Below are 279086 nucleotides of genomic sequence, written 5' to 3' on the forward strand. Positions count from 1 at the left end.
CGAATAACATACACCCTGCAATCAACGTCTGGATCAAAAACCTCCTAAGTTGTAGACGGGTGCAATCGGAATGGGGCACTGCTTCCATGGTAAAGGGGGCACACAGAGGCACACCTCAAGGTGGAGTCCTGTCGCCACTACTGTGGAATTTGGTGGTCGACGACCTCATTAAGAGATTTGAAAGGAAGGCCCCAAAAATAACAGCTTATGCAGACGACATAAGCATACTTATTACGGGTGTATGTCCATCGACCCTCAGCTCCATAATGGAACGTACACTCAGGGAGATACGTGAGTGAGCGGAAGAGGTAGGACTCAGTATCAACGCGGACAAGACGGACCTCATCCTCTTTACCAAGAGGTACAAGGTACCGATATGGACCCCCCGAAAATTGACCAAACTAGGCTGACTCCAAAATCACAGGTGAAATACCTAGGCACAGTACTGGACAGCAAGCTGGCATCGAGGCCCAATGTAGTGGAAAGGGTGAAGAAGGCTACCATTGCGCTTTATGCATCCAAGAAGATGCCCAGCCTGTCACCTGCTCTAATGCACTGGATCTACATCTCGGTGGTGCGACCAACTCTGCTGTATGGAGCCTTAGTGTGGTGGCAGGCTACTGAAAAGAAGACATACCATAAGCTTATGGAAAAGACTCAGCGACAGGCTCTGCTCTGTATTACAGGGGCGCTGAGGTCAACCCCAACAAAAGCACTCGAAACTGTACTCGGAATCGACCCCCTGGACATTCACGCTCGCCTGATTGCGGGAAAGGCAGCACAACGCCTTATAGCATCAGGAAACCTATCGATACAAGGATACGGGCACAGTTTAGTTGGCAGGGACATGACCAGATCAACTGATTACATGACCCCCCAAACTTGCCTTGACATCAAAACAACCACATCTTTGGGACCTGAAGACTGGAAAATTGGAAAGGACCAAACTGAGCACCTCAATATATACACAGACGGCTCCAAGATGGACGGAGGAGTAGGAGCGGGCCTATACTGTACAGACCCTGAGATAAGGCTGTCGTATAAGCTACCGGACCAATGCAGCATATTCCAGGCAGAAGTTTTTGCCATCGGGAAAGCAGCGGAGGTCGCTCTCCTAACAGAACGAGCACACGATGCGGTCAACTCATTCGTCGACAGCCAAGCGGCGATAAGATCCATGCAGTCGTCCGCGGTCAGTTCCAGAAGTGTCTTGGCGAGCAGGGAGGCATTAGACATCCTAAGCACCACAAAGACAGTGCGGATCTATTGGGTTCCCAGCCATCAGGGCATCGAAGGAAACGAAGCGGCGGACGTACTAGCTTAGGAAGGCGTCGGGCTGGAGAATAGGAGGACCGAGAACGTGCCTGTCTCCCTTAGAACGCTGCAACGCGATCTAGAGAAGCAGGCTAGAACACAGACTGATAGCAGGTGGAACAGTACCACCACCTGCAGAACCTCGAAGATAATGTGCAAGGAACGCAACGAGAAACTTAGCCACTACCTACTGCACCTACCACGAAAGGACTGTAGATTGCTAGTGAGAATACTTACAGGTCACTGTCTGGCTGCTGCACATGCAGCTAAGCTAGGCATCACCAACAGAGACAGTTGTAGGAAATGTGATGAACCTGGGGCTATCGAAACCCTGGAACATCTCATCTGCTACTGTCCGGCTCTCTCAAGGGCAAGGAGGAGATACCTGGGCGCCCCAGTGCTGGCATCACTGGAAGATGCCTCCAAAAGGACGCCACAGGAACTGCTGGCCTATGCTAAAAACACCTCGATTCTCGGGGACTTTAAAACCACCTAAACACTCCCTCGACGGTTCATACACCCCCCCTATCCGGATAACTAAGGGCCAGATTGTCCTATGCGTGGCCCCGCTGAGGGCCGTCCGGGTTAACCTAACCTAACCTAAGCCACTAAGTGCTGATGCTGATATGATGGCTTCATTGGACTGGGAAAAAGGCAAGAATTTAATAGATTAACTAATGAATGAAATGAACGAAACTACAATTTATTTGAAAACGAGGGGGAACGTTGTGAGTTGCTGCGGACACCGCAACTCTACGGTTATACCCGATACTAAGTCAGTATGGCTCTCCTCCGGCAGACGCCGCTAATATTAAACGACACGACAAAGAGTGCGTGCGAGAGAGACAGAAAATCAGTCTGAGCGTCACGTCGGGCGCTGCGTAGCCACTGCAAATTGATTTGTTCCTATTGGCTATAAAAATGATCTGATCCAGATTCAGCAACCTGATAGATATGGTCATTATCTATGATTCTGCGTTTTTAGTTTTCTCGAATGTGCAATATTGTGGATGCAACAGATTTTCGTCCTTTGTGTGGGCGGAAGGGGGTGGGGCGAAATTTTGAGATACACGTTTTATAGTAAGATCTAGCAGGAGTGCGGATACCAAATTTGGTTACTCTAGCTTTAATAGTCTCTGAGATTTTTGAATATCCCCAGATTTTCGTCCTTTGCGGGGCGGAAGGGCGGTGTGGCGAAATTTTGAAACAAACTCGTCTCGGTCCGATATATTAGGAGTGTGGATACCAAATTTGGTTGCTCTAGCTTTTGTAGTCTCTGAGATCTAGGCGCTAATGTTTTACTCTAGGCAAAGCCGGCTATGCTACGTGTGTGTTAGAGAGAGACAGGGCGAGAAAAAATTAAATTGTTTTCTTGATGCTGGCTATAATAATAATACGATCCAATTCAGACTCTGCAGTCTAAAAGATATGGTTATTCTCTACGATTCTGCGTTTTTAGTTTTCTCGTATCGTCGAAATTGTGGATGCCACAGATTTTCGCCCTTTGTGGGGGCGGAAGTGGGCGGGGCAAAGTTTTGAAATAGTTTTGTCGCAGTGACATATCACAGAAGTCTGGATCCAAAACATCGTTGCTCTCGCTCTTATAGTCTTTGAGCACTAGGCGCTGAAGGGGACGGACAGACGGACAGACGGACGGACGGACAGACGGACAGACGGACGGACGGACAGACGGACAGACAGACAGGGCTCAATCGACTCGGCTATTGATGCTGATCAAGAATATATATACTTTATGGGGTCGGAAACGATTCCTTCTGGACGTTACACACATCCACTTTTACCACAAATCTAATATACCCCAATACTCATTTTGAGTATCGGGTATAAAAATACAATAAATAATATATACATACGAATATGAATGAATCTTTACGACGTTAAGCTTTTATCAACTAAATCCGGGAAATACAAATACTACCGTACCCCTCTTCTCGACCACCTCCCCCACCGTTCACCCCGAGGGTCTGTCTCAACAATTTCACACTTTGGGAAACATTTTAAGCAGCGTCACTCGAAAGGAACAATAATAAAATGCCACACAAAAAAACCATCAACAAAAACTGTACACCCAAAAAGACACAGAAACAAAAAACCGAAAACCGAATGAAATGTTTTGGAAATTTGAAAATAATTGTTGACACTTTATTATTGTTGTTGCTGCCACGTAACAAGTGTGTGCGCCCCATCCACATCCCATTCCCCTTCTCCTGCCACTCTGTGTGCACCTCTTGGCTGCACATGCGCAGGCCCAAAAAACTTCCGGACCCGCAGCCACAACAATATTTGAATAGGGAAAAAAAATTTAGTTGTGTCACATTAAAAAGCAATTATCACCTTAAATTAACCAGCGGATCCCCGGAGCCCCCCGTCCGTAGTCAGCACTCGGAGTTGCGGGAGTCGCGTACATTGCCATCCATCGAAATATTCAAATTGCTCGACTCGAAATTTTTTCTAATGACTTTTCAAAAGGAGCCACAAAAACAGGTGACAGTGGAGGGGATGGCGATGGCCCCGAGTGGGGTATAGCTGCTTGCCTCTTAGTGGCAGGGGCAGGTACCCTTTAAACGGGGAGGTGGGCGCACGTGGGTCTTGGCTCAAATTAACTTGTTGCTATTCTCAATTGGATGCGTTCGGTTCGGTTCGGTTGGCTTCGGCTGCGTACGATTTTGTTTGGATTTGGGAGGTTTCAAACGGTTGCGTTTTTAATTCGTCTTAAATTATTTCCTAGCTGGAATTTTGAGGCTTTTCTCTGAGGGGGAAGAGTAACGAAACACTCCTTGGGTTAAAGTTTAATTTACCAGAGAATCGCATTTGAGTAGAGGTACGGCACAGTGGTGTAGAATCTAAAAGAAAAGGAAACTAGGTGTAAGGACTTTTGGCAGAGACTTTTTAAAAATCACATAAAAATCTACGTTTAGCAGGGTACTCACAGATTTACTCAGTAACTACTGAGAGAAGTCTTCTAGACAGAGTAAAAGCATTACCAGTACTCATATGTCAAGGTTTTATAAGGTCGGGGTATCAGAGTGAAAGCACTTTCTCCAAGAAGAATGACTCTTCTAGGGGATAACGGGTTGTCCAAGTGTTCCTCCCTGAGTTTTTCTGCGATTTTAGCTCCGATTTTAGAATCGAACATCCCTACATCTTAGCCGCTACTGCGATTCAAGCCATTTTTTGCATTATATTTCCCATTCTATAACCATATACCTCGCACCACTGTGCCCCACCATGTGTGTAGGTGGGTGCTCTATGGGTGCTGCATTGACACAAAAACAAAATTTTTTTTCTTTTTATACCCGATACTCAAAATGAGTATTGGGGTATATTAGATTTGTGGTAAAAGTGGATGTGTGTAACGTCCAGAAGGAATCGTTTCCGACCCCATAAAGTATATATATTCTTGATCAGCATCAATAGCCGAGTCGATTGAGCCCTGTCTGTCTGTCCGTCTGTCCGTCCGTCCGTCCGTCCCCTTCAGCGCCTAGTGCTCAAAGACTATAAGAGCTAGAGCAACGATGTTTTGGTTCCAGACTTCTGTGATATGTCACTGCTACAAAAATATTTCAAAACTTCGCTTCGCCCACTTCCGCCCCCACAAAGGACGAAAATCTGTGGCATCCACATTTTTAAAGATACGATAAAACCAAAAACGCAGAATCGGTGAGGATTACCATATCTTCTACAGTGCAAAATCTGAACCAGATCGTATAATGACTATAGCCAGAATCAAGAAAACAATTTCATTCTTTCTCGCTCTGTCTCTCTCTAACACACAGGTTTCATGGTCGGTTTTGTCAATTGCAAAATATGAGTTCAAGGATCTCAGAACCTATAAGAGCCAGAGCAACCAAATTTGGTATCCACACTCCTGTGATATCGGACCTTGACCGTTTCGTGTCCAAATTTCGCCACACCCCCTTCCCCAATCCACAAATCTCAGAGACTATTAAGGCTAGAGTAACCAAATTTGGTATCCGCACTTCTGTTAGATCTCACTATAAAACGTATATCTCAGAATTTCGCCCCACCCCCTTCCGCCCCCACAAAAGACGAAAATCTGTTGCATCCACAATATTGCACATTCGAGAAAACTAAAAGCACAGAATCATAGATAATGACCATATCTATCAGATTGCTGAATCTGGATCAGATCGGATCATTTTTGTAGCCAAAAGCAAGAAATCAATTTTTAGTGGCTACGCAGCGCCCGACGTCACGCTCAGACTGATTTTCTGTCTCTCTCGCACGCACTCTTTGTCGTGTGGTTCAATATTAGCGGCGTCTGCCGCAGGAGAGCCATACTGACTTAGTATCGGGTATAACTGTAGAGTTGCGGTGTCCGCAGCAACTCACAACGTTCCACCTCGTTTTTTGTGTGTTTTGACGGAAACATTTGTCAGCGATTTTCCAGCACCAGACCCAAAAGCTAAAAACGCGCTGGAAAACATTTAAACAATTTAATTAGAATCGCCTTCGCCCGACCCCCATCCACCATGCCCCATCCGCCCCAGCCCCCAGCCCCTTGACAAATTATCGTGTGTGGCAAGAAAAACAGTTTCCAGTGTGATTAACGCGCAGCATGTGTGACATTTGTCGCCCCGTCTGGGCCCAGCTCCATTGTTGGCTTACATCACCGGCAATTACCGAAAAAGTACGGGGACACAGTTGACAGCGGGTCATCCTACATCTGGAGCAGCTTCATCAGCAGCAGCATAGAGAGGTTCTCCAGGAGCGGACACCACCAAGGCATCTGCAGCCGATTGGCGGTGAAACTCTGCAAGGGATTCGCCCGCTTATGCGGGCACTGGCAGTCCACGCCAGTGATGTTCGCCTCCTCCATTCCTTTTCAACGCCACTAGAATACAGTCCGCAATCTCGATTAGTATTCGGGGGAACATGGGCCTCTTCAAAAACTTTGATTTGTTTCCTTTGAATAGTTTCCCGTTGAGCTTCAAATAAATATTGAGAATTAAGGTTTACTTTGAGCGATACAGCAGAGAAGAAAAGAATCTCAGGAAAAAGGTTAAGGGTGGATCATAAGAAACTATATCCATATCGGGGTAATTCTTCATCTTTAAGTGCCTCCTTAGAGTCTTCTCATGACCACTAATGAATGGGAGCAGTCTTCGCAAGATGTGAGAACAGCAGTGGTAGGATCTATTCTCAAGAATAGATAGAACTCTAAAGCATACAGAACTTCCTACAGAATCCCAGAACTAAAGACTTTGCTTTGAGGTATAGACTCTCAATGGAAAGGTAAGGGCACGAAAAGGTGTCCATATCGGCGATGTACAATTAATTAACAAAGGATGCCACAGAGGGGATATGGCACTCCCCCTCTCTCTCTCTGAGGCCACTCGCTTTGTGTTTGTGTGAGTGATATGATTTATATTGTCTCCCTGGCCGGCGCCACAGACTAAATCCTCTGCGGGTCGGCATCTTTAATGTCTCAGAAACCCGGTTTGATGTGTGTGCGTGAGTTCTGGTGGATGTGGATGTGGAAGAGGATGAGGCTCTGGAGGATGATGCTGATGATGATGAGAGGCGGCTGCGCTTTTAATTCTTTTCTGCTGCTGCTGCTGAAGCTGTTGCCTCTACCCCTCTACGATGCTCTCCGACTTATTGCTCAGTTTTCAAGAATTTCTGCAACGAATTTCGCTAACTTTTTACACCTCTCCCGCTGCTGCTGCCGCTACGCTCCAATTTCAATCGGAGTTCGACTCTTCCCCCGCTGATCTGCTCTGCTCTGCATTAAAAAGAGATTTGCCAAGAGTTTGCTAATTATAATTTCGTACTCTGCCACACTCCTTTCCCTTTGCATTTCTCTTCACCCTGCCTTTACCCCTACCTGAGAGGGTGGTGGAAGGGCTAATGAGCGGACCTGCCCGTGTTCCTGCAACACTGCAGGAAGGAAGGATTAACCCTGAGACGAGACGAGACGAGACGGAACTGAACGGATTTTACGGATTTTGTTAATCCAAGGCCGTTGCCTAGCGCCGGGCAAAAGTTCGCCCTCAATTGGATTCGGATGCGAATTTATCGCAGCGCCGTGGCCCAGTTTATGCCCCAATTTTGAGTGCAAACTCAAATGAGGCCTAAGCTCACAAGTCAGCTAACGGTGCCAGTCGGTGATGCTGCTTCTACTTCATCTACTGCTGATGTTGCGCCTACTGATGCTGTTCTGGTTGCTGCAACACAGCAGCAACGCTCCTTGTAGATCGCTCCGGGTAGTCCAAGGCAGCATCTATCAAACAGCGACTGGAAGATAGATAGAGAGAGAGAGAGAGAGAGGGAGAGAGCGAGAGCCATGTTCTTGAGGTATTATAAAGTGCATTGTGGCTACCAGTTAAGTGCATTTTGCTGGCCAGAGGGTACCAGAGACGGAGCACGGTCATGGCCCAGCCCGGCCACGGCCCGGCCACGGCCCGGCCACGGCCCGGCCTCGGTAGGTGTGTAAACTATGTTGCTGCTACCTGCTGCTGCTGCTCCATCTCTGGCTGAGCAGTCAGCAGAGAGCAAACCCATCAACAGCCAAAACGTCACGGGGTAGGACCTTTTTCTTAACTTTTTTCTTCGCATACTTTTCTGCAGAGGGTGCTCTGGTTTTGCCTGGCAGCTTGCCATCTAAGAAACAAATGCTTGGGTCAAAAACCTCCCTATCCTTAGTCCGACTATTCGAACGAAGTATGTTAAGCCTTTTAAGACCAACTTATGAAAGGAAGATGGATACAAAATGTATATTGGCTATAGGTAATAGGTTATATTGGTCAGACATCAATAGCTTAAAACTGGCATCAAAAAGAAAGGGTAGTGTGGGCTTCGGTTCATCAGCAAGCTCTCCTTTCATGTTCATATTTTTTCAGTGTGCCCGGTGTCTCCCTGTAGTTTGGCGGCCTAACAGAGTGGGCGCGTTCCCGTCCACGTCCACCTGATTCCACGCTGCAGTAGAACAGCATCTGTTTAGCATGGAGGGCAGGAGATGCAGCAGCAGCAGGAGGAGCAGGAGGAACAGCCGCAACAGCAGCAGCAAGACAAACTGGCTTTCTTTTCATTCATGCAGTTGGGCCTGGCTGGCAACAAGTTGCCAAGCTATAACTACTGCATCCATGTCGCTGCAAGTTGCTACTTCATAAATTAGCATGCTGCTGCTGTGGCAGTTGCTGCTGCTGTTGCTGTTGTTGTTGCTGTTGTTGTTGCTGTGGATGTTACCGCCGTCTCTGCTCTGACGTTGCCCCTTCTGCTTCAATGTTGCTGCTCCATTCAGCACTCAGGCGGTTTGGCATTGCCATAGCTTAGGCCTAGAATGCCGCAGCCTTTTCCTGGGAAACCAAAACGAGCGATACAGAGCCATGCCCAAAAGCACGAATCACAAATCATATTGCAAGCATTAGGCTTCCGTGTGCTGAGTCCGAGTCGGAGATATTCGTAGAGCCAGATCCAGAGACAGAGACAGGGCCCCAGACGAGGTCGTTCTCCGCCTACTGGCAGGCCTCTTATCCCCATTCCCGACTCTGCCGCTCTGCCGCTCTGTTCCTTTTTCTGTTTCTGTTTTCCTTGAATTCCCTGAAACAACGAAACGCCCTCCTGGCCATCACCATCACCATCCCCAGCCACAGCCACTGCCCCAACCCCAGCTGGATCCTCATCATCATCCTTAGCCGCATCCTCGACGTTGTCTTCGTCCTGCCCTTGTTAGGGTCTCCTGGCTCGACCGCGCCCTTGCCCTATCTCCAGCGCTGACCCACAAAAAATTTGTTTTTGCATTTCGCTGGCGGGTACCATGATAGCCGCCACGCCAAGAAAAACACGAGATGGAAACTTGCTCTCAACATCATTATCACATGGGCGATCTGGGCAACGGACAGCGGCGGACAGACACCCTTTGCGTGTCTCTCTCGGAACTCGTCTCAAGGTTTCGATTTCAGGAAATCAATCTTGTTTTGGCATTTCGTGTTCTCCACTCTACAAAAAATACCAACTCGGTATATTGCGAAGCGGGAAAAATACTGAAAAAAGATCCTACTCGGGGGATCATCATTAGCCGGGGCCGGGGCCGGGGCTCTTGGCTCGGGACAGACAGGAGCTGGCCCATGACCCCAGGCAAGGCTTCAGCTCTGGAGTTGGACCTGGAGTTGGACTTCTTCCGTGGAAACAGAGTCCCAGTCCAAGTCCAACTCGAAGAAGAAGGCTGATGATGTGGCTCTGGCTGTTGTTGCGCCCATTGCCTTGGGGGCATCAACTCGTAAGCGTTTTTGAAGACCTCCAGAGCAGCACGCGATTTATATACGACACCCAGATATGGACCCAAAGGAAATGGCACAGGCAGAGACCATATTTGACGAGGGAAGGGGGAAGAGGGTACGGGACAAACCACTCTCTATAAATCTTTGAAAACTTTTATTATTATTCCCTTATTAATGATTTCACTTGAATTTTAGGTGGCATCTAAGAGCCGAAACCAGATCGATGAAAAATGTTGTTTTAATTGGGATAAGGCCAAGCTAACAACTGTAAACAAGCCCAAAACAACTCACTCACTGCGGCCTGGACACGTGCAACTCACTGGAGTGTGTTTGAAATGCTAATAAAAGATAGATTTATCATCCGATGCAAGCCAGAAGGCGCTACCAAAATCATTACAGCAAATACTCGTAGTCAACATAGTCAACATCTTCAACATAAGCCCGGGAGAGGAGTCCCAGAACAGAAACCGCTGCATCATGGCCAGAGTGATGAGGGTTCCTGCCTGCTGGAGGAGGAGGCCGAGACTCCAGACCAGTGACAGGCCAAACACTTGCGTGTGTCACTGTGGTGACGCTCAAGTAGTCGACTGGCTCCAGCACCAACAACAGCCTCAATCCTCAAGAAGAGTCTCACTCGGAGGCACCTAAACATGTTAGGTTAAAGGTGCCCTGCTACACTGGGAGAATTGTTCCCAACATGATGATGGACTGGCCAGAGGCTGACCTCAACTATATCCAGATTTCTGAGAGTGCAGACTGAAATGAAAATTAAGTCATCAAGCTCCGCAGTCAGAGGCACAGTCCCAGAATCTCAGAGTCTCGGCTAGGTGCAGTAGGTGCTGTAGGTTACCCGAAATACGGCCGGGACAGAGATATATGTATATGAACCCCGAGCCAGACACTTCTTGATGAGATTTGAGCTCATCAGGCAGAGTGTCTGGCGACTGTTTTGCTACCTCTGTCTCAGAGTCGTCTGTACCGTACCTCTGTCTCTGGCAGATGATGATGAATGGGCCCAGTTGACATATGAGGGTTTTAATCGTTATTGAAAACCTACGCATGCGATTCGAGCATTAAAAGTTTGAGAAACCAGAAATCAGAAAACGCAGAACAGAACCAAAGCCTCATTTGGTTGATAGGCAGGGGTGGGAGGCGTTTGGGTCCTACGACTGACTGCCACTCCCACGCTCCCTTTTCTTTGTAGCCTTGTTATCCTGATCGCTTTGTTCAGGACAAATTGGCGGCATCCTTTTTAGAATGCAACAAAAACACTTGACTTTCAACCAAAATGATCAACGTCATCATCCTCATCGATAGGTGGATCGACGAGCGCCTCATCAAAAGGATAAATCGGCTTTCAACAACTTTTTTTCGCCTTTTGTTATGTTTTTGAGGGAAATGCCGAAAAGAAACCAAAGCCAGAGCCTGAGTTGGAGTTGGAGATGGAGACTTGGCAACAGCAGCAAATGTCAGTCAATGTCAGGCGCTGAAGGGGACGGACAGACGGACGGACGGACAGACGGACAGACAGACATGGCTCAATCGACACGGCTATTGATGCTGATCAAGAATATATATACTTTATGGGGTCGGAAACGATTCCTTCTGGACGTTACACACATCCACTTTTACCACAAATCTAATATACCCCAATACTCATTTTGAGTATCGGGTATAAAAATGTACAAATTGTTTCCGACTTCTCTAAATTTCATTGAACCATTCCATTCACTCTCTTTTGTGGAATTTCCTCCAGTTCCACCCTTTTCCGACGACCAATTGAACTGAAACCGATCAAAGATTAACCATTCATGAATGACCTCGGCTAAATCAAACCCGAAAACAGAACACGAACCGAGTGGAAAACCTTTATCGCGGACACGCAATCGAAACGGAAGTTGGGCTCAATTTATGGTTGAAATTATCCACTAGCGGTCAGGTCCACACATGGCAAACGAGAGCCGCTCCAGTCGACCAAGATTTGCTGCGTTGTGGAAATAAATGGCCGCTGGCCAGGGTGGATGGGAGATGAGAGATCCGAGAGATTTCTGGGCCCGATCATCATTGGTTGGCATCAGTTGGGCATCGACAGTCGAATTGGAAGAGTTGCGGGCAGTGTTAGGGGGCAGGGGCAGGACTCATGAATGAGCAACTCCAGTGGAGTCAACGCATGACATGAGGCATGAGATCAGCATGTTCCAGCCACAGCAACGGAGGCAGCCGCAGTGAACCCATTTTCTCACCTGTTAAAGTTGTAAAGACTCGAAAACAACAATTTATCGCTGTTGAGATCGTCGCCTGCCGCCCCTCGAGAGGTCTTCACCTCTAGCTTCACCGGCTCTTGCTCTTCGATTGACTCTGAAGTCGGACTGGGACTGAGACTGGGACTTGGATTCGGACTCGGGACTCGGGAGTCGGACTTCGATTGCATTTGGTTTTTCGAGTTTGGGTTTCGGGCAGCGTCATACGATTTAATTGCTTCGATTGTGTCAGCATTTTTATACACACACATCTATATTTATATCTTTATCTATATAGTACATGTCTTCATCAGGCCAACATTTTGCTGCGGAAGGGGGCGTTTTGTGGCACAGACAGGGAACCCAACCGGACCGGACTCAACTCCGGGTCTCCGCACATAGGCGCTCAATAATTTGATGATCATAATCAATGCCCCTTGACTGACATTTGCTGCTGTTGCCAAGTCTCCATCTCCAACTCCAACTCAGGCTCTGGCTTTGGTTTCTTTTCGGCATTTCCCTCAAAAACATTACAAAAGGCGAAAAAAAGTTGTTGAAAGCCGATTTATCCTTTTGATGAGGCGCTCGTCGATCCACCTATCGATGAGGATGATGACGTTGATCATTTTGGTTGAAAGTCAAGTGTTTTTGTTGCATTCTCAACGACTATAAGAGCTAGAGCAACGATGTTTTGGATCCAGACTTCTGTGATATGTCACTGCTACAAAAATATTTCAAAACTTCGCCCCGCCCACTTCCGCCCCCACAAAGGACGAAAATCTGTAGTCTTTGAGACTTGTGAATATCGCCAGATTTTTGTCCTTTGCGGGGGAGGAAGGGGGTGTGGCGAAATTTTGAAACAAACTCGTCTCGGTCCGATATATTAGGAGTGTGGATACCAAATTTGGTTGCTCTAGCTTTTGTAGTCTCTGAGATCTAGGCGCTAATGTTTTACTCTAAGCAAAGCCGCCTATGCTACGTGTGTGTTAGAGAGATGCTGGCTTGATGCTGGCTATAATAATAATACGATCCAATTCAGATTCTGCAGTCTAAAAGATATGGTTATTCTTTACGATTCTGCGTTTTTGGTTTTATCTTTAAAAATGTGGATGCCACAGATTTTCGTCCTTTGTGGGGGCGGAAGTGGGCGGGGCGAAGTTTTGAAATATTTTTGCAGCAATGACATATCACAGAAGTCTGGATCCAAAACATCGTTGCTCTAGCTCTTATAGTCTTTGAGCATTAGGCGATGAAGGGGACGGACAGACGGACAGACAGACAGGGCTTGATGCTGATCAAGAATATATATACTTTATGGGGTCGGAAACGATTCCTTCTGGACGTAACACACATCCACTTTTACCACAAATCTAATATACCCCAATACTCATTTTGAGTATCGGGTATAAAAGCAAAAACACACACAAAGATCAAAGCGGAATCAATCAGCCGGCTTCGGTGGTGTTTATGCAATCGAATGTCTCACTCCGAAACAAAGCCAATTACATTAATTACACATGATTTTTATTTTTCTCGGTAGCAGAACAATCGGATGATAACAAGGCAGCATATCCACGCTGAGCCGTCAATATTTAGGGATATGAGTATCAGAGATGTGGAAAATATGGAAAATATCAAACAACGCAATTGGTTTATCTGTACAGTTTTGTTTTTAGATTTTTTTTCGAGTTTTCCACGCTGGCAAGGCTAGCGGCAAATTGGCGGCAATTTATTAATTCAAAATGGCCAGTAGGAGAAAAAGCCAGACAGTGTAAAACAATAAAAACAAACAAGGAAGACTTCCGAAGTTTTATATACCCTTGCATATACCTGGTTCCAGATCAAAAGGTCCACATTTATTTAGTTACAATCTCCCTAAAAACCAACAAATTTTTCGAACAAAACCTTTCTCCAATAAGTAGTTCTGGAAAAAAGACTCCTTGTTTTCTTATTTATTTCTAATCAAGAGTAAATATACCTAAAGTGCTTGGAAATGTCACATTCTCTGTGACATAATACCCTGGGAAAGGTTATTTCAATGTGAAGAAACGCAAATCCTATTTGTCAATTTATTTGAGCAAGTATGCGTGCAATCGCAACAAACAGCAAACAACAAAGCGAACAGTCGGAGCCACAGCCACAGCGGCAACAAATGTCAATTGCTTAGGCAAAATTGCGCATAATTGACATTTTTCCAATTTGCTCATTCGTGCTGGAAGTGCTGGTGGTGAGGGAGGGGAAGAGAGCCCAGAGAGGGAGAGGTCATTGTTAGATAGTTTTACCCCCAACACACGAACTCCTCGATTCCCTCCGTCACGCCCTGGACTATAAAACTGTCGGCGGCAACGATTTAATTTCCCAAATATTTTCGAACATAAATTCAAAGGGGACGGGGAAAATGGGAAAATCTGACCCATAAGCAGGGTGTCAAGTGGTAGAGAAGGAACAAGATGCCGCCAAAGTCGGAGGGCATGAAATCAATGTGCAAGATTTCCAATGGCTTATGGTTTGTTTTGCGGCCACTCATTAGCCTGGCCAACTGCCTTGGCCCTAACCCCGAACAAACCTCTGCCAACGAGGGTTGCTACAGTCCCTCGTCCACATCCTCGTCCTCGCCCCTGTCTCGCATCGAATGTGTCGCATTGTGTGGCTTCCATAATTATGAACCTTTTGTTGCTCAATCTGCTGCAACACTTGTTGCATTGTCCTGCGCTTTGTGTGTTTCCATAATTTCCGCCTAAAAGGATTTCACAGCTCATAGATAATCCCATTGACATTTGAATGGGAATCGGAATGGGAATGGGAATACGGCTGGACGATCTATTGTTTCTGCCAGACAGAGGCGTTGGCTCCCAACATCAAGGGCTCCCCGTTAAGATTTTCCTCGTCCAAAATTTCCAGATATATTAAACTATTTTAAAGAGGATTTTCATACTCTCAAAACGAGGTTGAATCTTCCTTTCTGCCCTCAGAAAACTATTCAACCTATCGAATATGCAAATTCTGTACATCTTTAACTAACTTATTCCTGCCTAAGACGGTTATCTTTTATCTGCTTAAATTCTGATCTGTTTAACTTTTTTTGGGTTCTGTTTTCTCCTTCACTTAGACCCTTTTAGATGCGTCTATGTATATTAATTGATTCTGCTGGGACTTTGGAGATATTGGTTAGACCTTCTGTAGATTTATCATTGGTCAGACCGTTAATAAACTTTAGTTTGAGGCTCTAATATATCTAATATATTCCCACTCACCTACTTTTACAACCTTTCCATTCGGCCCAAGTGTCCCAGCCAGTCAGATGATGCTCCCCAACTCCCCGCCTGTGTAGGGTATTCTAAGGCTGCGTGAGATGTCTCCAGTCGTCGTCGTCGACGCCACTGACAATGTCATGATGGCGTCTTGAAAACGTTGAAACGGAAACGTAGATGAAATACAAATACATTGTCTGACAAGTTGCCCCTTTCCATTCTAGCCGTAGTCGTAGCCTCGCCTGCCGCACGGCTGTTGGCCATAGCGATAGCGTGCGTGGCAGTGGCAGTGGCGGTGGCGGCAGTGGTGGCGGCAAAAGTGGCCCCTATCATTATGCCTGTCGTCTTAGCCGAAATTGGTCGACGAAGCAGCCACAAACAACAAAAGTTTCTTTCTTTGCGGATGCTCTTCCAGAATGGGTTCCTCTGCCTCTCTCCCTCGTCTATCCCTGATTTCTAGGCCTAAATATATTTGAGTTGAAAGATTCAACATTTTTCCCCCATTTTTATACCCGATACTCAAAATGAGTATTGCGGTATATTAGATTTGTGGTAAAAGTGGATGTGTGTAACGTCCAGAAGGAATCGTTTCCGACCCCATAAAGTATATATATTCTTGATCAGCATCAATAGCCGAGTCGATTGAGCCCTGTCTGTCTGTCCGTCTGTCCGTCCGTCCGTCCGTCCGTCCGTCCGTCCGTCCCCTGTCCGTCAGCGCCTAGTGCTCAAAGACTATAAGAGCTAGAGCATCGATGTTTTGGATCCAGACTTCTGTGATATGTCACTGCTATGTCACTGACCGTTTCGTGTCAAAATTTCGCCACACCCCCTTCCGCCCCCGCAAAGGACGAAAATCTGGGGCATCCACAAATCTCAGAGACTATTAAGGCTAGAGTAACCAAATTTAGTATCCGCACTCCTGTTAAATCTCACTATAAAACGTATATCTCAAAATTTCGCCCCACCCCCTTCCGCCCACACAGAGGACGAAAATCTGTTCCATCCACAATATTGCACATTCGAGAAAACTAAAAACGCAGAATCATAGATAATAACCATATCTATCAGATTGCTGAATCTGGATCAGATCGAATCATTTTTGTAGCCAAAAGGAACAAATCAATTTGCAGTGGCTACGCAGGGCCCGACGTCACGCTCAGATTTTCTGATTTTCTGTCTCTCTCGCACGCACTCTTTGTCGTGACGTTTAATATTAGCGGCGTCTGCCGGAGGAGAGCCATACTGACTTAGTATCGGGTATAACTGTAGAGTTGCGGTGTCCGCAGCAACTCACAACGTTCCCCCTCGTTTTTCATGTTTTCTGTGTTTTTATACCCGATACTCAAAATGAGTATTGGGGTATATTAGATTTGTGGTAAAAGTGGATGTGTGTAACGTCCAGAAGGAATCGTTTCCGATCCCATAAAGTATATATATTCTTGATCAGCATCAATAGCCGAGTCGATTGAGCCATGTCTGTCTGTCCGTCTGTCCGTCTGTCCGTCCGTCCGTCCGTCCGTCTGTCCGTCCCCTTCATCGCCTAATGCTCAAAGACTATAAGAGCTAGAGCAACGATGTTTTGGATCCAGACTTCTGTGATATGTCACAGCTACAAAAATATTTCAAAACTTCGCCCCGCCCACTTCCGCCCCCACAAAGGACGAAAATCTGTGGCATCCACAATTTTAAAGATATGAGAAAACCAAAAACGCAGAATCGTAGAGAATTACCATATCTTTTAGACTGCAGAATCTGAATTGGATCGTATTATTATTATTATAGCCAGCATCAAGAAAACAATTTCATTTTTTCTCGCCCTGTCTCTCTCTAGTACACACGTAGCATAGGCGGCTTTGCTTAGAGTAAAACATTAGCGCCTAGATCTCAGAGACTACAAAAGCTAGAGCAACCAAATTTGGTATCAACACTCCTAATATATCGGACCGAGACGAGTTTGTTTCAAAATTTCGCCACACCCCCTTCCGCCCCCGCAAAGGACGAAAATCTGGGGATATTCACAAATCTCAAAGACTATTAACGCTAGAGTAACCAAATTTAGTATCCGCACTCATGTTAGATCTCACTATAAAACGTATATCTCAAAATTTCGCCCCACCCCCTTTCGCCCCCACAAAGGACGAAAATCTTTTGCATCCACAATATTGCACATTCGAGACCATATCTATCAGGTTGCTGAATCTGGATCAGATCGGATTATTTTTGTAGCCAAAAGCAAGAAATCAATTTGCAGTGGCCGCGCAGCTCCCGACGTCACGCTCAAACTGATTTTCTGTCTCTCTCGCACGCACTCTTTGTCGTGTCGTTTAATATTAGCGGCGTCTGCCGGAGGGGAGCCAACGAGACAATACTCATTTTGAGTATCGGGTATAAAAAAGAATAACAGCACCGAGTGGAAGATCGATGCAAAACTGGATTAAGTCCCTTTTACGCCCTAATCCGCACTGGACCAGGCTCTGGAACTGGGCTCGGGTCATCGTGTAATGGCTAAAAGAGTGAGAAAGAGAGACAGAGTGGTAGTACGAGTAGGTCGGATAGCGAGAGAGGGAGAGAGAGAGAGAGCAGGCGATTCCTGCCCGAGACAGAGACATGGCGCCAGTCAGTCAGTCAGTGACCATTGTCATGTCATTGTCCCTCTAATAGGATCAGCAATGCTGTCTGAGCCCCGGCGTGAAATCCGCAAATGTATGTTTACCTTTGGCCCAAGGAACCGAAAAAGTTGGCACTGCACTGCGATGCCCAATTCCACTCGCAGCCCACTCCTCGTGGTAGGTGTCTCTATGTTTATTTGTTTTATCTAAGGCCGTAACTTTTTCTGCCGTTTCTTTCTTTTGTTTTTGCAGAATATTCGTTCTCAGCACTTCCCAAAAAAAGACAGAATCAGCCTGATCTTGGGCTGAGATGATTCAACAAAAAGAAGAATCATTTTTGAAAAAGTTCGCATCGATGTTGATGGGAAAATTGTGCAAACAATAAGAAGCACAAAGCTCTCGACTCAGAATCAAGATATGGCACAAACACATACTCAAGTGTCCGTATAGAGGAAGATACATTGTATACATTGTATGTATTCCCTGTATATATGGATCTGGCCATCATTATGCCTTTCGATAGCAATTATTTGCTACCGTTTAATTGCGCGACGAGCGATTTTGTCGGCCGCTGTTGCCAGATATTTCACACGAGTTCGCGTTCTCCTCTGCCGTTCCTCCTCCGCCCACAGTCATCGCCCATGCCAATGCCAATGCCCACTCGAGAGCAGAGTTCCAGACCCCTGAGCCCCATTTCGTCCAGCCCCCTGTGAATGCTGTCATGTGTCTAATGAGTCGCAAATACCTGCGCTCTTCCCGCTCTATTTCCAGGCTACCTCGCCTTCTGGCCCAATTCCGAGGCATGGGCTTAAAGTTTTCCGTCTCTTTGTGTAATTCGCACACTTTGTATGTGCAAGCGGGTTCTGGCCATGTGAAGGGATTGTGGGTCTGCCAACTTTGGCAGTAATTTGCATAGGGAACTTTTAAATCATACCGATAGAAAATTCACCACCCATGACACCTCAGTGGACGTGGCTGTGAGGGGCAGCCTTGGCGAAGAAGAGCAGCTGTTGCGGTAGACACATTCATAAATATACATTGCTATATAAATAGATTCCAGGATTCCGAATTATTCTGAATTACTAATCGACTATTTACTAATCACTGTTTGGACACTGGATCTATGTATAATTACCAAACTATTACCATTAGATATATTTTTATGATTTACTCTCCGCTAAAAATGAGTTAATTTTTTCCTAGTATTCTGTCGCTTTGATTGGATCACTTATTCCAATCATAATCCAGCTTTTAGGCTTCCTTTATGCCAGCCCATATATATGCATATGTACTCGTATGTTGTTCAAAGTACCCATTTGATCTGCAGTTCAATAATCCAACATATGCATATGTATATCATATCAGGCACTTGTGGAATATTTCCCAGTTTATGGGCCATATTATAAACCGTTTCCATACTGAACAAACGAGACGAGTCATTCCAAACAGACGTGACCACTTAATTACCTGTGCGAACTATTTAACCGAACTGTATGTAGAAAAACCCCCAGACCCCAGTTTCGAGATCCCCACAGAGGGCTTCTACTTCTACTTTCAATCACCCGGCAAAAGGAGAACCGGTTGCCAGTTGAGCTGACATTTTCACCTTGTTAATTATGCGCACGGTCATGCAAATCTCGTAATGAAGTGACGGCCATTGAGAGTTGCATTGTCAGCAGGCGATGATATTTTAATCGTATGTCTTGTACAAATATAGATATGGGGGACCTCAACTGGGGGAACTTCAATGGAAACTAACTGGAGCCTAGCCAAAGTGCTGGCGTGTGGGCTTGACGCGGCCGTACTCTCCGTTCTCAGTGGGTGAGGCCTTACAATTGAGAGCATCTGCGTCGAGCTTCTCCTGGTGCTCCAACAGAATCCGCTCCGCATCCTGCTTGGTCACCGTGTGCTTCTGGTGCAGGCGATGGCGACGGGCGTAGCGCAGAAAGTGCTCGTCCCCATACATCTGACGGCTCTCCAAGTAGATCTGGGGAACCCGACCATAGAGGAAGTCCTGCATTTGCGGATACCACGATAACTGCTCCTTCCACTGTTCATCGATGGCCTTTATGTGAGTGTTTAAGTCGCGCTGGTAGCGCTCCTTTGCGACCAGATCTGCTGGCATGATCGGACAATGTCGTTGTAGTTGTAGTACAGGCCTTAGAGGTTCCAGTACGAGTGTCAGTATCTGGGAATATAGCAACTTTTGGATGAGCCCTCGTCCAGGGCACATGTGATTGGCAGCTGAGGCGAGCGTTCCGTTTCCCTAATCGCATTAGCAGAGCTGGCCAGAAACCACTTGACAAGCGACAGGTGCCTTCGGTCCAGGTCCAGTCGCTCCTAAGCTGCCACCGACAGCTGTGCGAAGAAAACTCCCTTTTTTTATACCCGATACTCAAAATGAGTATTGGGGTATATTAGATTTGTGGTAAAAGTGGATGTGTGTAACGTCCAGAAGGAATCGTTTCCGACCCCATAAAGTATATATATGCTTGATCAGCATCAATAGCCGAGTCGATTGAGCCATGTCTGTCTGTCGGTCCGTCCGTCCGTCCGTCCGTCTGTCCGTCCCCTTCAGCGCCTAGTGCTCAAAGACTATAAGAGCTAGAGCAACGATGTTTTGGATCCAGACTTCTGTGATATGTCACTGCCACAAAAATATTTCAAAACTTCGCCCCGCCCACTTCCGCCCCCACAAAGGACGAAAATCTGTGGCATCCACAATTTTAAAGATATGAGAAAACCAAAAACGTAGAATTGTAGAGAATGACCATATCTTTAAGACTGCGGAATCTGAATTGGATCGTATTATTATTATTATAGCCAGCATCAAGAAAACAATTTCATTTTTTCTCGCCCTGTCTCTCTCTAGTACACACGTAGCATAGGCGGCTTTGCTTAGAGTAAAACATTAGCGCCTAGATCTCAGAGACTACAAAAGCTAGAGCAACCAAATTTGGTATCCACACTCCTAATATATCGGACCGAGACAAGTTTGTTTCAAAATTTCGCCACACCCCCTTCCGCCCCCGCAAAGGACGAAAATCTGGGGATATTCAAAAATCTCCGAGACTATTAAGGCTAGAGTAACCAAATTTGGTATCCGCACTCCTGTTAGATCTTACTATAAAACGTCTTTACAATTGTGGATGCCACAGATTTTCGTCCTTTGTGGGGGCGGAAGTGGGCGGGGCGAAGTTTTAAAAAAGTTTTTTGTAGCAGTGACATATCACAGAAGTCTGGATCCAAAACATCGTTGCTCTAGCTCTTATAGTCTTTGAGCACTAGGCGCTGAAGGGGACGGACAGACGGACGGACGGACAGACAGACAGGGCTCAATCGACTCGGCTATTGATGCTGATCAAGCATATATATACTTTATGGGGTCGGAAAAGATTCCTTCTGGACGTTACATCCACTTTTACCACAAATCTAATATACCCCAATACTCATTTTGAGTATCGGGTATAAAAAGGCGAACGGACAGAAAATAAAGCTATATCGACTCGGCTATTGATTCTGATCAGGAATATATGTATATACTTCATGGGACACATATCAACATCTACCATAAAACCAATACAATGTATCCCTAAACTCTTCGAGTTTTAGGTTTAAAAGCAAATGTACATATGTCTGGCAGAATTTGATCAGTTCAACAAAGATCCCTTTGAAAATCGAGATGCTTTGTGGAGACACAACCTTAAAGACTATTTAAATATCCGTTTATTTAGCTTTTGGTAAAGTAGATTATTACATCGGCCCGCGGAATGCCATCGACAAACCAGGTGCTATTTAGATAGTATCGACCATCCGGCATAACCGTCTGGATGATATTGTTTATATGCTGAACGGGAAGCTTATCCAAGATAATATCATGCTAGAAACGCGGGAAACCATAAGACACTTTTTGCTTGAGAATTTAAGAATTGCACTCACGTGATAGGGGCAGGTGTGGTTGAAATTCGAGAAGTCGGCGAATGTTTGGAAAACCCAGTTGACAATGACGTTGCTGCGATCGCGTAGGAACTTACAGGCATCGAAGCGGACATCGAAGTTGTACAGGATTCTCTTATTCTCGCGCATCCTTATCTGGAAATTGGTCTGCAAAGATCGAAAGTTACGTGGCCCGGCTTGTATGAAAAATCCCCCTTACCATGGTGTTAGTAATCGGCAGCTTGTGAAGTTTGGTTTTTCAGCGTGTAGCGTGCAGGTGTGGGATAGCTGTCGTTTACCCATACTAGTATGAAGAGATTTCGTGTGCACCTCTAGCTATGCTCTGACTAAGCTCGCCGGATTGTCGGGGTTCGTTCTACTCTCTCCTATCACATACTGACACACACTCGCATAATGTTTTAGGTGCACATTTAAAAATTAAAAAAAAAAAAAAAAAAACCAACCATAAAACTAACAACAGAATCCAGGTTTAACCGGAGCCAGGAATTGGTTATGGGACTAACAAGTTGGTTGTGGAAAGTGTGGACAAAAAAATCCACTACTCTACTCAAATGATGAGAAACTCCGGTGTTAGTGAGTCTCTCTATCTTCTCTCCCCTCCCGACCTATGCTATACAGGTAACCTGACCGTATAGACCCTTGAATAACGTTAAACAGTTATCACCCCACCACTTCGATCATGCCTTTCTGAGGGCGGAGTACTGAATTTAGAACATATTAGGGTTGTACTTCAAAATCAATATCATTATATATATATATTTCAATAAATCCCTAATCATATAACTAAATTCTTGGGGGGGGGTTTTCTTAACTTATAATTAAATCCATTTTTGTTGTGTCTCGATAGCTTAATATATTAGTAAGGAATTGCGAAGAAATATTAAGAAAAATAAAGATTTAAAAATGACCATCATATATGGGTAACAGATTCTAAAGGGGTGAGAGGTACCAATACATTATGGTTACGGATTTATAAAGGGAATATCAATAGAAAATTACATGTAACACGCAGGTTACTTCCCAGCTCAGTGCATATATGTACTTGTTCTTATTTACAAACTCACAGCGCTTTTGGTAGGCTAGTACCGCTTTTTCCATTCGTGATCGTTGAGCTCAATGATGACGTTGGTGCATAATTCTAAGGAAAGGAAAAGATATTTAATACGAGTATATGTGCACATGAGCGTACTAGAGTGTACTGCTTTGTAATCTCAAGGAAAATTAATGTTGCTCTCATACCCATTAGTTTCCAAAAACCATTATGTTGGCTGTGTTACGTAACTAACTATAAAACTGTATACATCGTGTGACGAAAGAGAATGGTTTTTAGCCTGGCACATGAAATCTAGAGGAAAAAGGGGCTTGTGTTACATCCACGAGTAACTATGGTCCTCTATTGCCGTGATCGAGAGACATGTCAGCCAGGCTGAGTAGGACTGCGCCTCCGGAAGAATCCAACAATAATGCAATCAATTCGAGTTCATTATTGGGTGTCGCTGGCGCAGCTAAATCACTTGCAGATGGGGTAAATTAACTCCTTAGCTGGGCTTCAGGTTGCCGATCAAATTTGACGTCGGTCTGCGGACTACACTCTCATTGGAGGCTCGATAAACGGGTGGCGTCAACGGCGCCAAAAAATAAGGGTCCGGAGGCGCCTCTTGGTTTTCGCCGTGCATCCACACGGTTGTTGAGGCTTTCGACGGACAACGTCAAGCTGCAGGCTTTGCTGCTCGGTGCCTCCCGCGGGTTTACTACTTGTCTTATCAATCCACCGGCAACACTCCTCTCATAGACCACACCGTATATGCACTCCTATGCGACTGATGATCGCACGAGCGGTACCGTGGCTACGGGCCGCCGTCCTATAACACAAATTCATATATATATATTTTACCACGAACACTTTCCAAATTAATCACGGACATACCAGCTATGTTTTCTTTTCTTTACACTGCTTTCCTGGTTAATTACTCCTGATTCTGGGTCTTTATTGAACTCGGTTCACGAGGTATGGCGTAGTTGCCAGAACTGATCGTTGGCTAAATATATATATATATATATATTTATTTATTCCCGAGTATAGCACAAACACGTCCGCTTTAATCAATCGATTCTTTGTCAATACTCCAGCCCAACTTCTGCAAGTTCAGCCAAGCGGTACCGAACCAAAAGCTCGAAGATCGGATGATATTTGGGGAATTTTAACTGCATAATCGGATGATCTTAGGAACTTTAACTGCATAATCGGATGATGTTGGGAATTTAAACTGCATAATCGGATGATCTTTCGCCCATTTGAGCGAACTTTTGGGCAAGCTTTTAATCTATGCTCTCCCTACGCTACGCTACTCTCTTGGGTCAAGGTAAACGTGACGTCTTTCGCTTAAATGCGTGCGCTGCGCGCCGACTCTCTTTAGAAAGCTTTTCGGAAAGCTTGCAGCTTACGATCCACTTTCGGAGTTACTATGTCTCTGCACTTTTAAGCATTACCAAAAGAAAACTATGCTTATCCGTGATGTTCTACACTCGTTCCCTTAATTCGGCCCCTACACCACAGTTGAAGACGTAATTGTTCTCACAATGAGACTTAAACTGAAGAAGGCCATTTACTAAGGTTTAAGCTGAATATCTTTCAAGTGATAGACTCCTAAGTTTTTCTTATCTTCGCTAGCTAATTGGTAATACATTGTCCCCACTCGGCGAATAACCTTGGCTGATATAAACACAGGCGCCAGCTTAGCGCTGAACTTTTTTAAAGCGTTGCTCTGACAAAAATTCCGGGCATACACGTCTCCGACTTTAAGTTGACGGACCCGGCTACGTAAGTTGTATGTCCTCGCATTCTGCTCGTGTGATTCAGCTACCTTTTGTTGGGCGGCTTGTCGACATACTTGTACTACATTTGGATATTCGACTCTGGTGTCATCCGATAGGAGATTTAGTCGTCTAAGTAGTTCATAATCCTTTCCGTTAAGAATCATATTCTGCCCAAAAGCAAGAAAATATGGCGAATACCCTGTGCTTCTATGGATATTGGCTCGTAACGCTGCACTAATTTCAGGTAACTTGTTGTCCCAATTAGTATGATCTTTGCCGACGTACGCTCTTATAGCCGCTAACACGGATCGGTTTAACCGTTCACTGGCATTGGCTTGCGGTGAATATATGGCAGTGCAGCGGTGAGTTACCCCGAATCTGGTAAGAAATGACTTGAAATTCCCAGAGACAACTGCGAACCATTATCGGTAAGTATAGTCTCAGGGACCCCGAAAGTACTAAATAACATATTTTCTAGGAAATCACACACTTTACTTGAGGTAAACTTTTTGAGCGGACATAAGAAATGAAATTTGGTGTTGTGATCTACAATTATTAAGATACCAATATTCCCTTGCTTGGAACGCGGATACGGGCCCAACAAATCTAGATAAAGCTTTTGAAAAGGTCTTTCTGAAATCATTGGCTTACCCATTGGTGGTCTTAGCACGACATTAGCACTTTTGGTCTGGCGACAAACGTCGCATTTTGATACATAGGCTCGTATTTGTGTAACCATTTTTGGCCAAAACAAGTACCTTTTCACCTTTTCAACGGTTTTCCCAATACCACTGTGGGAAGCGTCTGGGGGGTCATGAGCCCTGGAAATTATATCGCTGGTAAGGCCTGATGGAATCCAAAGCTTCCAAGTTTGTTTATCTGCTATCACGTCCCCTGAAGATGGTTCGGTTCTTTTATACACCAAATTATCGTCGATTTTCAAATCGGGTAACTTAAGTTGATTAAGCCTTATGTGTTCTATTAGATCCATGTATTCGTTCGATTTAAACTCTGTAGAAGTAAGGTCGACTATGGGTCCGTTGCCGTTCAGCTCTCTTACCTCGGGTTCATCTTGGCGTGACAACGCGTCGGCCACTACGTTTTCGGACCCTTTTCGATGTGATATTTGAAAATTAAATCCCTGTAATTTTATAGCCCAGCGGGCCAAGCGACCTGACAAATCTTTTTGCCTCATAAGCCATTGTAGGGACGCATGGTCCGTTATAACTTGGAAATCCTGTCCTTCTACGTAAGCTCTAAACTTCTTTATTCCTTTAATCACTGCCAAGCACTCGAGTTCAGTGACCGAATAGTTTCGTTGCGCCTTGGAAAGTTTCTCGGACATAAACGCTATAGGTAATTCTATCCCTTCCTCGTTTAATTGAGCTAGTACGCAGCCCAAACCAAAGGTGCTTGCGTCACATATTAACAAAAAGGGTTTCTTAAAATCGGGGGTGGCTAGGATTGGAGCAGATGTTAAGCAGGATTTGAGTTTATTGAAAGCTTCTTCAGCTGATGCGTTCCACTTAAGTTGTTGATGCTTTTTTAGTAGTTCCGTTAAGGGGTAGCTGACGGTGGCATAGTTATCGACAAAGCGTCTGTACCATCCAGCAAGTCCTAGAAATCTCCTTATCTGTTTCACCGTTTTTGGGATCGGGAACTCCATTATGGATTTTATTTTCCCCGGATCTGTCTTTAACTGACCATAACCTATTATGAACCCCAGATATTTAATCTCCCGTATACAAAAGTTTGACTTGGCTATATTAATCGTGAGATTTGCCTTACGCAAATGCATCGCTACCTCTTGTAACAGCACCAAGTGTGAATCAAAGTCATCTGAGAGCACCAGTAAATCGTCCAAATAGACAAAAACCCGATTCCTGAGGTGTGCAGGTATCACCTGATCCATAAGTCGGCACAACGTTTGAGCGGCATTAGTTAAGCCAAACGGCATTACCTTATACTGGTAAAGCGGCCTATTGGGAATGGTAAAAGCTGTATAATGCCGAGATTTTTCTTCCAAAGGAATCTGCCAGTATGCGTGTTTCATGTCAAGTCCCGTTATGTATTTGGCTGGTGGTAATCTACTAAGAATGCCATCAATATGTGGTAAAGGGTAGGCATCTTTGCGAGTGTTCTTATTAATTTCTCGAGAATCTAAACATAATCGATTTTTCGTACCTTTCTTAACTAAAACGCAATTGCTACTCCAGGAGCTATTCGATTCCTCGATCACGTCTAATGCCAGCATTTTCTCCACTTCGTCAAACATTAACTTTTCCTTCGCGGGTGAAATCGGCCAATGGCGTTGTTTGACTGGTCTATCGGGTACCATTTCGATCGTGTGTTGGATAGCTTTCGTACGTCCTAATCCTTCCCTTTCAAACGAAGGAAACGAATGGATCACGGATTCTAGTCTAACCTTTTGGTCTTTGCTTAGATCGTGTACTGGCGGGGATTCCGAAGCCCTGGTTTCATTTCCTACGTCTAATTCTTGTACCACCGATCTATCCGTTAAAAGTCTTGCTACAAGACCGAATTCTATCCAGAAATCAATCCCTAAATACACATTTTGTTTCAAGGCGGGTATTATGAAAAATTCTATCTCCTTAGTATGATCGCGAAAAGTTATGGGAACTGTAATTTTCGCTACTACCTTACAAGATTCATTATTGGCCGTTCGAATATTTCCGGAGCATTTCTTTGCCTTGGCGTGTTGCGCGAACGACTTAGCGGCTTCACTTCCAAGACAGCTTATCGTCGCCCCCGAATCTAGCAAGGCCATGAAGTTTTGTTCTTCTATGCTTAGTTCTATAAATAATCTGTTATCGGAGCTCAAAAGGACCGACGAGACAAGTCTTTTTCGCACCTTCTTTACCTTGGTCCAGAATTGCCTTAATCGTATGGTCGAACGTTTTGGTTGATACTTTAATTCTAGCTTATCTGAACGGGAACTTTCACCATCTATATCTATCTCCTCCGTCTGGGTTTGTGCCTCTACAAGGGACCTATTAGATCGAATTTTTGGACAATCCGGGTTGGAGGTGTTTTCTTGGAAAGTTTGCTCTTTCATTCTGTCATCATTGCCGGATGCGTCAGAATGGTGTTGGATTGCGCATCCCGCTTGCGGTTTTCCGATGGGTTACATTTTTCGCACTTTGGCTTAAAAGTATTTTTCGCCCCGCAGCCATAACAGAAGACTCGGCGTTCTGCTACGCAATCTTCAAACCGATGACCTGTTTTGTCGCAATTCCAGCAAACAAACCGCTTGCGGCGTAGCTCGGAGATACTCTCTTCTTCGAGTTCTTCTTCCTCACTCTGAATTTCTGATACGTGAGGTCTAGTTACCCTGTTTCTCTGTAAAAAGTTGCCAGCATCTTTACAGAAGTGTTCATGCTTTTTAACTTCCTCCCTCAACTCACTTCTATTCTGTATTTTTAAATGCAAAAGCTCATATCGCAGAGCATTTTTCGCATTCCGCTTAAGAATATCGATCAGCTTGAGTTCGCTTATCTCGTGTGAAAGTCGTGCCACTAACTTCTCAATGTCTGACTGAAAATCTTCGAAGGATTCGTTGTCCTTCTGTTGACGTTTCCGTATCATTTCCCAAAGGTCAAAATCATCTTTCTGATCGTCGAATCTTTGCCTAAACGCTGTACAGAACGATGACCAGGAGTATTGGTGGTTTCTTCGATGAAAATCCCAGAACCAATCGCTGGCTTTACCTGTGAAAAGCAGATGCAGATTGTCGCAAAGTAACTGGTCATCATTCCCCAGAGTCTGTCCTGTAAGAGCACGAACGCGATATAGAAATTCTTCTACGTGCATTGCGTCTCGAGAACCATCAAATTTAAGACGCCAGCTTAGTAGGATATTTGCCGCTTTTGCCGGTGCTACATTTCCGGCTGTTTGACTACTCCTAGGAGTTCTTCCTTGGGAATCGCCTCTAACCATGTAACTATCATTGTCTACGTCTCGTCTAACATTACTGTGTGACTCTGAGGGACCTCCGTTACCCGTAGCAGCCGCTGCGGCTAAATTCATATTGGAAAACTGGGCCTGTATAGTTTGTTCGATGGAAGTTTTTATGAACGAACTAAGGTTTTCCATCATAGATTTCTCCTGATTTTGCATGACCGAATGGATGTAATTCGTAAGGTTTTCAGGTTGAGCGTTACTAAGTGACCTATTTCCGTTGCTACTAATCGACTGTCGACTCTCGGATAAATATTGATCTAAACTAGCTTGATACCTTGTTTGCATTCCTCGTTTAGGGGTTGCTCCTCGCCCTCGACCTCGGCTGTTTGTTCTCCCTTTTCTACGTAATAAGGTTGGATCTAGTTGTACCGTCCCATTGTCTTCGTTTCCCCGAACATTAGGTGGTATGGAGCCAGAGCTTAGGTGTAATTCTGCTGCTAGAGTATTATTTTCGTAACGCAGTCTACCAGGTTCGCATTCCGACTTGCACACTGGACAAGACTTTTCGCTTTTCAAATGTTCGCATACGCACGTATTATGAAATCGGTGGTGACAAGGCGTGGTAGCTATTAACTAATCTTGCCGCAAATTTCCCTGGCAAATAATGCAAAGCGAGTCTGGATTGATCAATGCCGAAGCTAAATTTTCATTACTTCGGTGGACCGCCATGATTTGTATGAATTTCTTAATAAAAAAAATAATAATGAAAATAAAATTATGAAACTAATATGCAAATATGAGTTAACGAATATGGAATTTACTTAATATGTTCGCCCTCTCCAGGCATGATCTTGGTGGTCTACCACTAACTGTACGTTTCGATTTGAATAGTTGAGTAATTAAGTTGTGTATGTTGGCCAGTTCTATTACCAGTTTTGAAGGTATAAGTCCGGATAATGGACAGTCTCTACTTATCATAAGTAGAAGATCGTGATTCCTAAAATCTGCGACTTTTTCCTAACCCAACTAGAATTTGATAAAGGAATCTCTACAGCCAAGCTCAAGATAATTTAATGAATATAACTTTGAGTCGGGGTATCCGTCTTTTGAATAACTCCCGCAGTTCCCTAAATCAACATCTTTAGCTATCTCGCTGGTGGAGTCCTATATCGTGATATCAGTATATTGTAACTACCTATATAAGCTAGTCCATCCGGAGGAAGAGACAACAGATTATACACAGGTCGACTTTTCCAGCCATGAAAAATAGTCGTAGGTTCCGTATGCAACAGCTGTCGTACTCCCACCCGAAGAGATCTATCAGTATAGTATTACCAGAGAATTATTGTTTTGGATGGAATATAGAGCTATGGTGGAGCCTAGCCCCAGAATGACATGCCATGGGTACTAAAGTTAAGTACCAACTTTACGAGAGATCATGTCCCTTCGGGCCCCACGTTGGGCGCCAATTATGTAGCGTGCAGGTGTGGGATAGCTGTCGTTTACCCATACTAGTATGAAGAGATTTCGTGTGCACCTCTAGGTATGCTCTGACTAAGCTCGCCGGATTGTCGGGGTTCGTTCTACTCTCTCCTATCACATACTGACACACACTCGCATAAATTTTTAGGTGCACATTTAAAAAAAAAAAAAAAAAAAAAGAAGAACCAAACATAAAACTAACAACAGAATCCAGGTTTAACCGGAGCCAGGAATTGGTTATGGGACTAACAAGTTGGTTGTGGAAAGTGTGGACATACTTATCAATTACTCTACTCAAATGATGAGAAACTCCGGTGTTAGTGAGTATCTCTATCTTCTCTACCCTCCCGACCTATGCTATACAGGTAACCTGACCGTATAGACCCTTGAATAACGTTAAACAGTTATCATCCCACCACTTCGATCATGCCTTTCTGAGGGCGGAGTACTGAATTTAGAACATATTAGGGTTGTACTTCAAAATCAATATCATTATATATATATATTTCAATAAATCCCTAATCATATAACTAAATTCTTGGGGGGGGTTTTCTTAACTTATAATTAAATCCATTTTTGTTGTGTCTCGATAGCTTAATATATTAGTAAGGAATTGCGAAGAAATATTAAGAAAAATAAAGATTTAAAAATGACCATCATATATGGGTAACAGATTCTAAAGGGGTGAGAGGTACCAATACATTATGGTTACGGATTTATAAAGGGAATATCAATAGAAAATTACATGTAACACGCAGGTTACTTCCCAGCTCAGTGCATATATGTACTTGTTCTTATTTACAAACTCACAGCGCTTTTGGTAGGCTAGTACCGCTTTTTCCATTCGTGATCGTTGAGCTCAATGATGACGTTGGTGCATAATTCTAAGGAAAGGAAAAGATATTTAATACGAGTATATGTGCACATGAGCGTACTAGAGTGTACTGCTTTGTAATCTCAAGGAAAATTAATGTTGCTCTCATACCCATTAGTTTCCAAAAACCATTATGTTGGCTGTGTTACGTAACTAACTATAAAACTGTATACATCGTGTGACGAAAGAGAATGGTTTTTAGCCTGGCACATGAAATCTAGAGGAAAAAGGGGCTTGTGTTACATCCACGAGTAACTATGGTCCTCTATTGCCGTGATCGAGAGACATGTCAGCCAGGCTGAGTAGGACTGCGCCTCCGGAAGAATCCAACAATAATGCAATCAATTCGAGTTCATTATTGGGTGTCGCTGGCGCAGCTAAATCACTTGCAGATGGGGTAAATTAACTCCTTAGCTGGGCTTCAGGTTGCCGATCAAATTTGACGTCGGTCTGCGGACTACACTCTCATTGGAGGCTCGATAAACGGGTGGCGTCAACGGCGCCAAAAAATAAGGGTCCGGAGGCGCCTCTTGGTTTTCGCCGTGCATCCACACGGTTGTTGAGGCTTTCGACGGACAACGTCAAGCTGCAGGCTTCGCTGCTCGGTGCCTCCCGCGGGTTTACTACTTGTCTTATCAATCCACCGGCAACACTCCTCTCATAGACCACACCGTATATGCACTCCTATGCGACTGATGATCGCACGAGCGGTACCGTGGCTACGGGCCGCCGTCCTATAACACAAATTCATATATATATATTTTACCACGAACACTTTCCAAATTAATCACGGACATACCAGCTATGTTTTCTTTTCTTTACACTGCTTTCCTGGTTAATTACTCCTGATTCTGGGTCTTTATTGAACTCGGTTCACGAGGTATGGCGTAGTTGCCAGAACTGTTCGTTGGCTAAATATATATATATATATATTTATTTATTCCCGAGTATAGCACAAACACGTCCGCTTTAATCAATCGATTCTTTGTCAATACTCCAGCCCAACTTCTGCAAGTTCAGCCAAGCGGTACCGAACCAAAAGCTCGAAGATCGGATGATATTTGGGGAATTTTAACTGCATAATCGGATGATCTTAGGAACTTTAACTGCATAATCGGATGATGTTGGGAATTTAAACTGCATAATCGGATGATCTTTCGCCCATTTGAGCGAACTTTTGGGCAAGCTTTTAATCTATGCTCTCCCTACGCTACGCTACTCTCTTGGGTCAAGGTAAACGTGACGTCTTTCGCTTAAATGCGTGCGCTGCGCGCCGACTCTCTTTAGAAAGCTTTTCGGAAAGCTTGCAGCTTACGATCCACTTTCGGAGTTACTATGTCTCTGCACTTTTAAGCATTACCAAAAGAAAACTATGCTTATCCGTGATGTTCTACACTCGTTCCCTTAATTCGGCCCCTACAAGCGACATGTACTTATATGTTCGATTCACAGATCTCAGATAGCAGTAATCAAAGTCCAAAAATACCCGATCCCGCACCAAGCAGCGAACATTGTTGAACTCAAAGTTTCCGCAGATCTGCTCGTATACAACTCCTCAGTTCTCATCCTAATATATATTTCGATTCCTTACTGCGATCGGTCCTATGGCAATTAGTATAAAGAAACGCAGGGTATTCATTCTGGAACGAAACTGAGAATGAAACTCGAATAAAACAAATATTTTACTATACTACGTTCCATTACTACGCTCCATTAACGCTCCTAATCAGCCTACCCAAATATCCATTTCCGAAATGTGGAGCCCATTAGGTCAGGTTTTATGCTTTATAGTAACAATAGCTTCGATCAGTGCAAGACAGTTGATCCACCTAGTCAGAACAATTAATACAAACCGGATAGTACAAAAAATTTCCCCAAAGATATCCAACGATTTTGGCAACGTTGGAAACAGTTATTATAAGCTAGTCAGTTTCCTATAAGATTGTTGTTTTAAGAAAGGATAGTCCGCGCCACTGTGTAAAACTGCAAGTTCCTGTTCGTTCGAATTTGAAATTCACGTTTAATTTGATTTTTGTTTCATTCTCCATTATGAACTCGACACGACTCACAGTTCTATTACATAACAACATATTTTAGAACAAATATGTTTAAATACATAAATTCTCTGTTCCTGTTGGCCTTGGCCTTCATCGCCTGGAGTGTTTGCTGTTATTTTCATGAAATTGAGGAACAGCTGGGCACCAAGGGATTCGATGTGGAGCTGTACTCAGGTGAGAAGGAGCGCATCATGAGTACATATCCGTCCGTATATCTATATATATTACATTACAGAACACCCTGGCTTGAAATATAATCAATTGCCTTGCAAAAACATCCCGAAAGCTGTTCCACAAACTTTTCCTACCGTTGAAATAATATGCAGCTCTTTCATTGTCTTATGCCTGACATATACCTGGGTCAAGCTTTTGACGTTCTTGGTCGAGCGGACAGGTCAGTTTTGGCAGGCCATGAAGCCGGAGAAGGAGGACAGGCAGGTGAAAGAGCAACTGATGGAGCGACTTAACAGCTTGAAGGCCGAATTTCAGGTGATGAGTGAACTGCTGAAGCAGTACCAGCCCAGTGTTGATTTGGAGCTACAGACCATGAGCGGACTGGAGCTTCAGTCCCACAGTGGCTGTAGCTCTTTAGAGTTACAGAAATGTGACAGTGGCTGCTCGGAGGTCCACCTACTGCCCAGTAGCAGTTCATGCAGTAATCACTGCAGCAATGACGTCCCCATCAACGAACTGTGGAATCAAAAGAATGACGTCTGCTCGATACGTGGTACCCCCAGATTTCCGGACGTACCGGCGGTGGACCAGGCCACGCAGTCTACTTACATCAATAGCAGCCAGATCCACATCGGTCCAAACATGTTCGATACCAAACCCCTCAACTTGGAGCTAGTACGCCAGACAAGGCTGTACGCGAGGAAACCGAGTGTATTCCTCCAGGTGTCTGATAATTTCATTGCCGGACCCAGGGACAGGCCCCGGATAGGAGGCAGCAGTTGCACAATTGCCCTGCCACCGCCAAATATGTGAGAATGTGAGAGCATTTGAAAAAGCGGACTAAATTTAAAAATAAAAGAAAAGGTTGGACTTATTTAAAGGTGACGCCCTCAATGCAGCGGCTTTTTTCCCTACCTCATATCTTCCTTTCACGCGTTCACAAACGATTTTGGTTGGGTCAAATAAGATGGCAGTAATGAATCAAGATCCATTGAACTACAATATCCGCATAAATCGATAGTACTGTGTTGCTTTGCAGCCCTGGGATATTTTTTGGTATATTTTAAAATAATCAATAACAGCATCGATATTAATTTTATAATCAATAACAGCATCGATATAAATTTTATAATCATTAACAGCATCGATATCAATTTTATAATCAATAACAGCATCGATATCAATTTTATAATCAATAACAGCATCGATTTCAATTTTATAATCTTTATATATAATGCCATCTCAATTGGATTTGTGGGCCAGATTTTCAAACATATTGTAAATTTAATGAAATCTAAAAACATCGATATTTGAGAAAAAACATCGATGATTCACATTCAAACAATTTATATTTGGCGCTGAAGTTTGGTGGGACTTTTTTGGGATTTTCTCTGGGATTTTTCCTCGTCACAATGTCCTTTTTCCCCTCAACAATGTCCCTTACGGCGCATTCCATACTCACGTTTTCTTACGTGTTATGCTGCTGGCAACATTCAATTTGTATGGGCCAGACTCATGGGCCGTGAGCAAAATTTTGCATACCCTGGGAAATGCATGTTATATAACTGAAAAATTTTTTGTCATCTAATGCACCAATAAAGTCTAAAACTAGTCAGTTTCTGTTTTAAAGGTATTTGAACGATATTTTGAAGGTTTTGGTCTTCTTACAGAAACCAAGAATGGGTATCATATGCATTAATATGTCCAAAACATAACAATCTGAGATCATTTCTATATTAATTACGCTTTAAAACAGTTTCTTCATATATATCAACGAAATAGGGTATACCTGTGCCCAAACTCCGGTTGACGTGACATTTCACACTCACTTACGTTGCCACTGTTTTTTTGTTGATCTTTTTTGCTTAAACCTTGCTTTCTACACTATACAATAAAAGAGAGTAGTTAATAGTAGTCAATCAGGTAGAAAATGTATTCATTCATGGCCTAAAATTATGTGGGCAGAGCTAATGGTTTTAGTTAGCAGCATTATTCAACGGAATAAAGAAATTGAACAATTGGAACGTTTTTTCTTTTATGTTTTATTACGTTACATTTGTTTGACCTTTTCCGGTAAAACCATTTTTTAGACAAGATCCCATAAAAGCATGTATTAAGAATAAACCAGTTATGTAGAAAATAGGTTCATAAATCGTATAAAATTATGTGGGCATGGCCAAATGTTCTATATAGATGTTAATATTCGACGGAATATCAAAAACGAGGAATATGAATAATGATCGGTATATTTTGAAAATGGGACCGTATATTTCGGTATTTATTTGAGTTGGTAATAACAACAATGAGTATATTTACGGTATTTTTGATATTTTTGACGAAGTTTCGGTATATTTCTGATTGTCGTTTTTAGCGTCGCGTTGAAAATAAATAAATAAATAAAATAATGCCGGAGGATGCCCAGGAATTGAGAAAAGCTAGGCGCTTCCTCAAAGAGCGCCTTCAGCGGGACTACACCACTCTGCGAGGCTACAAAGAGGAGCGCTCCAATGTGCGCCAATTGCTGCAGCGTACCGCGGAAATGGGAGAATCTAACTCCTTGCTGTTGATTGGGCCGCGTGGCGCTGGAAAAACGACGGTATGATAAAATGAACCTTAATATATTTGTATCTGAATCTAACCAAAGTCCTTGCAGCTCATAAATGCAGTGCTGACAGATCTACTAGTCAACAGATCGTTCGTGGACAACACGCTGATAGTGCATCTCGACGGGAATCTGCATACAGACGACCGCATTGCCCTGAAGTCAATTACGGTGCAGATGCGGCTGGAGAATGCAGCCGACGGCAAGGTCTTTGGTTCGTTCGCCGAGAATTTGGCTTTCCTTTTGCAGTGCCTCAAGGCGGGAGACAAGAAATCCAAGAGCGTTGTCTTTATTCAGGAGGAATTGCATCTGTTCTGTACACATCACAACCAAACGCTGCTGTACAACCTCTTTGATGTCTCGCAGTCGGCCCAGGCACCGATCTGTGTGCTGGGAGTGACCTGCCGCCTGGATGTGATCGAGCTGCTGGAGAAGCGCGTCAAGTCGCGGTTCTCGCACAGACAAGTGTTTCTGTTCCCCAGTGCCGACCAGTTTGAGGCGTACACAAAGCTCTGCCAAGAGCTCCTTTTGATACCCAGCAACAGTGAGCTAAAGGCGAGTGCCGACCGCATCGACAGCGGTCTGGTAGCGCAACTAAAGCCAGATGCTCCCTACATCACTGTCGACCAGCTGACGGTCCTGTCTGCCCAATACGAGGGCGATGACAAGATCGACCTGCTCTGCGGCCTCTCTGTGCTGGAGCTGTGCCTCATCATAGCCATCAAGCATCATTCGGAGATCTACGATCGGGATCCTTTCAACTTTGAGATTGTATTCGCGCGCTTCTCCAAGTTTGCCAAGATCTCAACCACAATGCAGAGCGTAGAGCGTTCGATTGTCCTGAAGGCGTTCGAACATTTGCGAATGGGGGAGCTGATCATGCCGCTCTCAAACAGCGGCGTGGGTAAGGTGCAGAAGGAGTTTGAAATGCACAAAATGGCCTTGACTTACGGCCAGATTCAGCAGGCGGTTCAGCGGTACCAGGCCTTGCCGACGGAGGTGGCTCAATGGGCGCAAAGCTCGCTTATCTAGTAAGGGATCTTTGTTGATCCCACCAATTCCTTAATCTTTTATCTTATTTATTTTTGTAATAATTATAATAAATTAGGTTTTTATATTCAACTTGTGCTTGTTCTTGTTCTGTATATAACGAATTTCTATATATGTATGTATTCAGGTCAGGCTGAGCTCTTATCTGGTCCGAGTTGAAGCGGATCGATAATGTTAATTCCTGGAGCCACCCGCATGTGGTTTATTCAGACCCATCCGAAATATCTCAAAATGTGGGTAACTTTCCAATATAAAAGACGTTGCGGTGGTCACAGCAGTCACGCTAACTTGGAGTGTCATCAGCATGAGATCCTTAACTGTCCTAGGAGTTATCCTCGTGCTGGTGCTCGTGGCCACCAGCCAGGCAGATGACAGCCCAGGATTCTTTCTGAAGATCACCAAGAATGTCCCCCGCCTGGGTAAGCGAAGCGAAAGCTTTGGAATGAAGAACCTGAAGACCATTCCGCGCATAGGACGAAGCGAACAGCAGGTGAGTGACGACCCAATAAACCTTTTCCAACGTTGCTCTCAAAACTATTTATTATCCTGTAGACCGCTGTGACACCTCTGCTGACCTGGCTCTGGGATGTCGACGTGTCGCAGCCCAGCAAGCGGCGCCTGGCCACAGGTGAGGCAGCTGCCCAGGAGCGAGAACTGACCGTGGTTCAGCCGGTAAATGCCAATACCCTGATGGAGCTCCTCGACAACAACGCCATTCCCAGCGAGCACGTGAAGTTTGTGCATTGGAAGGACTTTGATCGCGCCCTCCAATCGGACACAGATCTGTACGCCAAGGTCATTCAACTGGGCCGCCGCCCCGACCATCGTCTGAAGGAGGATCTCAACTTCAACAGCTACGTGCCCATCTTTGAAAGCAACGGCGACCAGAACGCCCCCTTCATGATGTTCAATAACAACGAGGACCGGGATCTGTATGGCGGAGGCAATCGCTACGATCGCAACTTCTTAAAGTACAATCATTTGTGAGGAAGAAGTGACATATGATTCAACAGTGAGAGCTCTCTTTAGGCATCTCTGGAACTTTAGGTGTCCGTCCGAGAAATCTTTCACTGCTTATACCATATGCGTGTGTGTTTGTGCATTGCTAATGTCTTTTTATGTGCGTAAATCTTCAAATAAAGTCGAGAATACCAAAGACCATTGCTCTGGAGAGCCTTTCTTAATCGGGTCCCGGAAGGCAGTCCAGCCCCCAGTCTCTGACTGATTGCAGTCCATTAACGGAACGGTTCTTCTTCTGTGGCACCGTATAATCGCCATGGGGATGTGTCAACAACCTAACGGCTTTCTTCCTCCTCTCTTTTTCTTTTGAAACGACTCAATGGAACGATTTCTGCTTATCAAATTTATATGACATTATATATATTAGGAAATTCCAGCCGTCTTTAAATACAATCGCACTCCTACGGGGAGTTGGGGATATTTTCGGGACTGGTCAACTGGCTCACCGCATTTTGGTTTTATAATTAAATTAAATGAAGTTCACGCAAATTGAATTCGCAAACAGGATCGTGTCCGTCTGGCGCCGAAACATATTAGGATTCGATGTATTTATTTTGTTTAATTAGCGATCCGTTGTTAAATATTTGACATGCTATTGTTGCTGTTGACCAGAATTCACCAGCCCAGCCTGGCAATTAAAAGTCCATAAACAATTGGAAATTACAATCCGGGCTCGAACTCTGTATATCGGAACAGACTCCATGACGACTCCACAAACTTGACTTTGAAATTTTTGCAATGCCCGGCATTGCTGTGTTTTGTTTTTATACCCGATACTCAAAATGAGTATTGGGGTATATTAGATTTGTGGTGAAAATGGATGTGTGTAACGTCCAGAAGGAATCGTTTCCGACCCCATAAAGTATATATATTCTTGATCAGCATCAATAGCCGAGTCGATTGAGCCCTGTCTGTCTGTCTGTCTGTCCGTCTGTCCGTCCGTCCGTCTGTCCGTCTGTCCGTCCGCTTCAGCGCCTAGTGCTCAAAGACTATAAGAGCTAGAGCAACGATGTTTTGGATCCAGACTTCTGTGATATGTCACTGCTACAAAAATATTTCAAAACTTCGCCCCGCCCACTTCCGCCCCCACAAAGAACGAAAATCTGTGGCATCCACATTTTTAAAGATACGATAAAACCAAAAACGCAGAATCGTAGAGAATAACCATATCTTTTAGACTGCAGAATCTGAATTGGATCGTATTATTATTATAGCCAGCATCAAGAAAACAATTTCATTTTTGCTCGCCCTGTCTCTCTCTAACACACACGTAGCATATCCGGCTCTGCTTAGAGTAAAACATTAGCGCCTAGATCTCAGAGACTACAAAAGCTAGAGCAACCAAATTTGGTATCCACACTCCTAATATATCGGACCGAGACGAGTTTGTTTCAAAATTTCGCCACACCCCCTTCCGCCCCCGCAAAGGACGAAAATCTGGGGATATTCAAAAATCTCAGAGACTATTAAGGCTAGAGTAACAAAATTTGGTATCCGCACTCCTGTTAGGTCTCACTTTAAAACGTATATCTCAAAATTTCGCCCCACCCCCTTTCGCCCACACAAAGAACGAAAATCTGTTCCATCCACAATATTGCACATTCGAGAAAACTAAAAACGCAGAATCATAGATAATGACCATATCTATCAGATTGCTGAATCTGGATCAGATCAGATCATTTTTATAGCCAATAGTAACAAATCAATTTGCAGTGGCTACGCAGCGCCCGACGTGACGCTCAGACTGATTTTCTGTCTCTCTCGCACGCACTCTTTGTCGTGTCGTTTAATATTAGCGGCGTCTGCCGGAGGAGAGCCATACTGACTTAGTATCGGGTAAGTCTGATGCAAAAAATTATAGAGGTATAGCAAAGTTATCCGCTATTCCTAAAATGTTTGAGAGGGTTTTTTTTATTTATTTATTAAATTAACAAATTATCTGTTAATAATGGTACTTCGTTACTAAAGGCGGAAAAGGATAAGTTAAAAGTTAGCTAAATTTAAATGATTATAAATATTGCATGCAATTAGTTTAAGAGACAGTTCAGGGGATAGGGTTTGACAGAGGGAGTTATAATTATGGCATAAAACCCTAAAAGGTTCATGATCAGCATAATTAGACCTACATATGGGTAGACGGATAGGCCTAAAAGTACGGGTAGGTCTGGATGGAACGGCCAAGTCAATCTGACCCAAGAGAGTTTGGGAGACAACAGTCCCAAGAAGGAGCTTGTGCACGAACATTACGCCATTGCATATTCTGCGATGGTGCAACGACGGCAGGTCAATAAGATTTAGCCTAGACCGGTAGGGTGGCAAGATTCTACCCGAGTCCCAGTTAAAGTTCCGAAGGGCAAAAATTAAAAATTGCTTTTGTACGGATTCAATAACAGCCTGCTGCTCCTTATTCTGCGGGCTCCACACACAAGAACAATACTCCAATATAGGACGTACTAACGAGATGTACAGTTGTTTCGTAACGTACGGGTCGTCAAACTCCTTGGACCAACGCTTGATGAACGCTAAAACACCCTTAGCTTTATTTAACTCCGCACTTGCAACATCTCTGCAAGTCACTTATATCTCCAACTCAGCATGGATTTATAAGGCGGCGATCAACCACCACGAACTTGTTAGAGTTTACCTCTTTCATTATTAAAGGCTTTCAAGGTAACTTACAGACGGATGTTATTTACACCGACTTTAGTAAAGCATTCGACTCTGTAAACCATTCCCTTTTAGCGCATAAACTTGACCTTTTAGGGTTTCCGCCCAACCTCCTGAGATGGATTTCTAGCTATCTTTGTTCTAGGTCTCAAAGAGTCCTCTTCAAAAACTCCCTCTCTTTCCCAGTAAAGGTTTCTTCGGGAGTACCACAAGGCAGCCATCTAGGCCCCTTACTCTTCACACTCTTTATTAATGACTTACCTTCAGTATTAACATACTCTCGAGTACAAGGACATTTCATTTCATTCTCGCTTGCAATCCGATCTCAATAACTTTCAGTCATGGTGTTGTGCAAACTTGTTACACCTTAATGCCTCGAAATGCAAAGTTATGACATTTCATCGTTCTAGCCCTTTGTTGGCTCCTTACACCCTATTTGGTGGTTCTCTTGAGAGAATTACCCTGGTGGATGATCTGGGTGTTATGTTAGACCCCAAGTTAAAGTTTTCCGAACACATTTCTACCATGGTAAATAAGGCCATGAGCGTGCTTGGGTTTATAAAGAGGTGGTCAAAGGAATTTGACGACCCCTATATAACAAAGACTCTCTATACCTCGCTTGTTCGTCCGATCTTAGAATACGGCTCCTGTGTATGGTGCCCTCAGTACAAAGTACACCAGGACCGTATAGAATCAGTACAGAAAAACTTTTTACTCTTTGCTCTGCGGGGCCTTAACTGGGTGTAAGACTCCCATCTTACTCTAGTAGACTACTATTAGTAAACCTCCCATCCTTAGTTAACCGTAGAAAAATGCTTGGTGTGATATTTATGCACAACTTGATCAGGGGTGACATAGACAGCCCTGATCTGTTGAGCCGCATAAACTTCACGATTCCTATTAGACTGACTAGAAATTTTATACCGTTGTTCCTTCCACTTTGTAGATCGAATTATTCCTTGCATAAACCGTTTAGGGTCTTATGCTCGGATTATAATTCCCTCTACCATATTATATCCACCACTAATTATCTTCCTCTTATTAAATTATTAATCCTTACACACCTTTCTATTAATTAGTAACTGTAGTGGTATTTGTACTTTGATTGCATGCTTAGTTTCTTAGTAAGTTTAGTACTAATTTTCCTCGAATGTTAGTCTAATAGCTATCTTTCTTGCATGTTCGCGTTTGGTTCGGCTACGCACCGCGCGTCATGCGGCAGCGCCCCTCGGTCGGTTGGGCGGGAGGAGGGCTGCGTTTTGCCTGGGATCCGCGCGTAACAGCCTTCTGCTGGTGTCACACGGGCCAATTGACGGTGCAGTAACTGCATCGCCTCTTGAAAGATGCAGTCATTGCATGTCAACGTCCACACTAAAATAACCGTAGAGTTGCGGTGTCCGCAGCAACTCACAACGTTCCCCCTCGTTTTTTTTATACCCGATACTCAAAATGAGTATTGGGGGATATTAGATTTGTGGTAAAAGTGGATGTGTGTAACGTCCAGAAGGAATCGTTTCCGACCCCATAAAGTATATATATTCTTGATCAGCATCAATAGCCGAGTCGATTGAGCCATGTCTGTCTGTCCGTCTGTCCGTCTGTCCGTCTGTCCGTCTGTCCGTCCGTCCGTCTGTCCGTCTGTCCGTCCGTCCGTCTGTCCGTCCCCTTCAGCGCCTAGTGCTCAAAGACTATAAGAGCTGGAGCAACGATGTTTTCGATCCAGACTTCTGTGATATGTCACTGCCACAAAAATATTTCAAAACTTCGTCCCGCCCACTTCCGCCCCCACAAAGGACGAAAATCTGTGGCATCCACAATTTTAAAGATATGAGAAAACCAAAAACGTAGAATTGTAGAGAATGACCATATCTTTAAGACTGCGGAATCTGAATTGGATCGTATTATTATTATAGCCGGCCTCAAGAAAACAATTTCATTTTTTCTCGCCGTGTCTCTCTCTAACACACACGTAGCATAGGCGGCTTTGCTTAGAGTAAAATATTAGCGCCTAGATCTCAGAGACTACAAAAGCTAGAGCAACCAAATTTGGTATCCACACTCCTAATATATCGGACCGAGACGAGTTTGTTTCAAAATTTCGCCACACCCCCTTCCGCCCCCGCAAAGGACGAAAATCTGGGGATATTCAAAAAAACCTCAGAGACTATTAAGGCTAGAGTAACCAAATTTGGTATCCGCACTCCTGTTAGATCTTACTATAAAACGTGTATCTCCAAATTTCGCCCCACCCCTTCCGCCCACACAAAGGACGAAAATCTGTTCCATCCACAATATTGCACATTCGAGAAAACTAAAAACGCAGAATCATAGATAATGACCATATCTATCAGATTGCTGAATCTGGATCAGATCAGATCATTTTTATAGCCAATAGTAACAAATCAATTTGCAGTGGCTACGCAGCGCCCGACGTGACGCTCAGACTGATTTTCTGTCTCTCTCGCACGCACTCTTTGTCGTGTCGTTTAATATTAGCGGCGTCTGCCGGAGGAGAGTTATACTGACTTAGTATCGGGTATAACCGTAGAGTTGCGGTGTCCGCAACTTGTTTGTTGTTTGTTGAAATTGTTTTCTTGATGCTGGCTATAATAATAATAATCCAATTCAGATTCCGCAGTCTTAAAGATATGGTCATTCTCTACAATTCTACGTTTTTGGTTTTCTCATATCTTTAAAATTGTGGATGCCACAGATTTTCGTCCTTTGTGGGGGCGGAAGTGGGCGGGGCGAAGTTTTAAAATATTTTTGTAGCAGTGACATATCACAGAAGTCTGGATCCAAAACATCGTTGCTCTAGCTCTTATAGTCTTTGAGCACTAGGTGCTGAAGGGGAGGGACAGACGGACAGACGGACGGACGGACAGACAGACAGGGCTCAATCGACTCGGCTATTGATGCTGATCAAGCATATATATACTTTATGGGGTCGGAAACGATTCCTTCTGGACGTTACACACATCCACTTTTACCACAAATCTAATATACCCCAATTCTCATTTTGAGTATCGAGTATAAAAAGGCGAACGGACAGAAAATAAAGCTATATCGACTCGGCTATTGATTCTGATCAGGAATATATGTATATACTTTATGGGACACATATCAGCATCTACCATAAAACCAATACAATGTATCCCTAAACTCTTCGAGTTTTAGTTTTAAAAGCAAATGTACATATGTCTGGCAGAATTTGATCAGTTCAACAAAGATCCCTTTGAAAATCGAGATGCTTTGTTTAGACACAACTTTAAGGACTATTTAAATATCCGTTTATTTAGCTTTTGGTAAAGTAGATTATTACATCGGCCCGCGGAATGCCATCGATAAACCAGGTGCTATTTAGATAGTATCGACCATCCGGCACAACCGTCTGGATGATATTGTTTATATGCTGAACGGGAAGCTTATCCAAGATAATATCATGCTAGAAACGCGGGAAACCATAAGACACTTTTTGCTTGAGAATTTAAGAATTGCACTCACGTGATAGGGGCAGGTGTGGTTGAAATTCGAGAAGTCGGCGAATGTTTGGAAAATCCAGTTGACAATGACGTTGCTGCGATCGCGTAGGAACTTACAGGCATCGAAGCGGACATCGAAGTTGTACAGGATTCTCTTATTCTCGCGCATCCTTATCTGGAAATTGGTCTGCAAAGATCGAAAGTTACGTGGCCCGGCTTGTATGAAAAATCCCCCTTACCACGGTGTTAGTAATCGGCAGCTTGTGAAGTTTGGTTTTTCAGCGACATGTACTTATATGTTCGATTCACAAATCTCAGATAGCAGTAATCAAAGTCCAAAAATACCCGATCCCGCACCAAGCAGCGAACATTGTTGAACTCAAAGTTTCCGCAGATCTGCTCGTATACAACTCCTCAGTTCTCATCCTAATATATATTTCGATTCCTTACTGCGATCGGTCCTATGGCAATTAGTATAAAGAAACGCAGGGTATTCATTCTGGAACGAAACTGAGAATGAAACTCGAATAAAACAAATATTTTACTATACTACGATTATACTATAATTATAATTAATCGCTCCATTAACGCTCCTAATCAGCCTACCCAAATATCCATTTCCGAAATGTGGAAGCCCATTAGGTCAGGTTTTATGCTTTATAATAACAATAGCTTCGATCAGTGCAAGACAGTTGATCCACCTAGTCAGAACAATTAATACAAACCGGATAGTACAAAAAATTTCCCCAAAGATATCCAACGATTTTGGCAACGTTGGAAACAGTTATAATAAGCTAGTCACTTTCCTATAAGATTGTTGTTTTAAGAAAGGATAGTCCGCGCCACTGTGAAAAACTGCAAGTTCCTGTTCGTTCGAATTTGAAATTCACGTTTAATTTGATTTTTGTTTCATTCTCCATTATGAACTCGACACGACTCACAGTTCTATTACATAACAACATATTTTAGAACAAATATGTTTAAATACATAAATTCTCTGTTCCTGTTGGCCTTGGCCTTCATCGCCTGGAGTGTTTGCTGTTATTTTCATGAAATTGAGGAACAGCTGGGCACCCAGGGATTCGATGTGGAGCTGTACTCAGGTGAGAAGGAGCGCATCATGAGTACATATCCGTCCGTATATCTATATATATTACATTACAGAACACCCTGGCTTGAAATATAATCAATTGCCTTGCAAAAACATCCCGAAAGCTGTTCCACAAACTTTTCCTACCGTTGAAATAATATGCAGCTCTTTCATTGTCTTATGCCTGACATATACCTGGGTCAAGCTTTTGACGTTCTTGGTCGAGCGGACAGGTCAGTTTTGGCAGGCCATGAAGCCGGAGAAGGAGGACAGGCAGGTGAAAGAGCAACTGATGGAGCGACTTAACAGCTTGAAGGCCGAATTTCAGGTGATGAGTGAACTGCTGAAGCAGTACCAGCCCAGTGTTGATTTGGAGCTACAGACCATGAGCGGACTGGAGCTTCAGTCCCACAGTGGCTGTAGCTCTTTAGAGTTACAGAAATGTGACAGAGGCTGCTCGGAGGTCCACCTACTGCCCAGTAGCAGTTCATGCAGTAATCACTGCAGCAATGACGTCCCCATCAACGAACTGTGGAATCAAAAGAATGACGTCTGCTCGATACGTGGTACCCCCAGATTTCCGGACGTACCGGCGGTGGACCAGGCCACGCAGTCTACTTACATCAATAGCAGCCAGATCCACATCGGTCCAAACATGTTCGATACCAAACCCCTCAACTTGGAGCTAGTACGCCAGACAAGGCTGTACGCGAGGAAACCGAGTGTATTCCTCCAGGTGTCTGATAATTTCATTGCCGGACCCAGGGACAGGCCCCGGATAGGAGGCAGCAGTTGCACAATTGCCCTGCCACCGCCAAATATGTGAGAATGTGAGAGCATTTGAAAAAGCGGACTAAATTTAAAAATAAAAGAAAAGGTTGGACTTATTTAAAGGTGACGCCCTCAATACAGCGGCTTTTTTCCCTACCTCATATCTTCCTTTCACGCGTTCACAAACGATTTTGGTTGGGTCAAATAAGATGGCAGTAATGAATCAAGATCCATTGAACTGCAATATCCGCATAAAACAGCTATCAATTGAAAATTGGAAGTACCAACTGAATTTCGCGAATTCGTCGTTTTTCGCCGTTTGATTTTTGTTGATTTTGAAAATTGTCTTCGATAGTGATCTGAGCATGCGGCCGCCGTCGGAAAGAGAATATTTTGAGCGCTTCCTTGTGCTCATTGGGAACTATTTGCGCCATTTGCAGCCCATTCACACTCTGGACGATGTTTTGGTCATGTGCTCGCCCTTTGGCCTTGAGAACTTCTACAAGACCATCAGCATTGGCAAGGTATCGAATGTGATGGGGCGCAGCGGTTGCTTGTTTGCCATCTCGAATGCCCTGCCGCTGGGCTGCGAGGGATCGGCCGTGTTTAACAACAAGTTGTATGATATGATTGAGTCGGTGCAGAATATTTTGGAAATATTTGACAGATTTTCCATTCATTCTAGGCGTCTGATTGGCATTCCAGCGGCAGCAGGAAAACGTCAACCTAACTCTGGCCGCCAATTTTGGGTACCTCTTGAGGAATTTTATGGAGCAGCTGGGCATTCCCACGACAACATTCAACTTGGCACGGGAGCCCTCGAGTTTTGCCTGTAAGAAATTACATTTAGCTGGCGTTTAGCTTCGGATGTGATAATTGCATATATTTACATTGAAGGGGAGCGCACTATTGTAGTAATTGATTCGTCGGGTCAACAAGGTACAGGCACCTTTATTAAGGTCCACAACAAGCACTTCATCTTGACCTGTGCGCACGTTGTGGGACAGGTAAACTCTTGGTTCATAGTCCGCTTATAGATCTGAAATGCATCTCACTTAGCCCAATGCCAAGGTCCACTGTCGCACAGCCGATCGCGAGTTCCAGTCGGATGTGATCTGGTGCAATCCGGACTCTACTCGTCCCTACGACCTGGCCCTGCTGACGGCGCCTGACGATGTGCCCGAACGCCATTGCGTGCGCCTGGCGAAGACTCCGGCCACACTCGGCCAGACCGTTTATTTATTTATTTATTAAATTAACAAATTATCTGTTAATAATGGTACTTCGTTACTAAAGGCGGAAAAGGATAAGTTAAAAGTTAGCTAAATTTAAATGATTATAAATATTGCATGCAATTAGTTTAAGAGACAGTTCAGGGGATAGGGTTTGACAGAGGGAGTTATAATTATGGCATAAAACCCTAAAAGGTTCATGATCAGCATAATTAGACCTACATATGGGTAGACGGATAGGCCTAAAAGTACGGGTAGGTCTGGATGGAACGGCCAAGTCAATCTGACCCAAGAGAGTTTGGGAGTCAACAGTCCCAAGAAGGAGCTTGTGCACGAACATTACGCCATTGCATATTCTGCGATGGTGCAACGACGGCAGGTCAATAAGATTTAGCCTAGACCGGTAGGGTGGCAAGATTCTACCCGAGTCCCAGTTAAAGTTCCGAAGGGCAAAAATTAAAAATTGCTTTTGTACGGATTCAATAACAGCCTGCTGCTCCTTATTCTGCGGGCTCCACACACAAGAACAATACTCCAATATAGGACGTACTAACGAGATGTACAGTTGTTTCGTAACGTACGGGTCGTCAAACTCCTTGGACCAACGCTTGATGAACGCTAAAACACCCTTAGCTTTATTTACAGTTGCAGCTATATGGGTGTTGAAACACATCTTATGATCAAAAAGGACTCCGAGGTCATTTGAACTCGAAATTCGCTCAAGGACATGATTTCCTAGAACATATGAGACAAAATGAGGAGCGCGACGGTAAAATGTCATAAGTTTGCATTTGGAAAGGTTCAGAAAAAGAAGATTAGTTGAACACCACAATAGTAGTTCACTTAGATCAAGTTGAAGGCGTGTGTGAAAATACCAATCAGAGTAAGAAAGACAGATTTTGACATCATCAGCATACATTAGTGTAGTAGAGTATGTTATAACTTGAGGAAGGTCGTTCACAAATAAAATAAACAGAAGCGGGCCCAGATGACTTCCCTGTGGCACACCTGAAGTAGCATTAACAGTATTTGACAACACGTTAGAAAACAAAACACGTTGAGTACGGTTAGAGAGATAGGACAAAATCCAATCTAGAAGATTCGTTGGGAACCCTAATAAAGAGAGCTTTTGAATAAGCAGAGCATGGTTCACAGAATCGAATGCCTTGCTGAAGTCCGTAAAAACTACATCCGTCTGCAAACCAATTTGAAAACCACGGTGGATTAGGTTAGAAAACTCAAGAAGGTTAGTCGATGTTGAACGATGTCTGAAAAAACCGTGTTGCGACGGAGATATCAAGCTGCAACAAAGATGTTGCAGTTGCCGGGTGACCAGGAACTCAAGAAGCTTCGGGATGGCGGAAAGCTTTGCGATACCACGATAGTTTTCAATGTTAGATCTTGAACCTTTTTTGTGAAGCGGAATGATGTAGGACTCATTCCAAATTACTGGGAGACAAGACTGTTCCAAGGAGAGGTTGAAGAGAAAGGTCAAGGGTTTGCAAAGGGACTGGGCACCGTGTTTTAAGATGCAACTTGGTTTTTCAAATTTTCCCTACTATGTGAACTTTAAATTCAAGTACGACTTCAATGCCTCGATATTCCAAGGTCGGATCATCAATTGTGACAAGGGAGCAATCATGTCCGATGGTAGCGTGCAGGCCGGCCAAAGCGGTGGTCCAATGTTCGACCACAACGGCTACATTCTGGGTGTTTGCGTCTCGAACATAAAGATGGTCGATGTCATCTATCCGAGCATCAATACAGCCATTCCCATTTGTGATACACGCAACACCCTGCAGCAATTCGCCCGCACCAACGGTGAGCGCAATGACGAAATAATTAATCAATGAATAATATAATGTATGTATGCCTTTTGCAGATGTGAAGGTCCTCAACAATTTGGTTGCCAGACAAGAAGTGCATCGGGTGTGGTCTTTGGAAATGCCGCCCATACAAAGCAAACTCTGAAGGAAGTTCTATTGGAATTATAGATTTCTACTGACACTGTAATTGATAAAATAATGTGCTATTTTATAAAGTGTGCCGTTTGAAGCGTAAGAATAAATGATACCATAAATAAACGATTAGTTAAAGGGCTTAGTTCTTGTCCAAACAATCATTGACATGACTCTGCAATACGCTTAAGGAATTGAAGGACTTTGAGCAGATGGGGCAGCGCAGGGCACTGTCCGAAGGCCTAGCGGCGGCGCCTGTTGGATCTAGTACCTAATAGAAGAAATAATCATATGAGTATAAAGGTTTTAATGGCAGGACTGTAGCTGCATACTCTTACTGGTCTCTGGTCCTCGCGTAAACTACTTATGCCCGAGCTCGATCGGGAGGGGGAGCCGGATTTGGGGGACTTGTGGGACTCGGCAAGAGCCTCAATCAACTCCTGGATCCGCTTCTGTAACGCCCGCAGATCCAAAAGATACTGACCCTTTTCGCCAGCATTCTTCTCGCGATCCGCTCGCTCCATTTCAATGTCTCTCCGGTAGATTTCGTTTTGTGTCTGCAGATGCTCAATCTGTTCCTGTTTTTGGATATCCCTGGTTATTAGCTGATTGATATCGCGCTGCATTTTGTCCATAAGTTCTTGGGCGCTTGTCAGGTTCACCTTTAAGCAATCGATCTCCTGAATGTATACTTTTTTCTAAAAATATAAGTCGCATTAAGTATGTACAAAAAAGTTCTCATCATGAGATCATGCATTTGAAAAAACAAACCATATCTTTCATTTCCAGATTCTCGGCCAATATTTTGGACAGCTCTCGCTTCAGTTCCCGGATCTGACGATGTTCTTCTCGCTGCACATAGTTCAGCGGATTGCTCACTTCCATCTCCGCCACCTTTTCGCTATCTTTCAGTACAAACTCGATGGAATTCTGCAATTTACAAGAGCAGGGTGAAACCCCAAAGATAAATGAATTTCATTATGGGTGAATTCTTACTACGCAGCGCACAGTTTAATTTGCGGAATACAGATAGTTTCGCAAGTACTCATATGATGACATATGTATGTATGTACATATATGTGCATATATACGCTGATATCTGGAGCTGTGGACTCTGCACAAAGTCCAATACTGCTTGGGACAACATACCAGCTTGATCTGCTGAAGCTTGTCAATTTCCACACGCATATTGTTGATCAGTGACGTCTTCTCTGAAACACTTTGTCTGAGCTCATCCTGCTCCTTCTTCCGTATATCCTGCACTAACTTGATCTGCTCCAGCTTCGTCTCCAGTGCAGCCTTGAGCTTTTGAGTTTCTGCACGTAGTTTTTCCACCTGCTCCTGGCACTCCTTTAGCTGCTGTTTATATTGCTGCTCTCGGTCGGCTGCCTCCTGGCGCCATTGCTGGGTCAGCTTGTGGTAGTCCAGCATTGTGCGATTGACCATATCCAGAGTTTCTATTGAAGTGGTTTGGAAATTATTAAATTTGAGCTCTTTAAAATATCCTTGCTTTACATACTCTTCAACGAAACGTACTCCTCCATCATGTGTTGCAGCTTGCCCACATCCTCGGCAGACGCCTGTAGCGAACAGAGGCTGGGAAACTGGGAATATACGCTGTTCTGTAATTAAAAGACAAGAGTTAGGTGTCCGTGATCTTCCAGAAGGGACTACAGAGATTCTTACCTTGAGAACATCCGATTTCACTTCACCCATGATGAAACTTGCGGCCAGAGACTTGTGCCTGTCACTATCAACAGATGTGGACAGTGGCCCCGAGCTCGATACAGCAGCAGGTTCGTCAGATACATCGATCTCCTGTGACACTGTCACTCGTCCATCTCCAGGATTCATTGCATCAGCAATAAGAACAGAGCCGTTGGTGCAGAGCGATGGGTAGGGAGAGCTCCCGAGAATTACAAATGACTCTTCTTCGGACATTGCGCCTACGTCACTGGCACTAGTCATATGTATACAAGCAGTGTGAGCAGCCGTCCGAGATTACCTGGGAATCCCCGAAATCAATTTATTTGATCATACGACTCGGCCAGATGTTAGAAGTATGTATATCTGGCGCAAGGACGTTGATAAATATTATTTTGGGATATACATACATATGTATATATAAATGTATGATTAATTGTTTTCTGTTCTACGTCGTTAGGCGAAATAGCTTAAATTCAGCGAATCCGTGGAAGTACCAACCTTATCTCGCTCCGGTATCTATTAATACAGGGAAATTTTTTTAGCCCTTTATTATTATTATTTTTTTAGTAGCTTCGATCAGCTGTCTCGACATATTGGATTTATCGACAAAATATACGGTCTGACCCTCAGAAATATACCAAAATATACCGTCTCATTTTAAAAATATCTCGTAAATATACTGACGAATTCAAGTTATACCATTATGTTACATATTCCTCGTTTTTGATATTTCGTCGAATATTACTAACCGGATAGATCTTTCAGCCGTGCCTACATAATTTTATCCAATTAATTAACCTATTTTCTACTTGACTGGTTTATTTTAAATCTTGCTTTTATTGGTGTCGACGGTCGATAGTTGACCGCGATAGGCGATCTAGTATTTAATGTATGTAGGAAACGAAGGAAAGAGAGAGACACGAAGCGGTCGTGTTTTCGTCGTGTCGTCGGGATAGAGCAGTAATCGGCTCTGAGAGAGCCGATAGCAAGAGAGAGAGATTAGTCAGTTGTCAGTTCAGCCACGTATCAGACATACACGCATATAATTAGTCACAAACATACTTGTGAAACTTGGAGCTGTTATAGTTTTAAGTCCAACATACTTATCAAATAAATGTTACTCGTTGCCATCAAGCAACTTAAACTACTACATATATACTTTATGGGGTCGGAAACGATTCCATCCCACACATCCACTTTTACCACAAATCTAATATACCCCAATACCCATTTTGAGTATCGGGTATAATTAGTGATACAACAGCAGCAGCTGAAGTACGAAAATTGTTCAACAATAAATCGGCGGCAGCATTTGATCAGACATTGTCAAGGTGAGATTCTAGCAGATACAGATACAACACTACAACAACAGCGGCAGCAGCAGCGGCTGCGGCAACAACAACGGCGACTCATAACGACAACGGCAACGGCAACAAGAAGTGCAATTTCAAGTATTTAGTGGTTGCCCAAGGGGCGGACGGAGAGGCGTGTACGAAAATAAGTATAAACATACTATGTATATACGTGTACTCCTCGTACAGCTGAATATACCCTTGTAGAGGGTATTACCGCTTTCACCAGAACGTTGCGCGGCAAACAATGAAGGGCTTCCAATCTCTTATATCTGTCAGAACAGCCACGGAATGATTAGTATATCGAGTACTACGACTAGCTTGGCCGAATATAAATCCTAATCTCATGATGCCATCGGTATGTACAGCCATCACACATTTCCGAGAGTATCCAAAGCCTCATTCCCCCAAAAAGCTGGACTGTTTTTGAAGCAAGACCTGAGTTAGTCAGCGCTGCTGTGGATGCTGTACTTTCAGTGTATGTCTTAAGCGCTTTTCACAGTCATGCAAAATATTAGTCATATTTTAATTTAGTTTTTTGGCTTTGTAGCAAGTGACAGTAAAAATCGGTTGTGCACTTTGTCTAGTTATGTCATTGGGTTTTGATGGCCGGAGGGAGGGGCAGAGATCGACTAACTTTTTTGTCCAAGCCGTAAAAGATTTCCGCTAGCTGCAGCTGTGGCCCGGAGGCAGGGGCAGCCAGGGGAAAACCCCGAAACTTGTTTAATATTTATGCGATTCTGCTTAAAGCAGAAAAAAGAATATCAAACGCCTGCGAGTCGATATCACGTGTTGTATTGGAAGTACCGGCAGCGGGTCAGAGCTTGGGAAAGGTAGCCAGCCCTAGCCGCTGGAACAACGACTCCAGGAATTCCCATGGAACTCGTTGCACTTTCAATTACCCGACCTCAATTAGATGCTCCCAATTATGACCATTGCCCATGAAGAGGTCCCATCAAAGGGCAATTGAAGGAACACATTTTCCACATGGCTGGGCTTGGGCCTAGGCCTGGGCCTGGGCCCCCATCGACCAGGTCCCGATCCATCTGATGTAGGTGAAATTAAGTGAAGACCCAAGCGACCGCCGACCGCCGACCACCGACCCTCTCGACTATGTAAAAATCATTTTTGTGGTCAGATCCCATCGTTCATGCCTTACCTAAATTGGCAAGGATTACTGAAGGATCTTGCATAGGGTATCTATCCGGTATGGTGTTTTCATTAAGTTTCTTAAAGTCTATTACTAATCTATGTTTAGAAGTTCCGTCCTCATTTACTCCCTTCTTTGGTACTACTATTACCGGTGAATTATATGGGCTTTTACTAGGTCTGATTATACCTTCATCTAACATTTTACTTATTTCGTTATTAACGAAATCGTTAACCGAATAAGCGTATGGATACTGCTTGCCATATACCGGTCTATCATGTTCAGTGTTAATCTCTCCTTTTATATCCGTTCTGAACGGTAACTGTAAATTTATATTGGCATGGTCTTCTTCGATGATAGATACCATTTTCTCTCTGAGATTTTCTAAATTGTCCTCTTTGTAGGTTATTGTGTTATACAATTTAATTTTTTTCAATTCAGAATTTGCATAATTTTGAATGTCGGATATTTCTACGACGCCGGGTTCAGGATATTTGAATCCCAAACTATTGACGGATAATTCTTCGTCGGCGTGCTCAGGATTTTTTGATCCCAAGCTATATAAACTTCCTTCTACCTTTACTGAATCACTTTTCATTTCTTTTTCTTCTTCAAAATATTTTTTTATTATATATTCCTTCAACGGAAGGATGGTTTTTCCTTCTATAAAGGTTAATTTGTTTAAAGAAAGGACCTCGTCATATATTAGTTTCTCCTCATTGTCTTTATAACTTAAAGTCCCCTTTCCTGTATCAATAACAGCTCCGATTTTCTTTAATAGGTTAAATCCTATTAGTAAATCTGCCTCCATTCCATCTATTTCATAAAACACTTGTTTTGTGTTGAAAATAGTTATATTATGGAAATATTTAATTATTGAAAACCCATTCACTGTAGGAACTTTCTTATAAATTGATAATTCTTTTTTATTTTCGTAAATTCCCTTTTTTATATAACAGGAAGTTGCTCCCGTATCTATCAAAACTTTTAATTCTCTGTTTATTTTTTTATCTACTCTTTTTAAGTAGGGCAGACCTACTTCGGGGGCTGATCTAAAAAATGGTCCTCCTCAATGTTATTTATCCGCATTGCTTTATTAGCCGGTTGTTCCGACATTTCGTTTGGCTTTCGTTTCTGCGCCTGATTTTCGTTAGACTGATTATTCGGTACTACGTTTGCCCTAAAATGCTGAGCTTGGTTATAATTGTTATTATTTCTCCTATAATAACCGTTAGTATTCTCCCGATAATTTCTATTATTATTATTTCCCCTGAATTGATTGCTGTGCTGTCGGTTCTTGATTTGTATCGATTCGTCTACATCCATTGGTTCTGGGGCCTGATTTTGTTGTCTATTACCCAAGAAATAGGGTTGTCCCCATGACATGTTATTCCTCTGAAGATCCTTTTTTTGATCGAATGGTGAACTATTAGTCCTTGGTTGTCGTTGGTTGAATCTTAATGTATTGTAGTTATTATTCCCTGAATTTCTGGGGCCACTGAATTGGGAGGCAAATTGGGCCCGAATGTTATTTGATTGCAATTCCTGTACCTTTGCCAAGGCATTCGGTAAATCTGGGGGATTCAGTGAAAATAGGATTTCTGCAATGCCGCCGTTTAGGCCAGTGACAAAAATGCGTAAGGCATTGTCTCTAATTTTCTTATTTGATTCTTTCGTGATTTCACTGTCCTTTCCGTGAGTCATTGTTGTCTTATTTATTAACAAGGTCATTTTCTTGTTAACCTCGTTATAGAAATCTATTATTGAAAGGTTCCCTTGTCGGAGAACGCTTAACTCCTGTTCTATTATGTAAATTGGTCTCTTGTCACTGTAAACAAAGTCAAGTCGTGAAAGTATGGCATCAAAATTTAAAACTGTCCCGTGGTTGGTCAGTGCGTCATGTGCTGGTCCTGTTAAGGCAATATAATATTGCTTACTTCCTTTCTTATATAACTTCACTGCAGTTTCTGCAGCTTCCCTCCATCCTACGTATTGGTTTAATCCACCATTGAAAATTGGTAGGGATTCTATTACCTTTAATGTGGTGTCATCTTTTATTGTCTCGTCTATTGCTTCTGCCTGATAATCTGATACCTGATCGGATTTAGTTTCTATTTGTTGTTTTAAATTTACAATTTGCTCCTGTACTTGTGAAATTTGAAGTGCTATCAATTGTTTGACCAGATCTGCAGTGAGATCGGTCCTTGTTTGTGAGTTAATCATTTTTAGTTTTTCAAAATCTAAAGTTAGTTGATCCACCTTAAATTAATCGAACTGGTCTTCCTTCTTGATTTGGCTGACAGGTCTTCGAACGGGTCTTCCTTCTTAAATTTCTTTGTTTAACTGGGTCTTCTGGGGGTCTTCCTTCTTTGGTTTAGCTGATAGTTTCACTTTCTTTGTGTTTTGGTTTGGTTGGTTTTGTTTAAAAACTTTGGTTTTTTTGGTTTTTTTGTATTTTTGAATTGTCTTGATTAGCTTTTGTATTTATTTGTATTTTGTATTGTATTTGTATTTGTATTTGTATTGTATATTTTATTTATTTTTGCACACCCTAAGCTCCGGTTTGTTTCCTTTTTATCTCACTTTTTTTATCTTATATCTCACAGTCACTCCGCGTTTTTATATCTGAAGGATTTATTCCATTAATTAATTGTCCTTCGGGTTTCGGCACGACGCAACACTTTTATTATTCGGCGCCAATTAAATAACTGCGGTAGCGGATTGTGTTTTTAAAAAGTTTTTATTTTACTTCTAACTTCACTGATATAGATTTAAGTAGAGGGTCACAAAGGATTCCGGGCAAAGGGTTTGCGCGATCTTAATTTTTAGCTCGACTTTGCGGTGTCGCTTCTGGATCAAGACTGACTTGAACTTTCTGATCTTTGCATCGTTGATCCCTTTCGGGAATAGTTTTTCTATAAACATTTCAATTGATTTCGCCATCCCGAGTATTGGACTTCGTCATCCAAAGAGAGAACTGTAAAATGCCTAAAGTGCAGGATCTGCAGAAAGCCGGGAGTGAGATTGTTTATGAGAAGCCGGGTGTGGGCAAACATTGGTTTTCCATTTAGGCGAGTGTCAAAGATTGGGATTGCGGCGGGAGCCCTTGAGATTGTACATCTTAGAAATCAATTAGGCGGAGGCCCAAGATTGAAATTGTTTTCGTTTTGGAAAGCCAAAGATTGTTTACAACTCGTATAATAGCTCAATAGAATTGGGTACGTTAACTCCCCCCATTCTTAAATGTTTCGTCCCGATACATTTTGAAGTTCTGATAGAGCTCTAATTTCTTCTGACAGTATTTGAATGTTGCTTTCCACTATTTCTTCTGCCGGTATTCTTATTGATTTAATAAGTACAAATTTGGTTAATTTATAGCCGAAGTAAAATAACATTATCAATATCAAAATGATTAAGAATAATGTTGTTAATGGTAAGGCCGTATTACCTAATGTTATAAGGGGATTTAAAATATTAACATTATCAAAAGAAAATTGCTTATCATTCGATTGTATATAATCAACTAATTCAAAATCGCTATATCTATGATGCGATATATATCTTAGAATTTTACCCTTATCATTTATGTGGGTTATATTATTTATTACAATTGTGTTGTTGAATATAAGGAGATACGATCCTAACAAAGTAGTATTGTCTACGATATTTTTGCCTGAAACTAATATGGCACCATCCTGAATGATGTCTATTTCTTTGTTTTTTCCCCTTTTTTTAGTGCAGTTGGCTTTAAAGCCATTAAGTAAATTGGTGAAACAGGTCTTCTTTAAATTTATTTGTGCGTAATTTTTAAAAGTTTCACTTTTAAAATTATTCATTAAATAGTATTTCTCCTTACATTCACAAACTTTTTCACTTATAACTGACATTCCATCATTTTGTGAGATGGCTCTTGCATGGTAAAACTTGCAAATATCTTTAATTTGAGGATATTTTATGTAAATGATTATTAAATCAGCATTTCGAATTATTTTAACCGTTGCAATGTCCAGCAGATCAGACAGTTCAACAGGATGTTTTTCATGCTTATAAATGTCCTCTATTTCGTTTTTATTTAAAATTTTTGTATTGAAAATGTTTACTTTTAAGAGGGTTATGGTATCAACTAAATTTAGTAGGTCAAAAGTTATTAATTTTAAACGATGCTTTCTCAGTATCGTTTCTTCATTGAAGATGACATTTTTTAATGAATTTGATAGCAATTCAATTTCTTTGAAAAATTTGGAATTTATTACAAATTGTTTATTATTATTTTCAGTTAATTCATTTACTTTATTTTGTATTTTCAAAAAGTCGTCATGATCAGGGCTGCCTGCTATCCATTTCCAAATGGTACCTAATTCATTTATTCCCCTTTCATTCCGTTTTGGAACTAATTCTGAAATCATTAATTTTAATAGACTTAAGTCCATTGATATTTCCCACTCATCGTCTGAATTAATTGATTTGCTGACATATTTGGATTCTTTATCAATTATCTTTCTATAAAAACTCAAATTAGTAAATTGGAAAAGTTCAGCGTATGTTTCATAAGTGTAAACGTCTCTGTCGTCTTTGAGCAATAGATAGTCACTATGCGTATAGTCAATTACTTCCGAAGTCGTCAATATAACAAAAGTCAGTATTAGTATATTCGCATACATTTTCTGGAAAAAAAATTTAATATTTGATGTTATCTTTATGTATAATTCTGTTTCTATTGTTGATTATAATTTTATTCGGTCGATTTTCCTTAACTACCTGCTTTTTGTATCGGGATTGAAGTTTATTTCTTTCCCCGAATTTCTTTTCATAAACTACTTCTCCTATTTTATAATCTTTTTCTCCTCTATCTTTGTTATGTAGCTTAAGCATTTTGGTCTGAGCTTCCTTAAGTAATATTGGATTATGCTTGTGTTCTATTTTGTTATACAATATGTCATATGGCATTTGATTGGTCGTTGAATGTATCGTCAGGTTATATTTCAGTGCCGCCCTTATTATTATTTCTAAATAATCTGTTAGATTTAGTTCATCCTTGATGCACCGCGCTATTTCTGTTAGTGTGGAATGTACCCTTTCTACCTGACCATTTGAGGTGCTGTGTCTGGGATCAGCATAATAAATAGTTAAGTTACTTCTTTGTATGAATGATCTAAATTGTGCTGAAGTAAAGCTTGGTTCGTTGTCAGTCATTAAAGATGTTTCTAACGGAAAGTGTTGCAAAATTTCCATTACCTTATTTTCAATGTTTAATTTACTTTGAATTTCCTTGACCACCAAGTATTTGGAATAAGAATCTATACAAGTTATGAATGTTAGGTTTTGGGCATAGTATATGTCTAAGTGTAATTGATCTCCTTCTTTTGCTGGAATGGGAGCTTCCCCAATTGGAATTTTTACAGGGTGTCTGTGATATTTGTTTTTGTTACAGATCTCACAATTTTTTATATATTCTTTTAATTTTTTGTGCAGGTTTGGCCAATAACACAGCTTAGTTATTTGTTTGTAATTTTCGTCTAGTCCTCTATGGGCTCTGCAATGTGTTTCTTCTATAATTATAGCTTTATCTTCTGAATTTACTACATCTTGGAGGAACTTTCTCGTGAAGAGAAATTTATTTATGAAGTTTTCCTTTAGCTTATTTTGGATAAGGTATAAATCTTCTAAAGTGCAGTGTATTCCTGTGGTTAAGTGAGGCTGAATAAATTCTTTTAAAATGATTAGCAGATTGTCTACCGTATCAAATTCAATAATATGTCGGGTATTTTCATAAACTCTTACTAACTCATGAACTGTGAATCTCCCTTGCGCTAATAGTAGCTGCTGTTTAAATTGGTTTAGAGGCTTGCTAGTCTCTTGAATGACGTTTTCAAAACTACTCTCTGCTGAATGCTGAGTATTTATGTCTGATTCTGAATCTGTCTGGTCGACATCACTATCTGTCATATGATTTATTTTAATCCGAGATAAAGCGTCCGCTACTACGTTATAAAAAAATGGCTTATAAATGATTTTTGGTGTGAAACTTTCTATGAAGTAATACCAACGTTTCATTTCAACATTTGGATTTTTTTGCGACATTGCAAAGGACAAAGGTTGGTGATCTGTATGTATTTCAATTCCACTCACTCCGTATAAATAATTTCGCAAATTTTTTAATGCCCATACAATAGCTAATAATTCCTTTTTATTAGTAGCATATAATTGCTCGGTTTTACTTAAAGTTTTAGAAATAAATGTTATGGGATTCCCATCTTGCGACAAAACTGCACCTATTGCTATGTCCGATGCATCTGTGGTTAATGTGAATTTTTTATTGTAATCTGGTTGTACTAATTCAATATGTGCTATTAAACTGTCCTTTAAATTATTAAATGCTCCCATTGCTGGTTCATCCAGCTGTATTAATGTTTTCTTGGATGCCCTTCGTGAAACTTTCCCATTTACTCCACTCAGATATTTTGTTAATGGTTTGGCAATTGTAGCATAATTTCGGACAAAATTTTCTGTAATACCCTGTTAGTCCTAAGAAGCTACGTAGCTCTCTGATATTTTTAGGAATTGGATAGTTTTGTATTGTGGAGATTTTGTCTGGATCTGTTTTAATGATATTTTGGGAAACAATGTATCCCAGAAATTTGGTTTCCAATTGAAAGAATTTAGACTTTTCTAGGGAAATTTTCATGTTAGCGTTTTGCTATATCTGTATTATATGAATTAGATCTTTATAATGTTGTTCTATAGTTTTTGAAAATATTATTATATCGTCCATATAGACGTGACAAGTTTTCCCAACTTGTTCTCTAAGTATATCGTCCATTGCCCTTTGGAAAATTCTGGGAGCGTTCGTCAATCCCATAGGCATTCTTAGAAATTCATATTTGCCGTTATTTATGGAAAAAGATGTTTTTTCAATATCTGATTCCCTCATTAAAATCTGATAGAAACCTGACTCTAAGTCAATGGCCGAGAAATACTTTACCTTACCTAAATTGGCAAGGATTACTGAAGGATCTTGCATAGGGTATCTATCCGGTATGGTGTTTTCATTAAGTTTCTTAAAGTCTATTACTAATCTATGTTTAGAAGTTCCGTCCTCATTTACTCCCTTCTTTGGTACTACTATTACCGGTGAATTATATGGGCTTTTACTAGGTCTGATTATACCTTCATCTAACATTTTACTTATTTCGTTATTAACGAAATCGTTAACCGAATAAGCGTATGGATACTGCTTGCCATATACCGGTCTATCATGTTCAGTGTTAATCTCTCCTTTTATATCCGTTCTGAACGGTAACTGTAAATTTATATTGGCATGGTCTTCTTCGATGATAGATACCATTTTCTCTCTGAGATTTTCTAAATTGTCCTCTTTTTAGGTTATTGTGTTATACAATTTAATTTTTTTCAATTCAGAATTTGCATAATTTTGAATGTCGGATATTTCTACGACGCCGGGTTCAGGATATTTGAATCCCAAACTATTGACGGATAATTCTTCGTCGGCGTGCTCAGGATTTTTTGATCCCAAGCTATATAAACTTTCTTCTACCTTTACTGAATCACTTTTCATTTCTTTTTCTTCTTCAAAATATTTTTTTATTATATATTCCTTCAACGGAAGGATGGTTTTTCCTTCTATAAAGGTTAATTTGTTTAAAGAAAGGACCTCGTCATATATTAGTTTCTCCTCATTGTCTTTATAACTTAAAGTCCCCTTTCCTGTATCAATAACAGCTCCGATTTTCTTTAATAGGTTAAATCCTATTAGTAAATCTGCCTCCATTCCATCTATTTCATAAAACACTTGTTTTGTGTTGAAAATAGTTATATTATGGAAATATTTAATTATTGAAATCCCATTCACTGTAGGAACTTTCTTATAAATTGATAATTCTTTTTTATTTTCGTAAATTCCCTTTTTTATATAACAGGAAGTTGCTCCCGTATCTATCAAAACTTTTAATTCTCTGTTTATTTTTTTATCTACTCTTTTTAAGTAGGGCAGACCTACTTCGGGGGCTGATCTAAAAAATGGTCCTCCTCAAAGTTATTTATCCGCATTGCTTTATTAGCCGGTTGTTCCGACATTTCGTTTGGCTTTCGTTTCTGCGCCTGATTTTCGTTAGACTGATTATTCGGTACTACGTTTGCCCTAAAATGCTGAGCTTGGTTATAATTGTTATTATTTCTCCTATAATAACCGTTAGTATTCTCCCGATAATTTCTATTATTATTATTTCCCCTGAATTGATTGCTGTTCTGTCGGTTCTTGACTTGTATCAATTCGTCTACATCCATTGGTTCTGGGGCCTGATTTTGTTGTCTATTACCCAAGAAATAGGGTTGTCCCCATGACATGTTATTCCTCTGAAGATCCCTTTTTTGGTCGAATGGTGAACTATTAGTCCTTGGTTGTCGTTGGTTGAATCTTAATGTATTGTAGTTATTATTCCCTGAATTTCTGGGGCCACTGAATTGGGAGGCAAATTGGGCCCTAATGTTATTTGATTGCAATTCCTGTACCTTTGCCAAGGCATTCGGTAAATCTGGGGGATTCAATGAAAATAGGATTTCTGCAATGCCGCCGTTTAGGCCAGTGACAAAAATGCGTAAGGCATTGTCTCTAATTTTCTTATTTGATTCTTTCGTGATTTCACTGTCCTTTCCGTGAGTCATTGTTGTCTTATTTATTAACAAGGTCATTTTCTTGTTAACCTCGTTATAGAAATCTATTATTGAAAGGTTCCCTTGTCGGAGAACGCTTAACTCCTGTTCTATTATGTAAATTGGTCTCTTGTCACTGTAAACAAAGTCAAGTCGTGAAAGTATGGCATCAAAATTTAATGTCCCGTGGTTGGTCAGTGCGTCATGTGCTGGTCCTGTTAAGGCAATATAATATTGCTTACTTCCTTTCTTATATAACTTCACTGCAGTTTCTGCAGCTTCCCTCCATCCTACGTATTGGTTGAATCCACCATTGAAAATTGGTAGGGATTCTATTACCTTTAATGTGGTGTCATCTTTTATTGTCTCGTCTATTGCTTCTGCCTGATAATCTGATACCTGATCGGATTTAGTTTCTATTTGTTGTTTTAAATTTACAATTTGCTCCTGTACTTGTGAAATTTGAAGTGCTATCAATTGTTTGACCAGATCTGCAGTGAGATCGGTCCTTGTTTGTGAGTTAATCATTTTTAGTTTTTCAAAATCTAAAGTTAGTTGATCCACCTTAAATTAATCGAACTGGTCTTCCTTCTTGATTTGGCTGACAGGTCTTCGAACGGGTCTTCCTTCTTAAATTTCTTTGTTTAACTGGGTCTTCTGGGGGTCTTCCTTCTTTGGTTTAGCTGATAGTTTCACTTTCTTTGTGTTTTGGTTTGGTTGGTTTTGTTTAAAAACTTTGGTTTTTTTGGTTTTTTTGTATTTTTGAATTGTCTTGATTAGCTTTTGTATTTATTTGTATTTTGTATTGTATTTGTATTTGTATTTGTATTGTATATTTTATTTATTTTTGCACACCCTAAGCTCCGGTTTGTTTCCTTTTTATCTCACTTTTTTTATCTTATATCTCACAGTCACTCCGCATTTTTATATCTGAAGGATTTATTCCATTAATTAATTGTCCTTCGGGTTTCGGCACGACGCAACACTTTTATTATTCGGCGCCAATTAAATAACTGCGGTAGCGGATTGTGTTTTTAAAAAGTTTTTATTTTACTTCTAACTTCACTGATATAGATTTAAGTAGAGGGTCACAAAGGATTCCGGGCAAAGGGTTTGCGCGATCTTAATTTTTAGCTCGACTTTGCGGTGTCGCTTCTGGATCAAGACTGACTTGAACTTTCTGATCTTTGCATCGTTGATCCCTTTCGGGAATAGTTTTTCTATAAACATTTCAATTGATTTCGCCATCCCGAGTATTGGACTTCGTCATCCAAAGAGAGAACTGTAAAATGCCTAAAGTGCAGGATCTGCAGAAAGCCGGGAGTGAGATTGTTTATGAGAAGCCGGGTGTGGGCAAACATTGGTTTTCCATTTAGGCGAGTGTCAAAGATTGGGATTGCGGCGGGAGCCCTTGAGATTGTACATCTTAGAAATCAATTAGGCGGAGGCCCAAGATTGAAATTGTTTTCGTTTTGCAAAGCCAAAGATTGTTTACAACTCGTATAAAAGCTCAATAGAATTGGGTACGTTAACTTACACGCATATAATAAGTCACAAACATACTTGTAAAACTTGGAGCTGTTATAATTTTAAGTCCAACATACTTATCAAATAAATGTTACTCGTTGCCATCAAGCAATTGCGTCTGAGAGGCTAGAGCTACAAGGAGACAAGCGGCACAGAGACGACAATCTGAGTGCGTTCGTTCCAAAGGAAGCAGAAGCGACAAAACGACGGCAGCAAACAGCAAGAATCAAAGAACATTGATTGTTGTTGTGTTGCACTGCGTCGGACGGAGACTACAACTACAAGAAGAGACAAGCAGCAAGGAGACGACCATTTTGTAACAGCAGAAGCAGCGACGATTTGGGAAGCGACAACGAGTTAACGGCGAACAGCGAGAGCAAGGCAAGGCAACAAAGAGAGGACGGCAACAGCGACATCGACAGGCAAGCGAGATCTGGATGTGGTGGTGTGTGTGCGTCAAATTTGGAGTCTGGAAAGTTCTGCGCAGAAGCGAGAGTTAACAAGGGTAAACCCATAGTAAGGTGAGCGTTAACAGAGAAGCGATCGTTAAAAGTACGACTTTAAAGGCGTTTTCGGAGTCGATGTTAACTGGAAAATTGTTAACAGGCCAGCAGTAATAAGGTTGTTTAAGTTGATTTAATTACATTTTCTTAGATATAAGCTAATATCAATTATTTTGTATTTAAATCGTCACGATGCAAGTTGAAGAGATAATGACACTGAGAGTCGCAGATTTGCGAGAGAAGTTAAGAGAGCTTGCGTTGCAGCAAGACGAAAGCGCGATTTGCAAGATAGACTATTAATACATCACGGCTTTCCAGTTGAGAATGAAGAAGAGTCAGAGGATGAGTCCGTAGTAACAGCAGTTGATGATACCGTAGCAGTTCAACCAGGTACGCGACAGGCAGAGTATAAATCTTGGTTTACGCTAAAAGACGTGGAAGGTAGTGTGTCACAATTTTCTGGTTCTAATAACCCCGACATCAATCAATGGATAGAAGAATTAGAAGAATGCGCAGCTACTGTTCAATGGAGTCAATTACAATTATTCATTTATGCCAAGCAGTTGTTAGTTGGTGCAGCAAAATCTTTCGCTCGTAGTTTGCGTGATATTCGTAACTGGAATTCGTTGAAGGCAGCTCTGTTGGATGAGTTTAGTGTTAAACTGTCGTCCGTAGAAGTACATAGAATGTTGCAAAAGCGCCAGCAGAAAAAAGGAGAGTCGTTGCATGAGTTTTTGTATGCGTTAATGGAGATAGCCAAGCCAATTAAACTAGATGATGAGAGTTTAATCGAATATTTTGTGGATGGTATACCAGACGCTAGGGCAAGTAAGGCAATGCTGTACCAAGCTAGAAACTTAAAGGAGCTTAAATTTCAGATCGATGTTTACCAGAAAGCTAGAGGCGGATCCAAGCCGATGAGTAAGAATTGGCCGCTGAGTAAAAAAAGTGAGAGTTCGGTGAAAGGGTCGATGGCAGTGAATTTTAGGAAATGTTTTAAGTGTGGCGACAAATCGCATTTGAGGAAAGATTGTCCCAAAAATGATTTTTGTTGTTTCAAATGTGGCCAACCAGGACACCGTGCTGCAAGCTGTAATGTCAAGGTCGAAACCAGACAAGAAAAGAGATCGAATACGAACATTATTCGAGATAAGGAAGTCGTTGATAAGCCGTCAGGTATTTTCACTCCATCAGGTTTGGAATTAAAGGATATTAAGTACGCGAATTTGGTATTCCAAGGTTTGATTGATACTGGAGCAGATTTGTGTTTAATTCGCAGGAGGGTATTTTTGAAATTTGGAAATCTTGAACTGATCGGCCAGGAGAAATGTTTAACAGGTATTGGAGATAGTCAAGTTGTAACTTTTGGTAGCTTTTCGATACCAGTGAAAATCGATCACATTGAAATGGAGGTAGAATTTCATGTCATTCCAGACGAGGATATTGGTTTTGAAGCCATTTTAGGAAGGACTATTCTGGATCATGTGGACATGCAAGTTTCTAAGACAGGAACAAGATTTGTTCGTAGAGTTTGTGGCGAGGATAAAGATAAGAAACTTGATCAGGTAGCATCGTCCTCATGCGTGGAATTGTTTAATGAATATAAAGGCATTTGCATGTCAAGTATTGACGAAGTTGAGAAGGAGTTTTCAATTGATGTTGGTCATCTCAGTGAAGCACATGCTAGAGAGGTTAGGGGTATGGTAAGAAAGTACCAACCTCAGAGAAATGTAGAAGCGACGATAAAAATGAAAATTGTATTAGTGGATGAGATACCAGCTTTCCAGCATCCGAGACGATTACCGTTGTGTGAACAGGAAATCGTGGACAAGCAAGTGGAAGAGTGGCTGGCTCAGAAGATTATAAAGTCAAGTACATCGGAGTATGCATCACCAGTAGTGTTGGTACCCAAAAAGAACGGTAGCAAGAGACTATGCTGTGATTACCGAAAGCTGAATGAGAAAATAGTTCGCGATAACTTTCCAATGTCACATATGGATACAGTGTTGGAGAAACTGAAGGGTGCAAAGTATTTCACCACGTTGGATTTAACGAATGGTTTTTTCCATGTGCCTGTAGAAGTCGAGTCTCAAAAATATACGTCTTTTGTGACTCAGAATGGTCAGTTCGAATTTTTATATGTACCATTTGGAATTTCAAATTCTCCAGCGGTGTTTACCAGATTTATAATGGCTGTGTTGAGAGATTTGGTAAAGAATAATGAAGCAGCAGTCTATATGGATGACGTTATTATTTGTAGTCAAGATATAGAAGAGGGTTTGTTAAAGTTGAGAAAAGTACTGAAGATAGCGGAAATGAATGGGCTACGTATAAATTGGAGAAAGTGTCAGCTGTTACGACAAAAGGTTAATTTTCTGGGGTATATAATAGAAAAGAATACGATAAGACCAAGTGATGAGAAGACGAGGGCAGTCGAAAAGTTCCCAGTGCCAGTTGATAAAAAAGCAGTGCAGCGTTTCATAGGATTGACTTCTTATTTCCGAAAGTTTATTGAGGGTTATGCTGTTATTGCAAAACCATTGACAGATCTGCTGCGGAAGGATGTTAAATTTGAATTTAAGGAGATACATCAGGTTGCGTTTGAACAACTAAAGGTAGCTTTGATTAGTAGACCTGTTTTAGAAATGTACAACCCGAAGTTGGAGACAGAAATCTATACTGATGCATCAAAATGGGGGTATGGAGCCGTGTTACTGCAAAAGAGTTTGGAAGACAGCCAATTCCATCCAGTTCAATATATGAGCCGTAGGACTAATCCATGTGAAGAGAAATATCCTGCTTATGACCTTGAGGTTCTGGCAATTATCGAAGCTTTAGCGAAATGGCGTGTATACGTTTTGGGTATAAAGTTCAAAATTGTCACAGATTGTAATGCATTTACAATGACGATCAAAAAGAAAGACGTTCCTTTGAGAGTAGCACGTTGGGCCATGTACCTACAAGATTTTAATTATGTTATAGAACATCGCTTAGGAACGAAGATGAGGCACGTTGACGCTTTGAGTCGTGTAACTTGTTTTATGGTGACCGAAAGTATAGCTCATCGTTTGAAAGAAGCTCAGCTAACCGACGATTGGGTTAAGGCTGTTAAAAGTATTGTGGAGGACAAGGAATATGAGGATTATTATATTCAGAATCAGATTTTGTTTAAGGATCCGGATAAGGAGCTCATCGTAGTACCAGTTCAGTTGGAAAATGAGATTATATCAATAGCACATAAGCAAGGACATTTTTCAGTTAAAAAGACACAAAATATCATTCCGAAGTAAAAAGACAAAGTATGGCGCGTAATAAATAGTTGTGTCGAGTGTATCATTGTCAATGAAAAGACAGGAAAACGTGTGGGTTATTTGCAACCAATAGACAAGGGTGATAGGCCGTTACAAACGTATCACATTGATCACGTTGGACCAATGGAAATGACTAAAAAACAGTACAATTATATACTGGTTGTCGTTGATGGATTTTCTAAGTTTGTTTGGTTATATTCTACACGTAGTACAGGTGTTGAAGAGGTCGTTAAGTGTTTGGAAATTCAGGGGACTAGTTTTGGTAATCCGAACAGAATAGTGACGGATAGGGGTGCAGCGTTTATGTCCAATTTGTTTCGTGAATATTGTGAGAGAGAGAAAATACAGCATTTAATGATTGCCACAGGCGTTCCACGTGGGAATGGTCAAGTCGAAAGGATGCACAAGATAGTGGTGCCTATGTTGTCGAAATTGTGTCAGGGTAATTCCGGTAGTTGGTATAAGCATCTAGGAAAAGTACAGCAAATGATCAACAGTGTTGAGCCGCGAAGTACCAAGGTAACACCTTTCAAGATATTGACTGGGCTAGACATGCGTATAGGAATGTATCCAAAAATAAAAGAAATATTGGAAGAATCACTTATCGAAGAGTTGAACAAGGACCGCGAAAAAATTAGAAAGGAAGTAGTTGAAAACATTGCACGGTTACAGCAGGAAAACAAGAAGAGTTTTGACTTAAAAAGGAAACTAGATAGACAGTATGAGGTTAATGAGCTAGTAGCTATCAAGCGTACTCAGTATGGTACTGGATTAAAGCTAAAAGGAAAGTATCTAGGGCCGTATAAGGTGGTTAGGGTAAAGAATCATGGAAGGTACGAAGTCGAGAAGATTGGGGATACTGAGGGTCCCTATAAGACCTCTACAGTTTCAGAATATATGAAACCTTGGCTAGACCCATCCGAGGCGAATGGTCCGTCAGGACAGCCGGTTGTAGGAAACGAAGGAAAGAGAGAGACACGAAGCGGTCGTGTTTTCGTCGTGTCGTCGGGATAGAGCAGTAATCGGCTCTGAGAGAGCCGATAGCAAGAGAGAGAGATCAGTCAGTTGTCAGTTCAGCCACGCATCAGACGTACACGCATATAATTAGTCACAAACATACTTGTAAAACTTGGAGCTGTTATAATTTTAAGTCCAACATACTTATCAAATAAATGTTACTCGTTGCCATCAAGCAACTTAAACTACTACATGTATATCGATAGATGGTGAATTTCCAGCCACGAATGAACGGGCATATTTTCGGCTACCACGAGGTGCCGCCATAATTTGAGCTTCACTTTTACTGTCGAGAGGTTAAAGCAGGAGGACATACTGCGGTAAGATTATTTGGCAACATTGTGCTAGGTTATGACCGATGTATTTATAGAATAAAACAGAACCAGTGCCAGTACCGGCAATCAGCCAGCATAACTGCTAGCGCGGATTTAATTGGTGCTATTAAAGGCAACTCCGCGGGACCATCGACATGATCTTTTATTCGCAGTCCTAGGCAAGGAACTGCAAGGGCAATTTGTGCTGGAGTACAGGCAGTCAGCCACCTCCAGTCAGAGAATTGCCAGGGACGCAGGCAGCGTCGATTTGAGCTGGGCTGCAGGCAGCGGACAGGAACGCGGACAGCGTGTATATTTGGACTGGGCCGCAGGCAGCGACCAAAAGCAGACGCAGGCAGCGTCGACTAGCTGGAACTTCTAGGGAATAGAAGGATGCAACATTCCCCTAGAAGAAGTAACCGAATAATGGAGGGGCAAGCCACCCCCACAACAACGAGTGCGCCTTCGCAATCTGGAAGTAGTAGTGCAGAAAACAGGCCGCCGAAGTCGAAAGTAATAGTTACGTCGGCGCCGCTGATTCCTAGCCAAGCCACCACAGCCTCCTTGGTAGCTTCCCAGGAAGGAACTGGAAAGGGCAAGAGCCCAGAACTATGTGAGTACGCCCATCGATACCGTAATACCTAACGGGGTCGGGGCGAGCAGTGCGGCGTCACAGCTGACGCCATCTTGGAGTGGTCCGTTATTGTCTGTAAGCTAACGGGGTCGGAGTGAGCAGTACAGCATGCTCGCAGCCGCCATCTTATAGCGGACCACCGCTGCTTGCGAGTAGCAGCTATTTTACGCCATTTTGCGCAACCAGCACAGCGCAGACAGCGCATGGAGTGATGGCGCCGGCTGTAGGCATTTACAACGACACGACGCCGACGCCGCTAGCTGGATCCTACGCCTGGACGACACCAAATGGAAGCAGTGGAAACTATATGCCCCGCAAGCTTCCCGATCTGCCAGTATTTGGAGGTCAGCCTGAGGATTAGCCGATCTTCCTTTGTGCATATACTGAGACAACGCAAGCGTACAACTGTACAGACCTGGAGAACAACCAACGCTTGTTGAAGGCACTGAAGGATGAAGCCCGCGAGACCGTCAAGTCTCTCCTAATTCATCCAAGCAACGTAAGCACTGTTGTGGAGCAGCTGCGTTTCATATATGGCCGACCGGAGCAGCTTATACGCAGCCAGCTGAGTGGAATACGAGAGGTGCCCAATATTTCGGAGCACAATCTGGCGAAGATTATTCCCTTTGCAACCCGAGTGAGTAATCTCATTTTAGTGAATTTTAGTGCGTGGTTGACGGAGTATGCTAACGTGGGGTGTACTATCGTGGACATTGAAGGGAAGGAACCAAAGCGTCGATTGCTACATGCTAGCATCGACCAAGACCGAGGCGAGCAGCAAGACAGCCGTCTCAGAGGTTGTCCAATCTGTGGAGGGCAACATGCAGTTAAAGGCTGCGGAGACTTCAATGGAGCTTCTCCACCAGACAGGTGGAGGTACGTGAGGAGGCATCGACTATGCTTTTCATCCCTACAAAGTGGTCACATGACTAGATCCTGCAATTCGCATGGTGAGTGTCAAGTGAATGGATGCAGAAAGAGGCATCACCGTCTGCTACATTGTGTGGAAAACGAACGTAGAAGGTCGCCGCAACGAGGCGGTGAGGAAAGCTACAGCCAGCGAAACCAGCAGACAGCAGTTTCTAGACGTAGCCTGGACAGAAGGGCTCCGCAGGCGGATGCCCCCGCACAGAGGATATTAAATTGTGTCGACGCAGAAAGAGGCCGCCTACTGTTTCGTATACTGCCTGTAAGGCTGTACGGAGCAAACCGACGGGTGGATACATACGCACTCTTGGATGAAGGATCATCTGTTACGATGATCGACGACGTGCAAGGTGAGCATCGACATCTGAATATTCAGTGGTTTGAAGGTAGATCCTCCAGGGAGCTTACCAGCTTGGTAAGCCTGCAAATCAGTGGAGCAGGCAAGCCAATCCGCCATGCGTTGCGAAACGTGTATTCCGTTTCGAACCTGAGCCTGCCGATGCAGACTTTACGCCGACGAGATGTTCAAGGCGTGGATAAGGATGCCAGCCTACCAATGAGGCCCTACAGCAGCGCAGTGCTGAAGATACTCATTGGACTGGATCACGGACACCTAGGATTTCCACTTAGATCGAGACGGTTTGCCAGACAGAGACCGTATGCGGCTGCAACCGAGCTGGGCTGGGTTGTCTTTGGGCCGGTAAGTGGGAAATCAAACATGCCTTCACCACGGTCTTGCCTCCTAGCTGTGTCACTGGAGGACACTATTCAGAGGATGGTGTAAGACTATTTCGATGTCGAGAACTTCGGCGTGAAGCTATAATGTTACGGCTACGGGCTGGTTAAATCTTGTTGGCAATGCAGCCTCAGCAGGAAAGGGAATCGGGGTTAGTGCACTATACTGTGATCGATGATCACATGTTGTCCACGACACAGGTCACCCTAGATTCCGATTCCTGATCTTGTATTCACATCTTCTGCACAATTTTAGCTGACATAAATTTCCACTTTAATTCCTAGGCGTTGTCGATTCCGCATCAAGGATGTTGAGTTGCATCTCGCAAGATACGCTTAGAGGGCATTCAAAGTCGATACAGATCGTCCGTACAACGGAAACGCTGGTAATTCGAAGCGGCCAAAAATAAGACACTGGAGGTTGCGTGGGGGGGGTTAGGCGTGAGAGCGCCAAAGCACGGCAGACCTCCAGTGACCAAGAGATTCTGTAATAGATTCGGAATTCAGTGAATGTACCAAACCTGCTTTCCTCTATAATCACCTTCTATTTCTCTACGTAGCACTTTGCACTTTCACCACACAATATAGCTTGATCTTGCTTTTTTAGTCGATTCTCCGCCGACTTTCAGTTATGTAATTTGGTATGTATTATGTAATACAGGGACACGTGAACTTCCACTAGAGTTCGGCACTATTGGCACAGGCACAACCGAAGTGTTTTGGGAGAAAAATGGAATTGATCCGCGTGTTCACAGTCGCTGTCGGCTTAAGCGGCATAGACGAGCTTTAACGGGACCCTTCCATGGAATTCGGTCTCGAGAGACGAAAAAGAACATTCGAGCAATTAAAGCTCCATATTCGAAGTAGCTGTTTTTAAAGCCTTGGTGTTCGAACTAATCAAGTTGGCGCGTGATTTGAATCTGCTTTATATCTGGGAAATTATTAGGGAATTTAATCTGGGTTTGCTTCACTGGCCACTACAAAGCCCGCGCCACCAGTTGCAGGCAGCGACGACGAGCGGGCGCAGAAGATACTCGAAGATACTACGGTGAGATTGGGCCAACGTTACCAGACAGGACTACTATGGAAGGATGACCACATTGTGCTGCCACGGAGCTATGATATGGCGTACAAGCGGTTGGTCAACGTCGAGAAGAAGATGAAGCGCAAGGGGTCGTTCGCGCAGGAATACCCCAGGATCATCAAGGATTACGTGTCTAAAGAATACGCTCGACGTCTGGAGCCTAACGAGGTTCCAGTGGAAAGCGACAGGCTATGGTACTTGCCACACTTTGGAGTCGAAAACCCGAACAAGCCGGGTAAGATTCGGCTGGTTTTTGACGCTGCAGCCAGAGTTGGAGGAACATCGCTCAATTCGGCGCTGGCTAAAGGGCCTCAATATTATAAACCCTTGCCAGCTGTGCTCTTTCATTTTAGAGAAGGTTCTGTTTTAGTCTGTGGTGACATCAGGGAGATGTTCCATCAGGTCCTGATCCAACCCGAAGACAGATGTTCCCAACAGTTTCTGTGGAGAGATGGCGATGACAGAAGAGATCCTGACATCTACGAGATGATCGTAATGACCTTTGGAGCAGCCTGCTCGCCAAGCGCTGCGCATTACGTGAAGACTGTGAATGCTGAACAGTTTCGACATTCGGATCCAAGAGCAGTCAAGGCCATCATCGACTGTCATTATGTGGATGACTATGTGGACAGCTTTGCTACCGAGAGCGAAGCCATCAGCGTATCTACCCGAGTGAAGGAGATACATGCGAACGCTGGATTTGAGCCAGTTTTCATCCAGCTCACCAATTGTGGAGACGGCATTGGGCCCACCAGGACGAAGCGCGAGCGTTGGATGGAATGTGTTGGCAGGCAGCCACGGACGACTTCAGGTGCACTGTGAAGTATCATCGAGTTCCAAGCAGCGTAGTGAACGGCGATCGAGTCCCTACCAAGAGGGAGTATTTGAGCTTGGTCATGTCCACGTTCGATCCCCTGGGATTCCTGTGTTGCCTTATGATAACTGCGAAGTTGCTGCTACGAGAGATTTGGAGGCAGAAGATCCAGTGGGATGAACCACTTCCGGACGAGATATACAAGGCCTTTGTGAACTGGCGCTAGGAAATGGACGCCGTGAGACAGTTCCGATGTCCTCGCCATTACTTCGGGCGTGGACTCGTGAGGGCTATAGAAATGCACGTCTTCGTGGATGCAAGTCAGTCTGCATTCGCGGCAGTGGCCTACTGGAGGGTCACCTATGAGGATGACGACGTGAGCTGGTGAGCTTCGTATGTGCCAAAACGAAGTGCGCGCCGATGAGAACAATGTCAATCCCACGGTTGGAGCTGCAGGCAGCAGTTCTAGGAACCAGGCTGATGGACACTGTTAAGAGGGAGCACAGTGTGGCCATCAGTGATATCGTTTTATGGACGGACTCCAAGACGGTGCTAAGATGGATCGGCAGCACCCACCGACGATATAAGCAGTTCGTGGGCAATCGGGTGGCGGAAATCTTGGAGTCGACGAAGGTAGCCCAATGGAGATGGGTACCAACAGCCGACAACGCGGCGGATGATGCGACGCGTTCGCAATGCCACGTGGACCTCAGTCAGAAGTCACGTTGGCTAGGCGGACCAGCATTTTTGAGGCAGCCGGCAGGCAGCTGGCCGCAGCCTGAAGCCGGATTTAAACGAGTTCCGGATGATAACGACGAAGAGGAGATGCCAAGTGAGTTTTCGTTGGTGGCAGCGAACGACTTTTGTATTTCTCTTCAGAGATTCTCAAGCTACAGTCGGCTACTCAGGACTACAGCCTGGGTGAGGCCGCGGAGAACCTGTTGGTCAGACAGGCACAGTGGAAGCGACATTCGAGGACTGGCGCCATACATAGATGGCCCTGGAGTTCTGCGAGCATACGGCAGAGTGGATGCCGCATTGTGTTTGCCATACAGTGCGAGGAGGCCAATAATCCTGTCACACAAGCACAGTCTTACGGAGATGATTGTGCATCATTTCCACGCCAAGATGAAGCATCAAAACGTGGATGCTACGATTGCGGAGATCCGAACAAGGTTCTGGATTACGAAGCTGAGACGTGTACTACGGAAGACGATCTCAGCATGCAACGTGTGCAAGTTGCATCGGGCGCGGGCTGCGCCGCCAATAATGGGACCCCTGCCGAAGGATCGCCTGGAGGCCAATGGCTGGCCATTTAAGAATACCGGACTGGATTACTTTGGACCACTATTGGTAAAGGTATCGCGGCACACGGAGAAGCGCTGGGTCGCCCTTTTCACGTGCCTGACGACCAGGGCGATACATCTGGAGTTGGCACATGACCTGTCAACTGATTCCTGTATAATTGCGATACGGAACTTCGTCTGCCGTCGAGGCCCAGTACATAGACTGCGCAGTGACAACGGCAAGAACTTCATAGGAGCTGACAGGGAAGCCAGACGATTTGGCGACGTGTTCGAGTCAGAAAGGATTCAGCGTGAGCTATCTGGTCGAGGCATCGAGTGGGTTTTCAATTGCCCAGTGAATCCATCTGAAGGAGGAGGCTGGGAACGAATGGTGCAGTGCGTGAAGAAGGTTCTGCGCTACACATTGAAGGAGATAGCGCCGAGGGATCACGTACTGGTGAGTTTTCTGATCGAAGCAGAGAACATTGTGAATGGCTACCACGAGGTGCCGCCATAATTTAAGCTTCACTTTTACTGTCGAGAGTTTAAAGCAGGAGGACATACTGCGGTAAGATTATTCGGCAACATTGTGCTAGGTTATGACCGATGTATTTATAGAATAAAACAGAACCAGTGCCAGTACCGGCAATCAGCCAGCATAACTGCTAGCGCGGATTTAATTGGTGCTATTAAAGGCAACTCCGCGAGACCATCGACAATTGGATTTGCATAAAAAAAGGTTTAGCGAAAAAGGTCAAACAAAAAATACGTAAAATTCCGTTGAATAATTCTGGCTAACTTAGCTCACCCACACAGTTTTATCCCGTTGATGAATAAATTTTCCACAAAACTAACTACATTTATGTACTTCAAATTATTGTACTTTGACTAAAACTAGGTTTAAAAAAAGTTAAAAAATGTGCTGGTAATGGAAGCATTATTGCAGTCAACCGGAGTATGGGCGCTTGTAATTTTATATAAAGATACTGTTTTTAATACGTATATCCTGATCCCGATACTCATTGGAAAATTTCGTTGAAATATCTTTAAAACAGATACTGACTAGTTTCTGCTGACTAGAGCCTGGGATGACAAACATTTTTCCAAATCTATAATATCCATTTCACAGGGTATGAGTCTGTTGGTTATTTTCAAAAAGGCCAGATCTAACGGTAAGTAAAGGATTCGCTGTCATTTCAATCGATATTTTTATCGATTTCCGTTAGAACTGGAGTCGTCTGTCGGAATTCAAAACGTGTCGTCGGTCCCTTATCTGACGAATTGTTATTTCTCTTTTGAACAAATAAGTTAATGCCAGGTAAGCCAATTGCTTTTATGAAAATTCCGCCAATCATTCATTCAGCTGTGGTGACGTACGTTCCCAATTAAGGCGGCATTGTCGGATGTCCGAGATTGATGTGTGTAGGGGCCGAATTAAGGGAACGAGTGTAGAACATCACGGATAAGCATAGTTTTCTTTTGGTAATGCTTAAAAGTGCAGAGACATAGTAACTCCGAAAGTGGATCGTAAGCTGCAAGCTTTCCGAAAAGCTTTCTAAAGAGAGTCGGCGCGCAGCGCACGCATTTAAGCGAAAGACGTCACGTTTACCTTGACCCAAGAGAGTAGCGTAGCGTAGGGAGAGCATAGATTAAAAGCTTGCCCAAAAGTTCGCTCAAATGGGCGAAAGATCATCCGATTATGCAGTTTAAATTCCCAACATCATCCGATTATGCAGTTAAAGTTCCTAAGATCATCCGATTATGCAGTTAAAATTCCCCAAATATCATCCGATCTTCGAGCTTTTGGTTCGGTACCGCTTGGCTGAACTTGCAGAAGTTGGGCTGGAGTATTGACAAAGAATCGATTGATTAAAGCGGACGTGTTTGTGCTATACTCGGGAATAAATAAATATATATATATATATATTTAGCCAACGAACAGTTCTGGCAACTACGCCATACCTCGTGAACCGAGTTCAATAAAGACCCAGAATCAGGAGTAATTAACCAGGAAAGCAGTGTAAAGAAAAGAAAACATAGCTGGTATGTCCGTGATTAATTTGGAAAGTGTTCGTGGTAAAATATATATATATGAATTTGTGTTATAGGACGGCGGCCCGTAGCCACGGTACCGCTCGTGCGATCATCAGTCGCATAGGAGTGCATATACGGTGTGGTCTATGAGAGGAGTGTTGCCGGTGGATTGATAAGACAAGTAGTAAACCCGCGGGAGGCACCGAGCAGCGAAACCTGCAGCTTGACGTTGCCCGTCGAAAGCCTCAACAACCGTGTGGATGCACGGCGAAAACCAAGAGGCGCCCCCGGACCCTTATTTTTGGCGCCGTTGACGCCACCCGTTTATCGAGCCTCCAATGAGAGTGTAGTCCGCAGACCGACGTCAAATTTGATCGGCAACCTGAAGCCCAGCTAAGGAGTTAATTTACCCCATCTTCAAGTGATTTAGCTGCGCCAGCGACACCCAATAATGAACTCGAATTGATTGCATTATTGTTGGATTCTTCCGGAGGCGCAGTCCTACTCAGCCTGGCTGACATGTCTCTCGATCACGGCAATAGAGGACCATAGTTACTCGTGGATGTAACACAAGCCCCTTTTTCCTCTAGATTTCATGTGCCAGGCTAAAAACCATTCTCTTTCGTCACACGATGTATACAGTTTTATAGTTAGTTATGTAACACAGCCAACATAATGGTTTTTGGAAACTAATGGGTATGAGAGCAACATTAATTTTCCTTGAGATTACAAAGCAGTACACTCTAGTACGCTCATGTGCACATATACTCGTATTAAATATCTTTTCCTTTCCTTAGAATTATGCACCAACGTCATCATTGAGCTCAACGATCACGAATGGAAAAAGCGGTACTAGCCTACCAAAAGCGCTGTGAGTTTGTAAATAAGAACAAGTACATATATGCACTGAGCTGGGAAGTAACCTGCGTGTTACATGTAATTTTCTATTGATATTCCCTTTATAAATCCGTAACCATAATGTATTGGTACCTCTCACCCCTTTAGAATCTGTTACCCATATATGATGGTCATTTTTAAATCTTTATTTTTCTTAATATTTCTTCGCAATTCCTTACTAATATATTAAGCTATCGAGACACAACAAAAAAAATGGATTTAATTATAAGTTAAGAAAACTCCCCCCCAAGAATTTAGTTATATGATTAGGGATTTATTGAAATATATATATATAATGATATTGATTTTGAAGTACAATCCTAATATGTTCTAAATTCAGTACTCCGCCCTCAGAAAGGCATGATCGAAGTGGTGGGATGATAACTGTTTAACGTTATTCAAGGGTCTATACGGTCAGGTTACCTGTATAGCATAGGTCGGGAGGGTAGAGAAGATAGAGATACTCACTAACACCGGAGTTTCTCATCATTTGAGTAGAGTAATTGATAAGTATGTCCACACTTTCCACAAACAACTTGTTAGTCCCATAACCAATTCCTGGCTCCGGTTAAACCTGGATTCTGTTGTTAGTTTTATGTTTGGTTCTTCTTTTTTTTTTATTATTATTTTATTATTTTTAAATGTGCACCTAAAACATTATGCGAGTGTGTGTCAGTATGTGATAGGAGAGAGTAGAACGAACCCCGACAATCCGGCGAGCTTAGTCAGAGCATAGCTAGAGGTGCACACGAAATCTCTTCATACTAGTATGGGTAAACGACAGCTATCCCACACCTGCACGCTACATAATTGGCGCCCAACGTGGGGCCCGAAGGGACATGATCTCTCGTAAAGTTGGTACTTAACTTTAGTACCCATGGCATGTCATTCTGGGGCTAGGCTCCACCATAGCTCTATATTCCATCCAAAACAATAGTTCTCTGGTAATACTATACTGATAGATCTCTTCGGGTGGGAGTACGACAGCTGTTGCATACGGAACCTACGACTATTTTTCATGGTTGGAAAAGTCGACCTGTGTATAATCTGTTGTCTCTTCCTCCGGATGGACTAGCTTATATAGGTAGTTACAATATACTGATATCACGATATAGGACTCCACCAACGAGATAGCTAAAGATGTTGATTTAGGGAACTGCGGGAGTTATTCAAAAGACGGATACCCCGACTCAAAGTTATATTCATTAAATTATCTTGAGCTTGGCTGTAGAGATTCCTTTATCAAATTCTAGTTGGGTTAGGAAAAAGTCGCAGATTTTAGGAATCACGATCTTCTACTTATGATAAGTAGAGACTGTCCATTATCCGGACTTATACCTTCAAAACTGGTAATAGAACTGGCCAACATACACAACTTAATTACTCAACTATTCAAATCGAAACGTACAGTTAGTGGTAGACCACCTAGATCATGCCTGGAGAGGGCGAACATATTAAGTAAATTCCATATTCGTTAACTCATATTTGCATATTAGTTTCATAATTTTATTTTCATTATTATTTTTTTTTATTAAGAAATTCATACAAATCATGGCGGTCCACCGAAGTAATGAAAATTTAGCTTCGGCATTGATCAATCCAGACTCGCTTTGCATTATTTGCCAGGGAAATTTGCGGCAAGATTAGTTAATAGCTACCACGCCTTGTCACCACCGATTTCATAATACGTGCGTATGCGAACATTTGAAAAGCGAAAAGTCTTGTCCAGTGTGCAAGTCGGAATGCGAACCTGGTAGACTGCGTTACGAAAATAATACTCTAGCAGCAGAATTACACCTAAGCTCTGGCTCCATACCACCTAATGTTCGGGGAAACGAAGACAATGGGACAACTAGATCCAACCTTATTACGTAGAAAAGGGAGAACAAACAGCCGAGGTCGAGGGCGAGGAGCAACCCCTAAACGAGGAATGCAAACAAGGTATCAAGCTAGTTTAGATCAATATTTATCCGAGAGTCGACAGTCGATTAGTAGCAACGGAAATAGGTCACTTAGTAACGCTCAACCTGAAAACCTTACGAATTACATCCATTCGGTCATGCAAAATCAGGAGAAATCTATGATGGAAAACCTTAGTTCGTTCATAAAAACTTCCATCGAACAAACTATACAGGCCCAGTTTTCCAATATGAATTTAGCCGCAGCGGCTGCTACGGGTAACGGAGGTCCCTCAGAGTCACACAGTAATGTTAGACGAGACGTAGACAATGATAGTTACATGGTTAGAGGCGATTCCCAAGGAAGAACTCCTAGGAGTAGTCAAACAGCCGGAAATGTAGCACCGGCAAAAGCGGCAAATATCCTACTAAGCTGGCGTCTTAAATTTGATGGTTCTCGAGACGCAATGCACGTAGAAGAATTTCTATATCGCGTTCGTGCTCTTACAGGACAGACTCTGGGGAATGATGACCAGTTACTTTGCGACAATCTGCATCTGCTTTTCACAGGTAAAGCCAGCGATTGGTTCTGGGATTTTCATCGAAGAAACCACCAATACTCCTGGTCATCGTTCTGTACAGCGTTTAGGCAAAGATTCGACGATCAGAAAGATGATTTTGACCTTTGGGAAATGATACGGAAACGTCAACAGAAGGACAACGAATCCTTCGAAGATTTTCAGTCAGACATTGAGAAGTTAGTGGCACGACTTTCACACGAGATAAGCGAACTCAAGCTGATCGATATTCTTAAGCGGAATGCGAAAAGTGCTCTGCGATATGAGCTTTTGCATTTAAAAATACAGAATAGAAGTGAGTTGAGGGAGGAAGTTAAAAAGCATGAACACTTCTGTAAAGATGCTGGCAACTTTTTACAGAGAAACAGGGTAACTAGACCTCACGTATCAGAAATTCAGAGTGAGGACGAAGAACTCGAAGAAGAGAGTATCTCCGAGCTACGCCGCAAGCGGTTTGTTTGCTGGAATTGCGACAAAACAGGTCATCGGTTTGAAGATTGCGTAGCAGAACGCCGAGTCTTCTGTTATGGCTGCGGGGCGAAAAATACTTTTAAGCCAAAGTGCGAAAAATGTAACCCATCGGAAAACCGCAAGCGGGATGCGCAATCCAACACCATTCTGACGCATCCGGCAATGATGACAGAATGAAAGAGCAAACTTTCCAAGAAAACACCTCCAACCCGGATTGTCCAAAAATTCGATCTAATAGGTCCCTTGTAGAGGCACAAACCCAGACGGAGGAGATAGATATAGATGGTGAAAGTTCCCGTTCAGATAAGCTAGAATTAAAGTATCAACCAAAACGTTCGACCATACGATTAAGGCAATTCTGGACCAAGGTAAAGAAGGTGCGAAAAAGACTTGTCTCGTCGGTCCTTTTGAGCTCCGATAACAGATTATTTATAGAACTAAGCATAGAAGAACAAAACTTCATGGCCTTGCTAGATTCGGGGGCGACGATAAGCTGTCTTGGAAGTGAAGCCGCTAAGTCGTTCGCGCAACACGCCAAGGCAAAGAAATGCTCCGGAAATATTCGAACGGCCAATAATGAATCTTGTAAGGTAGTAGCGAAAATTACAGTTCCCATAACTTTTCGCGATCATACTAAGGAGATAGAATTTTTCATAATACCCGCCTTGAAACAAAATGTGTATTTAGGGATTGATTTCTGGATAGAATTCGGTCTTGTAGCAAGACTTTTAACGGATAGATCGGTGGTACAAGAATTAGACGTAGGAAATGAAACCAGGGCTTCGGAATCCCCGCCAGTACACGATCTAAGCAAAGACCAAAAGGTTAGACTAGAATCCGTGATCCATTCGTTTCCTTCGTTTGAAAGGGAAGGATTAGGACGTACGAAAGCTATCCAACACACGATCGAAATGGTACCCGATAGACCAGTCAAACAACGCCATTGGCCGATTTCACCCGCGAAGGAAAAGTTAATGTTTGACGAAGTGGAGAAAATGCTGGCATTAGACGTGATCGAGGAATCGAATAGCTCCTGGAGTAGCAATTGCGTTTTAGTTAAGAAAGGTACGAAAAATCGATTATGTTTAGATTCTCGAGAAATTAATAAGAACACTCGCAAAGATGCCTACCCTTTACCACATATTGATGGCATTCTTAGTAGATTACCACCAGCCAAATACATAACGGGACTTGACATGAAACACGCATACTGGCAGATTCCTTTGGAAGAAAAATCTCGGCACTATACAGCTTTTACCATTCCCAATAGGCCGCTTTACCAGTATAAGGTAATGCCGTTTGGCTTAACTAATGCCGCTCAAACTTTGTGCCGACTTATGGATCAGGTGATACCTGCACACCTCAGGAATCGGGTTTTTGTCTATTTGGACGATTTACTGGTGCTCTCAGATGACTTTGATTCACACTTGGTGCTGTTACAAGAGGTAGCGATGCATTTGCGTAAGGCAAATCTCACGATTAATATAGCCAAGTCAAACTTTTGTATACGGGAGATTAAATATCTGGGGTTCATAATAGGTTATGGTCAGTTAAAGACAGATCCGGGGAAAATAAAATCCATAATGGAGTTCCCGATCCCAAAAACGGTGAAACAGATAAGGAGATTTCTAGGACTTGCTGGATGGTACAGACGCTTTGTCGATAACTATGCCACCGTCAGCTACCCCTTAACGGAACTACTAAAAAAGCATCAACCACTTAAGTGGAACGCATCAGCTGAAGAAGCTTTCAATAAACTCAAATCCTGCTTAACATCTGCTCCAATCCTAGCCACCCCCGATTTTAAGAAACCCTTTTTGTTAATATGTGACGCAAGCACCTTTGGTTTGGGCTGCGTACTAGCTCAATTAAACGAGGAAGGGATAGAATTACCTATAGCGTTTATGTCCGAGAAACTTTCCAAGGCGCAACGAAACTATTCGGTCACTGAACTCGAGTGCTTGGCAGTGATTAAAGGAATAAAGAAGTTTAGAGCTTACGTAGAAGGACAGGATTTCCAAGTTATAACGGACCATGCGTCCCTACAATGGCTTATGAGGCAAAAAGATTTGTCAGGTCGCTTGGCCCGCTGGGCTATAAAATTACAGGGATTTAATTTTCAAATATCACATCGAAAAGGGTCCGAAAACGTAGTGGCCGACGCGTTGTCACGCCAAGATGAACCCGAGGTAAGAGAGCTGAACGGCAACGGACCCATAGTCGACCTTACTTCTACAGAGTTTAAATCGAACGAATACATGGATCTAATAGAACACATAAGGCTTAATCAACTTAAGTTACCCGATTTGAAAATTGACGATAATTTGGTGTATAAAAGAACCGAACCATCTTCAGGGGACGTGATAGCAGATAAACAAACTTGGAAGCTTTGGATTCCATCAGGCCTTACCAGCGATATAATTTCCAGGGCTCATGACCCCCCAGACGCTTCCCACAGTGGTATTGGGAAAACCGTTGAAAAGGTGAAAAGGTACTTGTTTTGGCCAAAAATGGTTACACAAATACGAGCCTATGTATCAAAATGCGACGTTTGTCGCCAGACCAAAAGTGCTAATGTCGTGCTAAGACCACCAATGGGTAAGCCAATGATTTCAGAAAGACCTTTTCAAAAGCTTTATCTAGATTTGTTGGGCCCGTATCCGCGTTCCAAGCAAGGGAATATTGGTATCTTAATAATTGTAGATCACAACACCAAATTTCATTTCTTATGTCCGCTCAAAAAGTTTACCTCAAGTAAAGTGTGTGACTTCCTAGAAAATATGTTATTTAGTACTTTCGGGGTCCCTGAGACTATACTTACCGATAATGGTTCGCAGTTTGTCTCTGGGAATTTCAAGTCATTTCTTACCAGATTCGGGGTAACTCACCGCTGCACTGCCATATATTCACCGCAAGCCAATGCCAGTGAACGGTTAAACCGATCCGTGTTAGCGGCTATAAGAGCGTACGTCGGCAAAGATCATACTAATTGGGACAACAAGTTACCTGAAATTAGTGCAGCGTTACGAGCCAATATCCATAGAAGCACAGGGTATTCGCCATATTTTCTTGCTTTTGGGCAGAATATGATTCTTAACGGAAAGGATTATGAACTACTTAGACGACTAAATCTCCTATCGGATGACACCAGAGTCGAATATCCAAATGTAGTACAAGTATGTCGACAAGCCGCCCAACAAAAGGTAGCTGAATCACACGAGCAGAATGCGAGGACATACAACTTAGGTAGCCGGGTCCGTCAACTTAAAGTCGGAGACGTCGTGTATGCCCGGAATTTTTGTCAGAGCAACGCTTTAAAAAAGTTCAGCGCTAAGCTGGCGCCTGTGTTTATATCAGCCAAGGTTATTCGCCGAGTGGGGACAATGTATTACCAATTAGCTAGCGAAGATAAGAAAAACTTAGGAGTCTATCACTTGAAAGATATTCAGCTTAAACCTTAGTAAATGGCCTTCTTCAGTTTAAGTCTCATTGTGAGAACAATTACGTCTTCAACTGTGGTGTAGGGGCCGAATTAAGGGAACGAGTGTAGAACATCACGGATAAGCATAGTTTTCTTTTGGTAATGCTTAAAAGTGCAGAGACATAGTAACTCCGAAAGTGGATCGTAAGCTGCAAGCTTTCCGAAAAGCTTTCTAAAGAGAGTCGGCGCGCAGCGCACGCATTTAAGCGAAAGACGTCACGTTTACCTTGACCCAAGAGAGTAGCGTAGCGTAGGGAGAGCATAGATTAAAAGCTTGCCCAAAAGTTCGCTCAAATGGGCGAAAGATCATCCGATTATGCAGTTTAAATTCCCAACATCATCCGATTATGCAGTTAAAGTTCCTAAGATCATCCGATTATGCAGTTAAAATTCCCCAAATATCATCCGATCTTCGAGCTTTTGGTTCGGTACCGCTTGGCTGAACTTGCAGAAGTTGGGCTGGAGTATTGACAAAGAATCGATTGATTAAAGCGGACGTGTTTGTGCTATACTCGGGAATAAATAAATATATATATATATATATTTAGCCAACGAACAGTTCTGGCAACTACGCCATACCTCGTGAACCGAGTTCAATAAAGACCCAGAATCAGGAGTAATTAACCAGGAAAGCAGTGTAAAGAAAAGAAAACATAGCTGGTATGTCCGTGATTAATTTGGAAAGTGTTCGTGGTAAAATATATATATATGAATTTGTGTTATAGGACGGCGGCCCGTAGCCACGGTACCGCTCGTGCGATCATCAGTCGCATAGGAGTGCATATACGGTGTGGTCTATGAGAGGAGTGTTGCCGGTGGATTGATAAGACAAGTAGTAAACCCGCGGGAGGCACCGAGCAGCGAAACCTGCAGCTTGACGTTGCCCGTCGAAAGCCTCAACAACCGTGTGGATGCACGGCGAAAACCAAGAGGCGCCCCCGGACCCTTATTTTTGGCGCCGTTGACGCCACCCGTTTATCGAGCCTCCAATGAGAGTGTAGTCCGCAGACCGACGTCAAATTTGATCGGCAACCTGAAGCCCAGCTAAGGAGTTAATTTACCCCATCTTCAAGTGATTTAGCTGCGCCAGCGACACCCAATAATGAACTCGAATTGATTGCATTATTGTTGGATTCTTCCGGAGGCGCAGTCCTACTCAGCCTGGCTGACATGTCTCTCGATCACGGCAATAGAGGACCATAGTTACTCGTGGATGTAACACAAGCCCCTTTTTCCTCTAGATTTCATGTGCCAGGCTAAAAACCATTCTCTTTCGTCACACGATGTATACAGTTTTATAGTTAGTTATGTAACACAGCCAACATAATGGTTTTTGGAAACTAATGGGTATGAGAGCAACATTAATTTTCCTTGAGATTACAAAGCAGTACACTCTAGTACGCTCATGTGCACATATACTCGTATTAAATATCTTTTCCTTTCCTTAGAATTATGCACCAACGTCATCATTGAGCTCAACGATCACGAATGGAAAAAGCGGTACTAGCCTACCAAAAGCGCTGTGAGTTTGTAAATAAGAACAAGTACATATATGCACTGAGCTGGGAAGTAACCTGCGTGTTACATGTAATTTTCTATTGATATTCCCTTTATAAATCCGTAACCATAATGTATTGGTACCTCTCACCCCTTTAGAATCTGTTACCCATATATGATGGTCATTTTTAAATCTTTATTTTTCTTAATATTTCTTCGCAATTCCTTACTAATATATTAAGCTATCGAGACACAACAAAAAAAATGGATTTAATTATAAGTTAAGAAAACTCCCCCCAAGAATTTAGTTATATGATTAGGGATTTATTGAAATATATATATATAATGATATTGATTTTGAAGTACAATCCTAATATGTTCTAAATTCAGTACTCCGCCCTCAGAAAGGCATGATCGAAGTGGTGGGATGATAACTGTTTAACGTTATTCAAGGGTCTATACGGTCAGGTTACCTGTATAGCATAGGTCGGGAGGGTAGAGAAGATAGAGATACTCACTAACACCGGAGTTTCTCATCATTTGAGTAGAGTAATTGATAAGTATGTCCACACTTTCCACAAACAACTTGTTAGTCCCATAACCAATTCCTGGCTCCGGTTAAACCTGGATTCTGTTGTTAGTTTTATGTTTGGTTCTTCTTTTTTTTTTATTATTATTTTATTATTTTTAAATGTGCACCTAAAACATTATGCGAGTGTGTGTCAGTATGTGATAGGAGAGAGTAGAACGAACCCCGACAATCCGGCGAGCTTAGTCAGAGCATAGCTAGAGGTGCACACGAAATCTCTTCATACTAGTATGGGTAAACGACAGCTATCCCACACCTGCACGCTACATGTGCCCATCACGGGTAGCCGGCCCAACCAGTTACATCGCATTGTAATTGCCAAACTCGGCGGGTTCTAATTGTTCGGGGGATGTACATTCGGGAGAGTGGGCTGTACATCTCCATTGTTTGGCTTTAAGTAGGTTTCCAGGCACGAAGTGGGTTAATAAGGCTTTCGCGTGCAGCTTATGGGCATGCGATGGGTATGTGCGACAAGGAACTGGATTGCCAAAGATGCGACTTTCATCATTAACATGTCCAACCGGTTCACAGAGCTCCCAGATCTCCGTCTTTGTTGGGATCGTCAAGTGCACACGACGATCTCCAACCATTAACAAGCAAATAATAATGATAATAATTATGCGGTTTATTATTCAAGAATCTCTACTTGTATTTGATCTTACGGCTAATGCACGCGAATAAATAAAATTAAAGAAAACTTAAACGTTGTACGAATACGGTCGAAATTCCATTAAAGCTCAAAGTGCATCCAAGAAGTGTATCCTCCTGCTCCTCCTCCTCAACTAAAACGAGGGAAGGCTCTCAGGCACACTCCACCATACGCACTCATCCATGCACGCAGATATATATTGTATCACATTCAATCCTCACACAAAAGACATATCTAGGGCCACGCCACCAGGCGTGTGGGTCTTACGCCAGCTGCTGGCGGAACAGTCGCCTCTGTATCTGGTGGGGGGGCTGCAGGTCACTCTGGAGCATGGAGGCGAAGTGCTGCTGCTTCAGGGCACTGATCGTGGCAATCTTGCGGTGCCTGTTGGGGATGGTGGCGCGCGGCCGACCTCCGGCTCCAGCTGCGGCCAGGCCCAGGCGGAAGCTGTCCAGGTCGTCGTCGTGGGGCAGCTGCCGGTTCTGGTCCTCCTCCACGGGTGAGCCATCGGGTCGGAGCCGGAAAACCAGTGGCCCGCTCAGGTAGGTCTTTGGCGGCTCTCCAGTAAGGGCAAGGGCCATCGGCAGTTCGCTGCTCGCCTGCTGCTGCTGTTGGGGATGCATTGGAGAAGAAGACCCAAAGCCGTAGGCCATGTCCATGGCATACTGGTGCTTCTGCTCGTTATTGCTGTCGAAGAGCGGGTTCGCGTTGGACTCCGCTGCCTGCTGCTGCGGCAGCTGCTGGTGGGTGAGGATGATCAGCAAGGAGGCTGGCGGCGTGGGCACCGGCGGCAGCGGTTTCCGCGTGGTGATCAGTGTGGCACTCGGATGCTCCCGCATGATCGATGACCAGACTGCGGAGAAGAAGCGGACGGGAAGAGAAACAGAAATCAGATCACGCACTACTTGGACCACACGTTGATTCTGCAGTGCGGAAGTTATGATGCGGAAGCCAGCGTCTGGCCAGACCAGGTCTGCTCTGGCCTGGTCTGCCTTCCCACGCGACACGAGTACTTACTCAGCTCATTGGCATCGCGCTGATAGGGATCGAGTGCCTCCAGCTGCGCGTCTGAGAGTGTCTGCAGCTTCTCGTAAGTAGATTATGCTTGCACTGGTTCACCGGGAGTCCGCCGCCCACCGTCGATTTGCAGTGCACGCTAACCAGCTGGGCAAAGGTGGAGTACAGGTAAGACATCTGCAAAGCAAAAAAGAGGCCAGAGGGTGGATTAGATTAGGCAATGACAGTAGCAGCAGTGCGTGTGTGTGTGTCAGCGGTGGCAGGGGAGTAGCGAAGCGCTGGGATGGTTGCACTTTCGTTGCACAAACGAAATGCATTTCGAAAGCCTGTTGTCTCGCAATCCCCAACGAAGGCAAGCTCTGCTGCCATGGGGCCTGGGTGTGCTCCACTTTGGGGCTGCTGCTGGAGCTGGCGCTGGCGCTGCTGTGGATGGGTTTACGGTTCAGTAGCCAAACTGAGCGGCCCCCCTCATTGTCTATTCTTCGTGGCTAGCGGAGCGTTGAATGGACTTTTAATTAGCACCGAATGTTCTACATAGATGACACATTCTGCGTCTCTGGCTGCGGTGGAATTTCACAGATATCCCCATCTTTTCATAGGTGACGTCAAGCGTTTGAGCTGTGTTTCGTTCGATGCTAATCCAATGATAATAAATTTACAGAAACTCCCCAAATACTGTATCCAAATCCGGATCTTCCCTCACGCCTATTAGCACCGATCACCGGCCGAAAAAAACAGATCAACAAATGAACGGGAAAAACAGAATCGCACGCAATGAAAGTAAGAAGATCTGGGAATCAATTCTGGGTCATTGTTTATTTTGGTATGCTTTGGGGAGGTATCTAGTGTCTAGTGTCTAGCGTCCCGGGGGCACCCTTGATCCCCTTCCATCGAGCATACAGCCATACATCGGCGCGCACGAAAGAGCTTCATTTGCATTGGATTCGTTTCTGCGTTTTACAATTTTACGCCGTTTGCATAATGGAGGAGACGATCATCATCAGCAGCAGCAGCAGCAGTGGGGAGGGGGCAAAGGTGTGCTGTTGGATGAAGCTCAACTTACGAATTACCGTTACCAAGAGCCAAGAGCCAAAAGCCAGGCCAAGACGAACAGCAGTGTGCACAGAAAAGTGTGCAAAATGTAAAATGCAATTGATACGAATATGCATCACCATCCCTCTATCTCATTCGCACAAGCTCTACAGCTCTCCATCTCCATCTCTGTCTGTCTCTATCGGTTTGTGCTTTGAATGTTTTTTAAAGCTAAACATTTCATGCACTTGTGGCAACAACAAATTACCCAATTCCATTCCGACAAGTGCAAAAGTACAGCACGTCGCAAGAGATTGAGTCTAGGCCGAAAACCATGTACCGTTTTGAAGCTCTAACCTATTCAATAATAAATCGATCTAACGCAGAACAAGGATAAGAAAACCTATCGTCTGGAGACAGATTATAGAATGGACCCTCGAGCTAATCATCACCTATGATTGGACCTATCAGAAATAGTTCGAAATATAATCCAACCGCTTTCAAAGTGCATTCAGGTCTATACTTATCTTTTTTAGTCTATCTGTAACTATGAAACGCACTGTATAGTACGTATTTATATGTAAAATAAAGTACGTCATGCAGCACGTTATCTGATTCGAATAACTCTGTCAAAATTTTATGGTCCAGGCCCTGACACAATTAAATAATTAGCCAGAACTTCAAAATAAAAAAAAAGCAAAACATTAAAGAAACAAATGTGAGCAAAAACAAAATATTATCTAAGGTAAAAATTCCAATCAGCCTTTTGCGGGAGTTGTCAAAGTCACGTACAGAATACACCTCTATAATGTATGCACATTTCATACACACATACTATATATTTTTATATATATGTAGATATGTAGATTTAAGATCGTCGCGGAGGCTGTAGTTTATTAGCCTTCCAGCTAAGTGATCAAGCTGACATCGAATGCAATTACAACAGAGAGCAGCTTGAAGAAATCGTAATGAAACTCCGGAGCGGAGTTGTCTCCTCTGGAATGCTATAGACCTGGTCCCGTTCATTTAGTCACTTTGGAAAAAGGGTTCGTTCCCATTACGATTTGTATCTGCGGCGATATCTTGACATATTTTACGTTAATACCCGGAAAAAAACGTAATGCGAACATAATTTATTGATTGAAGATCGAACCGCAAACCGGCTAAACGCGTTGCATCCATAAACGAGGGGGAACGTTGTGAGTTGCTGCGGAGACCGCAACTCTACATTTATACCCGATACTTAGTCAGTATGGCTCTCTCCGGCAGACGCCGCTAATATTGAACGACACGACAAAGAGTGCGTGCGAGAGAGACAGAAAATCAGTATGAGCGTGACGTCGGGCGCTGCGTAGCCACTGCAAATTGATTTGTTCCTTTTGGCTACAAAAATAATCCGATCTGATCCAGATTCAGCAATCTGATAGATATAGTCGTTATCTATGATTCTGCGTTTTTAGTTTTCTCGAATGTGCAATATTGTGGATGCAACAGATTTTCGTCTTTTGTGGGGGCGGAAGGGGGTGGGGCGAAATTTTGAGATATACGTTTTATAGTGAGATCTAACAGAAGTGCGGATACCAAATTTGGTTACTCTAGCCTTAATAGTCTCTGAGATTTGTGGATGCCCCAGATTTTCGTCCTTTGCGGGGCGGAAGGGGTTGTGGCGAAATTTGAACACAAAACGATCAAGGTCCGATATCACAGGAGTGTGGATACCAAATTTGGTTGCTCTGGCTCTTATAGGTTCTGAGATCCTTGAACTCATATTTTGCAATTGGCAAAACCTACCATGAAACCTGTGTGTTAGACAGAGACAGAGCGAGAAAGAATGAAATTGTTTTCTGGCTATAATAATTATACGATCTAGTTCAGATTTTGCGCTTAAAGGCCCCAAAAAGCCGAATGTTGAATGGATGTTTTTATACCCGATACTCAAAATGAGTATTGGGGTATATTAGCTTTGTGGTAAAAGTGGATGTGTGTAACGTCCAGAAGGAATCGTTTCCGACCCCATAAAGTCTATATATTCTTGATCAGCATCAATAGCCGAGTCGATTGAGCCATGTCTGTCTGTCCGTCTGTCTGTCTGCCCGTCCGTCCGTCTGTCCGTCTGTCCGTCCCCTTCAGCGCCTAGTGCTCAAAGACTATAAGAGCTAGAGCAACGATGTTTTGTATCCAGACTTCTGTGATATGTCACTGCTTTAAAAATATTTCAAAATTTCGCCCCGCCCACTTCCGCCCCCACAAAGGACGAAAATCTGTGGCATCCACATTTTTAAAGATACGATAAAACCAAAAACGCAGAATCGTAGAGGATGACTATATGTTTTAGAATGTAAGATCTCAACCAGATCGTATAAATATTATAGCCAGAATTAAGAAAACAATTTCATTCTTACTCGCTCTGTCTCTCTCTAACACACAGGTTTCATGGACGGTTTTGCCAATTGCAAAATATGAGGTCAAAGATCTCAGAACCTATAAGAGCCAGAGTAACCAAATTTGGTATCCACACTCCTGTGATATCGGACCTTGACCGCTTCGTGTCCAAATTTCGCCACACCCCCTTCCGCCCCCGGAAAGGACGAAAATCTGGGGCATCCACAAATCTCAGAGACTATTAAAGCTAGAGTAACCAAGTTTGGTATCCGCACTTCTGTTAGATCTCACTATAAAACGTATATCTCAGAATTTCACCCCACCCCCTTCCGCCCCCACAAAGGACGAAAATCTGTTGCATCCACAATATTGCACATTCGAGAAAACTAAAAACGCAGAATCATAGATAACGACCATATCTATCAGATTGCTGAATCTAGACCAGATCAGATCATTTTTATAGCCAAAAGGAACAAATCAATTTGCACTGGCTACGCAGCGCCCGACGTCACGCTCAGACTGATTTTCTGTCTCTCTCGCACGCACTCTTTGTCGTGTCGTTTAATATTAGCGGCGTCTGCCGGAGGAGAGCCATACTGACTTAGTATCGGGTATAACTGTAGAGTTGCGGTGTCCGCAGCAACTCACAACGTTCCCCCTCGTTTTTTATACCCGATACTCAAAATGAGTATTGGGGTATATTAGATTTGTGGTAAAAGTGGATGTGTGTAACGTCCAGAAGGAATCGTTTCCGACCCCATAAAGTATATATATTCTTGATCAGCATAAGCCGAGTCGATTGAGCCCTGTCTGTCTGTCCGTCCGTCCGTCTCTCCGTCTGTCCGTCCGTCCGTCTGTCCGTCCCCTTCAGCGCCTAGTGCTCAAAGACTATAAGAGCTAGAGCAACGATGTTTTGGATCCAGACTTCTGTGATATGTCACTGCTACAAAAATATTTCAAAACTTCGCCCCGCCCACTTCCGCCCCACAAAGGACGAAAATCTGTGGCATCCACAATTTCGACGATACGAGAAAACATCGTAGAAGATGACTATATCTTCTAGAGTGCAAAATCTGAACCAGATCGTATTATTATTATAGCCAGCATCAAGAAAACAATTTCATTTTTTCTCGCCCTGTCTCTCTCTAACACACACGTAGCATAGGCGGCTTTGCTTAGAGTAAAACATTAGCGCCTAGATCTCAGAGACTACAAAAGCTAGAGCAACCAAATTTGGTATCCACACTCCTAATATATCGGACCGAGACGAGTTTGTTTCAAAATTTCGCCACACCCCCTTCCGCCCCCGCAAAGGACGAAAATCTGGGGATATTCAAAAATCTCAGAGACTATTAAGGCTAGAGTAACCAAATTTGGTATCCGCACTCCTGTTAGATCTTACTCTAAAACGTGTATCTCAAAATTTCGCCCCACCCCCTTCCGCCCCCACAAAGGACGAAAATCTGTTGCATCCACAATATTGCACATTCGAGAAAACTAAACACGCAGAATCATAGATAATGACCATATCTATCAGATTGCTGAATCTGGATCAGATCAGATCATTTTTATAGCCAAAGGGAACAAATCAATTTGCAGTGGCTACGCAGCGCCCGACGTCACGCTCAGACTGATTTTCTGTCTCTCTCGCACGCACTCTTTGTCGTGTCGTTTAATATTAGCGGCGTCTGCCGGAGGAGAGCCATACTGACTTAGTATCGGGTATAACCGAAGAGTTGCGGTGTCCGCAGCAACTCACAACGTTCCCCCTCGTTTTTTTTATACCCGATACTCAAAATGAGTATTGGGGTATATTAGATTTGTGGTAAAAGTGGATGTGTGTAACGTCCAGAAGGAATCGTTTCCGACCCCATAAAGTATATATATTCTTGATCAGCATCAATAGCCGAGTCGATTGAGCCATGTCTGTCTGTCCGTCTGTCCGTCCGTCCGTCTGTCCGTCTGTCCGTCTGTCCGTCCGCCCGTCTGTCCGTCCCCTTCAGCGCCTAGTGCTCAAAGACTATAAGAGCTGGAGCAACGATGTTTTCGATCCAGACTTCTGTGATATGTCACTGCTACAAAAATATTTCAAAACTTCGCCCCGCCCACTTCCGCCCCCACAAAGGACGAAAATCTGTGGCATCCACAATTTTAAAGATATGAGAAAACCAAAAACGTAGAATTGTAGAGAATGACCATATTTTTAAGACTGCGGAATCTGAATTGGATCGTATTATTATTATAGCCAGCATCAAGAAAACAATTTCATTTTTTCTCGCCCTGTCTCTCTCTAACACACTCGTAGCATAGGCGGCTTTGCTTAGAGTAAAACATTAGCGCCTAGATCTCAGAGACTACAAAATCAAGAGCAACCAAATTTGGTATCCACACTCCTAATATATCAGACCGAGACGAGTTTGTTTCAAAATTTCGCCACACCCCCTTCCGCCCCCGCAAAGGACGAAAATCTGGGGATATTCAAAAATTTTAGAGACTATTAAGGCTAGAGTAACCAAATTTGGTATCCGCACTCCTGTTAGATCTTACTATAAAAAGTGTATCTCAAAATTTCGCCCCACCCCCTTCCGCCCACACAAAAGACGAAAATCTGTTGCTTCCACAATATTGCACATTCGAGAAAACTAAAAACGCAGAATCATAGATAATGACCATATCTATCAGATTGCTGAATCTGGATCAGATCAGATCATTTTTATAGCCAAAGGGAACAAATCAATTTGCAGTGACTACGCAGCGCCCGACGTCACGCTCAGACTGATTTTCTGTCTCTCTCGCACGCACTCTTTGTCGTGTCGTTTAATATTAGCGGCGTCTGCCGGAGGAGAGCCATACTGACTTAGTATCGGGTATAACCGAAGAGTTGCGGTGTCCGCAGCAACTCACAACGTTCCCCCTCGTTTTTTTTATACCCGATACTCAAAATGAGTATTGGGGTATATTAGATTTGTGGTAAAAGAGGATGTGTGTAACGTCCAGAAGGAATCGTTTCCGACCCCATAAAGTATATATATTCTTGATCAGCATCAATAGCCGAGTCGACTGAGCCATGTCTGTCTGTCCGTCTGTCCGTCCGTCCGTCTGTCCGTCTGTCCGTCCCCTTCAGCGCCTAGTGCTCAAAGACTATAAGAGCTAGAGCAACGATGTTTTGGATCCAGACTTCTGTGATATGTCACTGCTACAAAAATATTTCAAAACTTCGCCCCGCCCACTTCCGCCCCCACAAAGGACGACAATCTGTGGCATCCACAATTTTAAAGATATGAGAAAACCAAAAACGTAGAATTGTAGAGAATGACCATATCTTTAAGACTGCGGAATCTGAATTGGATCGTATTATTATTATAGCCAGCATCAAGAAAACAATTTCATATTTTCTCGCGCTGTCTCTCTCTAACACACTCGTAGCATAGGGGGCTTTGCTTAGAGTAAAACATTAGCGCCTAGATCTCAGAGACTACAAAAGCAAGAGCAACCAAATTTGGTATCCACACTCCTAATATATCAGACCGAGACGAGTTTGTTTCAAAATTTCGCCACACCCCTTCCGCCCCCGCAAAGGACGAAAATCTCGGGATATTCAAAAATTTTAGAGACTATTAAGGCTAGAGTAACCAAATTTGGTATCCGCCCTCCTGTTAGATCTTACTATAAAACGTGTATCTCAAAATTTCGCCCCACACCTTTCCGCCCACACAAAGGACGAAAATCTGTTGCTTCCACAATATTGCACATTCGAGAAAACTAAAAACGCAGAATCATAGATAATGACCATATCTATCAGATTGCTGAATCTGGATCAGATCAGATCATTTTGATAGCCAATAGGAACAAATCAATTTGCAGTGACTACGCAGCGCCCGACGTCACGCTCAGACTGATTTTCTGTCTCTCTCGCACGCACTCTTTGTCGTGTCGTTTAATATTAGCGGCGTCTGCCGGAGGAGAGCCATACTGACTTAGTATCGGGTATAACCGTAGAGTTGCGGTGTCCGCAGCAACTCACAACTCACAACCCATACTCAAAATGAGTATTGGGGTATATTAGATTTGTGGTAAAAGAGGATGTGTGACTTTCATCCATCCAGACTTCTGTGATATGTCACTGCTACAAGAATATTTCAAAACTTTGCCCCGCCCACTTCCGCCCCCACAAAGGGCGAAAATCTGTGGCATCCACAATTTCGACGATACGAGAAAACATCGTAGAAGATGACTATATCTTCTAGAGTGCAAAATCTGAACCAGATCGTATTATTATTATAGCCAGCATCAAGAAAACAATTTCATTTTTTCTCGCCCTGTCTCTCTCTAACACACACGTAGCATAGGCGGCTTTGCTTAGAGTAAAACATTAGCGCCTAGATCTCAGAGACTACAAAAGCTAGAGCAACCAAATTTGGTATCCACACTCCTAATATATCGGACCGAGACAAGTTTGTTTCAAAATTTCGCCACACCCCCTTCCGCCCCCGCAAAGGACGAAAATCTGGGGATATTCAAAAATCTCAAAGACTATTAAGGCTAGAGTAACCAAATTTGGTATCCGCACTCCTGTTAGATTTTACTCTAAAACGTGTATCTCAAAATTTCGCCCCACCCCCTTCCGCCCACACAAAGGACGAAAATCTGTTGCATCCACAATATTGCACATTCGAGAAAACTAAACACGCAGAATCATAGATAATGACCATATCTATCAGATTGCTGAATCTGGATCAGATCAGATCATTTTTATAGCCAAAGGGAACAAATCAATTTGCAGTGGCTACGCAGCGCCCGACGTCACGCTCAGACTGATTTTCTGTCTCTCTCGCACGCACTCTTTGTCGTGTCGTTTAATATTAGCGGCGTCTGCCGGAGGAGAGCCATACTGACTTAGTATCGGGTATAACCGTAGAGTTGCGGTGTCCGCAACAACTCACAACGTTCCCCCTCGTTTTTTTTATACCCGATACTCAAAATGAGTATTGGGGTATATTAGATTTGTGGTAAAAGTGGATGTGTGTAACGTCCAGAAGGAATCGTTTCCGACCCCATAAAGTATATATATTCTTGATCAGCATCAATAGCCGAGTCGATTGAGCCATGTCTGTCTGTCCGTCTGTCCGTCTGTCCGTCCGTCCGTCTGTCCGTCCGTCCGTCTGTCCGTCCCCTTCAGCGCCTAGTGCTCAAAGACTATAAGAGCTGGAGCATTGATGTTTTCGATCCAGACTTCTGTGATATGTCACTGCTACAAAAATATTTCAAAACTTCGCCCCGCCCACTTCCGCCCCCACAAAGGACGAAAATCTGTGGCATCCACAATTTTAAAGATATAAGAAAACCAAAAACTTAGAATTGTAGAGAATGACCATATCTTTAAGACTGCGGAATCTGAATTGGATCGTATTATTATTATAGCCAGCATCAAGAAAACAATTTCATTTTTTCTCGCCCTGTCTCTCTCTAACACACTCGTAGCATAGGCGGCTTTGCTTAGAGTAAAACATTAGCGCCTAGATCTCAGAGACTACAAAATCAAGAGCAACCAAATTTCGTATCCACACTCCTAATATATCAGACCGAGACGAGTTTGTTTCAAAATTTCGCCACACCCCCTTCCGCCCCCGCAAAGGACGAAAATCTGGTGATATTCAAAAATTTTAGAGACTATTAAGGCTAGAGTAACCAAATTTGGTATCCGCACTCCTGTTAGATTTAACTCTAAAACGTGTATCTCAAAATTTCGCCCCACCCCCTTCCGCCCACACAAAGGACGAAAATCTGTTGCTTCCACAATATTGCACATTCGAGAAAACTAAAAGCGCAGAATCATAGATAATGACCATATCTATCAGAATGCTGAATCTGGATCAGATCAGATCATTTTTATAGCCAATAGGAACAATGCAATTTGCAGTGACCACGCAGCGCCCGACGTCACGCTCAGACTGATTTTCTGTCTCTCTCGCACGCACTCTTTGTCGTGTCGTTTAATATTAGCGGCGTCTGCCGGAGGAGAGCCATACTGACTTAGTATCGGGTATAACCGTAGAGTTGCGGTGTCCGCAGCAACTCACAACGTTCCCCCTCGTTTTTTTTATACCCGATACTCAAAATGAGTATTGGGGTATATTAGATTTGTGGTAAAAGAGGATGTGTGTAACGTCCAGAAGGAATCGTTTCCGACCCCATAAAGTATATATATTCTTGATCAGCATCAATAACCGAGTCGATTGAGCCATGTCTGTCTGTCCGTCCCCATCAGCGCCTAGTGCTCAAAGACTATAAGAGCGAGAGAAACGATGTTTTGGATCCAGACTTCTGTGATATGTCACTGCTACAAGAATATTTCAAAACTTTGCCCCGCCCACTTCCGCCCCCACAAAGGGCGAAAATCTGTGGCATCCACAATTTCGACGATACGAGAAAACATCGTAGAAGATGACTATATCTTCTAGAGTGCAAAAATCTGAACCAGATCGTATTATTATTATAGCCAGCATCAAGAAAACAATTTCATTTTTTCTCGCCCTGTCTCTCTCTAACACACACGTAGCATAGGCGGCTTTGGTTAGAGTAAAACATTAGCGCCTAGATCTCAGAGACTACAAAAGCTAGAGCAACCAAATTTGGTATCCACACTCCTAATATATCGGACCGAGACGAGTTTGTTTCAAAATTTCGCCACACCCCCTTCCGCCCCCGCAAAGGACGAAAATCTGGGGATATTCAAAAATCTCAGAGACTATTAAGGCTAGAGTAACCACATTTGGTATCCGCACTCCTGTTAGATCTTACTCTAAAACGTGTATCTCAAAATTTCGCCCCACCCCCTTCCGCCCACACGAAGGACGAAAATATGTTGCATCCACAATATTGCACATTCGAGAAAACTAAAAACGCAGAATCATAGATAATGACCATATCTATCAGATTGCTGAATCTGGATCAGATCAGATCATTTTTATAGCCAAAGGGAACAAATCAATTTGCAGTGGCTACGCAGCGCCCGACGTCACGCTCAGACTGATTTTCTGTCTCTCTCGCACGCACTCTTTGTCGTGTCGTTTAATATTAGCGGCGTCTGCCGGAGGAGAGCCATACTGACTTAGTATCGGGTATAACCGTAGAGTTGCGGTGTCCGCAGCAACTCACAACGTTCCCCTCGTTTTTTTTATACCCGATACTCAAAATGAGTATTGGGGTATATTAGATTTGTGGTAAAAGTGGATGTGTGTAACGTCCAGAAGGAATCGTTTCCGACCCCATAAAGTATATATATTCTTGATCAGCATCAATAGCCGAGTCGATTGAGCCATGTCAGTCTGTCCGTCTGTCCGTCTGTCCGTCCGTCCGTCTGTCCGTCTGTCCGTCCGTCCGTCTGTCCGTCCCTTCAGCGCCTAGTGCTCAAAGACTATAAGAGCTGGAGCAACGATGTTTTCGATCCAGACTTCTGTGATATGTCACTGCTACAAAAATATTTCAAAACTTCGCCCCGCCCACTTCCGCCCCCACAAAGGACGAAAATCTGTGGCATCCACAATTTTAAAGATATAAGAAAACCAAAAACTTAGAATTGTAGAGAATGACCATATCTTTAAGACTGCGGAATCTGAATTGGATCGTATTATTATTATAGCCAGCATCAAGAAAACAATTTCATTTTTTCTCGCCCTGTCTCTCTCTAACACACACGTAGCATAGGCGGCTTTGGTTAGAGTAAAACATTAGCGCCTAGATCTCAGAGACTACAAAAGCTAGAGCAACCAAATTTGGTATCCACACTCCTAATATATCGGACCGAGACGAGTTGGTTTCAAAATTTCGCCACACCCCTTCCGCCCCCGCAAAGGACGAAAATCTGGGGATATTCAAAAATCTCAGAGACTATTAAGGCTAGAGTAACCAAATTTGGTATCCGCACTCCTGTTAGATCTTACTCTAAAACGTGTATCTCAAAATTTCGCCCCACCCCCTTCCGCCCACACGAAGGACGAAAATATGTTGCATCCACAATATTGCACATTCGAGAAAACTAAAAACGCAGAATCATAGATAATGACCATATCTATCAGATTGCTGAATCTGGATCAGATCAGATCATTTTTATAGCCAATAGGAACAAATCAATTTGCAGTGACTACGCAGCGCCCGACGTCACGCTCAGACTGATTTTCTGTCTCTCTCGCACGCACTCTTTGTCGTGTCGTTTAATATTAGCGGCGTCTGCCGGAGGAGAGCCATACTGACTTAGTATCGGGTATAACCGTAGAGTTGCGGTGTCCGCAGCAACTCACAACGTTCCCCCTCGTTTTTTTTATACCCGATACTCAAAATGAGTATTGGGGTATATTAGATTTGTGGTAAAAGTGGATGTGTGTAACGTCCAGAAGGAATCGTTTCCGACCCCATAAAGTATATATATTCTTGATCAGCATCAATAGCCGAGTCGATTGAGCCATGTCTGTCTGTCCGTCTGTCCGTCCGTCCGTCTGTCCGTCTGTCCGTCCGTCCGTCTGTCCGTCCCCTTCAGCGCCTAGTGCTCAAAGACTATAAGAGCTGGAGCAACGATGTTTTCGATCCAGACTTCTGTGATATGTCACTGCTACAAAAATATTTCAAAACTTCGCCCCGCCCACTTCCGCCCCCACAAAGGACGAAAATCTGTGGCATCCACAATTTTAAAGATATAAGAAAACCAAAAACTTAGAATTGTAGAGAATGACCATATCTTTAAGACTGCGGAATCTGAATTGGATCGTATTATTATTATAGCCAGCATCAAGAAAACAATTTCATTTTTTCTCGCCCTGTCTCTCTCTAACACACTCGTAGCATAGGCGGCTTTGCTTAGAGTAAAACATTAGCGCCTAGATCTCAGAGACTACAAAATCAAGAGCAACCAAATTTGGTATCCACACTCCTAATATATCAGACCGAGACGAGTTTGTTTCAAAATTTCGCCACACCCCCTTCCGCCCCCGCAAAGGACGAAAATCTGGGGATATTCAAAAATTTTAGAGACTATTAAGGCTAGAGTAACCAAATTTGGTATCCGCACTTCAGTTAGATCTTACTCTAAAACGTGTATCTCAAAATTTCGCCCCACCCCCTTCCGCCCACACAAAGGACGAAAATCTGTTGCTTCCACAATATTGCACATTCGAGAAAACTAAAAACGCAGAATCATAGATAATGACCATATCTATCAGAATGCTGAATCTGGATCAGATCAGATCATTTTTATAGCCAATAGGAACAATGCAATTTGCAGTGACCACGCAGCGCCCGACGTCACGCTCAGACTGATTTTCTGTCTCTCTCGCACGCACTCTTTGTCGTGTCGTTTAATATTAGCGGCGTCTGCCGGAGGAGAGCCATACTGACTTAGTATCGGGTATAACCGTAGAGTTGCGGTGTCCGCAGCAACTCACAACGTTCCGCCTCGTTTTTTTTATACCCGATACTCAAAATGAGTATTGGGGTATATTAGATTTGTGGTAAAAGAGGATGTGTGTAACGTCCAGAAGGAATCGTTTCCGACCCCATAAAGTATATATATTCTTGATCAGCATCAATAACCGAGTCGATTGAGCCATTTTTGTCTGTCCGTCCCCATCAGCGCCTAGTGCTCAAAGACTATAAGAGCGAGAGAAACGATGTTTTGGATCCAGACTTCTGTGATATGTCACTGCTACAAGAATATTTCAAAATTTTGCCCCGCCCACTTCCGCCCCCACAAAGGGCGAAAATCTGTGGCATCCACAATTTCGACGATACGAGAAAACATCGTAGAAGATGACTATATCTTCTAGAGTGCAAAAATCTGAACCAGATCGTATTATTATTATAGCCAGCATCAAGAAAACAATTTCATTTTTTCTCGCCCTGTCTCTCTCTAACACACACGTAGCATAGGCGGCTTTGGTTAGAGGAAAAAATTAGCGCCTAGATCTCAGAGACTACAAAAGCTAGAGCAACCCAATTTGGTATCCACACTCCTAATATATCGGACCGAGACGAGTTTGTTTCAAAATTTCGCCACACCCCCTTCCGCCCCGCAAAGGACGAAAATCTGGGGATATTCAAAAATCTCAGAGACTATTAAGGCTAGAGTAACCAAATTTGGTATCCGCACTCCTGTTAGATCTTACTCTAAAACGTGTATCTCAAAATTTCGCCCCACCCCCTTCCGCCCACACGAAGGACGAAAATATGTTGCATCCACAATATTGCACATTCGAGAAAACTAAAAACGCAGAATCATAGATAATGACCATATCTATCAGATTGCTGAATCTGGATCAGATCAGATCATTTTTATAGCCAAAGGGAACAAATCAATTTGCAGTGGCTACGCAGCGCCCGACGTCACGCTCAGACTGATTTTCTGTCTCTCTCGCACGCACTCTTTGTCGTGTCGTTTAATATTAGCGGCGTCTGCCGGAGGAGAGCCATACTGACTTAGTATCGGGTATAACCGTAGAGTTGCGGTGTCCGCAGCAACTCACAACGTTCCCCCTCGTTTTTTTTATACCCGATACTCAAAATGAGTATTGGGGTATATTAGATTTGTGGTAAAAGAGGATGTGTGTAACGTCCAGAAGGAATCGTTTCCGACCCCATAAAGTATATATATTCTTGATCAGCATCAATAGCCGAGTCGATTGAGCCATGTCTGTCTGTCCGTCTGTCCGTCTGTCCGTCCGTCCGTCTGTCCGTCTGTCCGTCCCCTTCAGCGCCTAGTGCTCAAAGACTATAAGAGCTGGAGCAACGATGTTTTCGATCCAGACTTCTGTGATATGTCACTGCTACAAAAATATTTCAAAACTTCGCCCCGCCCACTTCCGCCCCCACAAAGGACGAAAATCTGTGGCATCCACAATTTTAAAGATATGAGAAAACCAAAAACGTAGAGTTGTAGAGAATGACCATATCTTTAAGACTGCGGAATCTGAATTGGATCGTATTATTATTATAGCCAGCATCAAGAAAACAATTTCATTGTTTCTCGCCCTGTCTCTCCCTAACACACACGTAGCATAGGCGGCTTTGCTTAGAGTAAAACATTAGCGCCTAGATCTCAGAGACTACAAAAGCTAGAGCAACCAAATTTGGTATCCACACTCCTAATATATCGGACCGAGACGAGTTTGTTTCAAAATTTCGCCACACCTCCTTTCGCCCCCGCAAAGGACGAAAATCTGGGGATATTCAAAAATCTCAGAGACTATTAAGGCTAGAGTAACCAAATTTGGTATCCGCACTCCTGTTAGATCTTACTATAAAACGTGTATCTCGAAATTTCGCCCCATTCCCTTCCGCCCACACAAAGGACGAAATCTGTTGCATCCACAATATTGCACATTCGAGAAAACTAAAAACGCAGAATCATAGATAATGACCATATCTATCAGATTGCTGAATCTGGATCAGATCAGATCATTTGTATAGCCAATAGGAACAATGCAATTTGCAGTGACTACGCAGCGCCCGACGTCACGCTCAGACTGATTTTCTGTCTCTCTCGCACGCACTCTTTGTCGTGTCGTTTAATATTAGCGGCGTCTGCCGGAGGAGAGCCATACTGACTTAGTATCGGGTATAACCGTAGAGTTGCGGTGTCCGCAGCAACTCACAACTCACAACCCATACTCAAAATGAGTATTGGGGTATATTAGATTTGTGGTAAAAGTGGATGTGTGTAACGTCCAGAAGGAATCGTTTCCGACCCCATAAAGTATATATATTCTTGATCAGCATCAATAGCCGAGTCGATTGAGCCCTGTCTGTCTGTCCGTCTGTCCGTCCGTCCGTCCGTCCGTCCGTCCGTCCCCTTCAGCGCCTAGTGCTCAAAGACTATAAGAGCTAGAGCAACGATGTTTTGGATCCAGGCTTCTGTGATATGTCACTGCTACAAAAATATTTCAAAACTTCGCCCCGCCTACTTCCGCCCCCACAAAGGACGAAAATCTGTGGCATCCACATTTTTAAAGATACGATAAAACCAAAAACGCAGAATCGGTAAGGATGACCATATCTTCTACAGTGCAAAATCTGAACCAGATCGTATAATGATTTTAGCCAGAATCAAGAAAACAATTTCATTTTTTCTCGCTCTGTCTCTCTCTAACACACAGGTTTCATGGTCGGTTTTGTCAATTGCAAAATATGAGTTCAAGGATCTCAGAACCTATAAGAGCCAGAGCAACCAAATTTGTTATCCACACTCCTGTGATATCGGACCGTTTCGTGTCCAAATTTCTCCACACCCCCTTCCGCCCCCGCAAAGGACGAAAATCTGGGGCATCCACAAATCTCAGAGACTATTAAGGCTAGAGTAACCAAATTTGGTATCCGCACTTCTGTTAGATCTCACTATAAAACGTATATCTCAGAATTTCGCGCCACCCTTTTCCGCCCCCACAAAGGACGAAAATCTTGTGCATCCACAATATTGCACATTCGAGAAAACTAAAAACGCAGAATTATAGATAACGACCATATCTATCAGATTGCTGAATCTGGATCAGATCAGATCATTTGTATAGCCAATAGGAACAAATCAATTTGCAGTGGCTACGCAGCGCCCGACGTGACGCTCAGACTGATTTTCTGTCTCTCTCGCACGCACTCTTTGTCGTGTCGTTTAATATTAGCGGCGTCTGCCGGAGGAGAGTTATACTGACTTAGTATCGGGTATAACCGTAGAGTTGCGGTGTCCGCAGCAACTCACAACGTTCCCCCTCGTTTGCTTTGCAGATGTCTTACCTGTACTCCACCTTTGCCCAGCTGGTTAGCGTGCACTGCAAATCGACGGTGGGCGGCGGACTCACGGTGAACCAGTGCAAGCATAATCTACTTACGAGAAGCTGCAGACACTCTCAGACGCGCAGCTGGAGGCACTCGATCCCTATCAGCGCGATGCCAATGAGCTGAGTAAGTACTCGTGTCGCGTGGGAAGGCAGACTAGGCTAGAGCAGACCTGGTCTGGCCAGACGCTGGCTTCCGCATCAGAACTTCCGCACTGCAGAATCAACGTGTGGTCCAAGTAGTACGTGATCTGATTTCTGTTTCTCTTCCCGTCCGCTTCTTCTCCGCAGTCTGGTCATCGATCATGCGGGAGCATCCGAGTGCCACACTGATCACCACGCGGAAACCGCTGCCGCCGGTGCCCACGCCGCCAGCCTCCTCGCTGATCATCCTCACCCACCAGCAGCTGCCGCAGCAGCAGGCACTGGAGTCCAACGCGAACCCGCTCTTCGACAGCAATAACGAGCAGAAGCACCAGCCATGGACATGGCCTACGGCTTTGGGTCTTCTTCTCCAATGCATCCCCAACAGCAGCAGCAGGCGAGCAGCGAACTGCCGATGGCCCTTGCCCTTACTGGAGAGCCGTCAAAGACCTACCTGAGCGGGCCACTGGTTTTCCGGCTCCGACCCGATGGCTCACCCGTGGAGGAGGACCAGAACCGGCAGCTGCCCCACGACGACGACCTGGACAGCTTCCGCCTGGGCCTGGCCGCAGCTGGAGCCGGAGGTCGGCCGCGCGCCACCATCCCCAACAGGCACCGCAAGATTGCCACGATCAGTGCCCTGAAGCAGCAGCACTTCGCCTCCATGCTCCAGAGTGACCTGCAGCCCCCCCACCAGATACAGAGGCGACTGTTCCGCCAGCAGCTGGCGTAAGACCCACACGCCTGGTGGCGTGGCCCTAGATATAAGTCTTTTGTGTGAGGATTGAATGTGATACAATATATATCTGCGTGCATGGATGAGTGCGTATGGTGGAGTGTGCCTGAGAGCCTTCCCTCGTTTTAGTTGAGGAGGAGGAGCAGGAGGATACACTTCTTGGATGCACTTTGAGCTTTAATGGAATTTCGACCGTATTCGTACAACGTTTAAGTTTTCTTTAATTTTATTTATTCGCGTGCGTTAGCCGTAAGATCAAATACAAGTAGAGATTTTTGAATAATAAACCGCATAATTATTATCATTATTATTTGCTTGTTAATGGTTGGAGATCGTCGTCTGCACTTGACGATCCCAACAAAGACGGAGATCTGGGAGCTCTGTGAACCGGTTGGACATGTTAATGATTAAAGTCGCATCTTTGGCAATCCAGTTCCTTGTGGCACATACCCATCGCATGCCCATAAGCTGCACGCGAAAGCCTTATTAACCCACTTCGTGCCTGGAAACCTACTTAAAGCCAAACAATGGAGATGTACAGCCCGCTCGATGGGAGGGCAGATCCGATTTGACACTCTCCTAATCCCCCGAACAATTAGAACCCGCCGAGCTTGGCAATTACAATGCGATGTAACTGGTTGGGCCGGCTATCCGACAATGCCGCCTTAATTGGGAACGTACGTCACCACAGCTGAATGAATGATTGGCGGAATTTCCATAAAAGCAATTGGCTTACCTGGCATTAACTTATTTGTTCAAAAGAGAAATAACAATTCGTCAGATAAGGGACCGACGACACGTTTTGAATTCCGACAGACGACTCCAGTTCTAACGGAAATCGATAAAAATATCAATTGAAATGACAGCGAATCCTTTACTTACCGTTAGATCTGGCCTTTTTGAAAATAACCAACAGACTCATACCCTGTGAAATGTGTTGCAGCAGACGATCGTAATTACTCTATCGTAGCGTGTGCGATGTTGTGAGCAGAGCTTTTGCTCTCACACGCCGCGCTCTTGTACTGCTCTCTGCGCATTCAAGATCGGCTCGACGGTGGAGTCGGGGAGTTTTGCTATCTCTGGCTGTTTTATTTAGTCATAAATTACCTGACAATTTAACGTAAAAAACCGAAACTAGAGCCCGCTGGACCGGAGTCATCATAACGTTTGTTTTGGAAAAACTCTTCCGAATTTTCGTTGGCGCCCGAGCAGGGACATCGGCATCCAGCATATCGTGGAAATTCGCACGACAAACCAGTGACCTACAGTGCATCTTCGTTGTCTCGGCACAAGTCATTGGTTTTTTTTTTTGTTCTGTTGCGAATAGAGCTCTAGCTGGCTGGTTTTGTGCGACAAATTGGATTCATCTTTACTCAACAAAAAAGGAAAGTGTTCGGCTAATCTATGCCGAATTCTCAGGTATTTAGTGCGAAAAAAATGGAGTGCTAGAACCAAGCCACCATTTTGTGCGCTGTGTTTCTCTATTTGGCCACTGATCTCAATTTCATTGGCACCTCGTTGAATTGGAATACCAATTAAATAAAACACAAAGTAATAAAATAAACCAAAGTGAACAGCCAGCAACATAAAATATTATTATATGCGGAATATTGGTGGATTGAAGAAAAGTGCAAATTGATGAGGGTTTACGGTACTTGCTAATCAGACGCTCCGGTCATTGCCGCTGTTTTCAATTCTCTTTTGCGAAGTACCGCTTATTGGTGCTGCCTTTACTTCGGTAACGCTATCGTTGCGCCAAATTGTGCATAATTTGGCTGCGTTTGGTTGTGTGCATTGGCAGCATAATTTGGTTTGTTTCGCTGCGTTAACCCTTTGAAGCCGATACATAGTTTTTTGTGGAAATTTCGCGTTCTTTCATAGTTTTTGCATACCCTACAGTATTTTGGTTAACCATTGTCTAAACCCAGTACATTACTTTCCGACCCTCTTGAAGTAAGAGAAAGCGCCAGAATGAGTGAAAAGGAAAGGGAAATTGTTACCAGGGAAGGAGGTTCAAAAGAAGGAGGGGGTCCAAAAGTCCTGCAAAAGTTAGCAACAGCAATGCAAAGACACGATAGGGTGATGGGCGATCTAAGGCGTGTGAGAACGGCCTTTGAAGAAAAAACTATTTCGTTCGACTCTCTTCAAATTAAATGCAGACTCGAGCTGATCGAAAATTATTGTGAAAAGTTGATGGATATACAGGCAGACATGGATTGTTTAAATCCCAACAACGATCTACGAGCATCGGTCGAGGATATGTGTGTTACCACAAAGGCTCTGTACATGTCTGCACTTAAAGAACCCGAAACTCAGCGAATACAGAGGAGGGATAGGAGTAGCCAGCGTCATTCATCACATCTGCCTAAAATGAATCTCCCCAAGTATAGTGGAAAACATTCTGAATTTAAAAACTTTATAAGCCTTTTCGAGAGTTTGGTGCATAACGACCCAATATTATCAAATGTGGAAAAATTCAACCACTTACTGTCGTGTCTCGTTGACGATGCATTGGGAACAGTGAAGGCGTTTCAGATCTCTGCAAAAAATATTTGATCTTTTCTGATACTGTTTCGCAGTTGTTTGACATTCCCAGCACAACAAAAGCTTCTGCTTCATGCCTTAGGTCCCTCATTGACACGGTGTCAGCCATATATTCTTCTTTGCAGTCGTTAGGAAGTGAAAAAGACATAAATAGCGCGATGCTAATTCACATAGCGCTGTCTAAAGTAGATCCCACAACGAAGTCTCGGTTCGAAGAGCAACTGGATTACGATAAACTACCGTCTTGGTCCCCAGCTGAATCGGCGCTATCAGCATCTAGCTGCCGAAGAGTCAACACGGAATAAGGATAAAACTAAACAAGAGACAAGTAAAGGACCCACTAAATCGTCATTTTCATGTGCAAAGACGGATAGGCGAGCTGATTCGAAATGTAGCTATTGCCACGCGGGGAATCATACCATAAGCAATTGTCAATCGTTTAGTGCTCTTCCTGTTCTTCAACGGTTCGATATCACCAAGCAACTCCGACTGTGCATAAATTGTTTGAAGCCAGGTCATACAGTGACGAGGTGCAAGACAGCAAAATGTCGAGTGTGCTCTAAGCTCCATAACACTCTGCTTCATCGATACGGGGTTGAGCCACAGCAAAATGGGCCTAGTTCTGTGCCAGTAGAACATTCGTCATCGTCTGAGCCTCAGACAGCTTATTCTAGTCACGTTGCTAGTGCTGACCAGGTTATTCTTGCTACCGCTGTTGTAAAGGTGCAAGATCGGTCCGGACAATTTCAGTATGCACGTGCACTTCTAGATTCCGGCTCCCAAATTAATTTTATATCCGAGGATCTAGCCCAGCGCTTACGATTGCGCCGTGATGAGTCGTGCCTTAATATCACAACTGTTGGAAAAAACTCGTCCGTCATAAAGCACAAGATTCATACTTCTGTCCAATCCCGTATCAACGATCACAACTTTGATTCCGATTTTTGGGTGTTAAGGTCGATTTCCACATACCAACCCGATCATGTTGTCAATTTCGCCCAATGGAAGATACCAGCAAACCTGCAGATGGCAGACCCGCAGTTTTACAAGCCTGCTAAGGTTGACTTATTGATAGGGGCAGAAACCTTTTTTGAGTTAATGTGTGTAGGCCAATTAAAGGCAAGTTCCGAACATCCAACAATCTAGAAAACATTGTTGGGATGGATTGTATCAGGAAAATATAAGGCATCAGCACAGGATGCTGTATGCAATATCGCTGTTGGTAGCGATCATTGTTCTCTCGACTCTCTGGTGGAGCGCTTTTGGGAATTGGAACAGGTCCCAGAGAAGTCGAAGGCTGTATATACAGCTGAACAATTGGCTTGCGAACAAAACTTTAAGCAGACTTTACGCAGGCTCGAATCGGGTCGTTTTGAAGTGGGGCTGCCATTTAAAATAAATCCCAACGTGTTGGGTTTCTCGTTCGAGACGGCAAAACGCCGCTTTCTATCCCTAGAACGCAGACTTGCACGAGATCAGTATTTGCATGATCTGTATATGGAGTTTATGAAAGAGTATCTCATCCTTGGCCACATGTCATTGCTTCCAGACACTCCTCCAGGACGCCATTACTACATTCCACATCAATGTGTCCTGAGACCTGATAGTAAAACCACCAAGCTACGCGTCGTTTTCGATGCATCGAGCAAAACATCGACTTCAATCTCATTAAATGAGACTTTGATGGTGGGTGCAACTATTCAGAGGGAGCTTTACGCAACTCTTGCCCGATTTCGATTAAATCGTTTTGCGCTCACAGCTGACATCTCCAAAATGTATAGGCAAGTTCAGGTCGCCGATGAAGACCGAAATTTCCAATTGATTCTGTGGGGGGATAAGGCAAATGTAGATGTTCAAACGTATCGCCTGAATACGGTTACTTATGGGACAGCCTCAGCTCCATTTCTGGCCATCCGCTGTCTCGTTGAATTGGCAGACTTTTATGCTGAGTCCCATCCTATTGCATCACAAGTCATAAAAAGTGACTTTTACGTCGATGATATGCTTACTGGAGCAAACAGTCTGGAAGATTTAGAACGTATTCGGCTGGAAGTGTGTGAGGTCTTAGCATCCGGGGGTTTTAAGTTGGCCAAGTGGGCGTCAAATCATCCCCAGCTGCTGTCCGATAGTGGCCAGGAGAAATCGCTGCAGTTTGATCCTTCGTCGTCTGTTAAAACGCTCGGAATTAGATGGAATCCGCAAAATGATTTGTTCCATTATCATTTAGATGACTCATTTGATTCATTGACCCCTACAAAGCGAAAAATTTTGTCAGTTGCGTCACGATTGTTCGACCCATTAGGGTTATTATGTCCCTTCATAACGAGGGCAAAAATATTGCTGCAGCAATTGTGGCGGCAAAAGTTGGATTGGGACGAGTCGGTTCCCATGAGTTTGCACACGAGTTGGAACCACTTCAAGCAAAATTTGTTTGAATTAGACAAGATAACCATACCTCGCTACATTGGCCTTCCCACGCATAAAAGCGTTCAGATTCACGGATTCGCAGACGCATCAGGTGAAGCGTACGGATGCTGCATTTACATCCGTACCAGTGATGGTAAAAATGTCGTGTCTAAGCTTCTTACCGCAAAGTCTCGAGTAGCTCCTCTCAAAACGAAATCGATTCCAAGACTCGAATTGTGCGCAGCACTCCTGTTATCCACTTTATGGGCTCAAGTAAAACCGCTCCTGGACAAGTTCATGATCGAACTTTTGGTCGGACTCCCAAGTCACCTTGTACTGGCTGGAAAGGGATCCAGCCACGCTCGCAACGTTTGTGGCCAATAGGGTTGCTGAAATCCAGGAATCGTCAAGCGGTGTGACTTGGCGGCACGTTCCTACTGAGCAAAACCCAGCCGTTTTGGTGTCACGTGGCACAGACGTAGACGGTGTAACGTGCTCATTGTGGACTGAGGGTCCCCAATTTCTGCTCAGGAATTCTGAGGAGTGGCCATGTCTACATCAGGTTGAGTTGTCCCCAGAAATGGAACGGTCGGAAAACAAGAAGTGTTTGGCAACACATTCAGTGGCAAAGTGTCAGGCCAATGATTTCATCGAGTTGATTGAAAGATGCTCTTCCTTTGAGAAATTGCTTCGGATTATGGCATATGTAAACCGGTTCCTACAAGGAAGAAAGCGTAGTCGAGAGGTCGTTCTGTCAGCCAATGAACTTAAGGTCTCATTTCTAAGGCTGGTAGAAGTAGTCCAAAGACACGAGTTGGGACCAGAATTCCACAAGCTAGCGAGGTCGGAAATCCTGTCACCGCATCTTCAACGACTAAACACGTTCATACATACGAGCGAACTCGACGGAGTAACGCTGCGACTGATTCGAGTGGGAGGAAGGTTGCTCAACGCAGAGATCCCGTATGACGCCAAATTTCCTCTGCTGCTGTCGCAAAAGTCGCAGTTCGTGACGCTTTATCTTCGCAATTTGCATCGGACTCACTACCATGCAGGCGCCAAAGTCATGGTTTCGTTGCTAAGGCAGCAGATATGGCTAATCAATGCTCGAGAAGCATGTACAAGGATCCTGAGAAATTGTGTGCACTGCTTCCGATACAAGCCAGTCCTACAGGGACAGATCATGGGAAACCTGCCAGCTGATAGAGTGCGAAGAGCTCGGCCCTTTTTGATTTGTGGGGTAGATTTCTGCGGCCCATTCTACGTGTCTCTCAAGATTCGCGGCAGGCCCCCTATTAAGACATATGTAGCCGTCTTCGTCTGCTTTGTATCAAAGGCTGTTCACCTGGAGCTTGTAGCAGATTTGTCCACTGATAGTTTTTTATCTGTTTTTAAAAGGTTCATCGGGAGAAGAGGCCTTCCGGAGAAGGTGTACAGCGACAACGCCACCAACTTCGTGGGCGCGAGCAAGGTGCTGAACGAGCTGCATCAAGCGTACCAGAGGGACCAGGACCGGCTCAAGGCGTACGCAGCGCGCCAAGGCGTCGAGTGGTGTTTCATACCACCGAGAGCACCACACTTCGGCGGATTGTGGGAGGCAGCCGTCAAATCAGCCAAGCAGAGGTTGGTACGCGGAGTGGGCAACGCCAAGCTCACCGCGGACGAGCTGTGCACACACCTGGTAGAGGTAGAGGCTCTTCTCAACTCCCGGCCAATCGCGTCCCCAGGCAACGATCCCAGCGATGGAGAAGCGCTAACGCCAGGGCACCTGCTGATCGGGCAGCCGCTTCTTTCGCTGCCGCCCGAATCAGATCACGACGACAGATGCAGCAGGGGAAGCTTCGCGTACTTGAAGCGGTGGCGAATGCTGTCAGCGCTCAAGCAGCAGTTTTGGCAGGGCTGGTCCAAGGACTACCTGGTCAGCCTGCAGAAGCGTCACCAGTGGGCTACCAAAGGGCCAGACTTGGACATTGGCTGTCTAGTGCTCGTCCACGAGGACAGCACACCGCCACAGAAGTGGACCACAGGACGAGTGGTGGCCGCAATCAAGAGAGTGCGCGTCGCCGAGGTGCGAACACCCGCGGGCGTAATTAAACGCCCCATACACAAATTGGCAAAACTGCCAATAGACGGTTGAAGCACCGGAGGTCTTCAACGGGGCCGGAATGTTGCAGCAGACGATCGTTATTACTCTATCGTAGCGTGTGCGATGTTGTGAGCAGAGCTTTTGCTCTCACACGCCGCGCTCTTGTACTGCTCTCTGCGCATTCAAGATCGGCTCGACGGTGGAGTCGGGGAGTTTTGCTATCTCTGGCTGCGACCAGTCGAATAAACGCTTTGAAGTCGAGCACTTGTTTTATTTAGTCATAAATTACCTGACAATTTAACGTAAAATACCGAAACTAGAGCCCGCTGGACCGGAGTCATCATAACGTTTGTTTTGGAAAAACTCTTCCGAATTTTCAAAATGGATATTATAGATTTGGAAAAATGTTTGTCATCCCAGGCTCTAGTCAGCAGAAACTAGTCAGTATCTGTTTTAAAGATATTTCAACGAAATTTTCCAATGAGTATCGGGATCAGGATATACGTATTAAAAACAGTATCTTTATATAAAATTAACGCTATTGGGTGTACAAGCGCCCATACTCCGGTTGACTGCAATAAGGCTTCCATTACCAGCACATTTTTTTAACTTTTTATACCCGATACTCAAAATGAGTATTGGGGTATATTAGATTTGTGGTAAAAGTGGATGTGTGTAACGTCCAGAAGGAATCGTTTCCGACCCCATAAAGTATATATATTCTTGATCAGCATCAATAGCCGAGTCGATTGAGCCCTGTCTGTCTGTCCGTCCGTCCGTCCGTCCGTCCGTCCGTCTGTCCGTCTGTCCGTCTGTCCGTCCCCTTCAGCGCCTAGTGCTCAAAGACTATAAGAGCGAGAGCAACGATGTTTGGATCCACCAGACTTCTGTGATATGTCACTGCTACAAAAATATTTCAAAACTTCGCCCCGCCCACTTCCGCCCCCACAAAGGACGAAAATCTGTGGCATCCACAATTTTAAAGATATGAGAAAACCAAAAACGTAGAATTGTAGAGAATGTCCATATCTTTAAGACTGCGGAATCTGAATTGGATCGTATTATTATTATAGCCAGCATCAAGAAAACAATTTCATTTTTTCTCGCCCTGTCTCTCTCTAACACACACGTAGCATAGGCGGCTTTGCTTAGAGTAAAACATTAGCGCCTAGATCTCAGAGACTACAAAAGCTAGAGCAACCAAATTTGGTATCCACACTCCTAATATATCGGACCGAGACGAGTTTGTTTCAAAATTTCGCCACACCCCCTTCCGCCCCCGCAAAGGACGAAAATCTGGGGATATTCAAAAATCTCAGAGACTATTAAAGCTAGAGTAACCAAATTTGGTATCCGCACTCCTGTTAGATCTCACTATAAAACGTGTATCTCAAAATTTCGCCCCACCCCCTTCCGCCCACACAAAGGACGAAAATCTGTTGCATCCACAATATTGCACATTCGAGAAAACTAAAAACGCAGAATCATAGATAATGACCATATCTATCAGATTGCTGAATCTGGATCAGATCAGATCATTTTTATAGCCAATAGGAACAAATCAATTTGCAGTGGCTACGCAGCGCCCGACGTCACGCTCAGACTGATTTTCTGTCTCTCTCGCACGCACTCTTTGTCGTGTCGTTTAATATTAGCGGCGTCTGCCGGAGGAGAGCCATACTGACTTAGTATCGGGTATAACCGTAGAGTTGCGGTGTCCGCAGCAACTCACAACGTTCCCCCTCGTTTTAAGCTTCTCGTGTCTAAGCTTCTTACCGCAAAGTCTCGAGTAGCTCCTCTCAAAACGAAATCGATTCCAAGACTCGAATTGTGCGCAGCACTCCTGTTATCCACTTTATGGGCTCAAGTAAAACCGCTCCTGGACAAGTTCATGATCGAAAGTGTGAACTTTTGGTCGGACTCCCAAGTCACCTTGTACTGTCTGGAAAGGGATCCAGCCACGCTCGCAACGTTTGTGCCCAATAGGGTTGCTGAAATCCAGGAATCGTCAAGCGGTGTGACTTGGCGGCACGTTCCTACTGAGCAAAACCCAGCCGTTTTGGTGTCACGTGGCACAGACGTAGACGGTGTAACGTGCTCATTGTGGACTGAGGGTCCCCAATTTCTGCTCAGGAATTCTGAGGAGTGGCCATGTCTACATCAGGTTGAGTTGTCCCCAGAAATGGAACGGTCGGAAAACAAGAAGTGTTTGGCAACACATTCAGTGGCAAAGTGTCAGGCCAATGATTTCATCGAGTTGATTGAAAGATGCTCTTGCTTTGAGAAATTGCTTCGGATTATGGCATATGTAAACCGGTTCCTACAAGGAAGAAAGCGTAGTCGAGAGGTCGTTCTGTCAGCCAATGAACTTAAGGTCTCATTTCTAAGGCTGGTAGAAGTAGTCCAAAGACACGAGTTGGGACCAGAATTCCACAAGCTAGCGAGGTCGGAAATCCTGTCACCGCATCTTCAACGACTAAACCCGTTCATACATACGAGCGAACTCGACGGAGTAACGCTGCGACTGATTCGAGTGGGAGGAAGGTTGCTCAACGCAGAGATTCCGTATGACGCCAAATTTCCTCTGCTGCTGTCGCAAAAGTCGCAGTTCGTGACGCTTTATCTTCGCAATTTGCATCGGACTCACTACCATGCAGGCGCCAAAGTCATGGTTTCGTTGCTAAGGCAGCAGATATGGCTAATCAATGCTCGAGAAGCATGTACAAGGATCCTGAGAAATTGTGTGCACTGCTTCCGATACAAGCCAGTCCTACAGGGACAGATCATGGGAAACCTGCCAGCTGATAGAGTGCGAAGAGCTCGGCCCTTTTTGATTTGTGGGGTAGATTTCTGCGGCCCATTCTACGTGTCTCTCAAGATTCGCGGCAGGCCCCCTATTAAGACATATGTAGCCGTCTTCGTCTGCTTTGTATCAAAGGCTGTTCACCTGGAGCTTGTAGCAGATTTGTCCACTGATAGTTTTTTATCTGTTTTTAAAAGGTTCATCGGGAGAAGAGGCCTTCCGGAGAAGGTGTACAGCGACAACGCCACCAACTTCGTGGGCGCGAGCAAGGTGCTGAACGAGCTGCATCAAGCGTACCAGAGGGACCAGGACCGGCTCAAGGCGTACGCAGCGCGCCAAGGCGTCGAGTGGTGTTTCATACCACCGAGAGCACCACACTTCGGCGGATTGTGGGAGGCAGCCGTCAAATCAGCCAAGCAGAGGTTGGTACGCGGAGTGGGCAACGCCAAGCTCACCGCGGACGAGCTGTGCACACACCTGGTAGAGGTAGAGGCTCTTCTCAACTCCCGGCCAATCGCGTCCCCAGGCAACGATCCCAGCGATGGAGAAGCGCTAACGCCAGGGCACCTGCTGATCGGGCAGCCGCTTCTTTCGCTGCCGCCCGAATCAGATCACGACGACAGATGCAGCAGGGGAAGCTTCGCGTACTTGAAGCGGTGGCGAATGCTGTCAGCGCTCAAGCAGCAGTTTTGGCAGGGCTGGTCCAAGGACTACCTGGTCAGCCTGCAGAAGCGTCACCAGTGGGCTACCAAAGGGCCAGACTTGGACATTGGCTGTCTAGTGCTCGTCCACGAGGACAGCACACCGCCACAGAAGTGGACCACAGGACGAGTGGTGGCCGCAATCAAGAGAGTGCGCGTCGCCGAGGTGCGAACACCCGCGGGCGTAATTAAACGCCCCATACACAAATTGGCAAAACTGCCAATAGACGGTTGAAGCACCGGAGGTCTTCAACGGGGCCGGAATGTTGCAGCAGACGATCGTTATTACTCTATCGTAGCGTGTGCGATGTTGTGAGCAGAGCTTTTGCTCTCACACGCCGCGCTCTTGTACTGCTCTCTGCGCATTCAAGATCGGCTCGACGGTGGAGTCGGGGAGTTTTGCTATCTCTGGCTGCGACCAGTCGAATAAACGCTTTGAAGTCGAGCACTTGTTTTATTTAGTCATAAATTACCTGACAATTTAACGTAAAATACCGAAACTAGAGCCCGCTGGACCGGAGTCATCATAACGTTTGTTTTGGAAAAACTCTTCCGAATTTTCAAAATGGATATTATAGATTTGGAAAAATGTTTGTCATCCCAGGCTCTAGTCAGCAGAAACTAGTCAGTATCTGTTTTAAAGATATTTCAACGAAATTTTCCAATGAGTATCGGGATCAGGATATACGTATTAAAAACAGTATCTTTATATAAAATTAACGCTATTGGGTGTACAAGCGCCCATACTCCGGTTGACTGCAATAAGGCTTCCATTACCAGCACATTTTTTTAACTTTTTATACCCGATACTCAAAATGAGTATTGGGGTATATTAGATTTGTGGTAAAAGTGGATGTGTGTAACGTCCAGAAGGAATCGTTTCCGACCCCATAAAGTATATATATTCTTGATCAGCATCAATAGCCGAGTCGATTGAGCCCTGTCTGTCTGTCCGTCCGTCCGTCCGTCCGTCCGTCCGTCTGTCCGTCTGTCCGTCTGTCAGCCCCCTTCAGCGCCTAGTGCTCAAAGACTATAAGAGCGAGAGCAACGATGTTTGGATCCACCAGACTTCTGTGATATGTCACTGCTACAAAAATATTTCAAAACTTCGCCCCGCCCACTTCCGCCCCCACAAAGGACGAAAATCTGTGGCATCCACAATTTTAAAGATATGAGAAAACCAAAAACGTAGAATTGTAGAGAATGTCCATATCTTTAAGACTGCGGAATCTGAATTGGATCGTATTATTATTATAACCAGCATCAAGAAAACAATTTCATTTTTTCTCGCCCTGTCTCTCTCTAACACACACGTAGCATAGGCGGCTTTGCTTAGAGTAAAACATTAGCGCCTAGATCTCAGAGACTACAAAAGCTAGAGCAACCAAATTTGGTATCCACACTCCTAATATATCGGACCGAGACGAGTTTGTTTCAAAATTTCGCCACACCCCCTTCCGCCCCCGCAAAGGACGAAAATCTGGGGATATTCAAAAATCTCAGAGACTATTAAAGCTAGAGTAACCAAATTTGGTATCCGCACTCCTGTTAGATCTCACTATAAAACGTGTATCTCAAAATTTCGCCCCATCCCCTTCCGCCCACACAAAGGACGAAAATCTGTTGCATCCACAATATTGCACATTCGAGAAAACTAAAAACGCAGAATCATAGATAATGACCATATCTATCAGATTGCTGAATCTGGATCAGATCAGATCATTTTTATAGCCAATAGGAACAAATCAATTTGCAGTGGCTACGCAGCGCCCGACGTCACGCTCAGACTGATTTTCTGTCTCTCTCGCACGCACTCTTTGTCGTGTCGTTTAATATTAGCGGCGTCTGCCGGAGGAGAGCCATACTGACTAAGTATCGGGTATAACCGTAGAGTTGCGGTGTCCGCAGCAACTCACAACGTTCCCCCTCGTTTTAAACCTAGTTTTAGTCAAAGTACAATAATTTGAAGTACATAAATGTAGTTAGTTTTGTGGAAAATTTATTCATCAAAGGGATAAAACTGTGTGGGTGAGCTAAGTTAGCCAGAATTATTCAACGGAATTTTACGTATTTTTTGTTTGACCTTTTTCGCTAAATCTTTTTTTATGCAAATCCAATTGTCGATGGTCTCGCGGAGTTGCCTTTAATAGCACCAATTAAATCCGCGCTAGCAGTTATGCTGGCTGATTGCCGGTACTGGCACTGGTTCTGTTTTATTCTATAAATACATCGGTCATAACCTAGCACAATGTTGCCGAATAATCTTACCGCAGTATGTCCTCCTGCTTTAACCTCTCGACAGTAAAAGTGAAGCTTAAATTATGGCGGCACCTCGTGGTAGCCATTCACAATGTTCTCTGCTTCGATCAGAAAACTCACCAGTACGTGATCCCTCGGCGCTATCTCCTTCAATGTGTAGCGCAGAACCTTCTTCACGCACTGCACCATTCGTTCCCAGACTCCTCCTTCAGATGGATTCACTGGGCAATTGAAAACCCACTCGATGCCTCGACCAGATAGCTCACTCTGAATTCTTTCTGACTCGAACACGTCGCCAAATCGTCTGGCTTCCCTGTCAGCTCCTATGAAGTTCTTGCCGTTGTCACTGCGCAGTCTATGTACTGGGCCTCGACGGCAGACGAAGTTCCGTATCGCAATTATACAGGAATCAGTTGACAGGTCATGTGCCAACTCCAGATGTATCGCCCTGGTCGTCAGGCACGTGAAAAGGGCGACCCAGCGCTTCTCCGTGTGCCGCGATACCTTTACCAATAGTGGTCCAAAGTAATCCAGTCCGGTATTCTTAAATGGCCAGCCATTGGCCTCCAGGCGATCCTTCGGCAGGGGTCCCATTATTGGCGGCGCAGCCCGCGCCCGATGCAACTTGCACACGTTGCATGCTGAGATCGTCTTCCGTAGTACACGTCTCAGCTTCGTAATCCAGAACCTTGTTCGGATCTCCGCAATCGTAGCATCCACGTTTTGATGCTTCATCTTTGCGTGGAAATGATGCACAATAATCTCCGTAAGACTGTGCTTGTGTGACAGGATTATTGGCCTCCTCGCACTGTATGGCAAACACAATGCGGCATCCACTCTGCCGTATGCTCGCAGAACTCCATGGCCATCTATGTATGGCGCCAGTCCTCGAATGTCGCTTTCACTGGCGACCGCCTTGCCGTCTTCTGTCGACCGCACCTCGTTCGGAAACGCCTCACGTTGTGCCTGTCTGACCAACAGGTTCCCCGCGGCCTCACACTCTGCTGCAGTGAGGCCGTAGTTCTCAAGCTCGCTTATTTGTCCACGGCACCAGCGCGTGAACCTTAGGACCCAGGCTGTAGTCCTGAGTAGCCGACTGTAGCTTGAGAATCTCTGAAGAGAAATACAAAAGTCGTTCGCTGCCACCAACGAAAACTCACTTGGCATCTCCTCTTCGTCGTTATCATCCGGAACTCGTTTAAGTCCGGCTTCAGGCTGCGGCCAGCTGCCTGCCTGCTGCCTCAAAAGCCCTCACGAGTCCACGCCCGAAGTAATGGCGAGGACATCGGAACTGTCCCACGGCGTCCATTTCCTTGCGCCAGTTCACAAAGGCCTTGTATATCTCGTCCGGAAGTGGTTCATCCCACTGGATCTTCTGCCTCCAAATCTCTCGTAGCAGCAACTTCGCAGTTATCATAAGGCAACACAGGAATCCCAGGGGATCGAACGTGGACATGACCAAGCTCAAATACTCCCTCTTGGTAGGGACTCGATCGCCGTTCAATACGCTGCTTGGAACTCGATGATACTTCACAGTGAACCTGAAGTCGTCCGTGGCTGCCTGCCAACACATTCCATCCAACGCTCGCGCTTCGTCCTGGTGGGCCCAATGCCGTCTCCACAATTGGTGAGCTGGATGAAAACTGGCTCAAATCCAGCGTTCGCATGTATCTCCTTCACTCGGGTAGATACGCTTCGCTTTCGGTAGCAAAGCTGTCCACATAGTCATCCACATAATGACAGTCGATGATGGCCTTGACTGCTCTTGGATCCGAATGTCGAAACTGTTCAGCATTCACAGTCTTCACGTAATGCGCAGCGCTTGGCGAGCAGGCTGCTCCAAAGGTCATTACGATCATCTCGTAGATGTCAGGATCTCTTCTGTCATCGCCATCTCTCCACAGAAACCGTTGGGAACATCTGTCTTCGGGTTGGATCAGGACCTGATGGAACATCTCCCTGATGTCACCACAGACTCCAACAGAACCTTCTCTAAAATGAAAGAGCACAGCTGGCAAGGGTTTATAATGTTGAGGCCCTTTGGCCAGCGCCGAATTGAGCGATGTTCCTCCAACTCTGGCTGCAGCGTCAAAAACCAGCCGAATCTTACCCGGCTTGTTCGGGTTTTCGACTCCAAAGTGTGGCAAGTACCATAGCCTGTCGCTCGTAGGTTCATCCCACTGGATCTTCTGCCTCCAAATCTCTCGTAGCAGCAACTTCGCAGTTATCATAAGGCAACACAGGAATCCCAGGGGATCGAACGTGGACATGACCAAGCTCAAATACTCCCTCTTGGTAGGGACTCGATCGCCGTTCAATACGCTGCTTGGAACTCGATGATACTTCACAGTGAACCTGAAGTCGTCCGTGGCTGCCTGCCAACACATTCCATCCAACGCTCGCGCTTCGTCCTGGTGGGCCCAATGCCGTCTCCACAATTGGTGAGCTGGATGAAAACTGGCTCAAATCCAGCGTTCGCATGTATCTCCTTCACTCGGGTAGATACGCTTCGCTTTCGGTAGCAAAGCTGTCCACATAGTCATCCACATAATGACAGTCGATGATGGCCTTGACTGCTCTTGGATCCGAATGTCGAAACTGTTCAGCATTCACAGTCTTCACGTAATGCGCAGCGCTTGGCGAGCAGGCTGCTCCAAAGGTCATTACGATCATCTCGTAGATGTCAGGATCTCTTCTGTCATCGCCATCTCTCCACAGAAACCGTTGGGAACATCTGTCTTCGGGTTGGATCAGGACCTGATGGAACATCTCCCTGATGTCACCACAGACTCCAACAGAACCTTCTCTAAAATGAAAGAGCACAGCTGGCAAGGGTTTATAATGTTGAGGCCCTTTGGCCAGCGCCGAATTGAGCGATGTTCCTCCAACTCTGGCTGCAGCGACAAAAACCAGCCGAATCTTACCCGGCTTGTTCGGGTTTTCGACTCCAAAGTGTGGCAAGTACCATAGCCTGTCGCTTTCCACTGAAACCTCGTTAGGCTCCAGACGTCGAGCGTATCCTTTAGACACGTAATCCTTGATGATCCTGGTGTATTCCTGCGCGAACGACCCCTTGCGCTTCATCTTCTTCTCGACGTTGACCAACCGCTTGTACGCCATATCATAGCTCCGTGGCAGCACAATGTGGTCATCCTTCCATAGTAGTCCTGTCTGGTAACGTTGGCCCAATCTCACCGTAGTATCTTCGAGTATCTTCTGCGCCCGCTCGTCGTCGCTGCCTGCAACTGGTGGCGCGGGCTTCACGCCGAAGTTCTCGACATCGAAATAGTCTTACACCATCCTCTGAATAGTGTCCTCCAGTGACACAGCTAGGAGGCAAGACCGTGGTGAAGGCATGTTTGATTTCCCACTTACCGGCCCAAAGACAACCCAGCCCAGCTCGGTTGCAGCCGCATACGGTCCCTGTCTGGCAAACCGTCTCGATCTAAGTGGAAATCCTAGGTGTCCGTGATCCAGTCCAATGAGTATCTTCGGCACTGCGTTGCTGTAGGGCCTCAGTGGTAGGCTGGCATCCTTATCCACGCCTTGAACATCTCGTCGGCGTAAAGTCTGCATCGGCAGGCTCAGGTTCGAAACGGAATACACGTTTCGCAACGCATGGCGGATTGGCTTGCCTGCTCCACTGATTTGCAGGCTTACCAAGCTGGTAAGCTCCCTGGAGGATCTACCTTCAAACCACTGAATATTCAGATGTCGATGCTCACCTTGCACGCCCAGATCCTTTCTGAGGGAATCGTCGATCATCGTAACAGATGATCCTTCATCCAAGAGTGCGTATGTATCCACCCGTCGGTTTGCTCCGTCCAGCGTTACTGGCAGTATACGAAACAGTAGGCGGCCTCTTTCTGCGTCGACACAATTTAATATCCTCTGTGCGGGTGCATCCGCCTGCGGAGCCCTTCTGTCCAGGCTACGTCTAGAAACTGCTGTCTGCTGGTTTCGCTGGCTGTAGCTTTCCTCACCGCCTCGTTGCGGCGACCTTCTACGTTCGTTGTCCACACAATGTAGCAGACGGTGATGCCTCTTTCTGCATCCATTCACTTGACACTCACCATGCGAATTGCAGGATCTAGTCATGTGACCACTTCGTAGGGATGAAAAGCATAGTCGATGCCTCCTCACGTACCTCCACCTGTCTGGTGGAGAAGCTCCATTGAAGTCTCCGCAGCCTTTAACTGCATGTTGCCCTCCACAGATTTGACAACCTCTGAGACGGCTGTCTTGCTGCTCGCCTCGGTCTTGGTCGATGCTAGCATGTAGCAATCGACGCTTTGGTTCCTTCCCTTCAATGTCCACGATAGTACACCCCACGTTAGCATACTCCGTCAACCACGCACTAAAATGCACTAAAATGAGATTACTCACTCGGGTTGCAAAGGGAATAATCTTCGCCAGATTGTGCTCCGAAATATTGGGCACCTCTCGTATTCCACTCAGCTGGCTGCGTATAAGCTGCTCCGGTCGGCCATATATGAAACGCAGCTGCTCCACAACAGTGCTTACGTTGCTTGGATGAAATAGGAGAGACTTGACGGTCTCGCGGGCTTCATCCTTCAGTGCCTTCAACAAGCGTTGGTTGTTCTCCAGGTCTGTACAGTTGTACGCTAGCGTTGTCTCAGTATATGCACAAAGGAAGATCGGCCAATCCTCAGGCTGACCTCCAAATACTGGCAGATCGGGAAGCTTGCGGGGCATATAGTTTCCACTGCTTCCATTTGGTGTCGTCCAGGCGTAGGATCCAGCTAGCGGCGTCGGCGTCGTGTCGTTGTAAATGCCTACAGCCGGCGGCATCACTCCATGCGCTGTCTGCGCTGTGCTGGTTGCGCAAAATGGCGTAAAATAGCTGCTACTCGCAAGCAGCGGTGGTCCGCTATAAGATGGCGGCTGCGAGCATGCTGTACTGCTCACTCCGACCCCGTTAGCTTACAGACAATAACGGACCACTCCAAGATGGCGTCAGCTGTGACGCCGCACTGCTCGCACCGACCCCGTTAGGTATTACGGTATCGATGGGCGTCCTCACATAGTTCTGGGCTCTTGCCCTTTCCAGTTCCTTCTCCAACGCTGCAATTCTCTCCAAGAGATCCAGCATTAGAGGTGGCTCGTTCAGTCCATGTGCGGAAACTCCTGCTGTGGTCGTAATACTCCTAGGTTGTCCCGATGTCGATGGTCCCGCGGAGTTGCCTTTAATAGCACCAATTAAATCCGCTAGCAGTTATGCTGGCTGATTGCCGGTACTGGCACTGGTTCTGTTTTATTCTATAAATACATCGGTCATAACCTAGCACAATGTTGCCAAATAATCTTACCGCAGTATGTCCTCCTGCTTTAACCTCTCGACAGTAAAAGTGAAGCTTAAATTATGGCGGCACCTCGTGGTAGCCGAAAATATGCCCGTTCATTTGTGGCTGGAAATTCACCATCTATCGATATACATTAAATACTAGATCGCCTATCGTGGTCAACTATCGACCGTCGACACCAATAAAAGCAAGATTTAAAATAAACCAGTCAAGTAGAAAATAGGTTAATTAATTGGATAAAATTATGTAGGCACGTCTGAAAGATCTATACGTCTGTCTACTAGTAATATTTGACGAAATATCAAAAACGAGGAATATGTAACATATAATAGTATAACTTGAATTCGTCAGTATATTTACGAGATCTTTTTAAAATGAGACGGTATATTTTGGTATATTTCTGAGGGTCAGACCGTATATTTTGTCGATAAATCCAATATGTCGAGACAGCTGATCGAAGCTACTAAAAAAAAAATAATAATAAAGGGCTAAAAAAATGTCCCTGTATTAATAGATACCGGAGCGAGATAAGGTAACGCCTAACGACGTAGAACAGAAAACAATTAATCATACATTTATATATACATATGTAGGTTAGGTTAGGTTAAGGCGGTAGCCGGGAGGGGGGGGATAAGAGCCTCCCGCCCCCAAGCTCACTTGGACCTTATACATATGTATGTATATCCCAAAATAATATTTATCAATGTCCTTGCGCCAGATATACATACTTCTAACATCTGGCCGAGTCGTATGATCAAATAAATTGATTTCGGGGATTCCCAGGTAATCTCGGACGGCTGCTCACACTGCTTGTATACATATGACTAGTGCCAGTGACGTAGGCGCAATGTCCGAAGAAGAGTCATTTGTAATTCTCGGGAGCTCTCCCTACCCATCGCTCTGCACCAACGGCTCTGTTCTTATTGCTGATGCAATGAATTCTGGAGATGGACGAGTGACAGTGTCACAGGAGATCGATGTATCTGACGAACCTGCTGCTGTATCGAGCTCGGGGCCACTGTCCACATCTGTTGATAGCATAGCTCGCAAATAACTGTTGACACTTTCGGCGTGTCTGATAAAAACCTCTCATTGACGAACACATTGAGAAAAGGGACTGAAAAGACCCGATCAAATCTGTTTTTGCTCAACTCGCTCTTCGCTCAAGCAAAGACCGATTTTTTCACTTCTCTTTTGTTCCTGTTTTTCACTGAGCATCTTGTCGCGAGCGAACGAAAAAAGTGTCTTTTGCGTATGTATGCGTGCTTGCACGTGTGGTGGCTGTGGCAACGATCACTTGCCTTCGTGAATTGTGTCAGACACTGTCCCAAACCCAAAATGAGCCTGTTCCTGAACAACTTTCCAAAATTTTTACTGATGTGGAGAACTTTGCTATGAACAATGGCCGTTTACCATTAAATGCCGATATATTGCAGCTTTTTAACGACATGAAGCTAAGATCACCACACTTGAATTCGCTCGCACAGGTGGTGCTGGCTACACCGGCCACTCAGGTATCGGTCGAAAGAGCCTTTTCAGCACTTCATTATATTTTGAATAAAAAAAGGTTGCTCTTTAAGTGCGGAAAATATTAACTCATTGTTAGTGGTTAAGCTAAATTCGTATTAATACAAAATATGTACATACATATATACATACATCCATATCCATGTCTCTTCAGTTTGCAGAAAATTCGCAAATAAGTATAAATATTACAATAACATAACCAAAAAGATGCGAAAAACATGAATAAATAAACAAACACGAAAAAAAAACTAAAAACTCTTTACTCAGACACTGGGTTCTGCTCATCTAAAGACACTTTTGCTGCGAGCGCTTGACCAAAGTGTCTCTCTAAGCTGTTATTGTGAGACCCGATCGTGTGTCGGGCTCAATCGAAAACCCGAAACACATAACACAAGCGAAGAGACAAAAAGTGTTCTGCTCAGTGAGAGACCGCTTCTGCGTGGTCTTTTTCGGTTTTGTCAGTGACGAGACAGCAAAGGGAAAAAGTGTTGACCGTCGCTTGCGAGCTATGGTTGATAGTGACAGGCACAAGTCTCTGGCCGCAAGTTTCCTCATGGGTGAAGTGAACTCGGATGTTCTCAAGGTAAGAATCTCTGTAGTCCCTTCTGGAAGATCACGGACACCTAACTCTTGTCTTTTAATTACAGAACAGCGTATATTCCCAGTTTCCCAGCCTCTGTTCGCTACAGGCGTCTGCCGAGGATGTGGTCAACACATGGAGGAGTACGTTTCGTTGAAGAGTATGTAAGGCAAGGATATTTTAAAGAGCTCAAATTTTATAATTTCCAAACCACTTCAATAGAAACTCTGGATATGGTCAATCGCACAATGCTGGACTACCACAAGCTGACCCAGCAATGGCGCCAGGAGGCAGCCGACCGAGAGCAGCAATATAAACAGCAGCTAAAGGAGTGCCAGGAGCAGGTGGAAAAACTACGTGCAGAAACTCAAAAGCTCAAGGCTGAACTGGAGACGAAGCTGGAGCAGATCAAGTTAGTGCAGGATATACGGCAGAAGGAGCAGGATGAGCTCAGACAAAGTGTTTCAGAGAAGACGTCACTGATCAACAATATGCGTGTGGAAATTGACAAGCTTCAGCAGATCAAGCTGGTATGTTGTCCCACGCAGTATTGGACTTTGTGCAGAGTCCACAGCTCCAGATATCAGCGTATATATGCACATATATGTATATACATACATATGTCATCATATGAGTACTTGCGAAACTATCTGTATTCCGCAAATTAAACTGTGCGCTGCGTAGTAAGAATTCACCCATAATGAAATTCATTTATCTTTGGGGTTTCACCCTGCTCTTGTAAATTGCAGAATTCCTTCGAGTTTGTACTGAAAGATAGCGAAAAGGTGGCGGAGATGGAAGTGAGCAATCCGCTGAACTATGTGCAGCGAGAAGAACATCGTCAGATTCGGGAACTGAAGGTTTGTTTTTTCAAATGCATGATCTCATGATGAGAACTTTTTTGTACATACTTAATGCGACTTATATTTTTAGAAAAAAGTATACATTCAGGAGATCGATTGCTTAAAGGTGAACCTGACAAGCGCCCAAGAACTTATGGACAAAATGCAGCGCGATATCAATCAGCTAATGGCCAGGGATATCCAAAAACAGGAACAGATTGAGCATCTGCAGACACAAAACGAAATCTACCGGAGAGACATTGAAATGGAGCGAGCGGATCGCGAGAAGAATGCTGGCGAAAAGGGTCAGTATCTTTTGGATCTGCGGGCGTTACAGAAGCGGATCCAGGAGTTGATTGAGGCTCTTGCCGAGTCCCACAAGTCCCCCAAATCCGGCTCCCCCTCCCGATCGAGCTCGGGCATAAGTAGTTTACGCGAGGACCAGAGACCAGTAAGAGTATGCAGCTACAGTCCTGCCATTAAAACCTTTATACTCATATGATTATTTCTTCTATTAGGTACTAGATCCAACAGGCGCCGCCGCTAGGCCTTCGGACAGTGCCCTGCGCTGCCCCATCTGCTCAAAGTCCTTCAATTCCTTGAGTGTATTGCAGAGTCATGTCAATGATTGTTTGGACAAGAACTAAGCCCTTTAACTAATCGTTTATTTATGGTATCATTTATTCTTACGCTTCAAACGGCACACTTTATAAAATAGCACATTATTTTATCAATTACAGTGTCAGTAGAAATCTATAATTGCAATAGAACTTCCTTCAGAGTTTGCTTTGTATGGGCGGCATTTCCAAAGACCACACCCGATGCACTTCTTGTCTGGCAACCAAATTGTTGAGGACCTTCACATCTGCAAAAGGCATACATACATTATATTATTCATTGATTAATTATTTCGTCATTGCGCTCACCGTTGGTGCGGGCGAATTGCTGCAGGGTGTTGCGTGTATCACAAATGGGAATGGCTGTATTGATGTTCGGATAGATGACATCGACCATCTTTATGTTCGAGACGCAAACACCCAGAATGTAGCCGTTGTGGTCGAACATTGGACCACCGCTTTGGCCGGCCTGCACGCTACCATCGGACATGATTGCTCCCTTGTCACAATTGATGATCCGACCTTGGAATATCGAGGCATTGAAGTCGTACTTGAATTTAAAGTTCACATAGTAGGGAAAATTTGAAAAACCAAGTTGCATCTTAAAACACTGTGCCCAGTCCCTTTGCAAACCCTTGACCTTTCTCTTCAACCTCTCCTTGGAACAGTCTTGTCTCCCAGTAATTTGGAATGAGTCCTACATCATTCCGCTTCACAAAAAAGGTTCAAGATCTAACATTGAAAACTATCGTGGTATCGCAAAGCTTTCCGCCATCCCGAAGCTTCTTGAGTTCCTGGTCACCCGGCAACTGCAACATCTTTGTTGCAGCTTGATATCTCCGTCGCAACACGGTTTTTTCAGACATCGTTCAACATCGACTAACCTTCTTGAGTTTTCTAACCTAATCCACCGTGGTTTTCAAATTGGTTTGCAGACGGATGTAGTTTTTACGGACTTCAGCAAGGCATTCGATTCTGTGAACCATGCTCTGCTTATTCAAAAGCTCTCTTTATTAGGGTTCCCAACGAATCTTCTAGATTGGATTTTGTCCTATCTCTCTAACCGTACTCAACGTGTTTTGTTTTCTAACGTGTTGTCAAATACTGTTAATGCTACTTCAGGTGTGCCACAGGGAAGTCATCTGGGCCCGCTTCTGTTTATTTTATTTGTGAACGACCTTCCTCAAGTTATAACATACTCTACTACACTAATGTATGCTGATGATGTCAAAATCTGTCTTTCTTACTCTGATTGGTATTTTCACACACGCCTTCAACTTGATCTAAGTGAACTACTATTGTGGTGTTCAACTAATCTTCTTTTTCTGAACCTTTCCAAATGCAAACTTATGACATTTTACCGTCGCGCTCCTCATTTTGTCTCATATGTTCTAGGAAATCATGTCCTTGAGCGAATTTCGAGTTCAAATGACCTCGGAGTCCTTTTTGATCATAAGATGTGTTTCAACACCCATATAGCTGCAACTGTAAATAAAGCTAAGGGTGTTTTAGCGTTCATCAAGCGTTGGTCCAAGGAGTTTGACGACCCGTACGTTACGAAACAACTGTACATCTCGTTAGTACGTCCTATATTGGAGTATTGTTCTTGTGTGTGGAGCCCGCAGAATAAGGAGCAGCAGGCTGTTATTGAATCCGTACAAAAGCAATTTTTAATTTTTGCCCTTCGGAACTTTAACTGGGACTCGGGTAGAATCTTGCCACCCTACCGGTCTAGGCTAAATCTTATTGACCTGCCGTCGTTGCACCATCGCAGAATATGCAATGGCGTAATGTTCGTGCACAAGCTCCTTCTTGGGACTGTTGACTCCCAAACTCTCTTGGGTCAGATTGACTTGGCCGTTCCATCCAGACCTACCCGTACTTTTAGGCCTATCCGTCTACCCATATGTAGGTCTAATTATGCTGATCATGAACCTTTTAGGGTTTTATGCCATAATTATAACTCCCTCTGTCAAACCCTATCCCCTGAACTGTCTCTTAAACTAATTGCATGCAATATTTATAATCATTTAAATTTAGCTAACTTTTAACTTATCCTTTTCCGCCTTTAGTAACGAAGTACCATTATTAACAGATAATTTGTTAATTTAATAAATAAATAAATAAACGGTCTGGCCGAGTGTGGCCGGAGTCTTCGCCAGGCGCACGCAATGGCGTTCGGGCACATCGTCAGGCGCCGTCAGCAGGGCCAGGTCGTAGGGACGAGTAGAGTCCGGATTGCACCAGATCACATCCGACTGGAACTCGCGATCGGCTGTGCGACAGTGGACCTTGGCATTGGGCTAAGTGAGATGCATTTCAGATCTATAAGCGGACTATGAACCAAGAGTTTACCTGTCCCACAACGTGCGCACAGGTCAAGATGAAGTGCTTGTTGTGGACCTTAATAAAGGTGCCTGTACCTTGTTGACCCGACGAATCAATTACTACAACAGTGCGCTCCCCTTCAATGTAAATATATGCAATTATCACATCCGAAGCTAAACGCCAGCTAAATGTAATTTCTTACAGGCAAAACTCGAAGGCTCCCGTGCCAAGTTGAATGTTGTCGTGGGAATGCCCAGCTGCTCCATAAAATTCCCCAAGAGGTACCCAAAATTGGCGGCCAGAGTTAGGTTGACGTTTTCCTGCTGCCGCTGGAAAGAAGTACATATCACAATGCCAATCAGACGCCTAGAATGAATGGAAAATCTGTCAAATATTTCCAAAATATTCTGCACCGACTCAATCATATCATACAACTTGTTGTTAAACACGGCCGATCCCTCGCAGCCCAGCGGCAGGGCATTCGAGATGGCAAACAAGCAACCGCTGCGCCCCATCACATTCGATACCTTGCCAATGCTGATGGTCTTGTAGAAGTTCTCAAGGCCAAAGGGCGAGCACATGACCAAAACATCGTCCAGAGTGTGAATGGGCTGCAAATGGCGCAAATAGTTCCCAATGAGCACAAGGAAGCGCTCAAAATATTCTCTTTCCGACGACGGCCGCATGCTCAGGACCACGAAGCTTGAACGGAGCACCCAGTTATGATCCCCCAAATCCGCAGATAGAAGGATCTTATGTAGATTTCGAGACACTTCTGAGGCGCAGAAGACATACAGAGGATGTAGCATGTAGCGAGTGAGGATGTTGCGCCTCGAGCTGGCGGCAACATTTCGCTGTGGCCGTTGAATTTGGCGGTCAAAGGTCACCAGGAAATTGAGCGAACGTATAAATTTTCCTGCCCGGCTCTCTTCATCCTGGGCATTGATAAGCTGGCACTGCTGGAGACCATTGATGATTCCATTGTACGCCTGGTCTTTGTCTCCATCGGTCCCCACAAGGCAGTGGGGCTGTAGAACACTCGCCGAGCTGATAATAATCTCATTGTTGATTATGATGGCAGACTGCTTTGTGGCTGGTGGATTAGTTATCTCGAGCAGGGCGTGGCGTATTTTCAGCAACATTATCTGGCGGTTTAGACGCTCTTTAGCCGATCCCCGTAATATAGTTTTACAAGAGGTAGAATTCTTACCATTTCCTTTCAGTAATTTACTGAAGCAACATGTTTCACGAATTGGTATTAGCCTTCGTTACCGATATAAGCGAGGAGGAACTTTTGCATGCAGAGAATCATGTCACTCGACATGTTCAATCGAAAACAGAACCCAATGAAATCAACCAAAACAAAGGCGCTTTGTTTTGCAGTTGAGACTTGCCATTCACAGCCACACGTTGCAACAGATGTTTGTCGACAGCTGTTCGCTGCCAAACAGCTTAATCTAACCTCAATCCACTTTTATTGCAAGCAAAAATTTGAATATTTTGCACTTTTGCATAATGTTGCAATTAAGATGGAGGCTTGCTAAGGCCACTCCAAGGCGGCTGCCGCAACCCTCGGCGGTACTTCGCGCACAAGAACCTCCTGGAGCTGACAGATCGAGGGTTCTTTCAAGGCATTTTCCCCGATACGGCTGCGTAAGTTGTATTAGCCCTTGGAGTCGCGCTTATAAATCGCCTTTTAATGTATGTATAAAAATTGTTTTCCGTCAGGCCCAAGATGAAGCAGCTATTCACCAGCGGCCAGCAGAGCATATATGCCGGTTTCGATACTGCTGCGGATAGCCTACACGTGGGAAATCTCTTGGTTATCATGGGCCTGCTCCACTGCCAACGAGCCGGCCACAGGCCCATTGCTCTAGTGGGTGGAGCCACTGGGCTAATCGGTGGTCCAAGTGGTCGCAAAACGGAACGCAATAAATTGGGAGAGTCTATAATCGAGAGCAACCTGAATGCCATCGAGCAGCAGCTGAGAACCATGAAAAGTGCCTCTGGGACAACCGTAAAAACAGCACTCCTCTGCAGCCATTAACGTAAGAGAAGAGACAAAAGTTAAAGCGATCATGACGGCCTTTTTATTCCCAACAGGATTGTCAACAATGCTGAATGGTACGCCAATCTCCACCTGATAGACTTCATTGCCAACATGGGCCAACACTTTCGCATGGGCTCAATGCTGTCTCGGTCGTCGGTCCAATCGCGCCTAGAGTCGGAGGATGGCATGAGCTTCACGGAGTTCACCTACCAGATATTCCAGGCCTACGACTGGCTCCATTTGCTGCGCAAGCACAACTGTTGTTTCCAAATGGGCGGCTCCGACCAGACGGGCAATCTGATGACCGGCCACGAGCTGATCAGCCGTGTGGAGCGCAAACGAGAGGTGTTTAGGATGACACTGCCCATAGTAACCAACGAGGGGGGGACAAATTTGGAAAGTCGGCGGGCAATGCTGTGTGGCTGGACGAGAACAAGACATCGCCCTTTGCCCTTTATCAGTTCTTTCTGCGAATGCCAGACTCCGAAGCAGAGAAGCTGCTGAAACTGTTCACCTTCATTCCCAGACGCTGCTGGCGGAGGATGTGACATTGCTTGTGCATGGCGGTTCGTTCCCCTTAGACGATTGGAATTTCGATTCTTCCAATCGATTTTTTATGACTGATTCGTTTCAATTTTTCAGAAAATGGACTAAAGCAGGCTGAGCGCGTTACCAATGCACTGTACAAAGGGAACGTGGATGGCCGAACTGAATTATGCCGAGATAAAGCAGACGTTCCAGGGAGCCGCTGTAGTGGATCTACTGACAGAGCCGGGAATGTCCATACTGCAGCTGGCCATGAAGGCGAAGTGTTTCCCTGCAGAGAGTGAGTATTCGCCAACAAACAGAAGAAAAAGACAGACTGCTTATTAAGTGAACCCCATTTCATAGCCGATGCAGTTCGTATTATAAATGCTGGAGGCTTCTATGTCAACCAGAAGCGAGTACAGAACATTGCCGAAGTGATAACTGCGGGCATACACATACTCCGAAATGGCGTTTCCCTGCTGCGGGTTGGAAAGCGGAACTTCTACATAGTTCATTCGATTTGTCCGCTGTTTTGTGTTAAATAATCTATATTTTTTATCTATATTTGGGTAGTCTTATACAAGGAGAGTGTGTACATTTGTTAGGTGGGTCTGTCTGGGAGCGGGCTTGCGCCAGCGCTTGCGCGCCAGAAACTCCTTGGCCTTCTCCTTCTTCAGGTCCTTGTCGTAGAACTTGCCGCTCTTCGTGAACGTCTTCTGCTCGTTACGCATCTCGGCCAGCTTGCGGTTCTTCTGTTTGATTATATTCTTCTTGTTGGCCGACTTCTTCTTGCCAGCCTCGGATATCTGGACCTTGATGCGACGAGGGTCGTGTATAAGCTCCAGGGAGCTCTGTATTGTGCAGCTCAAAGCCGCGCTGGAAGCTGGCCAAGTCCATCATCTCTACAAAGGCAAAGCCACCGCGACGTTTCTTCGGGATTCTAATGGACTTCACCAAACCAATTGCTTCAAAGTGTCTCTCTAAATCGTCTTTTGTAGTCTCAAAGTTGAGATTTGTGACGTACAAAACATGTCTGTTTGTTTTCGATGCTCCCCTGAGCAAAGACTCCAACTGATCCTTGGTTAGCCGACCATCCGAGGGAGTTTCTGGTTCCGACTCGGACTCGGAGGCCGCACTGCCAGAGGGTGCTGCGCCCTCGACATCGGAGAGCTCTTCTTGTTCATCAGCCTCACTGTCCTCAATGTGAATGGCAATTAATGGTCAAGTGCTTGGAATTTTCTCTTAATATAAAAATATTGATTTTGCAGCACTGGACTTATTGGCGGCACAATTCAATACAATTCAACTGTTTGATCTAATCTTATATTTTGGAGGTCAACTGGCTGCAGCGGCAAAGCTAAGTTTTGTATAAAAAGAACCGGTTCAATTTCGCGGGAGCCAAAACGGACAGATAGCGGAGTTATCTACTAATTATGCAAATATATTTTTGATAACAAATAAATAGCAATTTATTTGCGTTATGCTGTGTACCGTACCGGTTTGCACTTATCAAAGTTTTTCAAGTTGCTCGTGTACCCAAATCAATCTAGCGTATGATGAGATTCCAGGTAAAACGAGAATATTCCGCAGTTACCATAGATTAGTTCCTGGGACTTGAACAATAATTAATGCCTGTCACACGCCTTGTGCAAAATGACTGCATCAATGTTTTGTTAAATTAAGACAAAAGTCTATTTAAATCCAGTTATGAAGAAATTTATACGCTTCGTTAGGCTGCCCTGCCGGCTGCTGCGCCGCCGCAGTCGTCAGGTCAGTCGCGAAATGTCAAGAAATCAGTATATAAACGACTATTTTGGATGGCATTAGTTAGATTTGTTTCGCACTCTGTCAGCATACATATCCTTATCCAACATGAAGTTCGTGGTAAGTGAGTATCTCGAAAGATTTGAATATCCTTTATTACAGTGTTCTTTTCCAGATTGTTCTCGCCTGCCTTCTGGCCCTCGCATATGCCAACGAAGAGGCTGATGTCCTGAAGAGCGATTCCGAAGTAAACGTTGAGGACTTCAAGTATGCGTATGAACTCTCCAACCATATTAAGGCTATCCAGTCAGGTGTACTGAAGGAACATGACAACTGGGTTGTCTCTGGCGAATACGAATATGTGGCTCCCAATGGCCAGCTGGTCAAGGTTGTCTACACTGCTGACGAAACCGGCTATCACCCAAAGGTCGTCGAGGCCTAAGCTCCTAAACAATTCATTCCTAAAATAAAGTCAAACGTATAGCAGAAAGTAGTTCGTTGCAATTACCTTTTGAAATGTTCAATGCGAATGGCAATCTTCTTCTTCAGTTTTCAGTGATACCAAATTTCTTGCAAATTCTCTCTCGAACAGAAATCAAATGCGTTTTCGCGTTATTGTGCTAAAACTATTCCAAACAGTTTGAAAAAATTAAGTCATGGCTTCAGAGTCCACTGCCATGGACATTTTGGACAGCTCAGAAACATCTGTGAATGTGGCTCCGACCGCTTTGGTGGAAAAGGAAAAAAAGGTGCAGCCGGCAACCGACGAGAGTTTGCCTGCAATGCCGGAGAAAAAAGCAAAAATGGAAATAGATGCTGAAATGAAGGACTTGACTATTGACATTCCCAATTCGAGAAAGTCTCAAGAAAAAGATCCAGAGGCACTTAAGGACACCAAGGATCCCGAAGCTGACAGTAGCATTGAGTTGCTGTGTAGCCCTACTCCCGCAGAGGCTACGGATGTAGATGCATTGGCGTCAAAAACCGAATCGGACAACAGCGTGGAGCTCCTCGAAAGACCCCTCAAATCGCCTTCCTCAAACGATGTTAACGATGAAGAGTTGTATCCACTTGAAGAGAAGGAAATACCAGGCCCCGCAAAGGAGTTGGAGCCAAAAGAAAGTGAACCCGACAGCAAGGAGAGCAGCAAAAGTGAAGCGTTGGCTGACAGCAGCATTGAACTAATAAGCAGTCCCACTTCGGATGATTCGCTTGCAAAGGAGAAGGAAGTGGTGGTGAAGGAGGAACACGGACAGCAAGCTGAAGCTCAGGTACTGCAAGAGATTCCACGGAAAGCTGACGACAGTCTCAAACTGCAGGATGATATAGCTATGGAAGAAGATGTATCAGTGCCAAAATCGAAAGCAATACAAGAATCCAAGGAAACCCAAAAAACTTCCAAAACTACAACTAAGCTGGAGCCGCTTGTCGATTCCATCAAGGATACAATAGAAGATGAACCAAAAGATAAACGAAATAATAATGGAGATTCAATGGAAATCGATGAATCGCACAGTGAAGCCCCCAAAAAAGCCGGCAACGAAATTCTCACGGTAGATCTAGAAATAGGTAGCCCTCCAAAAGAAGCCGAGGAAAAGTCTAAAAGCGACATTGCCTGGGATGGGAGGATCTCCTACAACAAAGATTGCATCAACTGCAACTGCAAGCGGCTACAGAAGCAGTATGTGCTGGCGTGCGTGGCTATTCTGAACTTCTACAAGGTTCCGAGGAAGTTGAAAAGGTCGCAGTACGTTTGCCTGGACTGCTACGACACGGCCGTGGAAATGTACGAGGTGAGGCAGCTGCTAGTTCTGCTGGTGGATCATAGTTTTTATAGAATATTTGTTTTTTTAGGAATATGCTGGACTGCTGTTGGCGAAGCAACCGCTGCTGCTGAGGGAATTTAAGCAGGAGCAGGCTGATTTTGTGACCCTGGACAGCAGCGACGAGGAGGAGGACGAAAAGACACCAGGTGAAGCCACCCAACGACTTCCAGAAGCCCAGATTTTAATATTAATTTATTGCAGAAAAACCCGAGTTTTCCAAAAATGTTTTGGATCTGATCGAGAACGAACTGGAAGATGCCATTAAGAAGACGCTGAATAAGGTGGACTTTTCAAATCACCTCAACTGGTCCAAAACCATCCTTCAAGCCAAAATTGAGCGATTGGGGAAGGAGTTCGAGGAGGTGGATTTAGAGCTGGCCCAGCTCCAAGGCTTGGCTGACAAAATGCACTGCTCCGTGTACAACTCATGCCAGGTGGTTCACAAACAATTGCCACCTCTGGATCTCCATCAAAATATCTGCCCTAGTGATTATAAAGTAAGTTGATTCCGGAATAAGAAGAATTTCATAGATTGGACTTTTTTATTGAATATTTTAGCGCCTGCAGCAGCTGCCAGCTGCTGGTGATATCGAACGGCCCCCGATCAAAATTGGGGAGACCTACTACGCCGTCAAGAACAAGGCCATTGCTAGCTGGGTGTCTGTAAATGTGATGGAGATCTGCGACACCACCACCGGCGGTGGTGTCACCGTGAAGGCCTATAAGATCAAGTATCAGCACATGCCATATCCGATGATGAAGACGGTGACGGCCAAGCACTTGGCCTATTTTGAGCCGCCGACAGTGCGTCTGCCCATTGGTAAGTGGATGCAGCTGATAATCCTCAGTTCTAGCAGATAAATTAACTGTCTTCTCTTTCGGCCAGGTACACGCGTGATCGCATTCTTTGATGGCACATTGGTAAGTGGCAAAGAGAAGGGCGTGGTGCAGAGTGCTTTCTATCCGGGCATCATTGCCGAGCCCCTGAAGCAAAACAATCGCTTTCGCTACCTGATATTTTACGACGACGGCTACACCCAGTATCTGCATCACAGCGATGTACGTCTGGTGTGCCAGGTATCCGAAAAGGTGTGGGAGGATGTACATCCCGCCTCGCGCGATTTTATCCAGAAGTACGTGGAGAGATATGCGGTGGATAGGCCCATGGTGCAATGCACCAAAGGACAAAGCATGAACACCGAGTCGAACGGCACCTGGCTGTACGCCCGAGTCATTGAAGTCGACTGCAGCCTGGTGCTGATGCAATTCGAGGCTGACAAGAACCACACGGAATGGATCTATCGCGGCTCGCTCCGCCTGGCTCCCGTCTTCAAGGAGACCCAGAATTCTCTGAATGCCGACTGTGCCATCCACCAGATGAGGGTCCCAAGGGTGAGTTTGACTTTTGTTAGTAATTGGTGTGTATCTCACAATATTCGGGAAATTCCAGCGCACGGAACCGTTCATACGTTACACCAAGGAGATGGAGTCCAGCAACATGCAGGTGGATCAACAGATACGTGCCATAGCCCGCAAAAGCACTTCGAAATCAGGTTCGCCTGCATCAACTGCAGCACCTTCTACTGGATCATGCTCATCCTCCGCTGTCCGTCACCTGAACAACTCCACCATTTACGTGGACGATGACATCCGTCCCAAGGGTCAGGTGGTGCACTTCACGGCCAAGCGTAATGTGCCGCCGAAGAAATTCACGAGCCACAAATGCAATCCGGACTGTCTCTTCACGATCATGCACCGTTTGGACAGTTACAGTCCGCTGTCCAAGCCACTACTGTCAGGATGGGAGCGCATGGTTATGAGGCAGAAGACCAAGCGGACTGTCGTCTATCGCGGTCCGTGTGGCCGGAATCTGCGCAACATGGCCGAAGTGCACACCTATCTACGGCTCACCAATAATGTCCTGAATGTAGACAACTTTGATTTCACACCCGATCTGCGCTGCCTGGCCGAATACTACATCGAATCGACAATCGTCAAGGAAGCGGACATCTCCAAGGGGCAGGAGAAGATGGCGATTCCTCTAGTCAACTACTACGACAACACTCTGCCGCCGCCCTGCGAATATGCCAAACAGCGCATTCCAACCGAGGGCGTGAACCTGAATCTCGACGAGGAGTTCCTTGTGTGCTGCGATTGTGAGGATGATTGTTCGGTGAGTTCAAATCAAATTCAGTTTGAGTGAGAGGCAATCATAATTGAGATGTTTACTTTGCAGGACAAAGAGTCGTGCGCCTGCTGGCAGCTGACCGTGACCGGCGTCAGGTACTGCAATCCCAAGAAGCCCATTGAGGAGATCGGTTACCAGTACAAGCGTCTGCACGAGGGCGTACTGACGGGCATCTACGAGTGCAACTCACGCTGTAAATGTAAGAAGAATTGCTTGAACCGCGTGGTCCAGCATTCGCTGGAGATGAAGCTGCAGGTATTCAAAACCTCCAACCGTGGCTGGGGACTGCGCTGTGTCAACGACATTCCCAAAGGCGCCTTCGTGTGCATCTATGCCGGTCACTTGCTGACGGAGGCGAAGGCCAATGAGGGCGGTCAGGATGCGGGGGACGAATACTTTGCCGATCTCGACTACATTGAGGTGGCCGAGCAGCTGAAGGAGGGCTATGAGTCGGACGTGGAGCGCGCGGATCTGGACCACGAAGATGACAACTACGGCCCCGATGCAGAGGACGACGATGACTTTCGACCCAACAACTATTATCAGAAGAAGAAGGAAAAGCTGCGCTCCTCACGCAGCAACAGCAGCAGCACGCAGAACACCCAATTGGACTCGCAAGAGCGGACAGTAATTAGCTTCAATCCAAACACTGATCTGGATGAAACAGTGCGTGAAAACTCTGTGCGCCGCTTCTTTGGCAAAGACCAGACCCCCTTCATCATGGACGCGAAGACAACTGGCAATTTGGGACGCTACTTCAATGTGAGTTTTGTTGAGCCGAGTTACATGTAATTATCTTGAATTAATGCTTGTTCCCCTGCTCGTGCAGCATTCGTGCAGCCCCAATCTGTTTGTTCAGAATGTCTTTGTGGATACCCACGATCTGCGTTTCCCCTGGGTCGGCTTCTTCGCGTCCTCGCACATTCGCTCTGGCACAGAGCTGACCTGGAACTACAACTACGAGGTAGGCGTGGTCCCCAACAAGGTTCTCTATTGCCAGTGCGGTGCCCCGAACTGTCGAGTGCGACTGCTCTAATTTAGTTTCAAGCTCCAACATAATACAAAATAAACAATTTAAAAGATTTTTTTTTTATTATTCTCTCTCTTAAATACCGCTTCACTGCATCACACCAACACTTTCCTACATTTGTTCCTCTGTATCGAATTCAAATTTCACTTTGGCGCAGGTCTAGCGAAATTAATAGTGTAGAATTGGAGAAATTGTTGTCGTCTCAGGCTCCAATGAATGCTGTTTTAAAGCTGTTTTCTATGGTCTGATTAGAAAGACCAAGTATAAGTATGCATCAACCGCATCAATAGGTAAAAAACATGTCAATACGAGAAAAAATCATTTACCAATCAAGTTTCGAAGAAGCTTGAAAAACAGAATTTAGCTTTTCGTCTTTCGCGACTTTTTTTTTTTTTTTTAGGATTTAAGTTACCAAGCTACCCGTGAGTAGCGTGGGATTATTTGGCCGCCCGCCTTTTGAAGGTGGAAATTGCCAAGTCAAAGAATAGAAGATGTTGGAGTACTGTTTATAGCTTTACATCAATTTCGTCGATGAAGTCAATTAGTGTTTGGTACGCGCTGATGTTTTTTTTTTTTTTTTTTTTTTTTTTTTTTAGGATTCAAGTTACCAAGGTACCCGTGAGTAGCGTGGGATTATTTGGCCGCCCGCCTTTTGAAGGTGGAAATTGCCAAGTCAAAGAATAGAAGATGTTGGAGTACTGTTTATAGCTTTACATCAATTTCGTCGATGAAGTCAATTAGTGTTTGGTACGCGCTGATGTTTTCTTTTTCAAAGAATTTGTAAATATCATTATATTTTCTTAGAGATGGGAAGTTTTGCCTTGTTGTGTTGTACTTTGTACAATTGAAAATTAAATGCGAGGCGTTATCGATACTATCGCATGTATCACATATGTTACTAGGAACTACATGCATTTTGGCGAGAGTGTGCCTATCGAATGCGTTACCACTAAGCAGTCTGTTGATTCTTTTAGCGTCAATGGCTTTAAGCTTAGTTTTATTTAGGAACCACGGTTTGGATGATGTTGAGGGGAAAAGCGAGCAGTAACCTCGGTGCTTGATACTAGCAAACTCGGCGTATTCTCTCTCCCATTCTGCTTTTAAGATTCTGTGTATTTCGCACATAGCGTCTTTAAGGTTCCATTTAACCACTGTGTATTTTCCTCGTCTGTGGGCTTCTTTGGCTGCTGCGTCAACTGAAGTGTTCTGAGGGATGTTAGCGTGTCCGGGAATGTAGTGAACCTCTACAGTTCTTAGATGTGGATTTTGTTGGATCTTTTCTCTGATTTTGTAGGCGATAGAGTTATCCTGAATGTTCTTCGCCAGAATGAGGGCCCCGTTTCTGCTGTCTGTCAGGAGCGCGACACGAGGAAAATTGTACAAAATAGCATGGTCTAATGCCTTCTCGATAGCAAGGAGCTCGGCGGACAACGAGGAAAGGGTTTTGTGCGTGTAATAGCTATCTAAAAAACCTGTCCTATCGTGCAGGAAAGCGGCGCTGGAATGCCCATCTGCGACTGACCCATCCGTGTAATAGATTTCAAAACCACCCTTTGTCAGCTGATCCTTCTTTTCCCCGTGGAGCAGCATGATACCTGCCTGGTCTATAGCGTGCTTGTTGGGTGCAGAACCCTTGAAAAATTCTAAGTCGGAGCTAATTTTAGTGCAAAATGAAGCTGTGTACTCGAAAACCTCAACTCTATCTATTATGCTGCCAAACTCCCGATATGCCTTAGCGTAGCCCGTGTTTAAATCCCTATTTGCTGACACTGTTTCACTTGCTGGGAGATTAAATGCAAACACCTTAACCAACTCTTTCGCCGCCAGGAATCTCATCCTGTAGTCCGGGGGAAGTTCTCCTGCCATGTGATATATGATAGGAACGGGAGTGCAGATTATCAGACCCAGCGACTTTCTGAGGTGATGGTTGCAGTGGGATTTGATTTTGGCCAAGGCAGATTTGGACAGGTTGCAGAATGATGAGCACGCGTACTCTAGCCTACTTCTGACAAATGCCTTGTAAATATAAGCCCTCTTTTGGGGCTGATACCATAGTGAGACCCACTGAGTAATCTGAGAAATGCACAGTTTCTGTTCGATTCTGAGATGGCCAGATCAATGTGACCAGAGGCTGAGTTGTTTGCTGAGATAGTCCTGCCTAGGTATTTGATCTGCTCTACTTGTCTGATCTCAACTCCTTGATGCGAGATATTTAGCGCAGCTCTACGATTGTTAAAGTAAATCACTTTAGACTTCACCGGATTAAATGACAGGTTTAGCCTATTGCATTTTTCTTCGAACTTATCTATACTGTCTTCCAGCACACCTTTCGCAATGGATACTGTTGGACAGAATTTCGCTGCCGTTGCAAGGGAAGTTCTTGTACCGAAAAGTAAAAACGCAACCATTCATATGTAAGGTTTATTTGGCTAACACCTCTGTTCACCTCTACCTCGCTTTTGCCCTTTATGAGAATTCGTCTGTTAAGGAAGCTGGAGATCCAAGCCGTGAGGCTTGTATTGAACCGCATATCCCTCATCCTGTGCTCGAGTGTGTCCACTCTTACGCAGTCGAACGCTCTTTGTAAATCTATGCAAGCTGCGACAACCTGACAACCCCTCGCCTTCAGCGCCAGAACTTTGTTGATAAGGTCGTTGATGCAAAGAGCCGTGGACCTGTTTCTCCTGAAGGCATAGGACCTGACCGGCAGCAGATCACAGTTTGCTATGTGCTCGTCCAACTTCAACTTTATCAACCCCTCTATGGATTTAAACAGCGTGTTAATCAAACAAATCGGCCTATGGTTTTGGAAGGAAGTAGGGTCTGCATTCTTCTTGGGGATGGGTACCACTTTTATCCTGCGCCAGACTTCAGGGATGACGCCACTCAGCCATACTTTATTTATAATTTCAAAAATGTCTTGTTTTTTCCCACTTGGTAGCTTTTGAAGCATCCTGAACGAGATGCCATCAGGGCCTCTAGCCGAATTGGGGTTCCTGGTTTTTAGGAAGGCCAGGAATTCTTCCAGTTCCAGGGGTTCCGGGTCGTCTGGTCCTAACAAAGGGGCAGGAATTTTCTTAGGGGGCCTACTGTTTGACGTGGATGGGGTTACTTTAACCATATTGAGAAAGTTTTTGTCATCTTCGTTCGTCCATTTGTTCCCTACATTTTTGATTTGACCGTATTTTTTGATGTTCTTCACCCTGCTCCAGATAGAGGGCGATGAGGAGACCTATTCTATAAACTTGGAAAAGTTGCGCTTTCTAAGATTTTTTACGTGATTTTGTAGATTTTTGTCAGCTTCTAAGGTTGCTCTGGCATCAGCCAATTTTTTGGTGAGGTAGAATTTTTGCCTGCAAGCGTTTCTCACGCGAAAAAGTTTTTCCGTTTCCTCGTTTCACCATTTCTTAGCAACGTACTTGTTCTTGCTTTGGAATGTGTCCGTGTTTTTTAAGGTCAGGGATTTCACTTTTTCATTGAGCTCCTCCAGATTTGAGAAATCACTTGCACCCAGAATCCGGGCTATTCTGTTGTGAAGGATCTTCTTGGCATTTAGGCATTTGCACTGATAATACAATTGGGAAGTGGTTGCTGTTCGTAGTTTTTGTTTTGAGGACTTGCCAGTTAATAGTTCCATTTCTGTAGTTCGAAAAAAAAAGGACAAGAACGGAGAATTGAGATGGGCTCCTGGAGAAGGTTGGCGAACCGTCGTTTAGGCAGATAAATCCGGCCTCCCGGGTGGAATTCTCAATGCTGGGACCCTTGCGATCACAGATCGGACTTCCCCAGATAGAAGACCTAGCGTTGAGGTCCCCGCCCACTATTGAGGGTATGTCAAGCGAAGCCGCGAATTCGAAAAACTTTTTTGTGCCCGATTTAAACTGTGAAACTGTTGTTGATGGCGGTGCATATATGCTAAAAATATTGAAATTGCTCTTGAGGTTTAATGTTTTTATTCCTAAAATTTCCAAGTCGTTCTCTATTTTTAAAATGCTGAATTTAATGTTTTTCCTGACGTAGATGCCAACCCCGCCGTAGCCGTCCTCTCTGGGCCTGCAGAAAAAGTTATAGTCTAAAATGCTGCAGTCCGCGTTGTTAAAGACCCAAGTCTCTGAGAGGATGGCAATATCTATTGCGTTCTTGTCTAGGAACATTGAGAGGAGCTGTTTGTTGTTGTTGTGTCAGACTTTGAATATTTAGCTGAAGAATCTTCATTGTTGGATGTTTTGAGAACCAACTGCCATCCCTTGGGCAATCTGACGCCTATCTAGTTCTGCGTTGGAAGCATTGACAAATTCTCTAATTTCCTTAATAAATTTATTCGCTAAAGAATCCCCTTTAATGATGTTGTTTGGATCAATCAGGAACGCCGTGAGTTTGGCTAATAGTGCGTTTAGCTTATCCTGGGCCAGAGAAGATGCCACGGATGAAGATCTCAAAAATTTCTCGTTCATTTGGACGTAGTCTGAGTTTATTGAGTTCTTCCACTCTGCCATGTTGGCTGCTGCCTTGGCCGCCTCTGCGTTCCGGGCGGCAACCCTATTGGATTTGGTCACTTCCGCGAAAGAGGTGACAGAATGAATTTCCCTGGCGGACTCTAAGCTGTTATTTAAGAATTCAGGGGAGCGGTTAGATTGTCAACTGGGTCTAGGAAATTCCCCTTGATCCCTTAGGTTGGGGGAAGTTCTATCAAAAAGGATCGGATATCTAGCCTTGACCTCAGCTCTAGTTAGGTTTTCCAGTGTCATACACTTTTGAATGGCGTACGCTTTTTTCCACTGCGGGTGGGTGGCAGCATGTTCCCCCTTGCAGTTAGCACAGACCAGCCCTGAGCAGATAATATCTTTGCTGTGATCTTGTCCGCATTTGAAACATTTCGCTCCACTCTTGCAATGTTGCGCCAGATGGCCAAACCTAAAACACCTGAAACATTGAATAGGCTGAACAAAAGGTTTCACTTCTACTTTAGAATATAGAAAATTGATTTTGGTTGGTAACTGCTCTCCTCTGAACCAGAGTTTCACCCTGCCAGTAGGTACACGTTCCCCCGATGCTCTATCCCTTCGCGTAATCCGAACTATCTCCTCAATTGGGATATCCGAGGTTACAAGCTCCGCTAGCTGTTCCTCCGAGTAGTGCCCGGGGATCCCAAAAATTAGCCCTGCTTTTTGGACGAAGTGCCTAAAGATTCGGGTTGAGTACCCTTGAGCAGCGAAAACACTGTTTTCCACTAGCCCGTTTGCACACTCCGCCGACCCGCACACAATCTTGCACCTGCCATAGCCCATTCTAGCAACCTCCTCGATATCGCTAATGCCCTGTTTCAGCAGTAGATCGGATAGATCAAACTGGTTTATAGCAATTCTGGCATTATTCGCACTCATTTTGTCGATACAAACAATGTATGGGCCTTTATGCCCCTCATAATACTTGTTAACGATGATTTTGCGGTTACTTCCGTTTTTCGTACTCACGGAAGCCACACAAACCGCGTCAGTCTTCTCTCTCTCTTTCGTCGTAGAAATGTTTGATGTCATGCTTGTTGTCGTGTTTGTGGACATGTTTGTCGACACGTTCGTCGACAAGTTTGGTTTCTTGCACAGCAGTTTAGAAGCTAAAAGCTGCGGAGCCGTTTTTGCCGCCATCTTTACTCCTACCCGCATGGCGGATTTAGCTTCTCCTTCCCTTTTTTTCAGCGTTTCCATGCGAATTTTAACTCCCGTCGCCTTCTCCGTGGCCATCCTTGTCTTTCCTATGCTTGCCATGCTTCTCAGGGTCCAGACGGAGTTCCAAGAGCCGTTTTAAGAGTTATTCCGGAACGCCATGCGGTAAATTCCAGGTTTTTCGACTTAATTGATGAAGCTTTGGGAATTTCTTCGCGCCGTCTTCGTAGGCGTGTGAGGCACCCCCAGAAGCTTCGGAAAATGTCTTTTTGATTAAAACTATCAGCGAACGTCTTGAAATATGTTAATTTTTTCCTTCCGCAAACAATTTTAGGTACGCGCCATATCAGTGTTGAACAACTCTGATGTTTTCTTTTTCAAAGAATTTGTAAATATCATTATATTTTCTTAGAGATGGGAAGTTTTGCCTTGTTGTGTTGTACTTTGTACAATTGAAAATTAAATGCGAGGCGTTATCGATACTATCGCATGTATCACATATGTTACTAGGAACTACATGCATTTTGGCGAGAGTGTGCCTATCGAATGCGTTACCACTAAGCAGTCTGTTGATTCTTTTAGCGTCAATGGCTTTAAGCTTAGTTTTATTTAGGAACCACGGTTTGGATGATGTTGACTTTCGCGCCTTTTTTATTTTACAATAAATGTTTAAAACGTACACATTTGCCCTTCAGGTGTCGCTATATTTAAATACAAATATAGTAGCAGGCGTGGAGTTAGCGTGTAGCAACCATGTACAAAAAATTAATTTTGCTGAAATTGTGGGTGACCATTTTTGCTTAAACCTTATTTAATAAGCAATCCAAAAATTATGAGAACTTAAATTATGGACCTAGCTAACTAGTTATTTTCAATCGAATATCAAAGTCGAGGAATATGATGGAATATGAACACAAATAATTAGTCAGTATATTTACGGTATATTGTTGAACTGTGACGTATTTTCGGTATATTTCTGAGGGTCAGACCGTATATCTTATAGATAAGTAAACGGTCACACTGCCACCAAATAGGTGCGGGGTGTTGCTGCGCTTGTAAAAGACAAAAAAGAACTAAATTTAAGAAGTGTATTCGTTTTCAATTGAAATTAAATGTTAAATATAGGCCTGAAATGCGCGAAGAAATACTGTAGGTGGCTAGAGCAACTGCCCACGCGCATGCAACCCGTGGTTGACAAAATACAAGCGTTTGAACACTCGCTCTTCGAGAGTTCGTTTCCGTTCCGCCCTCGCCAATAGGAGAAAAATCGATTTTGTGATAACAGACTTTACGCTTACGCGTTCTCGTGCCCTGCTCTCGTTCTGCAGCTTAACTCTTGAATAACAGTAAGAAAATTTGGTCAAAATGAATTTGGATTTTGCCAAGGTGTGCAGTAAGCACATCGGCATCTACGAGGCTTACTACAAACAGGTAAGGACGCCCAGGCGTGGTGAAGCGGAGCGAGAATGTGGCTTGGGTCGATTTTTTTTTTTTTGCAACGCCCTATTGATTTTTGCAGATTGACCCGAAAGGCACTGGAGCCATCGAGGCCATGACGGCGGCCAAGTTTCTCAAGAGGTCCGGCCTCAGCGATGTGGTGCTCAGTCGGATCTGGGATCTGTCCGATCCAAATGGGAAGGGCTTCCTTGACAAGCCCGGTTTCTTTGTGGCCCTGAAGCTAGTCTCGCTCTCCCAGGCGGGACAGGTGGCCAACATGAACAACATCTATGTGGACACTGTCAACCCTCCGAAAGTGGTGAGTGAATCGGCATAAACCTTGCACCAGTTACACAATAGCCACGAACTTATGTGTATCATACAATATGACCTTATTCTCAGGGTGAATTACCAAAAACGGTGCCCGCTCGCATTCAAACAGGTCCTGTCGCGAGCGGAGGCGCGGCCACCGGCGATTGGACAATCAGTGTCATCGATCGGCTGAAGTACGAGCAGCTTTTCCAGTCGCTCCGTCCCCACGACGGCATGCTGCCCGGCGACAAGGTGAAAGGCGTGCTCATGGAGTCCAAGCTACCGATGAACATCCTCGGCACCATCTGGGACCTGGCTGATCAGGACAAGGACGGCAATTTGGACAAGCACGAGTTTATCGTGGCCATGCATCTCGTCTATCAGACGCTCCAGAAGCGCACCGTGCCCAGTGTCCTACCACCCGAGCTACGGAAGCCCGGTGGCACTGGTCCGCCACCCAAACCTGCCATGCCTCCACCACCAGCTGGCGCTCCCATGCCGCGTGCCCCCAGCGGTGAGAGGTTCGGCGATAGTGGCTTCGTCGCCAACTTCCCCAAGGACATTGCCCCGCCGGCGGCTATTCCTATGCCCATAGCCGTGCCGCCCATGACTCGCATTCCGCCCGTGGGCGCGGTCAGTTCCCAGCCTCTGATCCAGACCGATCCGCTCATACCAATCGACGCCCCGGTGACGGCCAATGAAGACTGGGTGGTGACTGCCTCCGAGCTGAACCGATTCGAGGAGATATTCCGACAGTCGGACCTGGACAAGGACGGCCTAGTCTCTGGCCTCGAGGTGAAGGACATTTTCATAAAGTCGGGTATACCACAGCGAAGTCTGGCAGACATCTGGTGAGGATTGGATTGCAGCTGTTAACCGATTCCGATGGAAGCCAAACTTAACCGTTTCCTTTCATTTCGGTTCGCTTCAGGGCGCTGTGCGACACCAATCAGTCGGGTAAGTTGACTGTGGAGCAGTTCGCCCTGGCCATGTGGTTCGTCGAGCGGAAGCAGCGCGGCGTGGATCCGCCGCATGTTCTGACCGCCAACATGGTGCCGCTATCAATGCGCTCTACTGTATCGGGCGTGGACATGCAGCTGCAGGAGACGAAGCCCACATACTCCAATCCCGAGATGGAGATGATCTCCAAGGAGATCGAGGAGCTGGCTCGCGAAAGACGTGTGCTCGAGACGGAGATCGCCCAAAAGGAAGCTGACGTGCGCATCAAGAACGGGGAAGTGCGCAGCCTGCAGGTAAGTGTATTCTGCAGATTCGATTCCACAATCAAAATGAGAATAAACTCAACTGCTGTTGCATTTGCAGAGCGAACTGGACACCTTGACGGCCACACTTAAGCAGCTGGAGAATCAGCGGGGAGAGGCCCAGAAGCGTCTGGACGATCTGCAGGCTCAAGTAGTTATTTTGCATGCATCTCTGCCTTAAGGGCGCTGCTTTACTTTGCTTGCTCTTTTGGGTTAACCTTTTAATTTTTAATTTTAACTCTGATTTCCCTTTCTTTGTCATGGTTCCTACGAACTCCAAACTACACTCCACACCCTGTTAACAAATTGGCTAAACGCATAACGAAACCCCTACTAAATCGGTGAATGCACTTTAAAACTTATCCACAAAACTTATTCGATTCGATTTCATAAGGTTAACCAAATTACGGCCGTGTTGGCCAACGTAAGTCTTGATATATCCACCACCAACAGCCAGGTTTGTTTCAGTTTCTCCACATTTTATGTTATGTTTTTTATGGTGTTCATGTTTATTATACATATGTATCTGCATATTTGTTGGCCTGAATGTTGTGCACAATTTTGGCTAAATCCGCAAGCATCCGTCGCTCATCGAAGTCGCATTTCCAAATGTCTTTTTGTAGGTGAACAAGATACGGGATCAGTGCCAGAAGCAGGAGGAGACCATCAACGAACAGGAGGGCGAGCTCAATGCCAAGCGCTCCGAGCTGCAGAAGCTCAAGGATGAGGAAACGTCTTTGCAGAAGGAGTACGACGACAATAATCGCGAGCTCTCCAAGCTGACCAAGCATCTGCAGAATACGCAGCTCCAAATTAGCTCGGTAAGTGGGGTACATTCCTTGGGGTTGCCTTGGGCTTACGCTTTCCTCATCAAAAGGTGCGTTCGATGGTCACTCAATTGATGGAGACCCAGCGCCAGATGACCGATGCGCTGCTCATCTGTCGCGCCGCCATGGAGACCCAGAACGCGGAGCTAGTCTCCGAGTACCAGCTTAAGATCGAGCCGGACTTTGATGACGCTCGCAAGACACTCCACAAGGAGATCGAGATGCCCAAGGACGATCCCTTCGACGAGAACAACAGCGGAGCGGCCAATCAAGCCAAGCAGTCGACCAACGGCTTCGGCAACGATCCCTTTAGCGGCCAGGTCAGCAAGCCAGCCATCAATGCCGGCTTCGATGACAGCTTCACGATGAACTCCGGCTTTGACAGTGGATTCGATGCGTTTGGACAGAGCGGAACAGGCTCTTCTATGGGCTTTGGCCAGAGCGTAACAGGATCAGCAACTGGTTTTGGCCAAACGCAACGCGATCCCTTCGGTGCCGACGCTTTCGGGGGCAGCAAAAGCAGCGCCATAACACCGGAGGTAAGGCCGGGCAATGGGTTTAGAGGGAAGCCCGACGACTCACCCCCCGATCATGCATTACAGCCTGGGAAGGACGACTTTGGAAGCGATCCGTTTGCCTCTCTGCATGCGCCCACTGGCCAGGGTCAGGTGCTCAGCCCGAACGCACAGAGGTCAGGCCCACCACCACGACCGGAGTCGCCTAGTCCAGCATTGCCGCCAAAGAAATCCAAGATGCCGCCACCCAGACCAGCCCCGCCACGAGCATCCCAGGTAAGGCACAAGACATGAGTGTCTAAGAGGATTACTAATTGAAGGAATTTCCTGTTCCTGTTTTCCCCACAGCCAACGAGTGGTTTTGGCGGAGGCGGCGGCGGCGGGGGAGGAGGCTTCGCTGACTTTGAAGACTTTGACAATAAGGTTGGTACCCATTTCAGTGTTCGCTGGGATCGGTGGTAATGCATGCACACCGTTCACTACCACCTGTATTTATAGTATGGCTAATCCGATTTGGTTTCCAATTACGATTATTTACTAACATTTCTTATGTTTTTTGTGTAGTTTAAAAATAAATTTTTGTTTCGAAGCACGCACTCGCAAAAAGTAGAACTTTGATTATTTGTATTGGTTTTACTTTGTTTATTGTACACTTGATTTGTTGCTTAACGGTAATTGCCAGCCCTTCCACATCGTACACCCCGTGAACCCACCACCCCCAGTAGTCGATGGCTTTGGCCTGCCTTTGGTTTGGTTCCGTTCCCAAGTGCTGCTCGTATAAAACTAACCGTCTGGTCTCTCTCTCTCTCTCATCTCTTGCAATTCTTTACTTTCAGTGAACATCTTAAAAATAATCACATTTCTATAATGCATATATCTGATATACATATATACCAGTACTAACACACACACACACACACATACACAGTTAATGGGAGGGCCTCCTCCTCTAGCAGCATTGCAAATCGATTTGAAGCGTACAAAAGCTAACGGCGAACCACATACATATAATATTTACACCTAACTTAAACATACTCGTACTCCTGCATCAGTACGCGAGTACAAACTTATCAATCATGCCTATAATTAGCTAAATGTACTAAATCAATTCAAAAACTCAAGCAAATTCCAAGCGTTACGTCTCGTCGTGTTATAAATGTAGTCACAAGAAAAAAAAAAATAAAGAAAAGAAATGAAATGGATAAACGTAGCTCTTTTCAAAGTTCGATTCCGAAACGTTGTGCAATATATTGTATTTAACTTAATATTACGATTATGTTATGGAGATTTCCCTCGAATTTTTTAAATACCGAATCTTAACTGGAGAACATCTAATCATATTTTCATGGATGGTTTGTTTTTTTTGCTAGTCAAGAGAAGGATCTCTCTAAAGGGAATTTAAATGCAAGTTGTTTGTTGTTTCTGCATATGAGAATACTAACGTTTATAGCCATACCACATATAGCATATATTGACAACATTTTACATCGTAAACTCATATAAAGTACAATATATAAGTATTATGGATTATGGATGTAACTGCCGCAGAATAGGATAGTTTGAATTTTATGGGGGAGGGGCCATCAGACTCTGGAGTTGCCTGCCTGCCCCGCCCCACTACTATTTACTGATACTGCATCAGATGAAAATTTAAACATACATGCTATACATAGAAATCAATGCGGTATAGCATAGCCTCCAAATATTCAACTATATATTTGGCAGATTTTGATTATAATAAAGCACCCACACACACTTCCCACAAGCTTCCCGTGCATTGATTTTTCTGTGCATCACATGGCTCCGTACATAGAATATACATACATATATCCATATACACATGCGTACTTATAAAGAGGAGCGGCAAACCTAACCGAAAATACATACAATGTAACAGACAAAACGTTTTGCATTATTAATAAAGAGAAATATCTATGTTCGACATCATTCCACGTACGTCAGAGAGAGAGTTCTATTGGGAAGGAAAAGACCGGCTCCCCGGTTTCTGATTATGGTAATGCTAATGGTTGTGGTCCTCCTCCACCTTTGCGATGTGTGCTTCAATGCTTTCGTTTGACTTTTGTGCTTATGGTTTCCCCCTTTTTATACCCGATACTCAAAATGAGTATTGGGGTATATTAGATTTGTGGTAAAAGTGGATGTGTGTAACGTCCAGAAGGAATCGTTTCCGACCCCATAAAGTATATATATTCCTGATCAGCATCAATAGCCGAGTCGATTGAGCCCTGTCTGTCTGTCCGTCTGTCCGTCCGTCCATCCGTCTGTCCGTCCCCTTTAGCGCCTAGTGCTCAAAGACTATAAGAGCTAGAGCATCGATGTTTTGGATCCAGACTTCTGTGATATGTCACTGCTACAAAAATATTTCTAAACTTCGCCCCGCCCACTTCCGCCCCCACAAAGGACGAAAATCTGTGGCATCCACATTTTTAAAGATACGATAAAACCAAAAACGCAGAATCGTAGAGGACTACTATATGTTCTAGAATGTAAAATCTCAACCAGATCGTATAATTTTTATAGCCAAAATCAAGAAAACAATTTCATTCTTTCTCGCTCTGTCTCTGTCTAACACACAGGTTTCATGGTAGGTTTTGCCAATTGCAAAATATGAGTTCAAGGATCTCAGAACCTATAAGAGCCAGAGCAACCAAATTTGGTATCCACACTCCTGTGATATCGGACCTTGACCGTTTCGTGTCCAAATTTCGCCACACCCCCTTCCGCGCCCGCAAAGGACGAAAATCTTGGGCATCCACAAATCTCAGAGACTATTAAGGCTAGAGTAACCAAATTTGGTACACACACTCCTTTAAGATGTCACTATAAAACGTATATCTCAAAATTTCCCCCCCCCCCCCTCCCCCCCCACAAAGGACCGAAAATCTGTTGCATCCACAATATTGCACATTCGAGAAAACTAAAAACGCGGAATCATAGATAATGACCATATCTATCAGATTGCTGAATCTGGATCAGATCGGATCATTTTTGTAGCCAAAAGCAAGAAATCAATTTGCAGTGGCCACGCAGCGCCCGACGTCACGCTCAGACTGATTTTCTGTCTCTCTCGCACGCACTCTTTGTCGTGTCGTTTAATATTAGCGGCGTCTGCCGGAGGAGAGCCATACTGACTAAGAATCGGGTATAAATGTAGAGTTGCGGTCCCCCTCGTTTTTATTGTATAATCTCTTTGCTTATAAGTTAGACTCAATTCGAATTGATTTACTTTTAATTTATTTGATTTTTACCCCTCACACACTCATACCACATCCCCGCAAACATACGTACAGCTGCAGAACATTCCCAGCACGCCAGCAAACACGCCCACGCCAATGGCAACGGCCACCCCTATTCCAACGATCAATGCCTGGCTGCTGGACAGCTTCTCCCTGTTCGATGATGCAGCCTCAGGCTCCAAGGCTTCCAGCACACCTCTGCACCCCCTGCTAGCGGCATCCTCATCCACGTCAACAGCGTCCACAATTCCCACCGTCACCAGCACCAAGTCCACCACCTCAAATAACCAACACTTGTCGCGTTCCAACACACCGCTGCAGACGCAAGTCACAACAGGATTGGGAATCGGAGAATTAGCAACGACAGGAAGCCTGGGCCTGGAAGCGAGTCTTTTTGATGCCTTTGGCGGCGGCAAAGGAAACGTCAATACGAAAACACCAACGCCAGGCCTCATCACGGGACCCACAGACTTTAAGGATGATCCGTTCAAGGACTACCGCTATGAAGATACGTTCAGCATCAAAGATCCCTTTGCCGACGATGATCAGGTGGAGGATGTTGGTACCAAGGCCGAGGCCCATAAAAATAACTTTGCGGAGGACTTTAGCTCAGAGGGTGCGTACGCATATTGGTTTTTTCAGCTCAGGATAATCTCATCATGATAGAATTTTCATATTTTAGATGAGATGGGAACCGGCGCCGTCAAGACCCTCAACAACATGAAAAGAATAAACATCAATAACAACATGACACCGAGAGCCGTAACACCCTTGAACAACGATATCATGCAGCAGTTTGATGCATTCAATCTGAACGCGAGTCCGGCCCCATCCTCGCACCACTCGAATGCCTCACAGAACCACAAAAAGTCCCAGACGGCGCTGGATGCGTTTGCGGACTTTGATGACTTTGGATCGGACACAGCTGGAACTACAGACACAACAACAACAACAACGACGACAACCACTAAGAAACTCAACGATTCCTTCTTCGATGCATTTAATGACAACTTGAAGCTTAACGACAACACAACCGCAGCCACAGGAACAATGCCGACATCGGTAACAAAAGCTTTGGCCAGCGAAAAAATCAGTACGAGCAGGACGTCATTCGATGCCTTTGCCGTTAGTAGCGACGCCTTCAATGACAACTTCGAGGACAGCTTTGGTGGAAGCAAGCCGACTAATTCCACCCAACTGGACAACAATTTTGCCAAATTCGAGGCCTTCGATGTCCATAACTTCTCGAGTGACTTTGGCAAGGGTTTCCCGGAGGGCAAGCAGAATGGCGGGGCCAAGAAGGAACAAACTAAGGATAGGTACGCGGCGGACTACTCAAAGCCGGAGAGCTTTGACGCTGACCTGGAAGAGGCGCTCAAGCGCAGTATGCTGGACAATTAACAACTGAGAAGGCGAGCGCGAAACGAAACAGACGTGTGTGATCGAACAATTTGACATCTCCAATTAAGTGCATATAATGTTCTATACGACACCATTTAATTACTATTATTTATGATCGTTTGATTTAGGCTTCGAGCTTCGAGCACTTTTTCTGTACCTCTTCTGGGCTCAAGGATTTGCTTGATTTGAATTTTGAATCGCACGTCTGCCGTGTAGGATGAGAAACGTTGGTATTACTGCATATCTATAAGTACGTTCACATATTCGTCTATATAAATTTATAAAATTACCAGTAATCATATACTTGTAGACCCTAAAAACATTATACCAAAAGTCTATGAATAATAAACGAATGAAACGACATCATCATCATCTGCAGCCGCAGTCATGATGCAATTATACAACGTGGTCTCGTCGGGAGCCGAAGTTCCTTCGTGTTGTCCCTTATCGTCAGTGCATGCTTGCTTGTTGATGATGAAGGTTGTTCACGGACCAATTTTTTGAAATATTCTTAACCCTTATGTCCCGACAACAACAAAATTATAAAAAGCATATAAAAAAAATACCACAGAATTAGAAGTAATCTTTATATATTATGTAAAAGAACATTTTAATATAACTAAAAATGTTGAAGAAAAATTATTAATGGCTGCATAAAATTTAAATATTAATATACATATCAGTAAAATCATTTTATTTTAAAATTTTAAAACCCACGGGCCTGTTAAGGGTTAATCAACATCAACATATACCGTCTCACTCACACTCACTATACTATGTGCCCTTCACTCGCACTTATTGCTAGCATACGTTAAGGGACTAACTTTTGCCGACGAGACCACCTTGTATAATTGCATCATGCTGCGCTCAATCTGCGGTTCTTTTGCGATTCGTTTCGTTACGCTGCTCCAGGTTCTCTTCCACATCACATTTACTTTTCCGAGTTTGCAGCGAGCCGTCATAGAAATTTTGTGAGTGTTGTGAGCTTAAACAAATGTGAAATAATAATAATCTTTGAAGTGGTTTGAAAGAGTAACGTATAAAAAAAAGGTATAAATACTGGGATCCACAAAAGGGAACATTTGGAAAAGTACCAAGAAGGGATATTAGTCTCCCTATGTTACTCAACTTTGCCGCCTCAATTCAAGTTAAAAGGTAAACGAAGGAGAGCGGGTTTTTTTTCTGTTTTTTGAGTTGAAACTTGTAAAATAATTACGGCGTCAATTCGAAAATGGAAGATTCTCAAGTTTAACGCTGTACTGGGGGGTCTCAGACTGTGCAGATCTAGCCTCGGTCTCTTGGAAGAAAAACTGTTGGCGAAGACAGACGTGCTATTTTTGTCCAGTCCAAGTATAAAGAAAAAAAAAGAGGAATAAAAACCGGGAAAAGATCTTAACAGCTGAATACAGCAAAAAGAAAGAAATATTTTGCGTTTATAAAGTAAAAGTGTGTTAAGTGCCAATCTCAATTGGTATGTATTTCAGCGTCGCTAATATACACCACATACACTCGTGGCGTAGGGTAGTGCTTTTTTTTTATTGTAGGAAATTAATTTTTCAAATTGGCGGTTAGTACCGGCTTAAACTTCGGGCAATCGTTTGGGTACCTGTCTGAACCCCAATACGAAAGCTCGCAACAACAATTTCCCCGATATTAGGGCCTCCGCCCGCGGCAAGGGACTTATGCTCCTCGCCCAACTACAGCTCCGTACCAAAAATTCCCAGCGCTAGGCCGAGCAGCACAAAGCGGGAGGCGTAAAAGATCGGCTCATCAGTCGCTTTGCGGGCGCGAGCCACTTATGTGTCACGGAACCGCGATATATTGGAGGCCGTCCAATTCTGCGGAAATTATTAAAGCTATGTAAACGGTCAGCCAATTTCTACCCGAAATATAGATCTGGGTCTCGACCTATTTTCGTTTCCCCATACGAAGTGCCGAGGAGTGCCCAGATGTGAAGCCGGCGGCAACGACTGTCGTTTTTTTTTTATATCCATCAGTGTAACCGCTGATTCCTATTTTTATGCTATAGTGTCATTAGTGTAATTAGCTTAGTAAATTTCTTTTGTTTTGGATCCAGACTTCTGTGATATGTCACTGCTACAAAAATATTTCTAAACCTCGCCCCGCCCACTTCCGCCCCCACAAAGGACGAAAATCTGTGGCATCCACATTTTTAAAGATACGATAAAACCAAAAACACAGAATCGTAGAGGACTACTATATGTTCTAGAATGTAAAATCTCAACCAGATCGTATAATTTGTATAGCCAGAATCAAGAAAACAATTTCATTCTTTCTCGCTCTGTCTCTGTCTAACACACAGGTTTCATGGTAGGTTTTGCCAATTGCAAAATATGAGTTCAAGGATCTCAGAACCTATAAGAGCCAGAGCAACCAAATTTGGTATCCACACTCCTGTGATATCGGACCTTGACCGTTTCGTGTCCAAATTTCGCCACACCCCCTTCTGGGGCATCCACAAATCTCAGAGACTATTAAGGCTAGAGTAACCAAATTTGGTACACACACTCCTTTAAGATGTCACTATAAAACGTATATCTCAAAATTTCGCCCCACCCCCTTCCGCCCCCACAAAGGACGAAAATCTGTTGCATCCACAATATTGCACATTCGAGAAAACTAAAAACGCGGAATCATAGATAATGACCATATCTATCAGATTGCTGAATCTGGATCAGATCGGATCATTTTTGTAGCCAAAAGCAAGAAATCAATTTGCAGTGGCCACGCAGCGCCCGACGTCACGCTCAGACTGATTTTCTGTCTCTCTCGCACGCACTCTTTGTCGTGTCGTTTAATATTAGCGGCGTCTGCCGGAGGAGAGCCATACTGACTAAGAATCGGGTATAAATGTAGAGTTGCGGTCCCCCTCGTTTTTATTGTATAATCTCTTTGCTTATAAGTTAGGCTCAATTCGAATTGATTTACTTTTAATTTATTTGATTTTTACCCCTCACACACTCATACCACATCCCCGCAAACATACGTACAGCTGCAGAACATTCCCAGCACGCCAGCAAACACGCCCACGCCCACGCCAATGGCAACGGCCTCCCCTATTCCAACGATCAATGCCTCGCTGCTGGACAGCTTCTCCCTGTTCGATGATGCAGCCTCAGGCTCCAAGGCTGCCAGCACACCTCTGCACCCCTTGCTAGCGGCATCCTCATCCACGTCAACAGCGTCCACAATTCCCACCGTCACCAGCACCAAGTCCACCACCTCAAATAACCAACACTTGTCGCGTTCCAACACACCGCTGCAGACGCAAGTCACAACAGTATTGGGAATCGGAGAATTAGCAACGACAGGAAGCCTGGGCCTGGAAGCGAGTCTTTTTGATGCCTTTGGCGGCGGCAAAAGAAACGTCAATACGAAAACACCAACGCCAGGCCTCATCACGGGACCCACAGACTTTAAGGATGATCCGTTCAAGAACTACCGCTATGAAGATACGTTCAGCATCAAAGATCCCTTTGCCGACGATGATCAGGTGGAGGATGTTGGTACCAAGGCCGAGGCCCATAAAAATAACTTTGCGGAGGACTTTAGCTCAGAGGGTGCGTACGCATATTGGTTTTTTCAGCTCAGGATAATCTCATCTTGATAGAATTTTCATATTTTAGATGAGATGGGAACCGGCGCCGTCAAGACCCTCAACAACATGAAAAGAATAAACATCAATAACAACATGACACCGAGAGCCGTAACACCCTTGAACAACGATATCATGCAGCAGTTTGATGCATTCAATCTGAACGCGAGTCCGGCCCCATCCTCGCACCACTCGAATGCCTCACAGAACCACAAAAAGTCCCAGACGGCGCTGGATGCGTTTGCGGACTTTGATGACTTTGGATCGGACACAGTTGGAACTACAGACACAACAACAACAACAACGACGACAACCACTAAGAAACTCAACGATTCCTTCTTCGATGCATTTAATGACAACTTGAAGCTTAACGACAACACAACCGCAGCCACAGGAACAATGCCGACATCGGTAACAAAAGCTTTGGCCAGCGAAAAAATCAGTACGAGCAGGACGTCATTCGATGCCTTTGCCGTTAGTAGCGACGCCTTCAATGACAACTTCGAGGACAGCTTTGGTGGAAGCAAGCCGACTAATTCCACCCAACTGGACAACAATTTTGCCAAATTCGAGGCCTTCGATGTCCATAACTTCTCGAGTGACTTTGGCAAGGGTTTCCCGGAGGGCAAGCAGAATGGCGGGGCCAAGAAGGAACAAACTAAGGATAGGTACGCGGCGGACTACTCAAAGCCGGAGAGCTTTGACGCTGACCTGGAAGAGGCGCTCAAGCGCAGTATGCTGGACAATTAACAACTGAGAAGGCGAGCGCGAAACGAAACAGACGTGTGTGATCGAACAATTTGACATCTCCAATTAAGTGCATATAATGTTCTATACGACACCATTTAATTACTATTATTTATGATCGTTTGATTTAGGCTTCGAACCTTCGAGCTTCGAGCACTTTTTCTGTACCTCTTCTGGGCTCAAGGATTTGCTTGATTTGAATTTTGAATCGCACGTCTGCCGTGTAGGATGAGAAACGTTGGTATTACTGCATATCTATAAGTACGTTCACATATTCGTCTATATAAATTTATAAAATTACCAGTAATCATATACTTGTAGACCCTAAAAACATTATACCAAAAGTCTATGAATAATAAACGAATGAAACGACATCATCATCATCTGCAGCCGCAGTCATGATGCAATTATACAACGTGGTCTCGTCGGGAGCCGAAGTTCCTTCGTGTTGTCCCTTATCGTCAGTGCATGCTTGCTTGTTGATGATGAAGGTTGTTCACGGACCAATTTTTTGAAATATTCTTAACCCTTATGTCCCGACAACAACAAAATTATAAAAAGCATATAAAAAAAATACCACAGAATTAGAAGTAATCTTTATATATTATGTAAAAGAACATTTTAATATAACTAAAAATGTTGAAGAAAAATTATTAATGGCTGCATAAAATTTAAATATTAATATACATATCAGTAAAATCATTTTATTTTAAAATTTTAAAACCCACGGGCCTGTTAAGGGTTAATCAACATCAACATATACCGTCTCACTCACACTCACTATACTATGTGCCCTTCACTCGCACTTATTGCTAGCATACGTTAAGGGACTAACTTTTGCCGACGAGACCACCTTGTATAATTGCATCATGCTGCGCTCAATCTGCGGTTCTTTTGCGATTCGTTTCGTTACGCTGCTCCAGGTTCTCTTCCACATCACATTTACTTTTCCGAGTTTGCAGCGAGCGGTCATAGAAATTTTGTGAGTGTTGTGAGCTTAAACAAATGTGAAATAATAATAATCTTTGAAGTGGTTTGAAAGAGTAACGTATAAAAAAAAGGTATAAATACTGGGATCCACAAAAGGGAACATTTGGAAAAGTACCAAGAAGGGATATTAGTCTCCCTATGTTACTCAACTTTGCCGCCTCAATTCAAGTTAAAAGGTAAACGAAGGAGAGCGGGTTTTTTTTCTGTTTTTTGAGTTGAAACTTGGAAAATAATTACGGCGTCAATTCGAAAATGGAAGATTCTCAAGTTTAACGCTGTACTGGGGGGTCTCAGACTGTGCAGATCTAGCCTCGGTCTCTTGGAAGAAAAACTGTTGGCGAAGACAGACGTGCTATTTTTGTCCAGTCCAAGTATAAAGAAAAAAAAAGAGGAATAAAAACCGGGAAAAGATCTTAACAGCTGAATACAGCAAAAAGAAAGAAATATTGTGCGTTTATAAAGTAAAAGTGTGTTAAGTGCCAATCTCAATTGGTATGTATTTCAGCGTCGCTAATATACACCACATACACTCGTGGCGTAGGGTAGTGCTTTTTTTTTATTGTAGGAAATTAATTTTTCAGATTGGCGGTTAGTACCGGCTTAAACTTCGGGCAATCGTTTGGGTACCTGTCTGAACCCCAATACGAAAGCTCGCAACAACAATTTCCCCGATATTAGGGCCTCCGCCCGCGGCAAGGGACTTATGCTCCTCGCCCAACTACAGCTCCGTACCAAAAATTCCCAGCGCTAGGCCGAGCAGCACAAAGCGGGAGGCGTAAAAGATCGGCTCATCAGTCGCTTTGCGGGCGCGAGCCACTTATGTGTCACGGACCCGCGATATATTGGAGGCCGTCCAATTCTGCGGAAATTATTAAAGCTATGTAAACGGTCAGCCAATTTCTACCCGAAATATAGATCTGGGTCTCGACATATTTTCGTTTCCCCATACGAAGTGCCGAGGAGTGCCCAGATGTGAAGCCGGCGGCAACGACTGTCGTTTTTTTTTTATATCCATCAGTGTAACCGCTGATTCCTATTTTTATGCTATAGTGTCATTAGTGTAATTAGCTTAGTAAATTTCTTTTGTTTTGGATCCAGACTTCTGTGATATGTCACTGCTACAAAAATATTTCTAAACTTCGCCCCGCCCACTTCCGCCCCCACAAAGGACGAAAATCTGTGGCATCCACATTTTTAAAGATACGATAAAACCAAAAACGCAGAATCGTAGAGGACTACTATATGTTCTAGAATGTAAAATCTCAACCAGATCGTATAATTTTTATAGCCAGAATCAAGAAAACAATTTCATTCTTTCTCGCTCTGTCTCTGTCTAACACACAGGTTTCATGGTAGGTTTTGCCAATTGCAAAATATGAGTTCAAGGATCTCAGAACCTATAAGAGCCAGAGCAACCAAATTTGGTATCCACACTCCTGTGATATCGGACCTTGACCGTTTCGTGTCCAAATTTCGCCACACCCCCTTCCGCGCCCGCAAAGGACGAAAATCTGGGGCATCCACAAATCTCAGAGACTATTAAGGCTAGAGCAACCAAATTTGGTATCCGCACTCCTGTTAGATCTCACTATAAAACGTATATCTCAAAATTTCGCCCCACCCCCTTCTGCCCCCACAAAGGACGAAAATCTGTTGCATCCACAATATTGCACATTCGAGAAAACTAAAAACGCGGAATCATAGATAATGACCATATCTATCAGATTGCTGAATCTGGATCAGATCGGATCATTTTTGTAGCCAAAAGCAAGAAATCAATTTGCAGTGGCCACGCAGCGCCCGACGTCACGCTCAGACTGATTTTCTGTCTCTCTCGCACGCACTCTTTGTCGTGTCGTTTAATATTAGCGGCGTCTGCCGGAGGAGAGCCATACTGACTAAGAATCGGGTATAAATGTAGAGTTGCGGTCCCTCTCGTTTTAATTGTATAATCTCTTTGCTTATAAGTTAGACTCAATTCGAATTGATTTACTTTTAATTTATTTGATTTTTACCCCTCACACACTCATACCACATCCCCGCAAACATACGTACAGCTGCAGAACATTCCCAGCACGCCAGCAAACACGCCCACGCCCACGCCAATGGCAACGGCCACCCCTATTCCAACGATCAATGCCTCGCTGCTGGACAGCTTCTCCCTGTTCGATGATGCAGCCTCAGGCTCCAAGGCTGCCAGCACACCTCTGCACCCCTTGCTAGCGGCATCCTCATCCACGTCAACAGCGTCCACAATTCCCACCGTCACCAGCACCAAGTCCACCACCTCAAATAACCAACACTTGTCGCGTTCCAACACACCGCTGCAGACGCAAGTCACAACAGGATTGGGAATCGGAGAATTAGCAACGACAGGAAGCCTGGGCCTGGAAGCGAGTCTTTTTGATGCCTTTGGCGGCGGCAAAAGAAACGTCAATACGAAAACACCAACGCCAGGCCTCATCACGGGACCCACAGACTTTAAGGATGATCCGTTCAAGAACTACCGCTATGAAGATACGTTCAGCATCAAAGATCCCTTTGCCGACGATGATCAGGTGGAGGATGTTGGTACCAAGGCCGAGGCCCATAAAAATAACTTTGCGGAGGACTTTAGCTCAGAGGGTGCGTACGCATATTGGTTTTTTCAGCTCAGGATAATCTCATCTTGATAGAATTTTCATATTTTAGATGAGATGGGAACCGGCGCCGTCAAGACCCTCAACAACATGAAAAGAATAAACATCAATAACAACATGACACCGAGAGCCGTAACACCCTTGAACAACGATATCATGCAGCAGTTTGATGCATTCAATCTGAACGCGAGTCCGGCCCCATCCTCGCACCACTCGAATGCCTCACAGAACCACAAAAAGTCCCAGACGGCGCTGGATGCGTTTGCGGACTTTGATGACTTTGGATCGGACACAGCTGGAACTACAGCCACAACAACAACAACAACGACGACAACCACTAAGAAACTCAACGATTCCTTCTTCGATGCATTTAATGACAACTTGAAGCTTAACGACAACACAACCGCAGCCACAGGAACAATGCCGACATCGGTAACAAAAGCTTTGGCCAGCGAACAAATCAGTACGAGCAGGACGTCATTCGATGCCTTTGCCGTTAGTAGCGACGCCTTCAATGACAGCTTCGAGGACAGCTTTGGTGGAAGCAAGCCGACTAATTCCACCCAACTGGACAACAATTTTGCCAAATTCGAGGCCTTCGATGTCCATAACTTCTCGAGTGACTTTGGCAAGGGTTTCCCGGAGGGCAAGCAGAATGGCGGGGCCAAGAAGGAACAAACTAAGGATAGGTACGCGGCGGACTACTCAAAGCCGGAGAGCTTTGACGCTGACCTGGAAGAGGCGCTCAAGCGCAGTATGCTGGACAATTAACAACTGAGAAGGCGAGCGCGAAACGAAACAGACGTGTGTGATCGAACAATTTGACATCTCCAATTAAGTGCATATAATGTTCTATACGACACCATTTAATTACTATTATTTATGATCGTTTGATTTAGGCTTCGAACCTTCGAGCTTCGAGCACTTTTTCTGTACCTCTTCTGGGCTCAAGGATTTGCTTGATTTGAATTTTGAATCGCACGTCTGCCGTGTAGGATGAGAAACGTTGGTATTACTGCATATCTATAAGTACGTTCACATATTCGTCTATATAAATTTATAAAATTACCAGTAATCATATACTTGTAGACCCTAAAAACATTATACCAAAAGTCTATGAATAATAAACGAATGAAACGACATCATCATCATCTGCAGCCGCAGTCATGATGCAATTATACAACGTGGTCTCGTCGGGAGCCGAAGTTCCTTCGTGTTGTCCCTTATCGTCAGTGCATGCTTGCTTGTTGATGATGAAGGTTGTTCACGGACCAATTTTTTGAAATATTCTTAACCCTTATGTCCCGACAACAACAAAATTATAAAAAGCATATAAAAAAAATACCACAGAATTAGAAGTAATCTTTATATATTATGTAAAAGAACATTTTAATATAACTAAAAATGTTGAAGAAAAATTATTAATGGCTGCATAAAATTTAAATATTAATATACATATCAGTAAAATCATTTTATTTTAAAATTTTAAAACCCACGGGCCTGTTAAGGGTTAATCAACATCAACATATACCGTCTCACTCACACTCACTATACTATGTGCCCTTCACTCGCACTTATTGCTAGCATACGTTAAGGGACTAACTTTTGCCGACGAGACCACCTTGTATAATTGCATCATGCTGCGCTCAATCTGCGGTTCTTTTGCGATTCGTTTCGTTACGCTGCTCCAGGTTCTCTTCCACATCACATTTACTTTTCCGAGTTTGCAGCGAGCGGTCATAGAAATTTTGTGAGTGTTGTGAGCTTAAACAAATGTGAAATAATAATAATCTTTGAAGTGGTTTGAAAGAGTAACGTATAAAAAAAAGGTATAAATACTGGGATCCACAAAAGGGAACATTTGGAAAAGTACCAAGAAGGGATATTAGTCTCCCTATGTTACTCAACTTTGCCGCCTCAATTCAAGTTAAAAGGTAAACGAAGGAGAGCGGGTTTTTTTTCTGTTTTTTGAGTTGAAACTTGTAAAATAATTACGGCGTCAATTCGAAAATGGAGGATTCTCAAGTTTAACGCTGTCTTGGGGGTCTCAGGCTGTGCAGATCTAGCCTCGGTCTCTTGGAAGAAAAACTGTTGGCGAAGACAGACGTGCTATTTTTGTCCAGTCCAAGTATAAAGAAAAAAAAAGAGGAATAAAAACCGGGAAAAGATCTTAACAGCTGAATACAGCAAAAAGAAAGAAATATTGTGCGTTTATAAAGTAAAAGTGTGTTAAGTGCCAATCTCAATTGGTATGTATTTCAGCGTCGCTAATATACACCACATACACTCGTGGCGTAGGGTAGTGCTTTTTTTTATTGTAGGAAATTAATTTTTCAGATTGGCGGTTAGTACCGGCTTAAACTTCGGGCAATCGTTTGGGTACCTGTCTGAACCCCAATACGAAAGCTCGCAACAACAATTTCCCCGATATTAGGGCCTCCGCCCGCGGCAAGGGACTTATGCTCCTCGCCCAACTACAGCTCCGTACCAAAAATTCCCAGCGCTAGGCCGAGCAGCACAAAGCGGGAGGCGTAAAAGATCGGCTCATCAGTCGCTTTGCGGGCGCGAGCCACTTATGTGTCACGGACCCGCGATATATTGGAGGCCGTCCAATTCTGCGGAAATTATTAAAGCTATGTAAACGGTCAGCCAATTTCTACCCGAAATATAGATCTGGGTCTCGACCTATTTTCGTTTCCCCATACGAAGTGCCGAGGAGTGCCCAGATGTGAAGCCGGCGGCAACGACTGTCGTTTTTTTTTTTATATCCATCAGTGTAACCGCTGATTCCTATTTTTATGCTATAGTGTCATTAGTGTAATTAGCTTAGTAAATTTCTTTTGGTTGTGTTTTTAAATTCTGTTCGGAAGAAATAGCAAGTGGAATGTGTGACAGGGCGAAAGTGAACAACGGTTAAACGGCAGAGGAGAGCGTGAGTTTTTTTTGTAAAAGTATTTCTCCAGCTTTCGTTTTAGGAACGTTGCCGCAGTCCATGGAAGCGCTTTCATCGCTGTTTCAACGAATTTATTAAAACAAATCAAAGGAAGGCCGTAAGTGATCCCAAAACATAAAGATAAAACATTGGAGTTTGTTTGTTATGAGCAACTATTTATTGCATGACCAAAAAAAAAAAAAAAACCTCACGTAGTCAGGGGCTTCGTCGCTTAAGAGAGGCTGTGCGCTCTCCCTTATGCCCTGCTGGCAACCATAAGCGCTTACGCCGCGCATAAGAACCAGCCCTCTTAAGAACAAGGCACAAAAGGGAAGATGCGAGGCTGGTCGCTCTGACGTTCTTTTATGCTTTCTACTTGCGGTTGCTTTCGCTAATGCACTTGAATTACTGACCTGCCATAACGATCGCGGCGCACAGTTTTTACATTCCCTTTTGCATATTTATTTATTATTATTATCTATTTGCCTAACATAAAAGCTGGAGATATGTACCCTTCCCTTCTTTCAATTTGTAAGTTAAATTTCAATCTAAAGTGTATTATTAAGAGTTAATCATTTATTAGTTTACTAGTGCGATGCATGTGCTATTGCTCAATATGAAATATAGGATTTAACATGAATCGGGGCTAGAGTTCTATATGCGGGGACCATGCTGGGCAAAGGAGGGTAATGGGGTTGGATAGGAGGCTGTAAGAGCCTTCTTTATGGGATCACCGGATGAACCGGGAGCGGTGATCATGGTAGGGTGGGCATGAGTGGTCACAACAACACCGTGGCACGACTTGTATGTGTGTATGTGTCCGTGTGTGTGTAGTTAGGTGTATTTGCTCTTGTACATATTTGTGTCGATACTTCGCTTGCACGTGAAATTTTAATGAACGTTACTGTATCAGTATTATGATTGTTGGAGTTGAGCTGTGTCCCGTCCGTTCTGGGAAATAAAAACCCCCCATTTCTTGCCGATGAGACGGAAGCCGGAACAAGCACGTGCCCGGACGGTAGACGAACCATCACCTGCTCAGCCTTCCGTGAAGGTTTGGTAATATCCAATATGCTACATCTTCAAAGTGGAGGGATGAGGGTGATCAAACGCTAACAACCAAGTCCCCCTCTACATACACACACATATGTAACATGTATTCTGCTGCATTAGCGCTACAAAAACAAGAGGGGAAGACAGACTTTGGTCCGCCGAACATTTGATACCCTGACAGATCCAACAGCACTCCGCGCTGCATAAATATAGCTGGAATAACAAGGTTTTGTGCAACGATTCATTGAAACACGACTACAAAAGCTGATCAAGAAAATGCATATATGTTTTTAGGGTCGGAATGTTATGTGCAACCGCAAACATCTGCCCAAGAATAATATCCTCTTCAAGGGTATTACAACCAGCCGGCAAACAAACTTAGATATGTACGAAGCAAGAGAGAGAGAGCTAGCAAGAGAGACACACATAAAAAAGGCACGATCTGTGCTGTTCCAACATCTGTACTTTTGCCTGTGTCTATTTGATTGCGTGTGTGTGTGTGTGCTTGGGCCGCTAATTACATTTGTTTTGTAAATTTAATTTCCCAGCGAAGGGGATATTGTAGGGGGTACATAGGTATGTATGTATGTGGAGACCAGCGGTATCTGGACTGTCAGTACAATTCCTTCAGGAGTGTCGTCTGATACTAAGTTATCTTACATATATGTATGTATGTACATATGTATGTACATACATATGTACAAATGTTTATGTAGTTGCGTGGTTATCTGATATTCTGTAGTGGACAACGATTAGAAGGACTGATGTTTTCCTCAGAGGTCGACCAGCACGCTATCATTCCGGCTACTGTCTCGTCGGCAAAAGGGTGGTGTCCTTTTATATTTTTCTATTCTGAGACCTACGATATTTTTTTTTATATTAAAAGAGCGTGCAAGAAACTTAACGACATGTACAAGTACAATACCAGAACCGGAGAGAAACAAAACTTTTGGCCATTAGACTTCACTTACACATATGCACACGCACGCGACACGAACGGATCAAAAGTCGTCCTCAGCTGGAATGAAGGACCACGCCCACCCTTCCTTGGTCATAATCTGCCATCTTCCTCTATTCTTTAGGGCTCGCTACTACAGGGGCTGGTTATCGGAAATCAAGATCAACGTTTAAGGAGACATTATAAATTTATTCATTAATAGCTAAAATTTAGATACATTACTAGCACTTAGTTTACCCTCTCCAAATATTTTCAATTTCCCTTAACTTAACTCCCCTGCGCTTAAACTTGGTTTTATTTTTATTCTTCGAAACTCAAAGATTGGCCTTGCTGCGTCAGCAGCTGATCCCCTCTCTCAAACTTCAACGCTCGATTGACGGCTCGACAGACTTACAAAGTAAACGCATTTCATTTTTTCGTTTCTCCCCAATAGAACAAGTGTGATTTAGCCAATTGTCATCATCGGCAGAACCGATTATTAAAATGACTTCGCTTTATGGTTTTATTTACTCACTGTTTCTTTTGTTGTGTTGCGGTCCATCGGCGAAAGCGGTTTCCCGATGCCAGCTGATAAATCTTCGTGAGGGATCAAGAGTTTTTATACCCGATACTCATAATGAGTATTGGGGTATATTAGATTTGTGGTAAAAGTGGATGTGTGTAACGTCCAGAAGGAATCGTTTCCGACCCCTTAAAGTATATATATTCTTGATCAGCATCAATAGCCGATTCGATTGAGCCCTGTCTGTCTGTCCGTCTGTCCGTCCGTCCGTCCGTCCCCTTCAGCGCCTAGTGCTCAAAGACTATAAGATCTAGAGCAACGATGTTTTGGATCCAGACTTCTGTGATATGTCACTGCTACAAAAATATTTCAAAACTTCGCCCCGCCCACTTCCGCCCCCACAAAGGACGAAAATCTGTGGCATCCACATTTTTAAAGATACGATAAAACCAACCAACGCAGAATCGTAGAGGATGACTATATGTTCTAGAGTGTAAAATCTCAACCAGATCGTATAATTATTATAGCCAGAATCAAGAAAACAATTTAATTCTTTCTCGCTCTGTCTCTCTCTAACACACAGGTTTCTTGGACGGCTTTGCCAATTGCAAAATATGAGTTCAAGGATCTCAGAACCTATAAGAGCCAGAGCAACCAAATTTGGTATCCACACTCCTGTGATATCGGACCTTGACCGTTTCGTGTCCAAATTTCGCCACACCCCCTTCCGCCCCCGCAAAGGACGAAAATCTGGGGCATCCACAGATCTTAGTGACTATTAAGGCTAGAGCAACCAAATTTGGTATCCGCACTTCTGTTAGATCTCACTATAAAACGTATATCTCCGAATTTCGCCCCACCCTTTTCCGCCCCCACAAAGGACGAAAATCTGTTGCATCCACAATATTGCACATTCGAGAAAACTAAAAACGCAGAATCATAGATAATGACCATATCTATCAGATTGCTGAATATAGATCAGATCAGATAATTTTTATAGCCAAAAGGAACAAATCAATTTGCACTGGCTACGCAGCCCCCGACGTCACGCTCAGACTGATTTTCTGTCTCTCTCGCACGCACTCCTTGTCGTGTCGTTTAATATTAGCGGCGTCTGCCGGAGGAGAGCCATACTGACTTAGTATCGGGTATAACTGTAGAGTTGCGGTCTCCGCAGCAACTCACAACGTTCCCCCTCGTTTTTATTTATTTTTCTTTTTGTTGTACCTGTATGTGTAAACTGGCACTTGCACTCACACTTGCCCTAGGAGAGCACAACGAAATCCCCCTTACCCCTTTGCAGTAGAATTAATAGGTATGTTTTTATCTTTAGCTTATTATAAATTCATTATTTTACTCTTTTGCTCTACTTCCTCTTCCTATTCTTTTCTCCTTTCCGGTCCACTCGCACTCTCTCTCCTTCTGCGAGCGACCGAAAATTTGAGCCGATCCCGGTTTCGGTTCAACCACTGGAGTTCTATGACACTGCGGCACTGAGACGAGGGGTTTTTCCGTTTACAAAAAAAGTTTGATCGTAAATTGGTTTTCGTTTTCTTTTGATCTGCTCGCGATACACGACGTGCTGCTTCCCAACGGCAACTATCTCTTTCTTCAGCTCGCTAGGCTAGCCTTGGTCGAATTATTCTCGTCTCTGCTTCGCTCTAGTTTCCCCTTGTTTATGGTTCCCCTCTGCTTTGCATTCCCCTTGCCAGGTGGATTTATGTTGGAGCGGAGCTCTTTGCCTTGAGTTTTAAGTGAGGCTGGGGTGCCAAACCCGCGGATCTGCCCCAATTTAGCAGTGGAATTTCTTTGCTGACTGCTTTTTTTCTCGTTCTAGCAGGCTCGCGCACTTTTCCGAATCTACTTCCTGAGCTTCGCTAGAAGCTACCAGTTGGCTCAGTCTCCAAGACGAACGAGGGGGAACGTTGTGAGTTGCTGCGGACACCGCAACTCTACGGTTATACCCGATACTAAGTCAGTATGGCTCTCCTCCGGCAGACGCCGCTAATATTAAACGACACGAAAAAGAGTGCGTGCCAGAGAGACAGAAAATCAGTCTGAGCGTGACGTCGGGCGCTGCGTAGCCACTGGAAATTGATTTGTTCCTATTGGCTATAAAAATGATCTGATCTGATCCAGATTCAGCAATCTGATAGATATGGTCATTATCTATGATTCCGCGTTTTTAGTTTTCTCGAATGTGCAATATTGTGGATGCAACAGATTTTCGTCCTTTGTGGGGGCGGAAGGGGGTGGGGCGAAATTTTGAGATATACGTTTTATAGTGAGATAAAACAGGAGTGCGGATACCAAATTTGGTTGCTCTAGCCTTAATAGTCTCTGAGATTTTTGAATATCCCCAGATTTTCGTCCTTTGCGGGGGCGGAAGGGGGTGTGGCGAAATTTTGAAACAAACTCGTCTCGGTCCGATATATTAGGAGTGTGGATACCAAATTTGGTTGCACTAGCTTTTATAGTCTCTGAGATCTAGGCGCTAATGTTTTACTCTAAGCAAAGCCGCCTATGCTACGTGTGTGTTAGAGAGAGACAGGGCGAGAAAAAATGAAATTGTTTTCTTGATGCTGGCTATAATAATAATACGATCCAATTCAGATTCCGCAGTCTTAAAGATATGGTCATTTTCTACAATTCTACGTTTTTGGTTTTATCGTATCTTTAAAATTGTGGATGCCACAGATTGTCGTCCTTTGTGGGGGCGGAAGTGGGCGGGGCGAAGTTTTGAAATATTTTTGTAGCAGTGACATATCACAGAAGTCTGGATCCAAAACATCGTTGCTCTAGCTCTTATAGTCTTTGAGCACTAGGCGCTGAAGGGGACGGACAGACGGACGGACGGACAGACGGACAGACGGATAGACAGACAGACAGACAGGGCCCAATCGACTCGGCTATTGATGCTGATCAAGAATATATATACTTTATGGGGTTGGAAACGATTCCTTCTGGACGTTACACACATCCACTTTTACCACAAATCTAATATACCCCAATACTCATTTTGAGTATCTGGTATAAAAAGAGCGAATGCCATTCTGCCTCGACTCTCGGACCCTACTTTCTCTGCTCGACCCTTCAACTGTCAACTTCCATTACTCTTTCCTCAGATACGATCTTTGACCTATAGGTGGCGCGTTAATTTATCTTTTTCTTCCACCCCCAGTGCTGTTAGGACGCACAGTTGTACCTGAATTTTGGTCTGCCGAGAAGCTATCCTATTCCCCGAGTGAATTTCCCCAAAGCTACAGGGCACTTTACAAATTCCCCCCTGCCAAATCAGACTTGGGGTAGTGAGACAGAGCTGTCACACGACCGAAAGCACAAGGCTGATCCAACCTTATTTCGTAAAACTTGTTGCCCTGTCTTCCAGCAATTTTAACGACCTCAGAAGTGAATAAGTTTCCCCGGATGTGATCATCTGCTGCCCAAACACCATATAGTAAGGAGTAGCCCCTATCCCCGAATGGATTGCCGATCTTAAGGCGCAGCAAATGCTTCTCAGATGCTCATCCCAATCCTTCTGATCCGGTCGAACATATGCTCTAATGGCAGCGATAACCGAGCGAAAAACAAACTTCGAATAGTGATCTAGTACAATAAATATCCCAACATGTCCGCTTCGCGATCTTGGATATGGCCCCAGAAAGTCGATGTAGAGCCTTTGGAAAAACATCTGTGATTCCGCCGGCATTCCAATAGGAGGTCTTAATGTGGTGTTGGGTGGTTTTGTTGTTTTGCATTGACTGCAGGCATTTACATATGTGTGTCTTCACGTCATTCACCAGACCCGGCCAATAATAATAGCGCCTGATACGCTCCAAAGTCTTATGTATCACTCCATGGGAGGCCAAGGGATGGTCATGTGCTCTTTCCAACACTTCTTTTATCATCTCTTTCGGTACCCAGAGCTTCCATGCAAAAGAATCATGCACTAGATCCCCTGTTGAGTGTTCTGCTCGACGATAGATCAAACCATCAACTGCTTTTACATCTGGCAGTTTCGAACTATTGGCTTCTCTTCTACACGCTCTACTTGATCTAAATAATCTGCCGATTTAAAGTGTGGGGAATCTGTATCTACCAATGGCCCTGGTTCATATCTATAGCCGCTATGTCATCTTCATGGACTCTCGATAAAACGTCAGGTACTACATTTAACTTTCCTTTTCTGTGCTCAATCTTAAATCGAAAGCCTTGGAGTTTGAGTGCCCATCTAGCTAATCTTGAGTGCAGGTCGCTTTGTGACATTAGCCACTTTAATGAGGCGTGTTCCGTGATAACCGTAAACTCGTGGCCCTCGACATACGCCCTAAATCGCTTTATGCTGACCAGTGCAGCTAAGCACTCCTGCTCCGTAACGGTATAATTTCTCTGTGCCCTATTTAATTTTTTTGTCACAAAAGCGATGGGTAATTCCTCTCCCTCGTCCGTCTTCTGAACTAGCACCCATCCAACTCCTGATTTGCTTGCATCGCAATGGATGTAAAATGGCTTAGTGAAGTCTGGGCTACGCAAAACAGGAGTACTGCAGAGCAATTCTTTCAGCCGCTCAAATGCTTTTTCTCCCTCACTGGACATGACAAATTTCTGCTTTGGTTTCAGCAGATCAGTCAATGGAGCTGAAACTGAAGCAAAACTGAGAATAAACTTCTTATACCAGCCAGCCATGCCTAAAAAGCTTCTCAGTGCTCTCAATGTTTTTGGCAAAGGGAAGTTGGTAATGGCCGAAATCTTATCGGGATCGGTCTTTATGCCTCCTTCGCCTATTACATGCCCGAGATACTTAACCGATTGCATGCAAAAATGACTTTTTTCGATGTTTATTGTCAGTCCAGCCTTTCGAATTTTCGAAGAAACCGTCTCCAGCACTTTCATGTGTGAGGCAAAGCTATCAGAGATTATGAGAAAATCATCCAAGTACACGAATACTTCGTTGCGAAGTGCAAACGGAATGACTTTATCCATCAGTCTCGACATCGTTTGAGACGCATTACACAGCCCGAATGGCATAACCTTATATTGATACAAGGGTCTACCTGGTATAGTGAACGCCGTCTTGGGTCTTGAGCCTACATCTAGCGGAATTTGCCAGAAAGCGTCTTTTAAGTCCAGGCTTGATATAAAATTTGCTCTTGGCAGTCTGCTTAGAATGCCATCAATGTGGGGAACCGGATAGGCATCTTTCTCAGCTACTGCATTCACCTTTCTACTGTCCAAGCAAAGTCTCACTTTCCCTGGTTTTTGGACTAAGACAACAGGCCCATGCGCTTTCCGACTCCTCAATTACCCCAAGCTTGATCATCCTGTCTACTTCCGCGTAGATCAGCTTCTCTATGGCAGGTGAAACCGAAAAATGCCATTGTTTGATGGGCTTAGCGTTTCCCGTATCTATCACATGGCTCAGAATCGATGTCTTACCGAGACCAGAAACAGCAAAGGAAGGAAACTGATCCACTATTGTTTTTAAAGCGAATTCTTGGGCAGGTGACAAGATGTGTTTATTCTGAGATGCCTCTATTCCTGCTATCTGTAACGGCAATGGTAATAGGTTGAAGATTTTCCAAAAATCTATCCCCAAGTATAAGTCTTGACTTAGAGAGGGAATGATAAATAGTTCTTTCTCCTTGGATTCTCCCTTAAATTCCATGCTAGTCCTTAATTTGCCTACTATCTGCTGCCTTTTTCCATCTGCTGTACTTGCGCTTGACATTATCTTCTTGAAAGGTCGTCCGCTACATATCAAATCCTTGGCCCTCCCACACAACTCATCCCCGCACCCGTGTCTAACAAACCCACTCTAGATTCCTCAAACACTCTAACTTTTGCGTACGGACGTTGGTCCCCATTTTTCTTCCTAATGGAGTTTATGACTTTTGAAGCTTCCCAAAATGCCTTAAGACGCTTCGTGCTTCTCGAGACACTTCTTATTTTCTGCGACCTTATAGGTAAAACTAAGTTTCTAAAACTATCTATTCTTCTATGCCAGTACAAAGGTTCCGCTACCTGAGCCAATTCGGGAATCTTTCCCTGTCCATCAGTACGATTCTCTGCTTCTAATCCTGCTTCGTCGGTTTTCGGTGTGGAACACCTGTCAGCTGACGAGTGTCTGATGGGTTCCCCTTCCCGTTTTTTTGACACCTTTGGCAGGACGGATTATAAATATTTGGGATACCACAACCGTAGCAAAATATCTTCCGCTTCGCTGCACAGTCCTTGTATCTATGTCCCTCTTTCCTACAGTTCCAGCATACTAACGCCATTGCCCCTATTTCCTCATTAGCTTCCCCCTCTGAAAATTCAGTTGCCTCGTCACTGATCGCTTCCTCTACGAGCTCCGCGACTTGCTTTTTTAAAGGTCCAAGCTTTTGATATCCGTGCGTACGTTGCACCTCTTCCAAGAAACATTCTCTTTTTCTGCAGATGTCCCTCAACGTTTCGATCGAATTTATCGGAATATTCAAAATTTCGTGCTGGATCTCCGGCCGTAGATTTCGTCGAACAATTTCTATTAAGATCTTGTCCGATAGCGGCTGATCTAGTCGGTCAGTAAGCTTCTGGATAGATTCAAGAAATACCTCAAACGACTCCTTTTCTTTTTGTTTCCTGTCTCTTATCATTTGTCTAATATCAACGTCTGTCCGAGGGTCCCTGAAATGCTTTCTCAAAGCCATGCAAAGGTCCTTCCATCGCACCACACCAACGGTCTTGTGGTACCGCCAGTAAAAGTCGGAAGTTTTGCCTTCAAACAAGGTGTTTGCGTTTCCCGTCAAGGGTTTGATGGGTCAGGGCCTCCACTCGATAAATAAAGCTGTCCACATTTAGACCATCAGAAGCTCCATTGAACCGAAGTTTCCAATTAATCATAATGTGACCAACTTTATCTGGCCTTTGAGCCAAGTCTGTGCCAATGGACCTAGCTATTGATCGCCGTGGTTGCGGGGATCCCATATCCTCATTTGCTCCGGAGAGCCCTAAGAAGTGATCCAGAGATGCGTTGTCAGTCAGATGGGGGGTCGGTGGTTGCTGTGGTGCACCCACGTGAGATTCGAGGCTGGTGGTTATTAGGTTTGCCATCTTCTCTGTCAACTGTGACAATAGTTCGTTTTGCATTTTCATAACCGCTGCGTTTATCTGTGCGGTCATGCTGCTCGAGCTTGTTGAAGGTTGATCTTTGAGTTGTGCCCTTGCATTCCCATCTTCTGAGGTTCCCTGCCCCGAACGCGTTCTCGAAGGTAACTGAACGGGTTGAAAAGACTTTGTGGCGATGCACTGAGTTTGACAAGTTAGGCAAGTGTTTATTGCCATAAAATGGGTCTTTATACAGGACTTGTGAAACTCATGGTTGCACTTTGTCACATATTTATCCGCTTCAGCTAGTTCCTTCAAACATAAAGTGCATTTTGGGGCGCAGCCTCCGTTTCATCGTCTGATCTATCTAATCCCATGTTGATAAACAACCGACGTCGTGATTCTCAATGCTGGGCTAATGAAGTAGATAGTAGTAATTTTTATACCCGATACTCAAAATGAGTATTGGGGTATATTAGATTTGTGGTAAAAGTGGATGTGTGTAACGTCCAGAAGGAATCGTTTCCGACCCCATAAAGTATATATATTCTTGATCAGCATCAATAGCCGAGTCGATTGAGCCATGTCTGTCTGTCCGTCCGTCCGTCTGTCCGTCTGTCCGTCCGTCCGTCTGTCCGTCCCTATCAGCGCCTAGTGCTCAAAGACTATAAGAGCTAGAGCAACGATGTTTTGGATCCAGACTTCTGTGATATGTCACTGCTACAAAAATATTTCAAAACTTTGCCCCGCCCACTTTCGCCCCCACAAAGGGCGAAAATCTGTGGCATCCACAATTTTAAAGATACGAGAAAATCGAAAATCGTAGAATCGTAGAGAATGACCATATCTTTTAAAATGCAGAATCTGAATTGGATCGTATTATTATTATAGCCAGCATCAAGAAAAAAATTTAATTATACCCGATACTCAAAATGACTATTGGGGTATATTAGATTTGTGGTAAAAGTGGATGTGTGTAACGTCCAGAAGGAATCGTTTCCGACCCCATAAAGTATATATATTCTTGATCAGCATCAATAGCCGAGTCGATTGGGCCCTGTCTGTCTGTCTGTCTGTCCGTCTGTCCGTCTGTCCGTCTGTCCGTCCGTCCGTCTGTCCGTCCCCTTCAGCGCCTAGTGCTCAAAGACTATAAGAGCTAGAGCAACGATGTTTTGGATCCAGACTTCTGTGATATGTCACTGCTACAAGAATATTTCAAAACTTTGCCCCGCCCACTTCCGCCCCCACAAAGGGCAAAAACCTGTGGCATCCACAATTTCGACGATACGAGAAAACTAAAAACGCAGAATCGTAGAAGATGACTATATCTTCTAGAGTGCAAAATCTGAACCAGATCGTATAATTATTATAGCCAGAATCAAGAAAACAATTTAATTTTTTCTCGCCCTGTCTCTCTCTAACACACACGTAGCATAGCCGGCTTTGCTTAGAGTAAAACATTAGCGCCTAGATCTCAGAGACTATAAAAGCTAGAGCAAACAAATTTGGTATCCACACTCCTAATACATCGGACCGAGACGAGTTTGTTTCAAAATTTCGCCGCACCCCCTTCCGCCCCCGCAAAGGATGAAAATCTGGGGATATTCACAAATCTCAGAGACTATTAAGGCTAGAGTAACCAAATTTGGTATCCGCACTCCTGTTAGATCTCACTATAAAACGTATATCTCAAAATTTCGCCCCACCCCCTTCCGCCCCCACAAAAGACGAAAATCTGTTGCATCCACAATATTGCACATTCGAGAAAACTAAAAACGCGGAATCATAGATAATGACCATATCTATCAGATTGCTGAATCTGGATCAGATCGGATCATTTTTATACCCAAAAGGAACAAATCAATTTGCACTGGCTACGCAGCACCCGACGTCACGCTCAGACTGATTTTCTGTCTCTCTCGCACGCACTCCTTGTCGTGTCGGTTAATATTAGCGGCGTCTGCCGGAGGAGAGCCATACTGACTTAGTATCGGGTATAACTGTAGAGTTGCGGTGTCCGCAGCAACTCACTACGTTCCCCCTCGTTTATTTATTTTTCTTTTTGTTGTACCTGTATGTGTAAACTGGCACTTGCACTCACACTCGCCCTAGGAGAGCACAACGAAATCCTCCTTACCCCTTTGCAGTAGAATTAATTGTTATGTTTTTATCTTTAGCTTATTATATATTAATTATTTTACTCTTTTGCTCTACTTCCTCTTCCTATTCTTTTCTCCTTTCCCGTCCACTCGCACTCTCTCTCCTTCTGCGAGCGACCGAAAATATGAGCCGATCCCGCTACCTTTCCGCTAACTCGCTCTGGCTTTTCGGTTTCGGTTCAACCACTGGAGTTCTATGACACTGCGGCACTGAGACGAGGGGTTTTTCCGTTTATAAAAAAAGTTTGATCGTAAATTGGTTTTCGTTTTCTTTTGATCTGCTCGCGATACACGACGTGCTGCTTCCCAACGGCAACTGTCTCTTTCTTCAGCTCGCTTGGCTAGCCTTGGTCGAATTATTCTCGTCTCTGCTTCGCTCTAGTTTCCCCTTGTTTATGGTTCCCCTCTGCTTTGCATTCCCCTTGCCAGGTGCATTTATGTTGAAGCGGTGCTCTTTTTGCCTTGAGATTGAACTGAGATTCGGGTAGGCCAGCCTTAGTCGAATTATTATCGCCTCTGCTGCGCTCTAGGTTCCCCTTGTTTATGGTTCCCCTCTGCTGTGCCTTCCCCTTGCCAGGTGGATTTATGTTGAAGCGGAGCTCTTTGCCTTGAGTTTTAAGTGAGGCTGGGGTGCCAAACCCGCGGATCTGCCCCAATTTAGCAATGGAATTTCTTTGCTGACTGCTTTTTATACCCGATACTCAAAATGAGTATTGGGGTATATTAGATTTGTGGCAAAAGTGGATGTGTGTAACGTCCAGAGGAATCGTTTCCGACCCCATAAAGTATATATATTCTGGATCAGCATCAATAGCCGAGTCGATTGAGCCCTGTCTGTCTGTCCGTCTGTCCGTCTGTCCGTCCGTCCGTCTGTCCGTCCCCTTCAGCGCCTAGTGCTCAAAGTCTATAAGATCTAGAGCAACGATGTTTTGGATCCAGACTTCTGTGATATGTCACTGCTACAAGTATATTTCAAAACTTCGCCCCGCCCACTTCCGTCCCCACAAAGGACGAAAATCTGTGGCATCTACATTTTTAAAGATACGATAAAACCAAAAACGCAGAATCGTAGAGGATGACTATATGTTCTAGAGTGTAAAATCTCAACCAGATCGTATAATTATTATAGCCAGAATCAAGAAAACAATTTCATTCTTTTTTGCTCTGTCTCTCTCTAACACACAGGTTTCATGGTCGGTTTTGCCAATTGCAAAATATGAGTTCAAGGATATCAGAACCTATAAGAGCCAGAGCAACCAAATTTGGTATCCACACTCCTGTGATATCGGACCTTGACCTTTTCATGTCCAAATTTCGCCAAACCCCCTTCCGCCCCCGCAAAGGACGAAAATCTGGGGCATCCACAAATCTCAGAGACTATTAAGGCTAGAGTAACCAAATTTGGTATCCGCACTTTTGTTAGATCTCACTATAAAACGTATATTTCAGAATTTCGCCACACCCCCTTCCGCCCCCACAAAGAACGAAAATCTGTTGCATCCACAATATTGCACATTCGAGAAAACTAAAAACGCAGAATCATAGATAATGACCATATCTATCAGATTCCTGAATCTGGATCAGATCGGATCATTTTTATAGCCAATAGGAACAAATCAATTTGCAGTGGCTACGCAGCGCCCGACGTCACGCTCAGACTGATTTTCTGTCTCTCTCGCACGCACTCTTTGTCGTGTCGTTTAAGATTAGCGGCGTCTGCCGGAGGAGAGCCATACTGACTTAGTATCGGGTATAAATGTAGAGTTGCGGTGTCCGCAGCAACTCACAACGTTCCACCTCGTTTTTTCTCGTTCTAGCAGGCTCGCGCACTTTTCCGAATCTACTTCCTGAGCTTCGCTAGAAGCTACCAGTTGGCTCAGTGTCCAAGACGAAAAAGAGCGAATGCCATTCTGCCTCGACTCTCGGACCCTACTTTCTCTGCACGACCCTTCAACTTTCAACTTCCATTACTCTTTCCTCAGATACGATCTTTGACCTATAGGTGGCGCGTTTATTTTTCTTTTTCTTCCACCCCCAGTGCTTTTAGGACGCACAGTTGTACCTGAATTTTGGTCTGCCGAGAAGCTATCCTATTCCCCGAGTGAATTTCCCCAAAGCTACAGGGCACTTTACAATTCCCGATGGTAAGAGAGTGTTGGTGTATGCGGTTTAATATGTATTGTCTGGGCGGGGGGCTTGGGCGGCTGTTTAATGAAGTTAAGCGCGTGGGTGGCTCGGAGAGTTCGTCCAACTAATTTCATCATTTTGCCACAGTTATCCACAGTACACCATGTCGAGGCCAGCTCTCTACTATGCCACACCGAGTCCTCCCTCACGCGCCGTTGTGCTCACGGCCAAGGCGATCGGTCTTGATCTTGAACTGCGGTAAGTTCCCACAACCATAATTCCCCATATATAAACCAATTAACCGGATCCTCTCCGCCCGTACAGGCCAATTAACCTGCTGAAAGGTGAACATCTGACGCCGGAATTCATCAAAATGAACCCCCAGCACACCATCCCGACCTTGGTCGATGGGGATGCAACTATAATCGACTCGCACTCCATCTGCGCCTATCTGGTGGAGAAATACGGAAAGGAGCAGCAGCAGCTCTATCCAAAGGACTTGGTGCAGCGCGCCAATGTCGATGCACGTCTGCATCTGGATTCGGGTCATCTGTTCGCCCGCCTGCGTTTCCTATACGAGCCGATCCTATACTTCGGTTCGACGGACTGTTCCATTGACAAGATTGCCTACATTCAAAAGTGCTACGAGATTCTGGAGGGTTTCCTCAAGGAGCAGCCCTACTTGTGCGGCACTGATCTGACCATTGCCGACTTCTGTGCCGTGGCCACAGTCACTTCGGTGAACGATGCTGCTCCGATTGATGAGTTCAAGTTCCCCAAGGTAAACGCCTGGCTGAAGCGTCTTGCGGAGCTTCCCTACTACCAGGAGGTGAACAGAGATGGGGCCGACGAGCTGAAGGCCATTTTCAAAGCCAAGTTGGCCGAGAATCGCGGCAAGTAGTTCCCCTAGCGACCACTTATCCAATCTTCTATGTCTACACATACATTTATCTATGCTTGAATAAACGGATTTAGTTTTGCAACCCCATGGGGTATATGGAATACGACAAATTACAGCAACTTTGATCGGTATTTTATTACATTCTTAGCTTACATTTAGCAACAATTACTTAGAGATAAAGCAAATGGAAAACGTCTTGAATGGATCGGAAACGAAACGCTAAAAGGCAGGGCGGTGTTTGGTCTGTTCAATATTCTGCTGCTCGTAGATATCCTCTTGGATAGGTGTATGTGTATGGTAACCATCCTATTGAGTCGGTAAAATATACACCTACACGATGCTAACGATGGTTATGTTTTGGTTTTTTTTCTTTTTTAAATTTATAATGAACGAAACCAGATATAAAATATAACTAGAACATTTTTTAATGCAATAGCAAAGGCTGGCCTGGGAATGGGGTTGTTGTATGGTTTTCAACTGGGAAGCCGGGGTTACTGGAAGGTAGGAGAGTGCATCGTCATCAATCTATTACATTAAGCACCCAACGCCTGCTGTCTGGAATCAAGAGTCAATGTACGAGCACTTCAGTTGTGGCTGCTGCTGCTGCTGCTGGTACTGGTTGTGTTACATGCTTATAAAAATATGGGTAAACAGACTATCACGATCCACGTTCATGCGTACACACTCTCTCAGACATTCACACTGTTACACAAAGCTCTATTACATAAAGCCGTCTATGTGTGACCCTAATCTCGGTGCAGCAGGAATCTTTTAATGCTTTCCGGCAGTGGCAGGTCGTCAACCGCATCCTCTGGGACGTGCTCCAGGATTACATTGCGGCAGGCGCTTTGCAGGGACAAAACTGCGGAATCGAACAAGTAGATGGTTATAAATATACGGAAAAACATGGATCGATTCACAGCACTTACTGCCATCGAGCTGGATGATGCGGATCTGCTTGGTGGTACCGTACACATCGATAACAACAAACAGGGGGGCCATATTCAAGGGAATTTCCCTGGCGACTGGTCCACGGGACACACCATTAATGATGAAATGAAGCTCGCCCCTGGACGGGCAGTTGGTTGTAGGCACGTAAATGATGCCGATGCGCGAGCCTGTGTCAGTGAGCAGAATGTCAGAGTTTCCTTTGCCCATGGCCGGACGCAGCAGTCTTTTTGGCAGCAGGCCACGCGGTGTCTTTATATGCGGGGCATCGCCCAGTAGGTTTCCTAAGAGAGCAGGCGTTACCAAAAGCTTCACTGCATCAATGGCCGTCTACTCACTGTGTGACTGACTATAGGTCTCCGGCTCGATTATGTCGACGGGCTCCTGCCGCTGATTCATATCGAACTTGGAGATCGGATAAATCCAGCTGTTGCCCATATTGGCCAGGTCGGGCAGAGCAAAGTGCGGAAGGCCCTCGGCGCTTGCCTCAATCACATTGGGAGTCAGCTCGGTGAGGCCCAGGCGCATGTGGCCCGACCATCCGCGCTCTATCTGCTCAATCTCAATTAGGAATATGTCGCCCGGCGCCAGCGGTCGCTCCGAGAAAGCCAATGCATCAGCGAAGCTCGCCCTGCGATACGCGACGGTAGCATCGTCATCGAGCTGGATGTTTGACCCATGATAGGGATGGAAACGGCTGATCTGGCGCTTCAGACTGCCCACACTGTTCGACAGCGGATGCTGGTGCGGCGGCTCCGCGTCTGTTGGCCCATCGAGCTGGGCCGCCTGGTCCTGATTCTGGGCGGCTTCCATGACGCGTGGGCGTTAATAACTGGCGGTCAAGTTATGGCCTGTACTTCTTGACCTTCCTTTCCGTGCTATTATTTACCCTTTTTCGTATATATGTATCTATGTACATATATACATATGTATGTACATATATCTCGAAGCAGTGCTGCGAGCTACGACAAAATCTGATAGTGCTGGTTAGGTTATCATTAAAAATTGTTAAAAAAAAGGGTAAAATGTTTCCAAAAAGATTATTTTGGTATTGGTCTTATCATCCGAAGAGGTTTGTTTTTAATTTTTGATTTAATTTGTTTTAATCTAAAACATCCATGTCGCGATACTTATCGAAAAGAGGAGGCAAATCATCGCATAGTATCGCATTGCTTGACGTAACCGGAACAGCTGATCTGAATAACGCAGAAAAGGAATATTATTTGTAAAACTTGTATTTATTTGACTAAAAAGGAGTGAATTGAGTGACTTGGTGTTTTCCGTAGAAATGCGCATTCCCGGAACCCTCTATGCAGCACGTGGCCGCGCTCCCCAGAGCGAGAAGGATGTACCATTCCAGGAGATTCTGCCGCTGCGCCTGAAGAACACGGTGAGCGGCAAGGCAGACTCTGGATCGGATGTGGCTTGTCTGCAGGAGATGGGCATGCTCTTCGCCTGCATGAAGGACAACGAGTTCGTGGAAAAGTACTGCCACAAAGAGATACAGCAGTTCCAGAACTGCTTCAAGTGCTACATGGACCGCAAGTTTGAGGCCAAGAAAACCGTCAACCAAGGAGTCGTGCAGCCGGGCAACAACCTTAACTATAAGCAACTGAACAAGTACATGCGTCGCTTCCCCAATCCCGTCTAGAGTAGACTGTTGAGCCATTTAATAATACATACACTATTTACAAAGTAGTCGAAGACTTATTCCCATTATTATTCTAGTTCTTCCCTAGTATACCACATCGGCGTCGCCCAGGCCCGCAGAAGACTGGCTCTCGGTGGAGGGCTGGCTGAGGACGAAATTGGACATGGCACGCATATTGTGGAGCTGCTGGAGCTGGTGTGGATGCTGCTGCTGCTGATCGTACAGATTGCCGCGTTCTAGCAGATCGGAGAGCTTGGACGGCATTGCTAGATTGATATGCAGCGGATAGCCGCCATGTTCCCATCTGTCGGCCAGAATGGCCATGCTGCGATTCGCCTCCAGAACGCGTGCCCGCTGGAAGTTGAGGCGCTCTTGCTGCAGCTCCGACCATTGATCCTGCAGTGGATAGAATGGAAAATCAAATTTGGAAGAATACAAGAGCCTTGTTTTACTCACGAATCTGGTGCCGAGTCGTCCGAAATACTTGATCTGCTCCTGCACGTTGAGCACCTGCTGCATGTACCAGTCCCGCGCCATCTCCACCCCGTCCAGGCCAAACAGCAGCAGCTCCCGCTGCTCCTCCAGCTGCTTGAGCCGCTTCAGCATATTGTAGTCGATGCCGTGCTGGAGCGTGTGTCTGCGGGACTCGCGCCGCTTGCTGCTCGACTTCTTCGGTGGCAGGGCCAGGTTCCAGTCGGTGGCCGAGGCCGAGGTGGAGGATGATCCACCATCCGCGGATCCGCGATGCTTGAATTGTTCGCGGGCGGTCTTTAGCTTTAGCAACTTATGCTTGACTGTACCCGCATTTGCATCCCGCTCGCTGTGCATAAGATTCAGCTGCCAATTCTGGAGGGCGTGGCGAATGTCCGCCTTGCCCAAAGCCGGAGGAGACGTGGCCACGGATGCTGCCTGACGCGGAGGCTCGGGCGGTGGTGCTGGCGATCCGTACTCCAGATCAGCGCCCGGGCTTTGGCGCTGTGATCGAGGCCGAATCTTTGCTTCGCTCATCTGTTGCTGATTGCGCCGCAGGCATAGCTTCAGGCCGGCACAGAAACGTTCGAAGGAGAGAAGCCCACAGCTGGGTGTGACCCGGCGCAGAGATTCCAGGACCCCGCGCGGCAGTCCCTTCGACCCATCGTCCTGCCAACCCTTTTCGATGTCACGTAGCCGCTCTGCTTGTCGTCCAGTATGTCGAAGAGCTTCTTCATGGACAGCACGAATTGCTTGGGCAGCGCATCCATTTCCAGGGACTGTCCTTGGCTGGGACTGTTTCCATTGAGAGCATCGCTAGTGTTGAGGGCCAGCATGCTGGTGCTAGTGTTCTGCCGCAGCATCTTCCTCTGAAAGAGAGACCCAAAATGGAAAGTGTGTACTCGGATTATGGATGGTCCCACACAGTGGACTCAATGCATAACTTGAATATTCATGTGAGCCCATTTGGATCTTTCATGATTCAGTCAGCGAACGTAGTCTAAGACGTAGACAGAGGTGGAGATGTTGATGGACTGTATGATGGGAAAACCAAAGAGAATTGCCTAATCCATGGCTCACATCATCTTCCAAAAGGAAAGACTCACGCCCTGAACTTTTTTATACCGTTGCTAAAGGCACTAGTGTTTCTTGACGGACTTATAGGGCACACAAGAAAGGTTATTCGCCTTTCAAAAGTTTGCACTGTAAAATCATAAAACTGTCACAGTACCATTCTGCAATAGTATCTAAAGCTACGGCCTCCTTTTCCTGCTTTATTTCATATTTTTTCCCATTGTATTCGATTGTTTATAAACAAAAACTTCACTCAGAATCCAAATGCTTTTCCGAAGTTTCCGTAGTTTCCACCTACAAATTGGATTTAAATTTCTCCCAAGCCTAGGCTCTTAAAAAACCAATACTTTTTGGCATTATTGTACGAGTACTTACCTTAAGCTATGCGGAAATGTATCCACCAATTCAGAGTGCGATTCTGTGTGGCAGCCTTTTGAGGCCGTTCGTCAAGGCTTTGCACAAGTTTTGCACCTATTTTCGAGTGGTGGTAGTGGTGGCTCTAATGTGTATGTAATGCACTTCCTGTGCGGCGTCGCTTCAGTTCGGTCCAGCTCCCGGCCAAAACACCCAAACCCAACCGACTGGTTGTGCTGTTGACTGCACACTCGACTATGGGTCTCGAGACTGCGGCGGGCACGCATGCTCAACTGGTTGAATGGCGGCGGGACTGGTTTCGTTTCTGTTGTTGCTTTTTTCGGTGGAACTTTCAAACACAACACACACAGATACTCACGAAGAGCATAATGACCCTGTAGAACCAAAGGGGTCAATTGACCCCCCTCTCGAACTAGTTCTGCGCTGCTTACCGCGCAACTAGCTACGCAAATAGTTACGCGGGAAGCGAACGCGGACCAGGTCTTCGTCGACTACAATGTACTAGCTCTGTAACTAGTTACGCGGGAAGCGAACGCGGACCAGTCGAAAAAGAACCGAAAAACGAAGCCGCCTTCGTTTTGTTTTCGAAGTCGGCAAATAACCGCAATTCCCTGGAGTTGCAGTGCCCACTCAGTTATATTTTACCGAGCCACGCCATGCAATAAGCACCGAAATGGTAAGTTAATCGTGATATTTTACTGTAGTTGCGCTCGTGGAATGAACTGGAGGAAAAAATAAAATTAAATAGGGACATTTATGTAAGTAAATCTAAACTCTAAATTGTATGACTTTTTTCTCTGTCTTATCTTTATATTTTTATGTTTCACTTACAGATAACAGCAATGAAATCAATTCTCCAGCCAGCTGGCCTCTTGAGCGGCTTGAACTTTATTTTGAGTGAGGACATTGTTCTGGCATATAACGTCGATGGGGTCCTAATAGCGATGAGCCCCCCGAAAACACTGTACGGAAGGCAATGCAAAGGATGAAGAAAAGGGTGTTTAAAAAGAAGTATCTTGCCAAAAACCAGGAGTAGGCTAAGCATCATATAATTAAAAATTATTCGTTATATTGAAAGACATTGTGTTTTTATTTTTGTATTATTCCAGTCAGTTCTTTCCATACATTCGTCGAAGACGGACGTGTCGCGCATTGAAGTTTCTAAATAATCGCAAAGAGCATTCTGTGTGCTTATCTCGCACGAGAATCTATTTTTAGACCCTGCGTAGCGGTGTCGGTAACACGAGAACAACAAAGAACAGTAAGCGAAGTAAGCTGTCGTACAGCGGGCAAGCTTTTGCCCTCGGCCTGCGCGCAGCCGCAAACGAAGGGCAACAAAAGCTCAACTTTTCTTAGTAGCAAGAATTCTTGATGCTAGGCAATCACAAATTTGTAACAAGCAAATTTCGTGAAGTGCCAAAAAATGGACGTAGACTCACCTGATCATTCCCAGCTTAGTGATAAGCTTTCAGCGACTGATAAGATGAGGAAAATAGCTGGTGCACCTGCAGAATTCCGTGCCAGCTTGGCTAAAGACCTATATAAGGCAATTGGAACGCCTAACTACAATAGAAGCTTGATCGCAACGACTACAAGCACTATTACCACGAGCACACTATCTTTTTCAACAGGGAAATGTCCAGCGAATTACTCAATGGAAAATACCGTAACTGGCAGCATATGTTCAGTACCGAGCCCCTCGAGAGCTGAGGCGTCTACTTCAAGCTTAGCCAAAAAAGTATCCCAAGGAAAAGATTGTAGCTTTCAGATGCCGATGGTCTCTATTAGTAAAAAGCAAAAAAGAGCTGATAAAGTCTCAAAAACAATTAAAAAAACTACACACCCAGCTATTCCAAAAAATCACCCATTCAAGGGCCGCCAAAATTTTACACCTGTTACTACCCCTTCAGTAGCACTTCTAAATAATCGCTATGCAGCGCTATCTGAAGAAGCTGAATCTGTCATGGAACTGGACGAAGAAGAGCAACATGGGCTAGTAGCAAACGAAGCTAGCAATGAGCAGCAGCCGAGCATAGTGCCTAAGCCTCCAGCTATTTGCGTGCCGCAAGTGAATAAAATGGACAAACTCGAAGACGCCCTCAATTCTGTAATTCCAGCTGATGAGTATGACATTCGCACATCCAGATTTGGAGTTTCGCGTATATATGCAAAAAATTCCCAAGCTTTTCGAACAGTTATTGATATGCTGACGAAGCAAAACTGTGAATTCTGGCACCATCAGTTGAGAGAGGATACGCCGTACAGATTGATTATTCGAGATATCCATCCAAATGTACCAAAACACTTAATTGAGCACACTTTCACCGACAAGGGTTTCACAGTCATGAACATCTACTGCCCCAGGAAGCCAAACTGGCGTAATATTGAAATAAATGAAGAGGATGATCATGAAATAAATAACTTAAAAACAAGACAGAGTATGTTCTACGTGAACCTAAAGAAAACACCAAATATTGCAGAGGCACTTAAGATTACTCAAATTGGAAGGCACAGAGTAACAGTAATTAAGGCAAAGCACAGTAAAGAATTGGTGCAGTGCTTTAGATGCCAAGATTTTGGACATACGCGAAACTACTGCCTTAAAAAACCAGTCTGTGGAAAATGCTCTGGCGACCACTATACTGGATCAAAATCGTGCGAACTAAGTCTTAGTAACAAATCCATTTGTGCAAACTGCGGCGAAGATCACCTATCTAGCTATAAAAGTTGTTCAGTCCGAATTGAACTCAGCAAGAAGCTTAAGCCGACAGCCAGACTACCAGAAGATGGAATGCCTGCCAGTAGCAAAAATAAAAATCACCCAGTCGGATCGCAAGTCATCTCAAATGCCAATGTGAGGAGTGGGTTCTCCTATGCAGACATAACAAGACCGCGTGCAGAGAAAAATATTAACGTGAACACATTACATGACAGCTCCCGGTTGTTTAATGGTGCTGAAGATCAACATTTTAGTAGCAAATTCAAAATATTAGAAAAAGCTATAAACGACCTTAATAGTAGAATGGATCAAATGTTCAAACTAATACAGGATACGATGGAGGCAAACAAAGCCTTCCGCGACCTGGTACAGAAGCTTATTTCAAAATGAACAAGCTTCAATTAAAAATCGGATTATGGAATGCACGAGGGCTAGTCAAGAACATTGAAGAACTTAGACTTTTCCTTAATGCTAATAAAATCGATGTAATGTTGATAACAGAGACACATATGCGCCCTGGTCGGAGAGCATTCGTACCAGGATACGATCAATATTACGCTGATCATCCCAGCGGAACATCGAAAAGTGGCTCTGCTCTGTTCATACGATCGTCCATTGCCCATACTCAGAACGAACCTATGTCCAGGATAAACATACAAGTTGCCAGCGTGAGTGTGCCGACTAATGTTGGATGCATCAAGATCTCCTCAATATACCTGCCACCCAACCAACCTTGGAGTACAACTGATTTTGAGCAACTTTTTCTTAGCCTGGGGAACAGATTCATCGCAGGCGGTGACTTTAACGCAAAGCACCCATGGTGGGGTAACGTCAGATCATGCTGTCGAGGGAAGCGATTGCAAGAGGCCATCGTCAGTAGCACATGCGAAATCCTTGCCACTGGCGAGGCAACTTTCTTCTCATACAACACTCGCCTTACACCTTCTGCTCTCGACTTTTTCATTGTCAACGGGATTGCGCAAAACAAGCTGTCAGTCGAAACTAAATATGAACTCTCCTCGGATCACCTGCCAATTGTAGCATCAGTGCATCATTCTCCTCAAATCAAAACTATGAAGCAACAAATTCTCCCTCGAGGCTCTTGCGTTGAAGTATTTCAAGCCGAACTAGATAGTAGAATCAACCTCAACACGGAAATAAAAAGTCCCGATGATATAGAAGATGCAATCTCGATATTTATGAGAAACGTAATATTGGCTGCATCTTCTGCTGCGCCTGTAAACCAATGTTCACCAAGCCAACGACGACAAGATACTCTTCCCCCAAGTGCCGTAGCTCTCCTGCGCCTGAAAAGAAGAGTAAGAAGAGAGTATGCGAGAACGGGTGATACTCGAGTTCATCAAATCTACTTGAGACTATCAAACCGTTTGCAAAAGGTACTTGCAAAAGTCAAGCAGACGAGCATTGATAACATTTTAGAAAAAGCTGGCCCCGATGCATCTTTCAACTATACTCTCTGGAAGCTTACAAGCCGATTTAAAAGAGTAGTCATGCCTAAATCGCCAATTAAAAATCCAGCAGGCGGTTGGTGCTACTCCAGTCAGCAAAAGGCTGATATCTTCGCAGACGGTTTAGAGCAAAGATTTAAGCCATTTAATCTTACGTCTGCTGTTACACGAAGGGCCGTCGAGCTACAATTGGAAATGCCATTTCAAATGTCCTTGCCAGCAAGCCCAGTCACATTTCAAGAGGTGGTGCAGCAAATTAAGAAGCTGAAGGCCAAAAAATCCCCTGGTGAGGACCTGCTGGACAACAGGACTTTAAAACTTCTGCCTAAAAAAGCGCTGCTATTTATAGTGCTGCTCCTCAACAGCATTCTTAGGATAGGACACTTTCCTACCTGCTGGAAGATGGCGCTAATCTCCATGGTACCTAAGCCAGAAAAACAACACACAGAAGTCGATGGCTACAGACCAATTAGCCTGCTCTCAGCGCTAGGGAAGATGGCGGAAAGAATGATACTGAACCGCATCATGCAGCTTGAACCTGTAAAGAAAAGAATTCCAAAGTGGCAGTTTGGATTTAGACAAGGTCACGGCACGCCAGAACAACTTCATCGAGTGGTCAACTTCGCGCTTGATGCAATGGAGCAAAAAATGTATTCGGTAGCTGTGTTTATGGACATTCAACAAGCGTTTGACAGGGTGTGGCATGATGGCCTCCTCTTTAAGCTGAGAAACATATTGCCGCCGCAGCTATTCCAGCTGGTGAGTAGCTTTCTAATGGACAGAAGTTTTAGAGTTGTTGTAAATGGAGCAAAATCATCGAAGCGCCCAATCTGTGCAGGCGTCCCACAAGGCAGCGTTCTTGGACCAACGTTATATACCCTATATACAGCCGATATGCCTTCCTCAAGGGTAATAACTGGGTTGGACGAGGACGATGTGTTGATAGCAACCTACGCGGATGACACTGCAGTGCTGACCAGAAGTCCAAGCATAAATCTAGCTACGGAAGCTCTGCAACAATATGTGAGCAGCTTTGAGGTCTGGGCTCAGAAATGGAACATAGGCATCAACAGCAGCAAATGTGCTAATGTTACTTTTGCTACGAGAACACTTTCTTGCGGAGGCATTAATATGCTGGGCTCCACACTTACGCACAAGAGCTCGTACAAATACCTGGGTGTTGTACTCGACAGGTCACTAAATTTCAAAACCCATACTACCATGGTTCGACAGTCTGTGATGGCGAAAGCGGGAAAGATGGCGTGGCTACTTGCACCAAGAAATAAGCTATGGCTGTACAGCAAAGTCACGATATACAAGTCCATCCTCAGCCCCATATGGAAATACGCACTTCAAGTTTACGGCATCGCGTCAAAAACCAACTTAAATAAAATTAGAGTTGCTCAGTCAAAAATTCTACGACGAATATGCAATGCTCCATGGTACATACGAAACAGCGACATCGAGAGGGACCTAAAGGTTCCCAAAGTGGGCGATGTTATACAATTACATGCAGCAAGGTACTTGCAACGACTTGGTGGTCACCCTAATGCGCTAGCCAGACGTCTAATTAACCCGCCAAGGAAAAGAAGACTCAAAAGGAGTCATCCACTGGATCTCCCTACTAGATCCCTCCTATAACATCTCATTAACTTTTTGTAAATATTCTAAATAATGTATGTACCTACTCCATATATGTAACATTAAGTTTAAGTATGTATCTCCTGTGATCAATTGTTTTTCCCCTTAAATGTAAAACTAGATTAAGTTGCCACGAAAGGTAGCAGTAAACTTGTTTACAATAAAATACAAATTTTCCACATGAAAAAAAAAAAAATTATTCCAGACTGCCAGATTGACTACTACCAGTAGTCAGTTAGGAACTAGTTACTGGTAACTAGGTCAGAGCTAGCTACAGGTAATCGAAGGGTAGTCGAGTGGGGAACTAGTTGCTGGCTTTCTACTGGTAACTAGTTCGGAACTTCATCCTGAGCTACGGGTAATCGAAGGGTAGTCGAGCGGGAACCAGGGGGGGTTCCGCCCTAGGACATGCATGTGTTAAATTCTCCGCTGAAATACATTGCGGGTAATCGATCTGGAACCAGGGAGGTGAGAATGGTAGCTAGTGCGGCACCAGTGCGGAACTAGTTGCCTGGTACTAGAGGGTAGGCAGAGGCACCCATACACACACACACACGCACACACTAACAGAACACACTACCATCGAAGCGGTTTGGCCTAGCCTAAATCCCCGCAAGCGAATCGGTGAGCAGAGAAGAGCGAGAGATAGAGGTGGGGGGGCATTTTAGGAGGAATATATTTATTTATTAGTAGAAATTCAATGCGCCTGGCTTAATCAGTCAAAGAGGGAGCTAATCGCCTAAGTTAAAATTGTATCTGGGATCTGTCACGAACTGCAGACTCTACGCAATCCTAGCCGATGGATGCTTCACCAGGATCACTAGAATGAGCCCTTCATCTCGATCCTTCTCTCTTAACTGCTAAAGAGTATACTTCTGCTAAGGATCTAAAGATCTCATGGAGCTCTCACAAATCGGCCACTGACTTCCGGCGCACGTATTTGGCAAAGTAGTCCGGACGCCAGCACTTGCAGGAGCCGGGGATCAAGAACCAGTCGTAGTAGAGGCGCACCTGGAAGCAGCCCAGCTCATCGTGCCCATCGCAGTGGGCATCGGCTGGCGCCGCACCCGCTCCGGCTCCATTCGGACCCGTGGAGGAGGTGCCATCGGAGGCGGTGGCCACACCGGCACGCTTCTGCAGGTACTGCTGATAGGCCTGGAAGTCCTGCACCGAGGGCGCCTGGGTGGTCGTTGAGCTGGTGGGCACCGTGTCCTCCGCATTGGGGTAGAAGATCTCTGCAACCAGCAGGCTAACCCAGCGGGGCGAGGAGAGACATCCACCGTCGAGATAGTGGCACCTGGCCTGGATGCAGCGCGTCACCTCCAACGTCTGGGTGAAGTAGCCCTCGTAGGGGATCTGGACCACATAGCGCCAGGCGCCCTGGTAGTTCTTTGCGAACACTGGCGTGGCATACTCCACCTTGGCGGGGCAGGGTGTGGGCGGACCCTCATATCTAATGGGTCCCACTTCCTCCCGTCTCTCTGCTGTGGGCGTGGCAGCGGCAGCACTGCCAGTGTCTCCATGAATGGCCCGATATAATGTGCAGAATCTAAGGAAGAGAGATTATTAGGGATTAGCTCAAAAGACCTGCTGCAGTTCGTGACGGATGATGATGATTCCGATGAAGATTATGGGATTTACTTACACACCACCGCCATCGCAGAACTTTCGGGGTTTGCGCTCTTCGGCGGCTCTTTTCTGTTGCTCCTCTCGCTGCTGCTGCTGCTGCTGATGGTGTCCGTCCTCCTCGTCCAAAGCACGATCGAAGTAGATGTACTCATTGGACTGTATGCCATCGGGGACGCTGCGACGAATGCGTGTGGATCCGGAGCCGGGAGAGGGCCTGTCGATGTTGTTGTTGTCCAGCGGCTCCACGGGCTCGTCGCGTATGATCTGGGTGACCTTGGGCAAGGTGTCGTCGGCCTTCAGCACGGGCAGAGTCTTCGAGAGGAACTTCAGCGTCTGGTTGCGTATAAGCTCGCTGGAGGGGAGACGAATGGTTGTGGATTTCCTTAGGAATGCGCCTCTGATCTCAGATCAGGTGAAAGACTTACAAGGGATAGGGCTCGCCAAGTACGTTTTGTCCGAGAGGATTCTTGGGTATCTGTACCTTGTTCAGATCGCCGCAGATGTTGTGCACGGAGACGGTCGACTTCTTGCCCGCAGCCACATCCTTACAGTCCGAATTCACGAAGGTATACGGTGGCGGCCTGACCCTTGGTGGCAAGGCGTTCGGGGACTCCACAAAGGCGTAGTAGCCTTCAGGCGGCTGCGCCTCACCGTAGTCCGTTGCGGGCGATTGCTGCGACTGGCCAAGACCCAAGTGGGCCAGCAGCAGAAAGCTGAGAATTTTCTAAAAATAAAAAGACAGTCACAGATGAGGCATGGAAAAACAAATCAAATTAATTGTCGAGTTGAAGTCGAAGTCAGTCAGCATGAATGGTACCGCATTGTGTGGAACGAAATGCTCTCTCTCTCTCTCCGTCTGAGACATTTTTTGTTGTTTGGCGAAAGCGCGAAAGTTGCGGGCTTGAAAATAAACAAACCCGACAACTGAAAATTGAACTGAAACCAAACTGAAACTGAGATCCGAGACTGAGACTGAGTCTGTGATCTTTGCATCTCTGTGGGCCTGCTGCTCACTTGACCATTAAGTTCTGTGGCCCAGGGGACAGGAGACAGGCGACTGGGAACTTTCCCTGAAATTCTGGCCACTTCAATGAAATCAAAAGTTCAACAAAGAGATTCAGGTCAAGTCAGTAACATCTCTTTTGTGCTGGTGAGGGCGGCTGGCCTGGCTGTAGTCTTAGACACTTTGGAATTTCTCTGTCATTGCCACTACTGCTCTTCCTCAATCTGTGAGGATGTTTGTGATGTTTTATGCCCAAGTGATTCTGCCTGTTTTGGGGTACGATGCGTTGATCCCGAAAAACCAAGCTGTGGCATCTCTTGACTTCGTGACATGATTCACAGCACAAATTTGAATTCCGTCTAAGGGGAAATTGGGTCAAAGACTAAGGTCTCGTTTCATTCTTCTGTTTTCCACTTCTTGGGCCCATTCTAATGAGGCTAAAACTCGTTTGTTACAAAAAAAAACACCAACAAAAATGAAACGGAGAAACAACAGGAAAGAATTTGCATGGTAAATACTTGTAGCCTAATTGCAGATTTGAGAATTGACCGCATTTTGGACCATGGGTGATGGGTGATGGCCAGCAACAACTCCAGAGGTGGCTTCTCCAGCCAGAGAACTCTTTGGGATGGCGTGTGTGGGCTGTGCTCCAAATGTGTGCATGCTATGGCTAACGGGAAAGTTGCTTCGGCACACAAGCTAGAAGAACGCACCAACGGAACGGAACCGACTAGAACAGAGCCAAAGCCCCACTCCATATCCTACCACTCGACAGTTAGTTTAATTCATTAGCATACTCCAGAATCGGGCCATTTTCCCAGCCACACAGCAGTACCGTACGAGTATCGAGCGAGCAATTGTTGCAAAACAAATGACTTGGCCAACGAACTTCAGACATGGCAAAAACAGTTAGCACCAGCTATAAGGCGCCCATTCCTATGCCATGCCATCCCATTCCCTTTCCCATAATGACACATACCAACAGTAAACGATAATCCATGCTCAATGGGACAATCTTTTCTTCAGGCGATCAACTTCTTTCCGAAACGCCCACAATAATGGTATCTCGGTCTCGGTCTTGGCCTTCTTAAGAGTCGGGTCTCGGTTTTCTTTGATCCGCAGCGCGAACACAGAACAGAACAAGACGCGTCAAGTGCAGCAACTGAACTGAAACTGAGCCAAGAGTGGGACTCTGGCTTTGTCGCCTGCTGTTGCTTCTTGAGGCCCGGTCAACGAGCAAGAGCGTGCCGCAAGAAAGTGGATTGAAAGAAAGCTTTGCCTTGAATTTAGCATACAAGAGAGCTACAGAGAGACGGTGAGAGAGCCCCGAGTTTGGCGCCCGCAACCACTTTTCGTAGCGGTCTTTCCGGCTGACTTTGCTGGAGAGAAAATACATGCTCGTACATTACATTGCAGTGTAGAACTATATAGTATAATATGCCGCTACGCAATTTTCCACAACACTGAAAGAAGCAGCTCCAACCACTTAGGTGAGGTTAGGTTACGGCTGTAGCTGGAGAGAGGGACGATCCTCCTTCTGTTCGGCATTCTTCAGATAGCCCATAGTGGGTGTTGTCTTCGAGAGAACTCTGCGCAAGCGCGAAGCTTCTGAGTTGGTCTCGAATAAGTGGACAAGCCGAGTATGTAGTGGTTTTTCTCTCAATCCTATTTTGGTTCACCTGATATCCTGTTTATATGTTGGTGCACAGATATACGAAAAATGTCGAGTTATTGCTGGAAGTCTCCATATAAGTGAAAGGTTTCTCAATAACATCCAAATATGAGTTGCCATTTCCATTATTTCCAACAATTTCACGTTTATTTATGAATTCAATGAACAGTACACATCGTAATAAAGTTCCTTCTTCTTTTCTATTTCCTTCCATCTTTCCATAGTCTCCGACCCGAACTTTTTCCTCCGTTCCGTGTATACATGGATGTGTGGTGTATGTATAATTTATATATAATGTATATATAGAGTACGTATATGTAATAAACATTTTGCAAAAACAATGCCATACATATATTTAGACCGCTGTGCCAGAGCGGTTTGCTTTTATGTGTGCTCAAATCTTACAAGTTTTAGGCAAATCGTTTGGTAAATGGCAAATCAAAGTGTGCAAAGTATATAACCTAATTGGAAATGCCAAGCACTTCATCGATACATATCCGGAAGGGGATGGAGGAGAACTATCTATACAGAGAAGCTAGTACTTATAAGCGGGGGAGGTGTGGGGTGAACTAAACCGAATCGAAACGAAATTGTACTTCACTGTTTGTTTGGCCTACTCCCTAATATTATAGTTATACAGAATATAATGCAATGTCAATTGGTAAAATGTGAACAAGAGTCCTTCTCGTCGTTGGCTTTAGAAAGTGCCATCAAATCAGAATAAATAACCTTAAACTTAATGAATTCGTAGAGAAGTTTTCATCTCAACTTTTCCACTTAATGCCATATTGCAGCAATCGTATTATGTATATACTACTAAAGTAAACCGTGTTGTATAACGTCCTCGTAATGCTTATCGATCGATCTTAAATGGTAAAAATATCAATATAAAGTAAACTTTAGGCTTAAATCTATAGTGCGTTTTTGTGTGTGTGTCCGTGTTCTGCGTCCTGTTTCCTGCTTGTGTGTTGTGTGTGTTCTGTGATGTAGATAGCCCGATATCGCAACTTAATTCTTGGGCGAAACAGTAATAAGTTTGTGTGGCGTCACTGGGGATATCTGCAGAAGAGATATTTAATGAGACATTTAGCAGGATTTCCATAAGCAATAGGTCGTATCTCTCATCAGATCATAACTCACCCATAAGGACCTTCCCATATACGAATCATCGTCGTCCTCGATGAGGCCCGCTGTGTGGTGATGGCTCTGCTGATCAATAAACATTAGTGTGTCCTTGCTGCAGGTGTTGGTTGAGTTGCGCAGCAGCGAGGACAGCGTCTCGGTGCACTCGCGCAGCTTGTAGTTGGAGCTGGTGGAGAAGGAGTGCCGCAGACTGAGGCTAGCTGCCGCCGCCGCCTGCTGCTTTTGCTGATGGTGTGTGGCATTCTCCACAGCCGAGACACTGCTCCGGGATCCATGCCAGTTGTGGTTGCTCAGCACCTGCCGCGTAAGCTGCAGGCTAGAGGATAGCTGCGGGTGTGTTGCATTCGCATTCGCATTCCCATTCCCATTCCCATTGAAAATGCTCGAGCATGCGGTATTCATGTGGCCATTTAGTTTGTTTTGCAGCGTGGATGCCGCTGCCACGGAGGTGGTAAGCGAACGTGGCGAGGAACGCGACGAGAGCGAGCTCTCCGACGAAGCCGAGCTAGAGGAGGGGCTCACATGGCCATTGGTCCGAACCACTTCAGCGGTGGGCAGACTCTCGGGTAGTATTTCGCTCCTGCTGATGACCTTTGTCACTTCCACGGGTTCTTCTTTCTGCTCCTCGTCCATGGCGAAAATGTGCGTGACTTCCTCAATAGTCGCTGCAGCTTTGGGTGCTGCTGCAGTTGTTTGGCTTTGCTCTGCTGGAGCTTCTATCCCCTCATTTTTGGCATCTTCACTCAAACTGACATCCGCATCGGCATCGGCGAAGTCCAGCTCCTCAATGTTGAGTGGGAGGGCTGGGAGTTCGTTGGCGGCGACTTTGGGTTCTTCTTGGGCCACAGCTTCTGTGGTTTCGGGAGCAACTGAAAGAGAGGGATTACATACAGATTAATATTCATGTAAGTGACGCTTATGCGGCTCATTCTCTTACCTTCTTCATTCACGAGTGGAATATTCACGGGCTTGGACTGGGCATTCTCCGCGGCTGGTCCACTTTCGGCCACTTCGCTGGAGCCCGCCTCCGCCTTAATAGCTCCGTCGTTCTCCTTGCCAGATGTTGAGTCGGCCGATGAAGAGGTTGCCGAAACTGAGGCTGGAGCAATGCGGGAGACCCAGTGATCCCCAGAGTTAGAACTGGAGCCGGAGCACTCGGCGGCATCTACGCTGCGTCGCTGGTAGAAAAGCATATACGCCTCGTTATTGATGATGTCCTGTTCGATATCATCTTCGGGCACCTTGCTCACGCGCTGGTCATCGAACTTGTACCACTGCCGGTCGTATGGGTTCTTGCAGGCTGCCGTATAGTGGCCCGTCTCCAAAGTATCGCCCTGGTGGTAGCAAACGGCGTACAGATCGTACCGCGTGTCCTTGAGGTCGCAGCGAGAGTTGAGGGTGGAAGAGCGCGAGTCGCCGGATCGGGCTCGCTTCCACAGAGTCGAGCCGCGACCGCCGCCATCTAGGATTCCCAGGGAGCTGATGGTGGCGCTCCCGTGGACACCCTTGGCAAGGTGGGGGGACATGTCGAAGGCGGTCAGCGGAAACTTGACCATCGTGGTGAGCTTTGCCGCCTGCGGACCCTTCGACTGGTGCTGGCGGAAGCGCTTAAAGTGGACCACCAGGATGTCGGGCAATGACCACAGGCCTAGGGTCTTCACCACGGGCAGATACTGCTGGCAGTGGGGACAGCGCCAGGCGTCCTCAGCACTGAGCGTCTCCGCCTTGGTGTAGTGCTCCAGGCACTGCTCCAGCGTTAGGGCAGCGGTATCTTTGGCCTTGCTGGCGCTTAGCCGTGCCACGCTCTCGTGCTCAACGACGGCCTCATCGTCGGTCTCCTGCTGGCGGGCGAGAAAGTGATCCTCGGGCGAGTTCCATTCTAGCAGAAGCTTGATGTGCGGTGGCCCCGCCTCCGAGGCAAGCACTGAGAGGGCCATGTCGATCATTTCGGTGAGCAGCGGATGCTCCACCTGTTCCAGGTAGGTGTCGGGGTCGGCGGAGGGGTCCTGCAGCCGGATGCGGAACATGTCCGCCAGGGGCGTTATGTAGGAGAAAACCTCCGGCTTGAGCAGCGGCGACATCTCGCGCAGCATCCGCTTCTGTAGATTCTGGTAGGAGCAGTCGCGCGGAGCTTTCATACTAAACGGGGCCCCCAAGCGGGTCATGTCTTTCCCGTCCTTTGCTCTGTACACGTTGGCCACTAGGAGGAGCAGATCTGCCTGTGGGGCGGCCGCAGGTGCTGGTGCAGAGGCGATCTTTTCTGCCGCTTCGGGAGCCGATGGGGAGGGAGCGGCCTTTGGGGTGGCGCCGATCTTTGCCTGGGCTTCCGGCACCTCGATGCAGTAGATGCTCTCGATGCTGCTGAGCGTCTCCACGGGCTGAGTGTCGTAGAAGACGCGTGTAAATCCCTCGGCATTGAGGTCCACCAGCACCATGCGCGACCCCGCAATGCCCGTGTCCGTCTGCAGCTGCTCCCGCAGGGCCACAATCGGCGATCCGGCCGGCACTCTCAGCCCCATTTTGATCTGTCGCGGCTGCTGCTTCATGTACACCACCGTAACGAAGATCGTCTGCTGTGTGAGCTGCGGCAGCTGCACTGAAATGCAATGGAAGGGATCGAAGGTGTTTGACTGCTTCTTGCAGCGCGGACACGTCAGCGAGGATCGGAACTGGGCCTGGAACACGGCCTGCACAAAGCTATTGTTGCACCGTATGTGATTCGCCAGTGTCTCGGCGGCAATGATCTCATCCGACCGGCCATAGGAGTTCTGTGTGTGGTAGAAAGTAGAGATTATAATGGCCTGCACTCTGCGCTCTGCAGTCTGGTCTGATTTCCCGTACCTTGATGCTTTTGTAACGTCGCTTACTGGCCGTATTGAGGTCCTCGTGCACCTTGTCCAGCAGCCAGAAAAGGAACTCCTGTGCATCGTGCTGCGTGGAGCTGTGAAACTGCGTCCCGTACCGATCCACCACCGCCTTGAAGCCCGTGCTGTGGTCGCTCTCGTTGCGGCATGTCCATAGGGCCTTCAGCACATTGGCCAGCTGCTCGGTGAGCTCTCCCTTAGTGCCGAACTTTCGCGAATTGATCTTATTGCGGCGCTTAAGGTCAGCCTGCGGCGAGGAGAGTGGCCAAGTGGATTAGAAGTGATTATTTCTCTTGTTTTCAATGGAATCATCCTTTTACTTACCTTGTACTGATCCAAAACGAAATACTCGGCTAGAATGTCCGTGTGGCTGAGGCACTGCAGCACGGCGTTCATGAAGCAGGTGTTGCCATGATTCTTCAGGCCCATCACTCCGGGCGTCTGATCCGGCGGCCACTGATAGCACCCAATGGGAGGCACTCGATCTCCTCCTCCGCCGCTGCTCGCCGATCCCAATCCATTCGTTTGCCGGTGTTTATTCGTCTAGACAGACAGAAAGAGAGAGAGAGAGTGTTAGTCGCTGGGGAGTACAACAAATTAATGATCCGAAAGAAACCCGTTTCCAGCCCCAGCCCTAGCCTCGGATTGGGAGTTGTGGGGCATTCTGGGGTGGGCAAATGGGTTTCAATTTCGTTGCCAATTAAAAATTGTTTAGCGCAGCTCTCGGACATCAATTTGCGATAAATAAAGAAATATTTTGTTGGAAAATAAGAAAATAAACAGACACACACACAAATAAAAACAATAAAGAAAGCCAACTCAAGCCAAAGACCGAATATTTGAGTACTCTGAAAAGGTATTCCTAGTATTCCAATGACAGACGACAGATTCTATCGAATGGACAGTCCTATATCTTATTATAATATTTGGCGAATCAATTGGCAGTGCACATACATATGACATATCTCCATTTCAGAATACAATATATTTAACGATAGCTAACGAGCTGCGTAAACGTGGAGGATCATCGATGTGTGTCTGTGTGGGACTATGTAGATCAATTTACTACAAAATATGTGCTCAAATGATCAAAGAAATATTATTTTGCACTGAATCACACGCGATGAAAAATTGAAAATTTTCCATCAGAAAAATGAAGAAACTTAAAACCAAATCAACAAAAGAATATGCCATAAAACCAAAGAACTTAGATCTTATACAGTAAATTCTTTTAATCGATGAGAAAGACACAAGATACATTAAAAGACTAGTCTTTAAAGGAGGACTTCCACAGACGAGAACAAAAAAGTATTCTCATATAAAAAAAACTTTCTTTAAAATATATTCACAGAAATCCTCAGAGCTCAGAACTTTTTACAAAGGGAATCCCCAAGTTTCGATAGGCTGTCCGCTTGCTAAGAGTGTTCACTGTACTCGTATTAAATGCAACCTTTTAAGAGAGGAAGCTTGGGGGGCGAGAAGGCGCTGTGGGCTATTCAGTCAAATATGAATTTACGATATTATAAACACGCATTTTTTTGGAAACGAATGGCAACGAAATCAAATGAAATGTGAGGCTATAACTGAGGCTGTGGCCAGTGGCAAGTGGCAAGTGGCTAGTGGCTGTGGATACTACATACAGACATACATATGTTTATACATATATACATAATATGAAAATAAGAACAAGAAAGAAAGCCAACTCAAGCCAAAGACCGAATATTTGAGTACTCTGAAAAGGTATTCCTAGTATTCCAATGACAGACGGCAGATTCTATCGAATGGACAGTCCTATATCTTATTATAATATTTGGCGAATCAATTGGCAGTGCACATACATATGACATATCTCCATTTCAGAATACAATATATTTAACGATAGCTAACGAGCTGCGTAAACGTGGAGGATCATCGATGTGTGTCTGTGTGGGACTATGTAGATCAATTTACTACAAAATATGTGCTCAAATGATCAAAGAAATATTATTTTGCACTGAATCACACGCGATGAAAAATTGAAAATTTTCCATCAGAAAAATGAAGAAACTTAAAACCAAATCAACAAAAGAATATGCCATAAAACCAAAGAACTTAGATCTTATACAGTAAATTCTTTTAATCGAAAAGAAAGACACAAGATACATTAAAAGACTAGTCTTTAAAGGAGGACTTCCACAGACGAGAACAAAAAAGTATTCTCATATAAAAAAAACTTTCTTTAAAATATATTCACAGAAATCCTCAGAGCTCAGAACTTTTTACAAAGGGAATCCCCAAGTTTCGATAGGCTGTCCGCTTGCTAAGAGTGTTCACTGTACTCGTATTAAATGCAACCTTTTAAGAGAGGAAGCTTGGGGGGCGAGAAGGCGCTGTGGGCTATTCAGTCAAATATGAATTTACGATATTATAAACACGCATTTTTTGGAAACGAATGGCAACGAAATCAAATGAAATGTGAGGCTATAACTGAGGCTGTGGCCAGTGGCAAGTGGCTAGTGGCTGTGGATACTACATGCAGACATACATATGTTTATACATATATGTATATCTGGGGGGCTGAGTGCCTTTAACGGCACTGAAATTTTGTGGATTATGAAATTGGCAGCCGCCAGTGCGAAGCGAAAAGCGGAAAACTACGGGGCAGCCAGTGGTTAAAGGTCACTGGGGTCTGTTGCATGCGGTGGCAGGCGGCTGGCGGCCGTATGGGTTGCACAAAGATGCAACTGCAATGGTGGTCTGCGGTCAATGCTAAGTGGGTTTATTTCGTGTATGCACATTGCCTATATGTACTAGTAGGAGGAAGTGAAAGAAAGAATGACGAAGTCGGACAAAAAAACAGAAACAGCAAGCCAACGATGAGTAAGCAAGAGACGGAGACGGAGACAGACACAGACCGAGACCCAGAGACAGGGCCATAGATGACAGCGTCATCTTTGTGTCTAGCAAATCGATGCCAAAGCTCAAAAGATACAAAAACCAACAACAACAAAGAAAACGAAAAAAAAAAAACATTCAACGAATAATGGAATCAATAGAGAAACAAAATCGTAGATGAAGGCAGTGGGGACCCACAAAAAAGGGCACAAATCGGATACTGTTCAAAGTGACCGCCACGATAATTAGATATTGATCTCTAACAACACTGCGCATGTGCCCTGCTGCATATCGATGTTCTCATATCGATGTTCTCATATCGATATTCTTCTTTTGGCGTCTGTCTCTTGCGTATGTTACTCGGAAGCACATATAATTCTGTATACTGATCTTCTGCTGTCTTACAAATAAAATAACTTTAACAGGTTATGGGCCTAGTCACCAATTCACCCAGAAACAGTATAAAACAGAAACAGTGAGAAACAATAAACATTGTTTGGTGCTTAGTGAAAAGCAGTGCTAAAAAAATGGCATAGACTCATTAGTGTATGTGTGTACATAGAAAGGCAAAAGAACAAGTTGAACAAATACAACTGAGATTCGCATTGTTTTTTTGATTAGAATTTTGCAGCGAATCGTACCGTTGCCGTGGTTTAAAGTCCAAAATAAAGCAGTCCCAACGGATCAAGAAACACAAAAGCGAACGGAGACTCAAGTGTGTATACCAAAAAGTGCGTATGCCAAGCCGCACAAAACCGCGAGTGTGTATACCCAAAAGTGTGTATAGCAAGCCTTAGAAAATCCCGAGTGTGTGTGTGTAAATAGCAACTCGGATGGATACTTAAGAGAAAACGAAAAAACAAAAGAAAGACACGGACAACAGTATTGTCGTCGTAGTTGCTTTGTGCATGAGACGATCGACAGTTACAAATTTTGCACTGTGGGACAATAAGTATAAAAAATGAGTGGAAATATGAATTTCAATATTGAGAAACTGGACGAAAACAATTAAAGCACATGGGAAGTTTTGATGAGAAGTGTTCTCATACAAAATGATTTGTGGCCAATCGTCAGTGGTAAAATTGAGCTTAGTGAAAGTGCAACAAATGAGCAACGTGCAGCTTTTGAACTAAAGGATCAAAAGGCTTTGGCGTCAATTTTACTTTGTGTTAAATCGACCCAACTAAACAATATTAAAAATTGTGTATCGTCGTCACAGGCATGGCAAAAGCTAAATAAAATTCACAGGCCAAGCGGACCAGCAAGGGTAGTGCTTTTAATTAAACAATTGTTGACGTTAAAAATGTCGGATGGTATAAGTGCACAGGAATATTTGCGGAAATTCCAGGTGGTACACGAGGCTTTAGCAGAGGTCAACATAAAGGTTGATGAAAAGATCTTATCAGTTGTGTTGCTAAATGGTTTGCCTAAATCGTATGAAAGTTTTGTTGTTGCGATTGAGACGCGAGATGATTTGCCGAGCTTGAGCATGCTAAAAATAAAAATTTCTGAAGAAGCGAATAGGCAGGAAGATAGCATTAGCAAGGAAATTACAAGTAGCGCGGAACTACACGTCAGTTATGACAACAATTTTAAGAAAAACTTTAAGAAGGGCAAAAAGTGTTTTAATTGCGGAAAGGAAGGGCATTTTAAATAGGAATGCCGTGCTAAAAGCAAGCAGGAAGGAGCAAACAACAAGGGCGCAAACAGTAAAAGCGGGGAAAGATTGGATACAATGCTTTGCGTAACCGAATATGCCAAAGTGGAACCAGAAAAATATGTACCAATCCTAAGTTTAGCTAAGCGAAATGACCAGATGTTAAATGCATGGTGCATAGACAGTGGCGCAACGGCGCATCTATGTTGTGACAAGGAACGCTTTGTGTCGTTCACGGAAGATAATCAAAAAGTATTTTTAGCCGGCGGTAAATCACTTATTGCTGAAGGGCATGAGTTCCATGTAAAGTTCGGTGATAGATCCGTTACGCTGGAAAAGGTTATCTTGGTACCAGATTTGCAGTACAATTTTATATCGGTCACAAAACTATTAAAACATGGAAAAAAAGTTGCGTTTGAGAAAAATCAAGCGATGATTTTTGAAAACGGAAAAATAGTTATAAAGGCACATCTGGAAAATGGATTGTTTATGTTTCAGGACAATCAGGAAAAGTGTATGAACATTGTAAATGTTGAGGCATATGCATTCAAATGGCACAATAGGTTCGGCCACGTACATTTTGACGCATTAAAGGAAATGGTTAACAAGGAGATGGTAATAGGTCTCAAGGGCATATACAAGCCAAAACAAGTGTGTGCAACATGCGCAAAAAGTAAAATTTGCGTGCAACCATTTCAATCGAGCACAAACAGGTCAAAGGGCGTACTAGACTTAATACATACTGATGTATGCGATCCAATGCAAAAGCAGTCAATGGGAGGCAATCGATATTTCACCCCATTTATTGATGATTGTTCAAGATATGTATCAGTAAGTTTCCTAAAAACCAAAGATCAGGTTTTCGAGGCTTTTAAAGAATTTAAAAGTCAAGTTGAGTGCCAAACTGGGAGAAAAGTCAATGTTTTACGAAGCGACAATGGCCGAAAATACATATCCAACGTTTTTGACAATTACCTAAACCAAAATGGAATAAAGCGAAACTTAACAGTGCCATATACACCTCAACATAACGGAGTTGCAGAAAGGGCCAACAGAACATTGGTAGAAATGGCAAGAAGTATGCTGCTGCATGCTGGGTTGAGTGAATGCTATTGGGCAGAAGCGATTCGAACTGCCACGTATTTGCGAAATAGAGTGGCAAGCAGCTGCTTGAGCGGGGTGACACCTTTTGAAATATGGACAGGTAGAAAGCCAGTGGTATCGCATTTAAGAGTTTTTGGTTCAGTAGCGATTGCTCTAGATAAAACAAAGAAATCAAAGTTCGCACAGAAAGGCTTAGAGTATATAATGGTGGGCTACTCCGATACGGCCAAAGCATACCGTTTGGTCAGTAAAGAAACCAGGAAACTCGTAGAGAGTAGGGATGTCATTTTTGTAGAACCTGAAGGGGGCAAACTAGATGCATCATGTTCCAATGACATGGCATCAATTGAGGTTCAACAAAACCAGGACTCTGAACCCGAAATGGATAGCGAGCAATTTAAAGATCCAGAAAATGAGCCAGAAAATCAGGAGGAGACATTCTTGTAATTCCAGAACCAATAAGAGGACCAGGACACCCAACCATAGTACGGACGGGCAAACCAGGACGACCAAGGAAGCAGTATCATATGCTCAATGCGATACTGGCAGCAGACGTACAAGCTCCACAAAACTACGCACAAGGCACGTGGTCGCTTACTAAATTGCCTAGCGGGAAAAAGTCCATTGGATGCAGATGGGTTTACGCAGTCAAGTCCAATCCGGATGGAAGCGTGAACAGGCTCAAATCACGTCTGGTGGCGAAAGGTTGTAGCCAACGCTACGGGATCGACTACAAGGAAACATTTGCACCAGTTGTACGCCACGCAACTATCAGGTTGATAATTGCACTTGCAGTCGAACATGGTCTCCACCTACATCAAATGGATGTTGTCACGGCGTATCTCAACGGCTAATTGGAAGATGAGGTTTTTATGAGACAACCTGAGGGCTTCATCAGCGAAGTTCACCCAAATCACGTTTTGAGGCTTCACAAAAGTATATATGGCCTAAAACAATCAGGAAGAGTGTGGAACTCTACGTTGGATGCAACGCTGAGACGCATTGGTTTTATACCGACTGTCAACGAACCCTGTCTGTATTGTAAGCCAGGTAAAAATATGTGTCTAATAGCTGTCTACGTAGATGACATTATTTTGGCGTGTAAGGACCTAGATGATATTTCTGATATCAAGATAAAGATCGCAGCAGAATTTGATGTGGTTGACATCGGGCCTATGCAATACTTTTTAGGTATTGAGGTGAAACGTGAAGGCAGTACTGGTGCGATTTAAATCAGCCAACGAAAGTACATTAGAGAGTTACTCGAACAGTACAATTTGAAAGATTGTCGACAGACGTCCACGCCTCTTGAAGCTGGTTACCAGGTGGCATGCAACAAAGAGGACTGCCGCAGGGTCGACATCACATCGTTCCAAAAGCTAATCTTATCTTGCTGTTATGACTCGTCCGGACATTGCGCATTCGGTGAACAAATTAGCACAACGTAACAAGGATCCTCATTCCGAGCATGAAGCGGCAGCCAAGCACATCCTTCGATATTTGGCAAAAACTATCGAATGGGAGATATGCTACACAAAGCAAGGAAAGGCAATTGAGTGTTTTGTTGATGCAGATTGGGCAAGTGATATGATGAACCGAAAGTCATTCACTGGCTATGTATGCATGTTGGCAGGTGGAGCGGTTTCTTGGGAGTCAAGAAAGCAATCGACGGTTGCCCTCAGTTCCACGGAGGCAGAGTACATAGCCTTATCATCTGCAGCAAAAGAGGCGATATACTTTCGCAGCCTACTGATTGACTTGAAGCTGATGTCCAAGGAGTCAGCTATTCAGATGTACGGCGACAACATTGGAGCACAGCAGCTTGCTAGAAACCCCATGTTTCATGCACGTACAAAGCACATCGACGTCAAGATACATCATATTCGAGAGGTTCTCAAGAGAGGTGAAGTCAACATTGCGTATCTGCCAACCGATGAGATGATAGCAGATGTCCTCACAAAGAACTTAGCCAAGGTTAAGCACCATAAATTTGTATTCGCATTTGGTTTAAAAGATCGTTTATAAGTGCTTGACATGTTATTGGATATTAGTTAAGTATATTTAAAGTTTGTAAACATGCGTTGTGTTGAGGAGAAGTGTTCAAAGTGACCGCCACGATAATTAGATATTGATCTCTAACAACACTGCGCATGTGCCCTGCTGCATATCGATGTTCTCATATTGATATTCTTCTTTTGGCGTCTGTCTCTTGCGTATGTTACTCGGAAGCATATATAATTCTGTATACTGATCTTCTGCTGTCTTACAAATAAAATAACTTTAACAGATACAAAAGCCGGTTTGGTTTTATTTTACCAGAAAGCGAAAATTCACGCATCAGAGATCCCAAGAAAAAGAAAATAAAGAAATCCAACGGCTAATAGAAAATTGTCCAACAAAAAACCACAAATAAAGAAAGAAATAAATCGCTTTTGGTTGACTGTTGATGGGTGGGCGTGTGGGTCTGCCGTGTGAGATTTTTGTTGCGCTACACCGAAGAAGATCATAACATTACCAACATGCGATGCACTGTACCACTTTGTACCTCTTTTCTGCGCCAGCATCCGGTGTAGAAGGGAACGATGTCTATTAAGTTTACACGACTGGCGGCAGCAGAGCTCAGCTCCTCCGACTTGAAGATGCAGCAAGCAAGAGAGGAAATCGAAATGTTAGTTAGAAGATCAATAAAGCATATACTTAAGTATACTTATATGGTTAGCACAGATATTTCTGGAGTTCCCTGGAAGAAAGTTAGCCCTGAGAAACCATGCCACCTACCTCCTCGACCCTTCTTCCCATAGCACATACTCGTACGCGTTTGTATGTCTGTATTTTGTTATTGTTGCAAAAATTGACATTGAACCGACGCGTCGGTTGCCTGCTGCATCGGAAATTTGCTATCTGCGGATGGTACAGCTCTGGAGCAGACGCCCTGTGGGTGGGGCAGAAACCATATTGAATGGCAGCCAAGTGGCTGCTCTAGAGAGTGCCTGACAAAAGGGCATGAACATGTGGCAACATTAAAGCGCTTCGAACATCTGTAGCAAACTTTAAGACCCGACCCCAGCCCCTGGACTGACCTTCAAACCGTTCCGTTCGATAAGCGGATTTTCTTTCGGAATATGAGTGGCGCCAGAGCTCGACACTCCTCCGCCGACTCCTATGCGGCGTTAAGCTGAAAGCGTTTTGCATTTAAGCAGAACCTCTGTTCATTAGGACAAACCCCATTAAGTCCCATTCCACGGTGATATAAACCGAGCAGCCACAGTAGTCCCACGGCAAAGGGGGATCTCCGGCTGTGGCTGTGGTTGTGGCAAATAAATTGAATGGAATTTTTAAGTTGCCACAAACGCATGACCAGATCTCCTCTCTGTATGTAGCACTCATTCTTTTTACATATACGTATAAGTATACGTATACATATTATATGTACAATACGTACGAGTATGCATGCTTGTGGCTGCTGCTGACCTAATCGCGTTGTTGGTCAGGATGCCATGTGAAGCATTTCTCACACAGCTGGAGATCCAGACTTCGAGACCTGGATGTTGCACATACGACGCGTATGCCTTCTGCTGCATGCCGCTATTCCAATTCCAATTTCTCCTTTCTTTCCGTACCTCTTGCCGTGTCCACCCCGTCTCGCGGCCTCTGTTAATTGAGCCGCAAGCTCAATTGCCACTTGTCTCAATTTACCCCGGTAGCAAGTTTATAATCATCATCATCATCATCTACATCGTCAGCGTCATCGTTATTATTATTTATAAATTTAACCAAATTTCTGGTTCGTTTTGTTTGCATTTGGACTCGCCAACAAGTGGTATATCTACAGGGTGGTGTCGGTGTCAGGCTATTGTTTTGTGTGGTTCGATTTGGGATTGGCCATACTCTAGCCCTACTCTATTTATCGCATTCGCTGCTATTTATTGGCTTCTCAAATGATACTATCGAAAGAGACCATCCCATAGTTCGTAAGAATATCAATTAAATCTTCTATTCCAGGGTATTAGAAGATTCGGCCAGCATTTCACCGTCCTTTGGCTTCGGCTTCACTTTGTTTACAATTACGTTGCACTTAGAAAATTCCCCGCAACTCGATTTATCGAATTATTATGCTTAAGTCTCGAATTTTCGTTTTGTTGGTTTTCTCTCTTCCCTTGCGCCAGCAGAAAATTCCATTCTCGTTTGGGGAGCTGTGTGATTTGTGATAAGCCCAAGAGCACCCCCGAGAGAGATCGCGATAACTTATGATTATTTGCTATAGATGTGGCCCCGGATTTTCCGTAGTTGTACTTTAGTCCAGGACGCCAGGTTTTATTATAATTAGTCTTTATTTATGAATATTATTTAAGATTAGTTATGATTACAACGGTCGCTGTGCTCTAAGTATATTTTGATTAATACAGATATTTGCGCTCGTAATTTGCGTGTGGCTCTCTTTCTCTTTTTATCAAAGGCTCGCTTGTTTTCTTCCTGAATATTGTCCCTAGCCTCTTTCCTTAACTGCTCACGATCTTCGTCTAGCTCACCTATGAGAGACTGCTGTACCAATTCTCTCAATTCAGCTATGTCAGTTATACGCATGTCTACTCCTGTTAGGAGTTTAAATGGGGCGACTTTGGTACTCCTACGTGTCGCATCTTCGATCCTGAACGATGTTCTATTTCGTAATCGTAGTCCTGCAGATACATTGCCCACCTAGCTACTCTTAATGGAACGTCTTTCATTTTCATCGTCATGGCAAACGCGTTACAGTCCGTAATGATTTTAAATTTCAGTGCGAGAACATACACACGCTATTTAGTCAATGCTCCTATTACTGCTAGCACTTCAAGTTCGTATGAATGATAGTTTTCCTCACATGGCTTTGTTTTCTTACTAATATACATCACTGGGTGCAGCTGACCATCTTCTGGATCCTTTTGTAACAAGACAGCACCAAAACCTAACTTAGAAGCATCCGTGTGTATCTCCGTAGATAATTTAGGATTGTACAATCGTAAAACTGGTTTCCTAGTGAGAGCGGCTTTCAATTGCTCGAATGCTAATCGCTGCAACTCCTTGAACTCGAACTTAGAATCCTTTCTCAACAAATCCGACAATGGCCTGGCTATGACTGCGTATCCTTCAATGAATTTCCTGAAATAAGAAGTCAGCCCAATGAATCGTTGTATAGCTTTTTTATCCTTTGGGATCGGAAAGTTTGCTACGCACTGTGTTTTCTCCTTACCGGGTGTTATGGTACCATTTTCTATAACATACCCCAAGAAATCTACCTTACTTTGCAAAATTTGACCTTAACTCCAGCTCATCTTCAAACCATTCTTTCTTGTCACTTCTAGCACTCTTTTCAACTTCTGTAACCCTTCCTTAACATCCTTACTTGGTATAATGATATCATCCATATATACTACAGCGTCACCCTTCTGAACCAATTCTCTCATTACCGCAACTATGAAACGTGTGAAGATTGCTGGCGAATTCGAAATCCCAAACGGTACAAATAGGAACTCATATGGTCCGATGTAACAAACGATGTATACTTTTGTGACTGAACTTCAACTGGTACGTGGAAATAACCGTTAGTCAAATCTAATGTCGTAAAAGTCAAAGCTCATTGCAATTTCTCAATAACATCCTGCATCTGTACCATCGGAAAGTTATCTCGCACTATTTTCTCATTTAACTTGCGATAATCGCAGCATAGACGTTTCTGTCCATTCTTCTTTGGTACTAATACAATCGGAGAAGCATATTCTGATGTACTGGGCTTTATTATCTTTTGTGCTAACCACTCGTTGACCTGCTCGTCTACTATGTTCTGCTCACTATAAGCCATACGCCTAGGATGCTGATACACAGGTAAATCATCCGTTAGTACAATTTTCATCTCTATAGGGCAATGCACATTTCGACTCGGCTTGTATTCCTCAATTATCTTTCTTATTTGTTCTCTCCCTGAATAGGGCAAATGTGACAAATCAATATTTATAGCTTCACTCTGCTCTAAGTTCACCACACACAAACTCTGAAACTCATTCAGCAACTCCGTACATGAATTAACATTTTCCCTCTCATCTCTATGTTCTGGAACATTGCGCCTAGTACTTACTTGACTTCCTGATCTGAGGACTAGTGCTGTTCCATCTCTTGGTACCTTCATGTCCACTCTCTCTAAAAGAGTTCTACCCAATATAGCATCAAATCCCATGTCCTCGTCCGCAATTACGTGAAATTCTACAATTAAGTCAATGTCATCAATCTGCACAGGTATTGTGATACTACCGAAAGTCATAATTTGGCTTTCACCAATTCCCGTTAAACATTTACTACGTCCTGCCAGTTTTCCTCTACCAAGCTTCAAAAACACATTTCTGCTTAGAAGACACAAATCTGCACCTGTATCGACCAATCCTTTAAACACAACTTTTCCGTAGTTTACCGATTTCAACTCTAATCCTGACGAAGTGAACGTGCTTGATAGCTTTGTCCTACCATTCTCCAGAACTAGATTGGTTGCTTTCTCCTGTTTAATTGCCATGTCGACCTTGCATTGAGCAGCTCTATGTCCTAGCTGGTTGCATCTGAAACACCTGTTATCTCTTTTTGGACAATCCCGCTTAATATGCGACTCATCTCCGCAGTTAAAACACTTTTTAAACTTTTCCGCTGATTTCACTAACTCTTTTTCTCCTTTATTGAAGTGTGAGTCAAACTTCCCTTGTGATCTCACCGACCCTGTCATTTTCTGGTATGCCTCAATTTGCACCTTCAATTGCCTCATATTCCTAGCTTGATACAGTAAAGCCTTGTTTGTACTAGAATCTGGAATCCCGCTGACAAAATATTCAATTAAACTTTCGTAAGTAAAGTAAACCATGACCATCCTGAATTAGAACTGTCTGCTTGACGCCTCTGACCAGATCCAATTGGATTTTCATCTCGCCTTTCATTTCCCCTTGCTTGTTCATTATTTGAGGCCACTGTTCTAAATGATAACTCTTCATTAATCTCATCTGCAGTCTCTCCCTCATCCCTAACTTCTTCATCGTTTTGATCGGTTTGAAAACCATAGTGAGCCAGCAGTCTGTTTTGCAATTCAACTTTTCTTCCGGTTCTATTTAAACCTATCTCGGCCAATTTATCGCGCAAATCTGCCACCAACAGTGCCAAAATCTCATCTCTATTCATTTTTACAAACTTGTATGAAATATAATAGAATAAGAAATGGATCTATGCCGCTCGCTCGACAAAATACAGTTTTAGAATCCAGTTCCTCTCAGACCTTACAATAATTAACAGTATTCCGCTCTTTAAACTTGATGTTATGTTATTGAAAATGTAAACTTAACACTATGTTAATTACCACTGCTACCGCCGTTCTTGTCTGTCTGCTTCTTTGCAATATTTCGCTTGCACTCACCAACAACAACCAATTCCAAAATGTTTTCGTTGTCGTCGCACCAACACAGCTCCAGAATTTTCTGTCGTCGTCACACCAAACAGCTCCAGAATTGTCTGTCGTCGTCACACCAACACAGCTCCAGAATTTTCGTCGTGACCAGCTGCCTTTTTCGCCGTACAGTACTTGCGAACCACTAGCTACCTTCTCTGCTCCACGCCTTTCTCCTTGTCTAGATGATGCTCACCGCCAACGATCCTGCCTATTGCACGTTGCTGACCATCCACCAAGTCTTGCGTTGCCTTCAGATTGGGTACTGGGTCTCTTTATCGCCGTCTCTGCTGCTTACGCCGTTCCTCTTGATTCGGTTTGCTTCGGTTTTTCTTCTCCTTTTTACCGTAGCTGCATGCCGCCGTCTTGCTCACTCTCGCGTTGCTTTCCCAATTGCCTTTTGTTTGAATTTTCGCGCAGCAGAGTTTTTGCAGATTTCGTCCAGAATGTTCAAAACAACGCCACCACAATTCACCGAGTTCTCGCAATATTTGTAAAACACAACTTTAGTTTGATGACTTTCCGTTTGTAATCGTTCAAATCCCGGTTGAGCCCCCAAAAATTGTGGCCCCGTATTTTCCGTAGTTGTACTTTAGTCCAGGACGCCAGGTTTTATTATAATTAGTCTTTATTTATGAATATTATTTAAGATTAGTTATGATTACAACGGTCGCTGTGCTTTAAGTATATTTTGATTAATACAGATATTTGCGCTCGTAATTTGCGTGTGGCTGAGTGAGACTTTGGCACCGAATTAAATGGCGTCGATCGTTGAGGCTGTGTTCTCTCCACTCTTTGTTCGACGGCCGCTTCTAGTCTCTCTCTCTGTTACTTCCTCTGTTATCTCTACAGACTCTGTTGCTCTCCCACCAAATCCCACATAGATATTGCACTGCACTATATTCTCAAGTATTTGTTGTACATTTTACGTAACCCACAAAAGAAGGAAAGACAAAAACAAAAAGGCAACAGCAATTAGATTTCTTGTTATTGTTGTTGTTGTAGTTACGTTTACGTTTTTATTAAATAATTGTAAATAATTGAAGATAATTGCATGTTCATGTTGTTGTTGTTGTTACAGTTGCTGCCATGACGCTATTATTATTTCCAAGATCTTGGCTCGGAACATGAATGAAATTGGCTTTTGGGTTGGGCTTTCCCTGCACCCCTCCACCGCCGCCAGAGATCGTAAGCTTGAATCCGAGTGAAGCCCGAGTTTGTGACTAGGTTCTCCTACCGGTTAGACGGCATTTTATTAATGGAGGCTCTCGAACACAAACTATTATTAGACTCTCTCTCTCTCTCTCTCTTCCTATCTATCTGTACTATCGATAGTCGTTTGTCATGTGTCTAATCTCAAAATCGCATTTGATATTCCCACTAGTCAGGCGGGGCGTTCTATGCACATATATTCTAAGGCAAAGTTGGGCTGCGACGATCGATCACGTGACACACATATTATTATCGATCGCGTCATTATACGCATTGATTTCGGAATACGACTCCCAATGAATTTACGAGCTTTTAATTCGTTAAATGCTGAAGCGTTTCTATGTCCGTGATTCGGAGAAATTCTCAGATAAAAGACATCAGACAATCATTTAAGATTATGGCATCGTTATCCGCTTAATCAAGTCTCTGATACTCTGCCTTTTCCATTGTTTTCCGCTCCCTACAGCACCCTCCTCCAGAACTTTACTAATTAGATCTTGTTGTTGAGATCTACTTACGTAAATATGTAAACTCTCACACGTGGCTGCCTAGCCACCTTACAATGTGTACTGCAAGTGCCACGCTCCTTTGGTTGGCTCGATTACGACGTGGAGGAGAACGGAAAAGCTTTGTCAAGGTTGTCTTTGGTGTGTCTGTCGGTCTACCGGTGTGTCGGGGTGGGGAGAGCTCTTATCAGGCCACCTTGGAAATACATAGAGTGCTTATCAGACACGACTATGGGCTCCATATCTATATACATATGTACAGTGCGTATCGCAACTGAAGGGATACTTGAACAAATTATCGTCGCAATTTATTCAAATAACAAGTTATTCATTGAAACTCTATACACTCTGTATCGATTATAAATCATATTTATAAATAATTATTTGTGACAATTCAAAGTGTCTTACAGCTATGATACGCAAAGTATACCTCTGACTTCTGTCTACCCAACTGATATCTAAATTATTTTGGACTGAAGTATTGCCAGGTGCCCCAAGGCTTGGGCAAGGGAAAAGCGGTGACTGGCCTGCAGATGGGGCATAAATTTTGCACCTTTTCACTTAGCCCCTGTTTAAGGGTTACGAGGAGGTGGCCCCAAGCGAGAGTGTAGACCTTTTGATGGCAGCTTCAACAATCTTTATATGGCTCCAGTATATCCACCATATATCACAGAGTGGGTTGGAGTTGGGTTATCAAAAGAGGAGACAAATGCAGAGAGTAATTACCGCGGAGTGACGTGAATAATTTCTGTTGCTGGCCGGACGGACGGACCAACGGGCGAACGGACAAACAACAAAAGCAAAGCGTGATGGAAGCAACGGCTAATTAGACAGCCTAAGCGGGAGTGTACCACAGACCCGTCCGACAAAAAATGATATGATTGTTTATGAAAATAAACATGTTGCGAACGGCAGAAATACGAAAATAAATGCAGAGGCTAAAAATTCTAAAAAAAAATTTTTCAATTAGTTTGATCTCAATTGATTTTACCATGAAAAAGAATTCAGATAAAGAGCGGGACAGGCAGATACGTAAAGAGAGGTAGAACGAGGGAGAGAGAGTTTTAGAGCGTGAGAGTGCAAAACGTGCGAGGCAACCCCCTCCCGTCAAAAAAAAAAGCAAGCAAAAGCAACAACAGACAGCGATTCGCAAAGCTGTACTGTGACAACAACAAACAGTTACTTGTGAGAGCCAGAAACAGCGGAAATACGAAATACGCGAAAGGCCTTTCGCCCCCACTTTCCCCCCTAACTGGTACCACTCTGTAGTAGTAGTGGTAGTAGTAGTAGTAGTAGTAGTATATCGTGCACTTGAATATCATAGAAAACCAGCAAACAGTAGCGGAACAAGCACACATTCCCTCACACGCAGGGGTGTGGGTGTGGCAAAAATGAGGAGGGAAGAGGACTAAGCGTATACACGGCTGTTACGTACTAATCTTCCCATCAACAAGTGCAGCGGCAGCAGCAACAGCAACAGCAACAGCAACGTGAGCCACGATTTCGTGGGTGGCTGCAAAGCATACGGAAATAGACAAATCCAAGGTGTATTGAATGTTGGGTGAGGAATTTTTAGAGACCGCTTGCCTGTTTGGGTTCAGCAAACATCAAAAAGAACCTCGGATAGGTGTATTGCCTCACCTTACATGCAATACACCTTGGACCAAACTGTACATTACATATGCATGTACATGCTGTGTATGTATGATGTAAGTGTGCCTCCTCCATCACGTGTTAAGAGATCGTCTTCACAGAGTGTCACTTTTTATACCCGATACTCAAAATGAGTATTTGGGTATATTAGATTTGTGGTAAAAGTGGATGTGTGTAACGTCCAGAAGGAATCGTTTCCGACCCCATAAAGTATATATATTCTTGATCAGCATCAATAGCCGAGTCGATTGAGCCATGTCTGTCTGTCCGTCTGTCCGTCCGTCCGTCTGTCCGTCCCCTTCAGCGCCTAGTGCTCAAAGACTATAAGAGCTAGAGCAACGATGTTTTGGATCCAGACTTCTGTGATATGTCACTGCTACAAAAATATTTAAAAACTTCACCCCGCCCACTTCCGCCCCCACAAAGGACGAAAATCTGTGGAATCCACATTTTTAAAGATACGATAAAACCAAAAACGCAGAATCGTAGAGGATGACTATATGTTCTAGAGTGTAAAATCTCCATCAGATCGTATAATTATTATAGCCAGAATCAAGAAAACAATTTCATTCTTTCTCGCTCTGTCTCTCTCTAACACACAGGTTTCATGGTCGGTTTTGCCAATTGCAAAATATGAGTTCAAGGATCTCAGAACCTATAAGATACCAACCAAATTTGGTATCCACACTCCTGTGATATCGGACCTTGACCGTTTCGTGTCCAAATTTCACCACACCCCCTTCCGACCCCGCAAAGGACGAAAATCTGGGGCATCCACAAATCTCAGAGACTATTAAGGCTAGAGTAACCAAATTTGGTATCCGCACTTCTGTTAGATCTCACTATAAAACGTATATCTCAGAATTTCGCCCCACCCCCTTCCGTGGGGGACCATAATGACCATATCTATCAGATTGCTGAATCTGGATCAGATCGGATCATTTTTGTAGCCAAAAGCAAAAAATCAATTTGCAGTGGCTACGCAGCGCCCGACGTCACGCTCAGACTGATTTTCTGTCTCTCTCGCACGCACTCTTTGTCGTGTCGTTTAATATTCGCCGCGTCTGCCGGAGGAGAGCCATACTGACTAAGTATCGGGTATAAATGTAGAGTTGCGGTCTCCGCAGCAACTCACAACGTTCCCCCTCGTTACTTTTACACACACTTTCTTTCTCTCTCTCTCTCTGCACCTATTCTCCCTCCCACTCCTGCTCGCTTCATTGCCATTCAGTTGTTGCTATTTGCAATATTTTTCATTAATATGCGAGATTATTGTTGTTGGGGCTCTGCTGCTCTCCGCTGTCTCGCTTTTGAGCTGAGCTTTTGAATAAAATCAATGGGAGATGAGGAATGCCAGAGGCATGAATCATAAATCAGAGCCAGCAATTGTTTTCCATGAGGTAATCTCGCAGCAGTAGTGCGAAGCATAAAAGCAGCAACAATGGGCAATTGCCTCATAATGTCATTAAAAAAAGGAACAGAGAAAAACAACAATAATACGTTGTAGTTGTTTGCCAATTGGCTTTTGCTACTTTTTCTTCTGCTGCTGGTGGCGAAAGGTGCCGTGCCCGAAAACGACGGAGGAAACAACTACAACAACTGCACAACAAGTACAGTTAAAGCTCGATCTGCGAGCTGAGCTTTGGCTTACTGCAGCTTCCACTGTACTCGATATCGGCTTCTGGCAGGCAGATATACGGTTGTTTTCATTGAGAATTACGTGTTATTCCACTCCCCCCTTTCTCACCCTTTTGCTCTGCGCTGCGCTTTGAATGAAATTCTGTCTGATTTCGTATGAGGTTATCGTTCTGTTCTGTAATTCAAAGCGCAAAAAAGGTCAACTGCAATACTAAGGTCTTGCCCCCCACAATTAATCAACCCATTACAAGCACAACAACAGTTGTACATATGTGTGTACATGTGTGTGTTGTACATATCTGTATATTATTAGCTCAAATTGAATACCATTGGGTCTCTAGGGTAGGGGATTCTGTGTGTGTCATGGAGCCCGGCACTTGTCTTCGCTCCCTTTTGTTGTTGTTTTGTCTTCCTGACAGAAGCGTGGCACACATTTGTCATCCAGCGCCTTGTCGGAGCAGGGAGTCCCTCTGTGTCCCACTCTATCGCTTGGTTCCAACAGCTTTCGACCTGAAAAGCATTGTTGCTCTTGTTGGAGTCAGGGACTGTTTTGTTTCTGAATTTTTGTTTCATTATAGCACGAACAGAGCAGAGCAACAAATGCTGGCAACATTTACACAAAAATTGTTTGAACAATTGTTGTCTGCGAAACAAAAGGCAAAAGCCCCCACCTACAGCTAGTTACAGCTTCAGCACCCGCCCTACTTTTCTCCTCACCTTCACGCTTCAGCCCCACACAGCTACCCTCCGCTCTGCTCCGCTCCTCTCCTCACACCACCCGCAAAACAGAAACACAAAAATTATGATAATAATGAGACAGCAATTGTCCAAAAATAAAATTAATTTCCATGCGCCGTCCCCGGGTATGGGGTATGGTAATTGTAGATTAAATTCTGTCTGAGAACGATCAAGAGCGGAGAACATTTGGGATACACTTCGGGAAAAAAAGAGGAGGAACAACAATGTATTTATAGTTGTGTAAACCAAGGATTTATATCGAATGGAATGCAACTGTACATTGATCGTTTATGGGCAAAGTACGGGAGTACTGCCACCCAGCACACCCCCAGCAAAACAAAGAGAGTCCCGAGACCATGTAGATTAAGGAATACTCTGGATACTCTGCTGCCCTGACGCACCTTCAGAGGTGCATTGAGAAAGAAAGCCCGATCCAAAGTCCCAATAAGCCGCATTTCGTGCCGCTGTACCTTTCTGTTATCATCGAGCACGCAAAATGTGACTCAGCAGTGGAAGGGGTACTAGAGACAAAAAAAAACCTACGTGGCAAAGTGCGATTTGTGGCAGGCCTACCCAGTGGGTGGTGGGAGTGGAGGAGCAGGGGCACTTGGGTTGTTTGTTTTCTGTTCAAAATATTCCATTATTTACAAGAGAATTGCACAAAAGAAAATGCCGAACCAAAGTGGAGTAGAGTGCAGCAGTAGTGTGGAGTGTGGTGCGTGGAGTATGGGGGAGGCACAAAGAAAGAGAAAAGAAGACACAGAAACCAGACACGACCAAAACAAAGTCAACGATAACGCACTAAGCGATGGATGCCGTTTTATAAATATATTGCTCTTGATAAGAGGAGCAGCAGGCGGCAGCGAGCACGCAGCTAGAAGCTGCAGCCGCCTAAGCAGAACAAAGAATGAACGAAAGAAAGGTGAAAGAGGGGCAAAGTTTCATGTTCGAGCATGTCTCACCCCACTCCCATACTGTGGAGAGTGATTAAAAATACAAATTGAGTACTTACTCCAACATTCACCGTTGCGCTCAGATGCTGAGCAATGCGATTCAGAAATTTCTTGAAGGACGAACGGCGCAGAACACGTGCCCGCTTATTGCTGTTACTGGTACTGTTATTGGTGTGGTTGCTGTTACTATTGGCATATGTATTGGTGGTGGTGGTGGCTGCGGCGTCTCCAGGCGCCGCCTCGTAGCTGCTCAGAGAAATAATGCTGCCGCTGCGTCCCCGTCCGCCGCTTACGCAGGACGAAACAGCCGTATGGCTGCCTCGACGCTCCCCTGCATTATCCTTGCCGGCTCCAGACTCTGCGTCGCTTGCTATTGCTGCCACTGCGGCTGCTGTCTTGAATTTACGCGACCAGCGAAACGGATTGCGTGGCATGGAGAAGGCTCGGCGTATCTTTTTGGCGGCATTTGTGGCCATGGTTGAGGCTACCACTGGCGGTTTGGGAAGCGTCTTCTCTTCTTCTTCTTCTGTCTCCTTCCTCTGAAGTTGCGTTGGTGTTGTGTGGGTGGCGCCCACGGCCGCCTCTGCTGCTGCGGCGTCGCCTTCATTTTGTTGCTCTTTAGTTGTGCCCATTCTCGCACTTTCTCGCTCTCACTCGCCCACTCTCTGCTCGGCAAAACACTAATTTTCGTCACATATATAAATTGCACTGGCGGGAGCTATTAAGTAATTCAAATTGACAGTTGAGCAGTGATTTTTAACCTATTTCTAATGCACTTTGTTTCTGATTTTCTCCTCGCTTCCGCTTCGTTTCGCTGTTTGTCTGCCTAGCTTCTCCTTTCTCTTCTTCCTTAGTGACCCACTCCGTTTGGTATGCAAATACTTTCACTTTTGGTGGCTGCTACTGTTGCAACTGGCATTTATTATTGAGCGCTTTTCGCGTTTGCATTTTGGCCGCACGCAGGCGAAACTGTATCACATTGCACGGTTTTAGCTTAGTAATACAAATACTAACTTTGCGAGCGCAGATTCCGCGCCCCCGCACCATTTCGCGTTTCAGACAGTGTGACCATACCGACGACAAAATGAACTTAACCCACTTAACCCCCTCTGTTTAAACAGTTGAACGACTTGAGGTAAATGGCGGAAAATATTACTGATTGTAAATTCTTTATGTAGATCCATGTAGATCCTCTTAATGTTTCACCTGAACTGCGCTAAAATGATTCAATTTTCATTATCATCGGTGGAATATTAAAATACACCAATGGTTTACAATGGGCTAATCCTTCGTAACTATATGGTAACTACACAGTTGCTACATCATGAAAGGAAAAAGAGGGTATGGACAACAGGCAAAACGGCCTAGAAAATGCAATCAATTTGCCTGTTGTCCATACCCGTTTTTATTGCCCATTCAAGACTACGACTCATTTTTTAGCTGCAGGACGGAGCAGCAGTGTGACCGTCTAACCCTCAGAAATGCCGTAAAAATACCGATCTATCTGTCTGCTGACTGACAAACTCTCGATGCTTTGATATTCAAATAGCTTTGTAACGTAGCGTCTTACGTTATTGAGTATAAGTGTTGCATACTTTTGAGCCTGGATATAGAATGTATGTAAGATAAATGTAAATATAAATTAATTTTGTATTATACATATATTATTTGATTTTATTTGTTAAACTAGAACACACACCTACAGATGAATCAGCATTTTCTATCCTTTCTTTTGGTCCATCAACCTGTCCTGGCAATGATGCTGCAAATGGCGGACTCGCGCTCGACTCAACTGCAGCAGCTTTAACTCGTAAAAACTTTTTAGTATTCATGGTTGTTGCGGCATTAATGCCAATTATGGCAGCGTTTTATTTTGCTTTACTTTATTAGCCATAAGCAGAGCAGCGACAGCAACGACAGCACAGCAGCGAACGCAGCAGAGGCTGAGCAAACAGATACAAATGCATCTGCTGGAGCAATGGCTCCAAGCAACGCCCCCCTTGACAGCCAATGAGCGCGCAGTCTCCGTGTGAGCCAAGAAGCATGCGCAAGAGAGCGGCCCAACAAGAGAGAGAGAGTGTTGAAGTGTGTGAGCGAGAGCGAGGGAAGAAGTTTTTATGCAAAGGAGAGATTACGGAGAGTGGAGTGGGGGGTGGGTGGATACATAAAGATGGCCGTCGCTTGCCTCAGAGTCACAATTAAGGGGCACTCATTCATTGCGGTGTATGATGCAAAGAGTGTACTTTGCCGCGCCCCAACATCCACACTGCCGCTCCCTCTCTGACTGCCTTTCCACCTAATCTGACATCCCACCCTATACTTAATCGAAAGGGAGCACAAGGGTCCTGAGGGAGCGCTCCTCGTTGACGAGTTAACAGCAATTAGACGTCGACGCCTCACGCTGGATTCGCTTTATTGGAGTTTTATTGTCCGGAATGCTTCCCTCTGTAACCCCCACCCTCTCTATCTCTCAGTCTCTGTCTCTCGGTCGCTGGTGTGGGTGGTTTGTTGCTTTGTTGTAATTGTTTCTCGGGGTGGCTCCGGGCCCTATACAGAGGATGGGGTTGGTGTGTATGTTCACCCGCTGACATTAATTGGATGTGTTCAAGCCAATTTTGGTGTAAAAGGCGCTAAATTGATTGCCCTGCGGTTTTAATCGATGCGCATTCATTCCAAATCACGCACATTTATCACCCGTTCGCCCCATCCCCCACCACATCCACATCCTGCAGATTGAGGGGGAGTACGATAAAGATGCGCCGCATCTGCGTTGTTTTATAATTGCCGGCAATTGCTGACTGCCTGAGCAATTAACTGAAGCTGAAGTCCCTGCCAATGCAATCCTAAATTCTCTAAACCTTCCTCATGGCCTGCCAGTCGTCATATAAACCCGTTATACATATAACCGGACCTCATCTTGCGTGGGCTATTGCGAAAGGATCTGCCAGGTAACTGCTGAAAGCGATTCTTTTCTCTCAGTGTGTTTGTGTTTTTGTGGTCCTTTCGCGGAAGTGTCGGAGCTGTTTTTTAACCAACGGATTAGCAAGAGGTAAAAAGGATAATCGCAAGGACGCGGATTCGGATGCTCGTTCCACGAAACGCATCCGCATACCGCGTAGGGTTATGAAATTTTACGCAAGCTGCTGCAATGCCAGAGGACCAGTCAAGGTCCTTGGGCTAGACAAAAGGGGTTCTTTAGTCTCTCAAAGGATTTAGCAGGAAGTTTCAACAGTCTCGGACACTTTCGGACACTTTTCGCAGGATCGGGAGTCGTAATTGCACGCAATCCACGCATAATCCCCGCATCATCTCCGCAATGAGCGGAAGACAAAGTTCGGCATAAAAAAAGCAGGAAAGTAAAGGGAAAATTCGCTGCCGACTTGTTGACTTTGCGGCCTTGGAGACAGACAGACAGAGAGATAGAGTAAGAGAGTAGAGCCTGTGTAAAGGCCCATAGGATGTAGGTATGGCTAACACGGATTTGATGCGCTCGCCCCCGTGGCCCCGATCCCGCATCAAATCGCGAAACTTAATTGCCTGAAATTCTCAAAACAAACGAAAACAAACAAATAAACAGAGATCTGTCTCTTTGGAGATCTGTGATCAGGGGATCTCTGCAGAGTGGGAGTGGAACGGGGCCGAAAGGATTGACTTGACTGCTGGCCATTAGGCCCGAACCAGATTGACTTTCTGCGGATCATCTGGGGTAATCGGCGATAATCCGGTTACAGTCGCTGTTCGAAGTCAACTCCTTCGCGGAGGCGCAGGCAGGGTAGGGGATTAGGGGCGGACTTGGCACAGAAGTCAGTCGCAAATGCGAAAGGATTAGACGGCAGGTCAGAGAGGACTCGCAGTCGGTGCAGTGTCCTCCTGGACGGCGGTTTCTGCTGCGGGTAACGCCCAGGGCGAACGCCCTAATCCGTCCACGCCCCGAAATTAATACAAACATTTAGAAGGATTATCACCCTAAAGGGGTTGGTGGTGCCTACGATTCGGGAGAATGCCGGGAGAAGGTGGCCAGCAGCCAGAGCTAGAGCAAGAGCAAAAGCAAGAGTTGGGATGGCCATAAAAGCATGATAGGATTGCTAATTCGCCGCTGCTTGTTATCCATTCTCTGGCCATTGTCCGGACCGGGATTTGCCGATCTCCGTGCTGCGGTTCCCTCTCTCCCTTGTCTCTCCGTCAGGAGCGTATCAAAAGCCACGGCACAATTATGCATTTCATGGAAGTGATTAGGTCGCGCAGATTAGAGCCAAAGAGTTGACAATATTTGTGGATTAGTCTCGGACTGGCTCCCGGCATCAGGTACATACATAAGCATATCAGGCCTCTCCTCTACCGAATTATCATTACCGGATCGGTAGAGTCGGATGTACGGATCCCACTCAAGGACATCAGGAAGTGACTTCCGCAGTGGACATGTCCTGAAGTGGATGCCACTAGGATCGCTGCGATCTACTCAGATCTCAATTAGCAGGCGCCAGCAGTCAGAACCCTCAATGGCCAATGTCGCTGCGACATAAAAAAGATACTCCAACAAGATCGATAAGGGAATATGCAGATACAATATGTAATATGCGATATGTGTGTGTGTATCTGCCTTAAGTGTGCTCCGAAAACTGTGAAGTGAAGCAGCAATTATGTTGTCGTCGCTTTGATCTGATCCCAGCCGCAGCCGTTGGCCACTTACAGGCACAGATACAGATACAGATACATATGTATCTGCCGCATCTGGGGGCTGCAGTTCAAGTTCATTTCCCTGTTTAAGAATTTTTTAATTGTATGCTAATTGATGGCTGCTTCCATGGGATGGGATATTTCTGGATCCGGATGCATTTCCCAGCTGCCAATGGGGATGGGGGGATGGGAGCCGCTTCACTCTGGCCTCCCCTCTCTTATCCATCCGCCATCATGTGGAATGCTCTATTAAAAAGTTGTTTACAGATACAGCATCTAAAATATGCATTAGGGGAAAGCGCTTAGTGTTTTATGGAGGATTGAGGCCGGGACGAGGGCGTGCTCTAAAGGCCATAAACGGTCTAATCCCACTCGGATTCCGGCTAAGATCGCGCAGATTTTTAGCATGCCAAATGCTAAAAAGGACACGACCGACAACAGGCACACAAACGGAGAGCGAGAGGGACATCAGAAGCAGGCGCAAATTGCCTGTGAAAAAATAAGCAAAATCAGGGACAATAAACGATCTGAAGGTCATGCGGCAGTGACTGGTGGCAGTGGCAGTGGCAGTGCCTGTGGCTGCAGCAGTTGTTGCTGCTGCTGCTGGTGGGAGGAGGGGAGGGGGGACTCGACTTCCTAATGGGCATGACCAATGGCCGGAATTAACTCGGATAATTTGCATGGCATGTTCGTTTCAAACGTGAAAATGCCGGAAATCGTGTGAATCTTCCGTGGAAGCTGAAGCTGCGGCGGCGCATAGAGCTTTGATGTGGAATAGAGTCCTGCGGCTTTCCCCGTAGCAGAGTCCAGCACGACCTTGGAGTGTCCACAAATCTCTGCTCTTCCCGATGCCAGAGAGGGAGCGAGAGAGAAGCGGCTTCCTTCGAAGTCAGTGACAGAGAAAGGAAAGCGACTTTGTGACTTACTTTTTTAGCGATGAGCCCATAAAAAGATCATATTTGTGCTGAGTTCCATTTCCGCCTTTGTACGCTCTTCTTTTTTTACGATTCAGGATCAGAATCGGGATCGTGATCGGCAGGGAGGCTGCAGAAAAAGTCATTTCTAAAAAATATCCAGCGCACCGCAGCGAGTCAATTTTTTTACGGCCCTCAGAGGCGGAGAAGAAGGCAAGGTCCGCCCCGGAATATCGGATATTTGCCATTCTGTTCCGTTCCGCATTCCGCATTTTGCTTCCGAATTCCGCGAATTTCATAAAAATCTGCCCAAAGTCCGAAAAACTCGGGAAACCTAAAAATCTGAAACTAGAACTAGAATTCCAATGCAGTTTTTTTATGCCGCCTAATTTGTATGGCCTAAAAAACGGAACAGCGCCGAGAGCCGAGCCTCACAGAATATCATCTCCGTCATAAAAACCCCGGAGGCCTAGGTAGCACTCGAAGCGGGGGGAAAAAAAACGATGCCGAGTGTGCAAAAAAGGACGAGCCAGGACAAAGAGCCTGTCTGTCTGTCTGTCTGTCCGTCTGTCCGTCTGTCCGTCCGTCCGTCCGTCCGTCTGTCCGTCCCCTTCAGCGCCTAGTGCTCAAAGACTATAAGATCTAGAGCAACGATGTTTTGGATCCAGACTTCTGTGATATGTTACTGCTACAAGTATATTTCAAAACTTCGCCCCGCCCACTTCCGCCACCACAAAGGACGAAAATCTGTGGCATCTACATTTTTAAAGATACGATAAAACCAAAAACGCAGAATCGTAGAGAATGACTATATGTTCTAGAGTGTAAAATCTCAACCAGATCGTATAATTAGTATAGCCAGAATCAAGAAAACAATTTCATTCTTTCTCGCTCTGTCTCTCTCTAACACACAGGTTTCATGGTCGGTTTTTGCCAATTGCAAAATATGAGTTCAAGGATCTCAGAACCTATAAGAGCCAGAGCAACCAAATTTGGTATCCACACTCCTGTGATATCGGACCTTGACCGTTTAGTGTCCAAATTTCGCCACACCCCCTTCCGCCCCCGCAAAGGACGAAAATCTGGGACATCCACAAATCTCAGAGACTATTAAGGCTAGAGTAAGCAAATTTGGTATCCGCACTTCTGTTAGATCTCACTATAAAATGTATATCTCAGAATTTCGCACCACCCCCTTCCGCCCCCACAAAGGACGAAAATCTGTTGCATCCACAAGATCCACACATCCACGAGAAAACTAAAAACGCAGAATCATAGATAATGACCATATCTATCATATTGCTGAATCTGGATCAGATCGGATCATTTTTGTAGCCAAAAGCAAGAAATCAATTTTCTGTGGCTACGCAGCGCCCGACGTCACGCTCATTTTCTGTCTCTCTCGCACGCACTCCTTGTCGTGTCGTTTAAGATTAGCGGCGTCTGCCGGAGGAGAGCCATACTGACTTAGTATCGGGGATAAATGTAGAGTTGCGGTGTCCGCAGCAACTCACAACGTTCCACCTCGTTTAGAATCAGTTCGCGAAATGGGAACCATCTATGCCACACCTCCTGCTCGCACTCTCACATCTGAGGGCAAGAGAGAGAGAGAGAGGGAGAGGAGAGGTCTCAGGACCTGCGGCTTTACGATGGCCATTAAAGCCCCTAAAAAAATAACGCGAAAAAAATGAGAATTGTAAATCATGGTCGAAGCAGAACCTGAGACCTTGCATGGGCTCCCTGCACTCTGGCTCTGGCTCTGGCTCTGACTGTGGAACGTAGCTCTGACTTCTCGAGGGGCAAAGTCAAATAATAAAGTCAATAATGTTGACACCGTCGTGCGCAGGATCTGAAAGTCCTGAAACTCTAGAATCGGTAATCGGCAGAACAGAACAGAACAGAGCAAAAGAGACGGTCCTTCTCTACATAATGTATTCTATGTACTGGCCATGGTCCTGTATCTGTATCCTGTATCTATCACTATGTATGTGGCAGGGACATGCGCAGAGCAGTGTATGCTCCACCTCTGGCGGCATGGACATGGACTCCTTTTAGCCACACCAGTGATTGCCGCAATCATTCTAGTTTCATTATCTCAGCTGCAGATTTATGGCCTGTCCTTCTACGCTGCCACAGGACTCTCTCCCTAGCCCCTGTCCCCCCTCCTTGGTTGACCCTAAAAATTTCCAACTTTTCGGACAGCCGCAGCATCCATCAAGGGCAATTGATTTGATTTCCCGGGCATTTTATTGTCGATTTCCGCTCAATGGAATTCACCATTTACCATGAACCCTGACCAATTGCAGTCGAATGCGGCCTACTGTCGCCACCCTCCTCCTCCCCCTCCCCCTCACCCGCTCCGCCTCTGATAGATATGAATATGTTGGCTAAACAAGGCAGTCACTCCGTCTCCACCCCCCGGTCAACCATCCTCGCATTTGTAATTTGATTGTTGCGATTATCAGTTTGTTAATATCCATGAAAATGATGAGGCTGGCAGAATGAATCCAATGAGATCCGATAAACGGAATGGCGCATTGTCTCCATGGTCCCCGTTAATGGACAGCGTGCAAATTGCCATAGCACATCCCATGGATACAATACATACATGTGTAGCGGAAGATACATTTGTACAACAGTATCTGTGTCGAGTCACAGCCTCGCATATTTGTGGCGACAAACGGGTTCTACTCTCTGATGCAGTGTGTGCCTGAAACGTGTGAAATTATTCCGATGCTTGCTGGCATCATCATTTTACAAAGATGTTTATTCATTGGCGAGCTGATTGCAAAACCCTCTAGGTGCCACCTTAAGATACATATGTATGTATGTCTGTACGTCTGTACATCTATTGGCACACTCATAAAACATTTTCGACTTCGTTTAGCGCTCAAACTTGGGCTTGCAATTATGCGGGAAATGAATGGGAATCAGAGGCCCAGGGGCCCTGGGGGTCTATGCTATGTGCCCATCTTTAGATCTCGCCGTGGACCATGGACCCTTCTGTGGCTGCACTCCCCGTCTGATGATCACTTTATATTCATTGACCGTTAGTGTGAAATTCGTACCTCATAAAGACAGAGAGAGACAGAGAGAGAGAGAGAGAGACTCCTTACAGATCCCCGGATTGCGGTCGCATCCAGCTAGCCACGGACAAAAGCTGCCTTTTGTCGGCTCCGAAATGCTGGGAAAGCGGCCAGGGAGCACCCGTGCCATAAACCCCGGTCGGGTGGAGAGACGAGACAGAGGTGCTAATTCACTATTAAAAGAAATCAGAAACAGAAACCGAAACCAAAACCAAAACTGAAGTAAGTCCCGACGTCCACTCATCACGCCCCAATAAAACTTAATTTTGTTTGCACATCCGAATACTCGCAGAGGAGGAGAGCCTTGGCTTGGCCTGTCTTGTCTTGGCCTGGATAATGCTATTGAATAATGCATTGTTTCCCTCTCGTGGAGGTGGAGACGTGGGAGAACTTCGCATGAAGTGGCTGCCATTCATTGCTGTGTATCTATGTATGTATCTATCCATCCATCCATTGATTGCCCCCCCATAAAACACAAGATCTCTCGAGTTGAAATATGAGTATGAGTCGATGTCTGAGCCTGAGTCTGAGTCTCAGTTGAACACAGAGACAATGCCGAATTAGATACAAATGCCTAATTGATAATAATATCGCATTTATTCCCTCAACAGACCCGAAAATCGGTTAACTCTTTTATGAAAAGAGCAGATGCTTCTCACAGATACAGATACGAGGGTGGGTGTCGCCCAGCTGGTGTCCTAATCCGCCCGCTTTGAGCCGCATAGTCGCATAATTTTTCAATAAACAACTTGATGATTGCTACATTTCAAACAAGCCTAATCCCTAATCCCCACATGATTAATTATCAACCTGCCCGGAAAGTCAACACCGCCCGCCCTGTTCCGCCCGTGGGGAAACGAATTGCTATCCACTGCCACTGCCACTCCCACTCCCAATTCTGCAGAGATTTTCCTGTTTTGCTGTTTTTTAATTTACTGTATCCGAATCCTGGCGAGGCATTCCCCAGGGCAGCACGGAACAGAACAGAACCATCCTCATCCTCCTCTCCGTGTATCTTTATTATCAAATCATAAAATGTTGCCACTTGTGTTGCATCCCCCAAAGGAAGAGCAGCCAGGCCGCAGCCACCACGAAAGGGGTGTCATACCAGAAGGGGCATAGTCAGTGGCAGTGGAATGGGGGGGGAGAACCATCTGACTCCGATCCCGGGTCGAGCACTTCACAGACCATTTTTTACGGCTCTCTGGCAAGTGTCAAAACATGTTTTGATGCGAACGCTCAATTAGATATAGTACCAGTATCAGGGGTTGTAGATATCCTGCCTTCCTGCCTTCTGCTGACTCTGTTGTTGTTGCCTCTTTTTTTGCTATGCTAGGCGGGATTATGAGCAATTGACACCACAGCCCTTTAAGGGCTGCTGCTGCTGCAATTGAAACACATGATTTGTCTGGCAATTAAATCCAAATTTGATTCCTGCCGGGACACGCACGCTTTCTCTCCATCCCATTTCTCTCTGTTTGCTTGCTATTTTGCCAATGATTTCTCAATTATGACAATTGTCGGAGGACAGAAGGCCAGGGACCAGGGACCAGGGGCCAGAGATAGGACCAGAATGAGTACACAACGGGTGAGGTGACAATTAATTAGCCGAGGACAATTCGAGGACACTGAAATTTCTTTTGACTCGCAATGCAACCTGACGCGTGGCAGGGAGGAGGCCCACATCCACACACATCCACATCCAAGGCTGCTGCCCTGCGGGGTACCCTCTCACTCCGCATCGATTCTGCTGGAATCGCATTAATACGCCTCGAACTCCGACGGAGCCCAGGCTCTGTTTTGATTCTGTGCTGATTCCTGGCTTGTGCCAAACCCCCGTGGATGCCCCCGTGCTGTCCTGTCTTGATGTCTCGTGCTTGTGGGTGGCCAAACACGGCCAGTGCTCCGAAGGCCACTCCGAAGGCACGCTTGTCCCCGTTCCGCCTCTCAATTTGCACACAGTGTTTCCTCCCTACGGAGAGCCAGGGCGAAGGTCAGGCCAGGTGTTGAGGGGCGGAGAGGAGAGCAGCTGCCTTCGATGGCTCGATGTGGCTATGTGTCGATGTATCTATTTCAAGCCAGGTTTCTCCACAGCTAATCCAACAGCCAGGTCCATAAAAGCGCTGACAAATCCAATTCTCAGTTGGATCGTAAATCGCCAGGTAACCCAACTGATGGTGGTTCGGATTCGGATTCAGGTAAAATACATATTGCAAAAACACTTTAGATATAATTTCGAATGTTTTGTAGATTTATTTTTGATTTCGTGTTGGAACTTAAGCACTAAGATTCAACTATAGATTACAGTATCATATCATCCATCCAGAGGGGCATTCAATAAATAGGATTTGGGAGGAGGGTGGATGGACATTCTAAGGCTAATTTGTACAATCCTTTGAGGGAGCGGGGGAGGAGGACAGGAGGACATGCCTACGCCTCAGTCTTGTAGGGTTTGAAGAGCTTAGGCTTGGGCTCCGCCAGCACCGTCGTCGGTGGCGACATCTCAGAGGCAGGACGCTTGGCACTGGTCATCAGGAGACCAGGAGCTGGCAGTGGGCTGGTGGTGGTGGTAATCGCAGTCGCCGGAACGGGGCTTCGGTCGAACACCTTGGTGTGGTCCGAGCCGACGGGGCTGAGCGAGAGGGTGGAGGAGTGCGGCGAGGAGGAGGACTGCAGATCCAGCGGCGGTGTCTGTGTCTTGGGTACCGTGAGGGCCGCGTAGCAGGAGGCAGAGGGCATGGCGGCGGCAATGGCTGCTCCAGGATATCCCATCGCAGAGGAGGCGGCGGCAGCTCCCATCATCCCGTGTGGGTGCATGTGCGGCGCGTGGTGCGGGCGGGCGGGAATGTGGTACGGACTGTAGCGGTATTGTCCGTAGGGCGAGGGTGCGTGCCCTCCGACGGGGACCTGCATAGACTGCATGGACTGCATGGACTGCATCTGCTGCATCGACTGCATGGACTGCATCGAGGGCATCGCTGTCATCGTGGGAAGCATCGGATTGGAGGTGGCAGCTGCGGCGGCAGCGGCGTATGGGGGATAGGGCATGCCCACGCTATTGGCAGCCGCTTGCAAGATGGAAGCGGCGAAAGCGGGGTCGGAGTAAACGGCGGCGTAGGGCCAGGCGACGGCGATGCGCTGGCGCTTGTCCTTCATGCGACGGTTCTGGAACCACACCTTGATGGTGGATTCCGGCAGGTTGAGCTGGGCGGCAAGCTCGCAGCGACGCGGGCGGGAAACGTAGTTTTCCTTGTAGAACTCCTTCTCGAGACGTCCAAGCTGATCGCGTGTAAAAGCGGTTCGGTAGCGTCGAACCGACGGATCAGCGGGAATCTCGGAGTTGCGGCTGCCGTTCAGCGAGTTGTCCGGACTGGAGAGGCACTCTGCAAGAAGGGTTAGTAAACTGTCGAATATGTCCATTGGGCTTTGCGGAAACCTACCATTTGGAGAAGGCGGCGGCGTCTGGGGTTTGCCGTATTGCGTGGCCATGAGGTCGACCACGAGGGGCTTCTGGTCAACGGCATTGGAGTCGTGATGGTGATTCTCCATGTTGTATGTTCGGTATCCGTGCATGGCTAATGTGTTGCTTGGATGTTTATGTGCTGGTGAGGGCGTTGTCTCTAAGAACTGGAAGCTGTGGTTCTCTTTTCGGAGCGGATCGAGTGTGTCTGGACTGTGCGACGGTCACAGTTCGAATTTGCCTCTCTCGGCCACCCCGCGGCCCTTATATACCTCTGCGCCCGTGCCTGCAATGGCCGCCGTCGCCCAGGCACTGCACTGCAGCCAATCAAAGCAGGCAGCCAGGCGCTCGAGCGGGACAGCCGATGAGGGGGCTAACCTTGCGGTGCTTTGAGAGAGTCGCTGCTGCTGAGAGAGTCTCTGGTGCTGGTGCTGGTGCTGCTGCTACTGGCTGACAATTATGCGACGATGAAGGCAATTACGATGCCGGAACAAAAGGGAGGGCACAAAAAATAGGATGCCAAGCGGGGGGCGAACAGGCGGAGAACATAATCAAGTTATCATGGAGCTCGCTCGCTCGCTCGCTCTCTCTTTCTCTCTCTCTCTTTGTGTGCACGGCAAGAGAGAGGAATTTGGTATTCATAGCGGATGAGCGAATCTTTTGTTTCGCTTGTCCGCAAGCAGGCGGACGCCCCAGAGCGAGCGAGACGTGAGGTACCCCCTTAATAATGCGACTTTATCGGCTTCATCAAGTATGATATGGTATAATGCTGCCCAGCAGTACGGAGAGGAGTACGGACGGACCAAGGAGTAAGGAGTAAGGAAGAGAGTACAGGATGTTGGGTGGTTGGTTGCTTTCACCAAGTCGTATTATGTACATACATATGTACATGGATGCCAGCCATAGCCATGTACATACATGTTCACGGGGGTACATAGTAGTAGTGGGTATAGCATTTATCGATCGATGCTTGCCCAGCGAATTATTTCTCTTTTATGAAGTCTTAATATAATGCAGCACGTTTAACGGCCTCACACTTGCCACTCCACACCCCACCACCCACCAGCGTTGGGTGGGCACGGGTGGAGGGGGATTCGCATTACCATTTTCCAGGTAGTATATCTATGATAATGGAGCACAATTTCGGGGGCCGGGGGCTGCGGGTCGGAACTTAATTTGAAAAGTTTCTCGGTTTCAGTTTCGTTGGGAAAAACATTTATTATGATGATATAATCATCCAGAGAGGAGGCAACTGTACATACACTTTGGGGGTGCAGAGGGGGGGCAGGTGTAGTGGGGTGTCATATGGGAGGGGAGTAGTAGGGGCCTTGCGCAAGCGACATCGGTCATCGATTTACCTGCCGCGGCTGACAAGGGGTTAAGCTTGTGGCTTAGCGTTAAGCTCCGTCCGGTTGAGTGCAAAAAATAACCCAATTCCGTTAGTCCGTTAATGATCCTGCTGCCTGTGTGTGTGTTTGTGTGTGTCCCTTAATCTTAATCCCTTCGACATCTCATTATTATGTGTGTTTTATGACTTTCTAATGAAATTGCCAAATGGGAGTAGGGATCGATTTAGGGATCGAGACAGGGATAGGGATATAGGGATCTCTTGACCCTTGGCTTTGGTCGGGTTCCAAGTCAAGCCTTCGGGCTAATCCTGGCTAAAACAAACAAACAAATAAACAAACCAGCGAAAGCGTTGACTGTGGAAACTCCTGAGGCCAGGAGACAACCCTTGGTCGCAAGGGTCCGTCTTCCGCCTAACTCCGATTCAATTGAGGCGAAAGTAGAGCAATCTCCAGGGTTAGGCCGCGCAGCATGTTACTGAATTCCAGTTGATGCTGCAATAAAATCTAACTCGTCGGTCGGCAACGGCAACGGCATCGGCATAAACATGAGGCAAGGCAAGAAGTGGCAAAGGAGGAAAGTGAAACCAAAACTGCGACTCGACTGGAAATATGAAAATTGACTAATAATCTTGCTGATGGCAAACGGATTAACACGGAGCAGAGAGCACCCAGGGAACCGTCAAGGAACCGTCAAAGAATCTCATCTCGCGAAACGGAACCCTGGTCCTTGCCCATTGTTATGCATTCCATTCCCGAGTAATGCATCCTTCCTGCAATGCTCTACTGCTCTACTGCCATGTCCATTACGAGTTAGTTAAAATTATTGGGTTATATTGCGCCGCAATTTGCATTAGCATTAACTCGCCAGAGGCTCTACCTGGAGCGATCTCCTCTCTTGGCCGCACTGGAAAAGGCCCAGTGCAAGCCTTCCCGACCCGACCCGACCCGTCCAGAACAGAACAGAACCCTACCCACAACCTTGCCTATTGTGCCACCATTGTCTTTGACTCTGTGTGTCCGCGAGAGTGTCCCTTTTTAGATTGGGTTGAGTTGAGTTGCAACTTCAACCAGCCCAGCCATGGCTTCAGGGCGACACTGCGGCAGAGACAGTAAATACCCTTTATGGCAGACCTTTCACCAGGCGAAAGTGTCGAGCTGTTGCACTGTCGAGGATCAGTACCTGCCCCTGTCCATTGCAATCCCTTGGCCATTGTCCGGCCTCAACACTCAATCCAAGAACACTTTCTGGCCTTTCGCTGCGAAATAAATACCGGGAAGCCGAAGACGAAGCCTCCAGCGATCCTCCCGTTGTTGCTGCTTTATTGCACATTTTGCACGCACAAAGCGCCGATCCGATCTCGCTGATTATGTCAGTCATCATGGGAAGAAAATGGCGAATACTGGACGGAGGGCACGGCCTCTATCTTTATTCCCTTACAGAAAGTGGGAGACGAGACAAGACGGGTAACAGAATTGGCAAAGGAAAGGCCTAGACACTGTGCAAAAATTGGCCATGCCATAAAAATGCCGAGCAAATTGTACCTTCACCTTGGACAGTGCCATGTATGCCATCCCCCGGGGGACAGAGTGTCAGACAATCAGTTCCAACCCCAAGGCGAACTATGTAAAATCCAATACCATGAAAACACACACAGTTTTCCAATAATGGACAATTTCAGAGCAAATGGAAAAACAAATTCAAATAATCCGCCATAAAATAATAATTATTATCATTATTATTTTTTATACAATAAGGAAAGCATTCGCAAACAAAGCTGTGCGAATCTTAATAATGGCCGAAAAGCACCTGCTTAAGATTGTTTCCGATTTGATTTCAATCTTAATCTGAAGATTAATGTACTGTTTTACCTTCTTAGATCTTCTATCATATGTATGATACTTCATAGTATGTTTAAGACTGTAAGATCCTCGAACATTTGGCAAATGGAATGCTGCTAAATTGTTTGAGATTATTGTTTTTGTATGAATTCCATCAGTAATTCAGGTGAGACCAAGTTTACTTGATTATATTGCATGATTGCAGACTTTCCCCCAATTTAACACAAGACTCCACCTTGGACAGTGCCATGTATGCCATCCCCCGGGGGACAGAGTGTCAGACAATCAGTTCCAACCCCAAGGCGAGCTATGTAAAATCCAATACCATGAAAACACACACAGTTTTCCAATAATGGACAATTTCAGAGCAAATGGAAAAACAAATTCAAATAATTTATGCCTGGCCCGGCCGAAGGAGCAGCCTCATAAAAATATGAATGCCGTAGCGGAAAAGAACAGAAAACACAGAGAAAAGAACATATCTTAAAAATGAGAGCACTGAATGCGGACGTGCATGTGAGTTATGGCCACAATTAACAGGTAACTAGAACGCTCTAACCTTGGGAAGACCGTAGTTTTTCCAGGAGCACAATAAAAACCCGTGAAGAATTAAAAAATTAGAGCAGTTTGCTGCGTTCGGGGAAAAAAACTAGCGCAGCGAAAAAAGCGCACAAAGGGAACAAAAAACTTGATCTACTTTTCTAATATAGACATACAGAAATCCTCCGAGGGCCGGTCGAGGTCCCAGCGCTACCGGATACGCGCCCATTCCGCGAACTAGATCACCCGAGTGCCCATAAAAATCTGCATATACCATACCATAATTCCAGTCCGGAGTTTGTTTTGCGGCCTAACAATGGGAGTGGAAATGAAAATGGAAATGGACCATAAACAATAAAGCATAAGGAGAGCAGGGCAGGGCACAAAAATTAGCACAAAAAACTGATCTAGTTTTCTAATGCAGCGAGGTCGTCGTCGTCGTCGTCCTGCCATGGCCAGGATGCATCCTCGGGAGCAGCATCCTCATCGCCGGTCGCCGTTGTTCTGCGGTCGTCGCGCTCTCAGTTCCGGCGAAGGTGCACCAATAAAAAGGCGCGTCCCGGGACTCTACCTAGTTTTTTCGGTCCAATTTTTGGTGGAAACTCGAGCGCGTAATAAACTGTAGTCCAGGTCCCTTCTGGAACAACGACTAACTGCCGTAATTAGGATGTTTGTAGGGCAGCACCGAGGATCGCTGCCAGGTCGGAGCTTAGGCCGTGGAAAAAAGTAACAATGGACAATGGAAAAAACTCATAAAAAGAGCAACAAAGTGGTCTACAAAAAAAGTGCCACAAAAGTGGCAAAAAAAAATTGGCTCGCTTTTTGTCGAGTGTCGTGTAGGGAACAAAAAGAGGCCACAAAAAGTGTCCACGAGCCCGGGGCTCACAATTGAGTCAAATAATTAGGTTTGGCCAGAGGATTGTTCCCTCTTTGTGTGGGCGAAATGATTAGCGGTTTCTTTTTTAGGATCTTATGGCATGTCTCTGGTTTTAGGGAATTGGAAACAGGAGTACAATCATCAGTGGATGGCCAGACATCGAAGGAAAGCCTGTAGAGTGGGGATTGAAAATGAAGATGGGGCTGAGGCTGGCCTCCCATTGGGGTGGCCAATCAATCGGACTCTTTTACTATAAGTACAGAGCACTACGGTGGGCGACCAATCCAGTCTCAACTGTGACGAATGCATCTTTTGGCAGGAGGAGAGCAGACTCTCCTGCCCAGCCAACGGAGAGATTCGCCAACAAACACTGCTGGAAAGCCGCAGACTACAGAAAATAGAAACCAGAGGACACACAGAACACAGAGTGCCAAGAGTCGGTAGCAGTAGTCCACCGCATTGACGAATCACATCAAAGTGGAACACATAGGGTCCTCTAGCTCAGGGTCAGGCAACGGCATCCTGCTAACAGACATGTCAAATCACGGGAAAACAACGACGACAGGACACAGTGCCGCCAAAGGAGATGCATAGATGCAAAAGGACAAGGAGATGCCGTGCCGAGAACGAGACCCAAAAGCAGCATCGACTTACCGCAGCAAATTCGCGCAGGCTGTGCGAGAACAGCGGGGAACACCATAATATTTTGGTTGCAACGGACATGGACTTGGACTCGGAGGAGCGTAGAGGAGAATCTGGGCAATGCAAACATTTTCAATGGAATCCGAGTCCTGCACAGCTAGCATCTTTATTGATGAGCAATTAGCCACGGTGAGTGGCGGTTTTCGAGTGAGCTACAGGACCCTGGCTACTCGCAGGACTCTGCGACTGGGACTCCGATTCGCATTTGGACTCTGCTCTGCAAGAGCAAACCCACAGCTTCAGTGGCGGCGTCGAGCAATCTTTTAGAGTCTGTTTCTGTTTCTTTTGCTGTTTCCTGGTTTTGGCGTAAATTTGTGAAAATTGAGTCGTTCCGGTAGGAACAGTGCCCGTTTTTGGGAGGTAATTCTGTAGCAATTTTATTTGTATCGTAGGTGTTGTATTTGTCAACATTTAGCCAGGACTAGGCCCAGATCCGATCCTTCACAGACCAGAACGGAATGGAACGGACATGGGCGGTACAGGCAGATCGGTGGCAGTGGATTAGACGAATTGTGGGCACGGATTTGAAATGCCTACTGCAGCACTAATTGGGCTTCACTCTGCATGGTCGATAGTGAGGGCAACAGAGGAGTGGGAGAGGCAAAAGCCAGTTTTAAGGATGCGTTTATCTGCGCTGAGGATGTGCTAATTTTTTACTCAACAGATCGCATAAATGAGATAGGATCGAAATAATCAGTACCACGAGGAGGGTACTGTATTAGGAGTAGAATTACTTTAATTACATATATACAATACAATTAAATTCATAGGGATTGGATTTTGAATTATTTACTTTAAATACATCAATTAACATACAATGACCCCTAACAACAAAAATTACACGAAATATTAAAATTTTAAATAAATATTAAATTCAAATAATAATGTAACATCCAATGTATTTGCTACATTCCATGTCCTTGTCCACTCTATTTTACACGCCTCGAAGGTATGCAACACTTTTCTTCACTCAATAACGTAATGTAATATTCTAACGTTGTTAGGCCAACGATTTCACAGCAGTGACACTGCGACAGCAATCAAACATTTCGGTATTTTTTGAGGTCAAAATTGAACCGAAGGTATATTTACAGTATATCGGTATAAATGGTATATTTTGCCAATTTCATTTATATTAAATTTCATTTTCAACGTTATTCCAATAAAAGCAAGTATTTAAAATAAGCCAGTCAAGTAGAAAATTGATTCATCAATCGTATAAAATTATGTGGGCATAGCTGAGTATTCTATTTAGCTGGGAATATTCGACGGAAAATAAAAAACGAGAAATATGATACATTTTCGGTATTTTATAGAGTAAGACCGTATATTTTATTGGGGCTTTCTCCCTATTTAGCTGGGAATATTCGACGGAAAATAAAAAACGAGAAATATGATACATTTTCGGTATTTTATAGAGTAAGACCGTATATTTTATTGGGGCTTTCTCCCTATTTTGTGATGGGATATCCTCTCTTCGTGGAGGGATTTTTCCCCGCCAAAATGTCCTTTTTCCCCTCAGCAATGTCCCTTACGGCGCATTCAATACTCACTTACGTTTTATGTTGCTGGCAACATGAATGTGCATGGGCCAGACTCATGTGCCGTGAAATCGTTCCACAACATTGCGCAGATTGAGCAACATTTTGCATACCCTGGAAAATGGATGTTATAGAACTGAGAAAATGTTTGTCATCTAATGCACCAATATAGGCCAAATCTATTCAGTCTCTGTTTTAAAGGTATTTCAACGATACTTCTTACAGAAACTAAGAATGGGTATCGGGATAGAGATATATTTACAAGACCCGGATTGAGCAACATTGTGCATACCCTGGGGAAATGGATGTTATAGAACTGAGAAAATGTTTGTCATCTAATGCACCAATAAAGGCCAAAACTAGTCCAAAACAACATCTGTTGTAACTCTCCATTATTTAAAAACATTTAATGTGTACTGGTATTTTTAATACGGCGTCTTTTTGTGGGATTTTATCTTGGTTTTCAGCTTGCCACTGTTGCTCACGTTTCCAGTGGCATCCTGCGTCCAAACGCTAACAATGCCGCTCTCGCCGCCCGTCACCAGCAGCTGGCGCTTGGCATCGAATAGACTGTCCCGAACGATTTGCTTATTACCAGCGAAATTAGCCAATGGTTCGAGCTTTTCTTTGGATAGGACGCTCACAGAGCGCAGGATCTCTCTGCAAGGATAGTTATCAGAAGAGGGAACACAAATTGAAGCATTAAGACTCACCCGCGATTGTAGTTAGTGCCTGCCAAAAGGAACACGCCATTGTCCTCCAGATTATGGGCATTTATCAGGTTGATATTACCCGCATTCTTGCGTCGAATAGCCTCAGTGATATCGGACCGTTCAAACGAAGCCACCTCGTCGCCCTCCTCGCACTCGTAGCTCTTAAAATCATTGGTATGGGTAATACACGAGATGATGTCCTTGTCGTAGACGTTACGATGCCAGTTCAGTCGGTGCACACTACTCTCCGTATTGATCGTGTTCTGCAGGGCCTCGTCCTCGTCGGTCTGTTTGATGTCAAACAAATTGATGAGGCCATCGGTTCCTCTGGTGCAGAGCATATCTGGATTTCGATCGTGGAAGCGCACTGAGGTCACATCATCCTGGTGGCTCTCGTAGAAGCCACCCAGTTGCTTGCACTCTCTCACATCGAAGAACAGTAGATGGACACTGCCGATGTATTGCTCCGTGCCGCAGCAAATAATTCTGCTATTGGGCACCTGTGGGAATTGTGCCTCTGGATCGCTTTTGTACTCGAATCTGGCCTGCTCGCCTGAGGTGCGTAGGTCAAAGAGACGCACCATTCCATCAGTGGTGCCCACAAGTAGGGCATCGGAGCCCTCATCGAGGAACTGCACTCCACAGATGGTAGCGCCCGTTTTGGTCTTTTCTTTGGCGGGTACATCTTGCAGGGTTTTCAGTCCTCCGGCCGTCTCCAGATCGTAGATGTGAACGGCTGTGCTGGACAGACCGGCAGCTATCCGGGTGAATCTGTGGTCTGCACCTAGACTCAGTACATAGTCCCGCTTCAGCGAAACCACCGATTCATCTTGCGGCTTGTACTGCAGCCGGAAATTGGCGGAAAGCTCTTGAACGCTACAGGTGTCCTCGTCTTTGATGTCTGCTTCGTCCTCGGAGCTGGGCAGGTCCTTGGTGACTGCTTCTGTAACACCAGGATAGTTAATAGTCAGTTGATTAGTTCATTATCGCTCACCTTCCAAATATTTGTCAAAATCAGTCATTTTTGTTGTTCACACGTGCTGGCTGGCTTCAGAGTTGGCAAACTAGCTTTTTCGCAAACTACTGTTGGCTGGAAAATATAGCTCTCTATTATGTAAAATAGTTTGGGTAAGGCAGGGGCTTGTCCCTAGTATATAAATATTTTTTTATCTTCATTATCTTCTGATACTGAAACTAAACATTTTTGAAGAGTTTTTTTGTTAAGTTCCTTACCTAGTTTAGAGCCAAATCAGAAACCGTCAGAACTACCTATGCTCCACCCTTCTTCCACCGCAAACATTTGCCATTCACCACGACCAAGCAACACCAAAGGGCGGAGAAAGTCAACAATTTGAAAAAGATCATGGCAACAGTGCCAAGCACCGCATCCACATTGGAGTCATTGGAGATGATGTATCCACTAAGCGGATACAATTGTGGTGGTGTCGAAATTATTTCTTTAAAATGTAATTTAAGCACCCAGTAAATACCGTTTAATATCGCAATGAAGTTTTATTTATACAAAGGTGAATTTTACAAAAAGCCATTCCAAGTAGGTGGTTGCCATAAGTAATTTTTGTAGTAAATGTTCCTAAATATCTGTCGTTTCTTATTCGCTGAGGTTTCCTGATTGCTTTTCTTGACTTGACTTGACTCGACCCTATGCTAGTATATCTATGTCTATGTCTATGTCTCTATCGCTGTGTCTACCGACGGTCTATATGTTTTGTAGGGTCATATAAATAACCAACAAAGTTTTTTTTAATTCCTGCGCACTTTCTATAACACCAAGAACCCTTCAACAAGCTACTATGTATTGAATAATTAGATATATGCAGGAGGGGGTAACTATATATATACTCGAATATCGCCTATTCACATGAAGTCATCGTAATCTTCGGAAAAATCATTGCCATACTTTTTGTAGTCATCAATATCCTGCAAGCAAAAAGGGTAATCAAATTAATGACGTTTTCTGTGCCGTCGATTGAGCGTGGACCTACATCGCTCTCTGTGCGAAGCGTGGCCTTCCCCTTGTTCTTGCCGGCGGCTTTCTTGGCAATGGCCTTTTCCATTTTGAGTTTTTCCGAGTGCAAGATTTCCACGCTCATCTTGACCTTCTTAATGTCAGCGGCGCTCACTTGATAAGGGGAATGGAATTCATGTTATCATTTCGTCGATCTGAGGTCTCAGAAAATCAGATCACTCACGGTGTATGCATAGACCGCGCACTAGGTCTTCGACGAATTGTGGGAATTCCGCAGACTCGCGATACTGGCCGACCTTCCAGCTGAGCGCAGAACCGAACTCCTTGAACTGCTCCTTGGTCTCCGGGTTGAAGGAGTCTAGGCCGTTGCCGTTTGTTTCTGCACGCGTCACTCCGAATGTGTCCAGGGCGTGGTTCAAATCGGAGTCTTCCTGGATCTTTTGCAACCGCAGCTTCTCGGACAATTTCTCCTCGGGTGTGAGGCTGGCCAGCCGTTTCGCTTCCTTCTCCTCTTCAAGCCGCTGTTGCCAGGGGAAGAATTTAATTATCTTGTTTAAAATTTAAGATAAACCGAATCTTGCTTACCGCTTGTTCTTCTAGTTTGGCTTTCAGCGCTTTGCTTGGCTTGGTTTTGACTGGCACATCTGTTATTGTGGGCTTCTCGTTCTCCTCGGCCTTCTTCTCCTCCTCATCTTCCCAGCTCTCCTACAGCCGCAGAGAGAAACAGTCAAATGGTGAGTAATCAAAAACTGTACACGTGTTCAGGCCACAATGAAAGTGAAAACTGATTAACAAAAGCCAGAGTGCACGAAAACAAGTTTAAGTTGTTGCTTTCGTTGGCGTTTTTGTTGTTGTTCTGCAGCATATGCTGGAAGATTTGCTTGTCAAATGATTTACTTGGTATGCACCTTCACATCGTCGTCGTCGTCCTCCCCCTCCCACTTGTTTACGGTGCTTGCTGCATTTTGAAGTATGATTTCACTGTCGGCTGTAGATTCTGTGGTGCCACATCATGAGGGAAAGGAAATAAAAGAGAAATATGGACGGTTAGCGTTGCGCGAAGACGTAGATTGGCTAAAAATACGCATCCAAGGTTGGTTGCATGGCAGCGACCACGTTTATTGTCCACCAGCGACGCCCCCGCGTGCCACCCCACTCACCCCAGTCGTCGGCCATGGCTGTATGTTTGATGTGTGTCCAATTGGCTTTTGTGCTTTTGATGGTATTTTGATGTGTTCCACTAACTACGTCACCGTTCCAGCAGCGCTGCAATTACGGGAATTTAACAAATAAATCCAAAATCGAAATCAGCAAAGATCAGTGTGACCGCAGATTTATCGGTAAGATATACGGTCTGACCCTCAGAAATATACCGATTTCGGTATACCATCGCATTTTTAAAATATACCGTAAATATACTGACGAATTATTTGTATTCAAGTTCCATCAAATATTCCTCGATTTTGATATTCGGTTTAATATTATTCCTTCAATAGGACCCTCAGGCCTAAACACATAATTTTATCCAGTTGATGAATCAATTTTCTGCAATATTGGTTAGGTATAAATACTCATTTTTATTTGATTGTGTGTAAATAAAACGTAAGTGAAATGGAAAGGGGACTCATGCTGCGGAAAATGATTGCGATGAAAAATACATCCACGAAATAGAGAGCAAATACCAATCAAATATACAGTCTCTTTCTTGGCTTTTTCCGCCATTTTTGAAAAACTTAAGGGATTTGATGGCAAAAGATCAGGTTCGATGCTTATCACGAATTGTTATACGCCCTTTATATTAAATATAATAATAATAATAGGCTATTTGACTTGATTTTTAATCTGCTAGTTTTTGTAGTTACTACTCGTGTTAGTTCCACGATAGGCAGAACAGGGCTGAAATATTCTGAAAATATAACCCAACTGAAACCATAACTCAACTTTTTGCCACCACTATGAAACTGAGTTTTGCCCAAAACTAAATAACCAAATAAATAAAATAGTATAGGTTATTAGAACGATATTATCAGGTTCAAACTTGTAAAACTTAGTTGTCCTGACAGCAAAACAGCCAGAAACCGTTGAAAGTAGGCGGTGTCTGCACTGTTTTTCAACACCTAAACTGGCTGCCACATCAGATTCTCGAAAAATGTCAAAAAATTAATAGTGAAGTGAAATAAACAATAGGAGAAGCGGCTGTGTGTGTTTCTCTTTATTTCAATGTAGTGGGCCTCCCTTGACTTGACCGCAACGTCAGCACCCGACATCTTCGTTTCCTCTTTGCCGCAGCATTCGATCCGCCGCTGATAAAAGAATTCTGTGAATAATATACACACACACACATACGGTGAGATAAGTGGAATATCTTTCGACCCAGAACGATACAACAATATCCAACGATTCGAAGCCGCAGGAACGTGGCAGCAATTTATAAACAAAACGAAACCGAATTCGTAATGGCCCAAACAAACGTTAATATGGGCGGACACATGCAGCTGCCGCAAGAAGGTGGTGGCAGGTTCTCTTTCGATCTGAATAGGTAAGACCCATCCTTTGCATATATGTATATCTTATCGTAGATTATAATTTTGTACCCTTTTACGAAGCCTGCCCAAACTCCAAAGCTTGCCGTCTCCACTGGAGCTAATACAGTTGGTCCGCAGCGCAATGCGCCCCTGGTCAGTCTTCTTCAACATTCACAATTTCAAGACGGCCGTCAGCATGCCGCGTTTGACCAGCCGCGTGAAGCGCAATCTCTCCTATTTCCAAAGCAATTACATATTCGTATTTATTGTGCTGATGATCTACTGCCTGTGAGTATCATCTCGTGATCGTAAAAACACTAACTGTGTCCCATTGTTACAGCATTACATCGCCGCTCATATTGCTGGTGTTGGCAGGTGCCGCCCTCCTATGCCACAGGGTGCGTTCTCGCAATGTAAACATCACTATGATGGGCACTCAAATGACGCCGCGTCAACAGCTCATTGCCGTTAACCTAGGGGCGACGCCCTTGCTCTTTCTGGTGGGTGCAGGCGCACTACTATTCTGGACACTGGGGGCCTCCTTTTTTGTCATAGCCTTTCACGCGATATTCTACAATATCGACGCTATTGTGACGGAGGAAAATGAGGGCTTTCTAGCCGAAGTTGTCTGACCTCCAACCACAACTTGAATCTTGATAGAATCTTTCGAAACAGAAGCAAAGAATTTGCCGCAAAGGGGCCTTATTAGTGGATAAACTTCAATATACAATACAAACACGTATTTATAAGGCATTTTAGTTAAGCTTTCTTAGTCTAACCATCGTAGACTTACAATAAAAACCAAACAAACACAGACGATTCGATGATGTTTCATAAGACTATATTCCCGTTTGGCAAATCAAAAAGATTGAGCGCAATCGCAATAGGAAATTCATTCAAATATATCAAATGATGTCGACAGGGAGAACAGAACTAAAATCGAAGAACATATAAAAAGAGTGTGTACAACTAAGTGGAATCTTTGAGGTACAGGTAGTTAGAACTAGAACTAGGCTAGGAATGATTTTTGAGTTAGATGTACATAAGTCTTGGTCCTGTCTAGGCGTATGGGGCCCCACTCGCCAGAGTCTCCTGCTCCTCATCGCTGGCCTGCTGGTCGAGCTTCTCGAAGCCGTTGCGGTCCCTGTCCAGCAGTCCACCCAGCTTGAAGCCCTGGGCCTTCTCCCAGGCATGTCGCCGACTGCGGGCGCCAAAAGGCAGACAACCTGTGAATGTTCAAATCAATGATTTTGGATGAGTTTCCGGGCATAAAAAGGAGAGGTGCACTTAACTGACCATGCATTAGACGCGCGACACGCTCTTACATGCTCTCTTACGAGTAGTTGTGTGAATTTTGCACTGAAACAAACCATAAACGAAAACAGAACACACTTAAATTTAGAAAATGTATTGTTGTATATTGCATAAAGGGGTTTGTCTGTTGTGTATACAAAAGAAAGCACCAAAAAAGGCAACCGATGATTAGCATTCAAATAATTGGGCGGAAGGGAATGTGGCCGGAAATCAACTTAAAATTATATGTATTACAAATTATAATTATCAACTAATATATGATAGTAGTAACACAAATACAAATATGCAAATGGATATGCACAATCCGGTTACGAATTAACACCAGTGTATAATAGGACACAACTACATATAGGACATTGAGTGAGTGTGATTAACACGATGGATTAGGATACTGAGATTGTTAGCACAGACTCTGGTTGGACGCAGTGAGCTTGCGGTACACCAGATCGCTCGGCGGAGCAGCGCTGCTGATGGCTTGATTACCTCGTTTTCGCCGCCTGGCCATGAGGAGGGCCAGCGCAAAAGGTGGAGCCGGCAAATATCAGCATTAACGATGCTACCAGTACGGCCTTGCCACTGGGATGGTGTCTCGTCGTCTGGCTAGCGTCCGCTCCTGCTGCCGGTGCTTCGGCGGGCACACCACTAATACTATGGACATCCTTTGTGGCCGACAGTGACATAGGCTTGGCCAGGGATTTGTGCAAGAACTTGCGTATGGGATTCAATTCGGCCACATAGATCTCATTACCATCGGCTGTTACTTCCACATCGTGGGGATTCTTAAATTCCAAATTGTTTGGCCCGAATTTGGAGACCAATTGCCTGTTCCGCATGCTCATCACAAAGCCATGCACTTCGTTATAATGATCCGGATGGAAGCCCAACTCAGCGTTGGGACTATTGACAATGACCAGTTCTCCTGGAAGGGAAAGAAAGGTTTGTAAACTGCTTTTCTCGGAACCATTATCAAGACGGGCCACGGAGACTAACCTGCTGCCAGGGTATAAGCCATGCTGAACAGTCGATCGCCAATCAGTTGATTGTGGTACTGGGAGTGGAAGGTGCCGTTGCTCGAGTAGAAACACTGCACCCGTCCGTTCTCCCGGTCGGCGGCACACAGCAGCTCCAACTCTGGGACCAAAGTCAGGGCATGCGGAATGGCAAAATAGTTCTGTGGAGCCACATCATAGGAGACGCCGGCAAAGGAGTTCTGGCCCCATGTCAGTATCAGCTCGCCCGCCTTGGAGTACTTGAGGATGCGGGCATTGCAGTAGCCATCCGCCACAAAGAAGTCTCCGTTGTCCAGGATGGCTACTGACGTGGGTTTGCAGAACTTCTTGCCGGAGCCCGGCTGGAAGGCCACACCAAGCGTCAGCAGTGGCTTGTTGCCAGCGCCGCGTGCTGCAAATTTGAACACCTGGTGCATGGCCACATCCGAAAGCCAGACATTGTCCTCGGGATCCACAGTCAGGCCGTGTGGCATGTAAAAGCTGCACGAAACAGAATATTTGTTGCAGATTTGTGGATGACAGTAATTCAGAGGTTACAAGTTTTTGCCCCAATCGTATTGGACGTGGCCGGTTGCAGGCTCCAGAGCCAGAACAGTGCTCTCTCGAATGGGTCCGCGGTACTTCTCCCGATATTGATTGCCATTGTCGAAGGTGTCCTGGCTCCAGATGCGGTCCAACCGATGGAAGATTACCACATTGCCGGCCTTGTCGAAGCTCACGGCTGTCACAGCGCCCAGCTTCACATTGTTCGCTGGCCAGGCATTCTGGTAGATATAGGCTGTCGGAGGATTAGCATGGGATACTCTTTCTGAGTGGAGAATGGAGTGCCACTTACTGGTATTTAGTTTGGCTAACTCAGTCTTAACGTCGGGTGTGGCCTGCTTGGAGCGTTGTGGCCAATTAATTTGCGTGGAGCCGGCTCCGGCTCCTTTGAGGATCTGCTGCAGTCTCTCGTTGTTGTTGATGCTGGCATTGTTGCTGATGTCAATGTTTTGCAGATAACGCGGCGAACTTTGACTCTGCAGAAGGGGTTTCAGATTAAGCCAGGTATGCAAACTATCAGTATATACATATATGCCACGGGAGCATATGTTACCCTATTTTCCGCTCTCTGGCCAACAGGCGACCCAGCTTTTCACAGATTTACGGAAACCACAAAGAACTAATTACCACGGAAAGCGTATGTTGTAGGAAGGATGTTGCCAGCAGGAAGATGACGCTCCAGCGTCTGTGAGGGTTGGTGGAATGCATTGCGTATTAACCAACTAAGTGACTTGTGTGCCAGAGATCAGATCTCGTCTGGTGAGAAGGGGGTTCGCTCTCAGAAACAAATATGCAAATAAAATAATTACAACGCAGACATTATTTTTCTGTTGAATGAGATTCAGCTGTTCGGCAGGCGTTAGGGTATTATTAGTGCGTCTGCTTTGGTCACACTCTCGTGTTTTCGCAGATTTTTGTTTATAAAAACACACAAATAAATAATATGTCAAATACAGAAGTGGATAAAAGCATCGAGTTAATCTCCAAGACGGAGGAGCTGGCCGACAAGATATTGGCTAACAAGCACGAGCTGACGGTTATGGACAAACGGCGCCAAGAGACACGCGAGGCACTGCGCCTCATGGAGAAGTCGGAGGAGAAGACGGCCTGGATCACCATTGGGAGCATGCTGGTGAAAATGCCGAAGGACAAGGCAGTGGAGCTGCTCAAGAAGGTTATGTAAGACAGAAATTCCTTTGGTTATGTATCTAATGCAATGATTGCGCAGACCAGCAGCAGATCGAAAAGGAGATAAATCTGATTTACTCGGAGCAAAAGATTCTGGTAAACAAGCATCGAGACCTGGAGTTCAAGTCGCCATTTTCGGGCACCAATATCAAGGCACTGGACCGACATGAATTTAATGCTCTGAAAGCGAAATAAATTTGGTACAGATAGAAACATTTTAAAGTGTTTAAGGTGTGCACTGACAGAAAAAACAAGACCAAACCAAAAAAAAAAACATTCGATTTTGTCGAAAGAGCAGAGCTCATTATATTCTTTTAACTTGAGTACTGATCTGAATAAAAAAAATTGTCCATTAACAGAAAGATAGGTTCGGAATGTTGGATAAACTATTCGCAATCAACATGTTTTTATCTTCTCATAAACTAATACGAGTTTCAGGCTTAAAATTAATAAAAAACGAGGTGGAACGTTGTGAGTTGCTGCGGACACCGCAACTCTACAGTTATACCCGATACTAAGTCAGTATGGCTCTCCTGCGGCAGACGCCGCTAATATTGAACCACACGACAAAGAGTGCGTGCGAGAGAGACAGAAAATCAGTCTGAGCGTGACGTCGGGCGCTGCGTAGCCACTGAAAATTGATTTCTTGCTTTTGGCTACAAAAATGATCCGATCTGATCCAGATTCAGCAATCTTATAGATATGGTCATTATCTATGATTCTTTGTTTTTAGTTTTCTCGAATGTGCAATATTGTGGATGCAACAGATTTTCGTCTTTTGTGGGGGCGGAAGGGGGTGGGGCGAAATTCTGAGATATACGTTTTATAGTGAGATCTAACAGAAGTGCGGATACCAAATTTGGTTACTCTAGCCTTAATAGTCTCTGAGATTTGTGGATGCCCCAGATTTTCGTCCTTTGCGGGGGCGGAAGGGGGTGTGGCGAAATTTGGACACGAAACGGTCAAGGTCCGATATCACAGGAGTGTGGATACCAAATTTGGTTGCTCTGGCTCTTATAGGTTCTGAGATCCTTGAACTCATATTTTGCAATTGACAAAACCGACCATGAAACCTGTGTGTTAGAGAGAGACAGAGCGAGAAAGAATGAAATTGTTTTCTTGATTCTGGCTATAATCATTATACGATCTGGTTCAGATTTTGCACTGCAGAAGATATGGTCATCCTCACCGATTCTGCGTTTTTGGTTTTATCGTATCTTTAAAAATGTGCCACAGATTTTCGTCCTTTGTGGGGGCGGAAGGGGGCGGGGCGAAGTTTTGAAATATTTTTGTAGCAGTGACATATCACAGAAGTCTGGATCCAAAACATCGTTGGTCTAGCTCTTATAGTCTTTGAGCACTAGGCGCTGAAGGGGACGGACGGACGGACGGACAGACGGACAGACAGACAGGGCTCAATCGACTCGGCTATTGATGCTGATCTATAATATATATACTTTATGGGGTCGGAAACGATTCTTTCTGGACGTTACACACATCCACTTTTACCAAAAATCTAATATACCCTAATACTCATTTTGAGTATCGGGTATAACGAGGGGGAACGTTGTGAGTTGCTGCGGACACCGCAACTCTACAGTTATACCCGATACTAAGTCAGTATGGCTCTCCTCCGGCAGACGCCGCTAATATTAATCGACACGACAAAGAGTGCGTGCGAGAGAGACAGAAAATCAGTCTGAGCGTGACGTCGGGCGCTGCGTAGCCAGTGCAAATTGATTTGCTCCTTTTGGCTATAAAAATGATCTGATCTGATCCAGATTCAGCAATCTGATAGGTATGGTGGTTATCTATGATTCTGCGTTTTCAGTTTTCTCGAATGTGCAATATTGTGGATGCAACAGATTTTCGTCCTTTGTGGGGGCGGAAGGGGGTGGGGCGAAATTCTGAGATATACGTTTTATAGTGAGATCTAACAGAAGTGCGGATACCAAATTTGGTTACTCTAGCCTTAATAGTCTCTGAGATTTGTGGATGCCCCAGATTTTCGTCCTTTGCGGGGGCGGAAGGGGGTGTGGCGAAATTGGGACACGAAACGGTCAAGGTCCGATATCACAGGAGTGTGGATACCAAATTTGGTTGCTCTGGCTCTTATAGGTTCTGGGATCCTTGAACTCATATTATGCAATTGACAAAACCGACCATGAAACCTGTGTGTTAGAGAGAGACAGAGCGAGAAAGAATGAAATTGTTTTCTTGATTCTGGCTATAATCATTATACGATCTGGTTCAGATTTTGCACTGCAGAAGATATGGTCATCCTCACCGATTCTGCGTTTTTGGTTTTATCGTATCTTTAAAAATGTGCCACAGATTTTCGTCCTTTGTGGGGGCGGAAGTGGGCGGGGCGAAGTTTTGAAATATTTTTGTAGCAGTGACATATCACAGAAGTCTGGATCCAAAACATCGTTGGTCTAGCTCTTATAGTCTTTGAGCACTAGGCGCTGAAGGGGACGGACGGAAGGACGGACAGACGGACAGACAGACAGGGCTCAATCGACTCGGCTATTGATGCTGATCTATAATATATATACTTTATGGGGTCGGAAACGATTCTTTCTGGACGTTGCACCCAGTCATTTTTACCACAAATCTAATATACCCCAATACTCATTTTGAGTATCGGGTATAATAAACTGCCTTAATGAGATTCATTTGTCTGCATTATTGCATTTTCTAGCTGGCTGAAAGATAGAATATTTCTATACTTCGCTTGTGCCCAGGATTAATCAGATTACTTCAAAACAACTGCTGCTAAATTTTCAAAGTTTTAATAGCCTGCAACTGACTTTCTTTCAAACAAAACTTGAATTTTTAACTGATTTGATTTTAAGCAAACTAATAACAGTGTGACCGTAAAGCATGTGCACGTAGTCACATTCTGCGGAGATAAATATATGCGATCTAGCTCCCATCACTAAGTGGGACCACATACTTAAGCACAAACTTTACCAAAAATACCATCAAAGCTCGCTACAATTTCGCTCCCGCATTTGTTGTTGACAATACAGCGTTCCGTCGTCTTGTTGTCTCTCTGGCTGTTATCGAAAAATTCCATTTAATTAAATTGATTAAGTTTTAAAGCGTATAAATATTCTACAGACAGCTGTAGCAAAGTGAACTTCCGTTAAGTGGGGAAAATAACCCGAAATTTGAACCACAATTTTCATAACTTGCGAAAACGTGCGCTTACGTCGGTTTGCGTGTGAGAGAGTGTGTGTGGTGAATTCTCCCACATACCCCCCTGCAACCGCCCACCACTCTCGGTTCGGTCAGCGCGCAAAACGTAAATTTCACTGCAAATAAATTGCTTTGCTCTTATCTCGAGGCGCGCGCGCTCGCATCATGAGTATGAGTATGTGTTTATGTGTGTGTGCAAGGGAATGTTGTTAATTAATTTACAAAAGTCGGTCCTTCTGCTCCCCTCAGTGCAATATCCCCCATATCTACTATATATGTGTTGTTGGTCCAATAACAGATAAAACGTTGAGAAACGAGAGCACCCCCAATCGGAAGTGTGACCTTACAACAATAACAACATAACTACCGTTGCCGTTGGATTGCATTCGGGGCAGCCGCCCAACCACCCAACCTCTCCTCCCTAAGCTTCTGGCTTAGAAAACGAAAGTAAAGTTATTTTTCATGTACAAAGTAAACAGTCACTCTGAGTACGCCAAGAGAGAGGAAAACAGAAAGAGCACCAGAGAGCGCCAGAGAGCGAGGGGACTTGAACACTTGGCCTTGAACTTGTGCGGGCGGTAAGTTGAATTCAGTTTTTTTGCCTCGTCTTCTTCGTCTTCTTTTTCGTTGCATTTCTTGTAAGTTGTAAGTTGCATTTGTAAAAGTGGGCTTTCCAGTTTCCCCCCGCTTGCCGCTGACTTTCTCCTGCCCTCTTTTATTGTTGTTCTGCGTAAACTTCTCTTTTGAGCTTAATAGATTTGTTGTTGGTTTAACCAAATGCAGCATAGAATTAAGTGAATGTCGCTGTGGCTGTCGTTGTCTTTGTCCCCCCTTCTCCATTCTTTCCTCTGCTATTGCGCTCTCTCTTGATGAGTCTCAATGAGCGAAGAGGCGACAGCAATTGATAGCGGGAGCTTACACTAAAGTCCCGGGCATTGCCTCCCATTCGCCTTTCTTTTACTCCCACTCCAGCCCTTGCACACTGAGAGAAACCAGAATTAGATAATATATAATATTAAATCATTAAAATACATACCTCTCAATGGGAGTAAAAAAACCCCCGCAAAATATCGTGTAATAAATCTGGGGATTTTTCGATTTCGTTAATTTATTTCCATTGAAATATTTCCATGCAAAAGATTCAGCGTAGAATTTCCATTATGCATGAGGAAAATCTTTTACCCAATCAAGTTTTAAAATTGACTTCAAGTTCTGCGGTGCTAATCATGTAAGCATGCCTGGAAATATTTCCTAGAAGTTCAGGTCTATTCTTTAGGGGTGTTCGGAGCAGAACCCAGCCGATTAGCTGCTTGCCAATAGCACCTAATTCTTGGCCCTCAGCCGCTTATTTTGTTTGTTACTTATGTCTATGTCACTCATTTGTTTGTTAAAGCTTTGCGCTTGCTTGCCCTGCTAAACGCCCTCTGCCAGCTCGCTCTTCGCTATCTCCGCTTTGCGTCTGCCTACCGACGTCGGCCGAGCGAAGCTGCGCTTAGCGATCGGAGCGGCAATGTAAAGGGCAGGCAAGCCACACTTGCAATTTGGATGTCACGCATTAAAGAACATATCGTAATTTTATTTCTGCGCCGAGGTTTTATTTAATTCGAAATAATTAGTCGGCCGATTGGGGATAAAAAACATTATCTCCACATAAAATTTGGTGACCCCGACGTGATCTCTGAGTTGCAGTGTCAATTAATAATCATTCGCGATCGACAATCGTTAGCCCTAGCAAATTTTCGGCGGTTAAGCACAATTCGGTGCTAAAACACACTTACATACACCTACATACACGCATTGCTGGCTATTAATTTCTCTGTCGCGACAATTCGGTCAGTGCAGTGCGGTAGGCAGTGCAGCGAACTCACTAATACACACAAGCGGAGTACAAAGCGGAATCGGACAGCTCGCACAGCCGCACAGCTAAAGGCATTAGCTGTAATCCCTTTGCTTTCGGTTCCCACGTTTATACGTATACAGGGTGTCTTTTTCGGTCGTGCTGAGTGACTCTTTTAAAACCTCAACATGGCAGCACCTGAGCCTACCAATGTCGCGAACGCAGCAATGCCGAGTGATGTAGATTTCTACAAGCACAAGGCCGAGTCCATCGCGCGCCAACTAAAGGCCATGGATCGCTTTCTCACCAAGGAAGAGCTTGCCGAGTTAGATGAGGCAGAACTTCAAGCTCGCTTAAACAAAATCGAGCGAAAGAATGCGGATTTCGATGCCGCTCAAACGAGCCTTGAAAGGCTGGATTTCCTGCAGTTAGCCCATGATGTCCGGCTGGACTTTTCGAATGTTCATGTCAAGGTTAGGTCCAGGCTGTCGCGGGAGTTGATGGCTGCTCGCACGGTAAATGTTGCCAATTCAACGGCTCGGCATACTCTCGAGGGGAATTCGTCGTTGTTCGCCTATAATAGTATAGGCCGTTCTCGAATGCCCGAGTTGCAGCTTCCGCGATTCGGGGGGAACTACATGGATTGGCCAGAATTCCACTCGATGTTCTCGACAATGGTGCACAAAGACCATCGTATACCAATCATCGAAAAATTCCAATATCTTCGTGGATGTCTAGATGGTGCTGCGCTGGATACGATTCATTCCTTGGAACTTTCTGAGGAGAATTACGACAAGGCGTTGACTTTGCTAATGTTGCGATTCGATAATAAACTGTTACATTTTCAGGCACACGTCAAGGCTATTTTCGGGCTGCAAGGGGTGGAGAAGGGCTCAGCTATCGGCTTGCGCGCGCTCAGCGACAAAATCAATTCGCACTTGCGTGCACTTCAGACCTTGGCGACCCCGCAGGAGATTTCGGATGGGTTGCTGATCTTCATCATAGGCACGAAACTGGACCACAAAACAAAGGAGAAATGGGAAGAGAACTTGCCGACGTCAGGATTGCCTCGGTGGTCAAGCATGGCCTCATTTTTGGAAGCGAGATGTCGGATGCTGGAGAATTTGGGATCAGCCATGGCAACAAGTCCTAGTCAACAGGTGGGAGAAGACAATCCTGTCACCCTTATCACCTCCAGTAACGACCATCCTAACCCCATATGTAACCATTGCAATTCCTCCGAGCATTACATATCTAGATGTCAGGCATTCCTGAATCTCTCTGCGTTTGAACGATACAAAGAAGCAAAGAAGAGCCGCTTGTGTTTGAACTGCCTCAACAAAGGCCATGAATTGCAGAGGTGCAGGTCAGGACTTTGCAGGCATTGCCAGGCCAAACATCACACGCTACTCCACATTCCATCGGGAACTGGTGCTTCATCTTCCTCTTCACCGGCCGAGGAATCGATCCAGCAAGAGGCCGCGACTGTGCTTCTAGCAAGCGGGTGTTCTAGCCCTCCCCCCTCGATCCAGAAATCTCAGCCTAGCCAGAACGTGTTGCTACCTACTGCCCTCGTCCATGTAACAGATCGTTATGGAGCACTTATCCCATGTCGTGCCATTTTGGATTCTGCATCACAGGCAAACTTTGTAACATCTAGACTTGCTGATCAGTTGCAGTTGGATCATTGCTCGTCTTATGTTCACATCTCTGGAATCGGAGATTCCATTCTACCTTCGAGCAAGTCTGTACATATAGTTGTACAATCCCAGGACGCAAGCTATCGAGCTTCCTTCGCTGCAATTGTCACGAACTCAATTACGGAAATGCAGCCTAACTTCGGCGTAGACGCAAAGGATTGGCCAATGCCGAATAATCTAAAACTAGCTGATCCTAATTTCTCCAAGCCCCAACGTATCGATCTGTTGATAGGTTCTGGTTTGTTCTTCGATTTAATGTGCGTCGGACAGATTCGACTATCAGCCCAATTGCCAACATTGCAGGAGACTAAACTTGGTTGGATAGTATCAGGAAGCATTGATAGCTCGGAGAATAAGCGTGCAGCTTTAGCCGCTTTTGAAAATTCCTCGTGCATCTCTATTGACGATTTTCGACCCACAACGCTGGAGTACCAAAACTTAGAGCAGCAATGCAGGAAGCAGCTGCTCGAGTGCCAGGTGCAAGTGGAAAAACTGCGATCGGAGAATCAGGAACTGCAGCGCGAACTTTTCCATATATTAAAAACCTACATATCCACGCCAAATGAAATTCAACTTTCAACAGTTTCTACATTGCCAAATTTCCTGCCATTCTATGCAATTACAGAGGTTCCCGATGATCAAGACGTAGTCACGACAAGCCGCCTTCGTAAAGAAGCGCCGATTGCTGCGTTCGACGATCATCCCAGCGTAGCCGCCAGCTGCGCCCAAGCAAGCATCTTCAAGAGGGCCGTTGGAAAAATAGCGGTTCTGCCCCTTCAGGATGGATCTGTTGAAAGCCTTTGCCTTCCAACGGGGGGTGAATGTTCGGAGCAGAACCCAGCCGATTAGCTGCTTGCCAATAGCCCCTAATTCTTGGCCCTCAGCCGCTTATTTTGTTTGTTACTTATGTCTATGTCACTCATTTGTTTGTTAAAGCTTTGCGCTTGCTTGCCCTGCTAAACGCCCTCTGCCAGCTCGCTCTTCGCTATCTCCGCTTTGCGTCTGCCTACCGACGTCGGCCGAGCGAAGCTGCGCTTAGCGATCGGAGCGGCAATGTAAAGGGCAGGCAAGCCACACTTGCAATTTGGATGTCACGCATTAAAGAACATATCGTAATTTTATTTCTGCGCCGAGTTTTATTTAATTCGAAATAATTAGTCGGCCGATTGGGGATAAAAAACATTATCTCCACAAGGGGTATATGTGTTTAAAGAACGGAGGAAGCCTTCAAAGTGAAAGATCTAAGATCAGTAAGGAAATGTGAGGAACGGAACACAACTGCACCGAAATCGGCTGTATATTGTATAGTATATATAGTATATATATACACTTGATCGTAATAATAGGTACACGTTGAAGCTTTTCATTAATAATTAGTTTTGTCGTACTTTAAGTGTTGAAAACCAAATTTTTTTTGTTATGTTTTATTTGTCAATTTATTGCAGTTCCGTGACAAAAAAATGAAGCAGGGAAACCGCCGAATTCTTTCAAGAGGCGATGCAGTTACTGCACCGTCAAGTGGCCCGTGTGAAACCAGCAGAAGGCTGTTACGCGCGGATCCCAGGCAAAACGCAGCCCTCCTCCCGCCCAACGGACCGAGGGGCGCTGCCGCATGACGCACGGTGCGTAGTCGAACCGAACGCGAACATTCAAGAAAGATAGCTATTAGACTAACATTCGAGGAAAATTAGCATTAAACTTACTAAGAAACTAAGCATGCAATCAAATTACAAATACCACTACAATTACTAATTACTAGAAAGGTGTGTAAGGATTAGTAATTTAATGAGAGGAAGAGAATTAGTGGTGGATATAATATGGTAGAGGGAATTATAATCCGAGCATAAGACCCTAAACGGTTCATGCAAGGAATAATTCGATCTACAAAGTGGAAGGAACAACGGTATAAAATTTCTAGTCAGTCTAATATGAATCGTGAAGTTTATGCGGCTCAACAGATCAGGGCTGTCTATGTCACCCCTGATCAAGTTGTGCATAAATATCACACCAAGCATTTTTCTACGGTTAACTAAGGATGGGAGGTTTACTAATAGTAGTCTACTAGAGTAAGATGGGAGTCTTACACCCAGTTACATCCCAGTTAAGGCCCCGCAGAGCAAAGAGTAAAAAGTTTTTCTGTACTGATTCTATACGGTCCTGGTGTACTTTGTACTGAGGGCACCATACACAGGAGCCGTATTCTAAGATCGGACGAACAAGTGAGGTCTTTGTTATATAGGGGTCGTCAAATTCCTTTGACCACCTCTTTATAAACCCAAGCACGCCCATGGCCTTATTTACCATGGTAGAAATGTGTTCGGAAAAATTTAACTTGGGGTCTAACATAACACCCAGATCATCCACCAGGGTAATTCTCTCAAGAGAACCACCAAATAGGGTGTAGGGAGCCAACAAAGGGCTAGAACGATGAAATGTCATAGCTTTGCATTTCGAGGCATTAAGGTGTAACAAGTTTGCACAACACCATGACTGAAAGTTATTGAGATCGGATTGCAAGCGAGAATGAAATGAAATGTCCTTGTACTGGACACAGAGTTTAACATCATCCGCATACATAAGTACTCGAGAGTATGTTAATACTGAAGGCAAGTCATTAATAAAGAGTGTGAAAAGTAAGGGGCCTAGATGGCTGCCCTGTGGTACTCCCGAAGAAACCTTTACTGGTAAAGAGAGGGAGTTTTTGAAGAGGACTCTTTGACACCTGGAACAAAGATAGCTAGAAATCCATCTCAGATATTGCGCGTGTCCCTGATCCTTGGGTTTTCCCTCCAACTTTTCGCACCAGAGCCCCACAACCTACACCCACTAGTATTTGCCCAATGTAAACAGCTTGAAATGCCACTGGAACTGAACTAAATTGTTTGAAATTATGCTCGCTCTCTGAGCCCACTCTCGCAAAAGATGCCACGGGGAATTCCTGGGGGAGGGAATTCCTTGTAGATTTTATGGGAAGTTATGAGGAGGAAATTACTTTGAACCGTTCAAAATGGCAAAGAAGTAGAATCTGATCTGGGAATATTGTTACTGCTATTTTAATACCCGATACTCAAAATGAGTATTGGGGTATATTAGATTTGTGGTAAAAGTGGATGTGTGTAACGTCCAGAAGGAATCGTTTCCGACACCATAAAGTATATATATTCTTGATCAGCATCAATAGCCGAGTCGATTGAGCCATGTCTGTCTGTCCGTCTGTCCGTCCGTCCGTCTGTCCGTCCGTCCGTCTGTCCGTCCCCTTCAGCGCCTAGTGCTCAAAGACTATAAGAGCTAGAGCAACGATGTTTTGGATCCAGACTTCTGTGATATGTCACTGCTACAAGAACATTTCAAAACTTTTCCCCGCCCACTTCCGCCCCCACAAAGGGCGAAAATCTGTGGCATCCACAATTTCGACGATACGGGAAAACTACGCAGAATCGTAGAAGATGACTATATCTTCTAGAGTGCAAAATCTGAACCAGATCGTATACTGATTATAGCCAGAATCTTTCTCGCTCTGTCTCTCTCTAACACACAGGTTTCATGGTCGGTTTTGCCAATTGCAAAATATGAGTTCAAGGATCTCAGAACCTATAAGAGCCAGAGCAACCAAATTTGGTATCCACACTCCTGTGATATCGGACCTTGACCGTTTCGTGTCCAAATTTCGCCACACCCCCTTCCGCCCCCGCAAAGGACGAAAATCTGGGGCATCCACAAATCTCAGAGACTATTAACGCTAGAGTAACCAAATTTAGTATCCGCACTCCTGTTAGATCTGACTATAAAACGTATATCTCCAAATTTCGCCTCACCCCCTTCCGCCCCCACAAAGGACGAAAAACTGTTGCATCCATAATATTGAGGATACAAGAAAACTAAAAACGCCGAGTCATAGATAATGATCATATCTATCAGATTGCTGAATCTGAATCAGATCAGATAATTTTTATAGCCAAAAGGAACAAATCAATTTGCAGTGGCTACGCAGCGCCCGACGTCACGCTCAGACTGATTTTCTGTCTCTCTCGCACGCACTCTTTGTCGTGTCGTTTAATATTAGCGGCGTCTGCCGGAGGAGAGCCAACTCACAACGTTCCCCCTCGTTTATAGCTAGATCTTTATATAGGTGTGTTGGGCAACACGGTTCCGCATCGTATCTCCATCGTCATCTTATACACGTACAATTACGATCTTGCGGATCCCCCAACAAGTTCCACGAACAGAGTTCCTGGCATACCAAGGAGTACCTGCAATACCTGTTCTACAGCCGCATAACTATTGCACCAGTAGCAGTGGCTGTGGCAGTGGCAGCCTCTGATAACTAGATTCCAACAGATTATTTGGTCCACAGTGTCGTATACGTCATATCTTGAGAGTTGCCACCGCCTCTATATACAAGTTAATTTTATCCTTATTCGAAGGACAAAATAAAAGATTATTTTGATTCTGTTCACTTTAGCGAAGTGCTTTTATTGAATATCAGAATGTGACTGCTTAAATCTAGAATTATAATTCTTAAAGAAACCTATCGATGAACGCGGCAGAGGAACTTCGGCAGAGGCCGAATTGTTGGGGTCTTCAGAATTATTGTAGGCGGCGGCGTCAGTGGCGACAGCGGAGTTGCAGTTATTGACCGGCAATAGGAAGTCAATGTTGCTGGTCGATGTTGGGGGTGAAGAACAGCGGAGTCATCAGAAATGCATTGTCGACATTATCGCAGTCGCGACGTCGAAGACGGGGTGGGGGCGATGGTTTCTCGTGAAGTGCTGACTTGAAGTGGAGCGCATAAGCACTTCCAGAAATACAATGTTTCGGTTCTTGTTTTAGGCAGGAAATGGTTTTTACTTTTTGTGTAAATTGTGACAGAATTCTTGCGCATTGTTATTACAATTGGGTAATAAACTATTGGGCAAGAATTTTTATACTTTTTTCTGTTTTAATTGGAAATAAGAGTATTGAACTCTTAGGGTGTTAACTCTTCCCCTCTTATTTCATTTGTCCTCAAATGAATTTTTAGAAATATGGTATGTTATTAAATTCAAGATTTTGGTTTGTGTTTGTTGGTATCTGTATCGGTTTTGATTTTGATGTCTGGTATTTCTGGAGGAATGTTGAGTATCACTTTTTGTGGTTTTCGACACGCATGTGATATTATGATCAGTATTATTGCAATTGTAAATAGCGTAATAAAAGTACTATTTATTGAGGAGTGAGTTTGAAGGAAGTTTAAGTGTTTCGTATTGTTAATGTGAAGTTCATCGAGTGCTTTGAGAGAAAGTATTTTGTATTTGTACCATTGGAGTTTGTGGTTTGGTTATAGTTTTGTGAATGTTTGTAAATTTCTTTTCGTTAATGTTTATTGTATCGTTCCAGTACTTTAGTAAGTACGTGCCCCTTAGTTTTTCATAGCCGTTTTGCCATTTTATTGTTCCGTTGAAGTTATTTAGGAGGAGTGAGTCGGAATCTATTTCTTCCATAGGTTCGATGTGTTCTGCATTACTGTAGTTACACGAGGAATCTTTCCCTATCATTAATCTACTAATACAGTTATCGTGGTTTAAGTTTATTACATTATTTGTTTTGCAAATTTTTACGTTATTGTAGTCTTTACATGGTTTATTAATTCCGTAAGTGTTCAATTAATTAATAAATATTTCTTGGAAAGGTAAATTAACAATGAGGTTTTTTCGGACGACCGGTCGAATAATGATATCTTTATAGGTTTCTTTTTCTAACTTAGGGATCTTAATAATATAGAGTAATGTGTTTTTATTATATAAAATTGAGAAGTCTGCAAACTCAAGCATTTCTTCTATTGAATTGAGTGGGGTTAGTATTTCCTTAAAGTGTTCTTTAATTGTCTCTATTTCGTTTTCGTTAAGAAGGAATGTGTTTACTATATTTATTTTTGCCCATTGAATTGCATATTTTACATTGATTAGTTCTTCTTTTATAAGTCGGGTTTAAATTTGTAGACTAATGGCTATTTCGTTGCTGAATGAATTGCCTTTTTTATACCCGATACTCAAAATGAGTACTGGGGTATATTAGATTTGTGGTAAAAGTGGATGTGTGTAACGTCCAGAAGGAATCGTTTCCGACCCCATAAAGTATATATATTCTTGATCAGCATCAATAGCCGAGTCGATTGAGCCCTGTCTGTCTGTCCGTCTGTCCGTCCGTCCGTCCGTCCCCTTCAGCGCCTAGTGCTCAAAGACTATAAGAGCTAGAGCAACGATGTTTTGGATCCAGACATCTGGGATATGTCACTGCTACAAAAATATTTCAAAACTTCGCCCCGCCCACTTCCGCCCCCACAATGGACGAAAATCTGTGGCATCCACATTTTTAAAGATACGATAAAACCAAAAACGCAGAATCGTAGAGGATGACTATATGTTCTAGAGTGTAAAATCTCAACCAGCTCGTATAATTATTATAGCCAGAATCAAGAAAACAATTTCATTCTTTCTCGCTCTGTCTCTCTCTAACACACAGGTTTCAAGGTCGGCTTTGCCAATTGCAAAATATGAGTTCAAGGATCTCAGAACCTATAAGAGCCAGAGCAACCAAATTTGGTATCCACACTCCTGTGATATCGGACCTTGACCGTTTCGTGTCCAAATTTCGCCACACCCCCTTCCGCCCCCACAAAGGACGAAAATCTGGGGCATCCACAAATCTCAGAGACTATTAGGGCTAGAGTAACCAAATTTGGTATCCGCACTTCTGTTAGATCTCACTATAAAACGTATATCTCAGAATTTCGCCCCACCCTTTTCCGCCCCCACAAAAGACGAAAATCTGTTGCATCCACAATATTGCACATTCGAGAAAACCGAAAACGCAGAATCATAGATAATGGCCATATCTATCAGATTGCTGAATCTGGATCAGATCGGATCATTTTTGTAGCCAAAAGCAAGAAATCAATTTGCAGTGGCCGACGCCACGCTCAGACTGATTTTCTGTCTCTCTCGCACGCACTCTTTGTCGTGTCGTTTAATATTAGCGGCGTCTGCCGCAGGAGAGCCATACTGACTTAGTATCGGGTATAACTGTAGAGTTGCGGTGTCCGCTGCAACTCACAACGTTCCCCCTCGTTTTTATTGTATTCAAGAGTCTATTGTTTATTTCTGTGAGTTTGTTTATTCGTTTCTCAAATTGTGTATTTATTACTATTTGCATATTATAATTTGAAATTATATCATTAAGATTATTTTGGATCATATTTAGGTCATCATGATCGGGACTTCCGGCTATATATTTCCATGCCGTGCCGATCATATCTATAGATCTACTGTGTCGAGTGGGTGTAAGTGTATTTAATATAAGGTAAGTTTGGTTTATTTCATGGTCCAAGGTATTATAAAAATCATTATTTTTTAGGTCTTTTTCTATGTACCAAAGAGTTTGGTCTAGAGTTTGTTTTATTAGTGTTAAATCTATGACATGAATTAGTTTTGTATGTTCTGAGGTTAGTTTGCCTGTTTTAGTATGAATGGTTAAAACATGGCTATCGGTATAGTTGGTTATTTCGATAGATCCAGCTACTAATTGTAGGAGGAGTAATGATGTTATCACTCTGGAAGAGAATGAAGAATATCGTAAAAAAATTTTATATTCGGGTATTTTCCGATTCGTGGTGCTATAATCGGATGGAACCCGCAATCGGATAAATCTTTTAGTTTTGGGTGTAGTTATTTCATATAATATAACCATTAGTCATTTTAATACGGACATGGACATGGACCTATGAATATCGGACAGTTATTAACTTTTTATGTTACTTTTGTGAACAATTTTTCCTGACACAGTTTTAATTGTAGTGTTATTGTCTTCTTTTACTGTTTCTTTTTTAAATCTTGGAGACAATTTTGATCCTAACCGTGTGTTTATTTTTACGAATATTTCTTGACCTGGTGAGTATAGTATTATCGGTTTTTTTTTCTTGTTGTGATTTTTTAAATCCGAGTCCTGTTTGTTTTTAAGTTTGTCAATATTATTTTGTCGGCTTATTTCGTATTGGTCAGGATTTGTTGTTACGTTTCTACCAAAGAATACTTCTAACGGTTTTCTGTTGGTTACTGAGTGTATCGAGAAGTTATACTCGTAAATGGCCTGATTCAGTAATTCTTGAAATGTGCTATAGATTCCTTTACTTTTTAAACACCGCATTATTTCTGAGAGGGTTGAATGGAATCTTTCTACCTGTCCATTTACTGAGCTTTTGTAGCTGTAAATATCTGAATTCCCAATTGGTCTTTCATCATAAACGTTATGGAAGCCGAATTTAAGGTCTTTTCATTGTCAATTACTACATTTTTGGTACGCCGAAATAAAACAGAATATCATGCAGGGATGGTTTTATATCTTCTATGGATTTGGATTTGGATTTGATGATTCTTCCTTGGGCTAATTTGGAAAATTTGTCTATTGCTGTCAAAACTAAATTTCTTTCTGTGGAATAAATATCAATGTGAATAGTGTGACCTGGATATTGTGGTATTGGTGTTTCCACGATTTCGGAATTAGTGGGGTGTCTGTCGTATTTTACTTCCTTACAAATCTGACACTGCTTTACTATAGTGAAAATTTTCTGTTTCATTTTTGGAAAATATAATTTTTCGATGAGTTGTTTTTGATTTTCTACGGCATTCCTGTGGGCCCTGTTGTGAACTTTTAAGATCTCTTCTTCTTGTTGGCTTTCGTTACTTAGATCTTCTACTCTACTTTGTGTGAATCTAACTTTGTACTGGAAGAAATTTGATGCGTATCTTTTTTGGATTTGTCCCATAATATGTTCGGTTGTTTGAATTCCATTAATAGCGGAGGGGTTAAGGTATTTTTTTAATATTTGTAATAAATCAGCTTCGGTGAATGTGTTTCGTGTAATTTCATGTCGATGAAATGTTGGAAATGGTATACTAAATTTGTAATTATTTTCGTTTCCTGGAATAATAAAGATTTGGTTTTTAAAAGCATTTATTGGTATTTCCATACTATGAATTAACCTTTCGGAGGAACTTTGGCTACTATGTTGTGTTGTGATGGAGTTTATCTCCTTGATTCTGGACAAAGAGTCAGCTACTACATTGGCTTTTCCTGGTTTGTAGATTAGCTGATAGTCGTACTCTTCCAAAAATGTTCTCCATCGTTTTATTCTCGCGTTTCCATTCCAATCGCTCATGGAATGGGTTAAGGGTTGATGGTCGGTGTAAATTTTTACCTTTGCTCCCCCATAGAGATAATTTCTCAAAGACTTCAATGACCATATTATTGCTAGCATTTCTTTTTCGTTTGCTGCATAATTTTCTTCGGCTTTCGAAAGGGTTCGGGAAATTAAGGATATTGGTTTGTCATTTTGAGCAAGAACTGCTCCTAATGCGAAATTTGAGGCATCTGTTGTGAGTTGAAACTCTTTATTAAAATCTGGGTATTGTAAAATGACTTCTGTCGAAATGAGGGTGTTCTTGAGTTTTTTGAAAGCTTCCATTGCCTCTGGGTCAAGGTGAATGATTTTTTTGCTCGAATTGTTTTTAGATACGCGACCATCTTCCCCTCTTAATAATGAGGTAAGTGGTTTGGCTAGCATTGCATAGTCCTTTATGAATCTTCTATAGTAACCGGACAATCCTAGGAAGGATCTGAGATCCTTTAATGTTTTCGGACAAGGATACTTGGAAATGGCTTCCACCTTTGCAGGATTGGTTTCTATGCCTCTATCGGAAATAATAAATCCTAAAAATTCTACTTTATTTTTAAAGAACTCGCATTTGTCGAGTTGGCATTTAATATTGGCTTGTTCAAGGGTATCGAATATGTTCGCGAAATTGTTAGCATGTGTTTTTTCATCTTTCCCAAAAATAATTATGTCGTCAATATAAATATAGCAGATTTCACCAATATGTGGTCGTAGGATATCGTCAAGGGTGCGTTGGAATATTGCCGGTGCATTTTTTAGTCCAAAGGGGAGACGTGTGAATTCGTATTTACCGTTGTTGATGGAGAATGCAGTTTTTTCGATATCTGATTTTTATACCCGATACTCAAAATGAGTATTGGGGTATATTAGATTTGTGGTAAAAGTGGATGTGTGTAACGTCCAGAAGGAATCGTTTCCGACCCCATAAAGCATATATATTCTTGATCAGCATCAATAGCCGAGTCGATTGAGCCCTGTCTGTCTGTCCGTCTGTCCGTCCGTCCGTCCGTCCGTCCGTCCGTCCGCCCGTCCGTCCGTCCGTCCGTCCGTCCGCCCGTCCGTCCGTCCCCTTCAGCGCCTAATGCTCAAAGACTATAGGAGCTAGAGCAACGATGGTTTGGATCCAGACTTCTGTGATATGTCACTGCTACAAGAATATTTCAAAACTTCGCCCCGCCCACTTCCGCCCCCACAATGGACGAAAATCTGTGGCATCCACATTTTTAAAGATACGATAAAACCAAAAACGCAGAATCGTAGAGGATGACTATATGTTCTAGAGTGTAAAATCTCAACCAGATCGTATAATTATTATAGCCAGAATCAAGAAAACAATTTCATTCTTTCTCGCTCTGTCTCTCTCTAACACACAGGTTTCAAGGTCGGCTTTGCCAATTGCAAAATATGAGTTCAAGGATCTCAGAACCTATAAGAGCCAGAGCAACCAAATTTGGTATCCACACTCCTGTGATATCGGACCTTGACCGTTTCGTGTCCAAATTTCGCCACACCCCCTTCCGCCCCCACAAAGGACGAAAATCTGGGGCATCCACAAATCTCAGAGACTATTAGGGCTAGAGTAACCAAATTTGGTATCCGCACTTCTGTTAGATCTCACTATAAAACGTATATCTCAGAATTTCGCCCCACCCTTTTCCGCCCCCACAAAAGACGAAAATCTGTTGCATCCACAATATTGCACATTCGAGAAAACCGAAAACGCAGAATCATAGATAATGGCCATATCTATCAGATTGCTGAATCTGGATCAGATCGGATCATTTTTGTAGCCAAAAGCAAGAAATCAATTTGCAGTGGCCGACGCCACGCTCAGACTGATTTTCTGTCTCTCTCGCACGCACTCTTTGTCGTGTCGTTTAATATTAGCGGCGTCTGCCGCAGGAGAGCCATACTGACTTAGTATCGGGTATAACTGTAGAGTTGCGGCGTCCGCTGCAACTCACAACGTTCCCCCTCGTTTTTATTGTATTCAAGAGTCTATTGTTTATTTCTGTGAGTTTGTTTATTCGTTTCTCAAATTGTGTATTTATTACTATTTGCATATTATAATTTGAAATTATATCATTAAGATTATTTTGGATCATATTTAGGTCATCATGATCGGGACTTCCGGCTATATATTTCCATGCTGTGCCGATCATATCTATAGATCTACTGTGTCGAGTGGGTGTAAGTGTATTTAATATAAGGTAAGTTTGGTTTATTTCATGGTCCAAGGTATTATAAAAATCATTATTTTTTAGGTCTTTTTCTATGTACCAAAGAGTTTGGTCTAGAGTTTGTTTTATTAGTGTTAAATCTATGACATGAATTAGTTTTGTATGTTCTGAGGTTAGTTTGCCTGTTTTAGTATGAATGGTTAAAACATGGCTATCGGTATAGTTGGTTATTTCGATAGATCCAGCTACTAATTGTAGGAGGAGTAATGATGTTATCACTCTGGAAGAGAATGAAGAATATCGTAAAAAAATTTTATATTCGGGTATTTTCCGATTCGTGGTGCTATAATCGGATGGAATCCGCAATCGGATAAATCTTTTAGTTTTGGGTGTAGTTATTTCATATAATATAACCATTAGTCATTTTAATACGGACATGGACATGGACCTATGAATATCGGACAGTTATTAACTTTTTATGTTACTTTTGTGAACAATTTTTCCTGACACAGTTTTAATTGTAGTGTTATTGTCTTCTTTTACTGTTTCTTTTTTAAATCTTGGAGACAATTTTGATCCTAACCGTGTGTTTATTTTTACGAATATTTCTTGACCTGGTGAGTATAGTATTATCGGTTTTTTTTTCTTGTTGTGATTTTTTAAATCCGAGTCCTGTTTGTTTTTAAGTTTGTCAATATTATTTTGTCGGCTTATTTCGTATTGGTCAGGATTTGTTGTTACGTTTCTACCAAAGAATACTTCTAACGGTTTTCTGTTGGTTACTGAGTATATCGAGAAGTTATACTCGTAAATGGCCTGATTCAGTAATTCTTGAAATGTGCTATAGATTCCTTTACTTTTTAAACACCGCATTATTTCTGAGAGGGTTGAATGGAATCTTTCTACCTGTCCATTTACTGAGCTTTTGTAGCTGTAAATATCTGAATTCCCAATTGGTCTTTCATCATAAACGTTATGGAAGCCGAATTTAAGGTCTTTTCATTGTCAATTACTACATTTTTGGTACGCCGAAATAAAACAGAATATCATGCAGGGATGGTTTTATATCTTCTATGGATTTGGATTTGGATTTGATGATTCTTCCTTGGGCTAATTTGGAAAATTTGTCTATTGCTGTCAAAACTAAATTTCTTTCTGTGGAATAAATATCAATGTGAATAGTGTGACCTGGATATTGTGGTATTGGTGTTTCCACGATTTCGGAATTAGTGGGGTGTCTGTCGTATTTTACTTCCTTACAAATCTGACACTGCTTTACTATAGTGAAAATTTTCTGTTTCATTTTTGGAAAATATAATTTTTCGATGAGTTGTTTTTGATTTTCTACGGCATTCCTGTGGGCCCTGTTGTGAACTTTTAAGATCTCTTCTTCTTGTTGGCTTTCGTTACTTAGATCTTCTACTCTACTTTGTGTGAATCTAACTTTGTATTGGAAGAAATTTGATGCGTATCTTTTTTGGATTTGTCCCATAATATGTTCGGTTGTTTGAATTCCATTAATAGCGGAGGGGTTAAGGTATTTTTTTAATATTTGTAATAAATCAGCTTCGGTGAATGTGTTTTGTGTAATTTCATGTCGATGAAATGTTGGAAATGGTATACTAAATTTGTAATTATTTTCGTTTCCTGGAATAATAAAGATTTGGTTTTTAAAAGCATTTATTGGTATTTCCATACTATGAATTAACCTTTCGGAGGAACTTTGGCTACTATGTTGTGTCGTGATGGAGTTTATCTCCTTGATTCTGGACAAAGAGTCAGCTACTACATTTGCTTTTCCTGGTTTGTAGATTAGCTGATAGTCGTACTCTTCCAAAAATGTTCTCCATCGTTTTATTCTCGCGTTTCCATTCCAATCGCTCATGGAATGGGTTAAGGGTTGATGGTCGGTGTAAATTTTTACCTTTGCTCCCCCATAGAGATAATTTCTCAAAGACTTCAATGACCATATTATTGCTAGCATTTCTTTTTCGTTTGCTGCATAATTTTCTTCGGCTTTCGAAAGGGTTCGGGAAATTAAGGATATTGGTTTGTCATTTTGAGCAAGAACTGCTCCTAATGCGAAATTTGAGGCATCTGTTGTGAGTTGAAACTCTTTATTAAAATCTGGGTATTGTAAAATGACTTCTGTCGAAATGAGGGTGTTCTTGAGTTTTTTGAAAGCTTCCATTGCCTCTGGGTCAAGGTGAATGATTTTTTTGCTCGAATTGTTTTTAGATACGCGACCATCTTCCCCTCTTAATAATGAGGTAAGTGGTTTGGCTAGCATTGCATAGTCCTTTATGAATCTTCTATAGTAACCGGACAATCCTAGGAAGGATCTGAGATCCTTTAATGTTTTCGGACAAGGATACTTGGAAATGGCTTCCACCTTTGCAGGATTGGTTTCTATGCCTCTATCGGAAATAATAAATCCTAAAAATTCTACTTTATTTTTAAAGAACTCGCATTTGTCGAGTTGGCATTTAATATTGGCTTGTTCAAGGGTATCGAATATGTTTGCGAAATTGTTAGCATGTGTTTTTTCATCTTTCCCAAAAATAATTATGTCGTCAATATAAATATAGCAGATTTCACCAATATGTGGTCGTAGGATATCGTCAAGGGTGCGTTGGAATATTGCCGGTGCATTTTTTAGTCCAAAGGGGAGACGTGTGAATTCGTATTTACCGTTGTTGATGGAGAATGCAGTTTTTTCGATATCTGATTTTTATACCCGATACTCAAAATGAGTATTGGGGTATATTAGATTTGTGGTAAAAGTGGATGTGTGTAACGTCCAGAAGGAATCGTTTCCGACCCCATAAAGCATATATATTCTTGATCAGCATCAATAGCCGAGTCGATTGAGCCCTGTCTGTCTGTCCGTCTGTCCGTCCGTCCGTCCGTCCGTCCGCCCGTCCGTCCGTCCCCTTCAGCGCCTAATGCTCAAAGACTATAGGAGCTAGAGCAACGATGGTTTGGATCCAGACTTTTGTGATATGTCACTGCTACAAGAATATTTCAAAACTTCGCCCCGCCCACTTCCGCCCCCACAATGGACGAAAATCTGTGGCATCCACATTTTTAAAGATACGATAAAACCAAAAACGCAGAATCGTAGAGGATGACTATATGTTCTAGAGTGTAAAATCTCAACCAGATCGTATAATTATTATAGCCAGAATCAAGAAAACAATTTCATTCTTTCTCGCTCTGTCTCTCTCTAACACACAGGTTTCAAGGTCGGCTTTGCCAATTGCAAAATATGAGTTCAAGGATCTCAGAACCTATAAGAGCCAGAGCAACCAAATTTGGTATCCACACTCCTGTGATATCGGACCTTGACCGTTTCGTGTCCAAATTTCGCCACACCCCCTTCCGCCCCCACAAAGGACGAAAATCTGGGGCATCCACAAATCTCAGAGACTATTAGGGCTAGAGTAACCAAATTTGGTATCCGCACTTCTGTTAGATCTCACTATAAAACGTATATCTCAGAATTTCGCCCCACCCTTTTCCGCCCCCACAAAAGACGAAAATCTGTTGCATCCACAATATTGCACATTCGAGAAAACCGAAAACGCAGAATCATAGATAATGGCCATATCTATCAGATTGCTGAATCTGGATCAGATCGGATCATTTTTGTAGCCAAAAGCAAGAAATCAATTTGCAGTGGCCGACGCCACGCTCAGACTGATTTTCTGTCTCTCTCGCACGCACTCTTTGTCGTGTCGTTTAATATTAGCGGCGTCTGCCGCAGGAGAGCCATACTGACTTAGTATCGGGTATAACTGTAGAGTTGCGGTGTCCGCTGCAACTCACAACGTTCCCCCTCGTTTTTATTGTATTCAAGAGTCTATTGTTTATTTCTGTGAGTTTGTTTATTCGTTTCTCAAATTGTGTATTTATTACTATTTGCATATTATAATTTGAAATTATATCATTAAGATTATTTTGGATCATATTTAGGTCATCATGATCGGGACTTCCGGCTATATATTTCCATGCCGTGCCGATCATATCTATAGATCTACTGTGTCGAGTGGGTGTAAGTGTATTTAATATAAGGTAAGTTTGGTTTATTTCATGGTCCAAGGTATTATAAAAATCATTATTTTTTAGGTCTTTTTCTATGTACCAAAGAGTTTGGTCTGGAGTTTGTTTTATTAGTGTTAAATCTATGACATGAATTAGTTTTGTATGTTCTGAGGTTAGTTTGCCTGTTTTAGTATGAATGGTTAAAACATGGCTATCGGTATAGTTGGTTATTTCGATAGATCCAGCTACTAATTGTAGGAGGAGTAATGATGTTATCACTCTGGAAGAGAATGAAGAATATCGTAAAAAAATTTTATATTCGGGTATTTTCCGATTCGTGGTGCTATAATCGGATGGAACCCGCAATCGGATAAATCTTTTAGTTTTGGGTGTAGTTATTTCATATAATATAACCATTAGTCATTTTAATACGGACATGGACATGGACCTATGAATATCGGACAGTTATTAACTTTTTATGTTACTTTTGTGAACAATTTTTCCTGACACAGTTTTAATTGTAGTGTTATTGTCTTCTTTTACTGTTTCTTTTTTAAATCTTGGAGACAATTTTGATCCTAACCGTGTGTTTATTTTTACGAATATTTCTTGACCTGGTGAGTATAGTATTATCGGTTTTTTTTTTCTTGTTGTGATTTTTTAAATCCGAGTCCTGTTTGTTTTTAAGTTTGTCAATATTATTTTGTCGGCTTATTTCGTATTGGTCAGGATTTGTTGTTACGTTTCTACCAAAGAATACTTCTAACGGTTTTCTGTTGGTTACTGAGTGTATCGAGAAGTTATACTCGTAAATGGCCTGATTCAGTAATTCTTGAAATGTGCTATAGATTCCTTTACTTTTTAAACACCGCATTGTTTCTGAGAGGGTTGAATGGAATCTTTCTACCTGTCCATTTGCTGAGCTTTTGTAGCTGTAAATATCTGAATTCCCAATTGGTCTTTCATCATAAACGTTATGGAAGCCGAATTTAAGGTCTTTTCATTGTCAATTACAACATTTTTGGTACGCCGAAATAAAACAGAATATCATGCAGGGATGGTTTTATATCTTCTATGGATTTGGATTTGGATTTGATGATTCTTCCTTGGGCTAATTTGGAAAATTTGTCTATTGCTGTCAAAACTAAATTTCTTTCTGTGGAATAAATATCAATGTGAATAGTGTGACCTGGATATTGTGGTATTGGTGTTTCCACGATTTCGGAATTAGTGGGGTGTCTGTCGTATTTTACTTCCTTACAAATCTGACACTGCTTTACTATAGTGAAAATTTTCTGTTTCATTTTTGGAAAATATAATTTTTCGATGAGTTGTTTTTGATTTTCTACGGCATTCCTGTGGGCCCTGTTGTGAACTTTTAAGATCTCTTCTTCTTGTTGGCTTTCGTTACTTAGATCTTCTACTCTACTTTGTGTGAATCTAACTTTGTATTGGAAGAAATTTGATGCGTATCTTTTTTGGATTTGTCCCATAATATGTTCGGTTGTTTGAATTCCATTAATAGCGGAGGGGTTAAGGTATTTTTTTAATATTTGTAATAAATCAGCTTCGGTGAATGTGTTTTGTGTAACTTCATGTCGATGAAATGTTGGAAATGGTATACTAAATTTGTAATTATTTTCGTTTCCTGGAATAATAAATATTTGGTTTTTAAAAGCATTTATTTGTATTTCCATACTATGAATTAACCTTTCGGAGGAACTTTGGCTACTATGTTGTGTCGTGATGGAGTTTATCTCCTTGATTCTGGACAAAGAGTCAGCTACTACATTGGCTTTTCCTGGTTTGTAGATTAGCTGATAGTCGTACTCTTCCAAAAATGTTCTCCATCGTTTTATTCTCGCGTTTCCATTCCAATCGCTCATGGAATGGGTTAAGGGTTGATGGTCGGTGTAAATTTTTACCTTTGCTCCCCCATAGAGATAATTTCTCAAAGACTTCAATGACCATATTATTGCTAGCATTTCTTTTTCGTTTGCTGCATAATTTTCTTCGGCTTTCGAAAGGGTTCGGGAAATTAAGGATATTGGTTTGTCATTTTGAGCAAGAACTGCTCCTAATGCGAAATTTGAGGCATCTGTTGTGAGTTGAAACTCTTTATTAAAATCTGGGTATTGTAAAATGACTTCTGTCGAAATGAGGGTGTTCTTGAGTTTTTTGAAAGCTTCCATTGCCTCTGGGTCAAGGTGAATGATTTTTTTGCTCGAATTGTTTTTAGATACGCGACCATCTTCCCCTCTTAATAATGAGGTAAGTGGTTTGGCTAGCATTGCATAGTCCTTTATGAATCTTCTATAGTAACCGGACAATCCTAGGAAGGATCTGAGATCCTTTAATGTTTTCGGACAAGGATACTTGGAAATGGCTTCCACCTTTGCAGGATTGGTTTCTATGCCTCTATCGGAAATAATAAATCCTAAAAATTCTACTTTATTTTTAAAGAACTCGCATTTGTCGAGTTGGCATTTAATATTGGCTTGTTCAAGGGTATCGAATATGTTCGCGAAATTGTTAGCATGTGTTTTTTCATCTTTCCCAAAAATAATTATGTCGTCAATATAAATATAGCAGATTTCACCAATATGTGGTCGTAGGATATCGTCAAGGGTGCGTTGGAATATTGCCGGTGCATTTTTTAGTCCAAAGGGGAGACGTGTGAATTCGTATTTACCGTTGTTGATGGAGAATGCAGTTTTTTCGATATCTGATTTTTATACCCGATACTCAAAATGAGTATTGGGGTATATTAGATTTGTGGTAAAAGTGGATGTGTGTAACGTCCAGAAGGAATCGTTTCCGACCCCATAAAGCATATATATTCTTGATCAGCATCAATAGCCGAGTCGATTGAGCCCTGTCTGTCTGTCCGTCTGTCCGTCCGTCCGTCCGTCCGTCCGTCCGTCCGTCCGCCCGTCCGTCCGTCCGTCCGTCCGTCCGCCCGTCCGTCCGTCCCCTTCAGCGCCTAATGCTCAAAGACTATAGGAGCTAGAGCAACGATGGTTTGGATCCAGACTTCTGTGATATGTCACTGCTACAAGAATATTTCAAAACTTCGCCCCGCCCACTTCCGCCCCCACAATGGACGAAAATCTGTGGCATCCACATTTTTAAAGATACGATAAAACCAAAAACGGAGAATCGTAGAGGATGACTATATGTTCTAGAGTGTAAAATCTCAACCAGATCGTATAATTATTATAGCCAGAATCAAGAAAACAATTTCATTCTTTCTCGCTCTGTCTCTCTCTAACACACAGGTTTCAAGGTCGGCTTTGCCACTTGCAAAACATGATTTCAAGGATCTCAGAACCTATAAGAGCCAGAGCAACCAAATTTGGTATCCACACTCCTGTGATATCGGACCTTGACCGTTTCGTGTCCAAATTTCGCCACACCCCCTTCCGCCCCCACAAAGGACGAAAATCTGGGGCATCCACAAATCTCAGAGACTATTAGGGCTAGAGTAACCAAATTTGGTATCCGCACTTCTGTTAGATCTCACTATAAAACGTATATCTCAGAATTTCGCCCCACCCTTTTCCGCCCCCACAAAAGACGAAAATCTGTTGCATCCACAATATTGCACATTCGAGAAAACCGAAAACGCAGAATCATAGATAATGGCCATATCTATCAGATTGCTGAATCTGGATCAGATCCGATTCTTTTTATAGCCAAAAGGAACAAATCAATTTGCACTGGCTACGCTGCCCCCGACGTCACGCTCAGACTGATTTTCTGTCTCTCTCGCACGCACTCCTTGTCGTGTCGTTTAATATTAGCGGCGTCTGTCGGATGAGAGCCATACTGACTTAGTATCGGGTATAACTGTAGAGTTGCGGTCTCCGCAGCAACTCACAACGTTCCCCCTCGTTTTAATAGAATTTGATGGAAACCACTTTTAAGATTGTAGTGTATTGACACTCAGACTTAAGCACGCGTTGTCTTCAAGATTATCTTTTATTCTATATCCCTTGGATGGTGTGACCGTATATAGATATTAATATAATACCTAACACGCCTCTCCTTAGATGTTTAATATACATGTCATTTACAAATCTATTTTCTTATAACAATTTGATTTGTGTACTTAAGCTAATTAGCGTATATAAAATTTATGTGATTTCGTATTTTTCTTTCTTCTTAATCTGTTTAGTATTTGTTTCAGTGTTTAATTTGTACATAATTTGATTTCATAATTCCTTTCTTTATATTATTTTATTGTTAAATACGCTTTACCACCTTCCCTGCCTCACGTGGTCTCAACTCTCTCCTGGTGGGTGTTGGTTGAGAAACTATTTGTTCATTGTTGGTTTTGGAATTGTCATCTACTGAACAATTGCTTTCGACATCAGGTGTTTTCGCATTAGGCGATGTATGATTGTTAGTGCTTTGGTTTCTAATTTGATCTAGGTGACGTTTTATTTCTCTGTTATTGTTCGCCAAAATACAACAATACGAACGCGGGCCCAGTTGTTGTTTTACAGTTGCCTGAGTCCAGCTTGCTTTGTTAGGATTTTTGTAGTCCCTAACCATAACTTTTTGACCCTTTAAAAATTCTGTGCTTCGTCTACCTTTGTGATTTACAACACACTCAGTCTGTTTTTTATTTATTATGCTTTCCACCGTAGGTGGTTTTAACAACGAAAATCTTGTTTTTAGTGTACGACCAAAAAATAATTTAGCAGGAGATTCGCCCGTAGTACAATGAATCGTATTTCGGTAATCGATCAAAAATCTATTTAAAATTGTATTAAAATCTTGTCTTTCATTAGCCTTTATGTTTGCATATAGTGATTTCTTAACAGTCTTTACAAAATTTTCTGCTTGACCATTAGTCGCTGGATGTCCTGGAGCAGTAAAAATGTGATTAACACCATTGTTTTTCATAAACGTTTTAAAATCATCAGAAGTAAACTGTCGTCCATTGTCACTAACTAACACGTCTGGTAAACCATATCGACAAAATACTTCTCTAAGCTTGTTGATAGTAAACAATGAAGTTATTTCCTTCGTTTTGAATACTTCTGCCCATTTTGTATAAGAATCTATAATAACCAATAAATGAAAACCTCTAATTGGTCCTGCAAAGTCTATGTGTACTCGACTCCAAGCCTTTCCTGTGGATTTCCACGGTATTAACAGACTCTTTTCTGGACTTGATTGTAGTTCCTGACAAGGAATACAATCTCGAATTAATTTCTCAATTTCAGAATCCATGCAAGGCCACCACACATAAGAACGTGCTAACATTTTGGTTTTTACTATTCCCAAATGCGATGCATGAAATTCTGCTAAAATAGCTTGTCTCAGTTTGGTTGGAATTACTACTCTGTGTCCCCATAAGATACAATCATATTCCACTGAAAGTTCATTTGTTTTAGAGATGTAGGCAGAAAACTCGCTGCCTTTTAATCTTGTCTTCGAACCAGTGTTAATTGCCTCACAAACTTTTGATAATATTGGGTCACGTCGTGTTTCACGAGCTATTTCTTTGAAGCTAATTTTGAACACCTTTTCGGACTGTATAAAATGTATGTAATTATAGTCTTCGTTTGGTACAGCCGTTTCCCATTGAGGCATTCTTGAGAGTCCATCTGCTATATTTAAGGTCCCCTTTATGTGTTCAACTGTATATTGAAAACCTGACAAAGTCAGTGCCCATCTTTGCATTCGTGCAGAGGCCATCAATGGAAGTCCTTTCAGGTCTCCAAATATGCTTAGTAATGGTTTGTGATCTGTTCGAAGGATGAACTTGTTTCCTAAAAGATACTGTCTTAATTTACTCACACAGAACACTATAGCCAGGGCCTCTTTCTCGATTGTACTGTAATTATGCTCGCTTTTGGATAATGCTCTTGATACAAATGCTATTGGTTTGATATCTTCATTGCATTTATGTGATAAAACACCTGAAACTGCATGACTGCTAGCATCAGTCGTTAATACTAACGGTTGATCTGGGTTGTAGTGAACTAAAACTTGTTCAGAAGTTACTTCTTTCTTTACCTCTTCATATGCACTCTGACATTCGCGTGTCCAATTAAATTTTGTATTTTTCTTTAATAATGCATATAAAGGACTCATTATCTGAGCGAAATTATTGATAAACTTTGAATAATAATTTACCATGCCTATGAAAGCTCTAAGCTGTGATACGTTTTCCGGAGCCGGTGCAAACAATACACTCGCAACTCTATCATTGTTTTTGCTCAGTCCTATCCTGTCAATTGAAAATCCTAGGTAACAAATTTTGGATTTAAAGAACTCACATTTCTTGTCATTTAATTTAAGTCCAACTGATTTCAGTTTTCTAAGTACAGCTTTTAGGTTTGAAATATGTTCTTGAAGATCTCGTCCTGTAACTGTTATGTCATCTTGATAAACCACAACTCCTCGCATACCCTGAAACAACCCTTCCATTGTTTTTTGAAAAATAGCTGCTGCAGTTTTTATACCAAATGGTAAGCGTTTAACTTTCAATAGTCCAATATGTGTGCTCCAAGTACACAAATTTTGAGATTGCTCATCTAAATTTAGCTGATTGTAAGCATTTGACAGGTCAAGTTTTGAATACAGTGTACCCCCTTCAAGCGCTGCAAAAATGTCGTCTATTCGAGGTAGTGGATACTTTACGTCGACTAAAGACCGGTTTAATGTAACCTTATAGTCACCACAAATTCGTATGTCACCGTTTGGTTTTAAAATCGGTACCAAAGGTGTTGCCCATTCAGAACTAACAACTTGCTCTAAAATTCCATCATCTATGAATTTTCGTAACTGCACTTCAATCTTTTCTTTCCATGCTAATGGTACTGACCTAGGCTTGAAAAATATTGGTTTTGCATCTTCTTTTAATAGTAACGATATCGTATTCGTAGTATATGAACCTAAACGAGGCTCAAAAACTTCAGCAAACTCCGATTTAATCTGTTCTGTAATTACAGAGTTTGGTTCATTTACGTACACATTGTTCACCTGCATTAACTCAAAATTAAAAGCTCTCAAAAATGTTCTACCTAGCAAAGGTGGACTCACTGCATTGGTTACAACAACAACAATTTGTTTTTTTAGACCTCGATATTCGATCGTTGCATCGTACTCACCAATAACTTTGATTGAATCTCCATTGTAATCTACATATGGAACTAGACATTTTCTAAGTGGTCTGCTGGTATTTAAGCTTTCGTAAAATGTTTTTGGAACCAATGTGCACGGTGCACCAGTGTCGCAAGCAATTTTCGTTATGTTTCCATCAATTTTTACAGGTAAATAATATACTCCATTAGTTGAGGTTGTATCAACGCTATAGATAGAAAAGTTATAATTATCATTATCAAAATTATTATCAGAATAGGTGTCATGTTTTGTTTGAGATACATAATTTACGGATTTTTTAATTTATTTTTACAAATGCTCGCCAAGTGACCTATTTTTCCACAGCTGTGACATTTGCATGCCTTATACTTGAAATTGTTTGAGTTATGATTTCGCCAGCCACAGTGTGTGCATGGCTGCTGCTTCTTTTCTCTGCCAGCGTCGCAGTCGTTTTCGCCGTCGCCGTCACCGTCGCTTCTGCCGCCTCTGTAACTCACGTTTCGGTTGCCCTTGAAATGACTTCTGCCGTTGCTCTTTGCTTGATCTCTGTTCTCGCCTCTTTGCCTCTGCCATTGACTAGTCCCGTTCTTTTGATGCATGTAGTTGACGTTGTGTTCTGTCTTCCTTGTGCTGATCTTCGTCTCCATGATCATCGCCTTCTTGAGTGCATCAGCCAGAGTTAGATTTTCGTCTTCTTCACATATTCTTTCATATATAGGGTTGGGAAGGCTCATCACAAATTGGTTTAATACAAACGCTTCCAGATTTGAGCCAAATTTGCATTCCAATGCCAATTGTTTAACTCGAGCATACCACTCCGCTACAGTCTCATCTTCACTTTTTGTGGACATGTGAAATTTTTTTCTTTCTCTGAATATGAGTGTAGGTGGTGTGTAGTGTGTTTTTAAAATTTCACATAATTCTTTGTATGCTTTTGATACGGGTGATACCGGATTGCACAAACTATGTAGTACAGTGTAAGCCGCTGTACCGATCGACTTCAACAAAACTGCCTTTTTTGTGTTTTCCTCTTTCACATTCAATTCGCACAAATGTATGTCGAATTTTTCCTTCCAAATGCAGAACGTTTCTTGGTGTGGCGAAAACTCAGCAATTGTTGCCATTTGATAGAATGTTGGTGCTTCATTTTTCGTCATGTTGCTATTCATATATTATATGCACTTTTAACATGTGTATGTATATTAATACGTTTTATCTTATCTTCGTCGCCAATTATGTAGTGTATTGACACTCAGACTTAAGCACGCGTTGTCTTCAAGATTCTCTTTTATTCTATATCCCTTGGATGGTGTGACCGTATATAGATATTAATATAATACCTAACAAAGATCTAGTACGGAAAGGAACTTGTTGTTTCCTAGCTGTGCTAAAAACTTCATTTATATTTGGAATGGGATATTTATCGGCAACAGTAACTAAATTTAGTTTCCTGTAGTCGATAACTACTCTGAATTTTTTCTTTTGAGAGGCATCCATTTTTTTCGGAACCAGCCATACGGGGGAATTGTACGGGGACCTAGATGGTCTAATTATCCCGTCATCTAGTAGTTCTTTTATTTGTTTCTCTACTTCTGTTTTGGATCCCACTGGTAGGGGGTAACATCGTGAATAAACTGGAGTATCAGAGGTGGTGCGGATATCTGCTTTAATGTTTGTGGTGTAAGTAAGTTTTCTGTTTGGATCTGCGAACAAATTAGAGTGTGTTTTAAAGAGGTTTTCAAGGGTTAGTTTTTGTGTTTCTGTTAGATGTTCTGTCCTATTGAATATGACATTCACTGCTTCCAAGAATTTTTCCTTTATCGGAATAACATGACCATTGTTTATTGTTAGTGTTCGTTTTTTTATGTCAATGACTGCTTCTAATTCTTTGAGGTAGTCATTTCCTAGTATGGCGTCAAATGATTTTAAGGTGGAAAACAGAAAGAATTTTACATTAATATTAGGGATATTGAAAAGGTTTGAAATTTTATGGTGTGTTATTTTTATGCTACCACTAACGGTGATAGCGTTAAAAGGTTTTTGGTTTAAAATTGGGTTATTAACATGTTGAGCCAGTATCTACTAAGATTTTTAAGGTCTGTCCACTCCTCAATCTACACTCTATCTAGGGTAGTGAGGAGTTTTTATACCCGATACTCAAAATGAGTATTGGGGTATATTAGATTTGTGGTAAAAGTGGATGTGTGTAACGTCCAAAAGGAATCGTTTCCGACCCCATAAAGTATATATATTCTTGATCAGCATCAATAGCCGAGTCGATTGAGCCCTGTATGTCTGTCCGTCTGTCCGTCCGTCCGTCCGTCCGTCCCCTTCAGCGCCTAGTGCTCAAAGACTATAAGAGATAGAGCAACGATGTTTTGGATCCAGACTTCTGTGATATGTCACTGCTACAAAAATATTTCAAAACTTCGCCCAGCCCACTTCCGCCCCCACAAAGGACGAAAATCTGTGGCATCCACATTTTTAAAGATACGATAAAACCAAAAACGCAGAATCGTAGAGCATGACTATATGTTCTAGAGTGTAAAATCTCAGAGAGAGACAGAGCGAGAAAGAATGAAATTGTTTTCTTGATTCTGGCTATAATAATTATACGATCTGGTTGAGATTTTACACTCTAGAACATACACACAGATTTCATGGTCGGTTTTGCCAATTGCAAAATATGAGTTCAAGTATCTCAGAACCTATAAGAGCCAGAGCAACCAAATTTGGTATCCACACTCCTGTGATATCGGACCTTGACCGTTTCGTGTCCAAATTTCGCCACACCCCCTTCCGCCCCCGCAAAAGACGAAAATCTGGGGCATCAACAAATCTCAGAGACTATTAAGGCTAGAGTAACCAAATTTGGTGTCCGCACTTCTGTTAGATCTCACTATAAAACGTATATCTCCAAATTTCGCCCCACCCCCTTCCGCCCCCACAAAGGACGAAAATCTGTTGCATCCACAATATTGCACATTCGAGAAAACTAAAAACGCAGAATCATAGACAATGACCATATCTATCAGATTGCTGAATCTGGATCAGATCGGATCATTTTTGTAGCCAAAAGCAAGAAATCAATTTACAGTGGCCACGCAGCGCCCGTCTGCGGAGTCTGCCGGAGGAGAGCCATACTGACTTAGTATCGGGTATAACTGTAGAGTTGCGGTCTCCGCAGCAACTCACAACGTTCCCCCTCGTTTCTATTACATTTTGAGTTGTTGGGGGTCGTTTTCCTGCTTGAAAATGCGGACGATTCATATAGTTGACATTTCTAGTATGGAGACTTGGATCTATCTCCTGGTTCTGGTTTTGGCATTGGCTTTGGTGCGATCGGACGATTCGGAATGTTATTCTGAGGGAATTGTTGACGGCGATAACTCTGTGTAACTTGAGGTGTTTGGTAATTATAGTTTTGTCTGGGAGGAATTGAAGGTTTATATTGATTATACTGGTGGTACTGAAGAGGTTGCCTAAAGTTATTATAGTTGATATTTGATCGGGGTGCTGGAATTGGTTTTTGGTTTGATCCCCTAAATCTAATAGTGGGTGCTTTGGCGTTAGCATAATTGGAACGATAGTTCTGGTTTTCTAATTTTAAGCAAAGGTGTAGAGCTGATGGGAGGTCTGCTGGTTCTTTTATACCCAGGAGTCGAGGAAGATCTCCTCGTAGTCCTCTGACAAAAGTATCCTATCTACTCCCTTCTTCCAGGAACTAAATTCGTTTAAGCTTCCCGAAAATTCCCGAATACTTTTCACTAAGTCTGGGATTTTGTCGTAGTCACTCGCATTGTGAGGATGTGCAGGGTTTACTTCTTGATCAACTGCGTTGAGGAAGTCGGTGTTAGAGTTAGGTGAGGCTCGTTCGAATAAAGTGTTCACTAAATTGGTTACCAAGGATGTAATTTCTTGCCAACTCATATTTGTACCAGCATTGGGGTCTTGAACCAGAACGGCAGGTCTGATTAGGTTATTAGGATTTGCCATTATGTGCAAGTATTAAGTATTTGTAAGATATGAATATGGTTTTTGAAATAAGTGAATAGGTATTTTGTTTGTTTTAGCTTTCGTAGGTTTGGGTTTTTATTATACCCGATACTCAAAATGAGTATTGGGGTATATTAGATTTGTGGTAAAAGTGGATGTGTGTAACGTCCAGAAGGAATCATTTCCGACCCCATAAAGTATATATATTCTTGATCAGCATCAATAGCCGAGTCGATTGAGCCCTGTCTGTCTGTCCGTCTGTCCGTCCGTCCGTCCGTCCGTCCGTCCGTCCGTCCGTCCCCTTCAGCGCCTAGTGCTCAAAGACTATAAGAGCTAGAGCAACGATGTTTTGGATCCAGACATCTGGGATATGTCACTGCTACAAAAATATTTCAAAACTTTGCCCCGCCCACTTCCGCCCCCACAAAGGACGAAAATCTGTGGCATCCACAGGAACTTTCAGGAATTGGAGTCACCGATGGGTTATACCGGACAATATTTCGAAATATTGTGAGTCACACCGGTAATTATTATTGAGACCGACGGCTGCAAGTTTTTGCAGTTTTCGCGAACGTACTAAACTTTTTGCTGTGTTGTTCACTAGTCAGGTCCCTGCTCGGGCGCCAGTTAATTTTATCCTTATTCGAAGGACAAAATAAAAGATTATTTTGATTCTGTTCACTTTAGCGAAGTGCTTTTATTGAATATCAGAATGTGACTGCTTAAATCTAGAATTATAATTCTTAAAGAATATCAGAATGTGACTGCTTAAATCTAGAATTACAATTCTTAAAGAAACCTATCGATGAACGCGGCAGAGGAACTTCGGCAGAGGACGAATTGTTGGGGTCTTCAGAATTATTGTAGGCGGCGGCGTAAGTGGCGACAGCGGAGTTGCAGTTATTGACCGGCAATAGGAATTCAATGTTGCTGGTCGATGTTGGGGGTGAAGAACAGCGGAGTCATCAGAAAAGCATTGTCGACATTATCGCAGTCGCGACGTCGAAGACGGGGTGGGGGCGATGGTTTCTCGTGAAATGCTGACTTGAAGTGGAGCGCATAAGCACTTCCCGAAATACAATGTTTCGGTTCTTGTTTTAGGCAGGAAATGGTTTTTACTTTTTGTGTAAATTGTGACAGAATTCTTGCGCATTGTTATTACAATTGGGTAATAAACTATTGGGCAAGAATTTTTATACTTTTTTCTGTTTTAATTGGA

General features: G+C 44.1%; 32 protein-coding genes, 1 long non-coding RNA gene and 4 pseudogenes across 50 annotated transcripts; 20 read left to right on the forward strand and 17 right to left on the reverse strand.

The window, feature by feature from the left end:
• Positions 1–19339: 19339 nt before the first annotated feature.
• LOC108158335 lies at positions 19340–19921 on the reverse strand. Its single transcript, XM_017290575.2, has one exon. It carries the CDS (start codon positions 19909–19911, stop codon positions 19444–19446), a length of 468 nt encoding a protein of 155 aa, XP_017146064.2. The 5' UTR covers positions 19912–19921; the 3' UTR covers positions 19340–19443.
• A 12840-nt stretch (positions 19922–32761) lies between these two features.
• Positions 32762–34104, forward strand: LOC108160969. Its single transcript, XM_017295267.2, has 2 exons — positions 32762–32960; positions 33022–34104. The coding sequence occupies exons 1-2, from the start codon at positions 32834–32836 to the stop codon at positions 33771–33773; spliced, it is 879 nt and encodes a 292-aa protein (XP_017150756.2). The 5' UTR covers positions 32762–32833; the 3' UTR covers positions 33774–34104.
• A 1198-nt stretch (positions 34105–35302) lies between these two features.
• On the forward strand, positions 35303–36755 carry LOC108160330 (origin recognition complex subunit 4). Of its 2 annotated transcripts, XM_033398215.1 has the most exons (3): positions 35303–35556; positions 35614–36593; positions 36740–36755. In XM_033398215.1, coding segments are annotated over exons 1-3 (1173 nt in total). In that variant the 5' UTR covers positions 35303–35364; the 3' UTR covers positions 36741–36755. The 2 variants fall into 2 exon arrangements, with proteins under 2 accessions (XP_033254106.1, XP_017149749.2); XM_017294260.2 differs by lacking the exon at positions 36740–36755 and having other exon boundaries at positions 35614–36681.
• Positions 36756–36768: 13 nt separating this feature from the next.
• Positions 36769–37770, forward strand: LOC117193458. Its single transcript, XM_033398216.1, has 2 exons — positions 36769–37102; positions 37165–37770. The coding sequence occupies exons 1-2, from the start codon at positions 36917–36919 to the stop codon at positions 37597–37599; spliced, it is 621 nt and encodes a 206-aa protein (XP_033254107.1). The 5' UTR covers positions 36769–36916; the 3' UTR covers positions 37600–37770.
• Positions 37771–43577: 5807 nt separating this feature from the next.
• On the reverse strand, positions 43578–44279 carry LOC108158021. Its single transcript, XM_033397738.1, is given in 5 exon segments — positions 43578–43744; positions 43804–43968; positions 44021–44059; positions 44061–44191; positions 44267–44279. Coding segments are annotated over 5 exon segments (498 nt in total). The 3' UTR covers positions 43578–43594.
• Positions 44280–44685: 406 nt separating this feature from the next.
• On the forward strand, positions 44686–45778 carry LOC117193283. The gene is made up of 2 exons (XM_033398027.1): positions 44686–44884; positions 44946–45778. The coding sequence occupies exons 1-2, from the start codon at positions 44758–44760 to the stop codon at positions 45695–45697; spliced, it is 879 nt and encodes a 292-aa protein (XP_033253918.1). The 5' UTR covers positions 44686–44757; the 3' UTR covers positions 45698–45778.
• A 102-nt stretch (positions 45779–45880) lies between these two features.
• Positions 45881–48996, forward strand: LOC117193284 (annotated as a pseudogene).
• On the reverse strand, positions 48852–51130 carry LOC117193282 (NF-kappa-B essential modulator-like). 3 transcript variants are annotated; one of them, XM_033398026.1, is made up of 7 exons: positions 51038–51130; positions 50519–50902; positions 50352–50454; positions 49982–50289; positions 49604–49762; positions 49171–49530; positions 48852–49103 (listed from the first exon to the last, which is right to left on the reverse strand). In XM_033398026.1, exons 2-7 carry the CDS (start codon positions 50798–50800, stop codon positions 48975–48977), a joined length of 1341 nt encoding a protein of 446 aa, XP_033253917.1. In that variant the 5' UTR covers positions 50801–50902; positions 51038–51130; the 3' UTR covers positions 48852–48974. The 3 variants fall into 3 exon arrangements, with proteins under 3 accessions (XP_033253917.1, XP_033253915.1, XP_033253916.1); XM_033398024.1 differs by having other exon boundaries at positions 49165–49530; XM_033398025.1 differs by having other exon boundaries at positions 49165–49530; positions 50519–50837; positions 51038–51122.
• A 17087-nt stretch (positions 51131–68217) lies between these two features.
• LOC117194202 lies at positions 68218–70820 on the forward strand. 2 transcript variants are annotated; one of them, XM_033398857.1, is made up of 3 exons: positions 68218–68389; positions 68440–69654; positions 69737–70820. In XM_033398857.1, the coding sequence occupies exon 3, from the start codon at positions 69943–69945 to the stop codon at positions 70726–70728; it is 786 nt and encodes a 261-aa protein (XP_033254748.1). In that variant the 5' UTR covers positions 68218–68389; positions 68440–69654; positions 69737–69942; the 3' UTR covers positions 70729–70820. The 2 variants fall into 2 exon arrangements, with proteins under 2 accessions (XP_033254748.1, XP_033254747.1); XM_033398856.1 differs by having other exon boundaries at positions 68218–69654.
• Positions 70821–71906: 1086 nt separating this feature from the next.
• Positions 71907–74706, forward strand: LOC117193727. 4 transcript variants are annotated; one of them, XR_004474665.1, is made up of 3 exons: positions 71907–71998; positions 72117–74431; positions 74482–74706. XR_004474665.1 is itself a non-coding variant. In XM_033398454.1 (3 exons), the coding sequence occupies exons 2-3, from the start codon at positions 72998–73000 to the stop codon at positions 73894–73896; spliced, it is 852 nt and encodes a 283-aa protein (XP_033254345.1). In that variant the 5' UTR covers positions 71907–71998; positions 72117–72997; the 3' UTR covers positions 73897–73992. The 4 variants fall into 4 exon arrangements, 3 of the variants coding, with proteins under 3 accessions (XP_033254345.1, XP_033254343.1, XP_033254344.1); XM_033398454.1 differs by lacking the exon at positions 74482–74706 and having other exon boundaries at positions 72117–73409; positions 73457–73992; XM_033398452.1 differs by having other exon boundaries at positions 72117–74705.
• Positions 74707–85912: 11206 nt separating this feature from the next.
• On the reverse strand, positions 85913–87304 carry LOC117194143 (annotated as a pseudogene).
• A 15838-nt stretch (positions 87305–103142) lies between these two features.
• On the forward strand, positions 103143–104232 carry LOC117193343 (annotated as a pseudogene).
• A 12382-nt stretch (positions 104233–116614) lies between these two features.
• On the reverse strand, positions 116615–117639 carry LOC117193487. Its single transcript, XM_033398238.1, has 2 exons — positions 116892–117639; positions 116615–116841 (listed from the first exon to the last, which is right to left on the reverse strand). Exon 1 carries the CDS (start codon positions 117615–117617, stop codon positions 116943–116945), a length of 675 nt encoding a protein of 224 aa, XP_033254129.1. The 5' UTR covers positions 117618–117639; the 3' UTR covers positions 116615–116841; positions 116892–116942.
• Positions 117640–118540: 901 nt separating this feature from the next.
• On the reverse strand, positions 118541–119046 carry LOC117193489. Its single transcript, XM_033398240.1, has 2 exons — positions 118993–119046; positions 118541–118874 (listed from the first exon to the last, which is right to left on the reverse strand). Exons 1-2 carry the CDS (start codon positions 119034–119036, stop codon positions 118559–118561), a joined length of 360 nt encoding a protein of 119 aa, XP_033254131.1. The 5' UTR covers positions 119037–119046; the 3' UTR covers positions 118541–118558.
• Positions 119047–121012: 1966 nt separating this feature from the next.
• On the reverse strand, positions 121013–122350 carry LOC117193488. Its single transcript, XM_033398239.1, has 3 exons — positions 122213–122350; positions 121269–122162; positions 121013–121186 (listed from the first exon to the last, which is right to left on the reverse strand). Exons 2-3 carry the CDS (start codon positions 121692–121694, stop codon positions 121022–121024), a joined length of 591 nt encoding a protein of 196 aa, XP_033254130.1. The 5' UTR covers positions 121695–122162; positions 122213–122350; the 3' UTR covers positions 121013–121021.
• Positions 122351–124189: 1839 nt separating this feature from the next.
• On the forward strand, positions 124190–125925 carry LOC117192582 (NF-kappa-B essential modulator-like). 2 transcript variants are annotated; one of them, XM_033397300.1, is made up of 6 exons: positions 124190–124316; positions 124381–124473; positions 124536–124843; positions 125063–125173; positions 125247–125612; positions 125674–125925. In XM_033397300.1, the coding sequence occupies exons 2-6, from the start codon at positions 124449–124451 to the stop codon at positions 125800–125802; spliced, it is 939 nt and encodes a 312-aa protein (XP_033253191.1). In that variant the 5' UTR covers positions 124190–124316; positions 124381–124448; the 3' UTR covers positions 125803–125925. The 2 variants fall into 2 exon arrangements, with proteins under 2 accessions (XP_033253191.1, XP_033253192.1); XM_033397301.1 differs by having other exon boundaries at positions 125247–125606.
• LOC117192581 lies at positions 125781–129479 on the reverse strand. Of its 2 annotated transcripts, XM_033397299.1 has the most exons (7): positions 129311–129477; positions 128533–129245; positions 128303–128466; positions 128128–128237; positions 127897–128075; positions 126082–126362; positions 125781–126020 (listed from the first exon to the last, which is right to left on the reverse strand). In XM_033397299.1, exons 1-7 carry the CDS (start codon positions 129311–129313, stop codon positions 125932–125934), a joined length of 1539 nt encoding a protein of 512 aa, XP_033253190.1. In that variant the 5' UTR covers positions 129314–129477; the 3' UTR covers positions 125781–125931. The 2 variants fall into 2 exon arrangements, with proteins under 2 accessions (XP_033253190.1, XP_033253189.1); XM_033397298.1 differs by lacking the exons at positions 125781–126020; positions 126082–126362 and having other exon boundaries at positions 127861–128075; positions 128303–128429; positions 128628–129245; positions 129311–129479.
• A 40-nt stretch (positions 129480–129519) lies between these two features.
• Positions 129520–131245, forward strand: LOC108159158 (tyrosine--tRNA ligase, mitochondrial). The gene is given in 10 exon segments (XM_033397739.1): positions 129520–129535; positions 129630–129753; positions 129829–130082; positions 130085–130148; positions 130204–130529; positions 130532–130672; positions 130675–130716; positions 130793–130853; positions 130855–130976; positions 131042–131245. Coding segments are annotated over 10 exon segments (1332 nt in total). The 3' UTR covers positions 131224–131245.
• LOC117193022 lies at positions 131239–131899 on the reverse strand (annotated as a pseudogene).
• Positions 131900–132450: 551 nt separating this feature from the next.
• Positions 132451–132942, forward strand: LOC117192583 (larval cuticle protein 9). Its single transcript, XM_033397302.1, has 2 exons — positions 132451–132562; positions 132618–132942. Exons 1-2 carry the CDS (start codon positions 132551–132553, stop codon positions 132882–132884), a joined length of 279 nt encoding a protein of 92 aa, XP_033253193.1. The 5' UTR covers positions 132451–132550; the 3' UTR covers positions 132885–132942.
• Positions 132943–133033: 91 nt separating this feature from the next.
• Positions 133034–137540, forward strand: LOC117192580 (histone-lysine N-methyltransferase eggless-like). Its single transcript, XM_033397297.1, has 8 exons — positions 133034–134235; positions 134297–134414; positions 134470–134765; positions 134827–135088; positions 135155–135660; positions 135719–136441; positions 136505–137218; positions 137286–137540. Exons 1-8 carry the CDS (start codon positions 133099–133101, stop codon positions 137490–137492), a joined length of 3963 nt encoding a protein of 1320 aa, XP_033253188.1. The 5' UTR covers positions 133034–133098; the 3' UTR covers positions 137493–137540.
• A 6373-nt stretch (positions 137541–143913) lies between these two features.
• On the forward strand, positions 143914–152529 carry LOC108159400 (epidermal growth factor receptor substrate 15-like 1). 4 transcript variants are annotated; one of them, XM_017292637.2, is made up of 12 exons: positions 143914–144580; positions 144669–144905; positions 144989–145749; positions 145830–146151; positions 146222–146311; positions 146555–146617; positions 146784–146981; positions 147038–147526; positions 147590–147778; positions 147851–147925; positions 150814–151375; positions 151442–152529. In XM_017292637.2, exons 1-12 carry the CDS (start codon positions 144515–144517, stop codon positions 152158–152160), a joined length of 3771 nt encoding a protein of 1256 aa, XP_017148126.2. In that variant the 5' UTR covers positions 143914–144514; the 3' UTR covers positions 152161–152529. The 4 variants fall into 4 exon arrangements, with proteins under 4 accessions (XP_017148126.2, XP_017148127.2, XP_033252797.1 ...); XM_017292638.2 differs by lacking the exon at positions 146555–146617 and having other exon boundaries at positions 143916–144580; XM_017292639.2 differs by lacking the exons at positions 150814–151375; positions 151442–152529 and adding an exon at positions 148339–148695 and having other exon boundaries at positions 143931–144580.
• Positions 152530–155206: 2677 nt separating this feature from the next.
• Positions 155207–156903, forward strand: LOC117192243 (uncharacterized protein PB18E9.04c-like). Its single transcript, XM_033396907.1, has 2 exons — positions 155207–155741; positions 155808–156903. Exons 1-2 carry the CDS (start codon positions 155222–155224, stop codon positions 156524–156526), a joined length of 1239 nt encoding a protein of 412 aa, XP_033252798.1. The 5' UTR covers positions 155207–155221; the 3' UTR covers positions 156527–156903.
• A 2673-nt stretch (positions 156904–159576) lies between these two features.
• Positions 159577–161300, forward strand: LOC117192244 (putative GPI-anchored protein pfl2). Its single transcript, XM_033396908.1, has 2 exons — positions 159577–160138; positions 160205–161300. Exons 1-2 carry the CDS (start codon positions 159619–159621, stop codon positions 160921–160923), a joined length of 1239 nt encoding a protein of 412 aa, XP_033252799.1. The 5' UTR covers positions 159577–159618; the 3' UTR covers positions 160924–161300.
• Positions 161301–161774: 474 nt separating this feature from the next.
• On the forward strand, positions 161775–177952 carry LOC117192246 (glutathione S-transferase 1-like). Its single transcript, XM_033396910.1, has 3 exons — positions 161775–161902; positions 177117–177227; positions 177294–177952. Exons 1-3 carry the CDS (start codon positions 161790–161792, stop codon positions 177868–177870), a joined length of 801 nt encoding a protein of 266 aa, XP_033252801.1. The 5' UTR covers positions 161775–161789; the 3' UTR covers positions 177871–177952.
• LOC117192248 lies at positions 162210–163724 on the forward strand. The gene is made up of 3 exons (XR_004474260.1): positions 162210–162401; positions 162490–163202; positions 163301–163724. It is a non-coding gene; the product is annotated as an uncharacterized LOC117192248 (long non-coding RNA).
• A 28-nt stretch (positions 177953–177980) lies between the features above and the next one.
• LOC117192245 (neuralized-like protein 2) lies at positions 177981–179734 on the reverse strand. The gene is made up of 3 exons (XM_033396909.1): positions 179157–179734; positions 178800–179102; positions 177981–178732 (listed from the first exon to the last, which is right to left on the reverse strand). The coding sequence occupies exons 1-3, from the start codon at positions 179629–179631 to the stop codon at positions 178617–178619; spliced, it is 894 nt and encodes a 297-aa protein (XP_033252800.1). The 5' UTR covers positions 179632–179734; the 3' UTR covers positions 177981–178616.
• Positions 179735–179948: 214 nt separating this feature from the next.
• LOC117192247 (coiled-coil-helix-coiled-coil-helix domain-containing protein 1-like) lies at positions 179949–180516 on the forward strand. Its single transcript, XM_033396911.1, has 2 exons — positions 179949–180043; positions 180105–180516. The coding sequence occupies exon 2, from the start codon at positions 180107–180109 to the stop codon at positions 180467–180469; it is 363 nt and encodes a 120-aa protein (XP_033252802.1). The 5' UTR covers positions 179949–180043; positions 180105–180106; the 3' UTR covers positions 180470–180516.
• On the reverse strand, positions 180474–182712 carry LOC108159401 (suppressor APC domain-containing protein 2). The gene is given in 4 exon segments (XM_017292641.2): positions 180474–180865; positions 180926–181632; positions 181635–181809; positions 182390–182712. Coding segments are annotated over 3 exon segments (1188 nt in total). The 5' UTR covers positions 181804–181809; positions 182390–182712; the 3' UTR covers positions 180474–180553.
• Positions 182713–188892: 6180 nt separating this feature from the next.
• LOC108160997 lies at positions 188893–192250 on the reverse strand. Of its 2 annotated transcripts, none has more exons than XM_033397400.1 (4): positions 190665–191344; positions 190273–190571; positions 189864–190199; positions 188893–189767 (listed from the first exon to the last, which is right to left on the reverse strand). In XM_033397400.1, the coding sequence occupies exons 1-4, from the start codon at positions 190710–190712 to the stop codon at positions 189125–189127; spliced, it is 1326 nt and encodes a 441-aa protein (XP_033253291.1). In that variant the 5' UTR covers positions 190713–191344; the 3' UTR covers positions 188893–189124. The 2 variants fall into 2 exon arrangements, with proteins under 2 accessions (XP_033253291.1, XP_017150794.2); XM_017295305.2 differs by lacking the exon at positions 190665–191344 and adding an exon at positions 191830–192250 and having other exon boundaries at positions 188895–189767.
• Positions 192251–192639: 389 nt separating this feature from the next.
• LOC108159915 (ubiquitin carboxyl-terminal hydrolase 31) lies at positions 192640–217380 on the reverse strand. Of its 3 annotated transcripts, XM_033397398.1 has the most exons (7): positions 216377–217380; positions 204710–204796; positions 196854–197072; positions 196507–196776; positions 194603–196433; positions 193663–194534; positions 192640–193581 (listed from the first exon to the last, which is right to left on the reverse strand). In XM_033397398.1, the coding sequence occupies exons 1-7, from the start codon at positions 216947–216949 to the stop codon at positions 193531–193533; spliced, it is 3903 nt and encodes a 1300-aa protein (XP_033253289.1). In that variant the 5' UTR covers positions 216950–217380; the 3' UTR covers positions 192640–193530. The 3 variants fall into 3 exon arrangements, with proteins under 3 accessions (XP_033253289.1, XP_017149037.2, XP_033253290.1); XM_017293548.2 differs by lacking the exon at positions 204710–204796; XM_033397399.1 differs by lacking the exons at positions 204710–204796; positions 216377–217380 and adding an exon at positions 209588–210439.
• A 9842-nt stretch (positions 217381–227222) lies between these two features.
• LOC117194040 (segmentation protein even-skipped-like) lies at positions 227223–228690 on the reverse strand. The gene is made up of 2 exons (XM_033398685.1): positions 228435–228690; positions 227223–228377 (listed from the first exon to the last, which is right to left on the reverse strand). Exons 1-2 carry the CDS (start codon positions 228565–228567, stop codon positions 227425–227427), a joined length of 1086 nt encoding a protein of 361 aa, XP_033254576.1. The 5' UTR covers positions 228568–228690; the 3' UTR covers positions 227223–227424.
• A 7017-nt stretch (positions 228691–235707) lies between these two features.
• On the reverse strand, positions 235708–237120 carry LOC117192686 (WD repeat-containing protein 89-like). Its single transcript, XM_033397415.1, has 3 exons — positions 237010–237120; positions 236016–236958; positions 235708–235962 (listed from the first exon to the last, which is right to left on the reverse strand). Exons 1-3 carry the CDS (start codon positions 237035–237037, stop codon positions 235728–235730), a joined length of 1206 nt encoding a protein of 401 aa, XP_033253306.1. The 5' UTR covers positions 237038–237120; the 3' UTR covers positions 235708–235727.
• A 382-nt stretch (positions 237121–237502) lies between these two features.
• Positions 237503–239340, reverse strand: LOC108160354 (eukaryotic translation initiation factor 3 subunit J). Its single transcript, XM_017294321.2, has 6 exons — positions 239163–239340; positions 238911–238999; positions 238588–238707; positions 238226–238523; positions 238019–238155; positions 237503–237953 (listed from the first exon to the last, which is right to left on the reverse strand). Exons 1-6 carry the CDS (start codon positions 239176–239178, stop codon positions 237891–237893), a joined length of 723 nt encoding a protein of 240 aa, XP_017149810.2. The 5' UTR covers positions 239179–239340; the 3' UTR covers positions 237503–237890.
• Positions 239341–239960: 620 nt separating this feature from the next.
• Positions 239961–241341, forward strand: LOC117192687 (prenylated Rab acceptor protein 1-like). Of its 2 annotated transcripts, none has more exons than XM_033397416.1 (4): positions 239961–240349; positions 240410–240541; positions 240609–240815; positions 240868–241341. In XM_033397416.1, the coding sequence occupies exons 2-4, from the start codon at positions 240459–240461 to the stop codon at positions 241157–241159; spliced, it is 582 nt and encodes a 193-aa protein (XP_033253307.1). In that variant the 5' UTR covers positions 239961–240349; positions 240410–240458; the 3' UTR covers positions 241160–241341. The 2 variants fall into 2 exon arrangements, with proteins under 2 accessions (XP_033253307.1, XP_033253308.1); XM_033397417.1 differs by having other exon boundaries at positions 240416–240541.
• A 10-nt stretch (positions 241342–241351) lies between these two features.
• Positions 241352–244116, reverse strand: LOC108158961 (peptidyl-alpha-hydroxyglycine alpha-amidating lyase 1). Its single transcript, XM_017291792.2, is given in 7 exon segments — positions 241352–241753; positions 242325–242364; positions 242366–242760; positions 242832–243331; positions 243389–243629; positions 243687–243870; positions 244022–244116. Coding segments are annotated over 7 exon segments (1608 nt in total). The 5' UTR covers positions 244103–244116; the 3' UTR covers positions 241352–241586.
• A 201-nt stretch (positions 244117–244317) lies between these two features.
• Positions 244318–244856, forward strand: LOC117192688. 2 transcript variants are annotated; one of them, XM_033397419.1, is made up of 2 exons: positions 244318–244573; positions 244623–244856. In XM_033397419.1, exons 1-2 carry the CDS (start codon positions 244338–244340, stop codon positions 244750–244752), a joined length of 366 nt encoding a protein of 121 aa, XP_033253310.1. In that variant the 5' UTR covers positions 244318–244337; the 3' UTR covers positions 244753–244856. The 2 variants fall into 2 exon arrangements, with proteins under 2 accessions (XP_033253310.1, XP_033253309.1); XM_033397418.1 differs by having other exon boundaries at positions 244318–244569.
• The last annotated feature ends 34230 nt before the right edge of the window (positions 244857–279086 follow it).

Source organism: Drosophila miranda, assembly GCF_003369915.1.
Source record: "Drosophila miranda strain MSH22 chromosome Y unlocalized genomic scaffold, D.miranda_PacBio2.1 Contig_Y2_pilon, whole genome shotgun sequence".
Classification (NCBI taxonomy): domain Eukaryota; kingdom Metazoa; phylum Arthropoda; class Insecta; order Diptera; family Drosophilidae; genus Drosophila; species Drosophila miranda.

Bases quoted from the DNA above. Each gene is read 5' to 3' on its own strand.
- LOC117193487 (XM_033398238.1), bottom strand. From the start codon at position 117,617: ATGAAGCATCAAAACGTGGATGCTACGATTGCGGAGATCCGAACAAGG.
- LOC117192244 (XM_033396908.1), top strand. From the start codon at position 159,619: ATGGCAACGGCCACCCCTATTCCAACGATCAATGCCTCGCTGCTGGAC. The intron at 160,139-160,204 runs GTGCGTACGCAT...TTCATATTTTAG, and splicing joins GGAGGACTTTAGCTCAGAGG to ATGAGATGGGAACCGGCGCC.
- LOC117192581 (XM_033397299.1), bottom strand. The intron at 126,363-127,896 runs TTTATTTATTTA...GATGCAACTTGG, and splicing joins ACACTCGGCCAGACCGTTTA to TTTTTCAAATTTTCCCTACT. The intron at 126,021-126,081 runs GTGAGCGCAATG...TGCCTTTTGCAG, and splicing joins GCAATTCGCCCGCACCAACG to ATGTGAAGGTCCTCAACAAT.
- LOC117193283 (XM_033398027.1), top strand. From the start codon at position 44,758: ATGTTTAAATACATAAATTCTCTGTTCCTGTTGGCCTTGGCCTTCATC. The intron at 44,885-44,945 runs GTGAGAAGGAGC...ATTACATTACAG, and splicing joins CGATGTGGAGCTGTACTCAG to AACACCCTGGCTTGAAATAT.
- LOC117192687 (XM_033397416.1), top strand. From the start codon at position 240,459: ATGGCCCAAACAAACGTTAATATGGGCGGACACATGCAGCTGCCGCAA. The intron at 240,542-240,608 runs GTAAGACCCATC...CCTTTTACGAAG, and splicing joins TTCTCTTTCGATCTGAATAG to CCTGCCCAAACTCCAAAGCT. The intron at 240,816-240,867 runs GTGAGTATCATC...CCATTGTTACAG, and splicing joins GTGCTGATGATCTACTGCCT to CATTACATCGCCGCTCATAT.
- LOC117192582 (XM_033397300.1), top strand. From the start codon at position 124,449: ATGGAGGAGTACGTTTCGTTGAAGA. The intron at 124,474-124,535 runs GTATGTAAGGCA...CCACTTCAATAG, and splicing joins GGAGTACGTTTCGTTGAAGA to AAACTCTGGATATGGTCAAT. The intron at 124,844-125,062 runs GTATGTTGTCCC...TGTAAATTGCAG, and splicing joins AGCTTCAGCAGATCAAGCTG to AATTCCTTCGAGTTTGTACT.
- LOC108160330 (XM_033398215.1), top strand. From the start codon at position 35,365: ATGCCGGAGGATGCCCAGGAATTGAGAAAAGCTAGGCGCTTCCTCAAA. The intron at 35,557-35,613 runs GTATGATAAAAT...AAGTCCTTGCAG, and splicing joins GTGGCGCTGGAAAAACGACG to CTCATAAATGCAGTGCTGAC.
- LOC117193458 (XM_033398216.1), top strand. From the start codon at position 36,917: ATGAGATCCTTAACTGTCCTAGGAGTTATCCTCGTGCTGGTGCTCGTG. The intron at 37,103-37,164 runs GTGAGTGACGAC...ATTATCCTGTAG, and splicing joins TAGGACGAAGCGAACAGCAG to ACCGCTGTGACACCTCTGCT.
- LOC117192246 (XM_033396910.1), top strand. From the start codon at position 161,790: ATGCTGCGCTCAATCTGCGGTTCTTTTGCGATTCGTTTCGTTACGCTG. The intron at 161,903-177,116 runs GTGAGTGTTGTG...ATTTTGCCACAG, and splicing joins CGAGCGGTCATAGAAATTTT to TTATCCACAGTACACCATGT. The intron at 177,228-177,293 runs GTAAGTTCCCAC...CCGCCCGTACAG, and splicing joins GGTCTTGATCTTGAACTGCG to GCCAATTAACCTGCTGAAAG.
- LOC117192245 (XM_033396909.1), bottom strand. From the start codon at position 179,631: ATGGAAGCCGCCCAGAATCAGGACCAGGCGGCCCAGCTCGATGGGCCA. The intron at 179,103-179,156 runs GTGAGTAGACGG...CTGCTCTCTTAG, and splicing joins GACCTATAGTCAGTCACACA to GAAACCTACTGGGCGATGCC. The intron at 178,733-178,799 runs GTAAGTGCTGTG...TCGATTCCGCAG, and splicing joins CATCATCCAGCTCGATGGCA to TTTTGTCCCTGCAAAGCGCC.
- LOC108160354 (XM_017294321.2), bottom strand. The intron at 238,524-238,587 runs GTAAGCAAGATT...CCCTGGCAACAG, and splicing joins CCAAACTAGAAGAACAAGCG to CGGCTTGAAGAGGAGAAGGA. The intron at 237,954-238,018 runs GTAGGTCCACGC...TTTTGCTTGCAG, and splicing joins CGCTTCGCACAGAGAGCGAT to GATATTGATGACTACAAAAA.
- LOC117192580 (XM_033397297.1), top strand. From the start codon at position 133,099: ATGGCTTCAGAGTCCACTGCCATGGACATTTTGGACAGCTCAGAAACA. The intron at 134,415-134,469 runs GTGAAGCCACCC...AATTTATTGCAG, and splicing joins GGAGGACGAAAAGACACCAG to AAAAACCCGAGTTTTCCAAA. The intron at 135,089-135,154 runs GTAAGTGGATGC...TCTTTCGGCCAG, and splicing joins GACAGTGCGTCTGCCCATTG to GTACACGCGTGATCGCATTC.
- LOC117193282 (XM_033398024.1), bottom strand. From the start codon at position 50,800: ATGACTAGTGCCAGTGACGTAGGCGCAATGTCCGAAGAAGAGTCATTT. The intron at 49,763-49,981 runs GTATGTTGTCCC...TGTAAATTGCAG, and splicing joins AGCTTCAGCAGATCAAGCTG to AATTCCATCGAGTTTGTACT. The intron at 49,531-49,603 runs GTTTGTTTTTTC...TTATATTTTTAG, and splicing joins ATCTGGAAATGAAAGATATG to AAAAAAGTATACATTCAGGA.
- LOC108159400 (XM_017292637.2), top strand. From the start codon at position 144,515: ATGAATTTGGATTTTGCCAAGGTGTGCAGTAAGCACATCGGCATCTAC. The intron at 144,906-144,988 runs GTGAGTGAATCG...CCTTATTCTCAG, and splicing joins CTGTCAACCCTCCGAAAGTG to GGTGAATTACCAAAAACGGT. The intron at 145,750-145,829 runs GTGAGGATTGGA...GGTTCGCTTCAG, and splicing joins CGAAGTCTGGCAGACATCTG to GGCGCTGTGCGACACCAATC.
- LOC117192686 (XM_033397415.1), bottom strand. From the start codon at position 237,037: ATGACTGATTTTGACAAATATTTGGAAG. The intron at 236,959-237,009 runs GTGAGCGATAAT...CTGGTGTTACAG, and splicing joins TTTTGACAAATATTTGGAAG to AAGCAGTCACCAAGGACCTG. The intron at 235,963-236,015 runs GTGAGTCTTAAT...CTATCCTTGCAG, and splicing joins GGCACTAACTACAATCGCGG to AGAGATCCTGCGCTCTGTGA.
- LOC108160997 (XM_033397400.1), bottom strand. From the start codon at position 190,712: ATGTCTCAGACGGAGAGAGAGAGAGAGCATTTCGTTCCACACAATGCG. The intron at 190,572-190,664 runs GTACCATTCATG...TTTTATTTTTAG, and splicing joins ATTTCGTTCCACACAATGCG to AAAATTCTCAGCTTTCTGCT. The intron at 190,200-190,272 runs GTAAGTCTTTCA...TCTCCCCTCCAG, and splicing joins CTTGGCGAGCCCTATCCCTT to CGAGCTTATACGCAACCAGA.
- LOC108160969 (XM_017295267.2), top strand. From the start codon at position 32,834: ATGTTTAAATACATAAATTCTCTGTTCCTGTTGGCCTTGGCCTTCATC. The intron at 32,961-33,021 runs GTGAGAAGGAGC...ATTACATTACAG, and splicing joins CGATGTGGAGCTGTACTCAG to AACACCCTGGCTTGAAATAT.
- LOC117192243 (XM_033396907.1), top strand. From the start codon at position 155,222: ATGGCAACGGCCTCCCCTATTCCAACGATCAATGCCTCGCTGCTGGAC. The intron at 155,742-155,807 runs GTGCGTACGCAT...TTCATATTTTAG, and splicing joins GGAGGACTTTAGCTCAGAGG to ATGAGATGGGAACCGGCGCC.
- LOC108159915 (XM_033397398.1), bottom strand. From the start codon at position 216,949: ATGGGCACAACTAAAGAGCAACAAAATGAAGGCGACGCCGCAGCAGCA. The intron at 196,777-196,853 runs GTAAGTAAAAGG...TCCTCGCCGCAG, and splicing joins TCGTTTTGGATCAGTACAAG to GCTGACCTTAAGCGCCGCAA. The intron at 193,582-193,662 runs GTGAGTTATGAT...TCTCTTCTGCAG, and splicing joins ATATGGGAAGGTCCTTATGG to ATATCCCCAGTGACGCCACA.
- LOC108158335 (XM_017290575.2), bottom strand. From the start codon at position 19,911: ATGTGCCCTGGACGAGGGCTCATCCAAAAGTTGCTATATTCCCAGATA.
- LOC117193727 (XM_033398452.1), top strand. From the start codon at position 72,998: ATGAGAACAATGTCAATCCCACGGTTGGAGCTGCAGGCAGCAGTTCTA.
- LOC117193488 (XM_033398239.1), bottom strand. From the start codon at position 121,694: ATGCCGCCGGCTGTAGGCATTTACAACGACACGACGCCGACGCCGCTA. The intron at 121,187-121,268 runs GTGAGTAATCTC...TGGACATTGAAG, and splicing joins TTATTCCCTTTGCAACCCGA to GGAAGGAACCAAAGCGTCGA.
- LOC117192247 (XM_033396911.1), top strand. From the start codon at position 180,107: ATGCGCATTCCCGGAACCCTCTATGCAGCACGTGGCCGCGCTCCCCAG.
- LOC117194202 (XM_033398856.1), top strand. From the start codon at position 69,943: ATGACTAGATCCTGCAATTCGCATGGTGAGTGTCAAGTGAATGGATGC.
- LOC117194040 (XM_033398685.1), bottom strand. From the start codon at position 228,567: ATGCACGGATACCGAACATACAACATGGAGAATCACCATCACGACTCC. The intron at 228,378-228,434 runs GTAGGTTTCCGC...CCCTTCTTGCAG, and splicing joins GCCGCCGCCTTCTCCAAATG to AGTGCCTCTCCAGTCCGGAC.
- LOC117193489 (XM_033398240.1), bottom strand. From the start codon at position 119,036: ATGGTACTTGCCACACTTTGGAGTCGAAAACCCGAACAAGCCGG. The intron at 118,875-118,992 runs GTAAGATTCGGC...CTTTCATTTTAG, and splicing joins CGAAAACCCGAACAAGCCGG to AGAAGGTTCTGTTGGAGTCT.
- LOC117192688 (XM_033397418.1), top strand. From the start codon at position 244,338: ATGTCAAATACAGAAGTGGATAAAAGCATCGAGTTAATCTCCAAGACG. The intron at 244,570-244,622 runs TTATGTAAGACA...ATGATTGCGCAG, and splicing joins AGTGGAGCTGCTCAAGAAGG to ACCAGCAGCAGATCGAAAAG.